This window comes from Phocoena phocoena, chromosome 11 (genome assembly GCF_963924675.1).
Source record: "Phocoena phocoena chromosome 11, mPhoPho1.1, whole genome shotgun sequence".
Taxonomy (NCBI): Eukaryota; Metazoa; Chordata; class Mammalia; order Artiodactyla; family Phocoenidae; genus Phocoena; species Phocoena phocoena.
This window is the reverse complement of record NC_089229.1, coordinates 50,630,717-50,919,074: the sequence shown is the minus strand read 5'-3', so window position 1 is coordinate 50,919,074 and position 288,358 is coordinate 50,630,717. Positions and strand designations below refer to the sequence as shown.

Sequence of the window (288,358 nt, the reverse complement as noted above, 5' to 3'; positions counted from 1 at the left end):
TTAGTTTTGCATTTAAAATTTCAAGTTCAAAACCTCTGAATATGTTTTTGTCATCCAGAAAAACAAGTAGGAGACATGGTCTTCATCTTGTCCTTTGGTTCTAAGAAATTATCTGCTTAAATACCAAACGATATTTTCATATTTCATATTATATTTTTCATAGTCATTTCATATTATATTATTTTTGCTGGTAATTTTCAGCCCAGCTTTGCATTTTCTGATGAATCATTAAAAAAAAAAAAGACTCTTCGGACAGTTGCAAATAGATAGGAAAGAATTTAATGGAATTGTCAGCTATTTGTCTGTATTTTTGGAATACTTAAAACTTCCCTCACATTTATGCTTTTTCCCTACAGTTTTATTATACACTAATTCTTAAATGATGCAAGCTTATCTCTAGCTCTGCCTTTGTTCAAATTCTCACAAACAGTGTTTCAATGAAGGACACACTAGTGGGATAGGTCGGGGGGAGTGATACATATCATGCTATGGTGTTGGCCAGGCCACTTAGCCTGAGAGGGTAAAAAGCAAAGGATATGAGTCATAATGGCAACAAATTAAAGGGCTCTGGTTGACTGGGACCAGCACTTATAACTTTGTTGGAACCCCAGCTTTTTCCCACTTGCCCTCCCTCCACACCAACATCTCAGGTGACTCCCGAATTATCCTTAGGATCCAATTATTGTAGCTGCTTAGTTTATTCTCTTCCCATCTCTGTCACAGCAATGTGATTGCTTTCCTCTCTTTAACTTTTCTATACACACGTGAACGCATGTATACACACACACACACACACACACACACATGCAGTAGCTGATGTTCAGTAAGCCATTCTGAGCCAACATCCAGGGTGCTGTTGATGAAGTTTTTGAACTTCACGTAAATGAAGTTCGCCTACCCCAGAGGGCTGTCCCCTTCTCTGCCTGTCTCCCCTTTCTGTGTCACGGCAGACCTCTCTTGCCTCCCCAGGGGAAATTCTGTTTCCAACAGCCATTTTTCCAGTTACTTCCCCTAATTCAGTCTCTCCTTCTTGAGTGGTGGGAACTCACAACGTTATTAGAAGTTACAAACTCATATTATCTTCATCTTTTTTAATTTTAATTTTTAAAATTAATTTTTATTGGAATATGGTTGCTTTACAATGTTGTGTTAGCCTCCACTATACAACAAAATGAATCAGCCATACACATACAGATATCCCCTCCCTGTTGGACTTCCCTCCCATATAGGTTACCACAGTGCATTAGGTAGAGTTCCCTGGGCTTTACAGTATGTTCCCATCAGTTGTCTATTTTATACATAGTATCAATATGTATATGTGTCAATCCCTATCTCCCAGTTCCTCCCACCCCACTCCTTTCCCCTTGATATTTATACATCTGTTCTCTACATCTGTGTCTCTATTTCTGCTTTGCAAATAAGATCATCTATACCATTTTTCTAGATTCCACATACATGCATTAATGTATGATATATGTTTTTCCCTTTCTGACTTACTGCACTCTATATGACAGTCTCTAGGTCCATCCACGTCTCTGCAAATGACCCAGTTTCGTTTTTTTATGGCTGAGTAATATTCCATTGTATATATGTACCACATCTTTTTTATCCATTCCTCTGTTGATGGAAGTTTTGGTTGCTTCCATGACCTGGCTATTGTAAATAGTGTTGCAATGAACATTGGGGTGCATGTGTCTCTTTGAATTATGGTTTTCTTAGGGTGTATGCCCAGGAGTGGGATTGCATGATCATATGGTAGCTCTACTTTTAGTTTTTTAAGGAACCTCCATACTGTTCTCCATAGTGGCTGTATCAACTTACATTCCCACCAACAGTGCAAGAGGGTTCCCTTTTCTCCACACCCTCTCCAGCATTTATTGTTTTGTAGATTTTTTTGATGATGGCCATTCTAACTGGTGTGAGGTGATACACACTTTGCAGTTTTGATTTGCATTTCTCTAATAATTAGTGATGCTGAGCATCTTTTCATGTGCCTCTTGGCCATCTGTATGTCTTCTTTGGAGAAATGTCTATTTAGATCTTCCTCCCACTTTTGATTGGGTTGTTTGTTCTTTTGACATTGAGCTATATGAGCTGCTTGTATATTTTGGAGATTAAACCTTCATCAGTTGCTTCATTTGCAAATATTTTCTCCCATTCTGAAGGTTGTCTTTTCACCTTGTTTATGGGTTCCTTTTTTGTGCAAAAGCTTTTAAGTTTCATTAGGTCCCATTTGTTTACTTTTGTTTTTATTTTCGTTACTCTAGGAGGTGGGTCAAAAAAGATTTTGCTGCGATTTATGTCAAAGAGTATTCTGCCTATGTTTTCCTATAAGAGTTTGATAGTGTCTGGCCTTACATTTAGGTCTTTAATCCATTTTGAGTTTATTTTTGTGTATGGTGTTAGGGAGTGTTCTAATTTCATTCTTTTACATGTAGCTATCCAGTTTTCCCAGCACCACTTATTGAAGAGGCTGTCTTTTTTTCCCTGTAAATTTTTGTCTCCTTTTATCATAGATTAGGTGACCATAGGTGCGTGGGTTTATCTCTGGGCTTTCTATCTTGCTCCACTGATCTATATTTCTGTTTTTGTGCCAGGACCATACTGTCTTGATTACTGTAACTTTGTAGTATAGTCTGAAGTCAGGGAGGCTGATTCCTCCAGCTCCTTTTCTCTTTCTCAAGATTGGTTTAACTATTCAGGGTCTTTTGTGTTTCCATACAAATTGTAAAATTTTTTGTTCTAGTTCTGTAAAAAATGCCATTAGTAATTTGATAGGGATTGCACTGAATCTGTAGATTGCTTTGAGTAGTATCATCATTTTCACAATATTGATTCTTCCAATCCAAGAACATGGTATATCTCTCCATCTGTTTGTGTCATCTTTGTTTTCTTTCAAGAGTGTCTTATAGTTTTCTGCGTACACGTATTTTGCCTCTTTAGGTAGGTTTATTCCTAAGTATTTTACTCTTTTCGTTGCAGTGGTAAATGGGATGGTTTCCTTAATTTCTGTTTCTGCCCTTTCGTTGTTAGTGTATAGGAATGCAAGAGATTTCTGTGTATTAATTTTGTATCCTGCAAATTTACCAAATTCATTGATTAGCTCTAGTAGTTCTCTGGTGACATCTTTAGGATCTTCTATGTATAGAATCGTGTCATTTGCAAACAGTGACAGTTTTACTTCTTCTTTTCCAATTTGTATTCCTTTTATTTCTTTTTCTTCCCTGATTGCTGTGGCTAGGACGTCCAAAACTATGTTGAATAATAGTGGCAGGAGTGGACATCCTTGTCTTGTTCCTGATCTTAGAGGAAATGCTTTCAGTTTTTCACCATTGAGAATAATGTTTGCTGTGAGTTTGTCATATATGGCCTTTATTATGTTGAGGTAGTTTCCCTCTTCGCCCATTTTCTGGAGAGTTTTTATCATAAATGGGTGTTGAATTTTGTCAAAAACTTTTTCTGCGTCTATTGAGATGATCATATGGTTTTTATTCTTCAATTTGTTAATATGGTGTATCACACTGATTGATTTGCGTTTATTGAAGAATCCTTGCATCCCTGTGATAAATCCCACTTGATCATTGTGTATGATCCTTTTAATGTGTTGTTGGATTCTGTTTGCTAGTATTTTGTCGGGGACTTTTGCATCTATATTCATCAGTGATATTGGTCTGTAATTTTCTTTTTTTGTGATATCTTTGTCTGGTTTTGGTATCAGGGTAATGGTAGCCTCGTAGAATGAGTTTGGGAGTGTTCCACCCTCTGCAATTTTTTGGAAGAGTTTGAGAAGGATAGGTGTTAGCTCTCCTCTAAATGTCCTCTAAATGTTTGATAGAATTCACCTGTGAAGCCATCTGGTCCTGGACTTTTGTTTGTTGGAAGATTTTTAATAACAGTTTCAATTGCATTACTTGCGATTGGTCTGTTCATATTTTCTATTTCTTCTTGGTTCAGTCTTGAAAGGTTGTACTTTTCTAAGAATTTGTCCATTTCATCCCGGTTGTCCATTTTATTGGCATAGAGTTGATTGTAGTAGTCTCTTATGGTCCTTTGTATTTCTATGGTATCAGCTGTAAGTTCTCCTTTTTCATTTCTAATTTTGCCAATTTGCATCCGCTCCCTTTTTTTCTTGATGAGACTGGCTAAAGGTTTATAGATTTTGTTTATCTTCTCAAAGAACCAGCTTTTAGTTTTATTGATCTTTGCTATTGTTTTCTTCATTTCTATTTCATTCTATCTTCATCTTTTAAAGAGGTGGTGTGGTTCGGACAGGTATGGAAAGGGCCAAGTAATAGGTAGCATTTCTTCATTTTCTGTGTTAAAATGACTTGTGAGTATGTAATCCTGGGCCTTAAAATCAGTAATCCAGAATTTTGGCCCTCTTGACTTCTTTGTCCATGAAATGGGAGACTATGTATCCTGCCAGCCAGAGGATTATGAAGACTGTCTACCCAGCATACTTAGTTTTGGTTCAAAGCTACCAGCATAAAGTATTATTTCAGGATGAGTTGGGGTTCTATGCCAGGTATCCATATGAAACATGTCCAGAACATTAATACCTTCATCCTTTGTTTCAGGAATCTCGAAGCCCCCAACCCATTGAAGTAACATGGCTGTGGGTTATACTTTTGTACAAGACAAAAGCATGCCTTTTACAAAAACGTCTTTAACTTGAGTGGCTGGAGGTTTCGTGTTTTCTGTTGTGTGAGGTTCACAAGACATTGGGAAAGAGCACATCTTTCTGGCTTATGTGGATTCTCACCCTAAGTTTACACAGAAGCACAGCTGAAACTGAGTTTCACTTGATTTCCACCTGAAACCAGAATTCACCTCAGGTTCATTTGAAATGTGCACCTATCTAGTTTAGGACCGGAGGCAGCAAACCTCTCAGACAGCTTGGCCTGAATCTGAGGTTTTGATTCAGAAGTTTGGAGTTTTCATTCAGGAGCTTTGCACAATCCTGGGCTATCTCGGGCCATGATCTGAAATCCCATCAGACTCACTTCAGACCATATGGAGTAAAGATAGAGACCTCTATGGCTTTTACTTACTGGCCATACGTTCATTCCAATGTTTCTATGTCCTCTGCCGCCTTCACTAGACTTCTACAGTGAATACTTTTTCTCAAAAAAAAAAAAAAAAAAAGGGCTTCCCTAGTGGCACAGTGGTTGAGAGTCCGCCTGCCGATGCAGGGGACACGGGTTCATGCCCCGGTCCGGGAGGATCCCACATGCCGCGGAGCGGGTGGGCCCGTGAGCCATGGCTGCTGAGCCTGCGCGTCCGGAGCCTGTGCTCCGCAACGGGAGAGGCCACAACAGTGAGAGGCCCGCGTACCGCAAAAAAAAAAAAAAAAAAAATCAGGATCAGAGGATTTAATTTTTTATGAACAGACTAATCAAAGTATGATCTGCCAGTCTTTAAAAAGGCATTTTTAGGGCTTCCCTGGTGGCGCAGTGGTTGAGAGTCCGCCTGCCGATGCAGGGGACACGGGTTCATGCCCCGGTCCGGGAAGATCCCACATGCCGCGGAGCGGCTAGGCCCGTGAGCCGTGGCCGCTGAGCCTGTGCGTCCGGAGCCTGTGCTCCGCAACGGGAGAGGCCACAACAGTGAGAGGCCCGCGTACCGCAAAAAAAAAAGACACTAGATATTAGCATCAGTGGCTGCTAGAAATGAACTGATCAAAAAGCCTATCAATTTCTTGACACTCCATTACATGCACTGAACAATTGTTTCCAGAGTGTTTGCTTTTACTTCCCTCAGCAGAAGTACTTTTGAATCCAATAACCACCTCCCACTATAGTGTTTTAAGATCTGAAAGTATTATTTCTAATTATGTCGGTACGTTGTGGTTTTTTTTTGTTTTTTGTTTTTTTTGGCTGTGCTGTGCAGCTTGTGGGATCTTAGTTCCCAGACCAGGAATCGAACCCGGCCCTCGGCAGTGAAAGCACAGAGTCCTAACCACTGGACCGCCAGGGAATTCCCTGTTGGTAACTTTTCAAGAAGGTCCATTGTATAATTTCAAGTATAAAAATCACCAAAAATTCTAGTCAGTTCTTTAAAATACATAGGTCTCTAGGGCTTCCCTGGTGGCGCTGTGGTTGAAAGTCCGCCTGCCAATGCAGGGGTTCACGGGTTTGAGTCCTGGTCCGGGAAGATCCCACATGCCACGGAGCAACTAAGCCAGTGAACCACAACCACTGAAGCCCGCGCACCTAGAGCCCGTGCTCTGCAACAAGAGAAGCCACCACAACGAGAAGCCCGCGCACCACAACGAAGAGTAGCCCCCGCTCGCTGCAGCTAGAGAAAGCCCGCGTGAAGCAATGAACACTCAACGCAGCCAAAAATAAATAAATAAATAAAATTTAAAATATATAGGTCTTTGGAATAAATGAGACAATATGAAGTTGTGCATTTTTTAATGTCTGGGAATTATACCATTGATTTTCCCTGTGTTGGTTACTGTCCCAATGTGAAAATCTATTTGCATGACAAGGTCTCATTTATACTTCAGTGACTCATTTTTATGGTGAACTATATTTCTTTGCTGCTTTCAGTATAGATAATAGTAGATCACAAGACGAAACGGAGTAAACCCACATAAAATAGAGATATTTCTATTAGTTTTGACAATGGGGAGAAATTCCTGTTTCCTTTGGTGAATAATGCAGATGAAGGATATTTCTTGGTTATAGTGTTTTAGGAGACATCTGGCTACAGAGTATTGGGTTTTCCCAGAAAATAGTGCTTCACAATTGATTTCCAAGTTATTTCTCAAATCCTCAGGAAATAGATTAGCTTTGCAGCATGGCCTTATTTATTCAAACATATTAGAAATCAAAGTGGGTTTGAACTGGTAAAATGTCTGAATTGAAGACTATTTGTAGAGAAATGCATCTGGATTCCTTCTAAGGATATACCGTCATTGAAACATGATTAATAAAGTTTCTAAGCCAAATCCTTTGAAGGAAACTCTTTCATGAATAGAAGAGACAGTTGAGAATAAATTATAATCATCAAGTCAATTGTTTCTAATAAGTGCGTTCTAGAAAACTGTTTGTTCCTTTAAGATTTAAGAGTCTCCCCAAGTCTAGTTTTCACTTTTAATTATCTGGGTACACTTTGTGTTCACAGAGAATGCAAATGTATGCTTCAATCGGGTTTCTGAATCAGTGAGGTTTGGGAGAAACTGGGGGGCATTACCTAGCCCCTAGGCGGCTGCCTCCCTGGCTAGGTCAGTTAACACTGCTGGCTACATTTTCTATTTTCTCTTCCATCACCACAATATCCCAGGCAAATAAATGCACCTCCCCTCCGCCCCCATTTTCTCTGGTGTTCAGCGGCCCCATTTCCCAACCCCAGATCACCATCAAGCTTAAAACCTCCTTCATCCATCTTTCTCCCTCCTCCCCAGAGTACAATCAATGACCAAGAAGAATCCAGCCAATGATTTCACAGCAATCTCACTAACTTACCTCTTCCTCTCCATTTCCTCTGCCAGAATCCTGGCTCAGTAGCTTATTTTTTGCCACCTGGCCTAACCATAGTCTTTCAGCAATCCTCTCTCCCTCTAACCACCCTCCTGTCGATCCATCCCGCAGAACAATGACCACACCGCTCCTCTGCTCAGAAACCTCTCGTGGCCCAGCCCTTGGGAGCCTCCACAAGAGCTGATCCCAGTTCTTTCCAACGTGAGCTCCTGCTCTCCTCTGGGTAAACCTCACACTTGAGCCGGTCATGACTTGCTGTTCCCCGAACACACTGTGGGCCTTCCAACCTCTTTACATACTCTCATGCCATTCCCCCATTCTCCTCTCAAAATCCCATCAATCCTTCAGAGTCTAAACCAAATATCCAAGCTTCCTTTAGGTATATCATACAGAAGTACTAGCCATATTTATAAATATATGATTACCCAGTGCCTTTGCAAATCTGTATGTCACATATGCGTATATATCTTGTACTCACACTCGATAGTTAAAAAAGAACTTTCACCCACCTTATCTCATTTAATTCTTAAACCAAACCCATGAGATGGGCCATATCAACAGTCGACAAAGGAAGAAGCTGAATCTGGGGAAGTTGCATGGATTACCCAAGGTCACCTAGCTGAGAAGTGACAGAAGCAGGTTTCACACTCAGGTCTTGGAACAACTCTGGGTTGCTTTCAACCCTATGACAATGACCTCCATTCTAATGGTACAGTGACATGGATGAAGTAATTTCTGCAGCAAATGGGAAGAGAGGCCAGGCCATGGAGGGTCACGGGAGGTTTCTGAGAAGAGCAGTGGCGTGATCGAAGTGCTGCTGTGGGAAGATTGATCTGGCGGGGGCTGCATGGAGGGGATGGGAGCAGGAAAGCCGTGCTGGAAGCCATCTCTCCCTCTTCTGAACTCCCGACGGTTTATACTCCCCGTGCAGCATTAATACAGCGCTGCAAACTGGTTATTTGTTTGTGTACGTTGACTCCCTTCCTACTAATACTTTGCCTAGAGCAGAAAGGATTTAATGTGGCTTTAAACTGTCTTATATTTTACAGCTAGATTAATACAACTAGGTTCTTATCTCCTCCACTTGATTTTAAGTATTGAGTGTAAAAATCATGGGTTTTACGTCTTTGTACTAAACATATGTTTGACGTGAAGCCATACTGATTGCAGATGTGCAGAATCCAATGAATGAATGAATGAATGAATGAAAGGGCATTTGAGAGATTTCTACTAAAGATGGGATTGGCAAGGGGACATGGCTAAATAAATTACGATATTTGATACTTCAAAATCATCTGTAACCATTAATAGCATGAGGCAGATCTATATGAGTTAAAATGGTGAGAAGACTGTGGTACACTGTTTAGTAAATCACAGAATACACATGCATATATACAAAAAAAATTGTGGGCATATGTGTATGTGAGTGCTTGATGCATATAGAACTATTAACACTGGTTGCCTCTGGAAAAAGTAATGGGATCAGGAAAGACTTTTATGTTGTAGTTTGTATCCGGAATTTATATAATTCTGTATAGTTTTGTACACACTGTGAAATGTATTTTACAAGGAGTTTGTATGACTTTTGTGTGTCCAGAGAATTTGGTAATGCAAACCATATATATAACTAAGGACTAATACTACAGTTTCATGTTGTCTTATGGCCTTAGCCAGGGTTTAAAAGAACCATTTAGTCTCTCCCATGTGCTGAATGTCTTCTTTTAACTTAATCCTGAAGATTCTTTCCAGTTTATTTGTGATCAAGACCCACCTCTGAGTCCAGCTTTCTTCTCTGTGCTGCCTGCTCCCGAGGGGGTCACAAAAGATGCCCCACACGTGGTCTCCTGGCATCCTTTCTGTCTTTCCTTTTTAGGACTTTTAATGGTGCATCCTCATCCCTCCCAATTTGACTCTCCTTTGTCTGCTTGGGACCGTCTGCTTGGACCCAGCCCAGTTGCTTCCCAAAGCCTCCCCAGCAAGATGTCACAATGCTCCTTGACATCTTCAGTGCAGCTCCTAGAGGCTTTACTTGCATGTGTTAAACCACTTTGGACCTGTTTGTTTACTTTTAGTAAAAAAGAACAAGGCTACTACCATTTCTGATTCTCTCCTCTCTCCATCTCCCTGCTACACCTCCAGATCAACAACCATGATTTTTCAGAAGGAAATTATTTTCCGTAAAGATTTCATTGTGTTCTCCATCAATGAGAAAACATAGTTATCGCGTGGTTACAACCTTTTTAACTACTAACACCCAAATAGTAATTAGAACTATTAGTAATTAGGATTGTCATCATTCGTCATCAGCCTTTCCTTTCCTTGCATTTGAGTATGTTCTCTTTCGAAAAGTACACTTTTCCTCTTAAACTTTTTCTATCTATCCACTCACCGCTAAATACCTTCCTTAAATTGCATTAAATCTCACTTACGTTCAACTCTCCTAACACTTTAATCATGATCAAAAGCGTTGGGTCTCATCAGACAGCAGTTTATAATTTCACCTTGCATGACCCAGTAAACCACACCATAAAATGCGAGGCTATTGAAGAGTCTCCAGGAACCCAAGGAGTTTCATAGTTCATAGTTACCAGACACACTCTACCACTCTTGTCACCATCTCTCCCACTTTCCTCAAATGCTTATTGAGCATCCCAGAAGCTCAGGAGCACTGTCGCTCTAGCAGTCAAGTCTGAAACCAAGAACCCCTTCCACCAAGGACCAGCTGGGAATGGGTGCATCAAGAATGCCTACTACATGCTCCACATATAAGACGTGCAGAACTAAATATGTAAGCAGCTTCTGGCAGGAATGAGCTCTCTGCAGGAGGCACCCCTTTGTCTTGTCACTAACCTTAAACCAGGCACCCCCATGCTCTACTCATCTGCGGACTTAGCGCACCATTCAGATCTCTTGGTCACACAATACCTTGCCTAACCTGTTGGTTCTTTCCAAAGACCAAAGAATTAGAAATGAAAAATAAGTAATTAACAGCTGAGCAGATCTCTTCCCTAGCTTCCCCTTCCGTAATCTCAGGAACAAACTGTGTGAACAAGATAGCATCTAAAGGAAAATCCCAAGAAGTTGACAAACCTGCATACAGTGGGGGATGGCAATGACTCTGACCCCCATCTCAATGGCTAACTGAGATTACTTCCCTTTTCGCCTTTAAAAACTTTCATGGCCGAGCAGAATCTTCAGAGGTGGTTTTTGGGGGACACTGAGTCCACCATCTCCCCAGATTGCTGGCATTCTGATTAAAAGCAACTTTCCTTTCTACCAACATTTGCCTCTCTTGAGGATTGATTTTTGAGCGGTGAGCTAAGTTCCGTAACAAATAGTGGGCAGTGGGTAAAACTTTTACAACAGAGCATATAGAACATACCAGGCAGATTTGTGAAGTTCAAAGTAAATTCTTCTTGCACTGCTCTGATGTCACCCAAACTCCACTTTCTAGGCAAATTCATTCTCTCTCACCTCTATACACTGGAAATTGAATCAAGCCATGGTTTTCATATTTTGTGGTCACAGATTCCTTGAGAACCTGATGAAAACCAGGAACCCTCCTTTTCCTGAAAAAATGTACTTGTTTATATACATGAAAAATTACAATTTCAAGGCTTTTGCCTATCCTAATGCCCCTTACCCCCAGAAGTTTTTTTCTTAGATCCTAGGTTAAGAACCCTGAAATACGAAGCAGCACTATTTACAATAGCCAAGTCATGGAGACAACCTAAATGTCCATCGACAGATGAACGGATAAAGAAGATGTAGTGTGTATATATATATATATATATATATATATATATATATATATATACACACAATGGAATATTACTCAGCCATTAAAAAGAATGCAATAATGCCATTTGTGGCAACATGGATGGACCTAGAGATTATCATACTAAGTAAAATAAGTCAGGCAGAGAAAGACAAATATCATATGATATCACTTGTATGTGGAATCTAAAAAAAATGACACAGATGAGCTTATTTATAAAACAGAAATAGACTCACAGACATAGCAAACAAACTTATGGTTACCAAAGGGGAAAGAGAAGGGGAGGGATAAATTAGGAATTTGGAATTAACAGGTACACACTACTGTATATAAAATAGGTAAACAGCAAGGACCTACCGTATAGCACAGGGAACTATATTCAATATCTTGTAATAACCTGTAATGGAAAAGAATCTGAAAAAATATATACATGTATATGTATAATTGAATCACTTTGCTATACACCTGAAACATTGTAAATCAACTCTACTTCAATTAAAACAAAAGAACCTTGAATTAAAGGGAAGAAATCAATCTTCAGGAATAAAGTCCACAAGTCTGGGTAAAGAGATTCTAAATGGAGCTTACAGGTGGTTCTCACAGACAAGACAGAGGATGAGAAGGGAAGTGGTGGCATTTAGGGCAACAATAAAAGAGATATTGGTGAAATAAAGGATTGGCATAATGGTGATACGCCTGTGGGTCAATCTGCGATGAGGCTGAGAACAAAGGCCTAGGCCAAACTGCTAAATTCCCTCAGGTAGTAGAGTTGAATGCTTAAAATTTTGTATCAGGTGGATGTGGGTGAAGCCTGGCTCTGTCCTATAGTAACCCTTAAACAATTTCCTCACACTTCTCTAAACCTCACTGTCTTCAGCTGTAAAATGAGGATAGCTGTGGTTTAATGGGGATGGCCTTGTAAATGAAGGACTTGTGAAATGCTCGTGACAATGCCTACACCTATCAACATTATGCTGTTTCTCTTTTTCAGACACTGAAAGGATTCTGTGCAGGTCATTTACATTACAGTGTGAGTTACAATTAAATGCTAACTCGCTGAAAGCTATTTGTACATTAAACCCTCTTTCAGTGTAGGAAGCTGTCCTATGTCAATCCTTGGCAAAATGGTGGAGGTGATAGGCACAAGGTAAAGGAGGAAGTTGAAAAGACACTATAGCATCTTTAAAATCACAGCTCTGGGACAGCAAAGCTAGACCTAAAGGATAATTTAGAGAGGCAAAGGGGAAGGACTGTAGCAGGTATTATGGAGTCAGGAGGTGCATCTAGTCCTGGGCCTCACGCCCTCTGTATTCCACTGGCCGTATTTGAAATCTATGATTAAAATCCATCTATGGTCAGCGACAGGCAGGGCACTCAGTCACCTGGAAAGTCCTATGGTCCAGCCCACAAATCTAAACTGAGCAAAGATGTCAACTGCATAAGTTAAAAATTATTGCCTAGGGCTTCCCTGGTGGCACAGTGGTTGAGAGTCTGCCTGCCGATGCAGGGGACACGGGTTCGTGCCCCGGTCCGGGAGGATCCCACATGCCGCGGAGCAGCTGGGTCCGTGAGCCATGGCCGCTGAGCCTGCGCTCCCGGAGCCTGTGCTTCGCAACGGGAGAGGCCACAACAGTGAGAGCCCCGCGTACCGCAAAAAAAAAAAAAAAAATTATTGCCTAAAATTGCAAGTGTATTGACCTGACATCTACAACAAGGGAGAATTGCAATATCATAAACACAGTTGATGGAGTGCAGAGGATCTATCACAGAGGACAAACATCAAGCCAATCTGTGAGGTAGCCAAAGTCTTGAGATTTTTCAGTACTGGTGGTAACCATGCTTTATGATTCGGCCATGTAATGCATCATCCTGACCACTGCTTTCGACAGAGTTTCATTATTGTGATAAATAGCGTGGTTACAATAGCCAAGCATGGTTTCCCCTCAGGCTGCTCTGTCTTTATTATACTGGGACACCCATGGTTCCAGGAAGGGCTTATGGTCTACTCTACTGACTCTCCAAGGAAAACACGTAGAGCCTTTAGAATGATGACATAGTGTGATCAGAGGAGATTTAAGCTTTTATTTACCGATTTCTATACTAGTAATCCTAACCCCTTGAAGTATATAAAGATTTTATTTCATGTTCTATTAAAACAGATCTGTAGCACTTCCTCTAATTTAATGACTCAGTTGCATGTAATCTTAAAACCTTGAAAGTCAGACGTCTGTGTATGTGCTTATTGTTTGTTAGTGTATATATATGTTACAAACATATCAAATTGTTTGATGAAAACTTATGTCTCTGGATTTCATTTTACTTCATGGAATGAAATCTGAAACAACTCAGATTATTTAAGTAGGTTATTTAAAGCATAACATTGATTGTGCAACTTGTTTTGTTTTTTAAATATTTAAAAGGCCCATGAGTTGTTTGACCCTACAAACAGAGATTTTGGTTTCTAACTTTGTCTGATCTTCATTAACAACCGTTCCTTCCTTACAAACAGAAGAAATAGATGGGGACGCGAAGCTCTCTAACTCCTTCCAAATCCGATGCTCTGATGCACACCCCCCTCCCTCCGTCCCTTCTCTCTCTCCTGTGGTTACCAGTTAACTTTTTTTATGGGATTTGTTAACTGTCAGTTAAGAGGGAAATTAAATTTGGGAATCTTCACTTTTTGGAGAATGCCAAGGATTTGTAGGACTGTAAGTGATGAGACATCATCTCTACCTTAAGGGAACAGCCTTAATTCCTTGGAGCTATTTCACATTTTGTTTTGTTTCTTTGATTAGTTTAACAACTTTCACAGACTTAAGAATGAAAGATCTAATATCTGTTTATTTTATTTATTTTCTCAGATCACAAAAATATTACCAATGTTAATATGTGCTTGTTTTAAAGCCATGAAAACTTTTACTCATATTATTTGGCAAATAAAATTTACATGATTTTGCTTTAAGAGAGAAAAAAAAAAAAAAAGAAGAAGAAGAAGAAGAATGAAAGATCTAATTCCAGGGCCCAGGCCCACTGTATTTGTAAATGAATGGAAAGTTAATTGAGGAAAAAGACAGAGTGTATTTCATTCATTGTTAATTTAAGTGGAGCAAGCAGATAAGCAAAGAAGGAACAGCTTTTAAATTCCCAAGTATGTTTCTCAGTTTATGTCAATATTTTGGATTTCTTTTCCATGGTAATTTCAAAGGTCAGAGTTGTGTTTGTTTCTTTGTTTTTATGAAATGTTTTACAATATAAACTTCTCTCCTGGAAAAGCTTTCATAGATGTAGAGTTCTAAAAATGTAATGAATTTTAGTAAGAGATCTGATCAAACTTTGAACATTCACATTTGGTTCAGTAAGATAGTCAACTGTTTTCTTGTACATTTCTTAATATTATACAATTCTTTCTTAGATGAATGATTTTACTTTTACTAGATATATAACTATGTAAAATCTTAAAGTTCCAGGGGAGTGAAACTGCAAAACTGGAGAAGTGGCTTGCTGTAGTGTTCGATGAACCTCTTCTTTGTTTCCATTATTTTTAGTTTGGTTTTGGTTTTCTAAGAATTTGCACCCTTGATTTTGGAACTCATTATTTCAAGCTCCAATAATCCTAAAAACAAAAGCTGAAACTATGGAATTTTTTATGGTTTTAACTTGATCGTTCCCTTTCACCTTGAAAAGGGCAAGAATTTGCCCCCAGCTAAGCCAAATTTGTGGAATAGCTTGATAAAAATGGCAAGTGTTTTGTGTATGGCGGTGATGTCCAGAGTGGTGAGATCTTTCCTGCCTTCACATTGTATTATATGAAATATTCATGCCGTTCTTCTAGAAATGCTAACCTTATTTTTCTAAGACTCCTTTCATTCTTTTTTCAGTCAAAGGGTAGAAATAATTTGCAAGGAGTTTAGTGTTGTGATAATGTCCAGGGGTTCATGCTTTAGTGAGAATTCAGAAATGGATTACAAATAAAGGTGGTTCAGTTTTCTCATCTTTAGAAATGGAGGGGAAATTCATGGATTACCTTATAAGACATAGAGAAGCAGCGCAGCAGGGAACTGAAAATATATACATACGAAAAGGTTAAAATAGTTCTAAGAAAACAGCTTCAGCAACAAATTTCATAAAGATTAAATGAGAGACCACTGAACGTTCTCCTTCTTGTTATTTGGTCCTTAAATAAAATTACAAAACACAACAGACTTTGTATTTTCTCGCCTCTGCTGCTGACACTGAATGATCAAAAATAAGGGCTGGGATTGATGTTGCTTATTTACGGTCTCTTGGCCGCTCTCAGAATTCAGGAAAGGTAAAGTCTGTGGTGACACACATACACACACCACAAATCCTTACATTTTCAAAAGTAACACTGAGATTCCAATGTTCTTCCTTTTTTATCCTGAATACCTATTCCTAAAGGATCTTTTAAACTCCATCAAGGTTTTCAACCATCTCCTTGTCTCTTAGTCATTCAATCTGGTCCTCATATGTTAATTTTGGCCTTCCTCTAGTCAGGTTTCCTGTCATAGCATCCAGATAGAAAGAATAATACAGAAAAGAGGAAAGTAAAGAGAAGAAAACGTCAACAGATAGGAAAGAATGGAAACAAAAGGTTAATGCAATTCCATAACTACAAAGTCTAGAGAAAGAGAAAGAATCTGGGAAGGTTAACTGTATTAGGCCTGTAAAACATTTGAGCTTTTCAGGGAAAACTGGGAAATGAGGAAGTGATCAGCAAATGAAGAGAGAAGTTGCATTTCACCAGCAGCGACAGGAGGCGCTCTGCCTGGGAGGGGCTGTGCACAACGGCCGGCCATGGACTTAGAAGCTCAGGAGCCCCAGGACGCACTTACCCTCATGACATTTCTCGGTTGTCTGGCAACCAACAGAATGATGAAAGGGGAGTCCCCAGGGAAGATATTCCTCTTTTTAGGACTACCAGACTGGATTCTAGGGCCACTGTCGATCCCCCAAAGCATCCTAAGTCCTGTTTTTCAGCTCTGAGTCAGGATCTGGGGGTGGGGGAAGGAAGGAGATTGGATATGCCCCTTGGTTATGGAGGGTTTGCTGAGATTTTTCTGATGCTTCCAGGCTGATTCCAGAAAGTCTGGTCTAAGTTTGGTAGGCTGACCCTATATCCATGTTTGCTCAGGGCAGACACAATTGACACCTGTTATTCCATGAGAATTAAGAACACATCGATCACTGTCAAAAGAGATGGATGCAAATTCTAAGCCCATCCTAAAGTTTAGGCTCTGAGATCTCTAGGAGACACAATCATTTATGAGCCCTTTTGAATTTGAAGGAGTGTGAGCCAGATTAGCTCACAAGTGACAGAGGACATCAGCTCTCTGCAGTCTCCCTGAAGGCTAGGGAGTGAAGATGACAGCCATAAGCTAGAATCATTCTGTGGTCTCAATATACAAACATAACTGGCACATCTGGCTATAGACAGAAGGCAATGAATTTAACTCTTGGGACAGGGGTTCTCAGATTTGGGGGCATGCATCTTGTTTCTTGGAGCGTTTTCAAACTAGGATTTCTGTATCCCACCCTTGGACTTCATGACTCACTGTATCAGGGGTAGGTCACTGGGACCCACGATAGGGAATTCTGATATTCACCGCTAATGGTGAATTTGTTCCTTAAGGCATGCTAAATAAAGGTAGGTCTCCACTAGGGTATTCACTTAACTTCTCAAAAGAAAAAAAAATTGTAATTACAGCTGAAACAACTAACAAGGAAAGGCAACTGTGCTCGTGATCTTTTAACCACTTGGGAAAAAGGCAACCAAATACAGCAAGAAAAAAATATAGAAAGTCATCACCCATGATATAAATATGTAGGGAGTTTCTTTTAATATTAATTACTCTTTTTAAACATGAATTTACTTCATTATCATATTTGATCATCAAGACAACTTGTGAGATAGGAATTATTACCACAGTGGAAGAAAATGAGACTCAGTGAGTTTATGCAGTCAGTCCAAGCTAGTAGATAATTATTCTTATAAAAATTCAAATAACTTGTAGGAATACAGGGGGAAAAATGACAAAGGAGGAACCTATCATCAAAAATAATATGAAGCTATGGTCAACTAATCTATGACAAAGGAGGCAAGAATATACAATGAAGAAAAGACAGCCTCTTCAATAACTGGTACTGGGAAAACTGGACAGCTACATGTGAAAGAATGAAATTAGAACACTCCCTAACACCATACACAAAAATAAACTCAAAATGGATTAAAGACCTAAATGTAAGGCCAGACACTATCAAACTCTTAGAGGAAAACATAGGCAGAACACTCTTTGACATAAATCGCAGCAAGATCTTTTTTGACCCACCTCCTAGAGTAACGAAAATAAAAACAAAAGTAAACAAATGGGACCTAATGAAACTTAAAAGCTTTTGCACAGCAAAGGAACCCATAAACAAGACGAAAAGACAACCCTCAGAATGGGAGAAAATATTTGCAAATGAAGCAACTGACAAAGGATTAATCTCCAAAATATACAGCTCAATGGCAAAAAACAAACAACCCAATCAAAAAATGGGAGGAAGACCTAAATAGACATTTCTCCAAAGAAGACATACAGATGACCAACAAACACATGAAAAGATGCTCAACATCACTAATCATTAGAGAAATGCAAATCAGAACTACAATGAGGTATCACCTCACACCAGTAAGAATGGCCATCATTTCAAAATCTACAAACAATAAATGCTGGAGAGGGTGTGGAGAAAAGGGAACCCTCTTGCACTGTTGGTGGGAACGTAAATTTATACAACCACTATGGCGAACAGTACGGAGGTTCCTTAAAAAACTAAAAATAGAACTACCATATGACCCAGCAATCCCACTACTGGGCATATACCCAAAGAAAACCATAATTCAAAAAGGCACATGTGGGCTTCCCTGGTGGCGCAATGGTTGAGAGTCCGCCTGCCGATGCAGGGGACACAGGTTCGTGCCCCGGTCCGGGAAGATCCCACATGCCGTGGGGCGGCTGGGCCCGTGAGCCATGGCCGCTGAGCCTATGCGTCCGGAGCCTGTGCTCCGCAGCGGGGGAGGCCACAACAGTGAGAGGCTCGCGTACCTCAAAAAAAAAAAAAAAAAGACACATGCACCCCAATGTTCATTGCAACACTATTTACAATAGCCAGGACATGGAAGCAACCTAAATGTCCATCAACAGAGGAATGGAAAAAGAAGGTGTGGTACATATATACAATGGAATATTACTTAGGAACGAAATTGGGTCATTTGTAGAGACGTGGATGGACCTAGAGACTGTCATACAGAGTGAAGTAAGTCAGAAAGAGAAAAACAAATATCATAAAATAACGCATATATGTGGAATCTAGAAAGATGGTATAGATGATCTTATTTGCAAAGCAGAAATAGAGACACAGGCGTAGAGAACAAACATATGGATACCAAGGGGGAAGAGGGGGGTGGGATAGATTGGGAGATGGGAATTGACATATATACACTATTAATACTATGTATAAAATAGATAACTAATGAGAACCTACTGTATAGCACAGGGAATTCTACTCAGTGTTCTGTCGTGACCTAACTGGGAAAGAAATCTAAAAAAGAGGGGATATATGTATACGTACAGCTGAATCACTCTGCTGTACAGTAGAAACTAACACAACATTGTAAAGCAACTATACTCCAATAAAAAATATTTTAATGAAATATTTTTGCACAAGTTTTATTTTTATGTAGAACTTCACAATGAACCACCAGAAGGACCTCCCAAGTTCAGCTTTCTTCACCAGCTAGTCTAGAAGATTCTAAACGTTAAGGTACATTAAACAGGTAGTTGAGCTATAGCTCCGTAGGATTGCTTAGTGACTTGTTACTGTTCAGTAACTTTAAGATTAGGAAAGTCTTCAGATACTAATACCCATTTCTCCCATTGCCACTGAAGTCTCATTTCTTCTCACTAAAATTTTTAGTATGTCCCAACTCCAGGGCCCTTAGGATAACACTTAAATAACTGAAATATGATTATCAGTCATCCTAAATCTTCCCTTACCAGGGATTTAAACTTAACTCCTTTAATATTTCCAATTGATGTAACTTAAATTTCTAGTCCTGGCGGTGCTCTTCTCTGAAATACTTCCAGTTCGCGTTGTCTAAAACATACAGGCAAATCTGACTTTTGGTCTAATGACCACCTCATGCTATAGTTAGTACCTTCAAGGCTACTAATACTGCAATGTGCAAAGCTGCCCCCTAAGAAACAACACTTTTCAGTGATGTCTCTCTGGATTTCTTGCTTCTTTTACTAGGAAACATATTTTTGGTTAAATTAGTGCCCAGAAAGAGAATGATAGGACAGTATAGATGGTGTTGCTTGAACACTTCCTTTGTGTTGCACGAAATTTTAACAAGTTTTACTGTTGTCCTTTTGTTTATTCTTTACAAGAAAAAGATGTATATGATTTACTGATGTATTTATGATGTTCATAAACTAAAATTTCTTTAGTTTCCTTCTTCTTCTTTCCCAATTCTTCACCCCTTCCCCAAGTTCACTTCATTTTATAGGTAAGATTCCAGTTTCTGAGAGAAAGTGATAACCCCAGCTGAATTTAAAATATGACTTTTCACTTACTTCTGTGATATATAACACCCCACTTAAGTTCTTAAAGACTTTTCATTAGCTAAAATGTTCCTTGTCAATGAAGCTTTACTTGAAATGTAAAAGATTGAGTTGCTGTGTTTCTTTTTATCAGCAAAATACCTATTAATCATTTTGATTTTATATGCACATGTCTCTATTAAAACTAGAAATCATAATTATACAGCCCTAAGTAAACTGCTCAGAGCTTTCTTTGATAAAATGAAATATAAATTACATTTCCCCTTTCTTTGCTAGGCAAAACATTTTTCTAAGTTTTGACTTATGATTACATCCCTTGTACTTTTTTGTTGTTGTTGTCATTAATAATTGAAATTGATTTTAAGAGCTGGAGCATGTGCACTGGAAAATCATAATCGTCTAAGGATACAAGAACCCTTAATGTTATCTTTAAACATCCAAAAGATCTGTTTCACACCTGGATGTTATTCAAGTCCACTTCAAGCTGGCATTTCTTTTTTTCCTCTGTGGGTAACATTTGCTACTGAAAAACCTTATACGGGTTAAATATCCAGTAGAATTATCAATAATCTTGTTAATAATGTTAATGAAAGCGTACAGTTAAATGACAGAGACAGTTCACACCATTTTGATTTATTTATTTATTTAGCAGGGAGCATTGTTTAACATGTCAGTCCTGAGAAACAGAAACAGCCATGAAGAGGCTTAACATTACTAATAAAACAATCAGTATTAAAATATTTTATGTAACAATTTGTCCGTGTTCATATAATAATCTGTCAGCTCTATGATTTGCTTATTATGTGAATTAACTCTGTAATCGCTCTGAGATTGGATTCAGTGACACCGTTTAACTGCTCCCGAGTCGGGGGCTTTTACTCGGTATTTTTAGGGAAGGAGCTGTCAGGCTAATCTGAGGATATTTGGGGAAAGCCAATAAACTGTCACAAACTCGTAACCAGTTAAGAGTTCTCGTGGTCTGGTAGAGATTTTAACACTTCTCCCTTCCTACCCTCCACTTTCACTCCGGCCCCTCCCTCTTCGAAACGCTTAAAATAATAATTATTATTATTAATATTAATATATTAATTATACTAATTAATTAATATAATAGTTATTATCATTGTTATTATTTTAAACGCTCATGCCGGCTCGAAACGTGCCCCTAATTGGTGAAAGTCAAAGCGCCCTGCATCGGCTGTGGCGATGCGCCCTGCGTGGCTGAGAGGAACCCCGGGACCTGGACGCCCGCGAGGAGGGAGAAATTGAACACCCCTCGCTCCGCCCGGGTCGTGGGCACTTGCGCGCCGCAGACCTGGGAGCCGACGTCACCGCGAGGACACCCTAGGTGGGCGCCCGGGGCGCATCTTCGGGGAGCAACCGCCCCCGTGCTCGACGCCGGTCCCCCTGCGACCGTAAAAGGTGTCCGCGGGTTCCCAACACTGCCCTCGGGATGGAAGCGTTGGTTGCTCCCGGGAGCGACTTCCGCGTCCCAGGAAGCGGGGGTCCCTGCGGGTCCGCGGGCCAGAGACCCCCGGAAGCCGGCAGCTGACGGAGGGGCTCCGGCGGCGCGTCCCGATCGCCGGGGGCCGCGAGCGCGCGCGGCTGGGGGTCGGGGCGGTCGAGCGGCCGGGCGGTCCCGGGGAGCGCGGGCTCGGTTTTACCGACGCCGCAGCCTGGCCGGCGACCCGGTGGGGCGGGGAGCGGGCAGCGGCGAGCTGCTGCTAACTGCGATTCTGCGGGAGGGGGAGGACGTCCCCCAAAAGCTATTCTAAGTACAAAAGCCGAGCCGTGGGTCATTCGGGATACCTAAGGAATAGTAATGAACGGCAGCCTCCGCCCACAAACATAACATTATGCCTATGTGCTTTCTTACAGGTTGGCTTGTCAGACTTTCCTTTATAAATTCATCCCGCTGCCCTCCTTCCCTGGCAAGAATTCAGCCACTAGAGTTTTTTTTTTTTTTTTTTTTTTTGCACTTCGGATTAGAAGTTGGCTAACATCTCTTTAGAGCAGATTTCTATTTAGTATTTTTAAAAAATTCATCCCTGGTAAGAAAATCACAAATGGCATACTCATACAAATTCGTTTTTCAACCGCATCTTCTTCTAGGAATGTATTCCAAAGTCTAATTGCCATCATTCGAGACAAATAAGTCTAGTAATTTTGGAAAGTGTAATTAATGATCAGGATAATTTGGGGAAGGAATAGAAAGGACCGACTGAGACATCCATTTACTTATCAGAAACCTTATGGCTGACCATCATTGGAGAGCAAAGCAATGCCAGGAATGTCACATGCTTCTTAGATCTTGGTATCCTGTCTGGGCAAAGAGCCAGTGTTTGACACTACAGAGAAAGGGACAAACCTGTGCAGCAGATTCCCAAGAGTGAATAACACACACACACAGCAACTTTTGAAAGAACATCACTTCATGAGTGAGTGAGTGATTTTTCATTCAAGGAATATTTGGACAAACCTCTTCTGGTAGGAGGGTTCAGAAAGAATTGGGAAAGGGATAAAATATGAATAAATGCAGGGCTCCTACCCACATGGATCATCCAGTCTAGTGATAGGAAGAAAGTTTAGACAGTAACAAGGGGTAGAAAGTGTAAATGCCTCAAGATAGGCTCCAAATAAAGTACTAGGGAATTCAGTGGAGGCAGGATTACTCCCAGCTGAGGGATAGTCCTTTATTAAACTGAGTCTGGCCAAACTTCAGTTCTGTCTTGGGCTCCAAGTAAGTGAAGGAATTCACTAAAGGTCATTTCCCTCTAAGGAAGTCTCTGATGTGGATTTAGCATACAGATTGCCTCTTCTAGAACCTTCGGTATGTTTCCTCCTACCAGCCTTAAGTCGTCGCCTTCTTCCCTTAAGTTTCTTAAGCACTCGTTTTGAGGGTTGATCCCTGTAAATTGAGGCTGAGCTCAGGTGACACAATCAAAGGGAGTTAAGAGTTATGAGCTAAGTACGTTTTACTTATTATTTCTTTCCAAAAAGAATCTGGGTGGTCTACAACTGAAAACACCCCCATTTCAAATAAATTGGTAAAATCAAAATAGAAAACCAGGGAAAAAAATGGAAACTTGAAATAAGGCAACCCTAAGAGTGAACATGATTATTAAAATCAAGCTTCAGATTTGGTTCTGAGCTTCTCAGCAGCCAGGGTAAAGAGAGAAAAACCCTGATACCAATCTTGCTGTTGAAAAGTGCAAAGAATGCCTATTTTCAAATGAAATTAAATTTTAAAAGAAATTTCCTATGTGGAGTATCATAAAGGGCACCAAGGGATGTAACAGGAAGTGTCCTAACAGTACTTTTATAGAAAAGAAAAGAGGCTATCACAGCCCTCTTTCTTGTAATAGCCTTCCATAAAAATCAAGACTTGAGTGAAGGGGAGTCTTTGCAGACTAAGCTAATATAACTCAGAATTTGGGGGTTCCCTTTATTTTTTTAATTAATTTATTTTTGGCTGCGTTGGGTCTTCGTTGCTGCGTGGGCTGTTCTCTAGCTGCAGAGAGCGGGGGCTACTCTTCGTTGCAGTGCACGGGCTTCTCATTGCGGTGGCTTCTGTTGTGGCGAAGCATGGGCTCTAGGCATGCGGGCTTCAGTAGTTGTGGCACAGGGGCTCTAGAGCACAGGCTCAGTAGTTGTGGTGCATGGGCTTAGTTGCTCTGCAGCATGTGGGATCTTCCTGGACCAGGACTCAAACCCGTGTCCCCTGCATTGGCAGGCGGATTCTTAACCACTGCGTCACCAGCGAAGCCCTGGGGGTTCACTTTAAACACTAAATAACATATCCACTGGGCAGCCTTCCCCATATATCACTTCTCTCAGCTGAGCCAAATAACTTAAAATTAAGATTCTTCTCTCTGGCAAGAGCCCAGGGTGTTGGTATTACTTTGGGATCATAGAGTACAGATTCATAGGGTTTGGAAAACAACTGAACAAATGCTAAGTTTGTCATCATCCTTCTACTAAAGTTGCAGAAGCAAATCAGTGTGTTCACACCGATGAAGACCACCCCAGGTTTCCTCAGAGGTAGGCTGCAGGGGCACCTCAAGGGTGAGCCAAAATTTTCCTTAGGAAGTTGCTTTGAACATGCTCCAGCACTTGAACAAATGTTTAATTGCGTCCCTGGAGCTCCATACTGTTTTGGCATGGAAAAAATTTCAAAGCTGGTGTTTCCTAATCACCCACAGTGGCTGGAGGAAAACATCAGTAGGACTCCCAGGGTACCTCTGACTGAATGACGAGGCTTTCTGATGAGACTCCAGAATAAGTTCATTGCAAAATGAAATTGAATGAGTTGAGAATAGCTCCCACAAACGAGGACTTTAATTTTACTATAGTTGGTTAGGCTGTTATTTTTGACAGGTGTTAGATACTGCAACCACTTTTTTTTTTTTTTTTTGAGGCCACTTTTGGTTCTTGATAATAAAACAATGCCATCAGACCAGAGGAAAAGGTTTCTCTTCCTATTTACCATGGCAGGGAGTCTTTTAAAGGACAAGGGAGATCATCCTGTTTTATACCCCTCAAAGGATTGTTATCTGATCTGTCAGGAGACTGTTACTGCTTGTCTTGATTTTTATAGGGGGTGTTGGAATGGAGAATTTTTTTGAATTGTTTTTATCGTGGCAAAATGTATATAATATAAAATTTATCATTTAACCATTTTTCAGTGTACAGTTTAGTGTTGTGCAACCATCACCACCATCATTTGCCAGAAGTTTTCCATCTTCTCCACCTGAAATTCTGTTTCATTAAACACTAACTTCCCATTTCTCTCTTCCCCAGTCCCTGGTAACCACCACTTTACTTTCTGTCTCTATGAATTTGATTATTCTACCTCCTCATATAAATGGAATCACACAGTATGTGTACTTTTGTGACTGACTTACGTAGCATAGTGACTTTAAGGAGAACTTTTTAAAAAGGTCATGACTAACTAATAATCTACGTTGAAATCATGCCATGTGACTCATAACCAGTTCTTATCCACAAAATGAAGAGTCGGTGAAACCTGTAAACCATCTTACGTTGTTCTAGGCAACTTTCTCCCGAAGGAGATAGGTAATATATCATTGAACATTAAGGAAGGGTAGTTGCATCTGTAACCTACTTGTTCCTTAGGTAAACTGTCAGGCTGAGAGCCTCAGAAATACAGAAAACTGGATAAAGTTTTGGAGGAACTATGCAAAAATATGGTTGGATTTATAATCGGTGAGATACAAAGAGCTGCTGATACATCACTAGGAGTGTAAACAGGATCCTACCAGAGGGGTTGTTTGAAATACTTTGGTAAAGACTGGCACACCTCAATCGGAACAGTCTGGTCGTGTTTCAGCTATCTGTTATTGTGAACAAATAACCCCCAAACCCAACAGCTTAGCACTGCCATTTTATTTTGCTCACAATTCTGTCGGTCAGGAATTTGGGCATGGCTCAGCTGGGCGGTTCTGCCCTGGGGTTTCTCCTGTGGTCACACTGACATGTCAGCTGGGACATCCAACACAGGTAGGCCAATGCTGTTGCTTCTCAGTTGAGAGCTCAGCTGGGGCTACCAATGGTGACTACACGGGGCCTCTCCAGCATAGCAGTCTCAGGATATTCAGACTTCTTCTATAGCAACTGGCTTAACCTAGAGCAAACCTCTCGGGAGAGCCAGAGGGACGCTCCACGGCCTCTTATGATCTAATTTTGAAAGTCACAGAGCATCACTTCTGCCATACTTAATTAGTCAAAACAAGGTTACCCAGATTTGCATGAAGTAGACATGCACTTTACCACCCAATGGGAAGAGTAGCAAAGGATTTGCAGCAATCTTTAAAATAACCACTACAGGTAGCAAAATGCTTTAATCCAATTATAGTCAGTGTTAACCAGCTGTGTTGTGGTAGGAGAAGCTTGTAGAATCTAGTCCAAGAGGCACCAAGGATCTACAGAATTTTATATAGCTGTTCTGTGATTCTAATGTCCCTTTCTCCTTCTTCCTGTCTTTAAGAAAAAGATGTGATGGCTACAGCTCCAGTGTCCTCCATGGACCATGAAACAATCTGGGGAATGGAAGCAACCTACTGTGAATGGTGGTGGCTTGTAATAACCTTCCATAAAAATCAAGACTTGAATGAAGGGGAGTCTTTGCAGACTAAGCTAATATAATTCAGTATTTGAGGGTTCACTTTAAACACTAAATAACATATCCACTGGGCAGCCTTCCCCATATATCACTTCTCTCAGCTGAGCCAAATAACTTAAAATTAAGATTCTTCTCTCTGGCAAGAGCCCAGAGCATGGTATTACTTTTGGATCAAAGAGTACAGATTCATAGGGTTTGGAAAACAACTGAACAAATGCTAAGTTTGTCATCATCCTTCTACTAAAGTTGCAGAAGCAAATCAGTGTGTTCACACCGCTGAACAAAAATGTAAAAAGAGTCACTGATGGCTGTGGAGCCACCACACTAGCCCTGGACTGTCTCTGCAAGAGAAAAAAAATTTCTATCATGTTTTGGCAAATGTTATTTCTGGTCTCTGTCATCATTAGCAGCTGAAGGTAACTCCTAAATGTTACACTTTCTAACTTCTCTAACTAGCCAATTAAGTTATGAGTCTAGAGAGACTTAGGAGCAGCTAAGCTGACGATTAGGCTGGTAAAGAAACTAATTTTTAATGTGATATTCATCCATCTCAAGCATAGTTAATCAAAACTGGACTCTTAAGTATCTAAAATATTCAATAGTCATTGATTGAATATTCACTGTGTGCATAAAAAAAGTAAATAAATAATTACAACATTGAGCGATAATGCAAAAACAGAAACAGTGTGAAGTATTTTGGTTGGACAGCTAACAGAGCGATTCATTCAGGTTGATGGATCAGTGAAGGTTCAAAGGTAGTGACATTTGGGTTGGGTCTTGAAAGATGAGTAGGAGCTTACAAGGTGAATATGGAAGAAGTAGAAGAACATTGCTGACAGATGGAACAGCCTATGTCAAAGCACAGAAGTGTGAAACAGCCCATTGTGTTGGAAGCCCAAAGGGTCCCCATGTTTCTGGAAAAAAGAAGAAGAAAAATACACTTTTTTTTTTTTTTTTTTTTTTTTTTTTTTTATGCGTTACGCGGGCCTCTCACTGTTGTGGCCTCTCCCGTTGCGGAGGACAGGCTCCGGACGCGCAGGCTCAGCGGCCATGGCTCACGGGCCCAGCCGCTCCGCGGCATGTGGGATCCTCCCAGACCGGGGCACGAACCCGTGTCCCCTGCATCGGCAGGCGGACTCTCAACCACTGCGCCACCAGGGAAGCCCGAAAAATACACTTTTGAAGAGTTTGGATGCTTGAAGTCAGTCACAGCCAGATTTGAATTTCAGCTCTGCCACTTGGTAGCTGGGTGGCCTTTGGGCAACAGTTATGCAATACATGCTAAGGAGATTGGACCTCATGATGTGCCCCTGCAAGGAGAGAAGAAGATTTGGATTTGCAAACCACCCTGATGGCAGCTCAAAGGATGAATGAAGGAGGGTGACAGATGTCAGAGAGACAAGTTAGGAGAACTGTCATTCGAAAAACATTTACTGAGTGCCTACTATGTCCACACACAGAGGCACTGAGGATTCAGCAATGACCGAACAAACAAAATTGCCGCCTGCCTTTGGGGAGTTTATGTTGTACCAGGGAAAACAGATAATAAGCCAAAAGAGCACAGAAATATATAATGTAAGTGCTAAGAAAAACACCCTTATCTGCTCCCTAAGGACGAAGATTTGAGCTCTGAATCAGCCACAGAAAGCTGAGGTCTCTAGGAATGCCTATTGAGCTTGAAGAATACAGATGATTTTTTTTAAAGCGTCTTCTATTATCTATTTTGTTATCTCCCTCCCTCCCATCTTCTGGTTTCGCTGCTCAAATTTTTTCAGTGTAATATTTCCCCCATTTCAAAGCTTTTCTTAACCACTAAATCTCAGGAATTCCCAACTACCTTGCAACCCAAAGTTCTACCTTGCACGCGGAGACTATTCAAACATAAAGACTGGGGGAGAAGGAGGATTTGAACTGGTAGTTATTTAAGACCCCTTCATATCCTCTCATTGTGTGCATTTTAGCAGGTGGGTGGGGTGCATCCTCCAATTTTACACACACACACACACACACACACACACACGCCCTCTCAGATGTAACTCTCACTCTAGGTCAACAAATATTTTAATAGGTCCCTTTGAACAGATGTGACCTGTGGATTTATCCGATGACCCCCATCGGAAATAATCTGGGGTCGGGGTCTGAGAAGACCGCCTTCCTCTCCAGGAGAGCCTTTATTGTGTCTAGTTAATGAGCCTCTCTCCGAGCCTCAAACTGGGCGCGTCATTATCCGTGTCGGCAAGGCTCGAGGAAGAGGTAAGTAGCAGACCTCCCGAGCCCCCGGAGCCATCAGCTCTAGTTCTCCTGGCCCGAGTGCAGACCGACAGGTATCCACCCGAGTTCTTCTCGGGTTCCCAGTCGGACCACGGAGGGGAGAAAAGTAATCGATTTTGTCTGGGGCTGAGGCGAGCCTAACACTTCCTGCGGTGATTTGCAGCCAGGGCTGGAGGTTGAGAGCTTCCCATTGGCTCGCTGGCCGACGCCGCGCAGTCTGAGCGGGCGGGGTCGAGAGGATGGGCGGGGCCGGGCGAGCTTTGGAAACAACCCCTGAGAGCAGAGGGGGCGACGGCCACGCCCCCAGCTTTCCCTCCTGGGGGTCCCTTGGCTCGCGGGGTTTTTTCTTTTAAGAATGAGCAGATGCCAGTGACAAGTTAATAGCTCTTCCTGCGCTCCTAGGTTAAACGGAACCTCATTCCTGCCGAGTCTCCTTCCACCGACGTGCCCCAGGCCGCCCGGGAAGGGACAGGGATTCCGCCTGCCACCCTGAAAGAAGGGCGTAGTGTTCGCAGCTCCTCGGCCGCCTCCCAGCCAGCCTTGGGTCCCGCCCACACTCCTGGTAGCTGACCCTGAGCCCCTAGACAGAGCCCACCAGGCCTCCTCTCTCACGTGCGCTCGGCCGGCTCCTCTCCCCGCGCAGCTCCGCACACGTGTGCACACCCACTCCACGTCCTACGCTAGGACCAGCCCGCACCCTGCGTTGGCCCCTTGAGCTGGCCGATCGATCGTGGGAACCGGGCAGGGCCCCTCCGCCCCGGCCCTGTCCCCCGTGTCATCCATCTCCCTTCCCGTCGGCCGCCGAGACTTCAAAGGCCTGGCCGCTGGAGTTCCTCCTCCGGGCGACTCAGATCGCGGGCGGTCGGGGCGCGGGCTGGAGCCGGGCGGGCGTGGGGTCCCAGCCAGGCCGCAGCCCAGTCGCGAGAGCCCCGCGCGGGTGGAAGCTTTCCGACGAAGGCGGCGGCTTGGTGCCTGACCCTGTCTCCTGAGAGAGTCTCCCTCGGAGCTTAAGCCCTATTTCCTTCCTTCTATCCTCCCTCCAGTTCGGTCACCCCTCACTGATAGGCTCTAATCCTCGGATCGGAATTGCTTCTGCCTGGAAGATTTGGCCGGCTTTTCCGTTGCTCTCTGCGTTCCTGAAAAGCTGATTCGTTCTGAGCCGCATTGATGGCGGGTGCTGGGGGAGGAGGGCTACTTCCAACTCTGGCACCACCTGGGTGGTCGCAGTGACCGAGATTCCTTTACAGCCATTCTTCTCCTTGACTCTATAAAGGCTATTTTGCATAGAATAAAGACGCTGAAGTAGTCTATTTTGGCATTAATCTTGCAGGAGTACAATGACTAGTTTATATTGATCTTTATTCAACTAGACTCTGAGATTTTTGAGGGTAGGTTTGTGTTACTCAGTTCGATGTCTCCAGACCCTAGTACAGGGCTTGGTAAATAAACAGTAGCTGTGCCTTTAATCATGTTGAATTCAACTGAATCAGCTTTTCACCTGAAGCTTTCCTAACCTTGTTATATAAAGCTTTCCAAGAAGAAGAGAAAAGAGAAGGAGAGAAAGAAAAGGAGGGTGGGGGAGGGAATCCCAGAATAATTTCAGATCCACTGAAAGAAACAGGTTAGACTTAGATCTTCAAGGCTAAACCAGACAGATCCTGCACATCTAAGTGAAAACACAGAAGCCCTCAAACCATCATTAAACACCTCAAGTTCATATTGTTTTCCAGGCTAACAATGCCAACATTCCTTATTATGTAACATTCTCCAACTTTGCATTGTCTTTATTACTTTTCTGACCCACCTTCAAACTACATAAATGCTGAGCTGAGAACACAAGACTTAACTGGACAGAGATTGTTCAAATGTGGAAAATGACAACGTATATTTTTTTCAGTGAGAGAACTTTTATCCCATTTAAAGAAAGTGCAAGGGTTCACATAACCAGATTAGCTTTTTAGATAAATTGGTGGCAGCATGGAGGCAGTGTGCAGAATAACCCTATGCCAGGGAATTAACAAGCACAGTATACCCCCCTGCATATTGTTTACAATATAGACAGAATTTTTCATTCAACAATAGACTTTTTAAAAAATTATTTTTAAAGTTCTTTTTTTTTTTCTTTTTTGCAGTACGTGGGCCTCTCACTGTTGTGGCCTCTCCGGTTGCGGAGCACAGGCTCCGGACGCACAGGCTCAGCAGCCATGGCTCATGGGCCTAGCTGCTCCGCGGCATGTGGGATCTTCCCGGACCGGGTCACGAACCCGTGTCCCCTGCATCGGCAGGCGGACTCTCAACCACTGCGCCACCAGGGAAGCCCTAAAGTTCTTTTTTTAAATAAATTTATTTATTTATTTATTTGTTTGTTCTTGGCTGTGTTGGGTCTTCGTTGCTGCGCGCGGGCTTTCTCTAGTTGTGGCGAGCAGGTGCTACTCTTCCTTGAGGTGCGCGGGCTCCTCATTGCGGTGGCTTCTCTTATTTTGGAGCACGGGCTCTAGGCGTGCAGGCTTCAGCAGTTGCGGCACATGGGCTCACTAGTTGTGGCTCGCCGGCTCTAGAGCACAGGCTCAGTAGTTGTGGCGCACCTGATTAGTTGCTCCGCAACATGTGGGATCTTCCCGGACCAGGGCTCGAACCCGTGTCCCCTGCATTGGCAGGCAGATTCTTAACCACTGCGCCACCAGGGAAGTCCAACAATAAACTTTTGAGATATATTCATTTTGAGACATGGAGCTCTTTATTTTAACCGCTGTATAGTTTTCCATTAAATGAAGAGTCCAGAATTTACTTACTTATCCTCCAATTTGGGTATTTAGAGGATATTTTTTTTTTCCTGTTAGAAAGAATGTTGTAGCAATGTCCTTGTACTGGTTGGGCTCCTTGTTTGCTTGAGAATGCTTCTCTTACTTTTGTCCCTAAAAATTAAATTGCTGGGCTGTACAGTTACATAGCTTCATCTTTACTAGATGGGGCCAAATTGTTCTTCAAAGTGCTTATAACCGTGTGCTTGATTATTAACAGCGTGTCAGACGCCCCCCTTTCCCACATCCCCAGCAACACTTGGTATTATCAGGCTTTTTCCATTTTTTCCCTAATCTCACAGATATGAAATGGACTGTCATTTAAATTTATATTTCCCTGATTCCTCATTCAAGTCTTTTAAAACATTTAACCAGCATTGTTGAACAGAACTTTCTGTGATGGTGGCACACAGATGGTGGCACTCCCTTTCACAGATTTCTTTTCACTTTAGTTAGTCCTCTAAACTCCCATCAATTTTCCTACAAAGGAAATCTGACCATGTCAACCCAACAACTTTAAAATATGACAAAATCTAAAAAAAGGTTTAGATTACCTACAGTTTATTGCCCATAGGCTTCACCAAATTATAAAGTTTGGCAATCAAGGGTTTTGCACCTAGCCCTGCTCAGTATGTCAACTTTATTTCCAGTCGCTCAATCCTGCAAGTTCTACACAGAACTTCTCACTCATCATTAATATTCCATAGGCCAGTTCATCTCTGAACCTTTGTACGTACAGTTCTCTCAGCTTGTTATGTTTGTTCTTCCCTCCCCTGCTAATCACGCTGCTTTACTTTTGTGTCTCCCCTACTAGTCTGAGCTCTGTGAGGACAGAAGAGGTTTTGTTGTTCATCTCATTTTTGTACCCCCAGTACCTATCCTAGTGAAAGCCAAATAGCTGGGGCTCAGTAAATGTTTGCTGAATGCATGAATGAACGAATGAATGAATGAAGTGTTCCGGAAAAAAAATAGCCTGAAGGGGAGAAATCTAAAATACAGTATTGTAACTTTAAAACAGTATTCTCTGTCTTAGTCCTTTGGGGCTGCTATAACAAAACACCATAGACTGGCTGGTTTATAAACAGCAAACATTTATTTCTCCCTGTTCTGGAACCTGGAAAGTCCAAGATCAAGTCACTGGCAGATTCGGTGTCTGGTGAGAGCTCATTTCTTCATAGATGGTACCTTTTTGCTGTGTTCTCATGTGGTGGAAAGGGCATGAGAGCTGCCTAGAGCTTCTTTTATAAGGGCACCAATCCAATTCATTAGGAATCCACCTTCATGACCTAATCATCATTCAAATTTCCCACCTCCCAATACTGTCACACTGGGCATTAGGCTTCAATATATGAATTTTAAGGGGACACAAACATTCAGATCATAGCACCCTCTATCAACCACAGGCTTTAGGTGTTTTGAAACAGGCACTTCTTACATTGATCTGTATTTTCTTCCACTGTTCTTTTCATTTCCGCTGTGGATTTGTGTTTTTTCCTATTAGAATAAGAAAGAAAAAATCCCCCAAACCTATCCATTTGGAATGCTTCAGCTACAAAAAACAAAGAAACAAAAATAAAACAACAGGGCTTCCCTGGTGGCGCAGTAGTTGAGAGTCTGCCTGCCGATGCAGGGGACGCAGGTTCGTGCCCCGGTCTGGGAAGATCCCACATGCCACGGAGCGGCTGGGCCCGTGAGCCATGGCCACTGAGCCTGCGCGTCCGGAGCCTGTGCTCCACAACAGGAGAGGCCACAGCAGTGAGATGCCCGCATACTGCAAAAATAAATAAATAAATAATAAAACAACAACTAAAACCTGATGACCAGTAACTCAAACAAATATTTTTTTCCAAGTTATAAGAAGCCTGAGGGAGATACCTGCTGGGACAGGTTCTATGGTATCTCTGCTCACCCCTGACTTTTCCTCAGTGTCACAGAGCTGCTCGTTCTCCTGGCACATTCATATTCAATGCAGGGTAGAAGAAGGAAGGGTCAATGCCCACATGACTATTCTTTTATGAGAAAAGCAAACATTTTCCCACAACATCCCACTATAACAGATTGCCTATCATCTCACTGGTCAGAATTGGGAAAATGACCACAACTAGCTGCAAAGGAGGTGAGCATTACCATCACAATTATAAGCCAAAGCCTGGGAGTGAACACACTGCCAACACAAGGCAAATAGAGTTCTGTTAGCAAGGAAGAAAGGGGGGTAGTGGATACTTAACTAAGCATCTTCCATAAAACATGATCCCAGCATTTAAATATTAAAACCAAATGTCTGGTCTAATCTCATGTTCTAGCTATTCCCATTTCACCTCCCAGAAGGCGTAGAGGCCTGAAGGCTTAGAAGGGTCCAAGATGTATAGGACTTCAGGACTTTTGACTGGCAGGCTCTGTTTGCTCTTAAAAGGAAGGAAAAACAGGGGCAAGGAATGGGGTAGGGTGGTGGGACTGAAAATGGGCTTAGTGGAAAAGAAGAATTTAAAAACTGGACTCAGTTAAGAAGTTGCCGGTAAACTAGGGCTGCCATTTGAGGCTGTTCCCACTGTGACCCACTGCTCACAGAACTAGAAATTCAGAAATTTACTTTTTTAAGACATCAGACAGTCCACTCAAGTCAAGGAGGGTGACAGCAGTGCTGAAGCAAGGCAGGAAGAACACAGGAATTAAGCTGAAGGGTAGCTGTCATAGTAAACCACCTTTCTATCTTTATTTCAAGTGCTGTGCCCCCGATCCCTGAAAGCAAAGGATTTGGGTCAGATCCTGGAATAAGGCAATAGTTGACGGCAGTTTAGAAGACTAAGTAAAGTGGCAAGAAACCCATGAAAGGGAGATCTGTGAACATATTATATCTTTTCTGAATGCTGTCAACAGGGTAGTGGAAAAGGATGAAATAAGAACACTATTTCTTGATAGTGTCAAGAAGATATGGAACTTATTGTTGAGTATATGCATTTATGCCCCATGTACCTAGCATAACCTTTTCCAAATTCTAACCTTTCTTCAAGTCTTTCCCTGGAATTTACAACTACAATTCATTTGTTCATTTATCTTTTTAACAAGCAACTTGGAGTCAGTTCCATTTGAGTATGTTTCCAGCAACATAAAGAAACCAGCTCTTGAGAGTGACTTATGGTAGAATGACGGAAGACACTGTCTGCTAGATGAATAGTTATTTTTAAAATGTTTACATTGGCCTATGAACAAATTGATAATTTATTTTCCCCTGTACTTTCAAATGCATTTTTAAATAAGTATATTGGGATTTCCCTGGTGGTGCCGTGAATACAAATCCACCTGCCAATGCAGGGGACATGGGTTCGATCCCTGGTCAGGGGAGATCCCACATGCTGCGGAGCAACTGAGCCTGTGCACCACAACTACTGAGCCTGCCCTCTAGAGCCCGCGAGCCACAACTACTGAGCCCACGTGCCACAACTACTGAAGCCTGCACACCGAGAGCCTGTGCTTCACAACAAGAGAAGCCACCGCAATGAGAAGCCTGTGCACTGCAATGAAGAGTGGCCCCCACTCACCGCAACTAGAGAATGCCCGTGTGCAGTGACAAAGACCCAGTGCAGCCAAAATAAATAAATAATAAATACGTGCTTTTTAAAAAAAGTATATAGATGTCTTTTAAAGGAAGACAACCTATTCTAGTCTCCCTATGACTGATCATCTAAGTTGTCCAGATTATAATAAAAATCTACTGAGCAAAGTGTGCAAAGAAGTCGGAAAATGTGACTCATAGTCAAAGAAAAGAAGCAGTCAATAGAAATAGATACTGAGATTCCTCAGATGATGAATTAGGTGACAAGGACTTTATAAAGCAGTGATAATAAATATGTCTAAGAACTTAGGAAATGATAGACATAATGACAGAATAGATGGGAATTATCAGGAGAGAGCTGATAACAAAGAAATAAATGGAAATTCTAGAACTGAAAATTATAATATCTATAATGGAAAACTCGTTAAATTGGTTTAACAGGACACTGGAGTCTGTAGAACAAAGGCCAGTAAACCTAAGTACAGATCAATAGAAATTATTTAACCCATAGAACAAAGAGAAAAACAGTTTTTAAAGTGAGTGGTAGCAAAATTTCAAGCAGCCTAATGTATGTGTTGGAGTCTCAGAAAGAGGAGAGAAAGAATGGAGCAGATTTTTTAAGGAACCTTCATACTGTTTTCCATAGTGGCTGTATCAATTTACATTCCCACCAACAGTGTAAGAGGGTCCCCTTTTCTCCACAGCCTCTCCAGCATTTATTGTTTGTAGATTTTGTAATGATGGCCATTCTGACTGGTGTGAGGTGATACCTCATTGTAGTTTTGATTTGCGTTTCTCTAATAATTAGTGATGCTGAGCATCCTTTCATGCGCTCGTTGGCCATCTTTATGTCTTCTTTGGAGAAATGTCTATTTAGGTCTTCCACCCATTTTTTGATTGGGTTGTTTGTTTTTTTTTATATTGAGCTGCATGAGCTGTTTGTATATTTTGGAGACTAACCACTTGTCAGTTGCTTCATTTGCAAATATTTCCTCCCATTCTGAGGGTTGTCTTTTCATTGTGTTTATGGTTCCTTTGCTGTGCAAAAGCTTTTAAGTTTCATTAGGTCCCATTTGTTTACTTTTGTTTTTATTTTCATTACTCTAGGAGGTGGGTCAAAAAAGATCTTGCTGTGATTCATGTCAAACAGTGTTCTTCCTATGTTTTCCTCTAAGAGTTTGATAGTGTCTAGCCTTACATTTAGGTCTTTAATCCATTTTGAGTTTATTTTTGTATATGGTGTGAGGGAGTGTTCTAATTTCATTCTTTTATATGTAGCTGTCCAGTTTTCCCAACACCACTTATTGAAGAGGATGTCTTTTCTTCATTATATATTTTTGCCTCCTTTACTGTAGATTAGGTGGCCATAGGTGCATGGGTTTATCTCTGGGCTTTCTATCCTGTTACATTGATCTATATTTCTGTTTTTGGGCCAGTACCATACTGTCTTGATTACTGTAGCTTTTTAGTATAGTCTGAAGTCAGGGAGGCTGATTCCTCCAGCTCCTTTTTTCTTTCTCAAGATTGCTTTGGCTATTCAGGGTCAACAATCCCACTCGTGGGCATGTACCCAGAGAAATCCATAATTCAAACTGATACATGCACCCCAATGTTCATTACAGCACTATTTACAATAGCCAGGACATGGAGACCACCTAAGTGTCCATCAGCAGAAGAATGGATAAAGACGATGTGGTACATATATACAGTGGAATATTACTCAGCCATGAAAAGGAACGAAATTGTGCCATATGCAGAGACGTGGGTGGACCTAAAGACTGTCATACAGAGTGAAGTCAGTCAGAAAGAGAAAAACAAATATCATATGTTAACATATATATGTGGAATCTAGAAAAATGGTAGATGAACTTATTTGCAAAGCAGAAATAGAGACACAGATGTAGAGAACAAACATATGGATACCAAGAGGGGAGGTGATGGGATGGACTGGGAGATTGCGATTGACATGTATACACTACTATGTATAAAACAGATAACTAATGAGAACTGACTGTATAGCACTGGGACCTCTACTCAATGCTCTGTGGTGACCTAAGTGGGAAAGAAATCCAAGGAAGAGGGGATATATGTATGTGTGTGGCTGATTCAATTTGCTGTACAGCAGAAACTAACATAACATTGTAAAGCAACTATACTCCAATAAAGAAAAATGTAGTAGAAAAAATATTTGAGGAAGTAATAGCCCCAAATTCCCCAAATTTGGTTTTAAAAAGCCATATAAACAAACAAAAAAATTGACCTCCAAATCCAAGAAGCTCTGTAAACACCAATAAGTACAAGGAAAACCACATTTCAGCACATCATAGTCAAACTGCTGAAAACCCAAAACAAAGCAAAAAATAGCCAGAGAAATAAAGAAAACAAATCATATTCAGAGGAATGATGAGACAAATGAAGGCCGACCTCTCATCAGAAACAATGAAGAGATACAATGAGTATATGGATATTACTTTTATAATATTGAGGGGGGAGGAGGAGACAAATGAGGAAGAGGAAGAAAAGAAAAACAGTAGGGTAGCCAAACAGAAGAAACTACTAGGTGCTGGAGGTGGATTTGAAGGTGCTTTGCAGAAACAGCTTGGCTGCTCTATCTAACCTAGAGAATATAAAGGAAGTAACACGCGTGAAACCCTACCTTCAAGGAGCTAACAATGTTGCTGGTAGTGTCTGATTAGTTGTAATAAGGTCAAAGAAAGAGGAGACAGAAGTGAGCTAGCATGGCTTCGGAAGGCAGGGAGGGGCGGGTGGGAGAAGAGATAAAACTGCTTGAAGAATGCAGTCAGATTTGGATACAGATGGCACTCAGCATACAGGACCAGTGTTTGAGCACAGATGTAGGAGTGGGTGCACTGCCCTCAGGAATCTGACCTAGATGGTAGTGGGCAGGGAGGAGGACAGGAATGATCATGCTTTATTTTCTTTCATACCTTTATTGATTGTTTGTATGGGGCTGCAAGTAGTATAGGGTAGGGATTAAATGTCGAGGCTCTGAAGTCAGACTGCCTGGGTTCACATCCCCTCTCTGACACTTATTAACAACCTGCAGAGGCAAGTTACTTAACCTCTTGGGTTTTTTCATGTCTTCACTTATAAATGAATAATAAAACTATATCACAGGGATGTCAAAAGGATTGAACGCAAAAAAATATCTGTAAAGCTCTTAGAGCAGTGCCTGGAATATAGCAAATGCTCAGTAATGTTTGCTGTTCTTACTAAATTGGGTTCCCAATATATATTTGCTAGAGGAATTGGTGGTATTAACCGAAGCAAAAATACATTTAAGTCAGCTGGGATATAAGAACTATAAAAAGTCAACCACAAAAACGGAAGCTGCATCTGAGATGGTCTTGTCACCTGTTAAGTCACCAGTTGCCTTCGGGTGTGCAAATAAGGCAACACAAAGCAATGGCATCTCAGTGGTGGAGAGGCTGAAGACATTGATCTCCGGAGGGAAAATCTTTAAAGACAGGAGACCTTAAACTTGACTCGAGTCAAGTCATATAATTTTTAAACATCACTTGAAGAAAACCTATATAAACCTAGATTTATCACCTGCCAAGTCCCCTCCAAGTAAGGAAGTAAAGTCTTAAGGCCTTCACAAATAAAAACTTTAAAGTGAGTCCACCATCCAAATGAAAATTTGAACCAGGAGAGAGGGCTTACTTCTCAGGTTACCACCACATTATAGAAGGATTAGCTTGTACTTTTGAGCTGCCATACGTCCAGCCAACTGATATCCGTCTAGCTATAAGAGATTTTACCTATTTTTCTAATGTATTTCTTTTTTTTTTTTTTAATAAATTTAATTTATTTTTGGCTGCATCGGGTCTTCGTTGCTTCGTGTGGGCTTTCTCTAGTTGCAGCGAGCAACTACTCTTCGTTGCGGTGGGCAGGCTTCTCATTGTGGTGGCTTCTCTTCTTGCAGAGCATGGGCTCTAGGCACACAGGCTTCAGCAGTTGTGGCACACGGGCTCAGTAGTTGTGGCTCGCGGGCTCTAGAGCGCAGGCTCAGTAGTTGTGGCACATGGGCTTAGTTGCTCTGCGGCATGTGGGATCTTCCCGGCAGGGCTCAAACCCATGTCCCCTGCATTGGCAGGCGGATTCTTAACCACTGTGCCACCAGGGAAGCCCTAACATATTGCATTCTGTATAGGAATTACCAGTTGGGAGATATCAGAACTTGTGGTAGTTTCTGGAAGTGCCAGAATTGACTTAAGATGAAAGGTAAATTAAAATGTGAGGTTCTGGGACTCCATGGAGTCTGGAGTGAATATAAAATCATGGGTCTAAAGGTTTAACTCTCATCCTATTAGCTGAATGGGCATTTAAGTCATTCCAAGGCTTTGAGAACTGATCTTATGTCTAAGACCCAGGTAAGCAAGTGGTCAGTTTCATACTGAATCATAAATTCAACTCATTTGTGGAAATGTTTGGAGACACAAGGAGTAAATATACTAGTCAAAACCAAAATCAAATCGTTAATTTCCACAAGACTTTGAAGATAAACAAGGTGCATTGTGCAAATAAAACAGCTAGTCCAGTCTAAAGGAAGCCTATTACCATTGCCTCTCAGGCCTCTTCCACCAGAACCATGTGGCAATGTGAAATTTTTATCAGAAACAGGAGAGGGAAAGCGACTGACAAGCATGTCTTGCAATAGATGCAAGGACCTTGGTGGGGGCTACTTTCATGAGCTTTTGTTAGCCCTGAAAGCTGCAGAGACTGAATGATTCTGACCAAAAAGCATCCACATGAACTAGAAAAAAGAAAAATAGAACTAAGAAGATTCTGGTGAAAAGCACTACCAGAAAATTCCACATTATCAAGAGCCGAACAGAGAAAGACAAATATATGATATCACTTACATATTGAATCCAAAAAAAATGATACAAATGAACTTATTTACAAAACAGACATAGACTCGCAGACATAGAAAACTAACTTATGGTTACCAAAGGGGAAATGAGGGGGAGGGAAAAATAGGAATTGGGGATTAACAGATACACACTACTATACATAAAATAATAAACAAGGACCTACGGCATAGCACAGGGAGCTATGTTCAATATCTTGTAATAACCTATAATGGAAAAGAATCCGAGAAAGAATGTATATATATGTGTTATAACTGAATCACTTTGCTGTACACCTGAAACATTGTGAATCAACTATACTTCAATTTTTTAAAAAAGAGTTGAACATATTCTCCTCTTGGATTGTAGGCTGAAATTTTCTGAAACCTTAAGTCATAGGACTTAAGTTTGTTGATGCGTTGGCAAACATGGCTTTGAGAACTGTTCTCCTCTAATCCTAAGGCATCCTCTGGGATTGGTTGGCCCCCAAAGCCTAAATGATGCCTTTGAGATCATATCCTCTGGAGAGCACCACTGAAAAGAGCAAGGTTGGTCTTGGCACTGTACCATTTCCCAAGTCTCTCCCTTCCCCTACTTTCTCTTAGCACTTAGGAAAACCTGGCAATCTTACATTCTCTATAGTGTTCATACAGAAGCCTCTCTCAGCAGTGCTGTCCCAGGAATTCTGGTATCACTCTTTCAGTCATCAGTGCCAAAGAACCCAACATGGGTGAGAGGGACACATCCGGGCGTAGTCACTGAGAAACAGAACAATCGTCAGCAGTGCATCTAACTAACATCTGAGACGTCAATATTGTGCCTCCCTTTAAAAGCTGGTAGGCATGGAATTCTGTTTTGCTACAAGACATGCTGCTCCTTGACATCTAAACGGCTTTTGGGGGGCGGGGGGCAGTGTTGCAGTCCCTGTGATTTCGATATGAAAAGTTTTGCTTACTTCTGAATCCTTCATGCTTTTCGTAACTGCTTGAATCTGCCTAATAGCCAGGTACCCAGAGACAAACTGGAGCAATGGCCCCTCTTCTCTCCTACTCTGCACGCACAGCCTTTTCTTTATTGAAGAGCCTAACCTCCACCTTCTCACCACAGGCATACTTCTCACTTTCACTGCTTGCGGAAAACACAGGGTATTTGTCTTTATGTAAAATGATGTCAGGCATCCGAGCCTTTAGTGGATTTTGAGACTCTGCGATCCTTCGGTGGGGAGAGGCTGGGCTGTGAAATCATGTTTTGAATCCTTAAGGTAAGAATTTTAATGAGAAACAACTGTCGAAGAAGCTCATTTTTTGAATGTGTACCATAGTTTTATTTTGAAAAATGAGTTTTTGCTAAAACTGGCCAGTTTTAATCAGGGTGGGGAAGAGAGGGGCTCTCTGTTTTGAGTGGCTGAGCAGAACTGAAAAATAAGTGAATTCTCTTAAAGAGAAAGCACATGCTCTCTCCCGTGAAGAAACAGGAAAACTTTCAGCCATCCCACCAGACCAGTGTTTTCCTGGCTCTGCAGCACTCTTGTAAATTTGTAAATTTGCCGCAGCTCACTTGTAAATTTGCCAGGGTGGCAGGGACACATGACTCTTAGCTGGGAGGCCTGCCAGCTATCAGAAGCCCCCAACTCTCTGGAGGGAGAAGGGGATGGGTGCCCAGAGACCACCCTGGGTTATAATTATTTGGGGGGATGCTTGCTGGTTCTGATAGCAAACCCCCCCTAGACAGATGCGGCCCACGTTGGAATGTCTTATGGAGAATTCCACCAACTCCCCAGTATCAGACCTAGCACCTAACAAAATAAATCCTTACATTAGACCCAAGGTTAGTACGGATTTCCCTATCTAGCAGTATACGTCACCTGATATTTCAGGTTCTTCTATGCGTAAATCCATCTACCAGAAACCCCTTGTTTATTCTCGGTAGGCAGAAACCCATAATTCTTACTCATTCTATCGATTCTCCCTCTGGTCACAAATCCCCCTCGATTCCTCCTCGTTCCTGGTTACCTCATTGTCCCTTGGCCTCCAAAGAATCATCTCACACCCGCAAACCAGACAGATTAATGTCCCTAGTTCCCAAGGTGTGTGTTTGGTCTGATCCCAGGTGGCCACTGGGATTCTGAGCCATGACCCTATCCTGAGGGGAAACTCCTTCCCTTTTCATACTGAATGTATGCATATTCTTGATCCTCAGACAGCCTGAAGAAAAAAGTCTATCTAACTTCCTAAATATTTCTGAGAGGAAACTAAACACTGTCTTATCATATACAAACCTCCCTTGGACCTTTGAACCCTGAAAGGGAGGACAGGCCCGCTTAGAAATTTGGAATGATATGCATTATATTATTAGGGAATTTTATTTTATTTTTTGCTGTACGCGGGCCTCTCACTGTTGTGGCCTCTCCCGTTGTGGAGCACAGGCTCCGGACGCGCAGGCTCAGCGGCCATGGCTCAGGGGTCCAGCCGCTCCGCGGCATGTGGGATCTTCCCAGACCAGGGCACGAACCCGTGTCCCCTGCATCGGCAGGCGGACTCTCAACCACTGCGCCACCAGGGAAGCCCCTATTAGGGAATTTTAAATCAGTATCTTTCAACTTGGGTGATTTAACCAGTGGGCATACTAAAATCAGGTACTGATGAGGTGAGCTGGCCTCCTCTGTCCCACTGTCATCACCACTGAACCCGCCACCTGGGATCTGCTGTAACAGGAACTCAGAAAAGCAAACCACCCGGCAGTGGTGGCTGAAAGACAGGCTAAGGGACACAGGGACATTGAGAAGTGTTATGTCCTCTTGAGGAAAAGAGGGGAGAGAAAGAAACAGTTTGAGAAGAGCCTACTAGCATAACTTACTTTAGCCATGCTGTTCCAGCAGTCATAGTTTTACTGGGCTTATTCCTCTTTTTTTTTTTTCCCTGCATCCCTCCCTGGGATGTGAAAGTGGTGGTTTTTGGTGATGGGTGGCGCGGAGGCTGAGGAAAGCTCAAAAAAGAAGGGTTGGAAGTAACACCGTGTCTGGGGTCAAATGGTTGCAGCAAATGTTATCCTCCTGATTTATTGGGCTTATTTCTCCACAGCTTTTGAAGAAGCAGTCAGAGTTACGTGCTTCTTGCTTACAAAAAAAACAGCTACTCTTGGCCACTGTAGCTTTTAAGAATTCAGTACAGCTTTCAGAGAGAAAGTTGAATGAACATATTATGTGTTAGTTTTGTTGCCAATTGTGAGGCTGCAGAATTACATTCATGTCATGATATTCACCACATTCATGACTTTTATTCAGAGAAACACCAGAAATGAACAGTAGCGCTATGTCCACGTAGGGAGAATTCAGTGTCAAAATACCTAGGGCAGTGCCCCCGCTCCCATATCCCCATGTTCTCCCCTCCTCTCCTTTCTCCCTTCCTTACCCCAGTCAACCAGAGGAAGCCATTCATCTAACAGCCTCTAAATGTAAAAGAGAATAGTTAGTCCTTGGCAAATCCTTGCCAAGCTTTGGAACTATTGTCCATTTACACTCATATGTACACATACGTGCACGCTGCAATGAGCTCAGTCATTGTTCAAAACTATGATGCGATTCAAAACAGTGTTTCGATGCTTTAATTAGACGGTAAGTTCTTGGTTTAGTCTGGCTTTCTTATTTCGTTGCCTGGGTCGTTTAGGGTGCAGCAGTGAAAGCAATGCAATGACTGGAAGGGAGCTTTAGGGCACCAGAAGAAGTGGGAACAAACTAGTCAGAATCTTCTTTTCTTGCATCCCCCGTGCTAATTGACACAATAGACTGTGGCCTCCTTGCTCTGTTGAGGACGAGTACAAAGCACCAGCCTATGCCCAACTAACTCCACACATGAGAGAGAAGAGGTTTTCTACAAGGCTAGTGTTGACAGCGATGTTGTCATTTAATGTAGTCACAATGAATTGTTCATGAAACTGACGTCTGCACAAAGCTTTACTCAAATTCAGACACCTGTATTACCTTCCTTGCATCTATTTAATAAAGTAGCCATGTCATCTTAAAAAAAAATAAACCCTGGGGCTTCCCTGGTGGCGCAGTGGTTAAGAATCCACCTGCCAATGCAGGGGACACGGGTTCGGTCCCTGGTCCGGGAAGATCCCACATGCCGTGGAGCAACTGAGCCTGTGCGTCACAACTACTGAGCCCACGTGCTGCAACTACTGAAGCCCGTGCACCTAGAGCCTGTGCTCCACAACAAGAGAAGCCACTGCAATGAGAAGCCCGCACACTGCAACGAAGAGTAGCTCCCGCTCACCACAACTAGAGAAAGCCAGCGCACAGCAAAGACTCAATGCAGCCAAAAATTAATTAATTAATTATATTTTTAAAAACCTAAAGTGTTTTTTTTTTTAAAGAGGATTCTGCCTCCTTTGATAGAGTATACTTTAGTTCTTACATACTATGGAGGCAGAAGGTTTTTTAAAAATAGATTTATTGGGCTTCCCTGGTGGCGCAGTGGTTGGGGGTCCGCCTGCTGATGCAGGGGACATGGGTTCGTGCCCCGGTCCGGGAGGATCCTACATACCGTAGAGCGGCTAGGCCCGTGAGCCATGGCCGTTGAGCCTGGGCGTCCGGAGCCTGTGCTCCGCAACAGGAGAGGCCACAGCAGTGAGAGGCTTGCGTACCGCAAAAAAAACAAAAACAAAAACAACCTAAAAATAGATTTATTTGTTTATTTATTTATTTATGGCTGCATTGGGTCTTCGTTGCTGCGTGTGGGTTTTCTCTAGTGGCGGTGAGTGAGGGCTACTCTTCACTGCGGTGCACGGGCTTCTCACTGCGGTGGCTTCTCTTGTTGCGGCGCATGGGCTCTAGGCTCGCGGGCTTCAGTAGTTGCGGCACGTGGGCTCAGTAGTTGTGGCTCGTGGGCTCTAGAGCACAGGCTCAGTAGTTGTGGCGCACGGGCTTAGTTGCTCCACGGCATGTGGGATCTTCCCAGACCAGGGATCTAACCCATGTCCCCTGCATTGGCAGGCGGATTCTCAACCACTGCGCCACCAGGGAGGCCTAGACTTTTGGAACCATGCATTCAAGGGTAATATCCGAGTAAAGATGAGGCATATGCAATTTGTCCTAATATACTACAGGACGCAAAAGATCAAACTGAGCAGGTTTCAGGTCTTCTTGTTTCCAAAAAAATCATCCATTTCCTGGTAGGCTGTACTTCCCAAGATAGTGGCAGTAAGATCTCCCATCACACGTGGGCTTCTTACAACCCGAGGTGGACACTTCTTGGACAGAGAGGCAGAGTTTGTGTCTACTCCTCTCAAACAGGAGAGGGCCTGTGACTAGAGCAGAAGTGACACTGTGTGACTTCTAAGGCTAGGCCATAAAAGGGGATCCAGTTTCTATCTAATTCTCTTGAGACACTTGCTCTTGGAACCCTGCCACAATGCTGTGAAGAAGCCAGGCAGCCACAGAGAGAAGCCACACGTACGTGCTCTAGCTGACAACCCAGCTGTGGTCCCACCTGTCAGCTAATATCAGTTACCAGTTGTGTGTGTGAGTGAGCCTTCAGATGACTCCAACCCCCAGGAGTGATCCCAAGAATTTGAGCCACCCCGGCTCACACTTCATGGAGCTGTCCTTGCCGAGTCCTGCCCAATTTGCAGGTCTGTGAGCAAATCACAAAGATTGTTGTTGTTTTAAGTCACTAAGTTTGGGGTGTTTTCTTATGCACCAATAGATAACTTCAACTCTGAACTTTCCCTTCCCACTGGGAGTTTGTTGTTGGTCCTATAAATATCCACATATAATGAAATCATGTAAGCCAGAATCTTGAGTTTCTAAGATTTAGCCCCAGGAAAATGTAAAAGTTCCATGCAAAATGAGTCACCGCCATTTAAGAAATAGAAGTTTAAGAGCAAATGCAGCCATCACTAAAAATGCAGCAATGGTTACCATTCCTGGGCACCTATGATTCACCATCCACTGTACTAGAGCAGAGATGAACTGAGAAATGCTTCTTGACAGAGATAGCTGGTTTCAAAACATCAGAAAAAGAGGACTCTAAAGAAAGAAGGATGGATAAGCTAGCAGAAGGCAACAAGTTAAGTCATGGACTTGGGATGAATCTGATCTTTGTATCATAGAATTTCAGAATCTCAAGATTACATGAGGCCAATTAGACCTGGTCTAATTCACCACTCTCGTCAAATCCCTGAGTCCCATCTGCAACATATTTGAAAAGTTATCATCTAGTTTCCCCTTAAATATCTTTGATGCCAGGGAGAGTCCTCTTAACTTCCTAAAGAAGTCAGTTGTTAGAGATTTCTTCTTTAGGCTAAGCTGAAATCATCTGCACGCAACTTTTATCTTTTGGTTCTGTTATGAAGTTGCATCTTTTGCAGGAGGTTTGGTTCTAAAGTAAACACAAGGCAACAACTGCACATAGCCAAACTTGGTCTTGAACGTTCTTCAGGAAAGCACCCCCATAGTCATCAGTCTGAGTCCTTAGCCAGCATTCTCTCCAGTGTAGGAATTAAGCACTGTGTCTTTAGTTGAGAACCAAGGAAAGCAGTTGGCTTGCATATAGGAGATATATGGATTAAAAAATAAAAAAACCCAACAGGTACTTTTCAAGGCTAGAGTCACACTCAGACAGGGAAAATGCTCATGCCCTGAGAGGCCAACTAGTCCTGAGATGGGGGATTCAAACCTTTTGTCTCCTGCGCATTTGAGGGCACACATACACTCATTAAGTGGATACATGCAGGAGCCAGCCACACTATTTAGGTTGTTATCCCCTTTAAAATGTGAATATTTTTGCAGAGCGCATATAAATGTTGTATCCTTTAAACACATACATGACATGACATCATTGTAGCCTTGCCTTCTAAGGCTACGTAAGGCAAGTCTAACGTGTTTAATGAAAGCCTTTGGAGACAGTTATTAGAACTCTCTAGACTGCTCTACATGAAACATCATCTTCCCACAAATGTTTTTCACAGAACGTGGTTTTGAGTCTCTCACTGTTTTGTATTTCTCCTCTGAACAGATCTGAACAGATGTCCTTAAGTATAACTCCCAGTACTGTTCAGATTGTCCATGGGTAGTCAGGTCAGCACAGGACAGAGGAGACAGGCACACATACTGTCCTCAGTACTGACTTCTGTTACTCCAGCCAAAAATTGCATTTGAGTTTTTGGCAGCTATGTCCCATTGTTGAATTATAGTTACCAGAATCCTAAATGTTGTTTTGAAAATTATGAAATATTGAAAGATGTAGAAAATAAAACAGCAGATACCCACAAACTCATCATCAAGATCAAGGGATGTTAGCTTGCCTTATTTACCTCTTTACGTGTGCTTTATTTATCTAGGTCTCCTACATATTACATTTCTGCAGTCATATAACCACATCGTCAAGAGTTACTGATTCACAATTATCTACTGAATCCCTACTATGTCATTTCTGGGGTCTTAATTTTGCTATTCAAATGTATTATGTATTATCTCAGCCTCACATTATTCACAAATTTGATTAGGGAACCTTCATCCACAACATTTATTACAGCATTGAATGGGATAGGGTTGATGACAGAGCCCTGTGACCCACCACTAAGGAAAATCCTCTCGAATAGCTGAAGCATTATTGTTTCTATGACCCCATGCCTTTGTTTATACTTTTCCTCCTCCCTGGAATGGCTTCTTACCTCCTTCCTCCATCTGACTAACTTATGTTAACTAACCGTTTGAGACTCAGTGTCACCTGCTCCAGAAAGCCTTCCCTCATCATTACCTGCTAAGTTAGGTGCCCCACTTTTGTACATTTCTCTACTGTAGTACCTGTGCTCCACTGTAATTATTGGCAACTTGGCTATCTTCCCTTCTCATCTTTTTTTTTTTTTTTTTTTTTTTTTTGGCTGTGCTCCATGGCTTGAGGGATCTTAGTTCCCCGACCAGGGATTGTACCCGGGCCATGGCAGTGAAATCACTGAGTCCTAACCACTGGACCACTGGGGAATTCCCTCCCCACCCCCCCATCTTTGTCCTTCAATTGAAAAATGCCCTCATATCTATCTTTATATTTTTAACCTTTATCAGTGTGCCAGAACTTAAAAAGTGCTAGTTAGTATTAGGTGCTCAAAAATGCTAGTTAAATTTAAATGTAGGAATAAAACAATTCAGACTAATCTTCCTTCCTTTCATTACAGGAATACTTTCCACGACACCTCTAATAGATCATCACTTCTAACCACAGAGATTTGCTACCGCACAGGACAACCCATTCCTTATATGAACGGTTCTGGATTTTGAAAGACTTTCCTCATATTAAGCCCCAAGTCAGTTTCATGTACCAACACTTTAAGTTCTCACTATAAGTTGAATCTCTTCTCTGAATGTCAAGGATTCTTTTATGGCACTCACTTGGGTAACTAAATGGTTATTAGTGAATATGTTTTACATGGAGCTAGCAGAGCTAAAGAAATTATTTCAGTGCTCAGAATTGAGGCACTTTCTGGGGCATCCCATTAAGGATCTCTACCCTGAATTCTTTCCAACAGCTAATGGGGTCTCTGAAGACCACAGAGCACAGGTGTTCCATGTTCTATACAGCTCACATTCCTATATAAACATGCCACCACTTTCTCGAGCATTGCAAGCTCCTGGGTGGTCTTAGGGCTGCCTTCAAAGGGAAACAAGTTGGATTGTCTCTCCTTGCTAAGCCTTTGAGGACCTGGTTAGAATAGAGCTAGACTGTATTCTGGAATCTCTGTTTCTTGAGTCCCTGCATTGACACCTGAGGAGAAACCTAAGTGATTAAATCTGGCTCCAAGCTTGACAATAACCAGAGCTATAGGGAAAATAAAACTGGGAGAAACAGGTAACGTCTGTGTGAAGTTCAATGCCTTTCTATAATTTCTTGATCATAACTGTCACTTAGTATGGTGGAAGCAATTGACATTTTCCCCTGGAAATATGAAAGCAAAACAGTTCCTTAAAATTTAGGCTTTTGTCCCGCAGGTGGCCGCTTTTTCTAAATTGTGATCAGTTGGCAAAATTTTACAACAGAGCATTCACTATTCTCTCAGTATAAAATATCAGTGCTTCTTGTGAGTCAGGCACTGTGCTTGGAATGTCACAGACCTTACCGAATGGAACCCTTACAACTATCCTGAAAAATAAACATTATTATCCCCATTTTATAGATGAGGCACTAGACGCGTGATAAAATTAAGAAACATGTCCAAAGTTTCAGAATTACTAAGTTGCAAAAACAATTCAAATCCAGATGCTTCTGACTCCAAAGCCCGTGTGCTTCATACCAGGCTATGTTGGCTCTCATTTTCAAAATCAGCTTCACTACACGATCCTTCATTTAGAGTTGAGCTATGCTCACTTCCTGATCCCGTATTCCTGGATCACCCCTTTTATCTGCATGTGGTTGCACGCCGTGATAACAAGTGATAACATCTTTGCATTATCAACCAGAGTGTATCTAACTTTGTTTTAAAATAATGTGACCCTTAAGAATATCCAAGATATATGAAGGTGATTGCACGAATGTCTGCTAGATTCTCTTGTTTACCTCAACTTTCGGTTGGCCAGAGGGGAGGGGTAGGAGGAGGTAATGCTTACTCAAGAGGGCCTAACAAACGTAGTAAGAAGAAGCCAATTTCTTTTAAAACTCTTGAGTCATATGGACTGAGAAGTCAGGGAGAGCTTTTGTTGGTATTCATCATGAGTATTTTATTCATGTTATTTAGGCTTTTTTTTTTCATCCATCTCCATGCTTCATATCAAATAGACCAGGGCCTGACCAAATCGGACCCACTGCCAGTTTTTGTAAATAGAGTTTGTTTTTTTTTGCCGTACGCGGGCCTCTCACCGCTGCGGCGTCTCCCGTTGCGGCCTCTCCCGTTGTGGAGCACAGGCTCCGGACGCGCAGGCTCAGCGGCCATGGCTCACGGGCCCAGCCGCTCCGCGGCACGTGGGATCCTCCTGGACCGGAGCATGAACCCGCGTCCCCTGCATCGGCAGGCGGACTCTCAAGCACTGCGCCACCAGGGAAGCCCTGTAAATAGAGTTTTAATGGAACACAGCCACTTTCACTGCTTACATATTGTCTGTGGCTGTTTTTGCACTACAAAGGCAGGGGGAAGTGGTCTCAGCAGAGGCTGCGTGGCCCACAAAACCGAAAATATTTACTTTCTGGCCCTTTACAGAAAGTTTGCCTACCCCTGCTTTAGGCAGAACAAAAATGTATGGGTGTTGCAGTTCAGCAAGGAATCTCAGTGTCTAGACTAGAATGTGGAGAAATTTGGACTTGGATGGCTGGACTAGAGCATCTTAAAGAGCCTTAAAGAGCCTTAAAGAGGCTCTTCCAACCCTGCAGTTCGAAGATTTAAAAATTCAGCCAGGGCTTCCCTGGTGGCGCAGTGGTTGAGAGTCCGCCTGCCGATGCAGGGGACACGGGTTCGTGCCCCAGTCCAGGAGGATCCCACATGCGGCGGAGGGGCTGGGCCCGTGAGCCATGGCCACTGAGCCTGCGCGTCAGGAGCCTGTGCTCGGCAACGGGAGAGGCCACAACGGTGAGAGGCCCGCGTACCGCAAAAAAAAAAAAAAAAAAAAAAAATTCAGCCATATATATGTGTGTATATATATATATATATATATATATATATATATATACACACACAAACATATACATATATATGTGTATATATGTATATATATATATATATATAATTTTTGTTTCTCGTAAAGTATATGAGGCAGGACCAAGATAGCAGATATAGACTTGGAGGACAGTAAGCATGTTCACAACAAGCATTTCTGTTTTGCTGATTCTTACTATGCCGACGATCAAATGTAGCAACCTATGCATCCAGCACGTTAGTTAAATCCTGAATAGTCTCTCAAGTCACTTAAGGCTGGATACATGAAAGTAAGCCACGTCTGATTATATTGACATCAACAAGTATTTGAGAGAAGGCCATCTACATAATTGTATCATTTTGCTTGTTGCTGTTTGTAAAATATTATTTGTAATATTATTTGAAAACTCCCTCCAGTCAAGGAAGCTTATAACTGTGGGGATGTTTTATTAATTTATTTATTGACCAGCAACCTTATGCACACTGCTACATGAAACAGTAGAGGAAATGTGGTCTCTGCCCTGGAGGACGGCACTGCTCAATCCTTGGACTCTCTTATGTCTCAGGACCTGTTATAATGTTTTGGTTATTTTTCTTAAGGTATTTCCAAGTAATTAAGATGCATGTTTGAAAAATTATGTATAATGTCAGAGGCCCAAATCCTTGGGACCTAACGCTGACTAGATTCCTATATGCATCCCTGGGGCCTTTGGCTGCATTTTCATCAGAAAACTCATCTTTTGAAATTACAGTTTTTTAAAGCCTCCTGCATTCTCTGTAGATCATCATTTAGCTTGTTGGTTAGTCACCTGGTCTTTTAAGTTGGGCCATACTTTCTCTGCATACAAGAATGATGTCAAAAGTAGATGTTTACAGACATCTGATCCCTGCTGTATTGCTTCAAATCATCATGCACAAATATTTAAAAAAATCTTATCTCGGTATATTTTCAAGTGTCTATGCTAGGAAATATAAAGACTGAAGTCAATTTTTTTCCTATTGAATTTAGAATCAAAACAGACTTATGTGAGTAAAACAACTGAAAGTATAAAAATACCTATTGGGTTGAGAATGATTTGCATGGGGAAAAAATATCTTATGCTTTGAAAATTGGAAAGATGTCTGATCTGGATGGACAAAAAGACATCCTGCCAGAGGAGAGAAGATTTGCTTTCATGTGTGGACACTGGGCCTTGTGGGCATGACCCAAAAGGAGGTCAGAGCTGTCTGCACATTACTCTTGTTTAGTGCCATTGTGAACTTGTTGATAGGATGTTTTTTAATTGTTCTCAAGTCAGCCAGTATATGAATATTTTGTTTGTGAGTCAGTAAGAAACAGAATTTTCATCATATGTTTCTTTAGGATTTCCTCTCTTTTCTTCACCTATAAGTGTCTAATAAAATATTTTGTTTGGTACTTAAAAAGTATTTATTGATGAATGACTTCACTGTTTCAATTAGCTCATTGGTATATCTACTGAGAATCAAAAAAAATTGCATGAACTGAGACTTATAAGCAAAAAAATTCCAGAGAGAAAATTTATAGCTTCTAGAATTGTTTAAAAGAGAATTTATATAATGTTCTAGATGAGTCCACTAGCATTTCTTTCACATAATAACAATTTGTCAAGAAATCAATTGGCCCAGTGATCACTTTGTCCACTTAATGATTCATAACTTTTTAACAAGTAATAAAGTAACAGGAATGTGTGTTTCAGTCAGGCTGCCCAATATACAGCTTACTTAGGGAAGGGACAATTTCTTGGGTTTTTAAAAATTTTGGTATCAGGCAAGATGCTGTCAGCAATCTCAATGATATTTTAAAATTGTACGGTGAGTTTTTATCTTCCAATATGTTTTCATCCCAGTCTACTGCTTTTCCTATTGCTCTTGATTTACAGATTTTCTTTCTTGACCAGGAGGGGAAGGAGTTGGATTACAAGCAATCCACTGGGAATGTTTTTATACATGGATGGGGAGGGATCTTTGTGTGCATGTGATAGTATATGCACTGATATAAGGAGAGTGTGAAGATTACAAGTGTGAAGATGCCCAACAGTGTTAAGCTTGGAATTTTTTCAAGCAATTATGCTAATAACTATAAAGCAACAAGTTCTTGGTGAATCAATAATGTTGAAAAATTGGTCTTTTGGCAAACTAGTTCTTTGACGGATTGGTAGTCAATGACTTACTCTTTGGTTGATTTTCTGCACACTGGTCTGCTTCTTATAACATCATCTTCTGCCTCCCAAGAGAGACCCGCTTGTGTGGAGTGCCAAAAACAGTCTCATCTAGAAGCAGGTGGAGGAAGCTTCTGCCATATTTTCCAGCCATACAGCTTTAGAATAATAAATTGTTGCACGTAAAAGAAAAATTCTCTTAAAGTGTCTTTTTGGAGAATATGAGAAATCTTTTTAGTTACTGAACATTTCATGTGATGGCATTAAAAAAGAAGCCTTCATTTGAATCACAAAAATGGCTTTGCCACAACTTCCAGTACAGGTATGGGCTAGGACGTGAAAGAGAAGAGAACTTGGATATGCATGACTGGAAGGGAGAGAGAAGAAGAATATACATAGAAAAATGAACAATGCTTAAGGCTGCAAGGAGTAGAGGAAATATGCCTGAGGAAATAAAACAGCACAGGGCCATTAGACTTCGGTGGGTGCTTACATACACGATGTGTGTCCTAATGTGAGACAAAGAAGGTTATGTGTATTAAAGAGATAAGGTTCATCCTCCCCAAATAGTCAACCTTCCTGAAATATTCAGCAGCAAATAGTTGGTAACAGATGTAAGCAATTTCCAGGCTTGCTCTGTCAACCTCATCTTGTCCATATATTGATACCTTAGCAACTGAAATGGGACATGGGTCCAACTAAGATAGGACATGGGTTCTGACATTCCAATGACACTGCACAAACCACTCCACTGATGTTTTCTGTGGTGACAGCCAGAGACTAATGGTGAGAGGGTACCAGAATTGACTACTCAAATAATGAAAGGTACTAGGTGTCACTGTTGAAATATTGATCTACATTCTTTTCTCTGTTAATAGGATACTGGCATCCATGGAAGAAAGGTCTGTAGAAAAAACTCAAATATTACGTTACCAAGTTTCCCTTTGCAACATGTGTGAGGTGTCCAGGGTTTTAAATAGAACTTTCTGTTCTTTACATATAAAAGTGTTAGCTCTCTTATTCCAGGTATCACTGCAGAGCCCCAATTTCTCACCAACCTGTCTTCCCAACACAAAGGAACTAAACTTGAGATCCCTGGAAATTCTTGGTATGAGTCTTTGTCTTTCCATTTCTTTTTTCTTTCACCTCCTCTTGCTTTCACTGGATGGAACCCATGCCTCTCTTCACTGAAAAAGGAGCTACATCAGGCCTAGGGGATCAGGAAGAGGTTTTTATCACCTCCATGATTTAGGTAGCAAGGCAGACATTGGGCAACAAGGAGTTATAGAAAACTTCTCCACCCTTTCTTTTTTTCTTTTTTTAAGGGAGCCATTACTTCAGGTAGAGGATATTAGCTAACATATTTCTGCAAGCATTGGGCTCTTTCAAGACCTCCACTGGTGATCAAACCAAATGTTTAAAAGGACATTCGCATAAACAAAAGCATGGTCTGCATTCTCTTTCCAGTCAAGACTCTGACCATCTGCTGCCTTATATATTTTTTTTTTTTTTTTTTTTTTTGCGGTACGCGGGCCTCTCACTGTTGTGGCCTCTCCCGTTGTGGAGTAAGGCTCCGGACGCGCAGGCCCAGCGACCATGGCCCACAGGCCCAGCTGCTCCGCGGCATGTGGGATCCTCCTGGACTGGGGCACGAACCCGTGTCCCCTGCATTGGCAGGTGGACTCTCAACCACTGCGCCACCAGGGAAGCCCCCGCCTTATATTTTTAATATTATCTTAAAATTATATATTTTAATGTATATTTATATCTTTTAATATTATTCTGTCAAATATATGCTCTGTTAACGCAGGTAAAGGAATACTTGAAAAAATCTGATCATACACAACTCATTGAGTCCAGATGACATGAATCCTGAAGTCTGGTGGGAATTAGTTAATGCAGGCTTACATATAGTACCCAAAACAGAGCAGCTTCACAGTAATATTTTATCAAACCACCCTCGTTTCAGGAAGTACACAGGTAGTAAAATAAATACAATCAACATTCTCTTAGGCTCTCCTGGAATAAACTGTTACCTTGGACAAGTTACTATTTACAAGGCCACACATATGAGCTTACTCTATCACTAAAGGAAAGAAAAAAGTAGCACATCACCAAGAAAGAGCAAAAGATAAAAACAGATTTGCAGGATGGTATTTTTCTAAAGATTATAGAGGAAATCTGTAACATTATCTACTAAGGATGGCTTTTCAAGATATAGAAAAGGATAAACCATATATGTGATGTAGCTGAGGGGGCCTACTCAGGACTGGAAGCCAGAATGACCCAGATTCTGATCCTGTTTGTCATGTGGCTGTATAATTACAGCAGTGGACCTCACATGGGCCAAAGGTAGGGATCTGACTCTCTTCATTGAATATTGTGGTATATTTAAAAATGGCTTCAAATTCTTTGACATCCCTCTCATTGAACGTTGGGGTCTATTTCCCCTCCCCTTGGATCTGGCTGGCCTCTAACTTCCCTGACCAACAGAATCTGGTAGAAGTAACGCTATATACACCAGCTCCAGGCCTAGCCCTTAAGAAGGTTTCCATCCTGGCCTCCTGAAAGCCATGGACAAGTTGGATTGCTCTAAGGCTGCCATGTTGTGTGGAAGCCCAAGCTCCTGACCCACAGAGCCATGAGCTAAATAAAAGAGTTGTTATTTCACATCACAAACTAAGGATGGTTTGTTACATAGCAAGAGTTAGAAATAGCAGCTCCCCTTTGTACTTGAGGAAACTTTGCTCCTTTTCCTTTCTGTGTTTTTCACTTCCTTTTTCCTCTTTTCCTTTTTCTCCCTCTATTCCTATATATTTTCTTATAGCCACCACACGAAGATAATTAAGCATATTTTTATGTTTGTTTGTAAATGAAGTCGATTTTGGTACTGTTTTTCCTCCTTGTTCATTATTTTAGAAGAAGGTGAGCAGTGCTTAAAACTTTCTCTCAAAAAAGAAAATTATTGAGGGCAGAGTCAAGATGGCATACTAGGAGCACATGGAATATTCGTCTCCTTACAACTAGGGCACCTACCAGGCACTGGTGGGGGACCATGGGCACCTAAGGGGACAGGAGGAACCCCCAGCCACCAGGTAGGACGTGGGGTGTGGGGGGAGTGAAGGGAGAGCAGAAGTGGAGGCGGGAGGGGACTCGCACCCCTGAGGGGCGGCTGGTGGAGGGGAAGGGATCCCACGCCAGAAGGGGTAAATTGGGGAGCCATTGGGAGGGCAGACGATCAAAAGGGACCGTGGCCAGGATTCCCCTGCCCACTTGGGCCCCCACGAGCCTGCTGAGATCCCAGGCCTGATCCTCTGCCCACCAAGGCCCCCTCCAGCCATGCGGGTCCTGAGGGAGTGGGAGGGAGAGCAAAAGTAAAGGCCGGACCTCCGGGACCAGCACACCAGAGGGGTGGCTGGGGGAGGCGAGGAGTTCCTACACCCAGTGAGACCCACCCACAGTTAGGGGTCTACGGTGATGGGGGAGACCGTGGGGGAGGGACGGGAAGAAATGGAAGGGAACAGGGCCAGTGCTCTCCCTGTCCACTTAGGCACCGGGTAGGCTGTTGCGCTCCCAGGCCTAATCATCGGCCCTCGGAGCCTCCCTCGTGCCCCGCAGAGCCCAAGCCCCGCCCCTACACCCCCACCCAGGGCCCTACCTCCAAACTCCCCAACTCCACACTCCAGACGCCCTCCATTCGACATACTGCCTCGCTCTGTCTGGTAGGTCCTAGGCAGAAGTCCAACCTCATGCTTGAATGTCACCCCACGCTTGAACGTTGCCCCACCTAGGGCCCGCCCCCGGGGCCTTTTCCGGCTATGTGGGTCCTGAGCTTAGGCCCTGCCCCACGCTCAAACATTCCCCCGCCCACCTGCCTAGGTCCCATCCCACCCTAAACCTCGCCTCTGCCTAAGTTCCACCCAGGCCTAAAGTCTGCACCCATAGCCAAAGCTTTTTTTCTTTTTTTCCTCTTTTAGATTGGGGTTCTGTTTTACCTTGTTGATTCATTGCTGTTGATTCTTCTATATTTTCATTTCTCCTCATAAATCGTTTATTTTTCTAATTTTATTTTATTCTTTATACTTTGTTATTGTTCTCTCCTTTTGGCTTGTTCCCCTCTACCACCCCTCCCACCTCCGCCCTTGTTTTTTCTTTTTTCTTCTTTTTTCTGTTATGGTTTTATTTTACCTTGTTGCAGTTGTTTCTATTATAGTTTTATTTTTCCTAATACATTTTTGACCTTTCTATTATTTTTTTTTATTCTTTGATATTATACTGCTCCTTTTTTTCTTTCTTTCTTTCTTTTTTTTTTTTTCTTTTACTGCACCATGAAGCTTGTGGGATCTTGGTTCCCAGGCCAGAGGTCAGGCCCAAGCTCCTGTGGTGGGAGCTCCAAGTCCAAACTGCTGGACTAACAGAGAACCTCAGACCCAAGGGAGTATCATTTGGAGTGAGGCCTCCCAGAGGTCCTCATCTCAGCACCAAGACCCAGCTCTATCCAACTGCCTGCAAACTACAGTGCTGGACGTCTCAGGCCAAGCAACCAGTAAGACAGGAATACAGCACCACCAATCAAAAACAAAAAAATCAAACGACAAAAAACTGTGTTACAGACGAAGGAGCAAGGTAAAAACCTACAAGACCAAATAAATGAAGACAAAATAGGCAACCCTCCTGAAAAAGAATTCAGAGTAATGATAGTAAAGATGATACAAAATCTTGGAAACAGAATGGAGGAAATACAAGAAACATTTAAAAAGGATCTAGAAGAACTAAAGAGCAAACAAACAGTGATGAACACAATTACCAAAACTAAAAATACTCTAGAAGGAATCAATAGCAGAATAACTGAGGCAGAAGAACAGATAAGTGAGCTGGAAGATAAAATGGTGGAAATAACTGCCAAGGAGCAGAAAAGAAAAGAGAATGAAAAGAACTGAGGACAGTCTCAGAGAACTCTGGGACAACATTAAACACACCAACATTCAAATTGTAGGGGTCCCAGAAGAAGAAGAGAAAGAGAAAGGGTCTGAGAAAATATTTGAAGAGATTAGAGTCTAAAACTTCCCTAACATGGAAAAGGAAACAGTCAATCAAGTCCAGGAAGCACAGAGAGTACCATACAGGATAAACCCAGAAACAAACACACAGAGACACATATTAATCAAACTATCAAAAATTAAATACAAGGGAAACAATATTAAAAGCAGCTAGGGAAAAGCAAGAAATAACATACAAGGGATTCTACATAAGGTTAACAGCTGATTTTTCAGCAGAAACTCTGCAAGGCAGAAGGGAGTGGCAGGACATATTTAAAGTGATGAAAGGGAAAAACCTACAACCAAGATTACTCCACCTAGCAAGGATCTCATTCAGATTTGATGGAGAAATTAAAACCTTTACAGATAAGCAAAAGTTAAGAGAATTCAGCACCACCAAACCAGCTTTAAAACAAATGCTAAAGGAATTTCTCTAGGCACGAAACACAAGAGAAGAAAAAGAGCTACAAAAACAAACACAAAACAATTAAGAAAATGGTAATAGGAACATACATATCAATAATTACCTTAAATGTAAATGGATTAAATGCTCCCACCAAAAGACACAGACTGGATGAATGGATACAAAAACAAGACCCATACACATGCTGTCTACAAGAGACCCACTTCAGACCAAAGGACACATACAGACTGAAAGTGAGGGGATGGAAAAAGATATTCCATGCAAATGGAAAACAAAAGAAAGCTGGAGTAGCAATTCTCATATCAGACAAAATAGACTTTAAACACTATTACAAGAAACAAAGAAGGACACTACATAATGATCAAGGGATCGATCCAAGAAGAAGATATAACAATTGTAAATATTTATGCACCCAACATAGGAGCACCTCAATACGTAAGGCAAGTGCTAAAAGCCATAAAACGGGAAATCTATAGTAACACAATAATAGTAGGTAACTTTTAACATCCCACTTTCACCAATGGATGGATTGACCAAAATGAAACTAAATAAGGAAACACAGCTTTAAATGACACATTAAACAAGAAGGACTTAATTGATATTTATAGGACATTCCATCCAAAAACAACAGAATACACTTTCTTCTCAAGTGCTCATGGAACATTCTCCAGCATAGACCATATCTTGGGTCACAAATCAAGCCTTGGTATATTTAAGAAAATTGAAATCGTATCAAGTATCTTTTTGGACCACAATGCTATGAGACTACATATCAATTACAGGAAAATAACTGTAAAACATGCAAACACATGGAGGCTAAACAATACGCTACTAAATAACCAAGTGATCACTGAGGAAATCAAAGAGGAAATCAAAAAATACCTAGAAACAAATGACAACGAAAACACGACAACCCAAAACCTATGGGATGCAGCAAAAGCAGTTCTAAGAGGCAAGTTTATAGCAATACAATCCTACCTCAAGAAACAAGAAACATCTCAAATAAACAAACTAACCTTGCACCTAAAGCAATTAGAGAAAGAAAACAACAACAAAAAAAAACCCCAAAGTTAGCAGAAGGAAAGAAATCATAAAGGTCAGATCACAAATAAATGAAAAAGAAATGTAGGAAACAATAGCAAAGATCAATAAAACTAAAAGCTGGTTCTCTGAGAAGATAAACAAAATTGATAAACCATTATCCAGACTCATCAAGAAAAAAGGGAAGAAGACTCAAATCAACAGAATTAGAAATGATAAAGGAGAACTAACAACTGACTCTGCAGAAATACAAAGGATCATGGGAGATTACTACAAGCAACTCTATGCCAATAAAATGGACAACCTGGAAGAAATGGACAAATTTGTAGAAAAGCACAACCTCCCAAAACTGAACCAAGAAGAAATAGGAAATATAAACAGACCAATCACAAGCTTTGAAATTGAAACTGTGATTTAAAATGTTCCAACAAACCAAAGCCCAGGACCAGATGATGGCTTCACAGGTGAATTCTATCAAACATTTAGAGAAGAGCTAACACCTATCCTTCTCAAACTCTCCCAAAATCTATCAGAAGGAGGAACACTCCCAAACTCATTCTACGAGGCCACCATCACCCTGATACAAAAACCAGACAAAGATGTCACAAAAAAATAAAACTACAGGCCAATATCTCTGATGAACATAGATGTAAAAATCCTCAACAAAATACCTGCAAAGAGAATCCAACAGCGCATGATAAAGTGGGGTTTATCCCAGGAATGCAAGTATTCAATATATTCAAATCAATCAATGTCATACACCATGCTAACAAACTGAAGGATGAAAACCATATGATAATCTCAAAAGATGTAGAAAAAGCTTTTGAAAAAATTCAAAACCCATTTATGATAAAAACTCTCCAGAAAGTAGGCACAGAGGGAAACTACCTCAACATAATAAAGACCATATATGACAAACCCACAGATGACATCATTCTCAATGGTGAAAAACTGAAAGCATTTCCTCTAAGATCAGAAACAAGACAAGGTTGCCCATTCTCACCACTATTATTCAACATAGTTTTGGAAGTATTAGCCACAGCAATCAGAGAAGAAAAAAAATAAAAGGAATCCAAATCAGAAAAGAAGAAGTAAAACTGTCACTGTTTGCAGGTGAATACTATATATAGAGAATCCTAAAGATGTTACCAGAAAACTACTAGAGCTAATCAATGAATTTCGTAGAGTAGCAGGATACAAAATTAATGCACATAAATCTCTTGCATTCCTATACACTAACGATGAAAAATCTGAACAAGAAATTAAGGGAACACTCCCATTTACCACTGCAACAAAAAGAATAAAATATCTAGGAATAAACCTACCCAAGGAGACAAAAGACCTGTATGCAGAAAACTATAAGACTGATGAAAGAAATTAAAGATGATAGAAACAGATGGAGAGATATACCATGTTCTTGGATTGGAAGAATCAACATAGTGAAAATGACTACACTACCCAAAGCAATCTACAGATTCAATGCAATCCCTATTAAACTACCAATGGCATTTTTCACAGAAGTAGAACAAAAAATTTCACAATTTGTATGGAAATGCAAAAGACTGCTAATAGCTAAAGCAATCTTGAAAACAAAAAAAGGAGCTGGAGGAATCAGGCTCCCTGAATTCAGACTATAAAGCTACAGTCAACAAGACAATATGGTACTGGCACCAAAACAGAAATATAGATCAATGTAACAGGATAGAAAGTCCAGAGATAAACACACACACATACAGTCACCTTATTTTTGATAAAGGAGGCAAAAGTACACAATGAGAAAAGACAGCCTCTTCAATAAGTGGTGCTGGGAAAATGGACAGCTACATGTAAGAGAATGAAATTAGAACACTCCCTAACACCATACACAAAAATAAACTCAAAATGGATTAAAGACCAAAATGTAAGGCCAGACACTATCAAACTCTTAGAGGAAAACATAGGCAGAACATTCTTTGACATAAATCACAGTAAGATCCTTTTCGACCCACCTCCTAGAGAAGTGGAAATAAAATCAAAAATAAACAAATGGGACTTAATGAAACTTAAAAGCTGTTGCACAGTAAAGGAAACCATAAACAAGAAGAAAAGACAACCCTCAGAATGGGAGAAAATATTTGCAAATGAAGCAACTGACAAAGGATTCATCTCCAAAATTTACAAGCAGCTCATGCAGCTCAATATCAAAAAAACAAACAACCCAATCCAAAGATGGGCAGAAGACCTAAATAGACATTTCTCCAAAGAAGATTTATAGATTGCCAACAAGCACATGAAAGGATGCTCAGCATCACTAATCATTAGAGAAATGCAAATCAAAACTACAATGAGGTATCACCTCATGCCAGTCAGAATGGCCAGCATCAAAAAATCTGCAAACAATAAATGCTGGAGAGAGTGTGGAGAAAAGGGAACCCTCCTGCACTGTTGGTGGGAACGTAAATTGATATAGTCACTATGGAGAACCGTATGGAGGTTCCTTAAAAAACTACAAATAGAACTACCATATGACCCAGCAATCCCACTACTGGGCATATACCCAGAGAAAACCATAATTCAAAAAGTGTCATTTACCACAATGTTCATTGCAACTCTATTTACAATAGCCAGGACATGGAAGCAACCTAAGTTTTCATGGACAGATAAATGGATAAAGAAGATGTGGCACATATACACAATGGAATATTACTCAGCCATAAAAAGGAATGAAACTGAGTTATTTGTAGTGAGGTGGACGGACCTAGAGTCTGTCATACAGAGCCAAGTAAGTCAGAGAGAGAAAAACAGATACTGTATGCTAACACATATATATGGAATTAAAAAAAAAAGGTTCTGAAGAACCTATAGGCAGGACAGGAATAAAGACGCAGACGTAGAGAATGGACTTGAGGACACAGGGAGGGGGAAGGGTAAGCTGGGATGAAGTGAGAGAGTGGCACGGACATATATACACTACCAAATGTAAAATAGATAGCTAGTTGGAAGCAGCCACATAGCACAGGGAGATCAGCTCAGTGCTTTGTGACCACCTAGAGGGGTGGGATAGGGAGGGTGGGAGGGAGACGCAAGAGGGAGGGGATAGGGGGATATAAGTATACTGTAGCTGAGTCACTTTGTTATAAAGCAGAAACTAACACACCATTGTAAAGCAACTATACTCCAATAAAGATGTTAAAAAAAAGTATTGGTTTCTTTGTACACTTGAAACTAATAAATTATTATAAATCAACTATACTTCAATTAAAAAAAAAAGAAATACTAGTTGTCATTTCCTATCTCTAATCTAATGTACGGGAAGTTTCTCTCAGAGAGTTTTATGGTAGTCCTTGGGTCTATCTAGCTTTTGGATAAGTCTATCCTCTCCTCTCTATAGAAATCATGCATCCTAAGTTAAAAAAAAAAAGCTACTCCTCATTTTCCCCTTCCAGATCCTTTACTGAATCCAAGCATAGTCCAAAGGCCAAAACTCTCTCAAAGTCAACAGTCAACATGGCTGCCATAAAATACCATGAAAATCTTTAGGGACTGTGATTGTTCTTCCAAGCTGCATCTGCTGACCTTGATAGAACCGGGTGGGAAGTGGTGGACCATACATCAACTCACTCTGTTCTCAAAGAGCAAGAGGTAGCCAATGCCACAACTTCTCTTTGGAAAACTTATTTCCAGACAGGCAATACCTTTTTACACTCACCATAAACTATTATGATTACTTGTCTGTGCATGGACAACTTATAGGTACCTCTTTGACTTATTCTTTAAATGCCCAGCAGCTAGCCTAGGGTGGGGGGCAGTGGACTTTAAGTAATGTTTACTAAATTAATGAATGAATGATCCAGGACCAAATATCTGATTCAAAGGGCTCCTATCTAAAATGCATCAGGGAAAACACAGTGTCATTACTGTGATTATTTTCTGCAAGTCCATTTTATTTAAAATAATAATTCCCTCCCAGTATAACATAGGGAGAACACTTTTTGTACAACAGTTCTGTGTGTCATAGACCTTTGTTTTTTTACCAGACTCCAAAGATATCTGATCACTTCTATTACAGTGAATGCCCTAATCACAAGGATGTCTCAGTTGAATCCGTCCTTAAAATAGTATTTTCCCTTTGGTTTGCATTGCAACCTCAGGGAGATTTTAGTCTTATTCTAATGAAGTGGCTTTAGTTTTAATATGTTTGTCATTCTCCCAAGAAGATACATTCAGACTCTTTTTGTAATGCAAATTCTCAACCCCTAATTTATATGTTGTCAAGTTTGGGTGTTAGTATCCTGTACTTGACTTCCTTAAAGCAGGGCACACCTGAATTAGCTTTGGGGATAAAAAGAATACAAAGAAAATTGTAAGCAAAACATCTGATATAGTTTTACTTGCAAAGTTCAGATTTTCTGAATGGGATCAAGATGGCATGGCTTGAAATGTGGGTGAAGGGAATAAGAGAAATATGGTAAATATCTACATATCTGAAAGTGGTAGTGGTGAAGATCTTATACCGTATTTCCTGGTATATTTCTCCTTAGATATGTCCACATATGTACACACGCATTGGAGAAAGCAAATGGAGAATTTCCCTGTCTCTTCCCTAGAATCATTACTGTCCCATACATTCTTCTGTTATGTGATAATGGCCACTCTTGCCAGCATTCCCTTTTTAAAGTAGATTTTGCTTAGACTTTACCAAACAAAAAAAAGGATTGAATTTAAAAAGCAATGAAAGTCTGCTTGCTACTGGGGGAGGGACTGTCCTCAAAGCTCACCCCTCTGGTCCTGCAAAGGCCTCTCTCCGCAGTCCAGTTTTGCTTTGTCTTTTCACCCACATAGCAGACCTTTATCCAGCAACCGCTAGGGGCTGGGCGTGCTGTGGTCAGTTTGAGTGGGGTTGGGGATGGGCAATGCTGTCCCTGCCCTCACTGAGCTTATAGTCCAAGGAATGTTTGATTAAATTAACCAGTCATATCAGATAATACAGCCGATGATGGATCCAGATCAGACACCTCAATTAAAAGTGATACTTATAATTTGTCCTATATTTTATCCATATCTGTCTTTCTAGAGTTTTCTTCCTTGGAGCCACACCGAACAAGGCTTATCTCTCTTCTGCGAGAAGTTGAAGGTTTTTAAAATCAGCCACCTTCTCCCTCTGAGTGATCTCTCCTCCAGGCTAAGGAGCCCCAGCTCCTTCAATGCCCTGACACGATTATGCATTCCCCAAGCCTTTGTACTAGTTAGGCTTTGCTACAAGTGACTAACAACCTAACCAATAATGGTTTAGACAAGATGTGAGTATGTTTTTATGTCTAAAATTTCAGGGAGGTGATCTATGACTAGTATGACCCTGCACAACACCACAGACCCAGGCTCCTTCCAGCTTGTTTTTTTTTTGTACATAGCTTCCATCTCAAGATCTGAGTGATAGCACCCAACCTCTAAGCAGCAGGATAGAGAAGGGGGCAGAAAGGCCCAAGTGCGCCTGTGTGCTATCCATTAGGAAAGGTGTCCAGAAATCGCCAATCCTGCTTATATCTCATTGATCCAAACTTAGTTGCATGCCTGCACATCTAAGGAAGAGTGATTGGGAAATGGAATATTTTCTAGAGAGCCATATGCCCTGCTAAACCTTGGAGGTACTGCTGCTTTAGAAAATGAGTTAATGGATACTGGGGACAACCAACTGTATTTAGCACACCATCCCGTTTTTCTCTTTTGTCACTCACGAAGTGCTGTGGCCAAAGCTAGCAAAGTCATCCATTTCTGCCTTCATTATCCAAGCATATCCTTTGATTTCCTCACTTCTGGATCAGACCAGCATCATATCCCCTCAGGGGCCTTAAGGAAAATAATTTTTGCCTCTTTTGGGGGGCTTGTGGTAGAAGGAAATTCAGACACCAATTTTTATTGCTGTTGTTCTGTTGTTGTCTTGCTTTGTGTAGTCTTACCCAGGCACAAAATATTTATTAACGCAGTCTCAGATCATCTGGACCATTTTCATAATCACATTATACTGCTGACCAGTAGCAGATATCCAACTAGCAGGATAACTAGTTAAGGGTTTATTCTTTCATATAAAGGGAGTCCAGAGGTAGTACACTTCAGAGCTGGTATAGAGGTCCATAAGAGCATCAGGGACCCAGTGCTACCTTGTTGTTTTTCTCTGACAGGCTTACTCGTGTCCATCATCAGTGATGATGGACACGAGCCACACAATGTGGCTGCTAGAGCCCCAGCCACTACATCTATTCCAGGCAGGAAGAAAGGGTAGGGCAAGAAGCAAAAGAGATATCCCTCCTACATGAGTCAGTACCCTTTAAATAGTTATATTAAAAATTATTTACAAAGAGTCCCATTTATATTTCATTGTCCAAAACTTTTTTGGGGGGAAGCTGGAAAATATAGTCTTAGCTAGGCACTTTGTTGCTGCAGATAAAATTCAGGTTTTATTATTAAGGAAGGGAAAATAGAAATGGGTAGGCAACACACACACAGTCCCTGCCTACTGCACATTATTGCTAAGTCATGTGTCTGTCCTCTGTCTCGTACCTACAGTTAGATACTTGTACCCAAGCAGAGGACCCTAAACCTTATCTTATTAGAAAGTGCTCGTTTCAGCCTATGAAAATCTTTTTAGATCCAATATACTCATTATTCTTCAGAGCTAAATCATCTATAAATGAAAGTTAAGTGAGCCAGCTGCTGAAATGCTCTTTCTGACTTTATACCAGTTGGTGAAATGATGAAGAGATGGTAATAATCTATCTCCAAATATTTTTCTCTGATGCCTCAGCTTCAAAGATTTTCATCTCTTATTCCATAACTCTGAGATCTTTTTGAACGATTTTGCTTTTTCTTTTTGCAGAGACTTTTTATTGCTAGGAAGATGTAATTTTTACTTCAAAGAAAACTTTTTTAGTTTATAGTTTATCTTCCCCTTTTTTTCATTTTACCAAGTGTAAATGGCAATGCTATTAAAGTGTTACTGGCATCCACCTCAATACTGCTATGTTCTTAACACCCCCCGCCCCCCGCCTTTTCAGAAAACCTTTAAACTAAAGCAAGAATTTTTTTTTGCAGCATAAACTTTGCCTGGTCAATTATCAAGTCTCTGCTCCTTTCTGAGAGCTTTGGAATAATCTCTCTCAATGAGTATCTTTTTTTTTTCAATTAGAAACTTTAGTTCAGTATATAATCCTCTGGGTTGGGAGTTGTTTCATTTTTTTCTTTTTAATTGAGAGTTAATAATGTCATTGATCTTGTTCCATATTTTGAGGTTTTTTTTAAGATATAGAAATAATGACATTGCAACAATAACCACAAAAACGAATGGATTATTTTAAACCTTAAAAATAGCCCTAAATAGTGGGAGAAACACTGCAATCACTAATTCCAGACCCTCTCTCTGGAGTCCTTATTTACAAAATATTCTTTCAGCTCCTTTTCTCTCACAATAGGAATTGATGGCCCTTTGCAACATTTTAAAATCTGTGTACTCTCTGTTGAGGGTAAAGGGGCCCAGCCTTCTCCCTGAGGGGAGGGGAAATTCTTTGCATTCCTTCCTGATGAATCACACACACACACACACACACACACACACACACACACACACACACACACACAAGGCATAGTTTCTCAGTGGCTCTATGGTGGGATACCCTGTTACAGGCTGAGATCTCCAGTCTTGAACTCTGCCACTCATTCACTGTGTGCATTTGGGCCTTAGTTTCCTTGCCTCTTCAATGGGGATGGTGATACCTACTGTGCAGGGTTTTTAGGGTTAATAAGATAACATAGGAAGCATCTAAAATACAGGAGATCCTCATTAAAGCTGAGCTAAGTGGGATGAGCTAGTCATCTTTTTTTTCTTTCCATGTTCCATTGTCAATGCACCACGTTGAATATTGTAGTTTACAACACACTGCTTTGTAACTATTATAACACAAGAAATGTTGAGCTGACCTGGTGTACCTGCATGCAGTGGTGCATGCATTGGCAAGCAGTGGTGGGAGCAGGACAAAGCATTCACTGAATGAGTTTCATGTGTCAAACACTGTCCAGGTGTTAGCGCTTTTATTTCTCACAACCGTCTATGAGTAGTATTGCCCTAATTTTGAGGAACAAGAGGCTCCAAGAAGCCACAAAGCTAGTTAGTACAGAGTTGACAGTAAATGTCCTCTTTGTGTGTCAGAGGCTTATGCCCTATGGTAGGCAGAATTCTGAGATGGCCCCCAAGATTCCTACTCCTCTGATGTCCACATTCTGTATAATCCCGTCCTCTTGAGTGTGGGTGGGACTGTGAGTACGGGGGTAGAGTCAGTCCTGTGATTACATTATAGTGTTTAAGACTACTCCATCTTGGCAGAAGTCAGGGAGATTCTCCTACTGGCTTTGAAGAAATAGGCTGTCATGTTACGGCTAAGACCTGAGGGCAATCTCTAGGGCACTCTCAGCTGGCTACCCCTGGCCAACACCTACCAAGAAAAGGGACCTCAGTCCTACAACCTCAAGTTACTGAGTTTTGCCAACAATCTGAAGCTGGGAAGAGGATTCAGATGAGAGCCACAGCATGGTCAACATCTTGACTTCAACCTTGTGAGACACTAAGCAGAGAATCCAGACTTGCCGTGTCAGGACTTCTGACCAACAGAAACTGAGTTAACCCATGGGTGTTGTTTTAAGCCTTTAAGTTTGTGGGAATTTATTACACAGCAACAGAAAACCAATACATACTCTTTCTACTAGGCTCTGCTGGACCCACAGTCAGGAAATGGGAGTTTCGGATTCTATCTTCACCTTCACTGGCTAGCAGCCCAGAGAGCTAGGTCAATTGATTTATTTATTTTATTAAATAAATTTATTTATTTTATTTATTTATTTTTGGCTACACTGCGTCTTTGTTGCTGCACCCAGGCTTTCTCTAGTTGCAGAGAGCGGTGGCTACTCTTCGCTGCAGTGCACAGCCTTCTCATTGCGGTGGCTTCTCTCGTTGTGGAGCACCGGCTCTAGGCGCGCGGGCTTCAGTAGTTGTGGCTCACGGGCTCTAGAGTGCAGGCTCGGTAGTTGTGGCACACGGGCTTAGTTGCTCCGCAGCATGTGGGATCTTCCCGGACTAGGACTCGAACCCGTGTCCCCTGCATTGGATTCTAAAGCACTGCACCACCAGGGAAGCCCGTCAATTGATTTTTAAAGAGGAGCCAGTAATACGTGTCTTGCCTCCTTGATATGTCTTGCCTTCAGTCCTCTGAAACGGTGAACTTTAATGTTCTTGGTGGGATATAAAGGGCTACCCAAAGTGATATTTGAAATGTTTAACAACCAGTCCAGTGCAGAGGGCAACCAATCAGAGAGGATGCTGGCCAGAAGCAAAAGGCTCACACTGGTGCATGCTGGGAAACATACCTCATAGGGCAGGTGGAAGAGGTATTTCCAGGTTCAGATATTGATGTGTGGGAGCCCAAGATGGTGTCAGGAAGGAGGGAGGTTGAGCACATAAAGGAGACACCTCCATTCAGCAACTCTCCTGTTCTGTATGTCTCATAGTTTTGCTTTCACTTTATTTTCTGTAAAGTCTCTCATATTTTCAACAACCATCATGTCAACATATTCCTCCTAGAATAGACTCCACTATTAAAGAATGAGTATCCCTTACCCTCGCCCCACTCCTGAGAAACGATGGGGTCGTTAGCTCTTCCCTGAGTCTGCCTGAGCAGACGGAAAGATTATTTAATGCTCAAATATATACTATTGAACAAGAAATGAGAGGCTGCTTCTTTTACAGCGTCATTCACATTTATTCAATTTGACTGTGTAGATGAAAATTTTGACCTCCAAGTTCCACCTTTTCCCTGTAGATACTTTGCTTTTTTCCTGCGGGTATTTTTGTCTTATTTCCTAGGCTCAAGCTTCCCAAGTATCTCAGTTGCTTTAGTGGCTTAATTGTACAGTGGCATATTTAAAAGTCATTATTTTCATCATCTATTAAATACAGCCCAGAACAGTTTAAAAAATTGGGTGAGGCATTTTTGCAAAAGCATTTATGATGTGGGCTGCCAAGGAATGTGCAGCTGCAGGAGCTTCTTTCTCTAATCTCAGACTTTTACTTGAAAAAGTATTAAGGGTGGATACCTGCGAAGAGGAACCAATTTGATCTCCCAAGAGCTAAAAGCACTGGAGAGAGACACGCACTTCGTTTGAACACGCTGAATCTATTGATCCTGGGAAGTGTTAGCACTTACAAAGTAACCGTTTTATATTGAAATGAGCTGCCTTAACTTGGACTGCACCTGCTATCTTACTAGTTCTTAAGAGCTTTAGAGTATATCCTGAGCAGTGGGGTATTGGCAAATGTTTAACGACAAGATGGGGGGTGGGGGGAGGCGCACCTGATTTGCTACATTTGCCGATTTCCTTGGTGCGAACACTCCCACCATAGCTGATTTCAACCTGCCAAAGTGAGATTGCTGAACGCAGCACTGGGAAGAAATGTGCAGTGGCACTTCATCGTATAATAGATTTATCAAACAGATGCAATAGACAAAAAAAAAAAATCTCAAGAGCAGAGATAATAGTAAAATGAAGCGAAGTTATTAGGAAATGATGATCTTTAAGTATTTGTTACTTTTTAAAAATATATAGTTTATTTAATTGTAAGTTTATATCATCTACATTTTAATAATGGCCATGGTTAATAACCAGCTCCAGCATACCACTGAGCCAGAGTCAAGAGGATTGACTATGTAACTGGATGATAAAATTGGCATCTTTCTGCTTCAGTGTTGGTAGAAGCACCAAACTCCAAGAAAAAAGCAATTGGTTCCAAGTACCCCCTGTTAACATACGAGGTGCTAGACCACCCATGTGGGATTTGCAAAGGGGCTGACCCCCAAGTTGGCTCTGCCAGCATCACACCTTCTAGGTGGGTGGAAGAAGTGGGAGAGAATTTCTTTGGAAAAGTTGTGTGTGTCAGCACAAACAACAGGGACTTCCTGGGGATGTCTCAGAGAACTTATAAACACCCTTGGAGTTTGGAAACATAAGGACTGATGTCTGACACCCATTAAGAATGGTAAGTGTAAAAGCTGTGGTGGTGGACACACCACTGTGTCTGGTTGCAGAGTAAGGAGGGCTGCAATGGGACAAACTTCACTTCAGGTGATGGTGGGAAAAGGTGAGTGTTTCCTGGAGCTCAGACTGGACCATGTGAAAGGGAGTCAGCCTGGAGTTGCCTTAGAAGGGGTCCTCCCCAAATAGCTAAGTGGCTACCTGGAGGGATGATGTGGCCCTAACAGAGGAGTAGGTGCCCAAATGTCCTCCAAGGGGCAGTGTTAATCAGACTGCTGACTATGGCATGGTGGTGGCAGGCAGAAGTCCCAGCCAAGGATCACTGTGGAGCCAGCAACAACCAGGCCTGAGAGGAAAGAATCAGCTTTGAGCACCTGCCTTGCCTGGGCCACCAATGCCATGTCTCAGCTCTTCCTTTCATCTTCTCTAGCCTTTGATCCAACCCTACCAGGGTCAGAAACAGCAGCTAGAGGAAAGATGAGAGGAGAAAGAAAGCAAGGAAGGGGGATAAAAACAGCGATCTCCATGTCCAAATAAATCTACACAAAAAGCTTTAACTTGGATAAAGATGATTTTTACAGTACACTGGACTATAGTCATCTAATTATAGACGGGATTGTTTTAAACGCCAAAATGAAGGCACTATTCATTTATTATCCAAGAGCAATAGGAAAAGCTAGACAATATTTTACCTGGTGGAGGGAGGGAAGAAATCCAGAAATTAAATATCAAGAGTGGTGGAAGAACAAAGCTAGAGTCTTAGTGTCTCCTTACAACCTATTAATGTGACATCAGTCTGTCAACCAATTACAATGTATCTTTTTGAAGATTTTATTTACTATGTTAAGATCTTAGATACTATAACCAATTGCTGTTTAAAAGGATGATAAGTTAAGTCACATTTGTCAGTATGGAGCCTTTTTTGAGAACAAACGACAATAAAAACTTAGAGTAACTTTTGGAATTAAATATTGAAGTACTCCACAAAGATGAGTGCCAAACTTGTCTTCCTCAATTCTAATTGTAAATCTTAGTCCCAAAAGGATAATAGGAAAAGATAAACTGAATTATAAAAGTTAGAGTGAATGTAATTTTCCCTAGACTGTCTAAACACTACAGAACAAAGAGTTAAAAAGTGAAAATAAAAATACATAATTATTTTCAATTACAGAACACTAAGTAACTAATTCCTTCGGAATTCCCTAAATTACAGTTTGTTTGGAACTGTACAGAATTACAGAATACACAGCCATAAAATTCTTGCTGAAAGGAATTCAACATTTACTTACTCAGTTTCATGAATGTAAATGTCATTTTAGGGTAAAAGAGTTATTTTGGGGGTATGGGCTGGGAGCAAATGTAAAAACTCCCAGGTTCCATGAAACAGTCTTATGTCTGTTCCACTCACTAGTAGAAATTATATTTGCAACAATGACTAAGCCCAGAAAATTCTGTGAGGTTACTGGTCACAGAGGCCACACATGGTCTTCCCAGGAGAGGTATGTTACCAGGTGAAAGCCTTCACTCAGACCATGTTGTCTAAAGAAGGAAGCAGGTTGGTAGTAACAACTGTGTAGTGACAGAAGCCAAAAGTGGAAGGAGAAAAAGTGATATAACAACACTGTGAGGTCCCTTTCAATTTGCAAATTGATGGGCATGCAAACTGAAATGCCCACATGGGCTAGGAACATTAAAAGAAAGACAAGCAGGCAGTTATGAGAAAAGACAACAGTACAAATGCTGCAAAAAATTAGCAACTGACACTCTGCTTCAGTGGCAGGGGCAGTAGGAAGTAAGGAGGAGTGTGGGGCACTGAAGACCGTGTGGCAGGGGACACTTGGTGACGGAGCCATAGGAGAAAGTGGATCCAGAAGCCGAGAATCCAAATTTGTAATGCCCTGATTTTTTCAATGTTACCAACTAATTTTAAGAGTTGAGGGACTTCCCTGGTGTCTCTGTGGTTAAGAATCCGTCTGCCAATGCAGGGGACATGGGTTCGAACCCTGGTCCTGGAAGATCCCACAGGCTGCGGAGCAACTAAGCCCGTGCGCCACAACTACTGAGTCTGCCCTCTGGAGCCCGCGAGCCACAACTACTGAGCCCGTGCGCCTAGAGCCTGAGCTCTGCAGCAAGAGAAGCCACCGCAGTGAGAAGCCTGCGCACCACAACGAAGAGTAGGCCCCGCCTGCTGCAACTAGAGAAAGCCCACGCACAGTAATGAAGACCCAACGCAGCCAAATAAATAAATTAATTAACCAAAAAAAAAAGTTGAAAATACCATGTTGACCAAATAAAAAAATGGATGCTCTACGATCCGTGGTATGTGATCAAAATATTTAAAAAAAAAAAAAAAAAAAAAAAAAATATTTTTTAGATAACAATAGTGCTAATCATAACAATTTGGTATTGTTCAGATTCTTTTATAAAAGATTCTTTATAAAAGTGCTTACTAGTGCCTAGAACTGTGCTTCACGTGTATTAATCTTTTTCATTCAAATTAACACATAGCACCACACTAACAACAAAAGTGTCGAATGTAAATTTCATGGCTTTGTTTTGTGTGTGTTTCAAGAGCAAAAATAGTTGACACAGGGCTTCCCTGGTGGCGCAGTGGTTGAGAATCTGCCTACCAATGCAGGGGACACGGGTTCGAGCCCTGGTCTGGGAAGATCCCACATGCCGCAGAGCAACTAGGCCCGTGAGCCACAATTACTGAGCCTGCACATCTGGAGCCTGTGCTCCGCAACAAGAGAGGCCGCGATAGTGAGAGGCCCGTGCACTGTGATGAAGAGTGGCCCACACTTGCCACAACTAGAGAAAGCCCTCGCACAGAAACGAAGACCAAACACAGCCATAAATAAATAAAAATTAAAAAAAAAAAACAAAAATAGTTGACACATAAATAATGCTGAACATCTGTCCTCAGTCCCTGTTCATTATATCCTTAACCATTTGAGGAGGCACCTGGAATGGAGAATAGGTCAAACAGGGCCTTGTCTACCCTGATAAGATGAATATGGAGAACTGGTGAACACTTATGGAAATACTGTGGAAATCACACCTATTTATTAGCTGTCAGAACCCCGTGCCTTTCATCACCTTCTGCCAAACACTGCATTCGTTGTAGGAAGTACATAGGGATATAAGAAAGATACAATCTGTAATTTCTGAGAATCTTTTTCAATGCAGTATTGCCGTCTTGGTGTTTGAAGCAAAAACTCTAAGGAACCAAGTTCACTCTTGTAGAAAAGATCTATGGAGGCTATTTCACTGAAATATCAAAAATCCTTATCCAGTGGGAATTAAAATGTCCCACTAAGTCATCTTTTCCCTAAATTTTGCCCATTTAAAACTCTTTTTACATAAAAACAAAAAGTGATTGTTCTTTGAAAAAGATACAGTAAATGCTGAATATTGTAATATGGCCTCATTTTTCTGGGTTCTCTGAGATATTATTTTAAACATTCACATAAAGTTACTGGAGGCAAGTTAGGTTGAGAAAAGAAAAAGTTGAAGAGGTGAACAGGAGAAAGGAGGACAGAGACTGAATGTATGTATTTTACTATTTTCTGTAAAGTCAGCCTTAGATTTCCTATTTTAGGAACTGAGGTCCTTATGGGTCAAAAAATTAATAAACACACACCCAGAGACATACAATGAAAATAGTTTTCTTTTTTTAAATAAAAGGCTTTTGTTTCCCAGCAAACAACTTTATAACTCTTTAACTGAATGTGTTTTCTAAGAGTACCCATAGAGATAGCATACAGAGGCGAAATTCCATTTTAAAAGTTTTTGTGGATTTTTCAAATCAGTTAGTCATAATGGAATTGGGTTTAATGGCTATAATGGAATCATTACTAGAAATAATTGTTTTCAATTTAGAGGCCTTGGAGATGAATTAGACTTGATGTCCAGTTGCTGAAGTGAGCTAGCTGGGAAGTATATTGATCTCAGTAGGAAATATACAAAGAATTCAAACATTCTTGGCCTCTCTAATTTCTGTCATTTCCCTGGGATGCAATATTGCTTTTGATTTAATATTTTGGCTGGGAGGAGGGGCAGTTTCAGAGGCTTCTACTTGGCCTTTCTCTGGACTCTTTGATAGCTCTGACCACACGGGCCAATGCAGAAATCAGCCAGCTACCAAGTATATATCTATTCCAGTTACATTTGGGGACCAGGAAATGACCACTGGATGGGGTCCATGGTCCCAGTGGGCTCACCAGTGGCCAGGACTCCATTTCTTCCCTGGCCTCCATGTGACCACATGCTAAAAGGGAGCTAAGGGCAATGCTTTGGTCCCTGGGTATCAGTGTCCCTTCTCCGTAGTAACCGGCCACAGATTTCTTTAGGGAAGGACGGGGGAGTCATTAGTATGTTCACTTGCTGTGGTGGTGTAGGGTTTTTCTTCCTGGGGACCGAGCCTCTTCTTTAGCCACTGGGTTCCAGATTCGAAAACTGGCTCAGGTTCAGACACATTTTATTGGGATGACTGCCCTTAGCTTCCTGATCATCCATCCTGGATTTCTTTTGACTTTATGGATTGAGTTGTACCCTCCTTGGCTGCCCATCTATTTTTCCATCAGAGATACTGTATTCTAACAGTATCCATAATACACTGAGCACAGACCCCTCTGTCTGCCTTTATGACTTTGCCTCTCATTACGATAATTGTGTCTACTTGGGGGGCCTATCACACCCATGGCTACCAGAGATGGCCTCTCCTACCATCAGTTCTGGCCTACAGGGGGCAGCCACCACGGAAGTTCTTAGGGGTGCTGGTGCCCCTCTCACCATCATATCCCTCTTGCTTGGCAAACGATGCTCTTCCCTTGTTCCTGTAGAACAAAGGCCTCTGGTGGTTTCCTGGTGTTACATAGCACACCCACTGCAGCATGCCCATTTCCCCGAGCTTTTAAACTCCTTCTCCCCCATCACAGCAATTCTGGCACACCTATCTCACTTAAACGTGCTTCATTGCGTTTTCCAGGAGGCATCCAGGAGCCATCTCGTGGGGGCCTTGCCAGGGTGTTCATCTCTATCCTGGATAAACACTCCCTTATTCAACCTTCCATTCCACTACCCTTCAACAAGCACTCACAACATCCAGGCACGTGCACCTCTATCGGCCCCCGGCCCATTCACCTGCTCTTTGGGGGTCTAGTCCCTTTCCTCCCTCATCAGGTCCAATATGCCCTTGGCAGGGTTATGTTGTGACTGAATTCTACGTACTGACCTCGTAGCAAGCCAGGGGAAGGGCTACCCTTAAATAAGAAGAGTGGGCCCCTTGTGCAGGCTCAGTGGGTTTGGGGGAATCTGGGAATTCATGATTCTCAAGCAAATCAATCCAGATGTCCTGTCCATGTGCCAAGGTCACTCCCCTCCTTCCCCCTCTATCCAGGGCCCTGACCTTGGCATAACAGATCTGCCTTGTTTGGGAGCTTAACCTCCTTTTGAGCTCTGCTACTGTCATGATTAAGTGCTCTGGTCCTCAGCTTTCTCTGCCCTCCCTCCAAAAGATGAGAGGCACCTGATGCTGCAAAGGAGGCTGTCTCTGGCTTTCGTTCTTAGCTTTTAAATGTCAGTCGCTCTTGGTGTTTTGTCCTAATTGTTTTTTCGAGAGTGTCAGTTGAGTTCGGGTATAGCCAACCAATTCCACCACCCTCATAGTTACCCTTTCTCACACATTTCTCAAACTCCACTACACCACACCAATTAGTCACCAGTTTACCATCCTAGTTCACCACTGGCAAAGGTGTTAACAATTGCAGTGCTGCCTTGTACCAGAGGTTACCTGGGTACCACCTACCCCAGTGATGGAATTCGAATTGCCAGCCAAGCACTCCAAAATTCCATCCCAGCATCTGCTCTCCCAACAATTCCTGGTACTAACTGGCAATGGTTGGGTTCTCCAGGAAGCAAACTCTGAGATGGAGATTAGAATTCGAGCATTTTACTATGGAGCCTCTTGGGATCACCTCGCAGAAGAGGAGAGATGAAAGCAGGATTGAGCAGGGAGAGAAGTCAAGCTGTGTTGCAGTTTCAACCAAGTCTGCAGCTGACTCTACAGGGCTCTCTAAAGCTAGGATGACCTTTCTATGTTGTCCTGAGTCGACAGTAGAGACCAGCCTTTATATCCCAACACTGATCAGTCATTGCATGCAGGCATCCCAGAAAAGGGCCTTGACCTTGGGTGAGGCAGCTCTCTTCAGCCCATGCAATCCCCAAAGGGGGCTGACCGTTGAGGGCTCTCTGCTGGAAGCACTCCCAGCATCTGGGAGAGTTAAGCCCTTCATCCCTGAAAGGGGTTCTGGGTGGTACGTCAAAGTGTCCACCACACCCCATATTCGAGACTATCTTAGACAGATATTCCTGGCTCAACGGATCACTCTTTGCAAAGGTGGATATTCATATGAAACATTTGCAGATAGGAGCCAAATAACACTGTGGTTCTGAAGTTTACCTCCCAGGTAACTGCCATTTACTTTTCAGCTTCCTTTCCCAGAACCCTCTATCATCTGCGGTGCTCTCGATTCACACCAGCATTCTCTAAACCCACAATTCAGGGGCAAGACTCTGTGCCTTTAGGGACACTAGGTCCTAAGGCTGAAACTGCCTTTCTTCCTTCTCCATCTGGTTACTCTTTAAGACCTAGCTCAAAGGTCACCTCCACGGTGATACTTTCCTCTAGTCCCCTAGACCAGAGCTATTGGCAATCTTCTTTTCTACAAGAAAAGAAGCGGTGGTATAGTACTTAGCAGGCCGTATTCATAATGCAGAGAGCTGAACTTGAGAGCCAGACTCCCCCTCAATTTGAATCCTAGCTCTGACATTTAGTAGCTGTGTAACCTTGAGCAAGTTATTTAACCTCTCCCTGTCTCCGTTTTCTCATCTGTGAAAGAGGACTCTGCCTAATAGGGTTATTGTGGAGTTTAATGAGGTATAGGCACAAAGCACTTAGAACTGTACAAGGCACATAATTTAGGCTCTATGTCTCTGCTATTACCTCACTGTAACTATTCTAGATTGTGCTTCATTTGTTGGCTCATCAGGGCCCAGGACCATTTCTTATTTGCCCTTTAGTAGACAACTCTTAGACAGCGCCTGGCACACAGAAGCCAGCAATAAACACTCGTTGACTACAGGTGACTATTTATCTAAGGCCTAGAAATCTGTATCTAGCACCAGGAAGATAATGAATTGCTATCACTAAAAGCTAACAATATCATACATCGCGAACTCGAAGAAATACATTTCCCTTGTGATGGCAGTGTTAAACCAGCGTCTCCCAAAGTGCCTTTAATGAACACCAGTCCTGCAAAATAATCCACAAAAATGAGTTTAGTGGGCAAATAAGCTTGGGAAATGGTACACACACAATTGGATTCACATCAGAATAATAAAGGCTCTGAGAAGTTCTGTAGGGATGTGGAGTGTTAATAGACAGGCACAAGTTCTTTGATATTTCTCCCTTTAAGAATTAGGGTTTATCTCCCCTCTTGTTGCATAAAGGTTGAACTTAGTGACCAAATTCTAATGAATAGATTATGGCAGAAGTGACAATGTGTTGCTCCCTGTCATGAGGTGAGATCATAAGAGGTTTTGGAGTCTTCTCCTTGTTTTCTCGCTTGGATCACTCGCTCTGGGAGAAGCCAGTTGCTGTGTGTCAAAGAAAAGCCCAGGCAGCAAAGAAGGAATGCCTCCCTCCAACAGCTTCACGAGTGAGCCTTATTGGAAGCGAACCCTTCAGTCCCAGTCAAGCCTTCAGATGACTGCAGCCCTGGGCTGCATCTTGACTGCAACCTATGAGATACTCTGACCCAGAACCACCCAGTGAAGCTGCTAAATTTGGGGGAAGTTTGTTATGTAGCAATAGATAATTAAAGCATAATGAAGCATGTTTAACTGTATATAATCCAGTGTTTGACCCTGGACCCTGTTCCATGCAGTACTCATCAACACTGCAGCCCACACACTTGTTAGAATGTTAAAAATCACTTTACAATTACATACTATCAAGTTTCTCTGAAGCTTGTTTTAAATCTTTTAGAAATAAACTTTTTTGTCTTTTTAAATTGTTCTACAATTGATACTGAAAAAAACCCCACTGTCATACTATTCTCTCTAGGTTTTTCAAAGATCAGATTTAACATCTTTGCTTTGCTAAAATGCCACCTTCTCCTTGTAAGAATAGTTTATTTTACTTGCATTAACCATAAATTCATGTGTGGCTTTAAAACTACATTGCAAGTTTTATTACTGAAGCGCATTTTAATGTGCCTTATTTAAATTATTTTCAATCACATTCAAATCGAGTATTAAATATTTTATCTAAAATAAAAGAATTTGAGCACTTCCTAGATGTGATTCTTTCTCAAAAGAAAAAAATCTTTCCAGTTTAATGATATTACTATATCAGCTTTTTAGATGCTCACTTAAAAAGAAATTAATACCTCTAAATAAATAATAACATCAATGGTGCAGGCTTTGTTTTAGTATGTTCAGATCTACGCCTCATAAATATTCAAAGGACCCTGAGGTTAATCAGTATCGTCCTTGGGTGGTTTATCAATTTTAGGTTGTCTGTAATAGTCTTGCTTTCAAGTTCAGTGCAGTCAGTGTGGCAACTGCTTAATTATAGCTTTTTAGACATTTCTATTTCCTCTACTTACTTTGCGTGAAGAGAAGCCCTTTGAAGCTCAAAGACTTAGCCACCTCCCTACTTTATAAAGCAGTTTTGAGAGAGCACAGATTTTCACCAGTTAAGGGAAAGCAGACATTTTCTGCCATTGCATTACGAGAAGAGATGGATAGAGAGGCTGAGTGGGGACACTGGGCATCTTTCTCTGTTCCTGAACTCCATCTCCTCAATTTGTCTTCATCATTGGCTTTGAAGTGAATATCTAGACCACCAGACGTATCAATGTTCAAATGTAAGAACCAAACACATCCCAAAGCCAAACGTAAAGAATTTTTCGTTTTACTACCTAATCTCTGATCTTCTGTTTTACATTAACTTAATCTCTGATCTTCCCAAATAGTTTGAATAATTGAGAGGACCTAAATGACAGTTAAAGGGTACAATTTCTTCATAGTTGGTTAACTTTATTGAGCTACTTTTCTTCAGTTCCACAGTGAAACTAATGACAGTATAATATAATATGTATTTCTATTATTTATGGTTGTGGGCTTTAGAATTTTATGGATTATCAGGGAAGAGGGATAAATTAGGAATTTGGGATTAACAGATACACACTACTATATATAAAATAGATGAACAACAAGGACCTACTGTATAGCACAGGGAACATATTCAATATCTTGTAATAACCTATCATGGAAATGAATCTGAAAAAGAATATATATATGTGTGTGTATATATATATATATATATATATGACTGAATCACTTTGCTGTACACCTGAAACACTGTAAATCAACCATACTTCAATTTTTAAAAAATAGATAAATAAATAAATAAGAATTGTACGGATTCTAAGACAGCACTACTAATAGACAGCAATGAGTTAAGCACAGTGCTAGACCATTTACATATATCATCTGTCTTTATCCCCAGTACAGTCCTAGGAGATGAGAGATATTTTTAGCTCTGTTTTACAAGAAGGAAACTGAGGCTCAGAGAAGTAGCTTGTATCAGAGCTTATAGTTGAAAATAGATTTGTCTTGACGTCAGAATCACAAATAACTATAGGAGCTATTATAACTTTGTTACAGTAATTTTTGTCCCTTAAATTATAAAAGCATCTGTCTATAGGACATCGTTTAATTCAATTGTTACCTATAACCACAGACTCCAATATAAAGACAGAAGGTGCAGCTGGCATTAAAGATTGTATCTGCTTTCCCATTATACCTTTAAGCACATCAGGTATATCAGTTCTACAATCAACTGTGATAACTAGAGAAACAACAAATGCCCCAGAGGAAGCATTTTCTAGTGATTATATCATAGATACATAATAATATCTTTATAAGCTAAGCAGGAAAACATTCTCAGAAGCATATTGTTCAGGTCAGTGATTTTAAAAGAATTCCATAGGATGAATAGCCCCTCTGTCAGAATAAAAGTTGTGGAGCAAATTCCATTATAATTCTCTTTTCTCAGTCACTTGGAACTTTCTCAAAAAGTCTCTTTCCAAGTGAAGCTGTCCCTGGTGGCTGCCTCCCAAATGTGATTTTTTTCTTTAAGTTAAAGGAAAGTTTGTTTCTCCATCCAAGAAGGAAATAGTTATTCAACCACTTTTTTCAAAGGCTTTTAAGTATAAATACCTCAAAGCTCCCACTTTTAAATATTTAAGATTTCATGTAAAATTAGGTAGCACTCGATTATTCTTTTTGTTACGTCACATGAGAAATTAGGAAAACAATTCATCTAGAATTGTACCAAGTTCAATAAATTGTTTCTATATTCAAATCTGGAGTAAAAGCAGGACTGGTTTTATAGAGCTACAGTTGGATTGAACTTCACTAAACATTTGACTGAAGTTTCATTCACAGTGGTTTATCTATATAACCAGTCATGGAGTCAAGATAAAGCATCACAGCTTCCTCTGTTCACATGCCATTAAGGCCTGTGACATAGCTGGCAAATCTATCCCTGTAGTATCAATATTTGCCTCTGTGCCTTTGGTAATATGCCTCTATTGAGAGGTTTTTTTTTTTTTATGGTGATCTCAGCAGCTGCCTAGGAACTCAGATGTCAAGATCTCCTCTGGGCCTTCAGATTGACCAAGTAAACATCTCTACCCCACCTACCTAACCAGAGAACGCAGACGCTAGGTCTCTGCATGCAAATTAATTCCCAAGTATCGTTTCAGAAAACTTTGTAAGGTAAGCACACACATGCAGCTATTTCGAAAAGCATTTCACTTGCAAAATCTGTTGAACTGGACATTGTCAGATATTATTCAGAACAAAGTTTAAAAAAATCACTTTGTAGTATGTAAAATATAAGAAGTGTAAACCAGCCAGCAAATTCATAAACAATCCAAACTCAGCAATGTCCTGATCACCTGAGCTGTTGGCTTGTGCCTGCTACCAGAACTCTTAAAACTAAACCGTGCTGCCATTGTTGTAGCACTTTATAAGCAATACAGATCAAATGGGATCGTAAATTGTATACTGCTTTAGATAAACTGGTTTGGCTGCAAATTACCAAAAAAAAAAAAAAAAAGTTGATTGAACAAGCTAGAAATATTTCTCTTGTGTTTAAAAAGTCTAAAGGCAATTGATCTTGGTTGGAATGGCATTCCCCAGTGGCAGGAACCACCTCCCTCCAGGTGGCTGCCTGGCTGTGTGAAGCTTCCATTCCAAGATCACTTCATGTTCAAAGATGGCAGCTAATGCTTCGGACGTTGTATTTCCATTTCAGTCTGTGGGAAGAAAGCATGAAGAAGGGGCATGCATTGGCTCCTTTCTCCCAGCACCTGGACTAGAACCTACTCACATGGTCACACCTGGCTACAAGGGAAGTTAAGGAATGTAGCCTTTATTCTGGAAAGACATATGTCTAGCTAAGACTCAGGACTTCTCTTTTTGAGAAGAAGGAAAGAATGGTTATTTGAGGTAAAACTGTGATTAATGGATAAAATAAAATAATAAAGTTATAGTGATTACAAAAAATGAGGAGGAGTGGTAGGCTGAGATATTCGAATTGAATTAAGCAGGAACACAAAAATCTATGATTGTGGGCTACTTTCTTTTATCCGTTACTTTCACAAGGTCTTCTAAAGGTCTTGGAAGTCGAACATCTTGAAAGTTAAGATCTAGCTTAAAGATCTGCACGTTCCAAAGCAAAGTGGATATTTGTCGATTAATGAGAAATTCAGATTGTGTAGTTAGCAATCTCAAGGTTGAGAAAATTCCACATTAAATCAAGAGTTGTCCTGGTTGCTACTCTATGGTATGTTTATGCTTAAATATTTATGATCTCTCAGAAAGATCTTATTCCTAAGAAAATATGTGTCATGTCATCCTAGCTATTTAGCACTTGGCTTTAGTGTACATTGTTCAAATATTTTAACAACCTAAAATTCTCACTTTCCCTACATTTTTCTATTTAAACAAGAGAAAAGGTATTTTGTTCAATTAAATGTAAAAACTAGAGTACATACCATTTAAGAATGCAAGTGATTTCCTTAGAAAATACATAATGAGTAATTTGAATCATCTTAGATGGCTGTGGTTAAGAGTGCAGAGTCTTCCATTTACTAAAGATGTGATGTCGGGTGATCTAACTTCTCTGAGTTTCAGGCTGTTTGTTTGAAATTTGGAAGAACCTATTTCAAAGGCTTTTCATGAGGATGAATGAGCTTATGTACGTATATTTGGCATACACTAAGAAGTCAATAAAATTTAAGGATGTATTACAGACCAGTATTGTCTGTTTCAATCCAACTACTTATAATTTTATGCTCACGCTCAGCTTTTCCTTTCAAAAATTTCCAAGAAGTTGACAGATTAAGAGTTTGCAAACTAGGCTTACGTTTTAAAATTTGTTTAATATTTATGAAATATTATATAATTATATATAAAAGCACACATTACTATGCTCTAGTAACAAAGTAAACAGGTGGAGGTTAGAGATATATGATTATGGGGAGTGAGCACTATCATTCCCAGAGCAACTAAAATATAAAAAGTCAAAATCAATATGCCTTTTTCTTTTAACGTTCATTTAATGTTTTAGAATTACATGTTTATAATTTTCTCTTTGCTGAAAAGGATGTTCTCTTCAAAGATATTTTAGTAGTTAGTGCATTGAAATATATCTATGTCTACATCGATATTTACATCCACGTATTTTAAAGATTTTGCCACTTGCATGGAAATGATGTCTTTTAATAACTCATCTGTGGTCCAAGACCTACAAAAGAGCCTTGTTCAAGATATAATGAACACAGGTACCAAGACTGCTTTAGCTTCCAGTTCCTAAGCCCAAGTTGTAACCGCATTTGCTATAATGGAGCAATATATTATCTTGGAATGAACTGTGGAAGCACTTTTCTTTGTTGCACTAACATAAAATTTTAGAAAATAAATATATCACAGCGAAAAAAAGGAAAATGTGAAACATTGCATCATTTGTTTGCATTTTATATAAACATCAATATTGCTTTTTCCAAAGAAAATATGGGAAGAATATTAATTCTGAAAAAAAATAAGTATTGTTAAGGAGCCAAGCACATGAGATATTTGTCTTACAGTTTTATTAAATGAAAAGCTCCACTAATAAAGAATATTGTGTTACCTTTGGTTTCTATTCTGCAATTTTTTACATAGGCAAAACCTCCTCTGCTTTCCTGGAAACATGTTTCAATTAAGCACGATGAGCATATTTCAATTAAGGTTTATATTTCGTATGTAATTTCACAGATGTTAATGCCTACAACCATAAATACGCTCAAGAGTCACATGGCTGTAAAAGAGGGTTCCATTCTCTGTTTCTGATAGTGCATATATGTAACCCCAAATGTGTACATAGCTAGCACTTACCATTGACAAGTATTTCTTGTTGAAGTCATGGCAACATAATGCCAAACCACTAAATGTTCTTGTCAAATTGCTACCAGCTTTCCAGTCCAAAAATCTAAGCACTGCCTCATCTTAAAAGTCCCTTTACATAAGAATTAACATTAAAAATCCCACTCCTGGGCATATATCCGGAGAAAACTCTTAATTCGAAAAGATACATGCACCCCAATGTTCACAGCAGCACTATTTACAATAGCCAAGACACGGAAGCAACCTAAATGTCCATCAGCAGATGAATGGATAAAGATGTGGTACATATATACAATGGAATACTACTCAGCCATAAAAAAGAATGAAATAATGCTATTTGCAGCAACATGGATGGACCTAGAGATTATCACACTAAGTGAAGTAAGTCAGACAGAGAAAGACAAATATCATATGATATCACTTATATGTAGAATCTAAAACATGATACAAGTGAACTTATTTACAAAACAGAAACAGACTCACAGACACAGAAAACAAACTATGGTTACCAAAGGGGATAGCATGGGGAGGGATAAACAAGGACCTACTGTATAGCACAGGGAACTATATTCACTATCTTGTAATAACCTATAATGAAAATATATATGTATAACTGAATGACTTTGCTGTATACCAGAAACTAACACAACATTGTAAATCAACTGTATTTCAGTTAAAAAAAAGAATTAACATTACAGCATCAATGTTAACCATTTTCTGGCTAATGGTTGTAGGTTGAAATGCTCCTAGAGATAAATGCAGAGAGAGGTAAAGTCAGCTCTTAATGATTCACTCTGTTGGAGGGACGCAGAGGCATAGGTCATCCCAAATGACAGACATTGGGAAAACCACTTCAGCAGCAGGCATTGTTGTGGTCATATTTGAATATGGGCTCTAAGAATCAAATTCCAAGTTAAGGTCCTATTAATACTACTTGCCCCAGGAACTTGAAGTAGTTGCCCAATGTCCCCAAGTTTCAGGCTGATGCTCACTCAATCATCTTAAGTATTTGCTTTTCAAAGGACCTCCTGGGACTTCACTGCATACAAAGTCAACAGCTGAGATGCTGACAAATATATTGGGAGGAAGATGTGGGTTTTCACTTGAAAGTAGCAAATGTGATCCACTGGGTAATTGAATAGAAATGTCAACAACACAGGAGTCTGCAAAGACTGAGCCGTCCACACTCATAAGAGTGTGCTGGCTGGCCTGTCCACAGAAAGGCTAATCTACTAGAGCTACTGGCTTATTTTCTTTTCACTCTGAGGCAGGGGTATAGCATGATCATAACATTAGAAGCATGAAAAAGTTATGGTCTAGCAAAAGCTTTCTGGTGATTGAATGAAACCTACCATTTGATTTTAGTTTAGGATTAAAACAATGAAGTTGACAGGTTTCTTTTTTTCCAAACTGACCATTTGACTTTTGTGTATTAAAACTGCTTAACTGATTTCATCACTACTACTCTTGACTTTCCTCTGAACGGTGTCTCTTTAGTGAAGCCACCCACATGGTTTTTCTCGCGCAGTCTTTTTTTTTGTAGTAAAATTTTTGGAAGCAACACAACAACCTTGTTTTCTTTTATTTGGTTTCCAAATGATTGTAAACATGACATCAGTGTTTAAGGAGAACACCCTTTACAAAACTCAACGGAAATCCTGTAGACAAAAAGATTGTGGCAAAAGAAGTATGTTTTCTCTTTTGCTCAGTAACAAGCTCAAAATTTCTTTCTCACTGGCTTAAATGTTGATTTGGTTTGCAGTCACTTTACAGATTTTAATCTTTGATATTTTTGTTTTAAGGTACCAGTGTGTAGTGGGTTGTATGTCCCCAAAAAGATATGTTCCAGTCCTAACCCCTGGAACCTGTAAATGTGACTTGATCTGGAAATAGTGTCACTGCTCATGTAATTAATTTAAGGATCTCATGATGAGATCATCCTACATTCAGTGTAGGCTCTAAATACAATGACAGCTGTCTTTATAAGAGAAAGGAGAGGGAGATTTGAGACACAGATACACAGAGGGGAAGATGGAGTCAAAGACTGACATGATGAGTCTGAAAGTCAAGGATTGCTAGTAGTCACCGGAAACTAGGAGAGAGGTATAGAACAGATTCTCCCAGAGTCTCCAGAAGAAACCTTCCCTGCCAATTTCTTGATTTCATACTTCTGGTCTCCAGAGCTGTGCGATAACAAATTTCTGTTGTTTAAAGTCCCCCAGTTTGTGATCATTTGTTATGGCAGCCCCAGGAAACTAACACACAGTGTATGCCTATACAGATCTTGGTACAGGTCTTTCTTTCCAGATGCTGTCAGAATATGTTAACAATGACAGCCACAGGAGGCAGAACAACTGATGCTTCACCACCAGCTGCTTTATCACAGAGATGAGTACCCATACAACCATTTGTTGGCATCAGTTGGTGGAAACACGTAGCCAGATAAAAAGCCAATGGTAATGAGGTGGATGGACCTAGAGTCTGTCACACAGAGTGAAGTAAGTCAGAAAGAGAAAGACAAATACCGTATGCTAACACATATATATGGAATTTAAGGAAAAAAAATGTCATGGTGAACCTAAGGGTAAGACAGGAATAAAGACACAGACCTACTAGAGAATGGACTTGAGGATATGGGGAGGGGGAAGGGTAAGCTGTGACAAGGTGAGAGAGAGGCATGGATATATATATACACTACCAAACGTAAGGTAGATAGCTAGTGGAAAGCAGCCGCATAGCACAGGGAGATCAGCTCGGTGCTTTGTGACCACCTAGAGGGGTGGGATAGGGAGGGTGGGAGGGAGGGAGATGCAAGAGGGAGGAGATAAGGGGATATATGTATATGTATAACTGATTCGCTTTGTTATAAAGCAGAAACTAACACACCATTGTAAAGCAATTATACTCCAATAAAGATGTAAAAAAAAGAAAAGAAAAGCCAATGGTTTCCCTGAAAATATCATTGTTGAGGACTAACGGCATGATTTCTCCTATGCCTTCGAAGTACAGATTTCCTTGACCAGGTAAGGCCAACACTAACTACTACAGTTACCAACATGACTTATGACAAACCCTTGTTCTCTGTGACAATGTAAGTCAGATGACAACATCTACCATGTCCTGAAGGCAGCACGTTGTTTGCCGAGCATAATATAATTCTTCTTTCAATTGTTCTTAACTTGCACGCTATGAAATGACTTACCACCCCTGGAAAAGAAGAATAAAGTTGAAAGGAAGGAAAGAGAGAAAGGAAGAAAGAAAGGAAGAAAGAAAGAAGGGAGAAAAGGGAGGGAGGGGGAGAAGAAGGGAAGAATGCACAGAAAAAAGAAGAAAATCAGAGGGAGAGAAGGAGGGAAAAGGAAGAGTCCTACTGATATGTGGAATGTGGAAGCTACCTCATTAAGCATTAAAATCACATTGCTTTGAATATGTTGTTAAACCAAACCTCTGCTGTCTTCTTAGTTGACTGCCAAATGAATTGGCACAGTTGGCCAATGCAGGATACAGGAGCCCCAAAGACAGCATTGGGAGGGAGGCCAGCAGCCCCAGCCTCTTAAGAGAAGCAGCAAGTCATCACAGACTAACTCAGACTCAGTCCTGGGTAACAAGGCAGGTGAGCCCCTTCCATCAGCACATTAGGCTGAGATTTAGTGCCATCACAAAGCACTTCAACGTGCTGTTGAAATTCACGCAGTCTATATTTCTCCTTGCATGGAAGAAGTGAACCAGTGCCAGCCACCACACTGAAAGCTTCTGGCTAATCAGAAATTGTCTTTGTAGTGGTATTTACACTAACATATTTCTATTTTATTTTTGAATGAGGTCTTTGGTAAAACAGAGGAACTTCCTCTGCCTTTTTCCTCTTCTCCCTCTACACTGCCCGCCCCCTTCCCTCTTAATCTCATGAGTGGAGGAGGGGAAACCACAGGACAGGATATCTGGCTTTAGGCCACTATGTCCTGCAATTGAACAGTCAGCAGATGAGTCCAATGATGGTATTTAAGAACAAACAAAAGGAAAATATAAATCCTTTAGGCAGCAGATATGTGTAATTTACTCTAGTTTTCTGTTTCAACTTTTGCAAGAATGCAAGATCTTAAGACAATAGCAAGTCAGAAATAGACCAGCACTAAATCTCCCTCAATTAGGGTCATAACAAAAACACTATTTATAAACATATGGTGCAACTTGATAGGATGAAAAGAATCGTGGATCCAATTTGCCATCTCCATCTACAACGTCCCAGGAGTAGTGAAAACCCTGCTCCTTGTAGAGTGAGCCATCTGAAACATTTTCAGCAAAATGTTCGGAATCCCTGGGTTCCCCAGAATGACTAGATTTGCGGCTATTAACTTGGGCTTCAGGCTCCCTCTCTTCATTCTCCACCAGCCCCAATATTTATGCCTGCAAAAATGTCATTTAATGGCGCACCAGCGTTGGTGAAAACTGTAGGTATCTAAGGAAAATTAAATATCTGACATACCACCGTCAATTATAGTGTCTCTGGTTTGTAAGCATTTGTATTCCATTCTGAGCAAATCTGCAAGATTAAAACCCCCCAAACCCAGATTTGATCCTTTGAGTCCCCATAAATAACCTTTGGCTTTTGTCAACCGTGAAATGCTTAGGTGTGGCCCAGCCTACTCTATGCCCTCACCTGCCACTGCTCCTTTCCTTACAGCCTTCTAGATGGAATAATTCAAGTCACACATAGGCACCCGGCTTTCCTACTTTCCTCTTTGACTAACTGTTCCTTGTTTGGCCTGTGCTTCTTCTCTCTCCCTGCCCCATATTTAGTCTCTTTACATTATATTTTAGAGTTATTTGTACATTGGGTCTGCTCCTAATCAACTGTAAGCTCTTTAGGGGAAGGGGCTTACTCACTTTTGTTCCCTTCTCTCCCCCTTAGCGGCACCTAGCACGCTGCTTTGCACATAGCAGACACGCCACAGTTATTTTTTGACTGCATACACAAGCAAATAAATGATGAGTAGATTAAAAGTCAGAAGATGAACATTAAATAACTGAAATAATGATTTGGGAAAGCAAAAGCAGGGAAAAGTAAATTTGAATCGTAAGTAGTTAGTGCTTCGTGAGAAAAATACTTGTCCTGTGAATCATTCTACATCTTTATCCTGCGTTAAAATTTAAACTGGAGTGTTCCCACTTAAAATGTCTGTGTACATTACATGTTCCAAGGGAAGTCAAATTCATAATCAAGACTGCATTGTATTCATAAAAGGATATTTTATTATATCAGTATTAATGTCATTTTATGCTGTCTCTTGGAGAAATGTACATTTTAAGGCTAAGACTATACCACAAAAGAAATTCTATCCTACGAAACTTCCCTGGTGGTCCAGTGGGTAAGACTCTGCTCTCCCAATGCAGGGGGCCAGGGTTCAATCCCTGGTCGGGGAACTAGATCCCACACGTATGCCACAACTAAGAGTCCACATGCCATAGCTAAAGATCTGGCAGGCTGCCACAAAGATCCCAATTGCCACAACTAAGACCCGGCACAGCCAAAAATAAGTAAATAAATTTTTAAAAAAATAAAGAAATTCTATCCTAAAGTTCTGATGCCAAGCCACTAAAAATTCAGTTGTCTATACTGTGAAGCGATCCAAACACCTCAATGAATTTTTTTTCCTTGTACTACATGGTTGCTCATCTGAACAAAGAGGAATGCTTACACATTATAAACACTTGATGGAAAGATTTATTAGAAAAGGGAAGTACGGAAGAAAGTGTAAAATAGTATAGAGTTCTTGGTAAATAACTGAATTAAAAGGAAGAGTGATCTGCCTTTCTACTAGATGTCTTTTCAGGGAGTATGGGAGCCCTTGCATGCTTTCCCAAATAATATGGTAAAACATGATGTTAACTTTTGATTTTTATTTGCTTATTAACAACAAAGGCTTTGAGTATCGTGACTCTCAGTACAAGAAGGAAGAGAGAGAAATGGAGTACGAGACAAAAAGAGATCCAGCTTTAAAAGGCACTGAAAGCACTTCCATCACCTCCCAGAGCTTCTCTCCCTGATTCTAAATTCTGCATCCACAAACCACTTCAGGTTTCAGGAAGGGAGAGAAGGGAAAGATGAAATGATGGGGGAGAGGACAGGAAAATGGGAAGAAAGTGGGATGAGGATGAAGTGGGGATATTCAAGAGTGGTTAGAATCACACAGAAACGGGGAATGAAATAAAAGCTGCTGTGATCACCAGAGACGGACAAGATAAACGGAAGATTTGTGTATCATGTATGACGGACTGTGCCTACTACTCCTGCAGCCATAATCTAGTGGATGCCACGTACATCACAATTCTAAGCATTTTACATATATTAAATCATTTAACCTCATGACAGACCTACAGGGTGAAAAAGCACAGAAAGCCTGACCTAAACTATCTCAAACAAAACAGGGAATATATTGGGTCGTACAAATGAACGGTCCTTCAGGCAAGGCTTTATCCAGGGCTCAAAAAATGTGTCCCTCTCTCCATTTCTTTGCTCTACTGCCACTACATTGACCCCAACCCCTGGCAGGCTGCTCCTTCCTAATCCCCCAAAAGCTGCCTACAGCTGTAAGTTTAGGTGCATATTTCTTGCTCAGTCCTGGGTGGGGGCAATACAGTTCGAACAAAAGTCCCATAATTTGTTGCCCTGATTCGCCAGATTTGGTCTCGTGATTATCCTGTGAACCAAACCCAGTTCTGAGGAATGTGCTGATTGTTTTAAGCCAAGTATAGATTAACCCTGAAAGCTGGGTGTGCCCAATTCCACCCAAACTAGATTGATGAGAAATTCATGGAACCATTAGAAAGGGGGCAAGAAAGGAATATTCATAAAGGTAGACTCCAAAGATGGTAAAAAATGGACATGAAAATAAATAAGTAGCTATTCAAAAAAAGCAAAGACTCAGAATCTAAAATATTTTTATGATTCAATTTTTGTTAAAAGTATACATGGGGCTTCCCTGGTGGCGCAGTGGTTGGGAGTCCGCCTGCTGATGCAAGGGACACGGGTTCGTGCCCTGGTCCGGGAAGATCCCACATGCCGCGGAATGGCTGGGCCCGTGAGCCATGGCCGCTGAGCCTGCACGTCCGGAGCCTGTGCTCCGCAACGGGAGAGGCCACAACAGTGAGAGGCCCGCGTACCGCAATAAAAAAAAAAAAAAAAAGTATACATGTATTTAAAAAAAAGTATACATGTATTTTAACATATGTATATATGCATGTGCTTGCATCTATCTATACTGAATTGCAAGCAAGAAAAACCATCCCAGGCTAATTTAGGCAGAAAGGGGAAATCTTTAAAAAGGGTTTTGACTGGTTCAGAATCTCCAGGAAGTTGGTTGTCTTGGGTCAGACTGCTGAGAAGTGGACCCTGGAAGATTCGTATGCTGGTGATTTATTCAGTGATGCCAGGAGACGCCCACTGGGAGTTGCGGAAGCAGGACAGGGAAGGGGGGAAAGCCCAGCAAAGGTGCGGTCTCAAGCAAAGGTCCCCAGAGTAGCTATAGCCTGATCCCACAGAGAAACTCTGTAGTGGAAGTTACACCTCAGTATGGCCCCAACCCAAGGCCTAGGGCTGGGCTTTCCAACTGTGCACCTCTAAGTCACCGGATAAGGGCTGTTCCAGGAAGGCAAATTCCCAGGACTTCTGGCTTTCCACGCATTCTGGCAAAAGCTAATTCCAGGAGCTGCAGGACAGCCCTTGAGAAAAAGATGTAGGTGCTGCTCTTTGGAAGTGAAAGAGCCTCAAGATGTTGGGGAGGAGAAGCACACAAAACAGTAAAAAGGGATCCAGTGAGATCTGGGCAAAGCACAAACACAATGTACTCCTTTGGCAGAACCAGCTTTGAGCTACGCAGCCAGTTACAATGCTGCAGACCACACCATGCAGCTGCCCTGGGAAATCTTGAATGCTGCTGGTGCCCTGCCATTAACCTACTGCTGCTTCCAACTGCTGACTGCAGCCACTGCCCCCGTCCTCATCAGCATGGATTCCTTGTGGTTCCTGCTCTTCGAGTTCCTAACTTCTAAAGTCTAGGGGGCTAAGTGATGGAGGCTAGAATGTGTGTTTATACCTCTGCTGCAAGAGACACCAGAAAAGGGAATAGCTGGCATTTTTAGCTTCTATATTGAGAGGCAAGATGTGCCCCACTAAGTATTAAGTGGGAGTTCCCAAAGCACAGGGAGAGGATGCTCACCTTGCGTGGCCAAAAAGAGTAAGAGGTGCTCTCTACACATAGACTCACAAAAGCATAAAACGTTTAGAATTAACAAGACACTATTAACAGACATTACCTCTAGAGGATGAAATTAGAACATTTTATATCTTTCTGCAGTATTTGAGAATTTTATAAGGGGCTTTTTTTTTTTAATTTTAAAGAAGTGGTTTGCTTCTTAAAAGATCTGTCCCTTTATTAAGAACGGCTAGGCTTCCCTGGTGGCACAGTGGTTGAGAGCCCGCCTGCCAATGCAGGGGACAGGGGTTCGAGTCCTGGTCCGGGAGGATCCCACATGCCGCGGAGCAACTAAACCCGTGCGCCACAACTACTGAGCCTGCGCTCTAGAGCCCGTGAGCCGCAACTACTGAGTTACGGTTACTGAAGCCCGCATGCCTGGAGCCCGTGCTCCGCAGCGGGAGAGGCCACCGCAGTGAGAGGCCCACGCAACGCAAAGAAGAGTAGCCCCCACTCGCCGTAGCTAGAGAAAGCCCACGAGCAGCAACGAAGACCCAACTCAGCCAAAATAAAATAAATAAATTTATATTAAAAAAAAAGAACGTCTTTTAGGAGGCCAGAATGTTTTAATTAAATTATGTACTTTCTCCTTTCAGATTTGGTGGCAACCAGTCATTTTTTTTCCATTCATTTATTGAAGATTTACTGAATCTTATGCAAGACCATGGGACATAAAGGTAAAAGACACAGCCTCTGCTCTCAATGAGGGAATGAATGGCTGTGACAAGGAGTGGGAATGACACATCTTTGAATATTTGGGCTTTATTGTTTTATTTTCTCAAATATCAGCCAGACTTTAGCTTCAGATAATGTGTCTCAACTACGCAGCTTTAACTAGCTTTTTTTTTTAATTTTTAAAATGTATTTTTGGCTGCGTTGGGTCTTTGCTGTTGCACACGGGCTTTCTCTAGTTGTGGTGAGCAGAGGCTACTCTTCCTTGCGGTGCACGGGCTTCTCATTGCAGTGGCTTCTCTTATTGCAGAGCACGGGCTCTAGGCGCATGGGCTTCAGTAGTTGCAGCACGTGGGCTCACTAGTTGCGGTCCGCGGGCTCTAGGCACGCAGGCTTCAGTAGTTGCGGCGCGTGGGCTCAGTTGCTCTGCGGCATGTGGCATCTTCCCGGACCAGGGCTCAAACCCACGTTCCCTGCATTGGCAAGTGGATTCTTAACCACGGAGCCACCAGGGGGGTCTTTAGCTAGCTTTACTTATTTTTTTCCCTATAAAATGGAATTGGGGACTGTAAGTTGTATGTCTTCATGATGATTTCCAATCTAAATGCTGTTGGTATATTTGAAAGGAGTTGCTATGGAAGTATTTACACTCTCGAACTTCATTTTTTAAAGATTTCATAAGAATTAGGTAACATCACCTTACATTTTGTGTTGGATTGCAAAAGACTTATTGCTATCCAGATGTATTCCTTTAGCTGATGGTAATATAAGCATTCTCAAAGCTCCTATTTCTAAGCCTGGGATTTAACACAGAACCATAGGTAATAAAGATGTATAAAATCTATCATCTGAATTATTCAGTCTTCCTGACATCTCATTTTGATTTATGAAATGTTTATGATATGGTCAAGCCAAGTGGTAGCTTGAAGGGAGGTGCTTTATTCTACCACTCACTCTCAGCTCCCCAAAGCCAGCTTAGGCAGGCAGCTTGCCATGTGAATGCAGCAGCAGTACCCAGCCCCTTCCTGTAATCAGCTTACCTCCCCTAAGTCTCTCCTCTCTAGAAACTCTGAAACTCCATTGCTTTCAAAAGTCATCCTGGTTGACAATGGTCCAGTTGGTTGACATAAAATAATACAGTACTCTTATAGGTTGCTAAAACTGTATGATTTGGAATTAATTTGTTATAAAAACCACATTTGTAACCCATCCTTACAGTCTGAAATATCACATGTCAATTCAGTTGACTAAAGCAATGGTTTCCAATCTGTACTCTGTGGAACCCTAGGGTTCCATGAAGGTGCCTTGGGGCAATGAAAGCCAGAGGTTGAGAGTGAGGCCGAGGGGTTAGAGCTTCAGAGCTCTGCTTCCCTGCCCAAGATCAATGCATTTTCTCTCTTAATTTTCTACATATTCGGCTTCCATGTAAAGGTTTATTTGGAAAAAAGGTTTCTACTAATTTCTTTTAAGCGACTTTAAATTTAAGATGTGCATTCTCTTCCACTCAGAAATGTAACTTTTAAAAACTACCCTGCAGAAAAAATCGCACACATGCTCAAAGATGTATATATCAAGAACTCTGTTACCATTGCTTTGTAATAGCCGTACATTGGGAACAATCTAACATTTTTCAATAGGGGAATAGATAATCAAGCTATGATATAACCATACTATAGAAAAACACTGTACAGCTGATCAAAATGAATGGAAAGATCTTCAAGACACGTTAAGTTTTTTAAAAGCAAGTTTCAGTACAACGTGCTTAGTATGGTCCAATTTACGTAAAAATAAGGCTGTATACTTGCCTATATATTTAAGCAAATGCTTAGAACAAAGGACTAGAAGGTTATAGTATGTCAATTTTTTCCAGTGATTATCTCTGGGAGGAGAATATGTAGCGTTGGTAGGCTGGTAAAGAAAGATTGTCACACTTTCATATTTTCCTCCACATTTTTCTGAATTGTTTGAATGTTCTGCACTTAGATTTTATTCCAGTATAGCTTGTGAACATTATTAAAGGAAATATGTTTTACAGAGCTTGAAACCAACTGGGTGAGATCATCATGAATGCTAAGGAAACCACGAATATCTGCCTTTTTCCTACATAGGCAAGTTAGCGCCACATACAGAATATCTCCATTTGGCAAAGATTGCACCTACTAACCCCAGACCAGCCTTCACAACCACATATGCCATTGTCACAGTCAGATCAGGTGAGAGCGTGTGACTGGTTTATTGCCCTCAGCTTACAGCATGTATCTTATTGACAGGCTTGTGGCTTTGTCCTTTGTTCTTTGTTTTAAACCATACCGTACCATTTATCCATTTACAGTACACAACTCTAGTACACGCACAGAGTTGTGACACCATCACCACAATCGATTTTAGAATATCTTTATAACCCCCCAAAGACACCCCTTACCCATTAGCAATCATTCCTTATCCCCCTCCCCATCCTCTGTAAACCACAGGTCTACTTTCTGTCTCTAAAGATTACCTATTCTGGAAGTTTCATATAAATGAAATCATAAAACATGTGACCTTTAGAATCTGGCTTCTTTCAGTTAACAAAATGTTGTCAAGGGTCATCCATGCTGTAGCATGTGTCAGTATGTCATTCCTTTTTATTGCTGAGTAATATTCCCTTATGTGAATACACCACATTTTGTTTATTCATTCACCAATGATGAACATTTGTGTTGTTCCCACTTTTTGGTTATTGTGAATAATGCTGCTCTCCACCTTCATGCATAAGTTTTTGTATGGACCTATGCTTTCATTTCCCTTGGTAAGACATCTAGGAGTGGAATTGCTGCGTCATATGATAACTCTACTTTTAACATTTTGAGGAACAGCCAGACTTTTCCAAAGAGGGTGTACCTATTTACATTCCCACTAGCAATGTAATGAGGGTCCATATCCTTGCCCAAACTCGTTTTACCTGTCTTTTTGATCAGGGTCTTCCTAGTAAGGGAGAAGTAGTTCCCATATGTTCTTGTGTATTTGAGAATGACCACATGCATTAATTAGGTTTCTGCTACAATAGCATTTCATAATAAAAACAACCTCAAACTTCAGTGGTTTTAACCACAGGCTTCTATTTCTCCCTCATGAGTTCACACATTGCCTGTGGCTCTATTGGGCTTGGCTGGGCATTGGTTCTGATCCATTTCATGAGTCCTTATCGTAGGACCAGGGAGTGCTCTTCTTATAAGGGAGCTGAGAATCTCAAACAGCAAACAGAAATACCTCATGGCCTAAAACTGGCACATGTCACTTCTGCTCTCAAACCACTGTTGAAAAAATTCATGTCACCAAACCCAGCTTCAGTGGAGCTGATAAGTAAACTTGGCTTCCAGTGGCAAACGGTATGAATGTATAATTTTATTAAGTATAGAGGTAAAAATGTTGGGAACAATAATCCAATCTACCTTACCACTCAACTCTCTATCTCCAGTTCTCTCCCCTTTCTTGTTTTCTAACATAGCTTAGCCATTATGTGTTATATGTTGCTGTCACTCAAAATTTAGTATGTCTCAAATCTGAGAAACCCTTTTCATTCCCCCAAAGAACTCCTCCTCCCAACCTCTCCATCTAGGCAATAACACCCAAATTTGAAATTACCGGAAGCTCAAATAATTAAGAATTAGAGTGCCCTCGTCTCATCAGGCTTTCTTCTCTTTCATATGAAATGCTGCTAGCTTCTACCCAATATTTCATTTTCTCTTCTTTCTTAAAAAAAAAACTGATTTTGTTCAGGGTAGCAATGTGCCTTTTTCCCAGCCTCCCTCATTTTGTAGCTGAGGTTGATCCTGGGACGAAAATCTGCTGTGGATTTCTGGAAACCTTTGGTTTCGTTGTCATTTTCCCCTTATTGCTGTTGTCTAGGACATGGATGTGAGACTAGAGGCGGAGCGGCAAAATTTTAGCCATGAGGGTGACCATAGACAAAAGCCACATGCTAAGAATCGGGGTGCAGAATGGAAGAAGGAACATGGAACACTGATAACCATCACCGAGTTCTGCCTCGCCTGGCCTGCCCACTTCTGGAATGTTTGTTATGTCATTCTCTTGTTGATCAAGCATCAGCGTCTCTACACGGACTACCAAATAATTTAGAAAATTTTAAAGTGGTAAGTAAGATTTCCAAAATTCTCTCTAAACTTCTAATCTTTCATGTCACGCTTATTCCTTGTTCTTTCGACCAACCACCCACCCAGTTTCCATTTTTTGTCCTTCTCAGGCTTGCCTGTGCCCCACCTACCTGGAGGCCCATGCTGGTGGCTTAAGTCATCCAAGTTCCCTTGCTTGTTGGCTTCTTGTTGAGTTTGGCCACGGGAAGCACTGACATAAGAAAGCAGAGCAGAAGGAGAAAGAGGTCAGGGTATTTCTTCCCGTCTATTCGCTGCTTTGATGCCTCTTCTCTGGCAGGGGTCACGGGCCTCTGCGACCTCACCTCCCACGAGATAGCCCTTCCCCCAGGGCTCCAATGCTCAGTAGGGTCTTAATGTTTTTTCCTTTGCTTCCTTTGCTTAACCTTTCAGTCCTAGGGTGGTAATGGCTCCCCAATATTGCTAGTGTCTGGGGGCCTCAACATTCCTTGTTCGTTCCTATAACTCTGCCCAATCTCTATACGTGGTCCTTCTAGTCCAGTGCCTTCCCAAGAACCATCTGCAGTGAATTGTTTCCAGCTGGCCTCTGACTAATGCAGTAAAACCTCTCTTGGTATAAGTGCTTCAGTTTGCATTTCAGCAATATTTTCCACAATCTTCTCTTTGCTTGAAATCCCTTTCCTCCCATCTCTGTCTAGCTGTCCTTCCAGGCCCTCTCAAACACCACTGCTCCCATGTAGCCTCCCTTAATTCCCATACCATGGAAATCTCTTCTTTCCTTGAACTCACTTAGCACATACTTGAAAGAGATTATCTTTTTTCTCTGCTTTAAATTATACTGATTTTTGTACATGTAACTCTGGCCAGTTTGTAAATTCTTTGAAGTCTGAACCTACACCTAGGTCTGATTGTTTTTGTTTTTCTCTCTCTCCTTAATGTTCCTCCTTGAACTCTGTCTCCCTCCCCCCAGAGCACCTGAAACAAAGCTTGGTACCAAATGGGTGTTCTATCATTCATTTTTATTACTATTTATTACTACTTATTACTATTATAATAGATACTAGTTACTAATTTATTACAATGCACACTTTACAAAAAATTATGGAGATGATGGCACAGACTATCATTTCCCTTAGGTGGTAATGCAGTTGTTACATTTAAAATGAACAATAATCATGCACCTATGATACATATATGACAGGGAATTTTATTTTTATTTAAAAGTTTTCTGATGATAAATCTGGTTTACTTTTCTTGGGTATCAAAGACAAAAATCATGTATGGGCAAATATTCATTGGTAATTGAGGTTTTTTAACATTATGAGTTGGAATTGGAGTTACAGAGTTATCTTCTAATCCAGTCTTTTAAAGCTGTGTCCTGGGAAGTGCTAGAGAGTCTTTCCAGGAGTGGGGTTATACTGAGAAGGCTTCAGTAGGCTTTCACTTGAAGAAGGATTCTGGTCTTCAAAAGGAGTGAAAACAATTTCTCTAATCTCACCTCCTACTCCAAATATTCCCACAATGTACTTTGTTTAGTCGCTAAGTCTCTGCGTATAAACATCTCCATAACTCGGAGTTCACTGACTATGCATTAAGATAAATACAGTGTGGATTCAAACAACCCTAAATTTGGAAAGTTCTAGCTTATATTTGGCTGAAATCTGATGACCCATCCTTCTTCTGCTTGAAGCAATAAAGAATATATCTAAAGTTACTTCCTCAAAATGGCAGTACTTTACAAGGGTGATCATCTTACCACAAGTCTTTCTTTAGGCTAAAAAACCCATTTCCTTCAAATGGTCTTTGTATGACTTATTTGGAATACCTACCTGGGTCACATGTTATTAGTCAAAATCGTTCTTAAAACACAATGCCTAGAACTAAATATAATTTTCCTGATGTACATTGACAAGGGCAAAACATAGTGATATTATTATCTTCTCTATTCTGAGTATTTAAAAGCCAGTTTTAGGAACTCTCGGTTTCTGAACTGGAATGTAAGGAGCTTATAAGTTGCTATTCTGTCCTAACAAGTAAAAAGGCTGAACAAACTAAGAAAAAATTATTCTTAGATGCATAAGAGCAGTAAGATCACATGGCAATCACTACCTCAAAAACTGGAGACAGGTGAATATAGAGAATGACAACTTCCCAGAGCAGAAACCTCTGCAGAACCAGTACTGGGGTAGGAAAATCTGAAATGTAGTTGATGAAGTGCTAAAGCAATAAGACAAGAAAAGGAAATTAAAGTATACAGATTGGGAAGGAAAAAAATAAAACTGTTTTTGTTCATAGATGATGTGATTATGCAGAAAATCCAAAACAACTGACAAAAAAACTCCAGGAACTAATAAGTGACTAGGCGAGGTTGTAAAAACAAGGTTAATATATAAAAGTCATCTCTTTGTTATATACCAGCAGTGAACAAGTGGAATTTGAAGTTAAAGCCATTTTACCGTTCATATTAGCACCCCCCAAAATGAAATACTTTGGTATAAATCTAATGAAATATGTACAAAATCTACATAAGGAAAGCTACAAAACTCTTATGAAAGAACTAAATAAATGGAGAGATATTCCATGTTCATGACTAGGAAGACTCAATATAGTCAAGATGTTAGTTCTTTGTAACTTGATCTATAGATTCAGCACAATCCCTATCAAAATCTCAGCAAGTTATTTTGTGGACTTCAACAAGCTGATCCTGAAGTTTATATGGAGAGTCAAAAGATGTAGAGTAGCCAACTCAGTATTGAAGGAGGACTCAAAGTCAGAGGACTGACACTATTCTACTTCAAGATTACCGTGAAGTTACAGTTATCAAGACAGTATGGTATTCACAAAAGAAAAGACAAGTAGATCAATGGAACAGAATAGAGAGCACAGAAATAGATCCACACAAATATAGTCAACTGATCTTTGACAAAGGAGCAAAGAAAATAAAATGGATCTAAAAATCAAAACAAAACAAACAAAAACAGACTTACAGATACAGAGAACAGATGGGTGGTTGCCAGAAGAGAGGAGGTGGGGGATGCAAAATAGCTGAAGGGGATTAAGAAGTACAAACCTTCACTTATAAAATAAATAAGCCATCGGGATGTAATATACAGCATATGGAATATGGTCAGTAACATTATAATAACTTTGTATGGGGACAGATGTTTACTAGAGTTATCGTGGTGATCATTTCATAATGTATGCAAGTGTCAAATGACTGTGTAGTATGCCTGAAACTGATATAATATTGTACATCAACTATATTTCAATTAAAAAAAAGAAGTACAACGGAGCAAAGACAGTTCTTTCCAATAAATGGTGTTGGAACAACTGGACATCCAAATGGAGAAACCTCTCAGCTGAGTCAGTCCCCTTCAAAGAGCTTTCCCAAAAGTACTTCTGAAGACTTCTGCTTATATTTCATTGAGCACCACAATCTAGAAGGGAGGCTGGGAAATGTAGTTTCATGGTTGGGCATGTTGCCATACTCAACACTGTAGGTGTTCTTTTACAAATTAGAAGGGCAGAATGAACATTAGGTGGAAACTAGCAATATCTGTTTCTTAGTCTGATATGTAATCCAAGGAATTGTTTTTAAATCACTTTTTCCACCCTATACTGGTATGGCTGATTTTTCCTCCTTTTGAAACTAATTCCCCTCATGAATACTTCATATTCATCATCTCAAATTATAGTATGGGTTGTTGAGACCTTTTTCAATCTTAAATTTGGGCATCAACAGAGTTGGCTATCCCTTCTACCTTTAGGATATCTGAAAATCTGTAAATTATGCCAGGATGCTGATAGAAAAGACTACCTTGGAAGTTGATGTCAGCACAAAAGAATACACAACATCCAAGCCATATTTCTTCATCTTTTCACAAGGATGTCATAAAGATTTTTATCAAGTTCTTACTTAATTCCAGGTATTCTATTTTAATATATATATACAGTCGAATACAGTGAAGCCATTAGAAGTGGTCTTGTAGAACATTCATTGACATGAAAAAAAATTCTTGATATATTATTTACATAAAGAATAGGTTATGAAACAGAATGTGCAACATGAACCTATAGTAGTTCATTTAAAGTCTAGAAGGATTCAAATGTTACAGGGTTATCTATGAGTTGTGGGATAACTGGCAATTTTTTTCTTTGCTTTTCTGTCACCTCCATTCTCTAATATAATAAATATAACTGATCCAAAAAAGAAATAGATCCTTCTAGAAGATGCTTCTAGAAGCATTGTAGAAAATGAATTTTTTAAATGTAAGACTGACTGTCAGGAGACCAGAAAAAAAGACATTGGAGTTGTCCAAATGAGAAATGGAGAAAGTTCTAGCCAGGGTAGCGACAGTGGAAGTAGAGAGTAGACAGATTGAAGGAACATTTAGAAGGCAGAACTGGAGGGACTTGGTGATCGTTTAATGTGCAAAGAGGAGGGTTTAAAGTGAGTCCCAGCTAACAGTGATTTCTAGCTAAGAAAATCACTCATTTAAAGTTATTAATTGGTGAATAAAAAAGAAATTAGCTTTAGGGGAAAAATCATGGGCCAGTTTCTATGGTTATATAACAAACCACCTCAAAATTTAGTGGTTTAAGAATAAAAACATTTATTTGATACTAGTAAAATGCAATTGGGGCAGTGCTCAGCAGGGGTCTCTCCTCTCTGAACAGCTTCACGTTAGTTTGGGGTGGCTTAGAGGCAGGGGTTGGGGGGGTGCCTAGAATTATCTGAATGTGTGACCTCTCCCCATGTCTCTCCAGTATGGTGGCTTCAGGAATTCCAAGGTACTGAGAAGAGACAGAGATAGAGGTAAAGACAGAGATGGAGTGGGGGTGGAGAGAGGGAAAGAGGAAAGGATGGAAAGCAACACAGACGATGTGTTTCCATGCTGGACATTACTTCACTGTCAGCCCAAAAAGATACAGCAGGTGGGTGGCTTGGTAGGTGTAGTGCAAACACTTAGGACATACAGAGAAACTGTATGAGTAATTGTGTTTTTGAAGCAATCCATGGAATGGAGGAAGGGAAGTTTACCTGACCTGATCCCTCTTGTATCAGTTTTCTATTGCTGCACAACAGATTACCACAGACTTAATGACTTAACAGACCATTAAAATACCCACATACTAGCTCACAGTTTTGTAGGTCAGAAGGCAGGTATAGCTGGGTTATCTGCTTGGGGGCATCACAAGGATGGAATCAAGGTGTTGGCCTGGCTGAGTTCTCAGTGGAGGCTCTGGGGAAGGTTCACTTCCAAGCTCATTCTTGTTGGCAGAATTCAGCTCCTGGTGGTTTTACAAAGGAGGTCTCTGTTTCCTGGCTGGCTGTTAGCCTGAGGCTGCCTTCAGCTCTTGGAGGCTCCCCACATCCCTTGCCATGTGTCCTCTCCATCTTTGAACAGACAATGGACAGTCAAATCATTCTTGAGCTCCAAATCTCTAACTTCCTCCCCTAAAATCAACTAGAGAACATGCTCTGCTTTAAAAGCACACATATGATGAGTCATGCTCGTCAGGATAATTTCCTTATCTTAAGGTCAACTGTACCATCTAACAGAATCTAATCTTGGGAGTAAAATCCATCAAATTATATTCCCAGGGATTATGCACAGCACGTACACCAGGAGGGCAACCATTCCTATATCTGACTTTAAAGCTGCTGGGTTGTATACTTAGACCAAGATTGTTTGGGGCTGACAGTGCAATGTCAACAGATGAGACATGGAAATGAAACTATGCCACTTCTGTTCCACCTCCATGACTTTTGTCAAAAAGAATGTTCTGTGAATCCTAGCCCTTTTAGGTATTCAATAAATGTTTGTTGAAGACACTATGTATTAGACGGAAGAGGATCAATGTTTGTAAGGGTAAATGAAAGGCTTAATGTAACAGGTAAATAGGTTTTAAATGAGCACCTAGCTGTTTCCAAAGAGATTCTCTCCAGTTCTGAATGAATTACAGTCCTGAGTCCTGAGAGAATAATAGGTGAGATTACTGCAAAACCAATTCAACATATGTTTGTAGAGTGAATGAGGGGACAAATTTATTTTGTTTGGTGACCCTTTGTCTATGGGACTAGAAGGCCAGTCCAAAACCACCATCCCGCCCTCCCCCACCAAAATGTTAACTTGGCACTGTATATTCTTTCTTGGTGATTCCGTAGGGAAACTCCTAGAGATTATCATTCCTGCATTTCGTTAAATACTAAGCATCTTTTAAAGAACAAAATCACTAAAACTGTGAGTTTGAGCAGTACAAATGAGTCCATGTTAAAATACTGGAAATATTTTTCAGAAATATGTGTTTGCCTTGTGCTATACTGAGCTTCTATGTGTGTGTGTGTGTGTGTGTGTGTGTGTGTGTGTGTATGCTATTTCTGTTCAATAAACATTAGTTATATTTTTTCTGTGACCCTATATAGATTCACTTCCAAAGTATCTGGTTTTAATAAATCTGTTTAATTATCCATGATTAATTCAATCAGTTATAATTGAGAAATTCCTTTAATCATTCTTTAACTCATGAATATATTAAAGGTTAAATATGATAAAGTACAATGTGAGAACCCCAATATTTTCATCACAGATGCATTTTCTTTTAATCAAAATAATTTTGAAGTTATTTTAATATATGTAATGCTCTTCTCATCCTGTGGTACATTTGTAAAATAGTAACTTATTAAGAGTAACAGTTGGGCTTCCCTGGTGGCGCAGTGGTTGAGAGTCTGCCTGCCGGTGCAAGGGACACGGGTTCGTGCCCCGGTCCGAGAAGATCCCACGTGCCGCGGAGCGACTGGGCCCCCGTGAGCCATGGCCGCTGAGCCTGCGCGCCCGGAGCCTGTGCTCCGCAACGGGAGAGGCCACACCAGTGAGAGGCCGGTGTACGCAAAACAAAACAAACAAAAAAAAAGAGTAACAGTCACAGCAGTAAATTAGGAAGTACCGAAAATCTATTATGAACTGAACACTACCTACACACAACTGGTGCAGAAAAGAGGTGTTAGAAATACTACTTGCTTCCATGGAATTTACATGCAGTTTACATACAAACAGGACACAGTTAGAGAGCAAGATATTATACATTTTTAAAAGTCTATTAGAACTGGAAGAACTCAGAGATGATAGTGATCTTTCAGTTGAGAAATGAGGACAGAAAACATACAGTAACTAGAAAACAAATAAATATAGCTTCCAGGAATGAAAATATATAAAACTGATATAGACAAAACCTGCTGTAATATTTGTTTCCTATCCTTCTGGTTATAAATTCAAAAAGGGTCGAAGAGTCTGATAGCAAAGTGACAGTAGTCTGAAAACAAGTGGCTCTCACCCCCATTTTTTTCTGTGCTGTTCTTCCAGTCAAGGATTAATGCAAAAATAAAATTCTGAAATCCCTTCCTTGCCGGCCTCTGCATATTTTGGAAAAATCCGAGGATATAAGGTACCCCAATTTCTAATTGGCTGGCTGAAATCTTCGGTGATTTCTCCTACATTCACCCTCAGAATTTTATCTCTAGTCCTTGCAAAAACAAGCAAACAAAAACAAACGAGAAGCCCGTTTTGTATGTGTATGTAAAATGTGCACACCACTGTGCGAATGTGATCACATTACAGCATGTGCAAACTTGGCAGTTAGGAAACATCCCTGCAATCGTTAGTACGTGAAATTTCAATCTCTTTGATGAAGATACCATCTTTCAGCCAAGTCCTGGCAGAAAACCTTTGGTTCCTGTGAGACCCCTCCCTCCCCAGTCAGCGCAGGGATCCATCCGGAGGGATGGGGGCTTTCCTTCTCCATCACTGTTAGGCTTTCCCAGACCCAGGAGAAACCCTGGGTTTCTGCAGGTCACTCAACGCGCAGCTAAGTGTCCCAGCTCTGCAAAGGGCAACTGGAAATGGATTTAAAATGGCAACGCGGACCAATCAGCGCTGCCGCGCCTGAGGCGGACGTTTACACGCGCCTCCTCCCTCCACAGGCACAGAGGAACCTGGCGGTGCCGAACGCCTTACTTAGGACTGTAAAGTAGGCGGTTTTTATTCCACGGTGGTCTGTATTTGGGGGAAGGAAAAAAATTCTTCCTCGGGTGAAAGTTTTTATTTTGGAATTGGTCCAAAATAATTTTGGGTGTGATGTGTGAAAATCTCAACCTAATTTTTTCAGAGCTTTTTGTTATTCAAGGATGAAAAGAGGTACATTTTTAAATGTACTCCACCTTTTTAAAACGGACTGTGGTCATTATGGTGTTCACATAACTCAGAAACAGTCCAGGCTATAAAATTAGGACTTGGCAGAAAGGGAGTTCCTAGGGAGAAGGTTAAATCGAGGTAAATTCAAGGGAGAATTGGACAGTTGGCTCAACTGTGGAGTTAGGAAGCTATGGGGTCCCCGCGTTGGGCAACCCCTCTACCCTGCGAGCGTTGGAACCCGGGTGCATAGCGCCAGCCAAAGGGAGACTTCGCGTCGCCTCCAGTTTTTCCCGGAGAAAAAAAGCTCAGGAAAGAGGCTTGGCGCGCTCCGTGTGCCTGTGTGCACATTGTTTGCACGTGTGCCTGTGTCTGTGAAAGTGCATGTGTTTTTGCGTGCATGTGCATGTAAGTGCGCGCGTTTGTTTACATGTGTGTTTATGCCTGCATGTGCTGTGGGAGCGTGCACGTGTGTCTAAGTGCACGTGTGTGTGTGGATCTGCGAGCATGTCTGTGTATGAGTGTGTGTGTATGTGTGCGCGCGCGCGCGCGCGACGGGTCGTGCGATCTGCGAGGAAGGCATTCCGACGCAGAACAGGGCGGCGGGGGCCTGCTTCTACTCCTCTTCAGTCGATCCCCACTCCTAGGAAACGAGAACTCTGCCGCGCGTGCAGCCAGACGCTTCCTGCAGAGTGTTGGCTCCGCATCGTGGAGGTGCAGGTAAAGGCCAAGCCCGTAAACGCGGTTCCGGGGGCAGCCACATTTCCGCGCCTTCCTAGGACGGCCGGCCAGGGGCGACCTCGGGCGGCGGGTGGGGCGAGGCCGGCGGCGAGCCGGCCCGGCATCCCCGGCCTGTCCCTTTAACCCCGCCGCCGGGCGAGAGCACGTGAGCGGGGCTCCGGGTGGCACCCGGGCGCCGCCGCCGCGGAGGCAGCTGTATTTCGAACGCTGCCTCTGGCCCGCGGCCAGGCGCCTTGGCTCGGCGGTCCGCCTGGCCTCCCTCCTCCTCATACTTTTCCTAGGGCGCAGCCCCTTCCCCTTTATCCGCCCACGATTAGAGGTGGGCACTCCCCCCCATCCCGCCGCCCCCTCCCCAAGCGCGCGCGCACACACACACACATACACGCGCACACACACACACACACACACACACATACATACACACTCTCATCCCGCTTGAATCCTGGGGCAGGAACTCAGAAAACTTCCAGCCCGGGCAGCGCGCGCTTGGTGCAGGACGCAAGAGCAATCAGCCCGTCCCCCTCCGACTCCCCGGTGCCGCTGCCGCCCGCTCCCGCCACCCGAGGAGGCGCGGTGCCACCCACCGCTCCGTCCCCTGCCCGCGCTCAGTGCCCGACCCGATCCCGGCAGAATCTCCCCATCCTCCCTCTGCTTTCCGACTGCCCAAGGCGCTGTTTTCTCTCTCTTTCTCTTTCTTGCTCTGCGAGCGCGGAGCGAGGGGGAAGAGGAGGAGGAATTCTTTCCCCGCCTAACGTTTCAAGGGACACAATTCACTCCAAGTCTCTTCCCTTTCCAAGCCGCTTCCGAAGTGCTCCCGGTGACCGCAACTTCTGATCCCAAACTGAGAGGGTAGCCTCCCAACTTGAAACCCTCTTTTCCTTCTCCTTCGCTCTCCGCCTCCTCTCGCTACCTCCACCGTCACCTCCACCTCCGGCACCCACCCACCCTGCCGCCGCCACCAGCAGCGCCTCCTTCTCTCCTCCTCCTCCCCTCTTCTCTCTTGTTGGCAGCCGCTGGACGTCCGGTGTTGATGGTGGCAGCGGCGGCAGCCTAAGCAGCAGCAGCCCTCGCCGCACGCCAGCTCTCGCCCACCCCGCCTCGTTCTCCAGCCTTACCTCGCAGTCTCCCGAAAGGTGCTGGGCAGATTCGGGGCGGCAGAGGCGAAGCGGCTGCAGCGGCGGTAGGAGCGGCGGCAGCAGCGGTAGCGGCGGCGGGAGGCAGGATGAGCGCACGCGGTGAAGGCGCCGGGCAGCCGTCCACTTCAGCCCAGGGACAACCTGCCGCCCCGGCGCCTCAGAAGAGAGGACGCGGCCGACCCAGGAAGCAGCAGCAAGTCAGTACGCGGGCGGGGTGCGGGCAGCAGCCCACCTCCGCTCCCTCCGCGAGGGCCCCGCGACCCGCGGCCACCCGAGCGCGGGAGTCCAGCCGCCGCGGCCGCCTCACGCCGCTGCGGGGGCGAGCTACGGAGTCCCGGCGCGAGTGCGCGGCAGAGCCCCGGGCGCCCGCGCCCCTCTGGGCCGGGAGGCGGGAGCCACGGCGGGCGGACGGCCGGGTGCGGGCTGGAGGCGGGGTCGGGCGAAGCGCGTCTTCGGACTTTCGCTATTGTGCCCGGCCCGAGTGGCGCGGTGTCTCCTGGTGACGGGAAGCGGCCGGGTACGACAAGCCGGGGCTCGCCAGGCACTTTCCGAACCGCTTTGCAGTGGCCCGGGGGTTAGGGGTACCCTGGCGGGTCAGGGTTGGAGGGGCTGAAACCTCGGGGGCCAGAGGCTCTTTCTCCCGCCAACCGGGGCTGCTCGCTGGCCGGGGACTGGCGCGCCGCAGCCGCCCCCTTGGCGCCCTCCCCAAGTTCTCGGTGGCCTGAGACTCGCGCCCTCCCGACAAAGAACTCGTGGGCCCGCCCGGTTCTCTTAGGGCTCTTTAAATGCGGCGCGGCGGCCGCTGCTGAGGTGTCCCAGGAAAGGGGCTGGCTACAGGAGACCCTGGGTCCCCACGGGATAGGATTAAGTAGTTCAGCCAAGGGCGCGGTGGCAAGCAGTGTCCGAGAGGGTGCACGGTAGCTAGGGTCACTTCCTCGCCAGGCGCCCAGTCCCCCTTTTAAAAGCCTTGGGTGCCGCGCCTCAGAGCTGCAGACCTGAAACGTCCTTCTCCAGAGCGAGTGACTGGGGGTTGGGAGGGGACGATCGAGGGGCGCCCGGGACCCCGCGGAGTGGAGGGTTTTGTCTGCGGATGCAACCAATTAAGCGTGTAGCCTGTGCTTGCGGAGCTGCGCGCAGCGCCCGGGGTGGAGGGGTTTTGTTCGCAGCAATTTCCAAGCCTCCGCGGGCAAGGATGGAGCGGGACTTGTCTATTGAGAACATTTAAACTCCGCTTCCGTGGGGTTTAAAGCTACTTCTTCGTTCTTTAGCCTTAAAGCGCTTCCTTCATGGCAAATAGGCCTATTAGAAAATAATCCTAGAGTCCCAAAGCTGCCCGAGAGCAAGGTGGGGAAGGCGAACAATGTTTGCTTGCCAGTGCGTTTTAGAAAAACTGCTGTACCTTTTTGAAATCATCAAAGGAAACAAGCCAATCTAGAGGCCCCTGAGTTTTCCCGCTCTGCCCGGGCGACACTTTACATCGCGTTAGGATCCTGTTTTACACCTCCCAGGAAGTCACTGCCCTTCCCCCCGCTCTTGTTTCCCACACGCCACCCGGCTCACTCTAACTCTACTAATTGCCCCCCACCTCCAAAAAATAATCCAAAAGAAATTGCAGTGGGGTCTGGAGGTGATTGGAGGTTTTACCTTTGAGTTAAGTCAGAGTTCACAAAGAAAGAAAAATGTGTCTCCTATGTGTTTGCTCCGGATGTGCCCACTGGAGCTAGTGGTCCCACAGAAGCTTGCAGGAAACCTTCCTCAGAATCTCTAAATAGGATGAGAATTTTCATTGAAGAATTTTATGCATTTTAAGCTAATTCTCATTTAATAACCGAATCTGAATGAGATGTAAATTGATGATTCACTGGATAAATATTTAGGATCTGGAATATTAATCATCGCATTCTCTTAACCACTTGAGTATTTACTACTTGGCATAGAAGCCGTTTAAAGTTTTGCTAAACCTATTGATAGTTTCAATTTCTCCTTCCCAGACACTCCCATTCCTCCTTACTACCCACCCCCCATCCCTTTTAGTTTTCTTCGGTACACCCCCATAAGGGTTTTCTCAAAAGAAAGTTTTGGAGAAAACATTTATTTTTATCAAAAGACATTTAAATCTAGACTGGAGACCATTCCTACATCTCCAACTGGCAGTGAAGAATTGAAGCAATTACCTAGATAATTCAAGCAAAGCCTCCCACGACAGATTTACCATAATTATTTGGAAATTTTAGGAGGAATGGAGTTAAGTTGAAGAACTTGGATAATTGCTCCAGTATTTCACTCAGTGTGTTGATTGAGTTATAACTGACCTACAATATAGATATACAGAATGATCAAAAGCCACCTTTTTCAATATGGGAGATTGTTGAAATATTTCTGATGTTAGCTTCATATTTCTGTTGTTTAAAATGCTGGTATAGTGGAGAGTAGTAGTTGTGTAAAATGCTTATTATTTCTATGCGTTGCCAAATACACAGCCTTGCATATTTTACACCTTAAAATGTATAACTTTCTTTCTAGAACAAGCAACCTTTGAACAGTCAGCCTTTGTTACCTTTTTTGGGTTGAAATAGAATCTAGCTTTCATATGCGAAATAGAATTTCCTCTATGAATTCTTGGATTACAAGTATAGTTATTTCCCCTTTCTGTAAACTCTGTACCATCATCATCCGTTTATGCTTGAACTGAATGTGTTCCAACAGTTCTGTTGAGCAGCACAGGCAGAAAATACAACTATAGAGTCAGGGTCAATTTCTTTCAGCCATTCTTGCCACAGCAGCATTTTTTTCCCCCCGAAACTAGGAGCCAACCGGTGAGCCCTCTCCTAAGAGACCAAGGGGAAGACCCAAAGGCAGCAAAAACAAGAGTCCCTCCAAAGCAGCTCAAAAGGTGAGATTTCTTACGTCCTCCCAACTTTCTCAACGCCCAGAGGAACCTCCCTGTAATTTTCTCATTCTAGATCCGCACCTAAGGATTTCTCCCAAGTGGGTAACCCAAGACTCATTTCCTACCTTTAATATTGGTGAGATTTTCAAGCAGATACTTAGCATAAAAAGTTCATGAAGATGCCTTACAGTGCTGTTCTTAAACAATCACCAAATAATAAGAAACTTAAAACGGAGATGGGAGGGGGAGGTGGGGGAGTGGAGAATGAACAGTTAAGATTTGCACCAGTTGTGAAATAGTTAAAAACAAATCAAAGCTATAGATTTTGTCTGGTGGTGAAGTTTTTGCCATTTCCTTAAAAAATAATAAAGATGAATTTACTTTGTGCTTATTTACATGATTACTGGAAAACCAAATCCCACTATTAAAGTTAAGTACTTTGCCAAATAGATGATAATTAGAAGTAAATCCAGTTATGGGATTCTGGGGGAAAAATTTCACTAATTTTACTGCTTTAAATGTGCTGATAAAGTACCTTGTTTGTTTACAATAAACCTACAATATAATATAATCTCTCAAAAGCCTTTCCACCTCAGGTGATAGAGAAATGTTCTGAATAGGACAATGAGAAATTTTTTAAACAAGTATTTGACTCATTTATTGTATATTTTTGGGCAGGATAGAACCCAACCAAGTGTAACTTCCAGTGTTTTTCTTTATAAATTTTAAATTGCAGTTTAAAAACTTCATGTTTGGTGGTATTTGAGCTAACAAAGAAGAAATATCTCAGGATCAATGCGTAGACAGAGAAGGGAAGGTGAAGATAAAATTCACATTTTTTAAGCTTTACGAATAAATCAGAAAAAAAGTTTCTGTATTTTATTTGTGGGTTTGTATGCTCGTTAAAAACAAAGGTTCAAAATTCAGAAGTAAATTTTAATATATCTTTACAGTCGATTTGAGTACACCATGTACAGTATTTGTTGAAAATGACTGTATGCTCATCTCTTGAGGATTAATGTTTTGTGTGGTTTTCTCTGTGAGTGTGAGCACCTACCAGATTATATTTGATAGTTTTCAGTGTTGTAGACTTCCATAGCAACCAGTGATACATATAAAGTTATTTAGGGAGCAACTATGAGTTCTTCTCTGTTTTGTTTTAACAGTCTTGAACAGAGTTGAAAGAGCAGATTTCTGATATATTTAAATAGAATTGCTTCTCAGAGTGAAGATTTAATTGTACTCATATTTAATCACTAAACATTGAAGTAGCTCTAAATTATCTTGTCATTTAAAAGTGCCTGTGTAATCTGATATTACTAATATGAATACGTACTATTTGTTTTTTTACCTGCTTTATTCAATTTTAAAAAAGGGCCAATTTAACATAGGTTTTTTGTTGTTGTTGCATTAAGTTAATTTTATCTTAATTTTACTCTAATGGAATGGCAAAGAAATATCTTGGTAGCTAGCTGACAAACATTTAAACTATGATGTAATTGCTCTGAAAAATGCATCATAACATCTCCCAGGAAGAAATCTGTAAATCTCATCATAAATAAATTATTTAAAATTCAATACAAAAAAAGGGAAAATGAATTATCTCTCATATTTTACTGTATTACTCCTTTTTTGGAACGAGTAAAAAGGTGCTTCCATCACCTTCTCTTCAGTTTGAAAAGTTTGCCACTGACTAGCGAAATCTTTATTGACAAAAGGGAAGCTGAGACTTGTGCCTAATTTACCACCTAAAGCAAAATAACAAAAGGTTGGTTTCTTCCCAAGTAAGGTTTGACTTATTTTTAGTTACTTTGGTGATAGGCATTTATAAATGACCCTTAGGCTATTCATCTTTCTGATAATTCTTCATGTGTATGCACATAGTATTACAACTTCCAAAACAGAAGTAGGCTTTCTTTTTCCGAAAGAAATTTTTCTCTGAAATCTTTCATTCTTCCAGACAAAATTATTTCACACAATTCTGTTATAAAAGTCCCCTTTCTAATAAAAATGGATACGTATTTTTGCTCAGAACCTGACTGTTACATTTCTTCAGTTTTATAAATTACGCTTCATCTGGAGAAGATAACACTTTGCAAAATAATGAATGACACTGATGAATTGTTCATGACGTGTAAACTTAAGGTATTTTCACTTTCGAATCGGTATTTATTGAGTTTGCTACTACCCTATGTAAACATTATTATCAAACATATATTTGTTTATTAAACATATGTTGTATTCTAACAAAACATATTTTTGTTAGGACTTTGAAAAGTAATCTTTTTTAGAAAAAGTTACATTGTTCATAACATGCTAGACTGACCAGAGTAGAGATGAGAAGTCTTCTATGATTAATAAATTGGGAATTCTCCTGCAAACTGAGACTCACCAAAATGGAAAATATATAACAAAACCTGGTAAGTATATAAGAGAACAGAACTCTAAAATTAGAGGAGATACAGTGTACACTGGGATACTGATGATGTTGTATGTTTAAAATTTCTTGCTGCTTGGAGTTTCTTTACTTACAAAGTTTGTGTTTGGACCCAGTAACTGGCCTTGGGGCATTTGAAAACAAAACTGCTTGTTGGAAAATTAGCTGTGTGACACTTGACAATGCATGAGGAAAGTTGCAAGACCAAGTGGAGGACTACTAAATTAGCAATCACTTTAATTTCAGGTCATATTCAATATAAACTTAATTTGTGTAATATATAAAACAAACATTTATAAAAACATAATTTGTTATGCCTGGAACTTTTGGAAGAGAAGATAATTATTCTTCACTTTGCTTCTATTCCGTTATGACAAATTCCCATGGATAACCATTATGTAGAAATTCTAGTTATTCCTAAGAACACCAATCTGAGTGCTCAAAATTCATCCCTGAACCAGTTTCATATTGTTATCTTAATAAAAGAAATCAGAAGTTAATGTTTTCCTGAATAAATAATTTATTCGTGTGAGTATGTGTGTGTCTGTGTGTGTGTCTTGACCCTTTTATTTATGTCTTAGTTTGAGGTATACCTGTGACCAGTTGGCTCTTAATTTCCTTTTTGTTTTATTTTGTTTTCCTCTCCTGTTTGTGCTGGATGGAAATACTTTGTATTTTCACATTTCTCATGTTTGGAGAGAAGAAAGATATAATCTCCTTTATGTTTAGTTTAGGGTTTTTGTTGTGCCTGTTTAATGAGAGAACACTGGAGGGGTTTCTTTCACTAATTCTCCAGTTTTTAAGGTCACAAGTCAAATTCATCTGTAAGTCAGGCCAATTGTCATTCAGGTACTTCTAGGGAAAAAAAAAAATTCTGAGATTGAATTAAATTTTAATAGGAAGAATTGCGTATAAAAAAGATCTCAGGTGTGAGATAGCCCTACTTCGTAATATCACAGATTTGCTTGAACTTCCTTTTGACTTTAGGTTGTAGTGAAGAGAAAGAGCAAAGTACAAAATGAAAATACCATCTAGGTAAAGTATACTTCAAATAATGTGTTCAGACAGACACCTAATTTATATTTTCCACTTGCCTAAACAAAGAAGACTTGATACGAATTGGATACTATAGAGGAAGATTTGTGCTCCTTTTCTAATCATGTTCCTAGGAGGTTGGTTGATTTTTCACAAATGATTACTAACACCAAGCACAGATATTTTAGGATGAGAGAATGGGTTTTCCTCATCATTTCAGTTAAATATTAGCGCATAGATGCTGAGCAAGGACATGATTTTTTACGGGATATAGTAGGTCGAGCTGAGGAGGGGAACCAAAGGCATCATTATAGGTAAGTCAGGGAAAGATGGTATTGGCAGTTGTCATACAATTCCAGCCTATGGCGTCTATGTTACTAATACGAGTTATTTTGAGTTCCTCTGTGTTTTTATGGGCAAGAAACTTCCACTGGACTCAGGGCTCTATCTAAGGATACAGATAAATCCAGTCAGGTGGAATTACGTAAAGCCCAATTGTTGTCTCCATTATCTTGGTATTTTAGGCTGTCTTACCTAAACAGTTGACTCATTTTTTTTTTTTTTTCACTTAACTTTGCCAGAGAGGACCGAGCCTTAATGTATCAGTAAATTCTCTCTCACAATGCCTTTGAGTCATCGTAGATTATGATCCAAATATGGAAGATTCAAATACATTTGAGTTCTTTTCTGAAATCACTTTACTTCAAGGAACCCAGAGATCTCATTCTTTGCCAGATATTCTTCTGAACTTTTTCATCGAAAGCCCCTCATTACTTTGACTGACTTCCAGCTCTGGTTCATTTTTATCTCAAGGTCTCAACAGATCATTTTGCTCAAGAGAACATAACAGATTGGTATTCTGTTGCATTTCAATTCTTTTTTGAGACTAGATGGATGCTGAAGAGCATTTTATGTCAGTTAAATCATTCAGACCCATCTTATCTTGTTAGCTGACTTTCTGCAGTTTCCAGAGCTTGCTCTGGAACCATATAGCTTGGCACAAGGGTGGAACAATGAATATTATATCCTAGATGCTGAGATTTTTAGCTCTGAATTTTTATAGTGCCAACCAGGAGAAAAAAGTGAATGGAGAACTGATTCCATTTTAGGCTGCTGCTTTATTATTCTATATTGCTTTAATCCACTGAACAACGCTGAATGGCATCTTCTAAATGATTTAGCAAGGAGTAGTCACAGCCATTTTTTTCTCCAGGATAATGTAGGGAGTAGTTTGCTCGGAAGGTCACCCTTATGAACTCTCATATCATTGCTATTGATTTTTCTGATTACAAAGGAAGGAGAGGAACAGTTAAAGAGGAGAATCCTAAACTTTGAAAATAACTTTTCCTGTTATTTTGGCCTTGGCTTTAATTTCATGTTTGTATAGGTGAAGACAGGCATGTGTAAATAATGACATGGGAGTTGACAACAAGGACTTCCTTGGGGAAAATGAGCATGAACTACAATGGATGATAGAATTCACTTTTATTTCTTTTTTGGAAAATACGTAGCAATGGCAAACTTGTAATGCCTTTTAAAGACTAAAAATAGTTGCATGTACAGTTTGGAAACCCATAGAACTAGATTAGCAAAAAGGTGAAGTGACAATTACTTAACATTTAATGTGATTGATTAGTCCAGTTAATTTTGATGCCAGTGCACATTGATTTACACTCCTTATATTTTTGAAAGAGCTACTAAAAGAAATAAAATGTGACTCTACACTGTTTTTAGATGGCTCCATATGCTCTAAAGTCAGCAGGTCTTAGTCATATATACATATATATGTAAAGATACATGAAAACAAAGCAAGGTACTACTAAGCCCAAATATTTTTCTAGCTCTTTTGTGTGTGTGTGTGTATACAGATGCACTGATTGATTTGGAGTGGGGCATTCTGGTTTTTATGCATTATCACAGTATGATGTGAGCATTTAGAATAGCAAAAAATTAATAGCTATCTAAATTTGACCCAGAAGTCAGAACTGGCTAATGCGCTTGGTTCCCAATCTCAGCTCTTGTCTATGTCTTTATAGGAAACTTGGAAATATTTTACTTTTAACTACTCATTTGATTTCCACCCTAGAAGTTTTTAAAAAAATTTCCCCATGGCTACTTCATTTTGTATGGGACTATCTCCCAGAAGAACAGACCCTTTATTGCCTTGAAATCAGATGGGGTCTCAGTTCCACCACTTAAGAACATGGGCAGATTGCTTAATCGCCCATATAAACAGGGGTAGTAATAGCTGCCCTACTTAAATAAGATAATGCTCAGAAAATCACTTAGTACTTTGACTGGAAACTTACAAAATTGGGAGGTACTCCTTTTAAGGGTAACATTTTAAAATATGGAGGGAGTTAAGAAATTACATTTGACTACCTACTAAATGCTGTAGCTTTTGTCAGGCTTACCTTCCATATACATTAGCTCCTTTAATCCTTTGATGTAGGCATTATGGTCTTCATTTCACAAATGAGAAAACTGTGATTCAGAGATGTAAACTGTGACATGTCTAATGTTCAGCTCCAGTAAATGGGAGTACCTGGGCTTGAGTTCCAATCTAATTCTAAAGCTTATGATCTTTCCACTATTATGCGGTGTCAAATATCTCATAAAGTATTTGCTACAAGGTAGATTATGTTTTCTCCAGTAACCAGAAATGTAGGTTGTAAGTTAGATTTTGAGAAATCTTCGGAGGGGAGTTCTCTACAAGCTTATAAAGGGATTGGCAATATGTGCTTACTGCAACCCATTCCTGGCCCCCAAATAAACCAGAAGGCTATGACGTTGGAGATCATGGCACACCCAGAAGTTTTATTTGTTAAATGAAGGGGCTGGATGAAATGTCTTCTAAAGCCCTACCAAACTGTAGATTTCTAAAGGTGAGAGGGAAACAACAGGGAAACACACAGGTGATATAAACACCAGTGTTTCTTTCTTTCCTTCCTTCCTTCATGCAATAAATATGCAGTGAGCACATCTTATGCACCAGACACTAATGCTAAGCACTGTTTCCAAGATCAGGAGTTCTATTTGCTAGATGAATTTCCTTTTTTAATTAATTTTTTAGTGCTCATACATTTAAGAGCCTGGAGTACCAAAACTTCTTAGAGAAAGATATAATTACATTTCCCATTTAATAGTCTCCCCAATCCTCATGAACTTGCTTCTAAAGCATCTTATAAAATTAAATACACAGTTCTGAACTTACGCTTTTTTTAAAAGGCAAAAATGAGAATGAAGACAAGCCAGGAGGGAATAATACTTTTAACATATGATCGTTGCAGACGTTAGTATAACAGGGCTGATAATAGTCTGAAATTCAGTTCTTACAAATGCCGAATTCCCACCCTCTCTCCCTACTCCCCCGCCCTGAGATAAGCAGTAAGTACTCAGAATAAGTTATTGTCTGAATTATACATGGGTTTGTAGTGTGGAACCAAATTCCACTCTGGCGAAGGAAAACCAAATATACACTTACACAGTATTGCATATGTTAACATATTAAAAACAAAACAAGCCCCCGAAATGTTTTGTTTTCTATTGAAAAATAATATTCCAAAGAGCGTTAAACACAGGGAAAAAAGTCAAAGCCAGTGTTTTCCAATATGTAAAATTCCTGGATCTATGCTGGTTTACAAAGGAAAATCCTAACTGGTTTTGCAGCTTTTGTGAAGTTTGATCAGAATGATTAAATAATGTGGGTTTTAAGGAACAATGAAAACCTCCCAGATGGACGACACACAGCACAGCTAATGTGTTTCTTCTAGATGTCGTCTCAGAAGAGGGTTTCAGTTTACATGTAATACTGGCCCCAAGACCAAGGAGCAAGTTTGCTTTTAACAAGTCCAAGTGATAATCGTGATATTTTGCCCTTTAGTTAATGGTGCGAATTTTATTTTTGAATAGACTTTTTGTAAATGGGATGCTCGTTTTTAAGTCCTCTTGTTTGCAGGGCTTTCTCTCTCTTATGAGAGATTTGCTTTCTCTAACTTTAAAATGCAGTGAAACCCTCTTAGAAAACAACCCTCTTTTTAACAGACTTTAGATACACCCGGATCACGTCATGGCCCCGGAACATAACCACCATACAGAAAAGGCTGGTGTAGCACTGTTAGCTTTTAAGATCTGCAGTCTCCTACTCTCAACCCCACCTACCATCCTCATGCCCATTAGAAAGGATTTCTATCTTCCATGTTTGTATTATTTACTACTGAGTAAACTGTGCAACCTTACAGTTGCTCCTAAAGGGTAAATCAGACACTACTTCTGTATTAGGGAATTTTGTACTCATATAACTCGTGATGTACTAGCCAGAGGGTCTCTTAAAAGCTTTATTCTTAAGGTGATCTATGGGTGTAATGGAATATTTGCATTGATTGAACCTTCTATGAGATTGGACTAACTTAAAGGAAAACTTTCCCTTTAAGAGTTCCATCTGGTTAGGAGTGAAAGAACATTTATTGAGCACCTCATTTATGGGAGCCACTTCACTCCTCACTCCTCACCGGAGGTGTTATCTCCATTTCACACCTGAAACCAAATTAAGGTTTTCAGGGACCTGCCCAAAGTCATAAAGCTAACATGGCAGAGCAGGGATTTGAATCTAAGCTTTCCAAAGTGGAATCTGTGTTCCTTTTGAGATCTCCCTCTCTCCCTGAGACAACACTCAGAAAGAGGGTGTGATTCACTGGGCCCTCCTGGCTTTCACTTAATTAACACATGCCCTTATGACCGAAGGTAAGACAGGACCACTAACCCTTGACAAGGAATGATTCCTTTGTGGAGCCATTCAAAGTAGTAAACCCTACTACTATGATTCAGAGTGCCCAAATCTGACTCTCAGGTGGAGCTGAGTCAGTGACAATTTTCATTAACTAAAATATCTCCTCATAGCAGCAAATGCATGTAACCTAAAGGGAGGTAGCGTTGTCAGGACAGTGAGAGCCCTGGCTTTAGAGTCCAACAGAACTGGGTTCCAATCCCAGGCTTGCCATTTACCAGCTTTGTGTGTGACCTGAGTTATTCAGCTAGCCTTTCTAAGACTTAATTGTCCGTTTGCAAACTAAGAGAAATAATAACAGCTACCTTACATGGAGGGCTGTTGTAAAGATTAAAATAACACATGCGAATGACTTAGCCCGGTGCCTAGGGTATTTTAAATGCTCAATAAATGTGAACTAACATTATAATCACATAAAGTTTGGGTTAATTCATGGAACCTGTTAGATAGGTCAGGAAGATATTTGGTGAGAAATCTTGTGACATAAAAATCTTAGTTTGTTTATGTACCTGTGTATTTTTGTACCTCTCTGTGTATCTATCAATCTATCGCCTATCTCCATCTATTTTTACCAGATTGAAGGGAGAAAGGAGAGTCATTTGGCAGTGTAGACAGTTATAATAGGTAATTTTAGTATCGTTGTACCAAGTACTTGCTGCTAACCCAGGTAACAAAAGTAAAATGCAAAATGAGTTATCCTGGCTCAGGTTACCTGTATTTTTGTGTTTATATAGCCTTGAGATGATTCTCATACACAGAAGAGGATGTACTAAGTTTTCTTTACTCTGAAAATGGAAATTATAAACATGTATTTTTTTTTTTTTTTTTTTTGGCTGTGTTGGGTCTTTGTTGCTGTGCGCGGCTTTCTCTAGTTGCAGTGAGAAGGGGCTACTCTTCGTTGCGGTGTGTGGGCTTCTCATCGCAGTGGCTTCTCTTGTTGCAGAGCACAGGCTCTAGGTGCGTGGGCTTCAGTAGCTGTGGCACACGGGCTCAGTAGTTGTGGCACACGGGCTTAGTTGCTCCGCGGCATGTGGGATCTTCCCAGACCAGGGATCAAACCCGTGTCCCCTGCATTGGCAGGCGGATTCTCAACCACTGCGCCACCAGGGAAGTCCCTATAAACGTGTATTTTTATAGAAAGTGCATGTGATATGTGTGTGTTGGTGTATTTGGGGATTGGAGTAGGCGTGATAAACACAGGGAAATTATAATATTAAAATTTTACTCAAAAGGGAAAAAAACAACTGTGATACCAGAAAGATCTTCTGTGAAGTAAAGCAATGAACAAACTGTTAAGATAGTTAGAAATATATTCATGTCAGGTTTGTGTTGAGTGTGGAATTGTTAATTGTTAATAATATACATTGTTTATTAATTATTATTTTTAGCATCCCTTGTTTCCATCTCAGAGAAAAACATTGATGATTTCTGCTAGCTTTTTTTTTCTCTCTCTGCTTTGGGTGAACTGATTGACAGCTGTTTGTTTGGGGCAAGGAATAGGAAATTAACTATGTAGAAGTGTGCTAATATTTGTTTTTTTGAGTTAGAAGCCTATATATTTTCACTCACATTTAGATTTGCTTTTGCCTAACAATGTGGGTAGAAGTGGTTTGTAAATTGTACAGTAATATATCAATGTTAATTTTGGTAATTTTAGTTGTGATATGGAAAGAAAAATCATCATTTAAGAAACATTAATTTTCTAAAAGTCTACTTTACATAATTATGGATATGTGGGAATAATTTTTTTTAATTACAGGTAGAAATAAGGGCAAAATGGCTTTTAAAAAGCATTTTCATGCATTTCAGAGATTACTCCAGGGGAATCTATTAGGGTGAGGGCTGCATAGATCTCTCTTTGCATCATGCAATGAAAAATGGAGAAGATGAAACTTCAAGGAGAAAGAGATTCTTAAAGCAATCTTAATACCTTATCTGCAAACCAGAACATTCTTACTTGAAATGTGTCCCTTGGTGCAGCACTTATAAGAAATGTCAGGTAGGAAACGATATAACTTCCTTTTTCATTTTGCAGAAAGCAGAAGCCACTGGAGAAAAACGGCCAAGAGGCAGACCTAGGAAATGGGTGAGTAGTAAGATAAAATTTCTGTTCTTTTTTAGTACTGAAAAATTTCTGTTTTTTTTTTTAAATAAATGACTTTTATTTTATCGATTACATGAATTTCTAACTTCTGATTTGATGCATCTTTGAAAGGGTTAAGGCAAGAAGCATATTATCACCACCTCTTACCCTCAGGCTCCAGGAGTTTCCTCAAAACACTTTTCTTTCCTGGGAGTGTCTCCTTTTTCTATCTCTTATCAACATGAAAAGAGTCTCCACTCTTCCTTCAAATGGGGTAACAATGAGATGACTTGTTCCCTGGGTTGAGTAACTAAGGTTAAAGGGTATTATGAAACATTGGAAGTTGATTACAAATGGTGATAAAATTCAGATGAAATGTGTATGAGATAACTTTTTAACTCTTTCTTTTCATTTCTTTTTGTTGTTGTTGCCGGGATGGTTTGGCCTTGGAAATATCTCATTTTCTAGGTGGTTTGTGTTTTCCTTTTCCCGTTGTCTTTGTTAGGAAACCAGGTTTTACGCACCGGTTTTTCTTGCTTCCCTTAGTAGTGATTCTTACATACTGACGGTGGCTTCCATGCAGGTGTACCTGACCCCATAGGCACACAGATCCTGTATCTTTCTGAGGCCAGAAATTCACTGACCACTGAAGTGCTTTGTTAATTTTACCACTTGAACCTGGTTCTTTATGCTGCTACATTACCATGTTCTTCTGGTCCGTCTTTCCCACTGACCGAGGAAAAAAGTCTTAAAAACGAATAAAACCATTTCTCAAGAAAGATGAGGGCATCCTCTCTACCCTAGGTCATCTATGATGGCATCTTTGGCCTTGCTTTTCTCTCTTCCATGGTTCCATCTTCATGCTTCATCTTTTTCTGAAGTTCCTTTGCTGCTCTGCTGGATTGTATTTTCCTGTTAGTTTCCATTCTTCTGTCCTCCAGAGTTCTGCATCCCTTTCTATTTATACTTCGGTATTGCCTTTCATTCAATTTATTCATCTTGTACTTTTTTCCCTCTGCTCAACATGTGTTGGGATTAGATTTCTTAGCACAAGGAAATGGGGATGATCTTTAGATTAAAAACATCTCAGTGTTACAGTGTAACCTTAAAGTAAGAGCATTTTATTCAACCTTCTGGTCAATAAATGAATTCTCTCCAAACTTACCCACCAGGTGGTGATCATCTAGACTGCTTGATTACCTTTAATGTTAGGAAACTCACGTCCTCTTAAAGCTGCCTCTTCTTTCCTGGAAAGCTCTGAACATTAGAAAACACTTCCATCTGACTCCCTGTAACTTCTGTTCACTGTTCCTAGGCCTCCCTCCTGGGAATATACAGAGTAATTGTTATTACTTTTACTTGTGATAGCTCATCAGATATTTGAAGGCAATTAACATATACCGTTTGTTCTCTTTTCTGATTTGAATATCTCTAAGCCTTTCAGCTTTTTCCCATGAAGGAACATTCTTCTTCTTCTCCTCTGAGTATGCTTGTTTTTTTTTTGTCTTTTGTAATATGTCACCCAGAACTAAGTATCATATTCCAGGTGTGGGCTCCATAACCAATGGGTTTATTACCTCTCTTGTTAGCCATATGGTTCCAGTTACCTATTACTGTTTCATCAACCACCCCAAAACTTAATAATGTAAAAAAACAAAACAACAAAAAAGCTCATGGATCCTTTGGGTCAGGAATATGGACAGGGCACAACAGAAAGGCTTGTTTCTGCTTCAGGATGTCTAGGGCCTCAGCTGGGAGGACTCAAGCAGCTGGGCGTTACCTCTCATGCTTGGGGTAGAATTTGGAGGCGTCTTTACTCACAGGTGCTTTTGCAGAATTGGCTTGAAGTCTGGGTGCATCTGGGAGTGTCCTCTGGAGCACCCACACACATGGCCTTTCTAACGTGGTGGTCTCAAGGTGGGAAGTCAGCCTTCTGACATACACTCAGGGCTCCCAGAGAGGGTGTTTTCCCAAATGAGGAGAAAACTGCAAGCAAGGCCTTTTTTGACCTAGTGTCAGAAGTCAAAAAGTCCTATTCCATTATACTCTAGTGAGCACAGTGTTGACTAAATTGGTATTGGCATACATATCAAATATAGGTCTGCCATTTTCTAAGCATCAGAACTAAAAGGACATCGTATCCCATTGAACTCATCAATAAGAAAAACCTATATAAACTTTCTTATAGGCAACAGAATAGGAAATGGGTAAGTTCTTTGAGGTCATGAGATTAATGTTGCTAAAATGAAATGAAACGCATTGTAAGCAAATACAGTGAGATTTAACCAGCACTCAGCTTCCATCAATTGTCCCCCAACCCAGCTTTATTGAGATGTAATTGTCATATAACCTTGTGTAAGTTTAAGGAATACAGCGTGTTGATTTGACTTATGTATTGCAAAATGATTACCACAGTGGCATTAGTTAATACCTCCATCATCTCACATAATTACCATTTCTTTTTTTGTGGTGAAAACATCTAAGATCTATTCTCTTAGCAACTTTCAGGTAAATAATACTGCATTGTAAACTATAATCACCATGCTAGATCCCCAGAACTTACCTTATTACTGGGAGTTTGCACCCTTTGACCAATATTTCCTCACTCCCTCTGCCCACCCCAACTCCCCCCAAGCCCCTGGCAACCACCATTCTACTGTCTGTTTCTATAAATTTAGTATTTATAGATTCCACGTATTAAGTGATAGACAGTATTTGTCTTTGTCTGACTTATTTCACTTAGCATAATGTCCTCAAATTTCATCATGCAAATGGCAGAACTTCCTTTTTTCTCTGGCTGAGCAATATTCCATTGTATATGTCCACAACATTCCCTTCAGGCACTTATCCGTAGATGGACTCTTAAGTTCCATATCTTGCCTCTTAACTGGTCTTCCTACCTTTCACCTTTTCTACCTTTGGCTCTCCTATGTTTGCCAGTTAACCTGCATAGGGTATAGTCACATCACTGCTCTTCCTAGAAACTTTCTACGGATCCACAGCTGGCCACTGAATTGATTACAACCTTCCCTAGCTCTTCGAAGTCCCCACAGTTTATACCCACCTCCCTTTATGCCTTTATTTTCCACCACTCATCCTCACACACCCGATGTTTCAGCCAAGCTGGAATAAAATATGTAGTAGTTAAAGGATCTATATGTTTTTATTTTCTCAATGGATTCTTGCTCATTTGGGGGATATCTGGATTCCAGGCACCTGATCTTCATGCTGAATGAGAAGCCCACGTGAAGCACCCATCACAAAATCCCTTGCCTTTCTGGAAATAATTGGGCAATCTTCATTGACCCTCATGATTTCTAGTTTTTACTGGCTGTGAGAATGGAAAATATTGTGTAGCTAATTGTTATAAGACCCCGATTTGTTCCCCAAAGAAGAGTTGTTCTACTTAGAAAAGGAAATAGAAGGAAATTGTGTATTTTTTTTCTAGACAGCGTGTTTCCTTTTTGCTTATATATATTCTGTTGGGTAGAGTGTGCAGCCAGTCACAGCAAGGCATTCAGTTCAAGGGCATTCTTTACTGGAAAGCTTGTACTAAAGAAATAAATTATTGCATTTTCCATAGGAAATGAGCCTTGTACTTTACAGTAAGTTCAATTCTTTCCAACAGTGTCATTCACTGATTTCCTTATATTAGAGATATATTTTTGAACTGACAGGATTTACTAGGTACAGGGCCTAAAAGCCAAACTGGTCCCCTTTTATTCTTCTGGGTTGTTTTGTTTTATAAAGTTCTTTTGCTTTTAAAAAGAAGTCTTGTACATTTTATGGTGTCATGTAACAGGGCTGGAAGAAGATATCTACCTTGTAGCCCTCTCATCTGATGTGACTAGGATCAGTACTTGGTAGGTTACTCCAAAGTTGATTAACCAAAAGTATGTGGACATAGGAAAGAAGTTTGTGCCAGTCTTGCTTCTGCAGGGGATGGAGTGTTGACTAATCCAGTGAGGACGTTAACTAGATTTTGGTTAAGAGCACTTCTCTTACTTACTTTATTCCCCTTTGTTTTTTTGGGGTTTTTTCTGAGTTTGTATCAGATTTCAGATCTATTATTTTGATGAGCTGCTTTGGACTTTCACATTTTTTTGGTCTGGACGAGGTGAGAGGTAAAGGAAGGAGAGAGAAGTGGGACGTAACTTTTCTACTGGTCTTAGAGTCGGGAGCTCAGGATCTGGATTCAGGTGGCTTGGGTTCAAATTCTGGCCCATCACTTGACTAACTAGAATCTTCAGCAAATTACATGACCTTTTTAAAAGCACTTTAAAAAATTATTTTAACTGAGGTATAGTTGATGTACAATATTATATGTTTTAGGTGTATAACATAATGATTCATAATTTTTAAAGGTTATACTCCATTTATAGTTATTATAAGATATTGGCTATATTCCCTATGTTGTACTATCTATCCTTGTAGCTTATTTATTTTATTCATAGCAGTTTGTACCTCTTAATCCCCTACCCCTATCTTGCCCCTCCCCCTTCCCTCTTCCCACTGGTAACCACTATTTTGTTCTCTATATCTGTGAGTTTATTTCTTTTTTGTTACATTCACTAGTTTTATTTTTTAGATTCCACATATAAGTGATATCATACAGTATTTGTCTTTCTTTATTTCACTTAGCACAATACTCTCTAAAACTTCATTCATTTTTATGGCTGAGTGATGTTCCATTGTGTATATATAGGGCTGTGTGTGTGTGTGTGTGTGTGTGTGTGTGTGCGTGCGCATGTGTGTGTATACAGCACATCTTCTTAATCCATTCATCTGTTGATGGGCACCTAGGTTGCTTCTATATCTTGGCTATAATAAATAATGCTGCTCTGAACATCGGGGTGCATGTATCTTTCTGAATTAGTGTTTTCATTTTTTTGTGGATAAATACCCAGGAGTGGAATTGCTGGGTCATACGGTAGTAATGTTTTCAGTTTTAAAGGTCCAATTTCCTCCTCTTTAAGAAGGTGGTAAGAGTGGTACATTTCTTTTTTTTTTTTTTGCGGTACGCGGGCCTCTCACTGTTGTGGCCTCTCCCGCTGTGGAGCACAGGCTCCGGACACACAGGCCCAGCGGCCATGGCTCACGGGCCCAGCCGCTCCGCGGCATGTGGGATCTTCCAGGACCGGGGCACAAACCCGTGTCCCCTGCATTGGCAGGCGGACTCTCAACCACTGCGCCACCAGGGAAGCCCGAGTGGTACATTTCTAATAGCATCGTGTGAGGATTAAATAAGGCAGTGATGCAAAGGGCTTAATAGAAGGCCTGGCACATAGTAAGTGCTCAATAAATGTTTAACATTATTATTAATTCCACTGTACACTTTCATGTAGATATCACTGACAGCCTAAACCCTAATAGCTTATAGCTACCTGTAGCTACACATGGAGTGAGGTGACAGTTGTGCATCAAACTCACCGAGTACCCTTGGCGGTATCATTATGTCTTCACTATACCTATGCTGAATATCATCAAGTTTAAGACTTGCTTATAAATAATACTAAGGTACATTTTAAATCTATTTGTAGTTAAGGAAAATTATTTATTTATTTATTTATTTATTTATTTTATTTTTTTTTTTTTTTGCGTTACGCGGGCCTCTCACCGCTGTGGCCTCTCCCGTTGCGGAGGACAGGCTCCGGACGCGCAGGCCCAGCGGCCACGGCTCACGGGCCCAGCCGCTCCGCGGCACGTGGGATCCTCCCAGACCGGGGCACGAACCCGTGTCCCCTGCATCGGCAGGCGGACTCCCAACCACCGCGCCACCAGGGAAGCCCGGAAAATTATTTATTTATTTATGGCTGCACTGCGCCGATCGAACCTGTGCCCCCTACAGTGGAAGCGTGGAGTCTTAACCACTGGGGCTTCAGGGAAGTCCCCAAGGAAGATAATTTAAATTGCAACTTACAAGCTTTCTTAACTGTAGAGGTTCATGCCATGTGTTGTTCATCAATTTGGAAAGTAGTATTTCTGCTGTGTGCCTCAGTAGGCACATGCAGAGATGTTCTGGCTGCTTAGAACCTATATAGATTTCAGTTAGTCAGTCCTTCTGCCAGGTGAAACTAGGCATTTCATATTTATTTGCATTTCTCGATTTTGGCTTTAGAATGGAGCCCATCACGTAACTGATTTAGCGATGGAAAATATTTGGAAAAAGTTTTAGAGAGTAGAGCTAAGGCTCAAGAAAATACAGTGCAGTAATAACAATGTTAACCTTGTGTATGAAATGCTCCATCCAGATGTTGCTTAGTGAAGCAGCCAGTGCTTCTGGAGGAAAAGAAGGAAGGACAAAATAATAAAGAATAAATCAGTGGGAACCAGAGATGTTTTTAGGTGTTTTGTTTTCAGAATATCTTTATGAGAAAGGAAATTAACAACAGAAGGGAAATACTCCCCAATGTGAATTAATGGTTTGTAAAGAAAAAAAAAAGAAAGAATTCTGGAGATACTGAAATTGACCTAGAAATTGATCCAAGGACTAGATGCTGAAGCTCAACTTCAATGGGTCACTAGAAAGTTACTAACAAACCCCAGCTGTTTTCTTGGGTTGCTGATTCTCTTCATTTGGCAATGGGGTGTGTGCAGTCTGTTGATTTAAAAATATGCATTTCTATTCCATATCTTTTGGGGGACAGTTCCTTTATTAAAGAACTTGTGATACACAGGAAAGTGATGTAATTTCATTTGTTAGTCAAACATTCTAGATAGGCAACAAGAGCTTTTTGTTTTTCTAAGTTTGTAGAAATCTAGAAACTTACATGATGATTTTAAAATCAAGTAGGAGGAACTAAATCGGAATAAAACCTGTTACAACTAGACTGGTTGAAACTCTTTGGATTTCTTCTAAAGATCTCAAGCATTAATGTATTGAGGAACCTGGAAATCTAATGTTGAAGTTAAAACATTAGGTTTTCATTTCCATTACTTTTCCCCTCCAGATGTTTGTTACTTTTTTTTTTAACTTTTAGCCATTTGTAATTTAACACTTGCTTTGTTTAAACTGAAAATATTTCTTTGATGTTTAGAGAGGAATATCCAATAATGCATATTGCAGATAATTGTAACTTTTTACTGGGGTCAGAGGGAAAGAAATGACTTTGATAGAATATCAAAAACTGTCTACTAATGGAGTGTGTGAAGACAAAACCATTTTCACTTAGAAACTTGGAAAAACAACATGCTTTAAAAACCGGGAGATGCTTCCTCTAAAGCACATGAGCTTTTGACATATGCTTGCTTAATAATTAAGATATAAATCTTCTGATGCTTATAATGTGTTCAATATCGGTAAGCTATATTTTCTGAAACTATCTCCTTTGCAACATTTTGTGATAAAAATGGAGTTTTTTGCAAACCCTAATAGAACTCTGTGGGGAAAAGTGACTTAAGTTGATTTTCTTTTTTTAATAGCTCACTGCAAAATTCCCTAAAATGCTTATATAAAATTGCAAAATTAAATATGAAAGCACTAATAAATATATCATACTCAGAAGGCAAGAATTGGATTTGATCATTAGCATTTTGATTTAGTCTCTTTTTTTTGCTTGTGTCAGTATTGAAGTCCTGTTCTTAATTATTCGGTTAATGATGTCTTTAACAAAGAGACTGATAACCAGCTCTACTTGGTCATCCAGTTCAGTTTGGTATTACCAGCTTCTACCAGATCCTGACCATTCAGGATTATTCAGACATCGACCTTGGGGTCCACTGCTCAAGTGATGCTACCACAATACCACAATAGCCAGGTGGTCTTATTAAACTATAATCAAGGAAGAATATGTTTTTCTCCCACTTGTGGATGAGTGGCAGATTATAGGCAGGAGGCAGATCAAATAAATGTCCTGTTTCTCGACCCAAATAATCAAATCAGTAAAATCCTGGCCAAGACAGTTATCTCAGTTTCACTCTAATTAAATGACAAGTACTATGAAATTCAGTGACCATTTTATATGACAGTAAATGTATTTAAGACTTTATCCATACTACCATACACATATTTACCTATGTTCCCCCAAATCTGAGTATTTATGGATGGCAGTAAATATTTCTAAAACACTGGAAACCTTCATATCATATATAAATAAAACTAATATGCCATATATATATATATATATATATATATATATGTTTTTAACTAGGTAAGATAGGTAAAACTATTACTCCATATTTCAAGAGAACATTTTTGTTCTGTTTTTAAGAGTGGAATCTGTTTTTATTTTAAGATTTTTTTTTTAACCAAGGAATTCTTGATTCTAAACTCTTCCATATTTGACACAGATATTTCACTATTTTTTGGCAAAATTTCAATCCAGCGGGATTTAATCAAGCCTACCGTTTCTTCTCTGGGCCGAGATAAAGACTGTTTTGATGAGCTGTGTACCTTTGGGCAGGTCGCTCAGTGTGCCCACACTTATTCTCCTGATAGGAACATTCTATCTATAACTAATGGCTGTCAAGCATTTGGAGTTGTAAAATACAAAAACCTTTATTGCTACCACCAGCTCTATTGTCCAGGGACTGATTGTTGAGTTTGTAAAGGATCCAGCCTCCTGTCTCCTTTTTTGTGTTGTTTTCCCTGCTCCCCCCTGCTGCCTGCCCTTTGGCCATTTCACTGCTCATTAGCGCCTCTGCCAGATGGGGGGGCAGGCCCAGGAACAGGGGTCAACTCTGGTAAAAGGCTTGGTGGGAAGGAGGCTGAGAGTAATGGCATACATAAGGTTTTCAGATTATCTGTCGACTTGATACATCCAAGCCACCCCCAAACCCTGTCCTTAGGGGTAAATTCAGTGCAGCCATGACACTGAAATTTGTTTTTTAATTAATTATTTATTCATTCTTATAATCAATGTGATTTTAGAAGTAAGACATCTTTTTCAGGATGCTATAGGAAGCAAAGTCTCTCTTTTATATTTCCTTAGTATTAATGAGTGGCTGCAGATCAGGCTTGATTTAGCAAGGCTTTGACCTTGTTCAAAGCCAGAAGAATTGCACTGTCTGCTCTTCCGTTTGACTCAGGTTGGGGAATGACAGTTCTTTAAATTCTGGCAAATGGAGATTGCCTTATGAAGCGGAAAGTGCCCTGTTGGGGTGTTAAAAGATCATAAAGCTCACCCTAGTTGTACGACCAAGGGAAGCCGTGTCATCACTTTGTGCTGTGGTTTCAATGCATTAACCCAGAAAAGGCACTTCGAGTGTCTCTTTGAACATAATATTGTGCAGAAGGCCCAGCGTGTACGATGGACACTGTGGATATAGAAGAAACTTAAGCACTTTGGTTCACTTGTTTGTTTGCTTGTCTCTTGCTTGGCTGGACCATTTAAACCCTAGGGCTCCAATTCCGAGACCTTTGATTTTGTGATTTTCCATTTGTCTAAACATTTTGCTAAAGTCTTCTGGCAATATTATGGATCAAGCCCTGTGCTAGGTCCTGGGAATGTAGAGGCCAACAAAATAGGTGGAGGCTGCCTTTGAGGTGCTCACAACCAAACAGGAAACCTGATGCCAGCCTGTTAGATTAACTACTCTGTGCTTCAGATGTTGGTGAGGGTAAATTAAATTCCATTTCAAGTATTTTGAGCTCTTTAGAATTTGAGTCCTTCTGTAGAAGTGATTATGTTGCTTTCCCAATCCTAGTAACTCTCTATATTATTATTTGAATTTAGCTGTATGTATAATTTATAAATTAGTTGTACTAGTGGGCCTAGAGTTATATCCTCTCATTATCACCATAGCAAATATCCAGGCTAATATCAGATATATACATGTTTGATTTATCAACATAGTTCAGTTTTATCCAGTTAAGGTAGACTTAAAAAGATAGGTATTAAATTATTAGATACAGGCTCCAAAAAGCGGAGGAGAAATGGAATCAGAAGGATGAGGATAATTCTCTTGAGCCACCGTATCAGCATATGTTGATCTTGTTTCTTCTCTTTGCTCATGCTATGTGTGTCAAATAATTTAAAAATCACTAGGTGTTAAAAGAACTTGATTGTATACTTTAATGTTTCTGAATCATGCTACCATTTGTATTTTAAAATTAGCTCTGTGAGGTTAGAGAGCACATTGCATTTATCTTTTTTACCCTCAGCACCTAGGATATAGGAAGGAATTCAGCAAAGTGATTAAAAGTTCAGACTGCCTGGGTTCCCTTATCAGCTTATCAAGGCAAGTTGCTCATTGTTACCAGCCCAGTCTCCCTGTGTGTAAAACAAAGGGTAATAATAGTTCTCATCTCATAGGATTATTTTGTAAGAATTAAATGAGAAGCCATCAAAAATTTGTATTCATCAAGAGGCAAGCACTCAATAGATGATCGTCATTGATGTTAGTATAGTTTCAGACCCATAGCTGGACTTAATAAATGTTTGGTGAATAGAATGACAGTATTTTATTAGTGTGTATAAAGCATGGCCTTTCAGTTTTTGTTTCCATTAGCGAATGTGGATTTGAATTGCATTCTTTGGCTTTTTTTTTTTAATTGGATGATTTGTATTTTCAAAGAGGCCACACAAGGGTTAAAAGTACAACCTGTAGGCATCAAAGCAGTGTTTATAATAATTTTGAATTCCAGCCTATGCCTTTCCACTTAAGAAGTATGCTGTGAGCCACTATCACCCAGGCCCAATGCAGACTTTGAATGCCTTGCCCTATGTTAATGTTTCCATTCCCTCACTCCTGGAAATAGCATTCTGCTTTCCAAAATAGACTCCAGTGCTGTACCTTAGAAGAATTTTTGTCACAGCTTTGGATCATCAGAAACACAGAAGAGAGCTTTGTTGGCAGAACGTCACAGGATAATTTTGAAAGGTAGTTTCTCATTTTTTTGTATAAAAACTCATTTTAACTGCCTGTCTCCCATTTCCTTTGGTCCTAATTTTTAGTACTAACACGCAAATAAAGACAGAAGAAAATCCGTTAATAACTATTTGTTTCTTTGACTTCTTTCAAGGATATTCTGAAGCACTTAAAGTGACACATAAAGCCATGGGGTTTATAGCTAGGGACTCATTGGGGGAAAATCTAATACCCTAGGTTTACGTCATTATAGGAATAAGGACTTTACAGTCGGAATAACATAGGTAGCAATGTCACATCAGAGAAGTTTAAGCACTAACATTACCAATAAAGGAAGTGCAGGTCGGCCAAGTTTCCAGACAATTCAAATATTTTCAGTCTTGAGGGAGCACCCTATTACAGGAAGCACCAAAGCCCAGGGAGGTGTGGAGGAACAGGGAATCATAAGATTATAGCTAATAATGTTCTATAAAATACCATTTGTTTTGCAGTCTTTTCTCATTCCCTGTTCCAAATGATTCTAATATCAGAGAAGACATCCCTCACCCAGTTTGTGTCAGAAGCTGATCCCAGAGTCTAATTTCCTAATTACAGAATCTCAGTTTCAGCATTTTCTTTCCTGTCATTATTCTCTCAGACAACCCAAAAGTTCTTTAAATTCCCTAATGGATTTTGATGAAGGATTTGCAGGCCTGGGCCCCCTTCTCAGTTGGTAGATCTGGGGTGGAGCTGGAAAGTATGAACATGACCATCTCGGTGGTCTCCGATCCTCTCGGGAGACTGACATTTGGTGAGTAGTACTGTTCATGCCACTGAACTAACTGTCCATCCTATTACATTTTCATTCTTCTGTGCTCTTACTCAATTTTACATTTCTTTTCCGGGAATAAGTAATGTTTGATTTTTTTACAGCCTTGGTTCTCCTTTCTTAACTTTGGAATGTATATTTCCCACATGTATTGGATGAAAATGAACTCATTCCCAATCTTATTCTCTTCCTTATAATTCTTTTCAGAGCAATGGTATAGAGTTTACTGACGTTTAGATTTGCCATTTAGAGTGCTCATTTCCAGCCTATCAAACCAAAACAATGGCTTGTTAAACCTGTGTTTTTATTTCGTCATGCTCCTCCTCCAGTGGTGACCTACTTCTTTTGTGGACATTAAAATCGATCAGTGAATCAGCCAGGCTTAGGGTTTTGTGCATTGCTTTGCATGCTGTTTAGACAACTGATGAGCTACACAAAATTGTTTAAACTCTGTAATTTTATAAACAATAAAATGGTGACTTTGTCTAATACATAATCTTAATCTGCTTTGCTGTTAAATCACTAATCTCAGTGGAGATCAATTGGGACCCTTTTTAGTAGTTATAGGAAGAAATTTTCTCTATTTTCTTACTTGCATTGTAGAAAACTTCTTAGGGTTTCCTTAGTATTCACAGGGAACTAATTCATGTCTTACTCATTGGCACCATATGGTTTCCTGCTGTGGTAAAGCGAGTGGGCTTACGTACATTGTAGGATTAATAGGATACATGCATCCTGTTAATACATAGATTGTATAGTGTGAGAGGGTTTGGCTGTACATGGTCACGGTATGAAGAATTCCCTTGTGACTGACATTTGTTTTTTTGCTAAAAAGAGTTTTCTGCCCGAGATTATTAAAATGTGGTATGTATTCAGCACTACTATTTGCTGTTGGGTTTTTCTTTTTTTTTTTTTTTTAAGATTTTTTGATGTGGACCTTTTTTTTAGCAATGCAGTTGGAAATTTAATTTTTTAAAATATCATTTCCAATATCACCAAAAATGAAATACTTGTGTATAAATTTAACAAAATATATACAAGATCTGCACATATGTTGAAAACTACAAAACACCAATGAAAGAAATCAAAGAAGACCTAAATAAATACAGATATACATATTTAATGATTGGAAGATTCAATATTCTTAATGTGTCAATTCCTATCAAATAGATTTTTTTTAGCTTTATTTTTATTTATTTATTTTTTAACTACTTTATTGGAGTATAATTGTTTCTGCTTTATAACAAAGTGAATCAGTTATACATATACATGTGTTCCCATATCTCTTCCCTCTTGCGTCTCCCTCCCACCCTCCCTATCCCACCCCTCTAGGTGGTCACAAAGCACCGAGCTGATGTCCCTGTGCTGTGCGGCTGCTTCCCACTAGCTATCTGTTTTACATTTGGTAGTGTATATGTGTCCATGCCACTCTCTCACTTCGTCCCAGCTTACCCTTCCCCCTCCCTGTGTCCTCAGGTCCATTCTCTACGTGTCTGCGTCTTTATTCCTGTCCTGCCCCTAGGTTCTTCGGAACCTTTTTTTTTTGAGATTCCATATATATGTGTTAGCATACGGTATTTGTTTTTCTCTTTCTGACTTACTTCACTCTGTATGACAGACTCTAGGTCCATCCACCTCACTGCAAATAACTCAGTTTTGTTTCTTTTTATGGCTAATATTCCATTGTATGCATATGTGCCACACCTTCTTTATCCATTCATCTGTCAATGGACACTTAGGTTGCTTCCATGTACTGGCTATTGTAAATAGTGCTGCAATGAACATTGTGGTACATGACTCTTTTTGAATTATGGTTTTCTCAGGGTATATGCCCAGTAGTGGGACTGCTCAGTCGTATGGTAGTTCTATGTTTAGTTTTTTAAGGCCCCTCCATACTGTTCTCTAGTGACTGTATCAATTTACACTCCCACCAACAGTGCAAGAGGGTTCCCTTTTCTCCACACCCTCTCCAGCATTTATTGTTTGTAGATTTTTTGATGATGGCCATTCTGACTGGTGTGAGGTGATACCTCATTGTAGTTTTGATTTGCATTTCTCTAATGATTAGTGATGTTGAGCATCCTTTCATGTGTTTGTTTGCAGTCTGTATATCTTCTTTGGAGAAATATCTATTGGGCCATTTTTTTTTTTTTTTTTTTTTTTTTGCGGTACGCGGGCCTCTCACTGCTGTGGCCTCTCCCGTTGCGGAGCAACAGGCTCCGGACGCGCAGGTTCAGTGGCCATGGCTCACGGGCCCAGCCGCTCCGCGGCATGTGGGATCCTCCCACACCGGGGCACGAACCTGTGTCCCCTGTATCGGCAGGCGGACTCTCAACCACTGCGCCACCAGGGAAGCCCTGGGCCATTTTTTAAAGCCTTTCTTGAATTTGTTACAATATTGCTTCTGTTTTATGGTTTGGTTTTTTGGCCCCGAGGCATGTGGGATCTCAGCTCCCTGACCAGGGATGGAACCCATACCCCCTGCATTGCAAGGCGAAGTCTTAACCACTGGACTGGCCAGGGAAGTCCCTGCTGTTGTTTTAAGTAATATGTTATGATAAGATTTTAGACCCCCATGTGAGAAGCTGACATTTTATATCCATAAGGCAAACACAGCTTTTTGAATCTGTGTGAAAATTTAGGTGTCTCTATTTTGTGGTTTTATCTTTTTAGGAATTTTTTGAGTCCGAGAAAACGTTTAGACTGATTTACTTACAGTATTGAAAGTCTCTTTGGGAGCAAATTTTTATATATGTGAAAAAGCCATCTAGAAAGGAGGTTTCATGAGTACCCTTGGTAATGGTGCAAGTTTAATCACTCTGCCTGTGACAGGAGGGTCTTAAGACATTCAACCTAAATTTCTCCTTATACGGTTTTCAGTTCATTTCCTCTTGTCTTGTTCTTAATGGTGATAGAGAACATCTGGTATGTCCCTTTTCAAAATAAACCTTCCTACTTGGGGTAGCAGAAAGTATACACATGTTGGGTCCTAGCAGATATGGGTTTGACTCTGGGCCTTATCACTTACTAACCTTAGGCCATTGTTACCTCTCTGAGCTTAAATTTCTTCTTTTGTAAAATGAGGCTGATAATCTTTCGCTTGCAGTTTTAGCTAACGTGTCCGTTCCCGGTAAAGGCTGAAAGTATGGTATCTTGTATCATTATTGTTCAAACCTGTGAAAATTTATTGTCAGCGTTTCATTTTTCCATAATAACATTCCCAGATCTTTCTGACTAGGTTCTTTTTTTCCAACCCACTAATCATCGTTCTAAACGAGACTTCTGATGGTATGGTAGATGGAACACTATGTTTGCGATGAAAGGCCTCCCTGACTTGTTTTCTGACTTAATGAATTTCTAGCTATATGACCTTGGACAAGTCACTTACATCCTTGAGCCTGTTTGCTCATAGGTAAGATGGGGATAATAATTATCATATCTTCTGTGCCTTCCTCTCTGAGTTGGACTGAGGATAACATAAAGAAGTCATTTATAAGTCACAAAGCACCACACAATCTTAAAGTGATAATAGTAAGGGTAATCAGCAATTAAAATCTAATACTTTACAATAGGGTGAATGAAATTGGTCTTGTCATTTATGTAACTTTAAAAAGGTAGGTCACTCTCCTCAGCCTCACCCTTATCCTACACAGCAGTTACAGGGCATTTACTCTTTTTTCATTTCCACTTTCATCAGCTCTAATGGTTGGAAGGCTAAAACTGACAACTTTCAGATGTATGACAGACACAGATTAAAACAGTTCCAGCATTACAGGGATTGAGTTTGTGTGCAGAGAGGCTGAATCAGTAAGCAGAGTTAGGTGAGTAAAGAGAGGGCCAGGTGGTCTAAGTGGGAATAAAGAGGTGATGTGACCCAGGAGGGGTAAATGAGCAGCAGAGATCTCTCCAGTGATGGACATTAAAGGAGAGGGCTGTTAGACTTAAGATAGTCACTGCCAAGTTCCAAACAAAAGAATGGCATGGTCAAGCACATCTGAATAGGGAGAGAACTTTGACTGGGATTTTGGGGATTGCTTGGAGTGGAAGTGACCTTGGAGAGTGCAGCGATCCCAGACAGTAGAGGACATAGCAATGTTGAAATGAAGATTTACATGTTCTGTTAGTTTTTTCAATCTCTTGAATCTACAGTTAGGGGTTGCAGACACAAGAAGCCTTCCTCCATACTTGGATTCATCTTTTTGTTTTGTTGCCTCCATTTAGTTTGGTTTCAAATTTAATTATGGGGCTGAAAGTACTTAAGTTTGGGTAGTAGAGAGTGGAATTTGGTTAAATATCCTGTTGATTACTTTACATGTTTCTATATTCTAATAAAACTAGCCATAGTGATCCAGCTGTCCACTTAGGATTTGTGGATGCTGCCCTCCTGGAGCCCTTTACTCCATGGCTGTCTGTGACCTTAGCCATTGAATCATGTAATCGTTTTTGGCCTCCGAAGTCAGTGCTTCTGACTAGGCAGAGTGGTGGTGTGATGTCATGTCTGGGGTGTGAGCCTGTACCCTCACCACACATGGGTTCCACCCTTCCTGGTCTCGGCAGCTCAATACACAGTGCTTGGCACATCTTGAGCGCTCAATAAATTTAGTTACTTTTCCTGTCTCTCTCTGGATCTCAAATAGGAATATCCAAATTTGAGAACACCACCATAGCATTCGACTCTCCATTTAACATCCATAAGAGAAAGCTGAGGCAAATGTGTGGGAATGTAGTTCCAGACCCTTTCGTGAGTCTAGGAAAGATGATTGCCCTGGTTTATAGCGAGGCTTCCCGTGTTCGTGAATCATAAAAAGACCTCTTCCAGGTTAACTTAACGCAAAATTGATAAGCTATGCATAATATTGTGACATCTGAAAGTATTCGGTATGAAAAAATAGCTGATGGGGGTACAGATTTTGAGATACTTGGTGTTCTACCAACATTGTCATGATTTCTATTGACCTCCCTCTGCCCCCCAAAAAAAGGTCAGAAGGAAGGCCCTCCACATTGTTTCCAAATTTCTAAATAGGAAAAACTTCGAACTAGAAAGGGAGCTTTTGATAGCCTTACACATTTATATATATTTTTAAATAAAAAATCTCTTTCTTGCGCTTTCTCTGGTAGAGAGAAAAATTAGACCCCCTTTCGTCTTCTTTCCTCCTTTACCTCAAACTCCAGAAAATATATCCTTCTTTTCCTTTTTAATTTTTATTTTCAGATTCACATGCACTTATAAGAAATTCTACAGAAAATCCCTTTCATGCTTTGCCCAGTTTCTCCTAAGTGGTGGCATTTTGTGAAACTGTAGTACAATATCTCAACTAGGATATTGTATGAGTACAGCCCACCCATCATATTCAATTTCCCCACTTCTGTGTGTACACATTTGTGTGTGTATGTGTGTATTTTAAGCTCTGTACAATTTTACCACCTGTGTAGATTCATGTATCCACCAGCAGAGGTTTTCTTTCTGAAGACTGTAGGTTGCTTGAGAGTTGTCAGCACATCCCGTGATGACAGACATTAAGATGTGTCTTCTCTTCTAAATACACAGGGACTTTGTGTGGCTGTAGGGAGGTGGAGAGTGGAAATCTGGCCCGTGGCTCGTCTGTGGCTGTGCAGTCACTCTTTCACGTTCCCTCATTAGAAAGGGCTGGCTGGCCCAGGCAGCATCATAGGTGGGCTAGGCACACAGCTAACCACTTGCCTGGAGGAGCTTATGCTTTTGTACTGTGTTAAGAGTTCTGCCAGTTTCAGAGGCCAGGAAGCAAAGAGTTGGCCTAGGAGTGTAACACACCTGCTTTTCCCGAGGCCACATGCAACAGGCTGATTTGAGTACCTGTTTGCCCTCTTTGGGGTATATTGAAACGTGTCTCCAGAGACCCGAGGTTGTGGATAAATGCTTTTCTCCCCACCTAGAAATTTGTTTCACACAGATTTTAAATGTCCATGAGGACAGATACTCATTGGGAGAACTGTCCTGTTAATTTTACTTTGGCTATCTGGCTCAGACTCTAGAATGAACTATAGTAGAATCCTGTTATCTTGAGACCTTTAGGAATATCCACGTTTGAGAATACCACAATAGCATTACATTCCCTAATTTTAAAAAAGATTGCAACCATCTGTCTCACACACACACACACACACACACACACACACACACACACACACAGACACACACAGAGCAAAGCTATACTGAGATGCAAACACTAGGCAGATGGCCAGGCTGCCTCACCAGCTAAGTATCCTGTACTCCAGTCTGAGAAAAAACTGGATTTGCAAAGAGCTCCAACTGTGAATATTAAAGCTGAGAATGACAAAGGCCTGTCGTGCTCTACTAGTCACTCCTGGAATCTGAGTGTTTGATCAGATGACCAAAATTTATGATTATGATGATGGTGGTGACGGTGATGATGTTTGGGCATGATAACCAATGAGCAAAAAGCTGTAAATCTGATCACTGTGGCAACCATTTGGAGGATAAATTTACTATATTTGTTGCCACCGTCCTATTGGATCCTAAACCCCAGCTATGTCACGGCATATCAAGTGCTTCTTTTCCTCTTTGGATGAACACTTTTCCGATTGGCAAAATAAAATTTAAAAAGTCATGATTTGCAAGTGACATCATTTGTTTTTGGTGGTAACAATGATCTTATCTAAACAAAAGCTTACTTTTGAATCATTTTGAAAATCTTGAAAGGGCAGGAAAAACTGTATATCAAAAGAAAGCATTATAAAAGAATATCAGGTCAGGCTGCAGTTACTTCCATAGCAAACTTTGGGCCTGACTTGATCCAAATAAATGTGGTCAAATTGCTGGTGTGACCATGGAAGTGGCAAATGGGAGCCTGCGGTTCTGAATCCTGTGTCCTGTTGTCTGTTACTGAGCCCTTTTCGAAGCAATGCCAGAAGAGTGATTTTTGTAAGTATGAAAATGTTCGTCTGTTTGGTGCTTGGTCTGCCCATCAGTAACCCTAGACTTAGTTTAGAGATTAAGTAGTTGAATTTTCTCGTATTCTGCAGGTGACAAAATGAAAGCTAAGAACAGTTAAGTGTCCAGCTCGGGGTCAGACAACCTCATTAGCTGGGACAAGACTCAGGTTTCCTGACTCCTAGTCCATTGCTTTTTCATTGTAGGGGGGCGCTTCCTGTCACCCCACCAGTCTTTTCTTGGTTTTCCATTTGTAATGTTGACGGTTCTTCTGACGCACCTCTTCCTTCAGGTCCTGTATTCGTTTCCTAGGGCTGCCGTAACAAAGTACCATGAACTTGGGTGCCTTAACACAACACAAATTTATTCTGTACTGGTTCTGGAAACCAAAAGTTTAAAATCAGGGTGTCAGTAGAGCCATGCTGTCTCTGAAGGCTCTAGGGGTGAGTCTGTTCCATGCTTTTTCCTTGGCTTCTGGTGTGGCTGGTAACCCTTGATGTTCCTTGGCTTTTTGCTGCATGGCTGCAATCTCTCCCTCTGTTGTCAGATGATATTCTTACTGTGTGTCCGCATGTCTCTTCTCCTCTTAAAAGGACACCAGTCATGTTTGATTAAGGCCCACCCTAACGACCTCAACTTCACCTGATCACATCTGCAAGGACCCTATTTCCACATAAGGTCACATTCATAGGTGCACAAGGGGTTAGGGCTCCAACATCTTCGGGGGGAACACAGTTCATAACAGGTCTCGTTAGCTTCCAGATCATATTTAGAACCAGGGAGGTATTTGTAACACCCAATGAGAACTTGCAGTGAGTTTCATTAAGTGTGAAGCATCATATCCAACATTTGTAGCTTGTTACAGTAACACACTGAAAAAATTTATAGACTGTTTTGGGTGTGATTTTTGGATTGATTCCCTGCTTTGAAACCATTTGTTGGGTCCTGTTTATTTAAAAGAGGGAATGAATAGACCTGAAAACACCTAATTTTCATTTGCCTTTTAGCCTGGAAGCCAGTAAAAATTTTTTTAGAGAACTGAAAACTATGTTGCAGAATATTAGCACTATATTTGTGTATTATTTTGATCTTATCTTCAGTTATTAGATGCTTATTTGCATGTGCTAAAGCCTCCAGCTAAGATAAAAAATCAAAATAAAAAAAAATTGTTTCGTGGTAGTAAAGTCTAGAACAAAATGTTTGCTGGATAATATTTCATGGTGTGTGTACAATTTTTAAGTAAAAATTAAAAAGAAAGAAATCCTACATGCAGTCAGCACCCTCAACTGTATGCATTCCCCTAAACTTTCCTAGTTGAATACAGTCATTTGTGTTCCTAAACATTCTTCCTGACCTCATTCTCTTTAGCATTATTTGATCAATTTGGGAGGAAATGTCCATATAACCATAACTTGTACCTTTTTTAAAAATATATTTTTTTAAATCAAGTAATGGGAGTGGATGCCGTGTCTTTTATTAAATTTTATATATGTGATTCTAAATCTCCCTTTAAATTAATATCTTTTAGCTTCGAATCTACTTCTTCCCATAAGGCTAGTCCCCATTTCCTATAATCTTACAGATCTAGGAGAACAACATTTTCCCTTCTGTCATTTTGATAATTATGTCTTCTGTGCTCAGTGGTGACCTATTAACTAACATGAATACCATGGGCTTGCAAAATAGCCTCAAATTTCCATACATTAGAACTGTGAGAATTTTCTATAATGGTGCTTTAGCAATAATGGTGGAGGTGCAGGCATTTCCTGAGGATTAATGACCAGCTGGGAGGAACCAGTGGCCCTTGGCTCTGCCTCCCAGCCAGCCATTAATTCCAAGGAAATGTCTTTTGCTGAGGTCGTTATTGCTATTACAAGCTTAAAATGGAAAAACATGATAGGCGTATGAGTTATTTTTATGGGTTGATGCAGTTTCCAATGGTATGTACTAATTCGAGAAAATGAATGTGTATACATACAATAGTAAGTCAGATTGTTTGAATCATCTCTCAGTATTCCATATGTTTTATAACTGACTTTACAGTTCCCTACCTTTCCCACTCAAAAAAAAAAAAATTGATTCAGTAATTTCTACATTGGTTCAAGGCTTAAAAGTGTTGTATTCACTGACATATTTAGAAACACCAGTTTCTGTTATCAATTTCAAATAATATTCAGGTTTCACATATGGGCTAAAAGGAAAGAAGTTTATTCTCCATTTTTGTGATAATACTTCTTTTAGAATAAAACACTGCAAGAAAAGTTTTTAAACCATGTAATAATTTACTGTGCTTCTTTGAGTTTTTTCTGTCATTTGTATAAGAGGCAGCCTTATATTTATATTTTTACATAGTGAATCTACGAGAGAGCAATGCACAACTTAGTTTTTCAGGATTGCAGGGTTTTTTTTTTTAATGTATATTAAATACTGCAATCATGGGAAAACCTTTAACACAAAACACACACGAAAAACTCTTAAAAATGAAGCCAAAGTGTCAAAATGTTGCTCACCGTGCTCCTTTCTGATTCTTTTAAAAAGGCAGCACAATACCTGGCCGGTATTGTTATTTTTATTTCAATTATTAACAAATCTAACCTAGAAATATCCTGAAAAGTCATAATCGGGAAAACCTGGACAATCCTGGAATATTGTCATCCTTGCCTTGATGGAGAAGTGTGGACAGCATCACCCAGGCATGATGCCTGTGCACCAGTTTTATCTGTCTCACCAGTTAGTGACTCTCCACGTTTATCAAGCTTCAGATATAGGCCAGGCTCGGTGGGGCATCTGAAAAGTTGCAGAACATACAGATCTGCACTAAAAGCAATAGGAAGCAAGCTAAGAAATCTTGTCCTGTGTGGCTCTCAAGTTCCTGTCCCACTTCTTCTCTTCTTTACCAAATTCGCTTACAGCCTTCAAGCAGTTGTTCACGTTGGTAAACTCATTTGCAATCAAACTTTCTTGAACCTTCTTTGTCAAATGTCTTCAAGTGTCCCCATTCGGCTTCTCTGCATCTCCTCGGCTTTCGACATCCACAAAAAGTTTAGATGCCACTTTGCTTCTCAGACCTACCCCTCTGCTTTCTTTCACTTTTGTTGAAGGTGCTAGGATTCTCCCAGTTCTTCTGGAGTAGCGCTGCCCAACAGAACTCGCTGTAGTGATGGAAGTGTATTTGTGCCATCCAATACGGTAGCCACTAGCCACATGTGGCTACCTGGGCACTTGCAGTGTGGCTCGTGCGTTTGAAGAACTGAATATTTGGCTTTATTTCATTATAACGAATTAAAGTTTAAATAGCTACACATGGCTGGTAGCTACTGTATTGGGCAGCACAGTCACCTTGGGTCCATTATGTCTTTGCCTTGCCTCCATATCTGTCCTTTTTACCTTCATGGTACCTTGTATCAGTTCTATTCTAACTGCCTGTTTCCCCTGGAGGAGATCTTAATTCCCTTCAAATCAAGTTTCGCCATATTCTGCCTTTGGTCTCTTGCCTAGTTCGATATGACAAAAAATCAAGTAGCTATTCTATGCAAGCCACTGTGCTTGGACCTGAAGAAGTAGAGAGATCAAGAAAACATAGTCCGTTCCATTTCCTCAAAGGGCTTACAGGGTAAAAAGAACCAGGGTTTTCCATGTGACAGTGAACAGACAGTTTATGATTTAGCATTAACCCTGAGTAAGCCATCTGTGGATTTTCCTGAGTTTATGTCTTTGAGCTGGGAGGTATTGCAAAAAAGTGTGATTTTATTTCTAAAAAGGTTAACTTTCAAACCATTTTTAAATGAGGTACTTTGTAAAGTATAACACTGTTATCTCTATTTATTTATATTTATTTATTTTTGGCTGCGTTGGGTCTTCGTTGCTGCACGCGGGCTTTCTCTATTTGCGGCGAGTGGGGGCGACTCGTCATTGCGGTGCGTGGGCTTCTCATTGCAGTGGCTTCTCTTATTGTGGAACATGGGCTCTAGGTGCGTGGGCTTCAGTAGTTGTGGCATGTGGGCTCAGTAGTTGTGGCTCGTGGGCTCTAGAGCACAGACTCAGTAGTTGTGGCGCATGGGCTTAGTTGCTCTGCGGCATGTGGGATCTTCCCAGGCCAGGGCACAAACCTGTGTCCCCTGCATTGGCAGGCGGATTCTTAACCATTGAGCCACCAATACCACGCTATTGGTGGGAATGCCAGTTGGTAACAGCCACTATGGAGCACAGAATGGAGGTTACCAGGGGTAAGGGGAGGTGGAAGGGATAAATTGGAAATTATGACTGACATATACATACTACTATATATAAAAGAGATAACAAATAAGGGCCTACTGTATAGCACAGGGAACTCTATTCAATACTCTGTAATGACCTGTATGGGAAAGGAATCCAAAAGGGATTGGATACATGTATAACTGACTAACTCTGCCATGCAGCAGAAAGTAACACAACATTGTAAGTCAACCATACTCCAAAAAAATTGAAATTGAAATGAAATGAAATAAAATAGAGCTACCAGATGATCCAGCAAGTTCACTCCTGTGCGCATATCTAGAGGAAAGCATAAATCGAAGACACATCTTCCCCAGTGTTCACTGCAGCACTATTTACAACAGCAAAGACATGGAAGCAATGAAAATGTCCATCAACATATGAATAGGTAAAGAATATGTGGTACATATATATAATGGAACATGACTCAGCCATAAAATAGAAGAAAATAATGCCATTTGCAGTAACATGGATGGACCCAGAGATGATCATACCAAGTGAAGCAAGTCAGACATAGCAAGACAAACACCGTATGACACCACCTATAGGTGGAACCCAAAAATTGTTGCAAATGAACTAACTTACAAAACAGAGACAGACTCACAGACTTGGAAAACAAACTTATGGTTACCAAAGGGGAAAGGTGGGGGGTAGGGATAAATCAGAAACTTGGGGTAAACATACGAATAGTGCTATATATAGCATAGATAAGCAACAAGGACCTACTGTATAGCACAGGGGACTCTACTCAATATTCTGGGAATACCTTTATCAGAAAAGAATCTGAAAAAGAATGGATATATGCAGATGTGTAACTGAATCACTTGCTGTGCATCTGAAACTAACACAACATTGTAAACCAACTATACTCCAATAAAATTTAAATTAAAAAATAAAGAAAATCACCTGTATTTCAAAAGAAAAAAAGAATTCCCATATATTTTTCTAGCTTGGTAGCTTACTCTTTTAGTTAGTGCTCAATATTATTCCATTCCCAGAATACATTAGTACTATATTGTTTCATTCACCTGTTGGAGGACACCTTAGTTTCATTCACATTTTGGCAATATTGAATAAGGTGCTATAAATATCCATATGCAGGTTTTTGTCTGAACGTATGTGTTAAACTACTTTCAGTATATATCCATGAGAACACTTGCTGGATTGTACGGTAAGGGAGTGTTCAATATTAGAGCAAGTGTCAATCAGACTACCAAAGTAGCTGTAATTATTTTTCATTTCCATCAATAACAAATGGGATTTCCTATTGTTCCACATCCCCTACAGAATTTGTTCCTGTCATTGTTCACATTTCGGCCATTCTAAGTGTTACATAGCGGTATGTAATTGTATTTTTAATTTGCTTTTTCATGGCAGCATGTAATCTGGATTATTCTTCTGTATACTTATATGCAAAATGTCTATTTTCTTTGGTGAGGTGTCCATAACGTATATTGGTCCACATTTTATTTAGGCTGCTTTCATTTTTTTCTACCCAATCTGTATTTATTTTATTTATTTTTGTGCCTTACTGCATTAGCAAGGACTTGGAGTAAAATATGGAGAAGGAGTCATGAAAGGGGACATCCTTGCTTTTACCTGAACTTAGTGGAAAAGCTTCATGTTTTTTACCATTAATCATGATGTAAGATAAAAGTTTCTTGTAGATTTTTGTTATCAACTTGAGAAAGCCTCAGTCTGTTTCTTTAACTGAGAGTTTTTATGAAGAATGGTTGTTAGATTTTTTTCAAAGGTCTTGTGAATCTATTGATATGCTAATGATTGTCTTCTTCAGGGTGTTGATATGATGGATATAATGTTTGATTTTAGAATGTCGAACCAGCCTTGCATACCTGGGATTATTCCCTCTCATTCATGATATAAAATTCTCTCAAAATATTGTTGGATTCGATTTGTTAATATTTTGTTGAGGATTTTTGCATTGATGTTCCTGAGAGATATTGGTCATTTTTCTTTACTATTCATATGTTCCTCTGAGTTTGGATGTTGTGGTTTTGGTGTCGGACGTTCATTTGGGGAAATTCTCAGTCATCTTTTTAAATTATTTTCTGTTTTTTGTTATCTTTATTCTCCTCTTGCTATACCCATTACGTATACGTCATAGCATTTTTCATTGTTCCACAATTACTGATTACTCTGTTCTGTTGATTTTGTTCCTGCCCATTTTCTCTTTTCTTTTGAGATTTGAAGGTTTCTCCTGATATGTCTTCAAGCTCACAGATACTTCTCCTCAGCCCAGCTCTTTACTGCAGCTGACTTAGTGTCTGGTGAGGGACCAATTTCTCGTTCATAATGTGGGTCTTCTGGCTCTTTTTTTTTTTTTAAGATTCCGCATATAAGCAACATCACACGATATCTGTCCCCCTATGTCTGACCCACCTCACTTAGCACAACAATCTCCAGGTCCATCCGTGTTGTCGCAAAACCCCTAATTGTTAAGGATAACTCTCAATTTTTTCCAGTGTCATCAGCAATTCTTTCTGGCAGACACGTGATAACACTTTTTAAGCAGGGATATTGAGACCAAGGCTCCTGACCTATTCTGTTTCATGAAGTCATGTCTCTCACGGCATCTCATTATCACCAAAACAACCAGGAAGTTCAAATGAAAATGACAGGTATTATCAAGTTTGACAAGAATGTGTATAATCCTTGAATCTCATTCACTGCCGCTGAGGATGAAAATCCATACAAATGTTTTGAAAATATTTAGAAGTACGTGGCTGTAAGTCAGAGGCCTCAGTTCCTTGCCACATGGATCTCTCCTTAGGGCTGCTTGAGTGTCTTCATGACACGGCAGCAGGCTTACCCCAGGATGAGTGATCTGGCACAAGGTGGCCATCCCTGGTTTCACATCAACATGATCTCAGGCACAAGCCTCCTTGTTTTTCCATTTTGTCTTTAAGTTACTTGTTGAAACAACTAGCCCGCGGTCCCAAGGACTGTCGTGGCCTTGGCTGCTGGGGCCCCTCCAGAGCCGGCGACCTCAGTGAGGCCGCCCTCCCCTTGGGCTCCGGGGCAGTGCAGTGACGGCTGAGGGAAGAGACCCCGAGCCAGGAGTTCCAGCTCTGCGGAAACGCAGGCTCCATTCCGGGCACAGAGGGAAACACTATTATCTCTTAAAACGCCACATTAGTGCCTCATAAGTAAAATGATTATATATCACGTTTATTTCAGTACAGTTGCAGTTTACGCCTGTTGTTCCAGTGTAACTACCAAGAGCACCCCTGCCAGTCCCCAGAGTGTCCAGCTTGGGAGGGTAAATCCTATAATCCCCCTACCTAGTCTGCCTAAATTTTCCACACACACACACACACACACACACACACACCCCTTGTACCCGCCCTAATCTTGTTGCATTTGTGTTCTTAGGTTACTTCCAGATTATTCTTTCAGGTCATTTCTGTATCAGGTCATTCCTCTGTTCGGAGACTGCCAATAGCTCCTAATTAGTGACTGAATCAATTATAAATTTTTCAGGTCTCATAAATAGAACTGTTGAGCTCTCTGTTTACCATTTTCCTCACATACATGTAGCCAGGTGAATAAGCTTCCTATTCCACGCATAAGACAGACACCTTCTCACCTTCACTTTGACTGGAATCTCTTTCTCCCACACCCAACTGCTGAAAATCTTCTCCAGTCTTCCACGTCCGGTCTAGACACCACTCTTTTATGAAGTAGCTCCTGACTCCTGGTCAGAAGAGGGCTGTCTCACCCCTGAATATGAACATACATTGTTAGTGCCTTGCTTAGAGCATGATCCATTTTCTCTTGTACTGAGACTTTTTGAACAAATCCCATCTTTGTTTACCAGTTTTGTAAACTCCTTGAGAAGAGGTACCCCGTGTTTCGCATTTTCTTCAAAACCTAGGACAGTGGTATACAGTAGTTGCTTAATACACATTTGTGGAATGAAATTTAAAAAGCATATGGCTAGGCTACTTAGGTCATTCCCACAAGATGATTTCTTAAAACTGTGTAATTGGAAGCTTTTTTTTTTTTAAGTATTTCCACAGTATTATGTCATTAATTACAGCACCCTGAGGAATTACTGCTGCTGTTAATCTCTTGGATGCAATACTAAGAGACATAAATATAAGTGACATTAGCTCCACTACTGCGTTCAGTGAGATTACAAAATAGAAAGTGGACTTAGAAGCAGATATTGGAAAAATACCTGCAAAGATAACAAAATGCAGACAGTCTTGCTAAGTTTAGTTCGGGGCCTCAATCTAAGATGAAGCTGCCCGACAGGATTGATAACATGGTGGCATGCTCTTCTGCACTGTTGGAAAGAGTTGCATCTATTTGGGAGAGTTTTCCTCCAAATAAAAACAAACAAACAAAAAGTGTCTGTGATTGATTTTTTTAACAAGAATATTTAAAGGAATAACACTTGTTGATTGGGATGGACAAAACAGAGTTCCATGTGGCAAAACTTATATGTGAATGTTTATTATTTTTAATCCTCATTCTCTATATATGATACACTGAATTCAGAAAAAAAATTATTTTTTAAATGTTTTTAGGTATAGCTGACATAAAACATATTATGTTTATATAATATATATATATTATATATTAGGTTTATATTATGTTTCAGGTGTACAACATAATGATTCAGTATTTATGTGTATTGCAAAATGATCACCATAATAAATCTAGTTAATATCCATCACCCCCCATAGTTACAGATTTCTTTTTCCTTGTCACGAGAACTTTTAAGGCTTACTTTCTTAGCGACTTTCAAGTATGCAGTACAGTGTCATTAACTATAGGCGCTGTGCTGTACGGTACCTTCTCATGACTTATTTATCTTATAACTGGAAGTTCGTACCTTTTGACTTCCTTCTAGATATTCCGTATATTTAATTTAAACATCTTATATGTCCGTGGTAAACAAAATGATAAAATCGTAAGAGTAAATTCAGTAAAGAAATATTGCAACTATTTTCTGAATAGACAATTCTTTAAAATTTAATACGTTGACATATTTTTTTAAATCGATTTATGCATGGGCGTGTTCCTAACTCCAGAGTGAGACTTTAGATTTTAAAGGGTGGCAACAAAAGAATAAGCATTGGATATGTTTACTTTTTCTCAGGCTCTTACAACAAACTTACCAACACACACACACACACACACACACACACACACACACACCCCCTACACAACTTCAAACAACAGCAAATGGCTTTTTCTCTACCCACTTCTCTCCCTGCTTCCCACAATCAGTACTACCAACAGGCTTAAATATTTTAAGTACTTTCACATTTTTATATTACACGAGAGGTGAGGAAAAACTGTTTCTGAAAGTACATTTAAAAATACTATGTTAGAACAGTTAATCTGCTGGGTGTACAAAATGGAAGGCAGTGGTTAGAAATCTCTTGTGCTCCAAATATTTAAAAAGTGGTAACTGTCAAGGACTAGAAGCACGAGTCACTTGGAGGGTGGCCATGCCCCCAGCTAAGAGAAAAAACCCAGGAAGGAGAAGAATGGGTTTAGAGTTCCAAGTAGAGATGAAATAATCATATCCTTAGTTATGTATGGATGACGTTTGGGAGAGGAAGCTGAGCTGCAGTTAAAGATACGAGGGCCATTCATGGTAGTAGTTGAAGCCATGACTGTGGATAAAGATCTCTAGAAAATGTGGAAAAAGAAAAGTGGTGCCAAAAAAAAAAAAAAGAAAGAAAAGAAAAGTGATGCAGAAAGGAGAAGAAAGGGAATATGGGACCATTGCACACAAAGGAGATAAAATATGCAATCTGCTGCTAGCTATGGTATGTGGACCAGTGGTCCCACCATACACAGGACCTCTATATGGCTCCCTGGCCCCTTCCTCACCCACGCTCAGTTCATGGTAATCGACTTCTCCACGAGCTCACTAGAATAAGCACAGCACAGACAGCAGTGAGCCCTACATCCTGACGTTGCGATCAGCACTCAAGGACAGCAGGGAGATGAGACCAAGGAGAATCCTTTTGGGGGCCAGATCATTAACTCCTGTCTGTGACATCACGTTTTCCATCTGGAAAAGTTAAAGTTTTCTTATGCACTTAGCTTTACAGAATGGAGCATTTTTGTTGGTTTACTGAAGCTGTTTAGCAAAATGGGCACAAGTGCAAGTCCTGGCCCCAGCAGTTGACTGCACCGTCCTTTCTGAGGTATGATGTGAACCACTGTAAAGAAGAGTGAAATGTCCCTGGGGTGTTGATTAAACTGACAGCCTTGGCTTTAAGGATCATTAGATTTCAGAGACAAAAAAAAAAAAAAAAACCCACCAAGATGATACCCTTTGCATGAATCAGATGATGAGGAACTGAGTTGTAATTTGGGTTCTCACTCGCAAGAAAAGGTCTGAAAGGTTTTCACATGAATAGGACCATACGGGTCAGGGATGCTAGGGTCGGTGCCCACTGCAATCCCTCTGACCTGCTAGTGGACTTTCACTTTCATCCAAGATTGGCCGAGCAGTTTCAGTAATGCAACGAAAATGCTGTATTCTGTAAAGCTAATTGCAAAATTAACCTCTCCAGATGGAAAACGAGATACACAAATACACTGAAGGAAAGAAACGCACTGCTTCCCGCACCGCAGCTCTGCAGTCTTAGTTCCATGAGTCTTATGTATGTGCAGTAAACATTTATGATCACATTTAGGTCCAGGCAACATGCGGCAACATTTTGTGCTAGTAGCTCCTGATGAGTACCTCGAATAGGAATCCTTTATATCTGAGGTGTCCATGGTAACTAAGTAGAGCCCATTTCCATTGTGCTTATTAGCTTCCAACCTGCTGGCCATGCTTTGACTCGATGGGCTCCAGGATTCCTAATTCCTATAACACCCCAGAGAGGTGGGTAAGTGCTTTTCAGAAAAGCAAACTTAAGCAAGGGATCTGAAGACATTTGAAGAATACCAGCCACATAGCAGCCAAGATGATAATTTTTGACTCCTGGGTTAACTTAATTGAATAGTGCTCTAGAGTCAAAAATTCCATAGCTAGCAACAAAAGTATGATTATTAGGAAGATAATAGCATTTTCTTGCACTCTTTGAAATCTTCTGTGATGTTACGGACTCCATCGATGGCTATTTTGTAGGTAGCTTGTGTTCACCTTGCACTTGGCAGAAATCACTAAATTTGCTATATTAATAGCAATGTTCAGTTTTTTAAATACAGGGAAGCATTTAACATACTAGAAAAAAATGCTTTAAACTAAAGACATTAACGTTAATATTGTAATGTTCATATACAGTAAGTCCCCTACATACAAACAAGTTCTGTTCTGAGAGCGCATTCATAAGTCCAATTTGTTCGTACGTCCAACAAAGTTAGCCTAGGTACCCAACTAATGCAGTCGGCTATATACCGCTGATTTTACACTTGCTTCCGGACATCCTGGCTTTGAAATAAAGATACTGTACTCTATACACTACTGTACAGTAAAGTACACAAAAGCACAACCACTTGTAGAGGATGCACGCACGTGACAATGTACGCCAGACACATGAACTAACTTACGTGATGGGACATGCAAACGCATGTTCGCATCTCTGAAAGTTTGCAACTCAAAGGTTCGTATGTAGGGGACTTACTGTATCCTCTTTCTTCCCTAAGACACCCTACAAATGATTCTATGCTGTTTACATTTAACACACATAGTAGATTTTCCCTTTCATTTGCATGTGCAATGGCCACTGGAGCACAGCATAAAATTTTCGGTGGCCTTATTTCTTATCTCGCTTAACTGCGATTAGAAATAGTGGGATGTATTTTATTCATTTCAGGTCTTTTGCACATTAGTGTATTTTTGTTTGATTTCATGAGGGTGAACTTTTTATACTAAACATTTGCAAATAGAAATGAAAGCACTCTCTATTAATGAAATGCATATGTGCTTTTCATACACATAGAAAATAGTTATATTAAATTTAAATCTAAGTTAGTCCTCAGATTTTCTAAAGTTTTCCAGTTTGAATGGAAATACAATATGGAATTCACCGGAGTGACATTTTTCCATTTCTTCATTATCAAGTTGGGAAGACACTCGTTGTAAGCATCTGTGTCCACATATATCTTTCACTAATATTCAAACTGTCATTATTGGCTAAAATGGTGATGGATCAAATGTGCGAACCCTAGGGAATCACATAAAATATGTAATTCCTTTGGGTCTAAGGAGGGTGGGCCTCTATGTCGGAGAGAAAAAACATTCACAAACATAGGAGAGAGACTGGAAACTGAGAATCCTCCCTAAGGAGATGTGCTCGCTCGCTTAGCTGACCTTTCCCACACCAGTGCTAATCCCAGGCAACGTGCCAGATATTGGAGACACACTAGCGAGCACTTCAAGGCCCCTGCTCTCATAGATCTTACATTCGAAAGAGGGGCTATGAATAGTGGTCTAGCTACTCAAAAATAAAGGTGATCGTTTCCAACACTGATGAGAGTTATGGGGAAAAGTGAACCAAATTCACGTAATGGAGGGTACTGGAGTGAGGGAGGCTCCTTTAGATTGGGCAATCTGGGTGGACGTTGTGGAGGAGGTGCTGTGTGAACTTAGAATCCCAAATGACAAGAAGCCAGCCTCGCAGCTGGTAGATCTGCTGGCCTGGCCGGCGTTAACGGCAGATGGGAGCGGGGAGTTAGACAGGGCTACCTGAGCATTCAACTTTGTTTATCTTCTCCTCTGGGTACTGAAGAATGCCACAGGCGGAACACCCAAGAATATGTCGCAGGTATCATAAGAGGCAGGAAAACAGTGAGAGGATCCATTATATCTATTCCACCTATGTGACTACTTGTAAGCTTCAAAGTGAAATAAATATTACCTCTCCCACCTTAGCCCACCTTTCATTTTTCAGCACGGATCTAAGAAAGCAGTCATTAATTAAAATAGTGGTTCTTCTTTTTAGCAGTGCTAACTCGGAAAAAAAAAAAATCGCTGGCACTTAGCTGAGATGCAGCCGACGCGTATCCACACTGCTTAGTATGGTGCTCCCTTAACCCATCTGAGTCAAATTGTTCTTTCTGCTGCTGTTCCCCCTGTAGAAGTGAGAGACAGAGAGAGAGAGAGGAAGTGTGTGTGTAGGGATGGGGGAGGAGAAATCTGTTCCGGTTTCCTGGTTTCTAAACACTGCAGGAGAGCATAGTAGAGGACGAAACAGAATTTGTGAGGAAAGAGGTAGAATGAGGTACAGGAGACTCCTTAGTTGGTGGGTTAAATTACTAGCTTGTATAACAGCAAAAAGTGTGGACGCTGTGAGCTGAGGACCTGCCCTTGTTCTTAGCTGGTGCTGCTTATGTAGTTAATGGCACAAACTGTGTAGAAGCAACCACTGGTCCTGTTTTGATGATGAGGAGAGGTCTAGTCCCTGAAGCACTGGATTCTTTTCCACCTTCTTCCTCTGTTGAGAACATCTTTGGTTTTGGATACAAAGGTAACATGAAAACCCGGAGACCTTCTCAGGAAGGGGACCCTCTAGGAACTCAGTCTGTTATGGGGGGAGCCAGGACGCAGCGCACTTGGAATGATATCTGAGCAGGAAGCGTCGGAATTGGCTGGCCAGTCCTCCCTGAGTGAGTGTTTATTATGCTTAAGCTACAGAGCTAATTACTGTGAACGGACACAAAGGAAAGAGAAGACCAAAACCCTATCCTCATGACACTGACAAATCATTTGGACTGAGCGCACAGAAATCAACTAAAGAACACTTCTGCCAAGTTCCAATTGTGTAAAAGGGGAGGATATGAGTCTTGTGGGGAACACAGGGTTGAGGCCTGAGTGATTAGTCAGTAAGGCTGCCTGCTGGAGAAGAATTTTGGGTGGAGTTTTGGAGGGAGTGAGGAAAAGATTTGAGTCAGCATACATAAAGCTTGTCACCTGAACAGGACTGGAACCACCTGGAGGGTGAGGACGTGGTATCTCTTTCTTCTATGTTCCCTGAAGCCCCTTGTTACTCCTCAGCAGTGTTTACCAAGAGCTTGAATGAGGGACTGGAGTGCCATGTTGCTAAATTGATGAAGGATTGGCCTTCTCTGCCACTGGTCACAGAAACAGACGTCACAGGCACCTGTAGGCCTGTCCCTTTTGTCTCCCTATGTCCACTCCCTGTTGAGCTCTTTCTCCCTCCAACATTGCTCACAAAAGAATCTCCGCGTCCAAGAAGGAACAAATATCCAGTAAACCTTCTGCCGCTGGCCTTACTGAAAGGGAAGAATTCTGTTGAATGCCATTGGAAATGTAAGGATCTCTTGTGACAGTCAACTCTCAGGAGAAAACTAGTGGTTAAATTGCTAAGTTCTCTGAGTCTGAAGCTTTTTTCACTTGCAGTGCAGATAAGTGCCTGATTTTACAGTATCATGTTTCTGACTCCTTTGTGCTGGCTTCATTTTTCTTCAAAATGCCATTTTTATTTGTTCTTAGAGTTAAGAACATGTCAAAGAGCTTCTCTAGCGGTAGGTGGTTTTACAGAGCCCATGAAGAATGAAAACTAAATTATCATCCTGGAAGAAGCAGTCCACTAGGATCAGGGAGGTGTCCGATTTCCAGCCTTGGCTGTGTCTGAACGTGAAACAGGAAAGGGAGAACTGAGGCAATGTCACATCATTTGGGCCCCAAACACCATTTACCTTGAGTATGGAGAAAAATGGAAGCAAGAGTTTCTTTGCTGTTTTCTCCATGGTTCTTGTCTAATTCAGTCATCCAGCATCCAACCGGCATCTTAAATGATGGTTTATGGAATGGTGATATGGCAGAAAAACCCAGGTGGCACCATTCTTGTTCTCACCTAACTCTTTTACCTGAATCCTCATTAGAATCTGTGGGAATGCTAGCATCAATTTTACATGTCTTATTTATTTATTTTATTATTATTATTTTTTTTTGTGGTACGCGGGCCTCTCACTGTTGTGGCCTCTCCCGTTGCGGAGCACAGGCTCCGGACGCGCAGGCTCAGCGGCCATGGCTCACGGGCCCAGCCGCTCCGCGGCATGTGGGATCCTCCCGGACCGGGGCACGAACCCGTGTCCCCTGCATCGGCAGGTGGACTCTCAACCACTGCGCCACCAGGGAATCCCCTAGCATCAATTTTAATGTTATCAACTAGGTGATTAGTGGGTTTTATTGCTTATTCTTGGTAGAATAATGGAATTGTGGCATAGAAAGTAAAAAGTAAATCAAGAATTTGTGCCAAAACTCAGATTATAGTACTATCATTTTTAAAATGCTAATGCTGCCCCAAACCACCAACACATTGTGTACAAGTGAGTCTAATAGATTACCATTGATTGATTTCCCCTATCATATATTTTAAGAGATTGGCATTAGTAAGTTGCTTATACTTCCTTAATCAAAGAGTCAGAAACCTTTGCAAAACATTCAGCTGATGAAATGGTTCGCTAAAATAAGTCTAGGAAACTGTTAGAAAACTGTTAACTTGTTTTCTAACAGTCCTACTCAATTCAACTCAATACCAAGTAGACTTTGATTCATTTTGTGTAGGGTTCCCTGGGCCAGTTTAGTTTTGATATACATCGACTGGAGGAGGAACATGGTAGATCACAGAGCAACTCAGAAAGATGACAGCAATGACTAGAAAATGAAACACAATAGTTGTATTTCAGGGAGCTTACCAAGCAGGTGGTAGTTATCATAGCTCTTAAACTTCCATCTGATAGGTTGATGGATCCTCAAGTCTAATCTGACATCATGGTCCACACTCCCCTCTTGCTATCCACTGAGGTCATCAGGGAGAAGTCAAAGAATGTACTGTCAGTAGGGTGCAGCACTATTTTCAATGACTAAGACATGGAAGCACCCTAAATGTCCATCGACAGATGAATGGATAAAGAAGATGTGGCATATATATATGGAATGTTACTCAGCCGTAAAAAAGAATGAAATAATGCCATTTGTAACAGCGTAGATGGACCTAGAGATTATCATATTAAATGAAGTAAGTCAGATAAGGAAAGACAAATACCATATGATATCACTTATATGTGGAATCTAAAATATGATACAAAGGAACTTATTTACAAAACAGAAACACACTCACAGACACAGAAAACAAACTTATGGTTACCAAAGGGGAAAGGGGGTTGGGGAGGGATAAATTAGTAGCAGTTTGGGATTAGCAGATACAAGCTACTAAATATAAAATAGATAAACAGCAAGGTCCTACTGTATAGCACAGGGAACTGTATTCAATATCCCGTAATAAACCATAATGGAAAAGACTATGAAAAAGAATATATATATCATATATATATATATATATATATATATACACACACACACACTAAATCATTTTGCTGTACACCAGAAACTACCAACATTGTAAATCAACTATACTTCAATTAAAAAAAAAAAAAAAAGGAAAGCAAAAAGGTCAAGAAATACAGTTCACATTTCATTCTGGTATATACTATTTTGAACATCTTTTCTCAATAGAGGTAACATAAATGGGGCATCTAAACAGTCCCACTTAATATTCATAATCAATACTTATTTAAATGCCTACCAAATACAAGGCATTATTCTAGAGACCTCAAAAGAAACCTTCAAAGGACACCTGATTGACCTATTTTATAAATGAAGAAACTGAGTTTCAGAAAATTTAAGTAATTTGTACGGATACACAGTTAGGGAGTAACAAAACCAAGTCTAGAATCCAGATATATCATACTCCCAAACCCATGATTTTTCAACACCATGTGGCCAAAACAATTAGAAAAATATGGACATCTTACAATTTTCAGTCCTTCTCAGATTTAGCTTTAGGATTAAAAGCATTGGTTATGCTTTGCAAAAATGTAGTGCTCAATATTCCAATTATATTTAATAAACATTTATTGAGCACTTAATAGGTTTGTGAGTAAGAAAGTAAAATATGGTTCTTAGCCTTTAGAACTTACAGCCTAAGGGTAGATATGCATACGCTTGGAACTTCTGTTTATTTGAAACCCCAGTTATGGGCCAGGAGCGATGCTAGGTGCATTATAAACATTATCTTGCTTTATTATTATATCTTGCTAAGAGCCTTATGAAGTAGATATTTTATAAATAGTTTTGCCAAGATGTAAATCATAAACAAAGATCAATGAGGCCTTTATTCCAACTAGGTAAAATAAGGAAGGTTTTCTGAAGATGAAAGGCACTTCAAGCTGAGACCTAAAGAATAAATGGGATTTTAATAGGATGGCTGGAAGGTGAAGCTCCGTTCCTGGTGAGAGCCTTCCATGCTGTGTGAAAAGTAGGAACAAATCAAGGGAGGCAGGAAACTGTCGGGCGTGTTCAAGTGAGAGCAGATAGGTTGGGTTGGATAGTGTAAATTAGGGCCATAGCACGGGTAGGAGATGATGTGGGCAATAAGCCTAAACAATAAGTGATAATATAGGTCATGAAGGCCGTGTACCACGTGCCTGAGGAGATTGGGCATCATAGGAAATGGGAAACTGTTAAAGACTTCTGTGTAAGGGAATGATCAGATGTGAATTGATTCAGGAAAAAAGTAGGCTTACTCAGAAGCCTACATCATAGCCATAGATCATCTCATGACCAATGCATTAGAATTATTTGCTACAATCATTTTCTTTAAACCATCAGTTTTTAAAAGAGGTATTTATAGTACAGGTAATTAGCATTTTATGAGATGATTTTTACAGTTTTCTAATGTCAGGAGCTGGTAGTCAGGTGCTTTGATTAACTTGAAAGTGAAAGGATTTACCTCCTTCTAGCCACCTGGTGTAAGTATTAGCGATCGCAGACCTCTCCGTTTAATTCTGTGAACTTGCATTGAAATTATTGTACCATTATTTCAATACATGAGTCTATTGTCTCTAATAGATGTAGACTTTGGAGGACTTGGACCCCGTTTTTGCCTTCAGTAATATCTCCCACAGCACTGGAGAAACCATTATCACTCAATGAATGCTTGTTGGATGAATGAAAAATTGAATGTATAGCCCAGGTTAACTGTAATTTGCATTCTTAGCATCAGGGTGATTAACCCAGGGCCACAGTGAGAAAGACTTTGGGACTTCTGAAGAACCAGATTTCTGTAAATTGTGAAATAGATCAATTCCATGGTCTCTACAGATCAGTGGGTTCCACACCCAGAAGTTCTAATTCACCGAGTCTAGGCTGATGGAAGTGGTTGACCTGGATGAGGGTTTTCTAGCACAGGAGTCAACATACGGTGAATTACAGTCCAAATCCAGCCCATCGCCTATTTTTGCATGACCTGCAGTCTAAGAATGGTTTGTATATTTTTAAATGGTTGAGAAAAGGAATAGTAATATGTTGTGATGTATGAAAATCAGGTGAGATGGAAATTTCAGTATCCAGAAAACAAGTTTTATTGGGACACAGCCACTCATATATTCACGTCCTGTGTCCTGCATATGGCGGCTTTCCCACTGCAGTGGCAGAGCTGAGTAGTTGCCACAGAGACCACCTGGTCCCCAAAGCCTAAAATATTTACTACCTGGTCCTTCACAGAAAAAGTTTGCTGGATTGTGTCTTTCTGGCCCTCTTTTTTTTTTTTTTTTTTTTTTTTGCGGTACGTGGGCCTCTCACTGTTGTGGCCTCTCCTGTTGCGGAGCACAGGCTCCGGACGCGCAAGTTCAGTGGCCATGGCTCACGGGCCCAGCCGCTCCACGGCACGTGGGATCCTCCCGGACCAGGGCACGAACCCGTGTCCCCTGCATCGGCAGCTGGACTCCCAACCACTGCGCCACCAGGGAAGCCCTTTCTGGCCCTCTTAACCCATTTATATGGATTTCTTACTTGCAGGTACAAATGGAAAATGAGTTGAAGTTCATTAGTAGAAGCAAGGAACCTTTAGCTTTGCCTTCGGATAATTTTTTTCCTCCTTCTCTTGAGAATCTTGAATGTTCTCCATATATCTAGATTCTCAAAGCTAAAGAATAATGAGGTAGAATATGTTTTATCCATTAGTATATCCCTTTACTATGGGGATCCTTAAAGTATGGCTTTCTCTTTAGGTTAGAGTGCTACATTCCTTTTCTAATCATACCCCATTTGTAGTTCACACACAGGCTGTCAGCTTCACAGAACAATGCCAAATGAACGTCTTAGCATCTCTTAAAAATCTCTTCCGGTTTGATTTCTGCCCGTGTCTTACCGGGGTAGTTTTCCTCAGAAAGGTTCAGGAATAGTGGAGTAACCTTGGATTATGAACAATATATTTAACCTCCCTCTTTGGTGTGTTACTGTCACAGTACCTACCAGTGGCTGTCTGTGCTCTGCAGTTTTGTTTGTGCTTCTCAGCATCATAGCTTTCTGGGGTTTCAGGCCCTTAGGCTGAAACCATTCTGAAATATCAGGGAGACAACAGGATGCAAAGTGAAAAATATTCTCACTTCACGACTATCCTTCACTCCTGAGGCAAATGTGACCCGGCTTCCACCCCCTTCATCCCACAGAAAGCGCTCCACGTCAGGTCACCGACAACCTCTTGACTGCCAAATCCCAGGGATGCATCTCAGTCCTCATCCTGATGTCTCTTCTGAAGGATCTGAACTTTGACCACTCTTCCTTATATCACACTCTCCCTCCTTGGATCCCAGAACAAAACCTGGGCCTGACGTTTCTTCTCTTATCTGAAAGCTCCTCGGCGCAGGCAGGCGCTTCTCTTTCTACCTGCCCTTCTCACGTTGCTTGCTTGTCTCCAGGGGGATAAGCGAAGCCCACTGTGTTTCATTCCGTGTGTCCATTCTGAGGAAACTCATGACATCTATGTTTTGGTTATTACCTCCACGTCAAGGACTGTATTCCTAGCTTACGTGAGTGTGCCGTCACTCATCCGGTCACCCTGAACTCCCTTCTTCCTCCATTTCAACACTTACAGAGTCCTGTCATTTATTTACTGTGCCATATGGTTTGAGTTTGCTTTTCCTCCATTCCCACTGCTGCTTCCTTTGTACAGGCCCTTATCATCCCTCCCTTGAACTATGTGCACTCGTCTCCTGCTAGCTTCCTTGCTGTCTCTAGTCTTCTGTCTCCAGCCCACCCTCAATACTCCCACAAGTGCTATCTCCAAGACCAAACGCCTTCCATGGCTTCCATTCGCCCAAGGGAGAAAGTTTACATTTCTTAGCTTGATTCTCACATTAGGCCTAGTTTCTAATCCTGCCTCTTATCGTCCTCCAGTTGTAATCTTCCCTCCATTAGTACAGAAAGGCTAGTCTGTCCGAAACCTCTATTGGTTATTTCACTCCTCTGCTCTCATTGTTGTATTCTTTACCTTTGTCTCCACCTGGACAAATCTCAACACATTTCCCAAGCCCCAGTTCACATTTGGTTCTCCCCCTCCCAAAATTAGCACCCACTCCTCTTTTTTTAAAAAAATATTTATATATTTATTTTGGCTGTTCTGGGTCTTAGTTGTGGCACTGGGATCTTCGTTGCAGCATGCGGGCTCTTAGTTGCGGCATGCATGTGGGATCTAGTTCCCCGACCAGGGATCAAACCCAGGCCCCCCGCATTGGTAGCACGGAGTCTCACCCACAGGACCACAAGGGAAGTCCCAGTACGCCCTCCTCTTTACCATGATAGGATTTTGCACACACCCTGAGGAGAGCACAGTTCACAGTGTACTGTAATTGTTTGTTTACATTTTTCACACAGTGGACTGTATCTCCTTCCTCATTGTATTTTCGGTCCATAGCACACTGCCTATCTCATAAAAAGCATCCAAGGAAAGAACGTGTCCAAGCTATATGTCTGTATCTACACCACGAGCTCTCAGGATGCAGTTACCAGGCATGTTAGAAATGAATGGTGCTGTGAAAACCCAGTAGGGCAGTTATCGGCAAAAAAGGTTTATTTGCTTCTGTCAGTATTTTATTTGTGTTGAATTTAGGCTGAGTGTATGTGGCTATACATAGTCACTCTAGAAGTCAAGTGTGGGAAGATTAGTATTTATTTTAACAGAACAGGGTGGAAGAGAATAGGAGAGACTTCCAGTGTCATTATTAGTGAGTCATATACATTAGGGATAAAGTGTAACTTCCCATACTAATACAGAGAGAGCTTGGTAGAAAGTTAGGGTCTTATTAGTCATATAAAGTATGTAATACATATTTGTGTAATATGAAATATATATGTACATATATATTTAAATATCACCATTATAACATTACTGAGTTACATTTTAGTATATTCATCCTCAGAAAATTATCATTGTAAGTCCAATAATAAAGACAGAGGACTTTATAGGGTTAACCCATGGGGTTTAACATGTAGTCCCTGCCTTATGGAACTCAAAAATCACATACATAAAAAGATAAGTAATAACATAAGGTAGTTTGGGGTACGCCGATTAATGGCAAACAATAAGTGAGCTTCCATTTTGTATCTCTCTATACCTTACTATAGCTCTTTGCCCACAGTGGGTGTTTAATAAATACTTGCTGAGTGAATGAAGTGACAATGGGACAGAGGCAAATTTGTAATAATTTTTCAATTGTTCTTTCTTCACTGTGTGCTTTTAACTGGAGTTGGGTCTTGGTCAGTGTTTATTGACACTAGGCGGATGTGGATAAGATTATGAATTTATTCTTAATACTCTTCATAGATCTCAGATAAAACTTACTTTTATTTTGCAAATTGAAAATCAAAATTAATAAATATATAATGTGAATAATACGTGTATGTAAAACATATAAGTAATAAAGATATAAAAATGTATATAATTTAAAACTATGTGAAGTCTGCTACTTCCTTGAAGGCTTTGTCAGTCTTGCTGAGACACGTTGGGTGAAAGTGTAGATAAGTCTTTAACGACATGAGGCGAATATTCAGGAAATTTCAACTGTCGTCTTTTCAATGGGAGCAAATTGCTTTCAGACAACAAAGCCATAGGTTTCCAATAGGAGGGAAACCAACTGAAGATGTGGTTCTTTCTAGTAGTTGTTTTAGTCTTTTTTGGAAGGAGGTGTAGGGTGATTCCAGGTGCCTCACCAGCTTCACTGGAGTGGAGTACAGGTAACCCATGTACGCTTGATCTTTGCCAATTTGTGAGATGTACCAGGCTGCCCAGATTTACCCATGGAACCTCCTTGAGGCTTAGCAATATATCTTTTTTTTGCAAAAGGATGAATGATCATGTTCTAATTCATCTGTTCTTCTGTATCTATATATGAAGGTTAATATTTTCACAAGTATGCTTAAAAATATTAGAGACCATTTCAAATGGTCATCCCCGATGCCCTCTTCCTTGCCTTTTCCAGTTTGGAGCTCTGTTTTGGGAAAATAGTCACATTTTGAAGCAGGTGTAGCTCTTTCTACAAGTTTCTCCAGTGCCAGAAAATTGGAATCTCACAGATCTGTATGTACTCATTCTATCTTCTCTTTTCCCTTTATTCAACCAGAAAGAGGTTTCTTTCCCCAGTAATAGTCATGTAGAAGTTCCATGGAATTTGATGCTATTGCCATGGTGAGTTTTATTTTTCAAAACCACACATGTGTAAAAATGAAACATCTATATTTAAAGAGTTAATGCAACAGGTAATTCTTCCAAAGTAACCCCAAATTGGATTTTCTCCATTCTTAGAAGGCACTTGACAGTGGCCCAGCCCATACTTTCTTTGGTTGTCTTACTGGCAATAATACCAGACGGACTTCATTTAATTGAGTAGCTGCGTTCTTGAATGAATAATTTATATTATTCCAAGTTGACCTATTTACATGCTCTAGAAGAACACGTCATTTATAACAAGCTCAGTTTGTTATTTCAACCGTCATACTGGATTGCAGAGAATTCTTTATTTAAATTTTCATATATTTTGTTTTTTTTAAATACCAAGGCTTACATCAATCATAAGTCCTCTCTTTATGAGTTTGAACTACCAACGTGATAGAGGTTACTTTCCTTTTTTAAATTTGCTTTTCTTTTGAATAATTTTTACTATCGTTGAGAAAATGAGCAAGGTTAGTCAGTAGAGAATGAGCTCACCCTGGCCCCTCTAGCTATTTTGAAACGCTTTAATTTTTAAAAAGTGTTTGGATGGAAGCAGTAGAACTGCATTCAACTAGGCTGCCCCTGGCTTCTGTTAGTGTGGGCATTGGTAAGTTTATTCTCTTTTGTTATTGCTTCTCATTTTTTCATAACACTGTTTCTTTAGAAATTCCTTCTTTTTCCCCTAAACTACTTGTTATATAAGAATGTAGCAGCTACCAATCAGTCTACATTTTAATACGTTTGTAAATGATTTACCTTAGCTGATCTGAACTCTTAAGTATGTACTCAAGACACTTTTTTTTCAAAAAAAAAAAGAAGTTCTGTATTATGTTTTTCATAGAATGAATTCTAATTTCTGCAAAATTCATCAAACACTTGCATGTAAATATTTTCAGGAGTCTTTAAACTGGGAGTTTACACTGTATACTCACTCCCAAATCATGGTGTCAAGTATAAATCGGTTAGGTATGTTAAAACAGTGACGGAAAATATTTTCTTTGGTTATTCTATATTGGCCAGTATGTTACTTTGCATAGTCCCATTCCCTTCCTAATCTTGGTCTGTACACAACTATATGTCCAGTTTTTCTTTCAAGAAAACCACATCCTAGGATCCCAGAAAGGGATGCTGGATGGGTAATTCTCAATTTCTCTTTGTGTCATTTACAAAGCAGGCAAAACAATTTCTGGCATCCGATTTTTGAAAACCATAAAATCATTTCACCACTGAAGTCCAAACTTTCTAAATCAAATTTTGACCAAAGAACAAATACTTCTGTCATTTATAAACCTTTAAAATTGGGGTTTTGTGTAGAACTTTCCAGACAGCCTTCAACAAAGCCACATCAACGCATGTCTCTAAAGCACATTTAATTATACAGTACTCCCCATGTACGAACAGTATTTGCCACAGAAGGAAAAGAACTTCACCCTTGAGCAGGCCAGTTTGTTGGTGCAGGGGTGACAGGTGCACTCCAGTGAGGGCACTGGGAGAGGCTGGGTGTGGTGTGTGCCTGTTTGAGGGTGCAGGGAGCTGGCCCTCTGCACTCTGCTTGCAAGGCTCATTCTTTGCAGCTCTGGTTTGTGAAGTGATTTATGGGAGCTGCAGCCCAGGGGCCATACATCACCTTCCTGGTCGGCTTTGTTGACACCTTGTCACATTCTTGTGGGCTTGAGGAATTCATTGTTCTTATTTGAACTGATAAGAACCCAAAAAAAAGAAAACGGGGGAAAAAAAAAGTTTTCTCACTGAGACCTTGGGAAAGGCCGAAGGGGTGGAATGTTGACGTGGAGCACGGGGACTGTGCTTTCCCAAGCAATGCAGCCTTGCATCGCCACGTTCTCTGGTCCCAGGGAAGCCTCACCCTTAGGTGCGCAGCTCTAGTTGCCCCCTGGAAGTCGGTTTCTGGTTGTGAAGAGTTTCTTTTTGCTGGGATGGGACTGGAGAGGGGCTTTGGGAGGAGTAAAGAAGGGGAGGGAGTTGTCCTTCAAGAAATGGGAGATAGATTGGCTGAGAGGAGCTGCCAGTGGAAGGTAAAATGACCCCGGGCACTGGGGGAATGTAAAACACACGGTGACTTTTGATGTGAGCCGGTCTCTTCGAAGTTCATCCTTTGTACAGCGTGCTTTTCGGGCAAGCTGCCATGCCGACCTCTCCCCTTTGATGTGTAGCGCCCCATGCCTCACTTAGTATTTTGGCAGCCTGCACGCACGGGCTGGCATCTGACCCCAGCACTTGAAGACAGCAGAACGTTTCAGAATAGAAATTCATGGAGCCACTGATGTATACACAGGGTATTACCTCCTGCTTCCAAAGAGCAAGTGAGTGATCTGCCTGCTGTTTTTTTTTTTAAGATCTTTGCCGAATAATCTCTGTGATAGCTTTGCTTCAAAAAAATATATAATGGATTAAACTTCTTTTCATCTAAGAAAAGTAACAAGTCAGATCATATAGACCACCTCATGGGATCGTTAACGCTCATACTTCCTAAGTGAAAATAGATGTTTTCTTTGAGAGCAGCTTAGCACAGACATAGTCCATTCACTAATATCCTCTGTCATCAGCTTTTGCTGATTGGAAGGAGAAGAACCCATTCGCCCCCCAGCCAAGGACTGGGTGTCCAGGGACTTGTACATTTTTGTGTTATACTGTTAACAAGTTCACATGCCCTGTTGTAAATCACTTCACCTGGAAGCATCATTCACACGTCCCCACTAGGAACCTCATTTTGAACTGGAGCCACAGCTTCTTAAAACGGCTCTCACAACCACGTTTCCTGTAGAATGCATGTGTACAAACTCCTTCCGGCACTTGATTTACCAAGCAGTTACTGTGCTGCAAACAAGGAATGCTTGAAGAACTGCCAAGGTAGGTGGCCGGAGAATGGGATTCAAGAGTTGACATTGTGATAATGCCGAAAGCAAATGAAAGTGACCTAATAAATGGATAATAACACAGTGATTGCACGATTAAAATAAGAGACCAGTTTTGGAAGGCATACACTCTTTTTGTGGCTCATCTATTTCACTCTAAAGTACTATTTTGACTAACATTTAAGTGTGTAAATATATGCAGTGCTGTCACCATCGGCATCAAACCTCTACACACATCCAGCTCTGAAAATCTACAAGCCCAGTTTCCCCCATTCCTCACAACTCCGATGAGCTTGCCAGTTCTGCCTTTGCCTTCCTTTTAGCTTGGAAGCTACTCTGGTTTCCAGAATTAAGTTTATTGACAGTGTTTCACTGCTCTCTGCTGGAGAAGCCCAAAGCTAGGCCAGGCTTCTAGGGCTCCAATCACTTTCAAGGAATGCAGGTGAGATGGCTCAGCTGATAAACTCGCAGCCTCTGAAGTTAAACTCAACACAAGACTTATTCATGCTTGTCATAGATCACAGTTGAAGAGGCGAGGAGTGCAGACTAGGGATGGGATTCTCATAGAGGAGAATGGGTAAGATGAAAATAGATCACTGCCCACACTCTAGCTTCTTACCTCCAACTTCTTACCTATATAAAGCTATCGCATGTAGTGGTACACGGAAACTGCACTATTCTCAAGTTAACTCCCATCCTTCCGTTTTGACACACAGATATATACCTTGTTCTGTCATATATTACATCTGAGACGATTATCCCCCTGGGCCACTGCCCCCCGCACAAAAAAATAAAGTTCTTTTGACCAAACTATATATTTCTTCTAAACTCCTTCTTTAGTGTGTACCTGACTGGAGAAAAGGGATCAAGAGTGTTTAACCAAATAAGCCAAGAGTGTGTTAGGACATTTTTTCTAAAACTTTTCTAGGCAGGAATAAATGTTAATTTCCACCTTCATCTGCATGAACACAATCGTACCTTAACTTGGATGTTACACTTCTCAAGCATGAAACCAAAGTACAAGTGCAAAAAAACAAAAACAGCCAGCGCTTTCAATGAATATTGTTTTTCGTCTACATTTTGACTGTGTATATACACATCGATTTATGCACGTGTGCATGTGTGGTTATTGCACATATTGTACGCATGTATATTTTGAAGGGATGGGGGAGAAGAGATAAGCATAGCACATCTCCAGATTGTTTTATGTTCTTTCCAGTCTGGCATCTTTTAACTTAAAAACAACTTGATGAATAGAAATCATAAAAAGCCAGCCTTACAAAAAGCATTAAAGTGCTATTCTGTTCTACAGCATTCCAAGTGAATTATGGCTGTGCTGTCAAAGAAAACAAAAACATTTGAGAAGGACTGTTTATTTTACAGTGGTTGACCAAAAGTATGCAAGCGGTTATAAAAAAATGTAGACAGCTAATGATGGGAGGTGCCACTTGCACATTCTGAAATCCATTCACAAACCTTTGACACTAACTCCCGATCGCGAGAGATAATATTAGCGGCAAACACATTTTTCATGGGGAAAATCCTAGCACTTTCAGAGCATTGCCATTCAGAGCAAATAAATGAAACCACTATCCTCCATCCTGTATCACTGGCCTCTTCTCACAGAGCCTGATAGCGTGATATTTTTTTTCCGAGAAGAGCAAGGAGAATTTTGCAAGAATATTTCTGCGGGAGGTTATGGCAAAACCATCTTTTTTGTGCTATGTGGCCTTTGTAGTTAAAGATTAAAATTAAAACTGCCATTGACAGTGTTAATAGATTCTTTCATTAAACAAATATGTGATTTTAGAGCTAGATGGGAAATTAGAAATCCCTGACCCAGTCCCTTCGTATCAAAGATAATAAAATGCATATTCAGAGAAGATAAATGACTTGTTTTAAAGTTGCGTAGCTAGGCAGTGTGAAGGGATGAGAGTTAGAAAGAGAAGGTCACTGTTTGTGTTATAGTAGGTTTTGCCTGAGAGTCAGCCTATATATAGTCAAGACCTCATTGATAAATGTTTATCAAGACCTCCTGGTAAATGCTTACTTATTTTAATGTTTAAGGATTTCTCATTCACGAACAGATCCTTATTCCAGGAGTCTAGGTCTTGGGGTTTAAGTTTCTTTTACTTTTTTAAAAATGTCACTGATCAGTCAGGATCCGTTTAACCTTCTGGTAGATCATCAGATATATTTTTGCGGAATGGAAATGATCATAACTGGCTCTAATTACCTTTATCATGGGGTGAAAGATAAGAAAATTCTTTCACTTCAAGCCGCTCAATAAATATTGATTGAAAGAGTTCCTTTCTGTCAAGGCCAATGCAGCTTGTTTCTGGGTGGTGTGTACATTGTAGGAATACACCACATTGTAAGTGTATCATTGTGGTAAACAGAGAGCTTGCCACCATTCACGTGTATTAGAGGCTGTGGGCATCCGGCTCTCCTCAAGCTTTGCCCCCAGAGTGGAGAGAGTGAAAGAGAGAGAAGGAGACGGAAGCAGAATCACTTGCATCTGGGTCCCTACCTCAGCAGCTCCTTCTTGTTTCTGAGGGTCTCCAGAGTCGGAGAGTTTTGTGTAGTGTTGGCCCAAGAGACGGTTGTCCTTTCGACAGCTCAGCTGTGTGTGTCTCCTCACCGAAACAGCATCGGCTTTTGTTCAGACGTAGCATTTGCCTTCCCTCCGTGACATCCTTGGGTTAATCACGTGCTTGCTGGCCAGGATATGTAAATAAAACTTGGCTGAAAAACACTTAAAGGATTATGAAGCAATCTTGCTTAATAGTAGCGAAACAAAACAAAACAAAACACCACTCCAGCAAATCCTCATGTGTGCTCCTAAGTGATGGAAAGATCCAGTTATGACTGGAACTGTCCTGGCCTGAGTATTGTCCTAGACCCAGAGAGAGAGAGAGAGAGAGAGGATGACAGGGAGAGGAGAAATTGTGCTGCAGACAGCCCAGCACACGATCCCTGCAGGCAGATGCTAATGAGGACGCAGTGCTGGCGAAGGAAGCCTGCTAATCCAGGGAACCCACCTTTCCCGCAAGTGCAGGGATGGCTGAGTCACTGCGGTTTACGCGTCCTTGAACTGCATACCTTTTCCCACAGGCTCAGAGGTGGCCTGGGCCCGGGGAGATCCCCCAGGAGGTTGCAGGCTACAGGATAAGAGATTCAGATTGGGGGGAAGGTGTTCCCTTGTGGCTTTGCAGTTGAAGGTCTCCATCTCTTGTCCCTGGCCAGTCAGTTGCTAGCACGGGACCGTGGAGCATCACCTCCGAATTGTCTATCAGCAAAGCTGTCTTCTCTGACCAGAAGGAAATAAGCCTGGAAACCCCTGGTGCCTGTGCGTGCCAAAAGCAACCTTAGTCAGTGAAAGAGCTCAGCAGATGGCGGGGTCCTGCGTGCCGACCTTTCTCCTGCTCATAGGAGAATCTTGCGCGGCTATTTCTGTGGCTTCTGCCAGTTGGCCCCTACCCACCTTTTCTGTTCATACTAAAGCGGCCAGGAACTGAGCGAAAGAGGAAGCCTCCTCGGCTGCGCTGCCAGGAGTGCGTCTGTAGTAGGTCCAGCCGCAAAAACAAAACAGGGCAGAGCCGGGGGAGGCCCGGCCAGAGCAGCTGAGCGTGGAAACAAAGAAGCCCGCCAGAAGCAGCAGCAGCAGCAGGCTGTGGAATGTCAGGCTGGAAAGGAACTTCGAGAGTGGCTGCATTCTCTCCAAGACTGGAAACTGAGGCCAGAGAGAATGTAGCATACCTGGGCAGTGGCTGAGCCAGGTCTGCTGAGGACCTGTCCACACCACTGTTGGATTTTTAGTAGCTCTGGAGGTGATGGTGTAGCCCTGGACAACTTACTTCGTCTCCCTGGCCTCAGTGATCTCATCTGTAAAATGGGGATGCGAATAGTACCTCCCTCCCTCTAAGGGTTGTGAGAGTTAAGTGAGAAAGTGTAAGGAAAAGCGCTTGGCACTGTGCCTGGCCCTTAGGAAGTGCTCAGTACGCGTTGGCTGGTCTCATATGAACGGGGACTTGACATGCCAGTGAAGCAGGAGAGGTGGGGAATTGTTCCTACATATCTGATCTGTTAGCGAAATGTTTTTTAATTTGAATGCTTTTCCCAAGGAGAGGTAAGCGCACACTTGATTAAGATCAGGCCGATTATATGATTTTGTTCAGTGTTGATGTTACTGGAATGTTTAATCAAACAGCAGACTCCCCTTTCCAGGAAGAGCCCAACTGGAATAACGAGGAAGCGGGTAATGTGAGCCCTGGAATTGTTGCCGGTCAGACTTCCTGAATCCATGTTTATCCCCTTTGTGAAAGCGAATTCTGAACCTTCCTGACTGAGAGTTTAGAATATTCAACTTCGAAGTTATATTCTGATGGAAAAACACCTCCTAAAAGCTGAAGAACTGTTTTAGGGGGTAAAAGAAGGGAGGAGGTGGTGAATAATACGTTTGCGCAAAAAACTAATGATAGATGATTTCGCCTCCTTAGGCCCAGGTATATGGAAGGAATTAGGAACCAGCTTATAACAACACTTACTCCCAAAGTGCTTTACATCCAGTTCTGACACCAGCTGGTTGGAAATCATTTAAAGGTAACAATACAAGAACAGTGACCATTTACTGAGCCTTCACAGGGTGTCAGCTCTTACGCAAAGCACACTATATTTGTAATCCCACTTAATTTCCACAACAACTGCATGAAATATTTCCCTCTTTTGTGATGAGGAAAGTGAGGCTTAGAGAAGTTAAATAACTTGCCCAAGATCGTTCAGCTAGTAAACGCTCCTGTGCTCTTAGCGAGCGTGTCTTGCCCTTCTTTCCTCTTAATGGTAGCCTTTATTCTAACCTGAATCTCTACGGGTCGCTGTCTTTTCCTCTGTAAATTAAGGGCTGCGCTACATTCTTGCCAAATCTACTTCTTTCAAATTTCTAAATGTCTCCAGGAAGAGGCACAGTTTATAATAAGGAATCTTACTTTCCAAATAAATTGTACCCTATTAAAATTAAAGCACCAGTTGCCCTTTTTTGGTATGTATAATATGTATCATTCAAGTTAGAGAATTCAGGAAGGGATTAAAAACTGGGAAAGAAATTTCATGGGGTATTTTGATACATGGGCAAGCCCAGTGGCTCTTGGGAAAAATTAGCATTTTTACCAAATTATGCCTGCTCAGTTGATACTGACCAAACAGTATTAATGCACAGGTGTATCTCTTTTTGCTGTCAGAGGCAAATTTTAAACTTTATTTGTGCTGGCCTTTATTTCTAAGAAAGATTGTGTATTTATGGATACAATTTATATCCTCAAGTTAAGCTATCTGGATAGCTCAGCATTATTACTTTACTAAGTGAAATTTCTCAAAAAAATTTTTTTATATTCTAATGGAATTATGCTTCTAAGTTCTCAATATTTATTAGTAACTTTGAAATTTTGTTAGTTAGCCTCATCTAGAATAATATGTGCTAATAATCACTACCTGTGTGGTCTTGGACAAGTTTCTTAAGCTCTCTGAGCCTTAGTTGCTTCAGCCACAAAATGGGAATTTTTATGGAATCATCATATTATTATAATGGATTGTTGAGAGCATTAAATGAGCTAATGTCATAAAGTGCTTCAGATTGTGCCTGGCACACAGTGCTATATGTGTGTTTACTAATATTATTAATCACTGATGATTTCCAAACCGAAATTTGTTAATAACTGTATCCATTAAGGTTTTTTTATATAAATTATTTATTTATTTATCTATGTATTTATTTATTTTTGGCTGCGTTGGGTCTTCGTTGCTGCACTCGGGCTTTCTCTCTAGTTGCGACGAGCGACGGCTACTCTTCGTTGCGGTGCGTGGGCTTCTTACTGCGGTGGCTTCTCTTGTTGCAGAGCACGGACTCTAGGCGCACGGGCTTCAGTAGTTGTGGCTCGCGGGCTTTGTTGCTCTGTGGCATGTGGGGTCTTCCTGGAGCAGGGCTGGAAACTGTGTCTCCTGCATTGGCAGGTGGATTGTTAACCCCTGGGCCACCAGGGAAGTCCCAAGCCTTCCAATTTATTCTATTTTTAACTGGTATTCAGCACTATGAAGTTTGCTTTTTTCATTTCTCACTGGTGTCTATAAATTGCATTTACATAGAAAGTCTCGTAAGAAACTTTCATATTCTTTTACTTCCTCCTCTCTTTAGTAAGTGGTGACTTACTGTTTATTTTTGCCTTCGAATTTTATCTAGAGTACCTTTTGACTTTAAGCTGTGATAAATAATGCATCAAATTACACTCACTGAATTGATTTACTCTGAACTGAAGATGATTTTAGGTAGAATTTGCCCTCAATTTTTTTCTTGGTTTCCGAGTTTCAGAGAAACATGTTTTCAGTCCTAGTCATGGTAAATAGTGGGTTTTTAAATGACATCATGAGATACATATTTCTCAGATACAAAAGTTTGTTGTTATGTTCTGTTGGCCAGAAAAGATTCCTCTTCCTGGGAAACGTAGCCACAGAATGCTGGGTTTGAGTTTTATTAATATCCTTGTAGATTGAAAACAAAATGTTTTCCCTCCCCATTTCTGTTCTTTTCCATTTGGCAAAGCCAGTGATTTGCCACATGAGCCAATGTGTATCTCATTTGCTTATTTTCTTGTGCACCAGCAGCCCTGGTGATGTCATCTGGAATGTGTACAATCCCTAGGAATAAATAACATGCTGGAAACACTTTGCTTTGAGGCAACAAGAGCATTCCTGCACCTTACAGTACACTCTAAATATCTCAACCCAATTTCCTTGTTAAAAAATAATATCAAGGCCAGCCTCCTTTCCCATATTTCTTGGTTCAAATGATAATAATCACAAGAATGATGTGAAAAGATTTTATACCTATAAATTATAGTTTGAGAGCCACATTTAAAAAATTATCTTAAAAGTTGATCTGATGATATCAAATATCTATGCCATGACAATGTCTTTAGAAAAACCAAATTGCTAGTTAAAAGATCAGACTACTTAAACTTGGCTTACATAAATATCTTTGTTGCTGTACTGTAACCATTCTTAAAAATGGTTCATTGACTAAAAGAACTGCAGTTTTAAGAGTGACAATGCTGAGTGGAATTTAAACCGGACTGTTCTCAAACTGTTTTCCAGCTGACAGTTCAATTAAGGTTCAAGATTCTCTAGCATCCTTAGTCCCTGTTTCCTCCTCCTGATGGGGAGATTCTTTGGAGTCATCATTTTTGCAGGGAATTACTGAGAAGTACATTGGCTAAAAGACAACACAGAGGTGTTTGGGGAAGGAGGCAGAAATCCAACCAGGGCACACCATTGAATTCAAGAGAAATGTCCAGACAAAGCTTACCAATTTGCCAACCAAGAGGCAACTGACAGTGGTCACTTTCACTCTCTGTCTTATCTTGAACACACTCTTGCGTTTTGAAGGCACAGCCCACTGAATTCCTCATTTCCGGGTTTATTCAGCCTTCCTCCTGTGCCCCTTAATAAGTAAGCCAGACTCTCTTGAACTATAGGTTAGGTTATGAGATTCTTGTGATTTTTAATGACTTTGAGCTCATTTAGAAAGTAATGCATGTTTCTCATGGCCCAGAATTATAGAAGGCCAGTTACCTCACTCTACTTATTTGGCAATTCAAGTGACGCCTTTTCTATAAAGAGCTCATTACACAAATGGCCCCTGTGCAATCAATGTTATTTTAGTGGGGAGTTGCAAAGACAGAAGTTTGATGACTTCTTCTAAGGCCAGTTCGAGGAAGGCAATGAAAATCTTAACTCTTCTTTTTGAAGTTGGCATTCCAGTGAATCACCATATGGAAGAATATTAAGAAAAATATTTGATACTTAGAATCTGTGAAACTCTAAAAATCTTAAAGAACCATAGATCTTAACTTTTATAATTAAAATAAATAAACAGTGAAGATTCCTTGGAGTTTGATCCCTAGGACCTCTATAGTAAGGTACCTGTATGCAACAAAACCTGACATAGATAAGCTTTTTAAAAAAAAGTTTGAATTTATTATTCTAACTGCGCCTTCCTTGCATTTGACCCCAAGGTGTTATGTGACTTTTGGATCACACGTTAGGTTTTAGAGTTTCTTCTTGATCTCTCCCACATACACAGACACAGACACACCCACCTACACACACCCCTTCACAAAGACTACTAGAAATAGCAGCTGTTTTTTCTGAGGTTATTAATGCCCTTTTCCTTAGCGGTTTAGGGACATAAGATGTTATTTGTGAGTTAGGGAGGCACAGATATTTTGTAAAAAGAAACCTTTGAATAAAACTTTGTTTACATCTTTCACTCATTGATTCCTTCACCCAATATATAGAGAGAGTGCCTCAGCAAGCTGGACATTTTGATCAGATTACCTCGCACAATTCTTACAGCAAAGATGACTCAGGGACCCAGAGACCATCATCCCCTTTTAGACGCACTCACCCCCGCTTATCTGACTTCAGAGCCTGTGCTCTTTCTACCAGTAGTGAGCTGCCCTCCACGTGCATCCTAGCAAGGAGGACTACACACCTGGTATCTTGTTTTATTACACTTCTGAACTCTTCTGGCACTCTCCTCCAATCTACACCAAAATATCCAAAGTATTAAACATTTTTTAAAAGAAACATTAAATGTGCACATTTTAATCTCCTCAACTTTTATTCTTATTCTTGTTGCATAAACTCCAGTATCCCAACTAGATATCTAAGGCTTCTTTAATTTGGACTTTGGTAAAACTGTTTGTTGTAATTAATATAGTATCACCCTTGTTCTTTCCCCTCAAGTTCCAAGAAAGAAAAAGGGCTTTTTTCCTATAGATCAAACAATCCTCAGGGCATCACGAGCTACCAGTGTTACCTGGTATTTGTTCCCTCTCTTTCCCAGCAAAATAATCTTAGATGCACTGGAGATGTCCAGACAACCCGTTCTAGTAAATACAGGGGTAGTAAATAACAATCTATACACACAGATAAAAACAGATGAGTACTCAAGAAAGTTTCCACTCCCAGAATGCTACCTGAAAACCCAGTGCACAAGGCCAAAAAAGCGTAGGACAGAATATTCTAGCTTTGCAGAATGGTGAATGAATCGGAGTATGACTTTAAATAGGTTTGTGGGTAGTTGTTGACAAACCTTAGTTTGGAAGTGGTTTAGGTCGTGGGAAAGTCCCTTTCGGGGTTGTTGTAAGGATTATCTCATTTTTTTCCTCACAATTCAATGAGGTAGTACTATTATCATCCCCTTTTTACTAATGAAGAAACCAAGGCACAGATGAGTAAAGTAATCTGCTGGAGAATTCAACAGCTGAGTAAATAAGTGATAGAACCACAGGCAGAACAGGTTGGCTTCGGAGCCATCCTATTTGACTACCTATTTCTTTCTACATCTTTGTCCCACTTATATGGCACATCACTCTGAAAAAATTCTTGTTTTCTTCACTAAAGAAAATCCAGGCTCTCTTCCCACCAGTTCTTACCCACTTTCATTTCCTCCACAATTACTCCAGAAGTGGATCCATACAACAACGACATCACCAACTCACAGAATAGTTAAGTGGTAAAAAATCATACAAATCCCTCTGGTTTAATTTCATCAGCAAAAACACTAAGCAAGATGAGAGTTGCCCAAATCTTGGAAATTATTGTACCACAAAGTTAGTGTTACAAGGACAAGCCACTGTTTAAGTATAGCACTTAAAAAGCAGTATATTATCCCACTGTATTCAACTCCAATGGGGCAGAGAACATGTTTTATCTATCTTTGTATGTCCAGGCCTTAACACAGTGCCTGAGACATAATACCTGCACAATTAAATAAGTGATGGACTGATTAAAGTAATAGGTCTCGGTTTGGAGTCCTTTCAATTTCCTACTTAATCTTTCATTGATAGATTCTTGGGATTTGATCAGTGCCAAGAAGAGTGAGACCATCACCTGGTATTATTCTAAATATTATGTTTCTTAAGATGAAAATCTTGGGACTTCCCTGGTGGTCCAGTGGCTAAGACTCTGCGCTCCCAATACAAGGGGCCCAGGTTCAATCCCTAGTCAGGGAACTAGATCCCACATGCTGCTACCAAGAGTTCGCATGCGGTAACTAAAGATCCCGCATGCCACAACGAAGACCTGGTGCAGCCAAATAAATATTTTTTATGAAAAGATGAAACTTTTTTTGACAGACTTATTCTACTACCCACTCAAGCTAGCTAGCTAGATGGACTGTGAACATCCACATTCCCTGCCCCCCTGCCACTGTGATCTCAGGTAGACCAGAACTCCAGGAAGGACTGTCCTTCTTGGATTAGGATGTCCCCTTTACTGCTTCTCCTGTAGACCCTTGCATGCAAATTGGGCCTTTCTCTCCTTCCTCTCCCTCCTCTTCTGTATCTTCCTCTTCCCAGCCATTGGGACAAGTTGTCTTTTTAATAATGCAAAGCGTAGAAACTTCCTCCAACCCTGTTTTTGATTCCAAACCTTTCTATGTAACAGGCCATTTAGAAGCATTGTCCCTCCAGGGAGCATCCTGGTTTCACAGTCCATTTCTGCCTCTTAGAGGCCAGACCATGCTAGGTTCACAGGAGACTCAGCCAGAAAACTGGCAAGTCAATTAATCTGTAGTTAACCACAACAATAAATGAACACAAAGGAAACGCAGATGTAAGTAAGGGATAAACTTTGAGTGGTTCCATCAGTAGTGATTCATGATGTTGAACCCAGTACCCTCTGTGACCCTGGAGCAGAATTTGGGGATGACTGGTGGGCTTGGGGTGAGTTCTGTGGTCATGGCTGTGAAGATTGGTCCAATGGATGTTAATCTGGCTGATACAGATTTTAATAAACATGTATGGTTGAAAGTGGCATTATGTTCATTTAGAGAAGAGCGGTAGTTAGGAGAGTGGCTTACATAGTAAAAAGCCCAAGACTGGGAATTCCCTAGCGGTCCAGTGGTTAGGACTGCGTGCTTTCACTGCTGAGGGCACAGGTTCAATCCCAGGTCGGGGAACTAAAATCCCGCAAGCCACATGGCACAGCCAAAAAAAAAAAAAAAAACAAACACAAAATTAAAAAGCCCAAGACGGCAAAAAAGTTCCTGGCTTCTCCCAGTTTCAGCTGAAGAATCAGAGAAGCAGGGTAAAGAGAGGGAAGAGGGCAGGACCGCTAGGTTGGGTTCCAGCCTAAGCTCTGCTTTCCTTGGCTGTATAATGCAGGAAGCCACTTCTCTGATACCCATTGGTCTCTTGTTGCCTCACCCATGGTGTGGGCGATCATATCTCAGGAGTATTCCTTGAGAGCGTGAGTTTAAAGAGCCCAGCCCCACGCCTGACACAGAGGCTACCCTCCAGGAGCATCAGCCCCTCTTCTGTATGGCTCATCCGTTCTCTCCAGCCTCTTTGCCTCGTCCCTCAGCTGACTTTTGTCCCCTCCTGCCCACTCGGTCCATTCAGCAATTCCGATTTTTACAAGAATGTGCCTCCTTGTGTCCTGGTTGCTGAGTGTGGAGTGAAGTGCCCCGCCTCTGCACCGCCGCTCGCACTGATGCTCTTGGCCGGACGACAGAGGCTGCTGGCAGGAGCCTGAGAGGGAACGCACCGTGGTAGCAGCATGAAAGAATTTGGCAAGGAGGTACTCGCCACATGATCGTGATTCATACTGTACTCTCAGAGTGTGGCAAGAGGGCTAGGAAAGGCTTTTAATGCCAGCACACAGAGAGCAGAGACACTCATTTTCAAACATCACATTCTTTTTATAGTACAGGCATGCCTCATAGGGAAAATATTGAACTTGGCCTGCCAGCACCACGAGAGTCGTCCCAACTGTGATTTTATTGCTTGAGTCACTCCCTGAATCAGATACTGGCTGCATGGAGGAAGTCTTCTATTAGGGATGCTTTGAAATTGTGTTTTTAATTAATTAACACCAACTCTGGGCTGGTTTTTAATTTACTTCTAGCTGACTCCTTTTTTTTTTTTTTTTTTCTTTTCCTGCCTGCAACTTTTTTAGACATTTCCTCACGGTCTCCGCCAGATCATTTCTAAGTATCTTGGTGAAAGAGTCATCTGTGTCAGCCGAACAATGGGAGGGAACTCTTCAAAGTAGAGTTCACCATCTCTGAATGAATCTGATACATGGGAACAGCATAGTTGGGGAAAGGGTCTCTAAAAAGTCTGGCATAATGCTTTTTGATCCCTTCAGTCGTCCTCAATTGATTCATCCTGCTGTTAAAACTTAAAACTAGAGCTGGCCAGCTGTTGGGGAAAGTCCTCAGTTTTATTTCAACCAAATGCTCCTGCCTCCTGGGGCTGGAAGGGGGCTGACTCCGAGCACAATTATAAATGTGTAGCTTTTTCAGGCGGCGGAAACCTACAAAACGGCCTTGATTCACAGGGCCCCTTTGCCTCAAAGGCTTTCTGCTTCCCGTGGGCCATAAATCTGTATCTGCATCAAAAAGTGTAAAGGCTGCAGTGTATGGAAGTCCCTCTTCCTCTGTGAGTGTGTCTATGACAGATTTATACTGATGGCTACCCCACTCCAGTCACAGATTCCTATTATAGTCATGCCCCACTAACTCAGCCCCCATTTCCTGGAGACAGGGAGACAGGGTCCTGCGTGAAGGAAGGAGGGCTGAAATTACAGCTCCACTCTCTCATTTCTGTTAGTACAGGAGGACGTTTAAGGGCCGCATTCTGTTCATAGCCCCATCTACCACGTCCTCCCGCTGGTGTGGTCACAGCCTGAGATCCCAGGCGTTTACTGTCACGACAAGATCTGCCAGGACAGGGCACTCCAGAACCCAGTGTTGCCTGAGGACAGGCCAAACATACCTTTGCAAAGAACTAACCTCTTTTGTTATTGCTTTTTATATCTTCGGCGTGATGTCATTTTCTTCCGGGAGAGCACAAGTGTAAAACGTGAAAGAAAAAAAAAAGGGGGCGGGGGGAGCGTTGAGTCCACTTAGAGGTTTTGTATATTAGTATTTGTAAATGGATGCAGAACTGGAGTTCCTTCTGCAGCCACCTCCTTGTTTGAGCTGTTCGTCCTTAGCGAACACTGTAGATCTCAGAGCGATGGCTGCTTAGGACCAGCTTCTGTTCTGCCTGCACCTTTGTCACAGTCCCTGCTGACCAAGAGCTAAGTCAGAGCTGTAACTCCTAGTGTTAAGCAACTAAGCAGCAGAGAGTTTAATTGGTCTAATTGGGGGGAGGGGCTGGGATCAAAAGGGAAAGATGTTAGAACAGTTTGAGTCTTCTAAGGAAGAAGTCTAGAAGGCAAGACTGATGTCTGACTCTCTGGCTCCATGTAGAGTCTAGTCTGCATGGAATAGCTGTTCCTCAGCATTGTGTAATCATTGTTTTTGCTCAGAGTACCCAAATATATCACTAGCTGAAGTAGAAAGTTGCTACGGAAATGTTTTAATTCACTTTTTTAAAAAATTGTAGCACTAGAAAGAAATGATATAGAAAAGTATAAAGTTACGTAGCTAACAATTGTCATGTTTTTTGCATTTCCATTTCTTATTCATTTTTCTTCTCTTCCCCTGGCCAACTTAACATGAGCATGGTTATGTACCCCTGGTGTTTGTATTGTATCCACCACATTTTTTTTTTTTAACATACTGAAGATTCTGGTTTAAATAGAAAGTCAGATTGTCGTTTGAAAACTGAGTTTTAAAACTCCACCATCTGCTAGATTTGTGAAAGAGGATCTGGTAAATGAAAATTGTGTGTGTATGTGTGTGGTTTATTTTATAGGCACTGCATATTTCTTTCATGATCTATTTTCCAAGCTCATTCTTATCTTTTAGAAGATGTTTCCAGGATTTATGCATTTGGCAAGATTTCAGAGAAATCTACAGTGGTGGAGAGGTACACTCCATTTATAGGGAATCCTGAATCAGGGTCGTTGAGAGCATTTATTTGGTTCTGTGCTTAAATTTATTTCTGCTTTATATATTTCTTTCAAATGGATCTTATTTTTTTTATTACATTGGCAAAACAAAGCATTTTATTCATAAGAACTCTAACGATAAAGCTTTTTCAGTCCAGACATAGGAGGAAATATGCAAAATGCATCAGAAAGGTGCGCCAATTGTTTTTCAAGCCATCGTGTATGTTGAGAAAGTATTGTATTCATTAGTGCTTGCCAAACTATATATTTAATGATGGACAAGTAAAATTGACCCTCTCCCCTTTGGTGCACAGAGGTATAAACTTTGAGAGTACACCCTAAGGTAGAGAGTTATTGGAGTAACTCTTAGGAAGGACAGGGTTGGTCATAAACAGTGATGCAATAACCTCACAATTATGTATGCTCAATTATTTGGAAGGGAAGTCAGGGAAAAGTGTTATATATGGTTACATGGGTGAACAGAAGTGAGCATGGAAAAGCACAATACAAAGGCTTGAATTTGTTGTGTATACCCCAAATAGCATCCTAATACAGGCTTTATAATGCAAACCCACTGGTACCAGTAAAATGACGTTTAAAACAAATAATTAAATGAACATTTGCAAAGCAATAAAGGCTTTGCAACCACTTTACTACAGTTTTGGAAAATGTTAGTGAATGGCCCTCTAAAGATGCAAATAAATAATAGTTTATTATATTTCAGCCCGGGAGAAAGGGGAGGAAAACCTTCCACTAGAATTACATGATTATTACTTTGCTCCTCCCTCAACCCTGCAGACTGTTAAAATGGAACATAAAATAAGTCTACAACAAGATTTATGAGGGAAGGTATTACACTTAGGGGCACACTGTGCAGAGAAGTCATTAAAATTGTTTGGGTCTGAAGAAGCATGGGGGTGGGGCGCTTTTTAAAAAAATGAGAAATTCAGATGTACCAAATGCCTTTCTGACGTCTACCTCAGGTTGAAGGTTTAAAATACCCCTGTAACCAAAGGTTCAGATCCATCTTCTATTAGGCCAGCTTCTTTGCACCAAACGAAACTGAAAGATTCTGTTTTCTCCAGGAAAACATGCTAAAAGAAGTGTAGTTGGCTTCGCATTCCTTCTGCCCGCTCTGGTATAACCAAGCTATTGAGTGGTAGCAACGATATAAGGCTGTGATTTCTGCCATCCTTTAGTTCGTTAGGGGGCTTCAGTAAAATTTCGCTGCTGTGTACAGAATAAATGAGAATTACTGACGTCCAGGGTGCTTGTGCCTTAACGTCCCTTCTTCATCCTATTTAGTCAGCCTGGCAGATTTTCTTTCTGGTTGGTTGTCTGCATGTTTTCATAACGGTGATAGCTCAGCATATCCTTTATGTTTTGTTCTGGTCTGAGTTTGGTTGATATCCTCGATTCAGTGTTACACGCTATCCTCTTTCCTTGCCTGATGCTTTTATGTTATGCTAAATCTCAGTGGATTCTGTCAGTAAATTTGAAGGGAGTGAGGGAATGTGTGTGTTTTCTTATCTGTAAAGTTTTAACGTTGACTTACTGTTTAACCAGGAAACGCAGTAGGACAAAGGAGATCTAATGAAAACACTATTCCTGTTGAGAATCTCCAAGGTTATGCAGTCCTGTAAAGTGGTGGTTTGGGTTGAAGTTCTGTAGTTCATCTTTATCAGAGTGATAGTTGGAGGGTTTTTTTTTTTTTTTTAAAGGAGTGTTTCAAGGAGGTCTTTGAAAAACATTTTCTTCAAATGTTCATTGCATCTAAGATCCCATTTTTGTCCCTTTATTTGCTCCAGAATACCGCCAGACTGCCAACAAAGGAAGGCCTGTGCTCCCAGGAATTTTCTGCATTCCTCTCTGGAGTAGGCATTTTTCTCAGCTACAAAGGCCCTTTGGCGAATTCCCTCTAATCATTGGATTTACCCTGGGCTCTGATAGGTGCCATTCATGGACTTGGTCTGCTGTTTGATGGAGCTGAGGCATTAATGGGATCTTTTCATGATAAAAAAAAACTGGGTAGCATTTCCAGAGGGGTCACAAAGCCGTTGTTGGAGGTGTACTGCTTTCTTTCTCTTTCTCTTTCTCCTTCTGTGTTTTTCCTCCTTCCTCTTAGTCTTTTCCTCCCCTTTCTTTTTACGAACGTACATTTCTGTCTGTGTGCAGCGTGGCCACTTCTAGAAGCAGATCTTCTGACCTTCGCTGCTGCTCGCAAGTCAGTGGCCAAATGCAGGTCTTTGTTTGACATAAGATGATTCTATAAACTGATCTACAGTAGCCCTGAAGCCTGCGGGGAGGTCTGTATTTTCCTAATTGAATAAACATTGGAGGAACACCGCATGAAGAATCTGGTTTCAGGATCTTTCTTACTCCCTGACATTTACGTCCTGAAAATATATCTGGGACTTGTGCTGAGTGAGTCTGTGGGAACCAACACTTAACGTAAGAATCTGACTCCAGGTGGTTGTTTTACTTGGTACATCTCTAGCTGAGTTGTCGGTGTCACACTTTAGAGGGCAGTTTCTTTTCTGCACTAAGAGGAGTGTAGAAAAATTAAAGAAAAAACGTCTTATTTTGAATGGGAATTTTTGTGAGGTAACTTGGGACTAAGTTGAGTTTTAGGCATCCTAATAGAGGTATTCTACTGTACTTATTTTCGATGCATTGTCTTATGTTACGTCTTCATATGGGGCCCAGGAAAAAGGACACACACAAAACAAAAAAACGGTGATGGAGAGCACGGAGTGAGGAAGTGTACCAAACAGTGTTTTAAAATTCAGACGGGGGGACTTCCCTGGCGGTCCAGTGGTTAGGACTCCGTGCTTCCACTGCAGGGGCCATGGGTTCGATCCCTGGTCAGGGAACTAAGATACCACATTCCATTTTAAAATAAAAAATAAAATTCAAAAGGGATGTTAGGACGAGGCATGGTAGGTAAGGAACAACGCTTGCCACTTCTCCTGGAGAAATAAGAAAGGTAAATGATTCATCCATAGAAAAGGACAGCACAGTGGTTTCATGTTTCCACAAGCCATTGATGTTAATTCTTTATTTTAATTCTGATGTGACCTGGTTAAGTGTGGGTGTTGCATTATGAGCCTCAGTCCCTACTAGGTAACAAACATGATACCGGGCTGCTTTCTAACTAAGATATGGTCATGCTCTTTAATAGCCCCCCGAAAGTCCCTCCCTCAGTAAGTTTTTAATATACAGGCGCTACAGGTCGGGTGGGGAAAAGGTTTGCCAGCCTGCACAATGGGGTAGAAAATCATTATCGGCGGCAGACAGTGTTTTATTCATTTTCTTTCAGGTTTTGTTCTTTGATTAGTGCTATTTGTTACAGTCAGTTCAGTATAATCTATTGAAATGGTAAACCAGTGTTCAGATCTCTTTTCTGTGACTTTCTCAACTCTCCCAAAGTGGAGCTTCCCAGTCTCAACAGAAACCTACAGTGGCTGGTGTTTCCTGCTGAGCCCTGTTATACCAGTGCCCAAAAGGCTAACTAGGTATCATTTTTTTTTTTTTCATTAAGAAAGCTTCATGAGATTTTAAATATCTATGTTATTTAATACTCTGTTGTTTTATACATATGGCTATTGAATATACTCAACATACTTTAAGGGCATAAATTGCATTTATATCTACCAGGATCCCAGCCATAAGCAGCTATATTTTGAGCATCAGCTGTATGAAGCACTTGATTAACATTATCCTTAATCCTCCTCGCAAGCCCTGCAAAACTTGTGGCACGATTACTCCCATTTTACAGGTGAGGAAACCGAGGCTCAGTGAGGTGACAGAGTTAGAGGATACAGAACCAGATTCCAACTACATCTGACAAACTGCAGGGGCTGTGTTTTTCCTCATCTGCCCTCTTGTCCATTTATAACTCATGCTTCCAAACAGATGAAAAGCTAACGGTTTGGTCAAATATCTGAATGTTTCCAAATATCCTTATATTTCATAGGCAGTAGTTTATGACACGTTGGGGAACAAGTCCTTTTCAGTGTTTATTTATTTTCTATAGTACCTACATTTAACTCCCCCTCCCCCGCTAGAATGGCTCACATCCTACTTTCCCCTGCTTCAGAATTCACCCCATTACTTCATTGGCTTTCTTCCTTATCATCACAGGACATGCACGCTTGGGAAAATCTGCCTTATGATGTGATAATCACAAGATATTTTCTGAATTGCAAAAGGTTTAAGTAGAGGGGGATGAGGGTTTGAATCAAGTTTATCTCTGGATGACAAGAATTCTGGTCTAGGGAATTAAATGGAAGCGTTCTGGCCAAGTTTCTGAATGCTTATGGAAGAAAAGCCTAATTCACTATCTATAGCAAATTCTCTACATTCTAGACATTTTACCATGGTCTGTATACTCTTTAGGATTCTGTAGTTCTGGGGAAGAAAGTGATTATTTCCCAGATCGTGTTATTTTTATGATGAGAATTGAAGACTTTTTATCTCTGGATCGTTTTCATTGTAATTTACAAACACCCCACCGCATCTTAGGAAAGCTGGCATTTCTAGTTCCATCATGAACGATCACATTTCACCTTCAGCATTTTTGCCATCAAAGTAACTCGTTTCCTGACACTCGGGTTTTTCTACCTCTCACAAAGTCAGACATTGAGGCAGCTATGTGAGGACTTCAATAAAATGATAAATAAATAACACAATCCGAGGAGAGGGGGAAACCTTTTGTCTCAGTCATCTGGCTATTCTGTGTTTCCAAAACCCCTGACTTACAGGATAATTATTTAGTCATTGTAGATTGTTTTGTATATGCAGTTTAGATTCTTTTGCTAACTCTTGGTAGCAAATTAGGGCATATTTGCTCTGTTGACAATGAAAATGATTTGTTTGAATTGAGGTCCCTTTGTGTTATTTCAGTCATTGCTCCCTCTGAATAAGAGAGAAAGAGCAGTAAATATCAATCTCTACATTCTCTAGTAGGGCTTTACTGCATTCCAAATTTTATATGGTGAGATTTTGCTGTGAAAGTACTAGATCTTCAGTTGTGAAATGGCTGAGCATTTCCCACACTACGATTCCGAGGACTTGTTTTTGTGCCCAGGGTAGGCTCAGGCTCTTCTCATCAAGATTCCTTCGCAGGGTGTTATCAAACTAGGTAGAATCTGTTCCTTGTTCAGAGCGTAGCTGAGCGCCAGAGATCAGAGCTTATCAGATGGGAATCTTGCGCACGACTCAGGTAGGAACCAGACGCACGTGGCGTTAACATTTACACAGCGAGCTCACATCAGCTATCAGTCAAGGACCAACTGTGTCACATGAGACTGACTAACTCTGTGAACTGTAATGAATACACAGAACAGGGCATGGAGACCAAAGTCACAAATTTATGGCTTCAAAAATTAGCCCCATTTTTGCAGTAGAAGCTCCACTCATTTCTGAGACTAATTTCAAGCTGCTTACAGATAAAGCTGGGTAGATTCAAACTAGCCAGGGCTTTTGAGGGAGATTTTGTGGTGTGCTGGAGCAGATTATCAAATTTTCAGGAATGTCGTGAGCTGGTTATTACACATAGCGATTATTTAAAAGTTAAGGTGTATACACATATAATTAAATAAATTATGTTAAAAAGAAAGGTAGTACACAAAGCTCATCATTTCCAAATTATTTTTACTAAGTTTTGCTATTATTTATGCTCTTGAGGTTATTTATGTTTATTGCATTCGTCCAGAGAAAATAGTATGTAATGCATGTATCTCTTCCCAACTCTATGTTCAGTGATGACAGCTTGGTTGCTTGAAACTGACCGTAGTGGGAACATTCATGCTACAGAAATTGAAAAATGCTACAAATAGGGCTTGACATATTGTTTTGATGATTGTCCAGATTTAAGATTCAGTTATTGAGAACATTTTAACAGTTCAGGTTAAATTTAAGAATGCTATGTCTGTGGCCTTTATTGTGAATAGCAAGAAAAAAATTGAGGAAATGTTCTTCAACTCTTCAGAAACTATTACCTAATTCAGCAAAGAAATTACATTATTGATGACTGAGTGAAGTTCAGACTTCATTGTTTCACTTTGTCTTAACTTGTTAATATAAATGAAAATATCAACCTATATTTGTGTTGGACCTGCATTCGTTTGTTAACAGCATGGCTCTTTCTTTGCTAAATTGAATAGGAATCAAGCATTTCTTTGTAGCCCGATTTGGTGACACTGTATTTGGTGATATAATTATAAAAAGTGATTATGAATTTTGCAAGAAATAGCAAGTCAAACTGCAGTTACAGGTGTTTGGAATTAACAAATAGAGTATTGTATGTCTTATTAATATTCGAGATTGTTTGCAATACATTTTGTTTGTTTGTTTGTTTTTGTTTGTTTTTTTGCAATACGCGGGCCTCTCACTGTTGTGGCCTCTCCCGTTGCGGAGCACAGGCTCCGGACGCGCAGGCTCAGCGGCCATGGCTCATGGGCCCAGCCATTCTGCGGCATGTGGGATCTTCCCGGACCGGGGCACGAACCCGTGTCCCCTGCATCGGCAGGCAGACTCTCAACCACTGTGCCACCAGGGAAGCCCTGCAATACATTTTTTATATCACAAGATTTATAATCAACTTGTGTAAGTGTAGATGTGCACACTGTTTTTTCTCCTGGAGAGCCTGGTGTTAATCATTTACTAGATAATGGAAGACAATAGAAGCCTTATGACCCAAGTCCATTAATCCTCCACAAATTTCTCTTGAGTCCTGTTTTTAGGTCCTTGTTATTTCGAGGACACCAGCAGAACTTTTCAAACAGAATGAAAAGTCACACACACACACACACACACACACACACACACACACACGCCTGGGGGAAAAAAGCTATCACCAATAACCTACTTTGTCTTTGAAAATCTAATCTAAGTACTTACATCTGAAATATACTTTATTTCAGAAAACTAAGTGTTTTGTGTTAGGCCCATAGAATTGTATTTCAAGAACAGTAAAAATCGATGACGTATATAAACTTAATTTTTATATTAATTGAATAACTGAAACTTAATTTCAGTTTCTTTTTTGAGAACCAGCTAGGTGCCAAACTTTGTCTATGGCTCCACAGAGAGATAAGTTAAGACTCGGTCCCTGTTCTCTAGGTCAAGCTCAAATGTTTGTTCACAATATGGATCACCCCGCTTTAAAGATGTTTTTTCCATTCCAAATAAATAGTAAAATTAAAAAGCCAGTCTCAGTGTCTTTAGGAGAATTGGTATGAATTTGTGAAGGCCGATGATAATCTGAATTTGTTTTCCGTAGACTGGTAATACTAAGTCAACACTACTGACCATCTGTTAGGTGCTGCATTCTATACCAGGCACATTCCTCAAAACTAATCTTTTAATGAACTCTGTGATCTAGGTTCTGATATCTCCATTTTACGCCAAAATGAGGCATTTTACACGAAATTTGATGGAGGTGGGATTTGAGTACAGGTCTCTCTGATCAAAAATTGTCTGTCTTTTCTGAAAAGGTTTTTACCCCAAGGCCCTAAAAAAAACCAGAAAACAAACAAAAAATATATTCTTTCTTATATCATTACTGAACACCCACTGAGCCTGGGGAAGTGCTTTTCAACAAGTGCGAGGATAAAACTAAGTGACTTCCGGATGACCAGATCCGTTTTCTTCAGTAGATAGCACAGCATGAGAAAACAGCTGTCTGGGAGTGAGAGAATGGAACAGGCAACAGAGTCTTGTGGTATCTTTTCTATTGAGAGGAAAGTAGAGAACCATATTCTGATCTTGTTGTTCATCTCTGATAACAACCAAGTCTTTGACCCACTGATACCACAGGATATAATTATTCAGCTCACAGTGTGGCCTAAGTAATCCCCCCCTTCCTCACTCTCCTTCCTGTCCCATGTAAAATGGCAATGTGCTACTTATCAGTATTAACCCACTATTTTATATCTCAGTTGTTTAGAGTAAAATGATCAGATAAACCAGGTAGTGCGATTAGAAAGAAAATAAAGCAAGCTGAGGTGTGATATAAAAGGGAGAGAGAATATGTTATTTATAAATATAGATCCAAGATATTAGTGTATACATATATTTTTTAAAGAAACAAACATCAGGACATGAGATGTCACTGGAAATACCATCTCTCTTTAGTTGCTTTATATTTTATTGTATATTGATCTAGGGTTTTTTTTATTTATGTCTTTTCCACAAAACACACAGTTTGCAATCAGTGGCTTTGCTGATGAGAAAGGCCGAAACTTGGGACACTTCACTAAAGAAATGCCTGGAAAATCGTGCCATAAATTTAAATGCATAGTCAATGTACCCTAAGAAATGAAGGGAAATGTAGGATTGTTGGTCTTTTTAAATTATGATTATTAATTGGTTTAAGTCATCAGTTTGAGGCAATATAAACTGCAGTCTATTAGGAAACTTTGGAGAAATGCTGAAACACACAGGAGGGTGATGGGGGGAGGGCTACCTTCTGGGGAAAGCTGGAAAGACTGTTGTCACAAGAGCAGACTGAGACTTTGGCCGGGGGTGGGGGGGGGTGGGGGGGGTTGGGGGGGCGGGGCGGGGCAGAGCAAGGATCCCCGGTTAACGGGAGTCCCTGTAAAAAAAAAAGAGCGAGTATAACAGGTTCGAAGTGTCACAGTGAATATTTATTTAGGTCAAATGTTAGCAAAATGTTTCTGACAGCCCTGTCAAACACTGCATCAGTGGGCCTAGAGAGGCTGTTTGTGTTCCGAGGGCAGTGCTCCTTCATCTTGAAAATGAATACGGATTAAATGACAGAATGTCTGAACCCAAAGTTATGCCATGTCCTGTGGCTTCTGGATTGGTGAGGTGCAGCTTCTGTGGATAATTAGCAGAAAACAGATAACGTTCATTTCAGTTGCTGGAATGAAGCAAGACTCACACTGACAAATTTGCATTCCTGATAACTGCCTAGAGCACCTTGGTTTCCTAGTGGAAGTAAAGGGGAAATGTTTCATTTGACGGAGGTGGTGTTAGACCTGCCAGTAATAGTAAATAACAAAACCAAGCATGTCCCATTGTGATTATCATGAATAGTAACTATAATATCTTGAATGTGTTGGGTAACTTGGCAAAGCACCACTTAATCCAACAGATAAATCATTAGTTTCATTTTGCAGGGGACCCTGGGAGGTTTGGGAGATTTGTCCAAGGTCATTGTCTAGGACTAGAATCTGGATTTACTGCTTCCGCCCATTACTGTCCTTTGGCTGAGTGATCAAAGCATTGCAGTCACTATACCTGCTTCTAGATTATAAACTCATCTAATAAATGCAAGTTGCAGAGCAATTCATTTTAACACTGCTTCTAATATCAAACACGGTACAATTAGCAGGTAATCTCTTTCAAATAATTGTGGTTTATCCTATTTTTCCACAGTAGAAAGCATTCCAAATTGAGGTGACAGTGCAAGCCACCCCTGACCCTCAATTTCTTAGCAATTGTTCCTTAACTAAATTTTGTTGCCGCCTTATAGGTAAAGTACTGCTATTTTATAAATGAATAAAGCAAGGTGCACAGAGAATGATTCCTATATGTTCAATTGGTTGGTCTGATGATTCTGAATGATATTGTTTATTAATCGATTCAAACAATTATTTGGCTCTCTGGGGGATTACACTGCCTGCTAATTTGACTACTCTTAAGCATCTTGTGTATATGTATAGCTTTATACCAAGTCATCTTCCGATTAGGTGAATTGTGGAGTGAAACAGCATTTTTTTTTTAAATGTAAAACTTGCAGATAAATAGAAAATCATTTACATCAGGTTCTGAAGTGCACGTCCTAATTTTTTTTTTTTAGAGGTTTGGCTTTCTGATTATTTTGGGAGGTGCTAACAAATTGACTTTATCACTTAAATACATATATGTGTATAGATGGCTGGGGAATAAGGATAAATACTAAAAATTATACATTTATTATTATGTGTAATTAGTGATGTGGACATATTCAGTTAAACCAAATGAAATTGCTGTTTTTGCAAGACAAAAACGATTGTATACTTTCTGTTTCTTACGCTTCAGCCTACTGATTTTGTTTAAGTCTTTATCAAGCTTCTTGCATGTCATTTCATCAGCTTTTGAAACTAACTCCTTTTCCAGAGGAAAAAAAAGAAAAAGAAAAAAAATTACCATTATTCTATTACTGTGCTTGTTCATTATTACTGTCTTCTAGGTTGGGGAATAGAAAGAAAAACTAACAAAAAGGTAAATAAAATACTTCATGTCAAAACCTGTCCTGTGCCTGGGCACCACCTTTATCACATGGGCAGATAAGCCCTCGACTGTACTTGATCTGAGAAGAACCACACAAAGCCAATAATATGCATGTAAAGGCTTGTCTCTGTATATGCCCACTATTTTTTGCATGTTTCTTCTTACATAAGGAACATTTTTCTTTAAAAATGTATTTTGAAAACATGTTTTTTTTGTTTTTTTTTTTTTGCGGTACGCAGGCCTCTCACTGTTGTGGTCTCTCCCGTTGCGGAGCACAGGCTCCGGACGCACAGGCTCAGCGGCCATGGCTCACGGGCCTAGCCGCTCCGCGGCATGTGGGATCTTCCCGGACCGGGGCACGAACCCGCGTCCCCTGCATCGGCAGGCGGACTCTCAACCACTGCGCCACCAGGGAAGCCCGAAAACATGTTTTTGATTATTAAAGTAATATACATTTTCTTTAGAAATTTTGGACAATTCATAAAAGTACAAGAAATCAAATAAAATTGTTCCCTTAATCTTACTATCCAGAGGGGGTCAGCATTAATATTTTGGTATAATTCTTTCAGAGACGAAGGAAATAATTTTTTTTAAAAAAAACTGAATATAATATGGAGCCTATCTTACTTAGAAAATTTGGATTATACTTTACATATCATTTGTATTTGGCTTTTTACACTTCACAGTATATTGTGAGCATTTCCCACATCGTTAAATATTCTTCTGAGTAACCAGAGTAGATTAGCAATAGTTCACTTAAAACAGTGAACAAGCTGCATTAAAAACCAGCCAGAGCCTTACCAAAGAGCTGATGCTATGAATACCAATCATAGCTTAGTTGCTGTTCCATATGTTAATTTAATTTGACAGAGTAAGAGTCTTTGAAGTCCTAATTCTCTTTTGCACCCAATAAACCAGTTTTTATAGTGCCTGAACTTTTAGACATCAGCCTGCAGCTAAACTCATGTCGGGAAGTTGCCATGAGGTCACGTGTAACAATGGATGGAGGGGGAGTTCCTCTGGAAGTCTTGTGAGAGACGTGAGGGAGACTGGGAGGGATTACTCTGGGCAGGGGAGGTGGGGGTCAGTGCCTCTGGCGAGAGCATCTTATAGGCATACAGATTTGTTGCCATCTTTCGTGAGCCCTTGAAGGGTGATTCCTACAGAAGTGGGTCCTCAGTAGCCCAGCAACATTCATTAAGTATTTATGTACATCTTTGTGTTTATTTGTGGGCTCCGTGGCTTTAGAAGGGAAAAGCTAAGCAGAAGTCTCAATGGTGTGTGGGTTTTGCTTCCCGTACTTGAGCGAGAAGAAAATTCTAGAGTCTTCCCCACCGTCAACACTTAGAATTCAAATTATCACAGAATGTTTGGAGGAATATTTTTGTTTGAGTGCTGACTAGAGTTGGTGGAACTGATTAGAGAGGTGGAGGAGAAAAGGGCATTAAAGAAGAGGATGAAAATGAAAGAGCTTAAGGATAAATGATGCTGAACATCAAGTCCTATGGGGAAAGGATTTTGAGTTTTCTTTTATTATTCTTTGTTTAGATTGTAAGTTCTTTGAGGGCAAAAGAGCATGTTTATAAGGTTTTATATGCTTAGGAGTTGACTGTTAGAGTCTTAATAGTCATTCCAGAGGCTCAACATTAAATATAGTGTTGTAATTGCTACAAACATTAAAGATTGGTACCTTTTCAAATCAGGGTTCACTCGCAATGACTGCTCGTCTACAACGTGCCGCACCCATGCTAGCGACTTGTTCCAATGGTGAATGGGCAGTCCCTGAGGCTTAAGACGTTGGAAATCAAGCATGTGAACTGTGCACTTCAATTAAACGGGGTCAGTCCTCTGGTGGAGTCTTGTGCTGAGTGTTCTGGGCCTCCCAGCATTTGTGTGAAGTTAGATCACTCAGCGATTAACGAGCATGAGGGAAAATGATGGAGAGATTCAAATAGGAGTCTGTGCTCCTTTTGGAAGCACCTGGAAGGCCTACTCTTTGGGGAGTTCGTTAATGACAGCAATTTGGGAATAGGGAGCAGAAAGATAGAGTGGCCCCTGAGGAGACACACAAGCCAGCGTTTAGGGAAATTGGTCATTAACAGGAAATTATTGGACAAGTGCTTCATTTTCCCAGTAAGGATGTTTCTAGGTAACATTTCTGTTGTGGCTGAGTGGTTCTGGGATGTGGCAGACATGGGAGTAGGCAGCTGCACTGGAGAGTCATGATGTCATTGGGTTTCCGACATAATTTCCGGTCCTCCTTCTGCCCCTGGGTGGTATCGACTACCACTGTGACTAGTTCCATTTTGGCAGTCCCTTTCAGCTCCTACCACTGCTTCCAGGTCTTTACAAATGTCGCTTGATAACCTCTTGACACTAAATTACTCAATTTTTACTCCTTTAAATGACGTTGACACCATACCTGTCTTAAACCCTGATATAACACAATACCACAGACTGGGTCGCTGTTTATTTTTCACAGTTCTGGAGGTTGGAAGTCTCAGATCACGGTACCAGCATGGTCAGGTGAGGGCCCTCTTCCAGGCTGCAGACTTCTCGCTGTGTCTTCACATGGTGGAATCGGCAAGCCAACTCTGGGGCCTCTTTCATAAAAGCACCAATCCCATTCACGAGGGCCCTGCCTCGTGACCTAGGCACCTCACAAAGGCCTCCCTCCTAAAACCATTACTCTGGGGGTTAGGGTTTCAATATATGTATTTGGGGTCGGGGGACACATTCAGACCATAGCAATGTCTACAAAGTCTTCCAATTTAGAAGAAACTGCATTCTCTCCCTGTGGAGGAAGAAGGTCACATTAGACAATCAAGTGGACCAAGAATTTGCCTAAGACTTGGTGTAAATACATATGTGGGAGCTTACCTGACTGTAATGGTGAGTTGTGGTACAGCATAAAGGGCACTCTGGATTGCCCATGCCTGACTTTGCAACAGCCATTACATACAAATGGCAGCCTATATATGACATGGACTTCCTCTTCTCCCTCAAAAACAGGTCCAGGAAACTGTTGGCCTGAACCGTGAGCTGTTCCCCCCAACCTGGATTATCTCACACACCACTGTAGTTCTATTCTTAAGTCTGTTTTTTCTCTTCTGTGCAACTCTTGCTCATACATTCCCGTACTTTTCCTCGTGTCATTAAAGTCTTGTTCTCTTGGCTTCTCCATGTTTCCCTTCTCTGCATCTCTTCTTCTTTTATGTCCATTGTCTTTCTCTTTATCCTTTCCCTCTTTGCATTCTCACTGTGAGGTGACTGATCCCCGTTGTTGCTGGGAAGCGGAGTTAGACGTTCCTCTCTCAGCTCATCCACAGCACCTCCTACAGGTCAGGGTCGCTGCATTGCAGCTATTTGATTATGCAACTGTCTCCGCCTTGAAGGGACTTTCATCTTTAGCAACTTACCTGGCATCTAATGGGAACTTAATAAATGCTTCTGTTTTTAAGCATCATAATTTCAGTAAGAAAGTTTATTCTGCCTTCCAGATAGTCAGTTTACAAACAGACTTTTGGAACCCAACTCCTGTGCAGGTTGAGGACTTCCTGCAATGTAGTCAAACTACAGTAAAAGGCTTTTTGTTACAGAACTATAATCTTGAGGTACTTTGGCCCCACCTGAATTCCACTGTAATTGCCTTTACAACATATATCATGTTATCATTTTTTTAACACCTTTATTGGAGTATAATTGCTTTACAATGGTGTGTTAGTTTCTGCTTTATAACAAAGTGACTCAGCTACAGTATACTTATATCCCCGTATCCCCTCCCTCTTGCGTCTCCCTCCCACCCTCCCTATCCCACCCCTCTAGGTGGTCACAGAGCACCGAGCTGATCTCCCTGTGCTATGTGGCTGCTTCCCACTAGCTATCTATTTTACATTTGGTAGTGTATATATGTCCATGCCACTCTCTTACTTCATCTCAGCTTACCCTTCCCCCTCCCCGTGTCCTCAAGTCCATTCTCTATGTCTGCGTCTTTATTCCTGTCCTGCCCTTAGGTTCTTCAGAACCATTTTCTTTTTTTTTTTAGATTCCATGTATATGTGTTAGCATACAGTATCTGTTTTTTTCTTTCTGACTTACTTCACTCTGTATGACAGACTATAGGTCCATCCACCTCACTACAAATAACTCAATTTCATTTCCATCCACCTCACTACAAATAACTCAATTTCGTTTCTTTTTATGGCTGAGTAATATTCCACTGTATGTATGTGCCACATCTTCTTTATCCATTCATCTGTCGATGGACACTTAGGTTGCTTCTATGTCCTGGCTATTGTAAATAGTGCTGCAATGAACATTGTGGTACATGACTCTTTTTGAATTATGGTTTTCTCTGGGTATATGCCCAGTAGTGGGATTGCTGGGTCATATGGTAGTTCTAGTTTTAGTTTTTTGAGGAACCTCCATACTGTTCTCCATAGTGGCTGTATCAATTTACATTCCCACCAACAATGCAAGAGGGTTCCCTTTTCTCCACACCCTCTCCAGCATTTATTGTTTGTAGATTTTTTGATGATGGCCATTCTGACTGGTGTGAGGTGATACCTCATTGTAGTTTTGATTTGCATTTCTCTAATGATTAGTGATGTTGAACATCCTTTCATGTGTTTGCTGGCAATCTGTATATCTTCTTTGGAGGAATGTCTATTTAGGTCTTCTGCCCATTTTTGGATTGGGTTGTTTGTTTTTTTGATATTGAGCTGAGTGAGCTGCTTGTATATTTTGGAGATTAATCCTTTGTCAGTTGCTTCATTTGCAAATACTTTCTCCCATTCTGAGGGTTGTCTTTTCATCTTGTTTATGGTTTCCTTTGCTGTGCAAAAGCTCTTAAGTTTCATTAGGTCCCATTTGTTTATTTTTGTTTTTATTTCCATTTCTCTAGGAGGTGGGTTAAAAAGGATCTTGCTGTGGTTTATGTCATAGAGTGTTCTGCCTATGTTTTCCTCTAAGAGTTTTACAGTTTACAGTGTCTGGCCTTACATTTAGGTTTTTAATCCATTTTGAGTTTATTTTTGTGTATGGTGTTAGGGAGTGTTCTAATTTCATTCTTTTACATGTAACTGTCCAGTTTTCCCAACACCACTTATTGAAGAGGCTGTCTTTTCTCCACTGTATATTCTTGCCTCCTTTATCAAAGATAAGGTGACCATATGTGCGTGGGTTTATCTCTGGGCTTTCTATCCTGTTCCATTGATCTATATTTCTGTTCTTGTGCCAGTACCATACTGTCTTGATTACTGTAGCTCTGTAGTATAGTCTGAAGTCAGGGAGCCTGGTTCCTCCAGCTCTCTTTTTCTTTCTCAAGATTGCTTTGGCTATTTGGGGTCTTTTGTGTTTCCATACACATCCTGCTATCATTTTTGAAAGGTTTAGTTCTGAACACATCCACTGGCAGAGGATTTGTTTTGCTTTCTTTTCTAGGAAACTGTAGCTTAGTAAACTCTTAGACTGTCTGACTTTTTCTTACTTTTAACTGTTGATTAATTTTTTACAAAAGCAAGTAAATATATTAGTTTTGTTTATATATTATACTCAATAATTGCATGTTAGCAATTTAATAATTTTAATAGCAGAGAGTACTTATAAATCTTCTACTATTTGTTTGCATGTAAACCCTGTACCTAGGAGCTGCAATACTTTCAAAAGAGCACATCAAAGTAATTGTTTTGCCTGGCGCCTGTACAAATTTCTGCTAGGACCTGTCTCATTTAATATAAATTATATTACCTGTGGAATTTAAGAGGATGTAAGGTGTAGCATGCCCTGCAGGCAGGAAATTTAAACTATGGATTGTCCTTTTTAGAAAACTTTGGTTTGTTCCCGTAATATGGGATACTTAGCATCCCTAATTTCTGTTTAATCTTTTTACAGGCATATTTTGAATTTTGCATTCTTGTGGAAGACAAGTTCAAAAATCCCGTTATTCTCTCAGGTTAATCTGAAAATGAAAACAATCTAAAGCTAGTGGTACTAAGGCTGTACCTGACTTGGTGACGTGGGGAAGAGATGCCATTATCTGAATAAACAGACCCCCCCCCCAAAAAAATGAAAATAGTGGCCTTAGACCTCATTTAACCAAATCATCATGCTTCAAGCCTGATGGCATGCCTCTGTTTTGCCTACAGAAACATGAATTTAGGGGTAGAACATCTGTGGGCAGGAATTATGGAGACATAAACCCCATATTCGTAAATCCATTGCACGTAATTTTATACCCTGCTTACAGGACCAAGATGTTAGACTCACACCATGTGGCAGGAACACATGCCCACCCAGATATGCACATGGAGAGCTCTGGCCTTCCAGATGCATTCACCTCTTCGAAGACTCCCTGACTGGCCTCCCTAGTGCCCTGTGGTCAGCCTTTTGCGCCCATGTGGTCCTAGAATGTGAGACTGCTGCATATATATTGTCTTGGGTGTTGAATGTGTAGAAGAAACACTTTCACTAGGACAAAAAAAAAAAGAGATCTATAAAAGTTAATAGTACAACAGATAATATATTGAGAAGATGTAGAGAGGCAGAAAGGAGAGAGAGAGACAGAGAGAAACAGAGAAGGAGGGAGGGAGAGAAGACTAGAGAAGCTAAGAGCAAAGCTCTAAAAGTACTAGGCTCCTATCCCCTCCCCTCTTTGTGCCCCAGCTGAGTATGCTTCGGTCATACTCGGCTCACAGTCTGGCCTTGAGCACTTATCCATGGGACACTATAGCTGAAAAGATTCTCCTGGGAGAATTTTCCTCCCTCTCCTGGGAGGAAGGGGCTCTGTTTAATCTTTTAATTCAGTCATTGTCTTACCGTTCTCATAAGACAGGTCTCCATCACCAGGAACAGAGACTTTCTTCAAATCTTTTTTCTCCAATAATCCACGTATTCTCTCTAGAAGTCAGATATTACAGTTATGAACTATAGTTACCACATACTCAAGTACTGTGTTAAATCTTTTATCTCTTACTTAAAAATCTTGACGTTTTAGTCTTCACTCCTGTAAAATAGATACTGTTGTCGCAACTTTATTGATTACTGAATAAGATACGATATAGCTTTAGGCGCGAATATAAACACATATAGTTGATAATTCTACATAAAGCCTGATGTTTTCCCTTTGCTCCTGTCTGCGTCTCTCTCTGTCCTGCTTCTGTGGGCTCTGATTTTCCATGGGTATCTTCAGGTAGGAACTTTGGGTACTGGATCCTGGGCCACTTTTTACAGTTTCCTCCTTTTTTCCTTTTTACAATAGCTCCTTATGAGTTCTCGGAGCACTTTCCAACTTAAACTGAAATGCACACCTCCCTTTCTTTTGGTTTCTTACATGCGTCCCCTTTCCTTAAAAAACAACTAAGTACCCTTTGTTCCCTGGGTTGACTGAATTCAGAGGGCCCAAATCCAACTCTTAAGTTTTTGAACTGTATAGACTAGGAGGTAGCAATTACTAGTCACTGAACGTCAGTGGTTAAGAGACTTGATTTTCAGCCTTTCACAGACCCCAAACCCCACTTAAGTTTATTCCTTGCAGCATTGGAGTCCCCGCCAGACTCTGCAACAATGGTCAAGATCCTCATGAGTAATAGCATTAAGAAATAAGTCTTTGGAAGTATGACAGACATTTTCTCATCCTAAAAACTGATGTATAGCTAATAGAAATTCCACTCTTCATTTCAACACAAGACTTTGTATATCCAGATCACTTGGAATACTATGATAACTTAGGCACAAGCAAGTTTAGAAGACGCCTCTGTGCTCAAATGGTGGGTCTGGGAAAGAGCTAGCTGGGTTTTGTTGTTAGAAAAACAGATATTCAAAGGTTGGGATAGCAGACACGCTATCTCTATCGCTTCACTTTCAAGTTCGTTTTAGATAAAAGGATAACTTAATAATGGGGCTGGTTGTTGGGAGGATCAGGCTTCTAAAAACCTTAATATGCTTTCAACTTTCCCCGGAAGCAGGTGACGGGGTAGTTACCGTCCACATCCTCTGCTTAACAGAGCAGCTTCTCTGTTGGCACATTGCTTGGCAGAGCTCCAAGGAAAGCTGTGTGATGACAGCGGGATTAGGATGCAGGAAGCAGGGCTGGGTCAGAGGCTCTAAACTGCCTATTTCTCCTAGTCCCTTAGTATGGTCAATTCCACTAATGCAGCTTATCCCTAAAGCCAAGCCTGCTAATGAGCACTTGGGCATTTGAATTCCCATCATAACAAACAGCTTCATTTGAGACCCTTTTCCATCTCTGTCATACTTGTAATGATGGGATCCCTTACACTGTAGCTTCCTTGCCTCCCTTAAAGACCAGAGCATCTGTGTAGAAATAATACCATACGTGGTGAAGGCTCCATCTTGTTGAATATCCAAGATGTGGAATTCATCACATTGAGCTCTATGTTTATCAATGATTTCATGCTTGAAATTGTTTTATAAGCATGGCCCAATAGGAATGAGGCTCTTATGGTGGCACCTCTATGCTGAATTCTGCTCTCTGTGGATCTGCGTATATTTACAGTTACAGATACTATATTATATAGAGTTTCTAGTGTGAATCAGGGCTTCAGACTGTGATTCCTGACTTAGACACCGTAGCTGTCTTCAAATTTATCATCTATAACTATGTTTTCTTCCCATTAGTTTTTCTGTGTATGTTCTCTTTATAATCCCAAAACACCCAATAATTGCAATCCTTAGCACATTTCCCAGAATGATTCTTAAGGTAAATAATAAATGTTTTAAAATCTCTTTAAATTTCTCCATATTATTTTGGAAAACTAAACAATGAAAAGTTTTCTAAATGTTAAAGTGAACTTGATATGTGTTTTATATGTTGTCATTTACTTCTCCAGAGGACACACTACTTTAAAACTTTTCAGTGCTGTGAAAAAAGAGATAAAGAATTATGATCTCCTCTGTTTCAAATGTGGATAAATGAATGAATAAACAAATGGAGGAAAGGGCATTCTCTGGGTTCAGCCTTCATAGTGGGCTTCCACAACATAAAGAACAAAAGCTTTTAGACATTGCTTCCCACTCTCTAGAACCATGAGGAAGCCAGTCTCATCAGCGTGTCTGTAGAGGGACATGGGTGTCCTAGACACGTTGGTCCTTTTAATTGTTCTCTTACTCTGAACGATCAGTTTTGTTTAGCAATTCTTCTGCCCCACCTTGCAAGCAATCTCTGGAGTTTACAGGTGGGTCACATCAAAGTTAAGGGAACAACCGGAGGTGGTATGGTTGACAGCCAACGCTCGGAATGTGGTTGAAAATGCAGGTTAAGATCCTGGAAAGAATCCTGGACTGGAGATTCATTCAGAGACTTAAGTGTCGAGTCTTAGCTCTGTCAGTTAGGAACAAGATAAGTTCCTTAGACTCTCTGGGCCACAGCTTTCATAACTCTAAAAATACAAATTGCAATAGGATGATAAAGGCTAATACCTAGGGGAATTTGAAAAATAAATGAGGCATTAAATTTTCTAAAATGAGATTACTGTTAAATCCATATAAATATAAGGTTAAAAAAAAAAAAAAACTGCTCTGAGGATTACCAAAGCCCCTAAAGTGGTCATTTAGCACTTATGTATTCCTGCTTTGAGGCAGGATCACACTTAACTTCTTCTCTTCAGATGAAATTCTAAATATATTGCTTGAAAATACCTTCAGAGAAGGTGAGGCTGTAGAACTTGGCTCCACAGAAATGGTGACACTAGACATTGAAACAAAAGTGTTTTCAATATTTGTAATCATGATTCTCTTGTTTTTTATTTATTTTCCCATCCAACATTTCTTCTCCCATTCCTTCTGCCATTTTGTGCTGCTTTTTTTTTTTTTGGCTGCCTTGGGCCTTTGTTGCTGCGTGCGGGCTTTCTCTAGTTGCGGCGAGTGGGGGCTACTCTTCGTTGCGGTGCACGGGCTTCTCATTGTGGTTGCTTCTCTTGCTGCGGAGCACGGGCTCTAGGCACGTGGGCTTCAGTAGCTGTGGCTCGCGAACTCTAGAGAGCAGTTGTGGCGCACGGGCTTAGCTGCTCCACAGCATGTGAGATCTTCCCGGACCAGGGCTCGAACCCGTGTACCCTGCATTGGCAGGCGGGTTCTTAACCAGTGCACCACCAGGGAAGCCCTTTTGTGCAGTTTTGTAGCATGCCATTCCGTGGCAGTTCTTCTTCTCTTCCTTCTCTCCGGTGAGTTCCTCCAGCGGTTTCCTTCATTTTAAGCAAACCCCACTTTTCGTCTTCTCCCCGGAGTCGGCCGTCTTGACTTCTGCACAGGAAGAAGATTCCACAGTGCTCCTCAGCCACTAACTCCAACACATGTAACATTCTGAGAAGGAAGCTTTCCTTCGTGTTGCAGTTGAAGCCCATTTCCTATTCTTATTTCTTCAGAATAAGTTTCAAAACAGCTGGCTGCCATCCTTTAGGTCTACCCTTCCCAGACGTTACTTCGCAAACATCTCACTTTTCAGTCCGTTTTGTCAAGCGTGAGTTCTAGAAGTTCCTTTAACTTTTTCTCATCAGGTATATTGTTCAGCCTTTTGATAAGCAGCATGATGCGATTGAAAGAATATGGGCTTTGCAGTCAGACCTGGGTTTGAATCTGTGCCACAGCACTTTCCTCAGCTGTCAGGTGCGGCTAATGGGACCTGTGTCACATGGTCCTTGTCGGAATTGATGTAATGTTTCTAGCGTATAATCGATGCTCGGATAAATACTAGTTCCCTCTCCCTGTGACTCTCCTCTACATCAGGTCACTATTTCCTACTAGTTTGGAGCCTAGGATTGATCGGAATTTGAAATAATTCTGCCTACCCATCCCCCCAAGACATTCTTTTTATTCCATCCATTATACTGTTTCATCACTAGATCTCCTCTGAGGTATTCATGCCATTTCCATATGCCCTCTGATGCTATGTCCACACGGACAAGCTACTTACAAGAATCAGCTCTGAAAAGAGAACACCCCGAGGAAACAATATGCAAAAAAGTCACTTAATTGGCTTTGGAGGAGTCCAGGATAGCTCTCTCTTTATTTTTTGCCATGGTTTCCTTTTTTTTTTTTTTCTTTAACATCCTTATTGGAGTATAATTGCTTTACAATGGTGTGTTAGTTTCTGCTTTATAACAAAGTGAATCAGTTATACAGATAAATATGTAGCTTTTGACCTCATTTTCACCTCAAAGAGTTGCCCAAGTTACCTCTGTGTGGCTTCTTGGTGGCTCTCTCCTACATAGGACCTGTCAGATGTCCTTCCGATCGTTTTCAGAACTGAGTTACTCATTCTTGGGTTTCCACCTGAGGTCTAGATGAATCCCAGGATGCATTTTCACTGCTGCTCTGTGTGGCACCCTTGTGCAAATTATAAAAGGCACCCATTCTCAGCAGGTGCACCGCCATGCCTGGGAGGATAGCCTGAGGGTTAAAGGGTGGACTGAACTTTCAGCACCCTTGTACGGATTTAACCTATTTGTAGAAACCAGAGTGTTGGCTCTGATGTGGTTTAACGTCAGAAAACAGATGCTGAAGAAGTACTCCCTGTCTTTGTCTCTGGTGTCATCCAACGTTAACCTTCCTTTCTCATTCCGTTGGCCTTCTTTTCTTGTATCTGTTATTCCCAATACAATGTGTAATAACATTTCATTCCCTGCTTCAGTTTGCCCCAGTTACTTCTACTGATTCTAGCTGTTTCATTACACGCACTTTTGAATACCTGCCTTGATTTTTATTTTGTGTAGAGTTACTCTGTGTTTAAATGCTAGGCAATTTGGGATTAAGCCAAATAGATCTTCCTGAAATTTCCAACATTCTATTCACAGATTCTTTTTAAAAGCAAATTGGCAAAGTCAATATAGTTAATTCCTTTCAGGGTTGTTTCTGCCTCTTCTCCACTCTTCCTCTGGAGATGACTCTAACAGCATCTAAAATGGCCTAAACTGAGGTAATAGAAGGACAATGGGGAGGGGTTGCCAAGAGAATTCCATAATCCACACACTGAAAATTTTCACAGGGAGTGGGAGTTCAGTGGTTCTGAGAGGAGTCCTCCGCTCTCTTCCTTAGCAGGAAAGAAGATCCTTTTCCACTAAGCTCACAACTTTGCGTAAGTCCCACATAGAACAATAAGGAGGTGCTTTGAACACTTAAATTGTCCAAAACTTAGTCAAACCAGTTCTGGCGATCAGTGAAGTTATAAGTCTCAGCCAGCTTGTTCTCATATCCAGTAACTGATGGTTCTTCTTAAATTCATCTCAAGAAGGTAGAAGAAAACTTTAATGCAAAAAAAGGGATCAAAATTAAGAAATGAGCAAACCAGAGACAAACTTTTCTGACAGTTTGACGTACTGCACCGCAGGTAAGTCTCGTGATGGATATGCTTGGGAATGCCATTATTAAATTTACCTTGCTTCTATCTTTCTTCATCTATTTCTAATGTGCCTGTTAGGCCACTGCCTCCCTGGGAACATAATAATAGAACAACTACTGAGTGAAGTAAATAGAAAAACCTAATCAGTATTCGTATAACTTCAGCTTGAAGCATTTCTTTCATGCTCTACAAATCACCAGAAGACATGTGACGGGAACCGTTCCTGATCCATTTTAGGATGTGCAGGGCATCCCAAGAAAGTTTTCCTGTTTATTACTTCTCTGAGTGTGTTAATACGTATATATTTTTACTTTGAGATAGTTAATATCTGGAGTAGTTCTTCGGCAGGGAAAATAGTGGTGAAAGATTGGATCTGAGGAGATGCTGCAGAAAGAGAGTTAGTAGGGCTCAGTAGAAGACTTGAGGGAAGGGTGCCGGGCAAGGGGGACCATGAATGCAGAGGGGGCTGGTGGAAGATAGATCTGAGGAACTGGGGGCACCAGTGCTTCTGTGGCTGATGGGGAGATAGCCAGCAGCCGGGCCTGGGGAGGGGGTGGAGAGATGATACAGTCTGGTTTTGACATGTTGGTTTTAGATGGCAGTGAAATATCTAGTCTGTGTATTTTTTAGACATTGGGAAATAAGGGACTGAAGAGAAAGTGAAAGGTCAGGGCTGAAGCTGGGGATCTGGGGCTCCTCTGAGTACGGGTTCTGATTGAAGCCTCGTGGGTACCTCAAGGGAGTGAGCAGAGAAGGAGGAGAAGAGCCGGGAGCCTGGGGCTGAGCCCTCGGGGCACTAAGTGATGGCGTGTGGAGGGAGGAGGGGGGAGTTGAAGAAGAAAGAAAAAGTAAGTGGAGGTATTTGAGAGTCCTGTGGCCTCAGTCCCGTGCCACTGAGTCCATGAAGAGGTTGGGAAGCCCATCGAGGTGTGGAAGGCAGCTGGATCCCTAGAACTGGGACGCGGCTAAGAAGTTCAGTAAAGTGCCGTGGTGGTGTTTGATGACTCATAAAAGGGACAAACAAAAGCTGGGACTTCGAGAAAGAGGCACACTCGGGGCAGAATCTGGGTCTGATCATCTTGAATGAATGAGTGAGTGAATGAATGAATGAATCAGTCACATAAGCAGATATAGGTAATCATGGGGTTTTGTCCATAAAAAAGAGGATAATAGCATTAGTACTAAACTGTGCCTATAAAGTCGCTGACAGGCCTAACACGTACGACAGGCAGAAGGGAGAAGAGTAGTTGAGAAAAGAAAGGAGAAGCATCACTGAGGAGGAGAGGAGAAGACAGGGGTGCTGAGCAAAGATGACCAGGGGTTCCTGGAGTGTGAAGCCGGAAAGATAAAGAGCCTCAGTGTACGGGTTTGGCCTTTAATTTGTTTGACTCTAGCTGTTTCCCGAACATTCATCTTGTCCCTCGGATGGAATTTTAAGCTTCTTGGCAGAGACGAAAAACCTCTTTGGTATATCTCTTTGGTACCTAATGCAGCTCTACAGCATTTATTCTACACTTAATGACAGATTGAGAGAAAGAGAGGCACGTTTTCAGTCATTTCTACAAGTGTATAATTATCCAGAAATTTAGTCGGGGGAAGCCTCCTTTTTTTTTTTTAATTGAAGTATAGTTGATTTACAATGTTGTGTTAGTTTCAGGTGTACTGTAAAGTGATCCAGTTGTATATATATATGTGTGTGTGTATTCTTTTTCAGATTCTTTTCCATTACAGTTATTACAAAATATTGAGTATACAGTACTATACAGTGCTATACAGTACATTGTTGTTGGTTATCTATTTTATATATGAAACCTCCAGTTTTGATAAATCAAACTAAAGCATCCCTAATCGTCCCTTCTCCACTCAAAGGAGACTTTTAACTTGGATTTTCTAAATCATTTACCCCAATCTCTTCCTCTAAAAGAATGTCTAGGTGCATTGCTTGTGACATGTCCTTCAGAGCCAGCTATACAAACATCCTTCCTAATCTTAGTAAAATGGAGACACACGGGCCTCAAGGATTTGAAATATGCTTCTCTCACTTCCCTCACTCTGATTTTTGTTCCATTTTCATAAGAATACCTGTAAGTATTTGCAGATGAATTAAAGACAGCGTTGTTCTGGAGGGAAATCTGATGTCCATGTAATTTTGTGATAGGAGGACTTAAAAAGAGAGCTCAGGCTTGTTGATGTTGAGTGTACATATGGGAAACAAAAGCAAGGCTGGTGAGAAAATTTGGTGGAGGTGGTTAATTAATTTTGAACCTGGGAAATGCCTCTATAGTTAGTCTACAAGATCTCCTTTAAAGAATCCCAGACACCTGGAAAAATCACCGTTTTTATTTTCTGCCAGTTTATGTGCAGCAATGATCTGAATAAGAAAATGGTTTTGAAAGCATCAAAATGTAATTTTCTTATCATTTAAAAATGTCTGCACACATTTTTCTCAAACTTTTAAGAAAAGAAGTAAAATTCACCTGTAGGTAGAGATCAAGATTGGAAGTGTTGACAGATATCCAGAGGCTGGAGACTCGGGACATACTCTTAGGAATGGCATCTGTATGTACCCTTAGTATGTTCTACCACCAGTGTTCCTAGAAGGGCAATGAATAGACTGTTGAAAAGGCACCAGTGTTACTTGTTTTATTAAATCTATAAGGGTTGCTGGTATCCATTTCCTGGCAGTCATTCCTGTTTTTAGGGGTGATGTCAGTGTCAGTGATATTGCAGAGCAAGAGATACCAGTGGGTCAACCATAACAAAGTGCCTCTAGATGTAAAAAACATGTAGAACTACCATATGACCCAGCAGTCCCACTCTTGGGTGTATACCTGAAAGAAACAAAAACACTGATTTGAAAAGATACATGCACCCCAACAGTCATAGCAGCATCATTTACAATTGCCAAAATATGGAAGCAACCCAAGTGTCCATCAACAGATGAATGGATAAAGAAGATGTGGTAATATATATATACAATGGAATACTATTCAGCCATAAAAAAGAATGGAATTTTGTCATTTGCAGCAACATATAGATGGATATGGAGGGTATTATGCTAAGTGAAATAAGTCAGACAGAGAAAGACAAATACTGTATGATATCACTTACATGTGGAATCTAAAAAATACAACAAACTAGTGCATAAAACAAAAAAGAAGCAGCCTCACAGATACAGAGAAGAAACTAGTGGTTACTAGTGGAAATGGGAGGCGAGAGGGGCAAGATAGTGGTAGGGGATTTAAAAAAGCATTATTATGGGATTATATGAAGTCACGTGTGTGAAACTTTTGAAAACTGTAAAGCACCTTAGAATTTAAAGAATCTTTCATTCGATTAAAAAAAAAAAGTTTCTGCAGGAACGAAAGGGTACCACGCTGGTAAATCTCTCAGGAGGATAAGAAAGAAAAGGGAGGTCCAGACAGTCTTGGTTCATGCGATAGAACTTTCCCACAGAAAGTGGATGAATATCAGATAAGAACTTTTATCAGACCTTATGGATTTTACAGCCACATCTCTGTGGGAACAGTATGGAGCATAGACTCGCTAAATCCCAAGCATGGATGACGGAAAGCACTATAAAAAGATAGACTGGCACCCTGAGAAGAACAATAGCTAGTCTTTGTTAATCACACTGATATAAACACTAGACATTGTGGTGTGCTTGTTAAATGATACATAAGATAGTATGACTAATGAAAGTATAGCAGTAGCCCAAGGGCTCCCGGCCCAAAGGGAAGCTCAAATGAATTAGGCAAGATATCGAATAAAGACATGGTAGTGGTCCTAATGGAAAGCCAAATATATGCTGATCCACTTCTCTATGTCTGCTTTTGTCAGACTTTCTTAAGACTGTGGAGGAGCCTTGAGTATGACTGCAGAAGACAGGTACCTATAGTCAGTTAATTCCCAGCTTTAGAAGCAAGAGGAAGTTGGCAACCGAGGAGATGCTTTCACTGATAAGGGCAGGTGTTTCCAGCACAGATCTTTGCAGATGAAATAAAATGTATGAAACAGAAACTAAACATTATTCAAAAGCTACTGCAATAATTCTTCAACGTGTATGTAAATCAGCTGTTTTCCCAACTCTGGAAGACAGAGAACAATGTGGAAGGGTGTGGCATGTTCTATTACTTGCCATTAAATTGATGAGAATTAGAACATCTGAGAATCCATCAACACCACTGAAAGACATGTCATAGAATCAAGTAAGGGGTAGAGTATGTATATAAATGACAAAATAGGACCAAAACATGTCACCAGGTGGTGTTCAGATCTGCTCTGTTTATCTGTGGCCTTAGTTAACCTGTTTTACTCAATCTGTAAAGGATTCAGGCTATAAAAAAGAACACGAAGGACCTCAGACAACCCATGTTTTCAGTGACCAGAGGTGGACGCTAAGATCTGAAACATTGAGTGGTTGCTATTTTTCTTAGGCACAAAGTTGAATTCTGGCTCCTGGAAGCTGATGTTTGGGAGGAGACCATTCAGTCTGTGGATGAAGGGAGGCAACACAAAGCCAGCGGTCCCAGCACAATGCGACCTGCTCGTCCCCTAGTTGAGGTTTACGTAGACACTCTCTGTAGGAGACTAAACAGTTGTTTTGGCTTCTCTGTGAATATAGCCATCACACAAGGGCTGACTCCTGGGGAAAAGTTGGAAAGGCAGTTAACCTCTCCCACGGGAAAGGCTTGCCTGTCAATAGGAATAGAGTTTTAGGAGCAATCTCCAAACCTGGGCAAAATATTTCCTGGATTTAGAGACTGAATTTGGGGGTTGCCAAATCCTCGTAAAACATCAAGGGTCTACTAAAATATAATAGGTAATGATTGAGAAAAGAAAAAAAGACAAGGAAAAGGTAGAAGATTTTACAGAATGTGTATTTTACATCTAATTCTCCTACTGCTAACCACGTGGCCTTGGGAGAATCTGACCATTTCTTTGGTGTCTCCAATTGGAATCGAGGGGAAATTGGCCCTCCTCAGTAATTGGTGTGCCCTGGAGGAGGGTGGCTTGCTCCTCTGGCTGAATTAATTGTAAATTCGGGTCCAGTAAAAGAAGCAAAAATCCCCTACAGACGTATGTGTATGTATATATGGGAGCCATAAGAAGGCTCCTCAGGGAATAAGAGGATGAGATTCTAGGTCCTTTCCCACTCCCAGACCAGAGCACCTCTGTCCTTATCATTTATACAAATTGCTGTTCTAAGACTGTGTGTGGGAAGAAGGGGAAGTGGAAGGGTTCTTTGATGAAGGAACACTGGTCACCCACGATGGGCTTCCCTGTATTGTATGCAGGCCACTGTCAATTCTCTGCTTTCGGGGAATAAGCTGGTACCGTCATGGGCTCCGCATGCCAGCTCTGGCCCTGAACTAGGCAAACAAAATCTGTTAAGATGCTGAAGAGCAAACAACTGTCTGACTTGCCTGGCGAGTACCTTAAGCTCCTGTAAGTTCCTGTACCCAGGGGGAACCAAGAATAAGCATGTTAGGACACCAATAGAAGTGCCATTTTATGGCTTCAAATGGGAGCTCTAGAGGTTGTCTGATCAGAGATGCCAAACTTTCACACCCCTCAGAAAGCTTTCCCCAATGGCAACCCCAGCCTGCCTGGGAAGGTACTACCTAAGAGTAACTAAAATTTCTCCTGCTGTTACCAAGATTCCTTTTGTCATGGTTTATTCTGGGCCATGGAAGCTTTGCCTACTACCTACTGTCCTGCATGTTATCGAAGCTAGGTTTTAAATTCTTCACTTCAAATTAAGGTGTAAAATTATTTTCCTCTATCTTCATCTGACCTGCTTCTAATCCCATTGTTCTTTTTGCCGTCTGAAGATACTCTCCAGTTTCTCCAACATGTTAATTCCTGGGCTGTAATCTGGACAGAGGGCAGGTGCTCAAATTCTGTAAATGCCCTGTGGTTACAAATCCCAGGTGTCCTCTGTCTTGGCTCAGCCTATACAGGACATGCACGCGCGCACACACACACACACACACACACACACACACACACACACACACAGAGTTCAGAGGTCACTCTAAACAGCAGTATCTATGAGGTCTCTGGCAGAGGGTACTTTGCTGTGCACTGGAATAGAGTACTGTGTGGCTCAGAGGTTCCTCCTGCCTTTACATCTCAAGATAATGTTCTCAAGTATATTTTCATATACACCAGCATCCAATTTACTTTCCCATTCCTTCTCTCTTCCAACTCTTACAGAGTTTCAAATATTTATTTATTTATTTATGGTTACCTTGGGTCTTCGTTGCTGCACGCGGGCTTTCTCTGGTTGCGGCGAGTGGGGGCTACTCTTTGTTGCGGTGCGTGGGCTCAGTAGTTGAGGCTCGCGGGCTCTAGAGCACAGGCTCAGTGGTTGTGGCGCACGGGCTTAGTTGCTCCGCGGCACGTGGGATCTTCCTGGACCAGGGCTCAAACCCGTGTTCTCTGCATTGGCAGGCGGATTCTTAACCACTGCGCCACCAGGGAAGTCCCTCAGGTTCTTTCAGAACATGTCTTCCCACTTTATTCCATGCCTCTTCTACCATTTTGTCCCATTGCTAGAGTGGCCCAGGCAATACGTGTATCAGAGAAGAGAGAAACCATATGTTTTGAGGTAAAATTTAAGAGAATGAAGCAAGAATGTCATTAATCTCCAACCCTTGAAAATGCCTAGAAGCTCTCATTCAGACCCTCCTTAAAAGTTTCCATCTACTGTCTTTTATTAAAATCTGGTATTCCTCAAATGTCAGGTTCCAAAATGAATTTCAAAATTATTTCTTAGGAACTTTTAACTCCTTTAATTAACTGTGAATAGCTCAAGTGTTTCTTTCTGTCATTCCTGTTATAAATGTGCTACATTTTAGGTTATAGACTTTTGTCCCCAGCCTGAGAATCTAACCACCATTTATACCTTCGTTCACTCAAGGGAAAGTATCTTACAAATTTGAAAAAAATTGACACCCAACTCAACTGTTGGACTGCTTCTGTTCTAATAAGGGTTTGGTTAGCCCTGAGCAGGAGGAAATAGTCCTCTAGCTTGTGAAATACAGCTAAGGAAAACATCACAGGTATAGCAAGGAAATTGCATTTCTGAGACCTTGGAAAGTAATTGGACTTGCAATTTCGGGGTGTGTTTAGGATCGATAATCAGTAGTCTGGATCCAGCGTTCTGATTCTGCTCCAGAGGCCATCTTTATCTTTAGGGTAGTGTACTGCTTGCAACTCATCATATTTCGTAAACCCTTATTTGTCTTTGAGTCTAAAACAAGACTTCAGAGTGGGGCACTTAGTAATTGCTCCTTGAACTGAATTTCACCCGAAGCTAAATTAATGGTTCTTCACCATCAGATTTGGAGTAAAAATGAAATTAAATGAAAATCATTCTAAAGTACTCAGGTTGAATCGTCTCAAATAATGATTTAAATTTTCAGTGAGCGTGAGGATGCAGATCTTGGGGGCATTTTCAGTGGCGTGTGCGGGAGACGGGAATGTGTGTGTCCACACGTGCATTCTTACATAGTAGAAGGAAGGAAGTTGTGAAAGGGAAGAAAATAGAGCCATTGACTGAAGAGCCATAAAGCTGTTTTTAGAATGACTGCTTCTGTTGTATTGGGGAACGCTTCCTTTGAGAAGGGGTATATTATGCATCCTCTTTCCATTAAGTCTATTTTGGGAAGAAATTACAGAGGATAATATATTACCAACTCCCAGGGTTCTCTTATCAACACAGCCTCTATTCTCATTACACACCTGCTTAGAGCAAAATGAATTAAAGCTTCTGCTGTCAAGGACACCATCACAAGACCATCAAAATCTCCACTAAATCTCTGTATTTATTAAAGCTTCTGCTCTCGGGGACGCCAAAACGCAAGACCATCAAAATCTCCACTAAATCACTGGAGCTTTTTATAAGGAAAGCCACTGATTTTTTGAAAAGTGTTAACTCCACCCCTAAAAGCCGTGTGTGAGAGCAAGCACAGGGGTGCCGGTGGTTTGAGCATTCATTAAGTTTCAACCTTGGCAAAGTCTAGGAATTGTTTTCTAAACAGTGTAGGGCTTCCTACACCGGGTGAAGATTTGTCTGCATTTGGCAACTACTCCCGGTTACTGTGGAACCAGAAGTTTACTTCTCAATAGTTTTACAAATTCTGTGTTTAACTCTGTCTCTATAGAATTAATTCATGGGAGGTGGGAGGAGGGGGCGGGGCAGAGGCTTTCAAGGCGGGTTTACAGAGTTGAGTTTTTAAAGTAATAGAAGCCATTTTCCCCCTGACCACAACAGTGTGGTGAAGTTCTGTTTCAGCCTGAACGCAGTTTGCATCGGCATGTACATTGATTAAAACGTGAAAATAAAACAACTCCAGTGTTGAGCAATTTTTGTTAAAAAAAAGTCGTTTAATCATTAGACAACCACCGTTTTCTTTTGCCCTTTAAACCTGCATTCAATCAGCTCGGATGCTGGTTTACAGCCTCGTTAACTGCTGAGATTACAAAGGAAAGGTTAGCAGGATCACCAGCAGCAGCAGGAAGATCTGAAACGCACCCGTTGTCACATGAAACATTCAGCAAGGCGCGCCTTCAGCTGTTTCCCAACACACATGCGGCTCTGAGGGAGGTATGTGGCGAGAAAAATGCAACCTCCAACCCCAGAAGCATCCCTGTGTTCATTCAAGGAAAGAAAAAAATGTGTTCTTGCATTTAATCTTCTGCATGGCTCTGTTGAACATTGTTAACGGTGAAACACGCAGGGCTCTTCTTGCTGAAGTGTCATGTTGGGAGAGTGTGCCATTGTAGCCTTCTAGGGAAAGGCCTAGATGTTCCTTTTTTTATTTTTTTGTAAAGGGAGGAGTTGCAGTGTTTTATGGCCTTCTTTCAACACATGGGAGTTTTGTTTTTTGGGGGTTTTTGGGGGTTTTTTTGCGGTACGCGGGCCTCTCACTGGTGCAGCCTCTCCCGTTGCGGAGCACTGGCTCCGGACGCGCAGGCTCAGCGGCCATGGCTCACGGGCCCAACCGTTCCGCGGCATGTGGGATCTTCCCGGACCGGGGCACGAACCCGTGTCCCCTGCGTCGGCAGGCGGACTCTCAACCACTGCGCCACCAGGGAAGCCCAACACGTGGGAGTTTTATTACTCATTTTAGAAGTACAGCTTAACACCATTTTGAAACCAGCCAGAGTTCCAGCGCGGGATTGTTTGCACAAAATGGCTCCTTTCTGCCTCCGAGCAGGATGGTCACAGGTGCCTGTTAATTGCTATACTTGTAGGTACTGAATCCATTCCCTTCATGGTAGGAAAACCAAGAGCGTTTTCTGAAATGTAATTCTCTGAGCTACCATCCGTGGTCACGCCAGGCTGTGGGAAGGAATCACAACTTTCTGAAAAGACGAATTGCTCCTTCACTGCAGACCATCTGCCTTTTGATTTCCCATTCTACCTCTGCCGGGGGTTCATTTTTGCTGCCAAATATATTAACCACACTGGAAAAGACATTCCTTCACTTTTAAGTGGCCGGGTCATTATTTCAGTTTTGAAGAAGGCAAAGACAAACAGTTCTTTATGCGTTATAGAATTGTGACATTAGACGTTTGAGATGGAAATAATGGAAATCTTGAGAGTTCAAGAGACTGGCCCAAGATCTCATAGGCAGCTAGAAGCAGAAAACGAGTTAGAAGCCAGAGTCTTGATGTATATAGTTTGTCATGCTTCCAGCTATCCAGATGCCTTTCCTAAATTAATACAAATATTTCCTGGTTTGCGCTCACGGAAGAGAGAGGCTTATTCGTCCCTATCCTATATACATATCCCCAAGGCAGCTCTTTTTAAAATATATATATTTATTTATTTATTTAGGCTGCCCCGGGTCTTAGTTGCGGCATGCATGCAGTATCCAGTTCCCCGACCAGGATTGAACCTGGGCCCCTGCATTGGGAGCACAGAGTCTTACCCACTGGACCACCAGGGAGGTCCCCCCAAGACAGCTCTTAAGTTACCAGCATCCTCATCTTTTTCGAACTAACAATCCCAATTCTTTTTCATTTCCTTTGATATTTCCATTTTTTAATCTTTTCACCATTTTAACACGGTCTGTGCACAGCAGACTTTCAGATTCCGAACTAAAATATTCAGGGAATTGGCCAAGGTTTTGTATAGGTATTTGGATATTGTGTCTACGTTCATGTATATGAGCTCTGTATATGTATATAAGAGCGGTTTTCTCTGCTCTCAAAACTGCTTCTTAGGTAAAGACTGGGTAACCTTTCGGCCAGTTTGTTGAACCATTTCTCTCAATAGCAAAACCCTCTGTTTTCCATTCTTGTATTGCAGCGTTGTATCTTTAACAACGCTGATTTTTTGAGCTATATGCATGGTGACCACAAAATTTAAATAATTTTCATCTCTGAAGATGAAAGGAAGCTCTTGCTAATTTTAACGACCTATATAAACTCAACTTTGTTTTAAAAGTTAAAAAAGAAGCTTACGAACTTGATCTTTCCTGAGGACATACATATTTAAGTAGTTAATTTGCACAGGTAGATAACCAACTAAACCTTACATCAGTTCTTCAAGTACCTTACATCGGTGACTTCAAAGAATACACCTTTACTCAACGTTAAACTAAATTCAACTGAAAATAACTCTGTACTTTAAAGAGGATAGTCAGTCAACTCAGTGGGGAAAAACAGTTGATCAAACTAGTTGTTTGCCGTTACCCAGATCAAATCACTGATCCACTGAACAAATCTTTGTAATGTGTCAAGATACAGGTTTCTTTAACTACCATACGCATTAAGTATGGGGTATATGACAGGGAATAGCAGGTTTTTGTAAATGGTGATAAGAACTGTAGAAGGAGGAAAACCATGAAAAATAGAAAAGGATGAGAGGGAAGAAGAGAGAAATGATACCCTCAAGAAAAGCTGAAAAATTATGGATTACTTTCAGAGTAAAATATATTGGACACCTCAATATAGTTGAATGCTTATAAGAGGAGATGCTTTCTGCAATTCCTTTGTTCCTTCATGTATATCCTATACCTGAGCAAAATGCTTCTTCCCTGTGAGCTGGACAGTAGGAAGTCATCTATCTTCAACCTTGTTTGGTTTGTAAATAGCTCTGTAGAAAAGATCTGTTGCACTCTGGAAAGACCTTTTCCATGTGTTCCCTCTCACTCTCAGAGGCCAGATAAAGGGCACAGCTGTGACCGCCACCTTATTCCTTCAAGGATTGTTTACAAAAGATTGAAAAATGTGCCCAGGGCCCATCCTCTCCCCTCTGTGGAACTAGCCCCACTCAGGTGGGCTGGCTTTAACAGAAACAGAAGAGAGTGTGTGGGTGGGCCTGACATCTTTCAACACATGCTTTTTGCTTTCTCCTACTGAATTTTTAATTTCCATGAAGTGTCAGTGGAAAAATGGACACTGGTCTTCTTTCTTTTTTTCTGCTCCTTTGCAGGGATTGGGATTCCGTGCTTTGGGATAATGAAGTAGGTTGTCATTTCCTCCCCTAAATAATACACTGCAAAGTGGAAATGCAAATTTCCTATGGAAGCTCTTAGTAGCAGGTGGTATTTCCTTAATATATTGTTTTTGACCTTTGGGGAAATTGGCATTATGAGCTGACTTTGGAAAATTAAAATAGCATCAAAGTCCTACATTTTAAATGAAACAATGTCTTAGTTAATTTGAAAACATTAGACTGGAGTACTACACCAGGAAAAGACGTAACATGTTTCGCTTTTCTGTGTTATTTTAAGGTTTGAATTCATGGAGGACAAGAAAAGGGATATGGCAGAACTGCATTTACTAATTCATTAAGAGATTTTTTTAAAAGAAGGAAAAATATGTACTTTTAAGTTTTGCTTGAAACTTTTGCTGTTGACTAATGCTGTGATACATTTAGTCAGTTGTACAAAGAGTTAGGCGTGGGACGATTCAGATGGCGACTCTGAGTTGAGCTGAAGGTAAAGACATCTGTATTTTTCATTCATTTGCTCAGCAACACTAAACCTCAAGCTTGTTTTTTGTTCAGCATCAAAGAAAAAGTTGCTTTATGGTTATTGAAAATTTTTTTAACTTACATATTTCATGAAAGGGACTCAAGTCACTAGATCTTTGTATTCCTTATAGTTATTTTTCTGCCCAACAGCCCTTCTGCATGCCATCTTGTTGAATAACGAAAACATAATTTTATTCTTTTTCTTTGCCTTTGAAGAAAAAAATTTAAGAAGTCTAAATACCATTCACATTTTGGAATTTCCTACTTTACTCCCTCCCAAAACCATCATCTTACAACCATGTAAAGCGATCCAATGTTGAGAGACTTAAGGGATTCTCGCTCCTATAATATCCTTTATATGGTTATAACTTCTTTGTTTATCAAGGGCAACAAGAATGAAATCCAGGAGCTAACAAAGTTTATAGATAGATGTATGTGTGTGCACACGCGTGTGTAGGCAGATTGATATATATCCAAGGCTTTGTGTGTCCAAATATGCATGGTATTTTCAGCATACAAGTTGCCGATCAGGCATCTGTATTCTTTCCCCTCTAAAAATTCTGAGTGTGTGGACCTATTAGTAGCTAGAGGCCAGATCACCGCAACCAATGGAGGACTAAAATATTTATCAAATCCAAGAAATGGGAGTGCTTTCATAGTTTAAACTAATAAATTCGGCTAGTTTAAATAGTTATCTTTGTTCTTCAGTTGTACACAGTTTGTAGCACAATTTGACTTCAAGGTCCAGGTTTTTGAATGCAAGAAATCTACATTTTCATCCTAAGAAGCGTGAGGCAAGATACTTAGATTTCACTGAAGGGTCACATTCATCGTCATTGCACGACCTTTCCCAGAAGAAAGGGAAATGAGAGCTGGGGTCAAAACCAGATACTGTAAGAGTTCAGCGAATCTTTGGACTCTCAGAAAATATTAATTTTCCAGATAGTTGAATATTAACATCTTTAACTTTTTAACTTGAAATTTTGATAATGTTGTATGTGAAAATCTGGCTAATGGATATGGTTCGTGTGTCTCTGGCTACAACTATAAATGCACTGAATGTAATTGTTTGTGTTTCTTGATGACACTCGGTCATTATCGTGAGCATCACTAGACTTGTCAAGTGGCAAAGATCATATTCTTTCATCCTTTCTTCCTTTCTCATTTCTTGAGTACCTACTGTATGAGACGAACCTGTGTGCCGCCCTGATCCTAGAAGGCACTCAATGAACGTATGTTGAAGGAATGAAAAACATGAATGAACAAACAAGCTCAATGGGAAGTTAGAAGGATAGATTCAGTTCATCAAACCTCGTTTTGGGTGTAGGACCAAGCACAGTGCTAGCTGAGACTATAGAGACACTTATATGATCATAAATAGTATGGTATATAGGCGTGAATGTATTCCCCACCAGACGTGGTGCCCTGCTCCATGTTTGCAAAGTACTCCTAACACGAGATCAACCACTTTCTCATGAAACGGGAAGAAATCTGTGCATCTGCTGGACTCTCTGGGCATTGTGACATGGCTACCATCTGCAAAATCCTAAAGCGGCCATCTCCTCCAAGGGTTTCCTCACTTTCTAGAAAACAGTTCTTGTAACAGCTACAGTCAACGAACTTTTCTTTGCCACTGCCCTTCAAAACAAACATGATTTTAGCATCCTCAGTGCACATCACAGACACCAACTTGCCAGTTTATTTCCCGGGCTTCTGTCCCGTGTAGGCTAAGTCTGTTCTCGGGCTGTGACAGAGGAACATTCCTCACCACTTTGAGAATTGGGGCTAGGGTGTTTTGGGAGATGAATTGTATTTGTACAAATGCTTTGTCATCATTACACTCCTATGCTGCATAAGTGGAGGGAAAGTGTGCCCTTTGGAATAGACTAGCATAGATTTCAGTGTCTGTTCCATCCATTATTAGCTGCTTGGGTGACCTTGGGGACCCGAGGTCCACTGGTCAGTCCTCATAAACATGGTGATATATATAGGAAAGGCCTTTGCCGAGGTCCACAAAAGCTTGTTCCTTTATTATTGTCACCTTTATCAGATTATATATACCCGACCAGACACAACTCCGAGCTAGATGTCTTTTTTTTTTAATAAATTTATTTATTTGTTTGTTTATTTTTGTCTGCTTTGGGTCTTCGTTGCGGTGCGCGGGACTTCTCATTGTGGTGGCTTCTGTTGTTGTGGAGCGTAGGCTCTAGGCGCACGGGCTTCAGTAGTTGTGGCTCGTGGGCTCTAGAGCACAGGCTCAGTAGTTGTGGCGCATGGGCTTAGTTGCTCCACGGCATGTGGGATCTTCCTGGACCAGGGCTCGAACTCGTGTCCCCTGCATTGGCAGGCGGATTCTTAACCACCGTGCCACCAGGGAAGCCCCTACACGTCTTTTTGAAACTTTCCTTAATGTTTGTTCTTTAAGCATAAGCAATACTGCAGAGTTGCCCTTTAGTTTACCCCTGTCCCCGCTGCTGGAAGCAGTGGCTCGACTGCTGGTCAATAGCAGGGGACTTTCAGGGTGTGCACAGCTTAGCATCCTGAAGATGCTACTGTAGTTGTTGAGTCTGGGGGGAAACATTAGGAAAAGTAGATTGTGCACACAGCCAAGCTTTCACATCAGTTCTGCATTCTATTGATGTCGAACAATAGGTTGGAAACTTAGCTTGATTTTAAGATTATACAGGGACTATTATCAATTATCAGAACCATTAGAAGAGTTACTAAGCAGTAAACGTGTAGTGAGTGGAATGTTCTCTTTTGGATGCTTGCTTAGCAGTTGTTTGAGAATAGTCCGGTAGTCATCTTAGCACAAAGTAGCTACTCAAAATTTTGTCGAATAAATGAAATCTCTTTGACAGAAATATCTGCGTAATGGCAGTGTGGTATATATGATCGTTATAGCCTAAGGGCATCTGTTTGATTTGGGTTTATTTTTTTCTGTCTGTGTAACACTCATGCAGATGTAATGTGAATAATGCTGCTGTGTCCTAGAGAAAAGTGTTATCTCTTGACTCTTTTTAACAGCCTAACCATTCTAAAGGTAGTTTGCAAGCAACGCATAACTTTGAAAAAGGAGAATTAAATTTGAATTTAATTGAAATTCTAATTTTGTAACTTGCTGAAAGTTATTTTTGGAGAGAGGTAATTTTTGAAGAAAATAAAGCATTGGGTTTTTTTTTTTTAATCCTGCAGTCTAATTGGTAGTCACTAATTAAATTTAATAAAATATAGGTTCCTCTCAAAAGAAATGCCTGACAATAGTACATTTTAAAGCCTGGCTGTCTTTCCCAGCAGCCCAGGGTGTTCTGAAGACAGGAGAACAAGGGAAGTACTTTAAGCCGTGAAGTCTTGCAGGGTTGCAGTTATGAAAAAAAGCTACAGGGAATTCTCATACATGCCTGACACATATAGCTTAAATGTTCACATGGCTGGATGCATTCAACAAATGGGATCTGTGGGTCAGATGCAGCTTGCAAGCCACTATTATTAAGCTGTTTTACCACTAAGTAACGGCTCCTGGTTAATATTGTGAATGCGTGTGTTCTTTGCTCCTCTCTGTAAATCTTTTGTTCCATTCCTTTTTTTTTTTTTTTTTGGCCTTATAAGAACGTGGGGGGAGGACATCCCTATCCACAAATCAAGTGCTTTAAATAGCCAGGAGAGAGCCGAATGAAGGAAATCGGGCTAGATAACATCTTTGTAACATGTATGCCAATGAACTCTGCATCACACAATACAAAGGAAATTGCCATCGTCCTGTGCAAGTTAGGTGAACAAAGCACATAAAAAATCCTGCTCCGGAAAAAAAAAAAAAAAAAAAAAAATTCCTGCTCCGGTTGCCGTGCATATACCTGTGCAGGCAAAATCGGAATCTTGAAGGCCACAGAAGTGACACGTTGGCAAATCAGAGTGGGGGGGTGGATTTTAAATTTCTATTGCAGAGACTCCAGTAATCGTTCACCAGAGTGAAACCCAGTTCTTTGATGTTGAACGTTGCAAGTCACCAGCCGGGAGGGATGCTGCCCTTGCCCCTGCGGCTGCTATTGCTGCTACTATTACTACTACACCACCCCCACCCGCCTCGCGCTATTAAATAACGATTAGGAGGTTTTTACAGCCAGCAGTTGTGCCACGTGCGTTAGAGATGTTAATCGTTTTTAATCACCGCAACGGCCCCGCGAGGTATCCACGTTATACGAATTAGGAAATCGAAGTGTAATTTGCTACCAAGTCACAGGGCTTGTGCATAACTGGTCTAGACCTGAGTTTAGAAGCCATTCTGGTTCTAAAGCTTGTTCTCCACCACTGCCTTAAACTTCCTTTGTGTGTGTATGTGTGTGTGAAAGGACCAAAACTCTGCAGGTACCAAGACGTCCCCTCCAAACCTTGACAAGGTAAATGGAGTTTCTTCCGGGAGAATTTCCTCAAGGCCGAATAGCTGTCTCTGTAGTACTCCAAAGCAGTTTCCACATCCTGGAAAAAGCAGCTACAATCAAAGATAGCACCTTACAAACATCCTTCCTTTATTTAAAAAAAACTACTACCGCCAACAGTCCCTCCTAAGATCAGAGGTGCACACACGGATCTGGCAATAAGCCCAGACATACCAAGACATATATTATCTAGAGCTCTGGGCAAGTCATTCACAGAGTAGGGACAGCCTAAGGTCTAAGCCTGGGCAGCCTAAGGACCCAAGCACAAGAACCCTAGCCCAGGTTCTGCTCTTCTACAGAGCAAAGCAGAACTCCCGGTTGACTCCCGTTAAAAGTCAATCGACATTTAGTCGACTTCCAGACGATGGGCAGAAGCTCCTGTTAGTTATTTCCTGCCCATCTCTGGAATCCCTTTTGGACATGACCAATGAGTTACAGCTGGATTTCAGGCAGCGTGGCACACTCATTTAACTAACTGTCAGGAACAGCTACACCCTTCGGTCCACGATGAAATGAACTCAAATCTGGATTCACCAAAGGAAAATTCCAAACAGTCCGGGAAAGCAAAACCCCCATGCAACCATCTCCGTAATAATCATAACACTGCAATGCGTACATTCTACGAAGAGGCCTGTTCTTCTACCTCCTGTGAAACAGCTTGACAAAGACCAAAGCTTTATGCCCTAGTGCGGGACAAACAAGGCAGAGAAAAATCTTGTGCAGGTGATCTCAGAGTCAAGAGGGCACTACCTGCCAGCGCTCAGAGACAGAAGGAATGGCACAGGGAAGAGTATCACAGCCAACTGATTGCTATTCTAGATCCATCCCCTCTTTTGCTTTGTTCACAGAAAGTGACCCTTTTCCTAGCCCAGGGGTAAGTCTGATTTGTCTGCGCCAGTCATGGTGATCCCATTCTTCTTGCAGGGAGAGGAGAGCAGAGAAGTCTGCTCTCCAGAGGAAGTGACAGACAATCTCTCCTCCTGGAGACACTGACTTTCCTGGAAGCGCCACCAGGAACAGCCATACGCATTTTGTGACTCTGGGGAAGATGGGGTGAGAACAAATGTAAGATGGCGGAGCAGAAGGATAGAAAGAATCTGAAACCCCAAGGATTTAACCAACTGCATTTAACCTGCTGAATTAACCAGCTCTGGAGGGGCACCATCTCCAGGCTTTCTGTTTGTTTTTTGTGGGTTTTTTTTTTTATTCATAATAATAATATCCTTATTAAGACTGTTTGAGTTGGGGTTCCCTATTGTACCCAAAAGCATACAAGAGGAATTTTCTTTGGTGGGATACTTGAGACTCATCAGAATTCATTACCTACATTTTTATAAACTGGTTAAATTTCTATTACCCTTCCCCACATACACTGACCTACAGGAAACAGAGGGAGATAAAGTCGTATTTAATATGTCTTCGCATGTTTTAAAAATATACCCATGTCCCTCTCCCCACTCTTGGATCCCTGGGGAAAATATCTCCCTCGTGTCAACTACAGTCTTACTGGTTTTCCTATGACGATGTTCCTCAGAGTAACATCCAGAGGCCCAGTTGCTTATTTATAAGGCAGGTTACTGGTCCCTCCTGAATCAAGGAGTGGAGTCAGGAATCTATATTTCTTCAGCGTCCTTTTATGAAGTCTATGAAAGGGTATCACCACCACCTGAGGAAAAGGAACTGGAAGAAGAGGAGGACTTCCTCCAGGCACCAAGAGGGTGTAGAAATCAGATGAAAACAATTTTTTGAATATTTACTCTATGGAGAAGACAGGAAGTGTGCTAGGAGCTGAGTCAGGTGGGTGGGCAATTTCCCTGGGAGTTTTCCATTGGTGGCGCCGTCTGCTTAGGGTTTGCAGATACAGCTTCTCTGAGACTGGAGCATGGAGTCGTCCACGTCCATAGCTTTGACTAGTAATTGTGCCTTAATGTAAATATATATATATATTACATATATATATATATATATATGCAGGCTTTAAATGGAGTGTTTTAAACGACTCCCTCTCTATGGCAGTATATATTTATATATATCGTGGGTAAAAAATAAGTGTCATGGGTGGTCACATTCCAAAGAAATGAACACATTCACAAAAGCACCAGCCAGTGAATGCAGAGGCCATACAGGACAAGGGATTAAAGGCAAGAGACATACAGATTTCTTGAGTAGAAAGACACAGGGAATGAGGAGAGATGTCTGATGATGTAGATGAAGGGTCTGTATGGAAGGATCTGTATGGCATCTGATGGGAAGCAGGCATCGTTATTCTTTCTCACGTTGTGCTCACAGACAATAATATATATAATACATGAAATTATAAGCACCACAGATACGGGAACTGTGTCTACTATTTCCTATGTCATAAACACCATGGAATTTATAGCTAACATTTTTTAACACCGTCACATGTTAGAGCAAGTGATAAATGGGGAAAAAAACAAAAATAATTTATTAGCATTTATCACAGAAATCTTAGCCTTCACAGACTTGCCTGAATTTGTTTCCATAAACTTTTCAACGGGAATAAGGGAAATAAAAGAATAAAGGAAAGCATATATATACATAGCAGGACAGGATTTCTACTTCTATAGAAATCTAGTGTGAAAGAAGATGCTATTTATATTTCTTGACAAGAAAACTTTTTCCAGAAGAAAGCTGTTACTATGAAAATAGCTTCCTAATACTGATTTTGCCTTTAAATATATTAGAAGCCTTCGTCTGAACTAAGATCTTTTAATATCATTACATTAAAATGCAGTTTTTCTTATTTGATCATTTTTCTTCTTAGTGAAGTCATAATCCTAGAAAGCCTGACTTTTATTATCTTTTTAAACAGATGCTCTTTTTATGGAGGAGAGGAGATGCTGCATATAGCACTGATTTTTAATAAGAAAATAAGCACAGAATAAGCTGTTCACTGCAGCAGTGTGGCATAGTAGAAAGAGCAAAAGATGTGGAACCATGTGACCTGGGCTGCAGTTGTAGCTTCGCTGTATCCTGGCCTTGTAATCCCTTGTAAGCCATTTACTGTCTTTAGGGTTCCGCTTGCTTGTGTGTAAATCTGAACAGCGGATGGCTGTTGTGGGGTAAATCAGACAGTACACGTTAAATCACTTTGTAAATGGTACCTTGCTCTGTTATTCATATATGATCAACAGAAGTACAAAATGAAGAGTCATGTCACCTTATCCTGAATTGTAGTTAAAGAATGTTTGATTCCATGGGTGTGATCACGAAACAGAGTTCAGAGAGACGTTTCTGGAATGGTCTAAACAAAGACATGTAGTTTTTAGGATGACAGTATACCGATGCCAGAATCATCAGTTTTAGAGCAGTTGAGCTGAGGTAGAGCTGAGTTAGGTAGTGCAGGGGGTTGGTTGCCTCAGTCTCCGCTTGAGTGTGAAATAGAGATTTCGGAGACAAGCCTGATGAAATGTGAGGTTCTTCTGAAGAAGGAAGGGAGATGTTTTAATTTACAGATTCTGAAGAAAGGGACATTAATCCAGACAAAACCTCCAGGGAGGGTCCAGGAAGAAAGTATTCTCTGGAAAGACAGGCGTGCTGGGTACACTCTGGAAGTTTGAGAACGTGCAAGGAAGAGAGCCTACTTCTACAACTGTTTAAAACGTTCAAGGACATAAGCTAATGTTCAGGAATAGTTAACATTTCTCGGATTGAATATTAAACCTCCTCCAAGAAAAACAACTCAACTGCTAAAGTCAGTCCCAGGCTAAGGCCAAGAAAATACTGCTAACTTAGGGTTCTAGGAGAGATATGACTCAGTTAAGTACCATAGAGCTCTCAACCCATAAACTATCCCTTTGTAGTCCTTAACAGTGTAAGAGATTACAAATAAATTTACTGACTCTTTCCTTACGGAAAGGAAATGCCTAAAATCAGGATTCAGCTTTTTAAATTCGGTTTCCATGTGTAACTAGTATAGCTGCTGGGAAATACTGGCTCCTCAAATCATTTTGTAAAACCATTTAAAAAAAAATTTTACTGGAGTATAGCTGATTTACAACATTGTGTTAGTTTCTGCTGTATAGCAAAGTGATTCAGTTATACATATACATATATCCACTCTTTTTTAGATTCTTTTCCCATATAGGTCAGTACAGAGTATTGAGGAGAGTTCCGTGTGCTATACAGTAGGTCCTTATTAGTTATCTATTTTATATATAGTAGTGGTAAAACCATTTTTAAGTGTTTTAGTCTACGACCCAGACAGATGTTCTCAGCATCAAAGAAGTTTTCTAAGTATTGATTCTAAATCTCTTTCGTTAACATAAAAGTAATTAGAACTACTTAAAAATCACACGATTTCTATCCCATGCAAATGGGCAAACACACAAAAAAGGGTATTACATGTGATATGAAAAATTGTGTCTCTAGTTCATCAAATCCAAATCCAGTTTCATATAACCACTCTGAATGTTAAGAAGACATTAAGAAGACGTTGTATCTTAAGTGGACTTTGAAGTATGTCCCCAACAAATTTGGAGTATTAATTATTGCTCATCTCCTATAGTATACAGTTTAATTTCCATTATCTTATAGATGTCTCCTTTTATCCATTATTGACCATTAGTCTTTCTGTCTGGCTAAAGTTGGCATTAGCGAAAGTTTGACTTTAGTCCATAGCATCTACGCACATGTGTTTGATTTGTCAAAACCCAAAGCATAGTGTTCCACATATTTATTCATTTCACTTTGGTGCTGTTAGCCACGTGTGCATTTGCAAAGTGAACTAGCTTTGTGAATGGTCAGACACAGAAAAAAGAAATTTGTAAAGAGAATAAATAAATAATTTGCGTCTTTAAAAAATACCCAAAAAATGCATAGTGTTTCTGTTTAAAAACCTGTAGGATGAGTACATAGGTCTGAAACAAGATTAATTCTTTTTCTATGGAGTAACACTAATCTCACAATTTTTACTCAGCTCCTTTGCCTAAGGGTGAATTCTTCCCCCCAAATCTTGGAGATGAAATTTTTTATAAAAATTGAGGTGAAGTCTACTCGTGAGACAACGTGTTCTTTACCCGACGTGTGTGTGACTGTTTACTTCGGAATGCTTTATATCCCCAAAGTACAGCCATCTTCCGTAAGATAAAAATCCCTATTGAATGCTGTAGCTCAGGAGCTGCAGCTCAGGAGCACAATTTTAAGTTTAAAATTAACCATGGTAGGGCTTCCCTGGTGGCGCAGTGGTTGAGAGTCCGCCTGCCGATGCAGGGGACACAGGTTCGTGCCCCGGTCCGGGAAGACCCCACGTGCCGCGGAGTGGCAAAAAAAAAAATTAACCATGGTTTTAGCAACACTACTGCCATAGCTGCATTTTTGTTTTGTTTCGTTTTCTGACGTTTTTAAACTTAATTCTAATCTTTAACTTTCCAAAGTGAAAAAGAAAATTTCTTTCTACCTGTATTTTTCGTGATAGGGATGAATGATACATTTCCTCTATATCAAGTCTGCAAATTTCTTGTATTTTTTTTCTTCAGTGAACTTACCTCTACCTTCTCATGTTCCCTATTAGAGGGAAAATAGCTCTTCTTTCTTATGATTATTCTTTTTTTACTTTGATGAGCATGCCTCTCTACACTTAAGATTACATTGAACATAGGGGGAAATTAATCTAAAATTGCACGTTATACTTTTAAAATATTTTATTTATTTTGTCTGCGTCAGGTCTTAATAGTGGCATGAGGGATCTTCCATTGCGACGCACGGGCTCTTTGTTGCAGCACTGGACTTCTCTCTAGTTGTGGCGTGCGGGTTTTCTCTTCTCTAGTTGTGACGCGCAGGCTCCAGAGTGCGTGGGCTCTGTAGTTTGTGGATGCAGGCTCTCTAGTTGAGGCACGTAAGCTCAGTAGTTGTGGCATGCGGGCTTAGTTGCCCTGCGGCATGTGGGATCTTAGTTCCCCAACTAGGGATTGAACCTGCGGCCCCCGCATTGGAAGGCAGATTCTTTACCACTGGACCACCAGGGAAGTCTCACGTTATATTCTTAATATCCTCATTTGCCTCCCCCATTAGACTCTAGGATCCTTGAGACTAGGAGACATTTCATATTCATTTCATATGCCCAGTGCCCATCTGATGTGTAGTTTATCAAATATCAATTCAAATTTAATGAGCCAGTGAATAACTTCATCAGGTCAAATTGTAGAAGGTTGGCTTTGGAAACTAATCAGGACGCTGAGGGTTTTTTTAAGGATTTCTCGTTGATCTTTCTCCTCCATTCTGAAGGTGTCTGAAAGGTACCAGAGGGAAGGCAAAAACTCCAAAATATTGGCTCTCAAGTCTGTTTTCATGAGAACTACTGTGGCTCGTTGCCATACACATTCAGGCGGATGTTAATAAACACTAACTAGAGTAGATTGTGACTATTCTCATCCTTGAACAGATTAAACAAGGTCAGCTGCAGCGAGGGCACTTTACTATAATAATCCAATAAATACTTTTGAAATGATGCTTACTTTTGTCTTTTGCGATAAGTCCAAGAGTAAAGCCAAGTTGAGTAGAAAATAAAGAACACCTCCCCTTCTCCCCAATACCGAGCAAAAATTCCAGAGATTTTGCCAAAACTCCCCATAGATTTATCACTTGATAGGAGACATTGTACAGAGAACTACAAAATCTCCTTTACTCTCTAAGGGCCAGATGTTACTGTCAAATTGTAACCATTTGAGGCTCCACGTGAACGCACGTTGCACAGTCAACTCTAAGTGCACACAGAAGGCGCAAAATATAGAAGTTGTGACCCAACCCAGGCTTTTTCTAAGCTGGAGAAAAATTAGCACTAGCTACTTACTTATGATGGATGGTTTCTCCTCTTTACTAAGGCCTCCCACCACAAGGGGGCAGGATCATCCTCAACTGAGGAAGCCATTAAAACAGGAAGACTCTCAGCCCAGTAACAGTGGTATAGGCAATAGGCGTGAGATTTGTATATAGCTACAGCTGAGTCTCATCCTCACATTGTTGAACCAACATTTGATCTGAAATTCTTCAAACTTCAGACACACCTTCCTATCTAATTACCAAAAACATTCCTTAGGGAGATCAAATAATTTTTTGACCACTTGGTGTTAGAGAATGCTCTGAACTCAACTTCCGTATAGGTATGTCACTAACTGAGAGTTGACCATTCATTTTAAATTGAACTAGAAGTCACAGTTTTCATAGAAAGCCACCCTGAATAACCACCAAGAATTGTTATATGCCAGTCACTCCAGCCATTCAGTTTCAATGAAGAGGTCAAGTTCAGAAGGGCTTGGAGTGGGTATGAGAAGTTAGCTAGATGATCACAAAGACAGACATGGTGCTCTGGAAGAAAGGCTGCAGAATAAATGAGAACACCAGAACATCACACCTGGTAAAGGCAAATCCCTCCTCCCACCACAGAGTCTGGCAGAAAACTTTGGCAAAATAACTTTAAGGGTCAGGATGCGGGGTGGAGAGTCATAAGCAGAGAGACTGAGTGCAGGATCTAGGTTCATAAAAAGTACAGAAATCTGTTGGCTGATCCAGCCTAATGACAAATCACAAAAATTATATAGTTGAATTAGTGAGAACGGCCACCTTTCCTTGATTCTATTAGGTTAAACCATATGAAATTGTTGCTATTTGACTGGTTTTGACTGACAAAAACTCAAGTCCATATGGTTCAACCTAACAGTATACACCACACTGAGTGAATGCTATGAAGATGCTCTGACTCCAGCTATCCTGGTGATACGGGTATGATGGAGGATTTGCATCTAGAGATCAGAGACTGTTATTTTACATTCCCTGGAGCTCTTGGTGTTGCATTGAGGAGCCTCAGGGACATCCTGGGAAGACAGGGAGTGGGTTGGGAGGCCATGTGAATGAGGCATCGGCACTCCAGTCAGAAGTACCATTTTGTCTGCTTCCTGTTGTAGGATTCCACGTGGATAAGATCTGATTTGTAAAAGAAGAGGGAGAGGGTCTTAGGCTTTTTTTTTTAAAGGTTCAAAACCTATAGCACATACAGTTCATTTTTTAAAGGGACCAAATATAAATCTTGACATTCTGAAATACTGAAGTTTTAAGACTAAATCTAGAGCACCATGAACAAGTGTGTTGATTACCTCATTTCATGAAATGCAAGAAAGAATTTTCATTCTTGATGATGGTAGTCTCCCTCCAGCTGGGTTAATGTCATATTCAAATATATATATATATATATATATATATATATATTCAGAACTGCACTGTGAAATTTCAGAGACTGAAAATGAAAAGCATATTTCTCAGCACATAAATGAAAGTGAATCTGGGTAAATGGTTATATACAGAGAAAAAGGTCATCTTTTGAGACTTTAAACTACTTGGGACAAAGGGTCAAAAAGGATATCGTTCAAATCACAAGTCAAAAAGAATTCCTGTCAGTTTGTACAGTACATGACATGGAGTTGCTGCTGGCCTTCCTGGTTCATGGCTGTATTTGGAGTGTTTACGTAGAGACTGGACAGTTTATATAATCTGAGTTGTGTCTACTTATTCAATTTGATACTTTTTTTTTTTTTTTTTTTTTGCGGTACGCGGGCCTCTCACTGTTGTGGCCTCTCCCGTTGCGGAGCACAGGCTCCGGATGCGCAGGCTCAGCGGCCATGGCTCAGGGGCCCAGCCGCTCCGCGGCATGTGGGATCTTCACGAGCCGGGGCACGAACCCGTGTCCCCTGCATTGGCAGGCGGACTCTCAACCACTGCGCCACCAGGGAAGCCCCTCAATTTGATACTTTTTAATGAATTTGGTTCAGAAAGCAGTTGAGGTAATAGAGCAATAGGTTTATTTATTAAATTTTCTCCAAATGGTGGGGAAAATTCATCAGTCAGCTCAGGCAGAAGATGGATCTGGTTGCACTTGTATGGATACAAGCATAAACATAAGCGCCCCTATCTCCATGAGCTGACTTAGGCCATAAAGGACTCTTTGGGAAGTTTAAAAACAAATATCTTTTTAGCAGGATACCATATTTAATTTTAAATGTTAAATGACTGAGCTTATCCTGTGAGCTGTTATTTTGTGAGCTGTGAAATGCCCCTAAAATGTTAACTTTCATTTAGAAATGAGAGTTAACATTTTAGGGGCCTTTCATGTCTCACAAAAGAAATGAGGGTTTTAAAATTCTTTTTTAGTAAACAGCCAGGAGATCTGTCTTGCCCTAGACTGCTATGAGAATGCAAAAACGATCTACATGAAGTTTGTGCTGGGGAACAGAAGTACCTGTTGACTCAGCAGTGGTCTTATGATTTTAAAACCAAGGGGACAAAACCACCTATTGCTAGCTGGCAGTAAAACAAAAAATATAATTAGATTAAAAGCCTACTGCTTACATAAAACCAAAAGACCCATCTGCACGGAGATCCAAAGAAGGACTATTTTCTTTCAAAGGTCAACGTAAGACCCTTTGCATAATGATCATCCTTACTTTACTATACATTGTACCTCATTTTTTAAAAAAAAAAAAATTGAGTGGTTAAGCCCAGTTCAAGCCTCTTTTCATTTAATGTTTAAATTAGTATTAAAATGAACTACTAATGTTCAGGTTCTTTGTTATGAAGGATTTTCTTTCAGTACCTACTAGAAGGGGTAGCTTAGCTGTCTAGGCATCAGCTTTGAAATACCTAGACTCCCTGGAACCATAGGCTGGATTCTCAGGAGGGCTGGGGAGCCCCTTAATTATACTGAAATAAATTTCCTACACCAGTGTCTTTCTACAAAATCTTAAAAACCAAAATACTCTGCGGACATTAAAAATTCAGTAACTTTTTCCCTTTCATTGGGAGAAATACTGGTTTGCTATATGATCTCAGAAATCCCAAAATAGGTTCTTTCCTTTTTCACATCCTTTGCACTTTCTTGGCGTGCTGTATCCTAAGCTATTTACCGACTTTAACAATAGTATTTATTTGTTCAAAGATTGTACTTTCAATTTGTCTGAACTAGTCCAATATAAGGGTTAACCTGCAGGAAACTGCACATTGAAGTCCCCGTGGTTAGAGAGGGCCCTTCTTAATCTTTTCATGATTCATTCAGTTGATGGGTTTTTTAATTCTCTTCACAGTTTTATTTTAACATTATATTAATTCAAAGCATTTCTTCAAAGTCCTTTGTTGTTGATGTTCTTTTGTTCTGGGAGGAAGCTCTCTGCCACCCATTGGATTTTAGAAGTTAAAATGCAACCGCGGAATGAGAGATTTTCATTACAAGCTATTTGAAAAGTGTAACAATCTTATAAGGAACTCAAAATCTGAGTGCCTGGAAAGGTTGGCATGCCAGGTCTACAGAGCACCTAAACTGTATAAATTCCCCGTATGCACAGACTTAACTAGAAATGGAACCATCAGAAGTGTCTAAATCAGGGGACTTCCCTGATGGCACAGTGGTTAAGAATCCACCTGCCAATGCAGGGGACACAGGTTCGATCCCTGGTCCAGGAAGATCCCACATGCCGCAGGGCAACTAAGCCCGTGTGTCACAACTTCTGAGCCTGCGCTCTAGTGCCCACACACCACAACTACTGAGCCTGCGAGCCAAGGCTACTGAGCCCACAAGCCACAAATACTGAGCCCTCATATCACAACTACTGAAGCCCACGTGTCTAGAGCCCGTGCTCAGCAACAAGAGAAGCCACTTCAATGAGAAGCTCCGTGCACCGCAATGAAGAGTAGCCCCCGCTCGCCGCAACTAGAGAAAGCCCGCGCGCAGCAACAAAGACCCAACGCAGCCAAAAATAAATTTTTTTTAAAAAGTGTCTAAATCAGGAGCTTGGAGGGCTTTGCTATCTGTTCAATAGAACAGTCGTTGTGAAACCCATGCCTTTAAAAGGGATGTCCTCAGACACTCCACAGCAGGTAATAAGGGCAGAATCTCCAAGCGGGGAGGGGGAACAGCTGGACCCTGCAGGCCTGCCTCTTGCACCCCAGGGTTCACTCTCCATCAGCAGCCTAGGAGAATCAGAGCTAGCCCTGCTGACAAAACCATGAGGCTTCCTGGCTGTGGTAGGAGTGGGGTGGGGAGGGGAACCCTGAGACATCCCAAGGAGAAGACTGAACCTGGAGGTGGAAACCAAGGCTGTGAAGTATAGCTTATCCTCCTGGGTTGAATCGGATTTGACTGTTTTTAAAAGGTTGAGAATGGGTTTCCTCAGTGCATTATATGGGAGATTAAGAGAATTAGGAGACCCTGGTTGTTTCAGCTTTAGAAAATGATCTCGTGGAAGTTATTTAAATTCCCTCTGCCTTAGTTTCCCTGTGAGCAAATGAAAATAACAAGACCTGGGTCCTTCCAGTCACAAAAGGGCAGATGTTGAAAACAGAAAAGATTTTAGCTTCTATGTGGGAGATGCATGTGTAAAATATTACTCATTTATTAAGGCACAGGGAGATATACAGCTAACCACACTCAAGATTAATATACACAGTTGATATTATCCGTTTTGTCTTAGAAAAATGTAGTGGTCGACCATGCTTCTAATGACAAGAACCCTGGGGGGCCACTGGTTTCTAGGTATCTAAGCTAGCAGATGCCCCAAGGAAGATAAGAGATTTGCAGTTTGTTTGGTGTCCCCCAAAATTTCCAGACAGCAGTTCGTTTCGTTTCCCATTTTATGAATGTATTGTGCTTTCATCTGCATTTTCTACCAAAGCCATTCATAAGAATAAAAGCAACACAAAAGAACAACAACAGAAAACGTTCTCGGCACAGTCTGGAGCCATTGGGTGCCAGGGGCTGGGAAAACATCCTGGCAGCCAGAACCCCAACCAGCATTGAAAGTCCTCAAGGGTCTGTTTGTTTGGTGGTCGGAAAAGTATGAAGTGCTGTGTGGAAGGGCAGCTGGTAGAAGTTCTGTGACACGAACTAGGCCGGGAGCCAGGGCTGGCAGGGTTTCAGACATTGTCTTTCCCCTCATTGAAGTGTCAGGACCTAATTCATGGAAAATTGGGTGAGCTGGCAGCCCTTTCAGAGGATTTCATTGAGACCCGCAGTGTGCAGGAGACACATGAATGTGGGCTCCTAGGCCAAAAAGGGAGGGGGACTTCTGAGCAGTAGGAACCGGTCAGCCTGCAAGAATGTGTGAGGATTTGAAATGGTTTGGGAGTAAACATGTGTACAGGTGCAATCAGCAGGAAAAAAGAGAGGGGAGAAGAGTGGTCCGTTCTTACAAATGACTCTTTTGAAATGAATACTCTCTTAGCACACACATTTGAATCCTAAGAGGCAAGAAGTCCTAATCATCCTTGGTTGGATTCCACCTGGAGAAAACATCATCTCAAAACCTGGGCTTTTATGATGTCATCTCTACTGTGGTTTAAACTCAAACTTTTTTTTTTCAGTAAACAAAAGTATTTTGCCATCTCTTTTATTTTTATCTTGTTCATCTAAAAAAAAAAAAAAGCTCTGATGATTTTTATAAAACACGTTTACTATAGTGGCAATAAGACATCACACCATCACTGAAATTCTGAAAGAAAATGAATAGAAGCTCTACCCCTTCACAATATAGTGAATTTACCTTAACTTCTGTAGCAATTTTATTTCTTTCATTTGTACCACAGAAGCATGTCACTGCCCACATCAAAGTGGTTCAGTTCTGTTTGCAAATCTCAGGGATGTGTAGATAGAATAAATAAGGCTTATATTCAGACATGAGAGTGAGTACTGGAAGTAATCCATTAAAAAACTTGGGCTTCAGATCCACCTTTTACAACACCAAAGAATAACTTAAATATTTTTCTAATACTCTAAATATTGGACAGTTAATTTAGGCTGAGTAGAAAAAAGTTTCCTCAGGTATTTTACTCAAAAGAGGGGAGTTTTGCACTACATCCAGAATTAAATACATATAGATGATAAAGATACACAGATATAGGTGTAACAAAATATTCTGCAAATGGTAACATCAAGAAAGTGAACAAACCCACAGAATGGAAAAAAATACTTGCAAATCATATTCTGATAAGGGATATGTATCCAGAACATATAAAGAACCCTTATAACTCAATAATGAAAAGCCAAATACATTTTGAAAAGATTTGAATAGACATTTCTCTAAAGAAGATATACCAATGGCCAGAAAGTACATGAAAAGATATTCAACATCACTAGCCATTAGGAATATTCAAATTGGAACCACAATGACATTCACCTTCACACCCAGTAGGATGTCTATCATTAAAAAGACAGACAATAACAAGTGTTGGCACATATTGGGAGAAATTGGAATCCTCATACATTGCTGGTGGGAATTTAAAATGGTGACGCTGCTTTGAAAAACTGTCTGGCAGCTCCTCAAAAAGTTTAACGTACAGTTACCTTTGTGACCCAGAAATGCCACTCCTAGCTATGTACCTAAGGGAAATGAAAACATGTACACACTAAAACTTATACATGAAGGTTCATAACAGCATTATTCATGATAGCCAAAAGTTGGAAACAACCCAGACGTTCATGAACTGATGGATGGGTAAACAAAATGTAGCATATCCATACAATGGAATATTATTTGGCCATAAAAAGGAATGAATTACTGATGCATGCTATAACAGAATGATCCTAGAAAACATTATGCTAAGTGAAAGAAGCCCATATATTGTATGATTACAAAAGATACAAAAGACCATATATTTACATGACATGTCCAGAATAGGCAAATTTATAGAGAAAGAAAGTAGATTAGTGATTGGTTAGGGATGGGAGGTTGGCTAGGGAAGCAGGAAGGAATGGAGAGTGGGTGATAATGGATACAGGGTCTTTCACAGGAGGTGAAATTATTCTAAAATTAGATAGTGGTGATGCTTGTACTACCCTCTGAATATACTAAAATACTTTGATGTTTACACTTCATGTGGGTGAATTTTATGGAATATAAATTATATCTCAGTAAAGCTGTTTTTTTAAAAAACCAAAATATTAATAAATTAGGCCCTTTCACTTCCTAAGTTTTGTGATATACAGGCTAAAACAAAGTGAATAGAAGAGCAAGTTTATTTTGATGTAATTGGTATGTATTGCAGAACCTTAGTTGGGAATTGTTTTAATGGAGATAACCTGCACTGTATTTCTTTAACATGTGAAGATAATGAATAAACACCCTTTAACCTGAAATAAACCATCTGAACCTTGAAATTTTTGTCTTTGCAGACAAGTGCCTATGTTTAAAACATGTATACTTGATTATTTTCATTATGTGTGTTTCCTTTTAAATTATAACGATTCTTTTCTTTCTTTCTTTCCTTCTTAGCCTCAACAAGTTGTTCAGAAGAAGCCTGCTCAGGTAAGAGATGGTCATTATGCTTTTTTTCCCCAGTTAATATAAATAGTGAAAAAAATATGACCCCAAATTAAACCTTTAATTAGTATTTTTCTAGTCTTGTGTCAGCATTGTAGTATTCTTGAAAATTGGTTGTATCCTTCAGACAAAGTCAAGAATACATAGACTGAGATTTTTAAAAATTCGAAAAGATCAAGGCCTGAAGTATACAGAACAAATAAAAATACTTTAAAAAATAAAACCTTTTAGTGCCTCATATAAAACAAATACTTAATCTTATCATGTGTTTTGCCAACTCTTAAACATCAAGTTTTGTCCTTTCCGTCTCACTATCCATATTCCGTTGACCCGATACAGGACTTATTAGCCACAAAATATATCATGATCCATGACCGGAAACATATCTATTCATTGAATTATTCCATAACATTTGGTGATCCCAAAACACTCCCAAAGAAGACTGGGAAATTGGGAAATGGTTATACTAATTTTGCTATTGATGAACTCTCAGGTCTCACTTCAGGCTGAATCACAGTCTCTAACATCTTTGGCAACATCAAAATTAGGAACCAGCTTTACTTCTCTTGTTCCGTATGCCTGGAGTTCCTTGTCCCAACTATAATCTGTACATAGAAGCATAAGAATCATGCTTATTGAGGAAGTATATCTTGAAGAATAAATTAACCATGATTGCTAAGTATGCGATCTTTATTAAAATATGAAAATATCTTGCTGTTCTCCCTTTCTGGGTTGAAAGAGATGCCCGGGAGATCTAGGTACATCATGCAGAACCTGCCGAAGTTATTTAGCAGTGTCATGGGTTACCAAGTTCTTTGTAGATTTTTCATATAATTTATCCATGGGATCTTTTCCTTAGAGGTCTCTAAAACTGTACCTTGCACCAGGTTCTCTTGGGACAATGTTGCCTTGCCTGGCAAAGACCATTCAGACAATCTCCTGTGTCTACTATTCTTTACAAATGCAGCTTGAAAGAGAAATGAAGCTTCTAAACAGATATAAAAGCACACAGGGGAAATGCATCTGAATAATTACACATGTGCTTTAAATAGAATAAAAACAGAGTTTCCATGAAAAAAAAATCATCCTCCTAGCTGTTCCCTTTCCCGAAAGCCAAGAGTTGGGGGCACTAAAAATAAGTACACTGTGTTCAAGTGTTTCTATGCAATATTAAACAAAACAAAATATAAACCAAACTTGACATTTTTAAGTAGGAGATCCCAAATATATTTAGCCTCTCATGCTTCATCAGTAAGGAAATCAGTAAGGAATTTTTTTTAAAAAGAGCAAATGAATTTATAAATCTGTGCATTGGGGTCAAAGGAGACTGCAGTGTTCGCTGTTGCATCGTGGGCTGTGAACAGTAGATTAATAATCTTATGGGGTCTGTTAACAACTTTGATTCAGTCTCTGTTCTTGGGGTTTAGGGAAGATAAGGCGAACGAAAACTTAGTCACGTGCATCTGAGAAATGTGTAGTCTGCTTCAGAGGTTCTTACCCTTGGCTGCCCATGAGAATCACCTACAGATAATATAAATATAATTATATATATATACACACATATACATACATACATATATATATACAGTTGTATACTATATGCCATATACAGTTGACCCTTGAACAACATGGGTTTGAACTGTGATGGTCAACTTATACGTGGATTTTTTCAATAAATACTACAGTACTATCATAGTTGGTTGAATTGGTGAATGCAAAATCACAGTTACGGAGTAAAGGCCAACTGTGAGACTGGAGCGTCTGAAGAGTTTGGTATCTGAGGAAGGTCCTGGAACCAATGCCCCTCGGATACTGAAGGACAGACAACTGTGTGTGTGTGTGTGTGTGTGTGTGTGTGTGTGTGTGTCTGTGCCCATGCGTGTGTATGGACCCTACCCAGTGATGATTTTGGTATCTGTGGTGGGTCCAGGAACCAATCCCCCACAGATGCTGAATTGACTGACAGCTCTGTGCGTGTGTGTGTGCGTGTGTGTGTGTGTGTGTGTGTGTGTGTGTGTACATCCTGAACCCTACCCAGTGGTATGTGCTGGAACCAGCCCTTGTGAGGCAGCTGTGAGTATCTCTTCCAAATTTTATATTTACTGATGTCAAGTAGGTAACTTGAAATCCACTATGGTAGGAGTATTTACACCATGGAACTTGGAAAATACTACAAATCAGGACTTTTTTTTTTTACTGGAGAGCAAGTTGTTGAACATTTACCTACACACCACTAGCCCCACCCTTCAGTGATTCTGATTATTTGGTCTGGAAACCCAAGCATTAGTATTTTTTATGAACTCCTCAAGTGAGTGTAATGTAGAGCCAGGGATGAAGATACTCAGTGAACACACATGAGGAGACATTTGAACATTTGTTGAGCAAATGAGCACAGAATATCAATCTATATGACGCACAATGGGATACAGATGAATGAGTGGAATGCCATGTGTTGCTTAAAGGGATGATCCCCAGAAGAGTTTCAATTGTGTTGTTGTTGTTTAGCTACAGAAGAGAAAATAAAGACATAGATTAGGGAAAGAGAGGAAGATGTTACAGATGAGATGAATGGCATATTCAAAAGTAAAGAGCCAGAGACAGATAAATCATTGGTGGAGATTATCAATGTGGCTGAAACTGACTGCAAATTGGGCAGTAATATACAAAAAAATGATGTGACATCATAAATGTTTGTCCTAAGAGAATCAATCATATCAAAGAAACCACAGATGGATTGGGTTGGTCCTCACTGATCAATCTGGCTGTGTTACAGACCTACAGATCCTGCTCCAGATTTGCCCTTGAAAGGAGAGTTCAGACTCAGAAAAAAGAACATGATGAGCTCATTGGGCTTCCTAATCTATATTGTCTAAGGACACAGTGATGAATTATATAAACATGGGGACTACACAGAAGTTCATGGAGGATAATGTAAATTTTACATCACATTCAAAAGAATCTCTTCCTTTTCCATCTGTTTCTTTCAAAATACCCTCCCAGATGGCTTTTCCATGTAGCAGTCTGGATTAACTCAGGCTCATATCCTTTCTTCATCAACACTACTTTGAAGGGTTACATTCAGGTCCTGTTTTGAGGTGGTGAAAATTTTAGCACGATTAAATATTTTACATCCCAAGAAAAGGACTCAGCAGTGCCTAAGGAGACCTAGGTTTTGCTTTCTGGCCCCATCAATGGGTGAATTAATCTCTCTGTTCCCTATGTATCCATCTATGAACTGGGATAAAAACAATGCATCTTACCTTACTCCCAAGAACATTTTGAATAGACTTGTATACATTCCAGGGAGTATTATTACATTCTGACTTATTTTTGTATGCTAGGTTTTTTATTTCCAGAGATTTGTATTCTCAAAAACGTTAGAATTCTAATTGGTTCAAAACTACTATCTTTTTGACCTCAAGTGTTTTCACTGCATGTTTTTAAAATAAGGATTTTTTTAACTTAGGGGAAATTTTATGGTGATGGCTGCATCCTATCATCAGGACTAAAGCAGTTAGAATCACTTGGCTTGTATGTAATTCCATATGTGTGGAAGTACAAAGACTCTCTTCTGAAGTATCCTAATGCCATCAAATTCTGAAACCTCAGAACTTCAAGGATGCCACTTCTTGAAACTGGGTTACAGAAAGTCACAATTCATTCTAAGGAGACAAATTCAGGATTATGATAAATCTTATTCATGTGCATTTGTGTATATAAGTGCATGCATCTTGAGAGGAATAAAAATTTAAGGAAAACCCTACCACAGGGGTTTGTGCTTGGGAAGTCCACCAGGTACCATCAGCTGCAAACCTTAATAATCTTAAAAATCTAAAGGGGAAAACCTCTAATATTTACGTTAACTGTTTTTTTTTTAAAGTCCCAAACCAGTGAAAACAAAGCTTACCGGAGAACTCTACTGTATTTTCATTTAAAGTGATAAAGTAAGAAATTAGCTAATTTCCTAGTTTTTTAGCAATTTGAAAGTTGATTTCTCAGCCACATGGATTACATTCTCAACTTGAGTAGGCAACAGTGGTAGGTTTTGTTTCTGCTACTGTTGTTTTTAATAAGAGAAATCCCATAGTGTATCAGGTTATTATTATTGATAGAGGGGGCTTTGTTTCTCAAGTTTTTATTTTGATAAGAAAAAAATCTCACTCCATCTCAGACTTCTGAAAAGATCTTGCTGGTTTATTAGATATCTTATTGTCTCTTGATTTCCCCCTTTTAAGGCTTTAAACTGAGATTAGAAGTGAGTCCTTATATATAATTCAGACATATTTTCTCACCTGAGCCCTACCCAAAGGGTAAAAACAGCTTTTAAAAATCCTAAGTTCTCCTTCCTTTCAACCCAATTTCCTCATTGTTGTACAGCCCTGGCAAGCTACACCTCTAGCAATTAAGACAGGTAGACACCTGCTCCTTTTCAACTTCCCAGTGAGAGAACTGGAAAGTTTTCAGTTTCTAAAAGACTGGAAACAAAGCTTTCTGTTTCAAAATAGAGCTTTTACCCGGGAGTAACATTTTCTGTGGGTGGTGTGTATCGGAGCAAAGAAATTTCAGTAAGCCTTGGTTATCATGGGATTTTTCCCCCCTTAAAAAAAAAAAAAAAAGCTGAATGTTTTTACAGAGACTTCAAGGGCAGTTTTAAGGATGTTTATATTTCAGACAACCTAAACATTGTTTAGAGCAAAATGAGAGATTTCATTTTGGGACAAGCAGGTTGATGAATTGCAGTCAACATCTTGTTCTCAAAGAAGGCATTTTTCCTGGGGGCTTTCAGTCTAGACATACAAGGGAGGAAGGAGAAAGAAGGCAGAGTTCTCACTCTCACACTCATCCTTTACGTGGTATCTTGGCCAGTACAGTCAATAGTTCATCATAAATCAGACTCGAAGAAAAGAGGCACTCTCTACTCACTCAGGGAGAATAGTGATTTATACCGCTTAAGTCATAAAGAGTACTGATTTAGTTATTTTCCAACTTAAGCCCTTTCAAGCTGGTAAAACATTTTGTGGGCCAGTAAATGTTTGGTACCAACTGGCAAAACATGAAGAATTGTATCAAAGCCTGCCGAGTGGGACTGTTTTGTCGTATAGGGAATACTTTTTAATTTAACCTCTGACCTCTGACATTGCAAAGGTCAAGGGAGGAGGACAGCCAAGTAGAAAGCAACATTTAACCCCTTTAATAAAGTAGCTCAAGGATATAGCAGCACGGGGGTAGGGCAGAGGAAGCGTATCAAGATGATGATTAACCGTAAACATATGAAGTCATTAGCTTAGTTGTAATAAAGGAATATTGGCAAGATGAAGTCAGCTGTTTCTTGGCAGGGAATGTCTTACAGAGATGACATAAACTTCTAACGGAAGTGAAAGGACATCACTCAATTTGGGGCAAGATATAAAACTCCAAAAGGCAAAATATAGTATTTCTGGACTTGACGGATTTCCTATAGGAGTTTTTTTTTTTTTTTTTTTTTAAGTGTGATTGTTTTTAACTGTGTGGTAAAGCCTGTGGATTAGGCTAAAAATAAAATGGCCATGTCTGCCTGCTTTTCTAGGCATGTTGCAGAATGCTTTTCCTGTGCATTTTGATGTGAATTGGATGAAAAACGATTATTTATTCAATATGTAAGCTTTCTTCTTATTATCCAAACTTGCTGACCAAAATTAATATGAATAAAGAGTAACTGGATTTAAAACATGGCCTGTCTAAGAAATTCCTTAATGTTTGAATAGAAATATGTTGCTTTATCCAAGAAACTTTCTGTACCTTCAGAGAATGTTTGCTGGACACTGAAATGTCTTATTGAAGAATTATTTGTTAGCTTAGTATTATTACTGATATTTTCATAATCTTATTCAAAAGTCCTATCTCAGGATAATGAAAAATGTTTGGTGCAATAATGATTAAAATCCAGAAATGTTCTTGTTCCCTGGCAACAAATACAAGTTATGAAAAATCTTTTACACATGGAAAACAAAGAGAAAAGGTTCTCCTAATCTGTGCCATTCATAAACATATCCAGAATATAACCACTAAGCAGCCTTTAATCTATCCACTTTTATTTAAAACTACTCTGCATAAAAGGAAGGACATTCCTCAACAATTTTGGAAATGTTGAAATGAATTTCCTTCTTCTGAGTGCTTCCTTCATGCAAAAATCTTTAGCTATTTTTTAAACATGAGACTCCTCAGCACGAATTAGATCTGGCATGGAAAATTGATCAAGCTTGTGATCCTCAGAAATCATGACTTCCAGGATCCTGAGACTTGCAGTTAGTTTATACAGAAAATGAATTCCCTATCTGAAAAATGAGACTCCCTCCTGAAGATATTTTTAAATAGCCTTTCATCCCAGGAAAGAAATTCGTAGTATCCCAGGGATAAATATTACCTCTGTTTACAATATTTTCAGAGGCATGAATGAGACAAACAGGAGTGTATTTTACAAATCTAAGATGTCTTATTTTGTTTTATTGAGGAGACATTGTTTAATAATAGGGTTTTTTTTTTTCCTTTCTTTCTCAACAATCTAGCATTGAATCACAGGTAAAGAAAGAAACACAGAATGAGTAGCTATAATTAATCATCATAGCTCCACACCGTAGTCTTACAGGATTTTTACTCTTTTTTTCAAAGTTTTCCCATTTGGTTGTCACATTTTTTCTCACACCCTGCTGGGCAGCGAGATGAGTATTCTCATTACCGGTCTGACACAGTGAGAATAAGGCACAAGTTATACACCCATTAATGCCAGGGTTGGTGCCTGTGGTCAGTGACATCTAGGATCAACCTTCTTTACTTCAAATATCCCCCAATAAGACCTTATACTGGCTTTATTACATTGATGGTAGCACATGCAAGGTAGATGCTTGTGTATTTGTGTATATTGGATTGGCCAAAAAGTTTGTTCGGGTTTTTTCCGTAACATCTTACGAAAAACCTGGGCGAACTTTTTGGCCAATCCAATACATAAAACTAAAATTTAAAAAAAAAACAAAAAAAGATCAGGTACAAATACCATAAATATCCCAACTTCTAAAGTCTCCTTTTGAAAAACATATTTCCCCCCTACCGTTTCTACCAGAATCCCTTGCACTTGCCTGATCATAGGGTTTGAGTAGGTTCCAGTGGATATGGTTTTTAAAATGCGATATAAAGTTTTCCTAGTTGGAGGAAATGATCACTTTCCATTAAATTAAACAGCCCCAGTCCGTTTAAAATTAAAATATCTGACCCAGAAATAGAAAGAGTCCGCTTTGTGGTCTTGAGGGCCACTTAGCTGCAGATGGAACTTGAAAACTCGTTTCTGGTCACTGCTGCTGAGGAGAGCCCACTATTTCTGTTCAGGCGGGATTGGCTCGAGATAGTCACGACGAACATGAAACACTCGTGAGTGTGGCATTCCAAGTGCTTAAGGAACTGGACATACTAAGATGACAAAAAGAATGTCATTAAACCATAACTGCGCTTTCTAAATTACCAGGTATTGGTAGGTTTACTGGCAAGACAGCTTAAATTACAGATGTATTTGTAGCCTGCAGCATTTTATGATAAGAGAGTTACAGAATTCTTTGCAACCAAGGGGAAAAAATAAGGATTTATTAAAGCTGGCGTGGACGTCTATGACTTTGCACTCCTTATACACACAAAGAGGGGCATCATGGTGACAGCACTCCTAAAGCTTGAGGGGAGAGTATTTCCACTTCTCGGTTCCATTTAAAATTCACTGGCCTCCTTTCCACTGCAGATCTACTGTTTAGTCTGCCTCTGAAAATTAAACCCAGAGCTTCAGCTGTCACATTAAACACTGAACCTTCCTCCAGCACACACCCTCACCCGTGCCTGTGTGGTAACATCTATGGTTAAACGCCTGAGACATTGAAAAATTCCAGCCAACATTAGGGGGTCAGGGTGGATATTGGGATGTCTTCTTCCTCCTTTTGAATAAGTTAGCAGAAGTGTACCCAAGGATATACACCACATGCATTGTGCTGAACCAAATTAAAAGGATAGAGATAGGTGCAAACTATATATCTAGGTTTCAGTGGGGGTTTTCTTCCACAAGCGTAATGAAAGCAATGAAAGAGTTACACTTATTAAATTCCTTTCTGGGGGCAACAAAAGAAAGACTAAGGCAAAATGAGTGCAATTTTTCCAGTAGTAGTAATAGAAATATAGTTCTCCAACTCTGCCCATTTTCTTTTCCTTCTCTTCAGTTTTCTGCCCCAAAAATCCATGTTTCACCCCAGTGTGGTACAGCCTCAGTGGTCTTTGTAAGGTAACTGAGTGGATGGCTGGGGGCTCTTCTGTATTTAGAGGGCTTAGTGGCTGGTGGTACTCATGAAAATGTCACTATGCACTTTCACTTTGAAAAGTCCTTTTATCCTACATTCGTGAAGCCCCATTCCAACGGTAAGCCTCCTTACCAGACTGTGGCTGCTTGGCCTTCCCATCTCACCAGCCAGCGCCTAATGAGATGTGGAGGATGCTTGGCTACGGTCTCTCCACCTCCTTAGTGCCTCAGAGCTGCTCTTGGGGGGCTACCCAAGGTCAAAGATCCTTTGGGCGTATGTTGCGAACATGAAGCGATTTAAATAAATATCTCAAGTTGCAAGCTATCACCTGCAGTAATGGCAGTGTCTTCTAAGTTAACTGAGGAGGATTGAATCTCAAGGGTCCCTACCAACCACTCTGCTATGAAAGTAAGATCCCTGGGGGTCGTCAGAACCTGCCGCTTATTCCCTTCGTCACCGGGTCCTGTCCACTCTTCGCACCGCAGAAGGGCCCTGTGTGAAGTCTGGTCAGCCGTGACAGGGCAGCTGAAGGTGGATTTCCCGACTCCATCTTCATGCATCCGTGACCCACATGGCTCCTGGGAGGGAAAGCAAGAACTCATCTCTCCCAGCCTTATCTCGCAATCTGCTGTCAAATCACCTGCCCCAATTCAGTAAATGAATCGTGGAACCAAAACAAAACAGCGAAGAGGGTTTTTCTTCTCTTAATTACACGCACACTTTTGTCACAGCAACCATACGTGTAGCAAAAGGCCAAGTCACTGGGAAGGTGAGAACTGGGTCTTGCAGAGGTGAGAGGTGCCACGTGCCCCGCCAACATCATCCACTTGGCAGCCATGCCGTCCTTTGGAGGATGGCCAGTCAGGGCTATGCCAGGAAGAGAGAGCTCTCCAAGAACCAAACATTGAGAAAACCATCGTTCTGAGCGTGTGAGAGCTGCATGACCTCCAGAAGTTTGACGGAGTGAGGCTCCCACCCTCTGACATCCTAGTTATGTACCCAGTACTAAGTGACAGCTAGTAGTAGAAGCATTTCAGTGTCGGTGGAAATAAAACAACTCTCCGTGTTGTGTTAAGAACCGTTAAATAAAGGAAACAATATGAGGATGAGGGACCATCATTTTCAGCTGAGTTGTGTCTAAGGGATTTGAATAAACCACTTACATATCAGGAGTTTCAAGAGCTCAAATCAAGCAGAGTTTCTGGGAAGGTTTTGAAAAGCTGATCACATTCCATCTACTACAAGGTCTTTGTAAGTTCATGGCCTGAAAATTGGACTTCCTTCCGGATTTGGAAGTACTTTGGTTTCCAGATAGTCTAGAAAAATCGAGCAGTTAGCAATGGAATAATTACAGTTCCATCCAGGGGGGTTTCCAGCTTGACTGCGTTCTATTAATTTGTTAACCAGGAGAAGAAGGAATCACATATATCTGCCGGCGTGTAATCTGTGGTCTGTTTCAGGGTAGTTACCTAAGTCCACACCTCCTGTCATAATGAGAAGTGAGTCATTTGGGGACGGTGAAGAGCGTATCTGCCGAACAGCTTAATGACTTTCTGGAATTTAAATATTAAGTGAAAAAACAAGGTCAGAGGGCAGCTGAACCTTGGCTTGTCTCTCTCACGTCCGTCCGTGGCTTTGATCCTGCTACATCCTCCTTTGTGGCCGGGACTCCATAGAGAATCTCAGGGTCATGGCCTGTTGCCTGTCAAGAGGTATAAACGTGCTGCTTAAATATGTGAAGCCTGCCGTTTGGGGGTTGGGAGCAGATGCGAGGTAGCTTCAAACGTTCCACGTTTCCCACATAACCCAAAGCAGACTAAACAAAACCGGTGTGAAATCTCATGACTTGATGCTGCGGTGGTTATATTTTTTAAGCTGTAATCCATTCATTTGTGTGTGTGTTTATTCCCAGGATTTACAGCTCCTTCAGTCTTGGCGGAAGAGAACGTTTGAAACCTTTTGCAAAGGGTTTGCAGTAAGCAGTGGCCTGTGGTTAAAGCCCAGGATAGAGTGTGTGTGTGTGTGTGTGTGTGTCCGCGTGTGTGCATTCATGTGAGCATGTGAGTACCCGTTCATGTGGGGTTTTTTCCCTCCCGTTTGCTGCTTTTACGCAAAAGCGTCACACATGGTAGTATTTAGGAGTTCCTTCACAGCTGAAGTGTTTCAAACACTAATGAATGGAAGTTTGGTCATATAATGCAGACAAGCTTTAAGGCATGCTTTACTGAATGGTGTACTGTAGTGACCTGGGAAAGGAAGAGAGGTATAAATTGTGTCAGCCACCCAGACAAAATGAAGCCATGTGGAAAATCAAATCTATTAAAGTGTGAAGACTGTTATAAGCTGTTTTAAGCTGGCCATTCTTAAAGTTTGCTGCAGGAGTGAATGTTTACCTCTTCTCCCAGATCTTTTTCACATGCCATCTTATGAGACAATGTACAGCATTTGATAAAAATCATCCTCTCACTAAGGACGCTTTTATCAGAAATGTTTATTGTCTCCGCTTTACCACCCATGTCCTGAAAGGTACTGCACGTTTGTTAAACGAGCAGAAGGAAAGAGAACTTTGCAGCTCAAGCCGGCTTGCAGAAATTCCAACAAATTCCAGAGCCATACGGAATCAGAAAAAGGAAAAGAGAAGGAGAAATTAGATTTATAGGAAGAGGAGGCCCTGCGAAAACATATATATTAGATTTTCTCTGCTTGGCCAAACCACCATTAAATGTTTGGTCAGTGTGGATTTAGTATTGAGATTGAGCAGTTAATGCCAAACTTTGGTCATTGTCTTAAAATGCGCTTTAATAAATACAAGAAGGAAATCCATTTGGAAAGGAAGTGAGTCGTCAGCTCTTGCAGCCCTTTCTCAGGCTCGAGTCTGCCCTCACGCTGCCTCTGGTACATGGCAGTGGCATCCTGGTTACACACAGCTGCCAACACCCGTCTGCCTCTGCCCAAAGCCTGGCTCGACTTGCTCTGCGACTTCGGGTATACGACTTACTGTGCCTTGATTTTCTCACCTGTAAAATGGGAATAATAACAGCCAGTCCCTAAGAGCATCAGCTATGATTACCAATGTCTGCAGGACGCATTTTCTTTGTCCCTTAAGAACAGATCCCCTTCACTTGATTTGCTGGTTTTTAAAACTGATGACTGGAATGCTGTCGGGAAAAATGGATCCATTTCTTTTTCCCTCTGATTGGTGAGTAAGCTCACACGGGCCTGACATTCTCTGGACGGCAGACAATTGAATTTGCTGAGCGGCCGCCATGATGTCAAGCCTTAAGTCAACAGTGGCTAATGACTGCTCTGGGAAAAAACACCACCTTGATTCCTCACTTACGGTTTAAGAAGCCCTGGGAACGAGGGGGCTTGCCAATCATCCGCATCCTCTTTTGAAGCCATAACGTGCTGTGGAAACAGGTCACCTCTGAACTGTTTGTCTGAACAGCCCACACAGTGTAATGGTTGTGCCCTTTGTGTGTTCCAGGAGGAGACTGAAGAGACATCCTCACAAGAGTCTGCGGAAGAGGATTAGGGGGCGCCAGCATTCAATTTCTACCTCAGCAGCAGTTGGATCTTTTGAAGGGAGAAGACACTGCAGTGACCACTTACTCTCTGTCGCCATGGTCTTTCCACTTTCATCTGGGGTTAGGGGGCGGGGCGGGGTGGGGGAGGGGTGGGGGTGGGGGGAGAAGTCACGTAACCTTAAAAAGGACTATATTAATCACCTTCTTTGTAATCCCTTCACGGTCCCAGGTTTAGTGAAAAACTGCTGTAAACACAGGGGACACAGTTTAACAATGCAACTTTTAATTACTGTTCTCTTTTTCCTTAACCTACTAATAGTTTGTGGATCTGATAAGCAGGAGTGGGTGGGTGAGAAGAACCTCTGAATCGGGTTTAGTCAATCACTGCACTGCATCCAAACCAGAAACGTGTCACCCGTGTGACGCTGGGCATTCCGAATGCTAGGAGAGGCACGGTGGGAAACACTGACTGCCTCAGACACCACCCAACCCGCTCGCAGTAGTGAAGCTTCTGTTTAGAACACCAAAGATAGGACTAGATACTACTTCTCTCTTTTTCATATAACCTTGTAGACACTTACTTGATGATTTTTTTTTAATTTTTACTTTTATTTCTAAATGAGACGAAATGCTGATGTATCCTTTCATCCAGCTTAACAAACCAGAAAAGGTGATGTTCACTTTTCAAAAAGGGAAGTAAGCAAACTCAGATTGCCAACTCCTTTATTTATGGATGCCACACATATCAGCAGGAGTAATAAATTTACTCACGGCCCTCATTTCTTTTTTCAGGAACCCTCATCCGGGTAGAATCTACTTCCTACAGAGCCAAATGCCATTTAGCAATAAATCACACTTGTCAGCCTCAAAGCATTTTAAGGAACCTAGACAAGTAAAATTATCCTCTTTGTAATTTAATGAAAAGGTACAACAGAATAATGCATGATGAGCTCACCTGGATTATGAGGTGAGAGGGGCGAAATCCAAATTTCTTTTGCTATAGTTTATGCTACAATTTAAAGAACAACGACAACAAAAAAGCAGGCTCTCTCTCTCTCTCTCTCCATTGTGTATCAGTTTCTGTGAAAGACCTAAATACCACTTACCTCAAATGAAGCTTATGTGTTACTTCAAGTAATACGTTTTGACATAGGATGGTTGGCTGAGGTGCTTTACTTTGATTTCAGCTCACCATCTCTTCACTCAAACTGCACTTTTAGCCAGAGATGCAATACAACCCCACTGCTCAATACTACCTCTGAATATTACAGTTAATTTACAGTTTAGTACTTACTACATGCTGCTATACACAAGCAATGCAAGAAGAAGAAAAGTAATGGGTAGGTGATGCTAATCACCTACAGTTCTTTTTGTACACTTAATTACAGCTAAAGAAGCAGTCTCCTTACTGTGTTTCAGCATGGCTATGTATTTTTCTATGGGTTTTTTTTTTTAATTAAAATTTTACAAATACTTGTTTCAGCTTCTCTGCTAGATTTTCCACATTAACTTGAATATTTTTTAACCAAGTCGCTCCTAGGTTCTTAAGGATATTTTTCCTCCTTACACTACACATCACACAAAATTTGACTGTAATGTTTAAATATCACCCTCCAAGTTTGTACCTCACATGAATTGTTTAAGGAAATGGACTAATTGACTTGCAAAGACCTACCTCCAGACTTCAAAAGGAATGAACTTGTTACTTGCAGCATTCATTTTTGTCAATGTTTGAAATAGTTCAGACTGCAGCTAACCCTCCTCAAAACTATTTTTGTAAAAGGCTTTTGATAGAAAGGAACATGTTTTTACATACTTTTTTGCAAATAAATAAAATAAAGCCAACCTTCAAAGAAACTTGAAGCTTTGTAGGTGAGATGCAACAAGCTCAGCTTTTGCATGATGCAATCAAAAATATGTGTTTTGAAGATTAGTTGAATATGAGAAAATGCTTGACAGATATTTTCATGTATTTTACACAAATGTGATTTTTGTAATATGTCTCAACCAGATTTATTTTAAACGCTTCTTATGTAGAGTTTTTATTCCTTTCTCTCCTAGTGAGTGCGCTGACTTTTTAACATGGTATTATCAACTGGGCCAAGAGGTAGCTTCTCATGACGGCTTGTGTCAGTCTGGCTTTTAGTACTGATGCCAAATGAAACTCAAAACCATCTCTCTTCCAGCCGCTTCAGGGAGGTAGTTTCAAAGGCCACATACCTCTCTGAGACTGGCAGATTGCTCACTGTTGTGAATCACCAAAGGAGCTATGGAGAGAATTAAAACTCAACATTACTGTTAACTGTGCATTAAATAAGCAACTAAACAGTGGCTCATAAGAAGCCCCGTTCCGTATCTTGGGTTGGGCCTTTTGAAACCTCACCGGCCAGCTCAAAACTAAAGCAGTTGCTCGTGTTGGCCAAACTCGGAGCACCCGGTAGTTTCCATCTCTGATGAAATTACTCTCTTATTTCCTATACGTTGTACAATCAAAACACACTACTACCTCTTAAGCCCCAGTATACCTCATTTTTCATACTGAAAAAAGCTTGTGGCCGATGGAACAGTAAGAACATCATAAAATTTTTATATATATAGTTTATTTTTGTGGGAGATAAATTTTATAGGACTGTTCTTTGCTGTTGTTGGTCTCAGGCTAAGTAAGACTGGACATTTAACTTTTCTACCATTTCTGCAAGTTAGGTATGTGTGCAGGAGAAAAGTATCAAGACGTTGAACTGCAGTTGACTTTCTCCCTGTTTCTTTGAGTGTCTTCTAACTTTGTTCTTCATGTAGAGTCGCTGTCTATGATTGTACTTTGAATCGCTTGCTTGTTGAAAGTATTTCTCTAGTGGATTATCACTGTCTGTTCTGCACAATAAACATAACAGCCTCTGTGATCCCCATGTGTTTTGATTCCTACTCTTTGTCACGACTCCATTAAATGAGTAATAAAGTTTGGTCAAAACAGGTCAAGGAGAGAGACATTCACAAGTCGTTTTGTTGTGTGCACCCACACCTCTACACACACGAACATAAAGTTTTAAAGTACAGAAGGCCCTCTGCGGGTTCCGAATCCGCGGATTCAACCCACCCTGGATTCCCTAGAGCCGACTGTACTGAGTCATTTCATATAAGGGACTTGAGCATCCTTGGGTTTTTGTATTGACAGGGGATCCTGGAACCAATGCCCCGTGGATTCTGAGCGAAGGCTGTATCATACTTCTTAAATCAACTGCCCTAAATTCACCTTTCGTAGCCTGACATTTAACGCTACAAAGATGACCTTAAAGAAATGTAAAGGAAGAATGGTCTACAGTTTAAAACTAGAGAATTTCCATTGAAGGCCTGCGTCTACAAAGTTTGTAATGGGAGTAACTGATATGTCAGTTATCTTTGACTTAATATCTGTAGAGGTCCAACGGTTTGGTGAAAAGAATAAGAAATGAAAGTCACAAAGTGTCTACTGAATAGGAATCTTTTTACTCTGTAAAACCTATAAGCAGAGTCAGAATCATTCCACCAAGTTCAAGATCATCTTTATAACTCTGCTGGTGGTTAGGAGTAGATCCAGGATTTTTTTAAGCCAAATCCTCTGGGTTGTGCTGCCACCACTGTCACTAAAACTCTCTGTGTTTAGTTCTTAGGAAGCACTTGTTCATTTTAAGAAATCTCCTGTCAGGAAATTTATTGTCAAATTTACTGCTTCATTCCTTCATTTATTTATTTTCACAGCCTAAATTTTGTGAGTGCCTACTTTATGGTTTAAGTCCCAGACCAAGAGGGCTTTCAAAATATTATCTCCTTGGAAAAAAATTATGCAGGTGCAAAAATACAGGCAGCATGCAAAAAGAACCAAGTAAACCGTTGAGGCAACAAGTTGTAAGAATTTAGAGGAGGGAAATCTGTTTCCTGCTGGGGTGGATCATTAATTCAGCCTAATAACAGACAGGCCAAATGTATTTAATGTAACCCATATTTAGTCTCTTCGTTTTTATCAGTATAGAAAAGCACATGAGAAGAAATTACTTCTTGAAAACAAAGAAACCAAGAGAGAATCTTTGGCTTGAAAAAGAAAGACTAAGAAAGGACATACTATGTCCAGAATAGGATAAGTAGATAAATGGGATAAAAAAACTTCCCGTATTTTAGAGTTAATGCTCATTAAATGATCTCTGAGTAAGCTTTTCTTTCCTTTTCTTTTTAGAAAAGTTAAAGTATTGCTTTCAAACAATAAGTAGTACACTTGTGAAAGTTATTAAGAAATCTCTTAAGTTTAAACCTAAGTTCAAGGAGGGTGTCCAAAAAATCAGCCAATGCATTCAAATATCAGAGGAGCCTCCAATATGTACTGGATATCATTTGGGGCAATAAAGGTAAATGAGACTTCCTACCTACAGAGAGTCAAAACTTCTCCTGAGGGAGCTGAACTCAAGAGAGAGCTCTGTAAATAGAACCTTATGAGTTACCCTGAAAGTGGCTCGACGCATCTTGAACTCTCTGCCAATATCAGAGGCAAGTCGCAGGTCCTCTCACCCAAGGGCTGTAGCGCCGTCATCAGAGAAGGATCCTGGGGCTGCAGGGACACCGAGTCTCAGCCAGTGTAGCATTTCATAAGCGGGGACCAGCGGTGGAGGGGAATGTTCTAACAGGGCTAGGGGTGCTCGACTCTGGTGAATTCAGGGATGGTAAGTGGTTTAGGTGTCTGGGCAGCGATAAAAACAGTACTACAGAATGAATAACAATCTAGTCAGTGGGACGTGATGCAAGCTGAGATTAGAGACCAGTGAATGAAACTTCAGAAAAGGGAAACAAGAAGTCCAAGAGAGGGGACCAGGGCAGCATGGATGCACTTCTTATCAAGTTTTATTTACATAAGATTAATGTTTTATTGAACAAGAGTAATTCTTCAAGTTAGGCAAGGTCATCCTTGAGCAATTGCTCTTCAGCTCTAAGAAATCTGGCCTAAAAGAGGAAGAGAAGTTGAAAAGAATAAAAATTACTTGTGAAATAGGGAATGCAGATAGATAACGACCAGAGTCAGAAGGCAACAACAGAGGTCTACACCCACAGTCTGAGCTTAGCCATCTGTAAAACTTGGCCATCTGGTCTCTTCCTCAAGGAGGTGTGAAGTGGCTGCAGAACGACCCTCTGCCCCCCGCTTCCTCCTCTGCGTTCGGGACTCCATCCATGCTGAGGCAGCCATGCCTCTGTCCTACGCTCATACCCAGTCCCAGTAGAGCCTATGGGAAAGGCCTCATGTCACATGAGGTGGGACAAAGTGGGACACAACCCACTTTGTGTCCACTTTATAATACTTGGGTTCTTGTCTCCCGCCTCCGAGCCTGATTCACAACCTGAATACCCACCTCTACCCTCATTCATCCAGGGGTCGTCCCTGCCTCACTCCTACCAGCCTTCCAGGACCCTAATCCTACCCCTGTACTTGATCCAACCCCTTGTGATCTGTTAGTCCCATCTCCCCTTCTCTCATCTGATTATTTTCTCACTTGCGATTCCACCTGTTTTGCGGCTGCCCTAATCCTAGATTAAGCAGACATTCTTGGATACATGGAGTAACAACATTTGAAGATGCTTCATTGCCAGAACCTAGATGTGGAGGGCGGGTGGTGGAGGGAGGGCGGGGTACCTACCTAGGAAGAAACTTGCTGCAGGAGAAAAAATAGAAGATGCAGATCTAGCCCTAGTGGTCTGCTTCCTCAGAGAAGCCAGAGAGGCAGGAGGAAAGAGGAGTCCTGTAACTCCCGGCCACAACTTCTCCCTGAATATTTGAGATCCCAGGAGCTCTAGTGACCTCCCAAGCCATGTCACTGACTGGTGTTTGCTGGTTCTGCAGGCCATGTCAGCTATGTCACAGAGGAATCTAAGGAAGAGAGTTGCCATTTAAGTGGCATCACTCCAAAAGATGCAGGTCATTCAACCCCCTTGCAAAGGTGGTGATGACCAGGGACATAGGACAAGACATCCCGTTGCCCCATATGGTGCAAAAGGTGTGGACTCTGGAACTAGACTGCCTGGGTTTGAATCCTGGCTCTCCCACTAACTCGCAAGTCACATAACTATTCTGGGATCATTTTTTTTTTTTCATCTTTAAATAGAAATAATAACAGTATCTATCTATAGTCGTTGTTGCGGGAGTTCCCTGGCAGTCCGGTGGTTAGGACTGCCATGGCCCCGGGATTCAACCCCTGGCTGGGGAACTGAGATCCTGCTACAAGGTGCATAGCGCGGCCAAAAAAAAAAGGCATTGTTGTGAGGATTAAAGAAATCAATATAGGTGAAATGCTGAAAAGCACTCAGCATATAGAAGGTGCTATACAGGGTTGGTTGTTATTTCTGTTATCTGGACTCCGGCTGCAGGGTGGGCTTAAATCTAGCATGTTTTCCTCTAGTTTCTACCATTATTTGATCTTTGCACACAGGGATATCCACAGACGTGGTCCAAAAGGTATCAAGGTTTTCAGACCCGATTTTGGTTGTACATTCCATGCACGGAAATCATTAATATAGGTACAGACTCCTTTTTCCCACTGTGCTTTGCATTGTGTTTGGTCTCAATGGATTTGGTTACTAAAAGGAATCACCCCTGAAAAATCAGCAAAATGCACATCACCTCCATTACAGCAATGGTCTTAGGGGTCCCTGATGCCCCGCAGCTTCATTTGCTTGTGGGGTCTCTTCCTTTCTGCCATTCAGTCCAGCCCTCAGCCCCGGCTGCTCCAGGCTCCTGACTTTGTTCTTGGTTGAATGTATCACAGTGTTGGAGGAGGGGGGTTTCTCGGGAGTCTTCCTCCTCCCAGATCCTAGCACCTAACTCCAGTTCTCCCTCCAAATTCCAGCCTCCAGCTACAGCCCCCCGGCCTAACAAGGCTAAGCTAAATGCACTTCTACAGCCAGTCTTTGCCCTTCACCTTCTCATTAGCATTCTTCAGGCCACCTGATAGTTCTCTTCTGCCCAGTCCTCTTCCACTGAACTCTGTACCCCCTTTAGATTGCCCTTTGGTCACCTAAGGATACTAGTCTCCTTGGACCAGTCAGGAATAAGTGACTGCTTATTCCAGAAGACAAAAAGAGAGGAAACAAGGAGATTCTCCTGTGTGCAATTTCCCCTGGTGACTGAACTGGTGGTGTGGAGAAGAGCCAGCCCCGTGTAAAACACGAAATGGGGGCTTCCCTGGTGGCGCAGTGGTTGAGAGTCCGCCTGCCGATGCAGGGGACGTGGGTTCGTGCCCCGGTCCGGGAAGATCCCACATGCCGCGGAGCGGCTGGGCCCGTGAGCCATGGCCACTGAGCCTGCGCGTCCGGAGCCTGTGCTCCGCAGCGGGAGAGGCCACAACAGTGAGAGGCCCGCGTACCGCAAACAAACAAGAAAAAAAAAAAAAACATGAAATGGCTGATGGCCCAAAGAAAAATCCAAACGCACTTGCAGAAGGGAAAACAAACCCAGGAGAGGGGGAAAAACAGCAGCTGCTTTTTACAGTCGTCCAGCCAGTGGGGCCCACTGCATAACCAGAAAGTGAGGTGAGGTCAATGTGAGCAAGGGTCCCTAAAAAGTCACGTATTTATCCTCAACATGAATGGAAGAGTGATACCCTAAGAGTTGCCAAGCGGGCAGTGGACTTTGCCGGAAGGAGCAAGAAAGAGACCTTGTTTTAAGGCAAGATGCTGCTATTTCTGACCATGGTACCATTTGGCCTATCTTGACTGGAACAAATAATGACAATTCTTTTAGCATCTTCATTTTTCGCTTACAAAGCACTTTGACAAATTTCGTTTCTTTCCATCTTCATTTCGTCATTTTCATCTTCAGCACCATGCTGGGTGACATAGCAGGTATTATTATTATTGTTATATTTACTTTAAAAATAGGTTAACTGAGGCTCGGAAAGCGTAAGTGACTGGCTTGGGAGACAGAGCTGGTAAATGGCAGAGCCATAAGTCCCTGACTCTGGTTCCACACTCTGTTCTCTAGACTATTGTACAACCGTAGACTATCCTATCAGTCACTGCTCAGGATAAACTTTCTCTCGGGTGCACAGCCCTAACATATTTAATTCTAGCTTCCCAGGCTCAAATTCATTTTGGCAAAGCTGGTTTTCCAGAAGACCACCATCATTATGGCACACCCAGTCTTGGAGTCTTTGCCCCACATCAACTGGAATTCTTCCATGGCACTGCAGAGCATCTGAACCTGGCTATTCATCCCATTCATCGATCCAAGAATATAGTTCCAGAGTCTACATATATGAACTCTTACAGATTTAAGGGATTATCTAAACTGTAGCAAGCAAGACCGTTAAGACCCAGGACATTCTGCGGGGCTGCCAGAGTTTAAGGTCCCCTTCCTTTATCTTTAGTCAGCAAATCTGTAGACTCAGAGAAGTTCCCTGTGGCCTTGTACTCTTAAATCAGGCACTTGGCAGGCTGATATATGGTCACTATTACAATGGGATCCATTTGGCCATAAAACCATTACATTCAGCCTAATCCCCAGCCAATTTAATACTGTCATGGAAAATAAAACCTGCTATTCAACCAGCTAACGAAAATGTGAAACTTTCACAAACCCATGGGTATATTGCACTGTCTGTCCAACTATTGCTGAAGTCACCTTTCCAATACTAAGAAATTCAAAGACCTCTTTTTGTTTTGTTTTGTTTCAGATGTTTTTTTGTTTTATTATTTTGTTTTAATAGATCTTTATTGGGTATAATTGCTTCACAGTATTGTGTTAGTTTCTGTTGCACAACAAAGTGAATCAGCCATATGCATACACACGTCCCCATATCCGCTCCCTCTTGCGTCTCCCTCCCGCCCTCCCTATCCCACCCCTCTAGGTCATCGCACAGCACTGAGCTGATCTCCCTGTGCTACGCGGCTGCTTCCCACCAGCCATTTTACATTCAGTAGCGCATATATGGCGATGCTACTCTCACTTCCCCCCAGCTTCGCCCTCACACCCCACGTCCTCAAGTCACCTCTTGACTGTGATTGCTTTCTCTCCAACTCTGTTGCCACTTCTACACTATCCCCTCTTTAAGCCCTGGCTGTGTAGTCTCACCCGCCCCCCTCAATTCTTTCTCCACCCTCAGCAAGTGGGATCTTTCTAAAAACACAAATCTGATCACAAGCCGAATGTCTGCAAATAAAGTTCAAAGTCTTTCCAGTGGCCCGAAGCGAGTGACATGGTCTGGCTCTTATTCCTCTTCCAGCCTGAGCAAGTCACTGGCCTTCCCCACTGTTCCCCAACAACGTTGAACCCCTTCGCACAGGCTGCAGTACCCTCTGCCTGGAATTCCTTCTCTTCTCCTGGTCTCTCTTCCGCCCTAGCAAGCCTCCTCCAGTTCTTCAGTCTCAGTTCAAGTATTACTCTAGGGGACCTTCTCTGCCTTTCTCCCTGCCCACATCCTGCACACAGTCAGGTCCTCTGTATATTCTCTTGGAACGCTCTGGACTTCTCCCTGGTAGCAATTCCTGCAGTTGTCACGAAGCTTTGTGTAACATGCCCCCGGGGGATGATGAGGGAAGATCCGTCTTACCACCTCTGCCTCCCTAGCACCTGCCACAGCAGCTGGCCACAGAAGGCCTTCCCAAAATGCGTGCACAAATGAATGAATCAACCGCGCCGCATCTCCACGGGGTTATCTGCGCAGGGAGCAGAGCTGAGACAGAGCAGATAGCCCAGTGGAGACCGGCAGCCGCTCATAGGCCTTTCCCCAGATCTCTCCTGTGCTCTGGGCCCCTGCTGACCTTCATTCAGACCTCACTTCTCCTCCCCTGCGCAGGGTTCTGCACCCCAAACCTCTCCCCTTTGTCTCCCCATCACCCCCTCAACACATCCAATGCAATCTCTCCTTGACTCCATTACTGTCAGTTCAGCTTTCGGCCAGCATGTTCATTTTTAAAAAAAAACAACTGGTAGGCAAATGAACTACCAACAGATGCTACCCAGACAAACACGTAGCACAGTGTCTGAGACATAGTATGCACTTGAAGCTGATAGTGGTCGCTTTAAACGGCTTGGCCTCTATTTTACTTTCCTCTGCCACAGCACTCCAATTTTTATTTGCTTTTTAATTTTTTGGAGGAAGTTCCTCTCCCTCACTCTCAGCCTATGAGATTCCCCTGGTGGCAGGGGAGAGCATGTGACTTAAGCTAGGCCAGTTGATCTATTCTGACCCCCTGATAGGTTCAGGCACATGACCCAAGGCAAACCCGTGAGATTTCATGTCACCACTTTTCCGGGACTAACTAGGAGAATGAGCCTTTCTCACTCTGGTGGAATGAAAGCTGGTAGGATGCATGCCCGTAACTTCTGAGGGGAGGGTGGTGAGGAGGAAGGCGTGTTGCCACAGCAACGGGATGAGCTTGCCTGAGGATGAAGCCCACACAGACAGGAGGCAAGATCTGGAGACAGTCCAAGTGTGGAAGACATTATTTGAGCCTATCGTGCCCAGAGGCTAATAACGTTTCTTCTTTCCTTGAAGTATGTCAGATTTGGGTTTTTCTCACTTTCACCCGGAAGAATCCTGACTATGCCGTAAATTAAAGAGCGAAGAAATGAATGAACACAGTGAGAGTCGGCAGAAGTGACCTTCAGAAGGCCTTGATTCTAGTGGTTCTACCACCCTCAGAGTGTAAAACCTTGGACAAAATTCTGAATTTCAGTTTCCTTATCTACAGGCTTAGGAAGGTGGTTGGATCAGATCTTTAATATTCCTTCTAGGCTTAAAATTCTAGGATTCTGTGATACCAGGATGCCCACAAAGCGTAAACACAAAGGAATCAGTTCCAAGTGATGAGAATTTAGAATAAGGAAAGAGTAACGGATGGGGGGAACCCTTCCTGGCTCTCCTATATAGCTCACGTGTACATGGCTTCCTATTATATTTCCAGGTTAGAGAAACAAGGAACTTCCTGGACTGATAACAGAAGCTACTGGAGTCTGAAACCAACAAATGGCAAAATAGCAACCTCATAGTCAGCAGTGGAGTTTCAGGAGAGAGCTTGTCTATTTCACAACCACTGCAGTTATATGTGTATATATATATGTAACACATATACATACATGTATGTATGTATAAAATGTATATATATATTTATATATTTAACTTAATATAATTTAAGTTAAATAAATTTAACTTAATTTTGTATTTTAATTTATATATTAATATATTTATATATAGATATACTTAACTTTAAATATGTGTGGGAGATATGTCCTTCCTCAAATTTAAGATAACATAAAAAGTAATTCATAATTAAGCATAAATAATAATAATAACAATATACAATGCCAACTAGGGTCTAGTAAACAAAGTAGAGCTAGTGAAGAAAGTAACTGAAACATCACATATTATCACCCATAGATGAATGAGAGATAACGTGACTATTATTCTGGTAATAGATTTGGGACCAACACTGTTTCAACTTGTAACTAAATATGTCTCTGGAACACCATTCAGGTCAATGATACACTCTGTTTAACCAAAGTACTTTTCTTACAAAAGAAAAAACTGCCGAATGAAAAGAGACAATGGGCCAGAGTCTGATCTCACATAAATCAATGAAAAATTTCCCACAATTATTATTAATAGCATCCTGATGTATCCATTTTCCCTCAGAGTTACATAAACTGAAAATCTAGCATCACAGATAAAACACATAAGCCATCAAAGTAGAATAATTTTGTTCTTCTATTTTTCTCTTTGATTTGCTATTTCTTCGCCTGTCACATACTTGAACTAAAAAATGAAATCTTGCCCAATTTCCCAATAATCACAGAACGACCTTAAACAATCATCTTTCAACTAGCCTTAGATTAAAATTTTAAAATCACCTTTAAAGTTCTCTTTCAACTTTTTCCTATCATTTGGAAGGGCAGTCAGCGCATATTAGCTCTGGTCCAATGAGGAGCAGCAGTAGAAAAGGCATGAAGTAACTACGATGCTTCTCTCATGCCAGCTGAGGGGATGGAGGGATTGGTGGCGGAGGGGACTGTATTGGAAACTTTTTTGCTTCACATAATTCAGAAGCTGATCTCATGAGTAATAAGTTCAATTTTCAGTGTGGTCTTTGTTAACTATTATTCAAAGGCTCTGAAGAAATAGGAATATATAACAACTTTCCCTCACCTATTTTTCAAGCCATAAATAAGAGGCTATGTTACAGCATGTGGCACAAACCATTTTGAAAGCATTTTACTTTCTTCTTTCATGGGGCTATAAAATTATATGGTGCATTCTCAACTTTGGAAATTGCTGGAGGAAAAGAGCTTAGGAAATGTTTATTTCCTACAGAACACAGGAAGTATGCACAGCCTTCTCGCTATCTCTTTTTCCCTTAACTTCTGGATTTAGGCCAAGATTATTTAACTCATTAGCCTTTCACTCAGAAATTGTTAAGCACAGCTGTCCAGTTGTTTTGGTTGTTATTTTTCATACATACTCAGTATGTGAAGCTAAAGTGGAACTGTACACAGTGACAGTGGCTTTCATTCATTCATTCATTCAAATGGTACTGAGCACCTACTACATACCAGGGCACCGCACCGTGTGCTGGAGCTAGCAAGACGAAGAGTTCAGTCTCTGTGCCCGGGGATCATGAGGTCCAGCACAGGAGACTGAAAATAAATGGCAGCAACAAGTCAGTCTATGAAGTCAATGTCAGAGGGATACTCCGGGGGCTGCAGGATCCACATTCAGGTGGGGTCATTGTCGAGAAAGGCTTCTCCAGGGGCACATCTCAGCTGAAGCCTGAGAAATGAGGAGGAGTTTAGTCAAGCAAAAAGGAAAGGGAAGAAGGGGCTGCTCCCAACAGATCCAGAGCACAGTCTAAACCCCAGAAGCGTCCAAACGACAGAACTGTGCTAAAAGGATTTTTGTTAACAGCTATCAATGTTTCAATTTCACCTCTGGAATGATGGAAGGATGATTTGCCGCAGTGATGGCACCATGTGTTCCTGAACCAGTGATGGATGGCGTCACAGCAGAATATCTGGGCACAGACAGGAGGAAGCAGATCAGAGCTGAGGCCCAAAAATGACTCTGTCAGAAGCCATTTCATGTTGTGAAAATCCCATAAATTTCCTGAAACAAAGGTCAATTACACTTCAGATGAACCGACTGAAAGAGAAATGTGGAAAGAAGGGTGGTGGGAAAGCAAGCAGATGACACAGACAGATGTCTCCAAAAGAGCTTATGCACAATTTTTCCTTCAGTTTCTATAGTTCCTGTTGACAGGTGCTTTTGCAGTTCTATGAGGATTTCCTAATAAATAAAAACTTTAAAAAATATGGCATGATGCTTTGTTTCTTGCATTTTAAGGAGAGGAAGAGGCATATCAAATTCATATCTTTGTTATGAAGATTAAGAAGCAGAATTTATTCGATTGAGTTTAAGCTTACTAAATATTTACATTTGGGGATTGAGTGAGTTTTTTTTTTTCTATTTTTAAGTTAAATCCAGATGTTTTCAATCCATGTAAAATGACAACAGATATGTAATACATTCCCCAAGAATCCATATAAAGCTTAGCACAATGCCTAGCATGTAATAAGTGCTCAATAAATGTTAGCTATTATTATTGTTGATATATAGTTACAGAAAATAAATACAAAATGTTTTTTAAGACATATACACTCTTAAAAAAAACAGTGCAGGGCTTCCCTGGTAGCGCAGTGGTTGAGAGTCCGCCTGCCGATGCAGGGGACACAGGTTCGTGTCTCGGTCCGGGAAGATCCCACATGCTGCGGAGCGGCTAGGCCCGTGAGCCATGACCGCTGAGCCTGCGCGTCCAGAGCCTGTGCTCCGCAACGGGAGAGGCCACAACAGTGATAGGCCCGCGTACGGCAAAAAAAAACCAAAAAACAAAACAAACAAAAAAGTACAGTCACATGGTGAAAAAAGCAAATAGTTTGCAATAACTTATAATGAAAATCAACAGTGACTTGCCCCCTCCCACTCCTACTCTCCCATCTTATTCCTCAGATGCAGTTAAGTGCTTTTGACGGTTTTAGTAATTGCTTCAGGGGGTTGTCTCATATTTCTAAATTATAGGCCTATATATCATTTTATTGAGAAACCAGTTTGAGGCGTTATCAACTGAATTCTTTCCACAGCAGATGAGGGTTTAGATCTCTTGATTCATTCTATTATTCATTCAGTCAACAAATAATTATTGAACACCGACTGTACCAAGCACTGAGTAGGCGCTGAGGATGCCCCAGTGAACAAAACTGACCGAATGCCTTACCTGCAGGGAGCTTACATTCTAATGGGAAGAGAGACATTAAACAAACAAGTAAAATACATTGTATGCCAAGTGGTTATAAGTTGAAAAGAGAACAATTAAGGAGGGGCTAGGTGGAGGGACTACAGTTTTAATGGGCTAGTCTGGGAATGCTTCACTGAGAAGTTGATTATTTGACTCTAATCTTGGAAAATTTTCTTATATGGTTCCTTTGATAATTTATTCACCTTTGTTTTCTCTATTCTCTCTTTTGGATGCCCTGTTGATCAGATAGGGCTGGTTTAATCCTCTACACTGCTTGGATATTTTAAATATATTTTTTAAATTTCTCTCTGTTTTGTTTTCTGGGGATTTTCTTGATTTTATCTTTTCAACTCTTCATACCACAGGTATATGGAGGTCTTCTTTTTTTCTTTCTTTCTTTTTTTTTTTTTTTTAAAGACACTTGAGGTCTCCTGGGAAGTCACCTCTGACTTCTAGGCTCAGGAGAGAAACCAAATTGATGACATTTTATGCCCAGAGAAATGGATGGCAGTCCACTGACCCATGTAATCACCCGGATTTCAGCCCTAAGCCTAAATACCACCCACTACTCTACTTGGAATTCCAGAATCCTAAGTCTTTCTGGGATTCCTCTGGGCAAATCTGATTTCTCTTGCCTCTGTCTTCCTCTGTGTGCATTGGAAGAGGCAGCTTCTTCTGCTCTGCAAAATTTGCTGAATCTGTATTCCAGAAATATGTGGAAATCTCTTATTTTTTATTGATTCCAATCACATTCTTTGTGTACCCATGGATTTATCGCTTTTACATGCCTTTACTATGATTCTGATGGAATCTAGGGAAGAAGAGAAAATTAATGTATTGTGTAACTTGCTGTCTATAACTGAATATCCATGTACAATTTTTAAAAGCATTTATTGATTGCTAATTTCCATCATATATGCCTACACTTATGTACATTTTCCATATATTTATCCAAAATATATATTCATATATGTGTCTATATACACAAATGTATGTGTATATCTGTATGTATTTGTGTGTGTGTGTTAATCTTTTTTCCATCATTCCACTCTTTTGGAGTTAAGATGTGTAAACTCAAGAAAGATCATCAATCTCAAAGACATAAAGTCCTATACATTATGTTTCAAGGTGAACAAGCACAGCATATTTTAGGGCCTGTAAGAATGGCTAGAGTGTAGGTTTGTTTTAGGAAGAGGGAAATGATCACACAAGACTCTGGAGAGAAATTTTTTAAAACAGAGCCAGATCCTGAAGGACCGTGTAAACAAAGTTAAGAAGTTTGAAGTTTATTCTATGATCTATAGGGAACCACTGAATGAGTTGAGCAGAGAATGATGTAATCAGATTTATACTTTAGAAAAATCACTGGCTACAGCAGAAAGAATTAAGTAGGGTGCAAAGTGGAGATGGGGATCTGCTCTCAGGTGATTGCAATGATGGAAGCAAGCGATAAAGGTGGTCTGAACAGAGGCAGCAGCAGCAGAGATGGAAAGAACTGAACCAATTTGAGACATATTTGGGAAGCAGAGTTGATGACTCTTGGTGTTTGTTAGAAATAGGAGTGGAAATGGGAAGAGGAGTCTGGGAAAATTGCCAGTTCTGACCTAGGCAGTGGGTGCTGGTGCCATTCACTAAGATAGGAAGCTTAGACACACAGAGCAGCAGCTTAAGAAGAGGCCGATGGGGGAGAGAGAAGAGACTAGGATCCAGAAGCCAGCCATATCCCCCGAGGAAGCCCACAGCCATCCACATGGAGGGAGGTGCCATCTCACCTGAATGCAGACTGAAGCACTGATTGGTATATCCTGCCAGACACTCACCAGAGATGGTGATCTGGGGACCAAAGTGAGAACAGGACTGTTTATTACTTCAGAGTCCGCAGAAAAGACACCACAATTTCCAGAATTTATCCCCAGGGACAGAGGAAGTCTACTCCCACTGAAAAATTTTTAAATTGTATTTTTGTGGCAGGCCATGCATCGTGGATTCAACATGCTAATTACAGCTACATGAAAGTGTACTCTCCAAATCGAAGATACACGTTCTATTAAACACACATACAACGCTTATCCAAATTGATCCCATACCAGTCACAAAGACAGCACGAAATTTTTCAAAAATCTGATGGCATAGAGATTACATTTTAACCACATTATCACTAGGTTAGACAACAACAGCAATATAGAAAAGGAGGAATACCACATTTTGATTAAAAGCACCTCCCAACAATTCATGAGTTAAAAAGGAAATGATAACGGAAATTACGAAATATCTAGACCTGAACAACCATCAAGGTATTACATATCAGAACGTATGGGGAACAGTTAAAGTGGTTCTTAGGTATAAGTTTGTAGCCTCAAATATTTCTTTAAAAGAGAGTTGAAATGAATAAGCATTCACTTCAAGAAAGTGCATTAACTCACTCAAAAAAATTTAGACACCAAAGTCTCATCTTTTTTAATACAAAACATTATTGGGTATATTTTACCATAATAAAAACCGGGGGGAAGGGGAACATTATAGGGTAAATAAACAAACACCTATTGGTCCAAGTAAAATTTATATCAGCCAAGTAATAAAAATGCTGATTTCATTCAATCTGCCTTATTTGCTTTTTTACATCTATATTGATCAAAAACTTCAATGGGTTAGTAGGCATTTGGCTTTTTCATATGTATTAGTATATATAATATCTATATGTACATGCAATATGATTCTCCATATGTATATATCATAGTCCAACTCGGACATTTTGCCTCTATTGAAAACAGCTCTGAGAGAAGTAAGATGAAGTAATAAATAAGGACACGGGCCCAGGGTCAGAGAGCACTGAATTCTGTCTCCACCTTAATCTTGTATCATCTGGGTGACTTTGGCACATCTACATAACCTCCGAAAACTTCAATTTCCTTCTGTGTAGATTAGAGTTGCTGTGACACCGGTACCAGCCACAAATGATTGTTACAGGTTACTGAATACACAGTGCCGGTATCGTCAGGGCAGGGGGGTGGGGAGGCACTTGTGGGTGTTTTTGTTTGTTTGTTTGTTTACTATTCTAACAAGTATTAAGTGACATTATGTTTTACTAAGAGACTGCTATAAACTGAAGGTTTGTATCCTGCAAAATTCATCTGTTGAAAATACTAACTCACAATGTGATGATATTTGGAGTTGGGGCCCTTGGGGGCGATTACGAAGGTGTAGCCCTCGTGAATGGACTAGTGCCGTTATAAAACAGACCTTAGAGAGATACTTCACCCCTTCCTGGAAGTTCATAGCGAGATGGCCGTTTAAGAACCAGGAAGCGAGTCCTCATCAGACACTACGAATCTGCCAGCACCTTGATCTTGGATTTCCCGACCTCCATAATTGTAAGAAATACATTTCTGTTGTTTACAAGCTACCCATCTATGGTATTATGTTATAGCGGCCCAAATGCGCTAAGACAGAGACATTCGTTATAACAGCCCAAGGATCCCTATTCTAGTTGTCAAGGGAATAAATATAAACAAGTCCCTAATCAATGACTTCACTAGTTGTTTTCCTTTCTTATCCAACTGAGTGAATTGCTGAAATGTAGGTATGGGTGCACAAATATACACAGACACACAAGCAAGTCTCACCACTTTTGTCAAGCGCACCCTTTTGGACTATCACGGGAGACTTTCTTCTAGGACTTGAGGAGTAGTGTGTACCCTTTTACACTTTTCCAAAGAGGAATAAGCAAGACTTGTAAGGTTTGGTCGGCAGGATAATGACTCCCAAAGATGCCCATGTCCTAATCTACTGAACCTGTGAATTTGTTACAATACATTTCATGGCAAGGGGGATTTAATGCTGCAGATGGAAGTAGAGCGGCTGATCAGCAGGTCCTGAGATGAGGACGGTATCCTTGGTTATCCCAGTGAGCCCAATGGAATCGCAAGGCATCTTTAGAAATAAAAGAGGGAGAGAGGAGACTCAGAGTCAGAGGGACGCAGCAAGAGAAAAACTCCACCTGTCATTTGCTGGCTTTGAAGAGGGAAGCAGGTCACATACCAAGGAATGTGGGCAGCCTCTAGAAGCCAGAAAAAAGCCAGGGAACAGATTTTCCCCCAAGCCTTCAGAAGGAACGCAGCCTTGCCAATGCCTTAATTTTAGTGAGACCAATTTTGGACTTCTGACCTCCAGAAGCTGAAGAGAATAAATCTGTATTGTTTTAAGCCACTGAGTTTGAGATAATTTGTTACAGTGGTAGCAGGAAACTAATACATAAGAGTTCCTTACAAGGAAAGAAAGATGAGGTGGCCCCTCACTGGATACATTTCTGAAAGGACTTTCTTCCCATTAATCCACAAAATCCAGACTATGTTTGTGATCCCTGCCTTGGTTACAGTTTCTCAGAATTCAGTCCTGGGACATCTCATCCCTCTGTGTTCTCCCTGACTCTGTAACTTCATCCCCATTCATGGTTTTAGATGCCATTTTTTTTTTTTTGCGATACACAGGCCTCTCACTGTTGTGGCCTCTCCCGTTGCGGAGCACAGGCTCCAGACGCGCAGGCTCAGCAGCCATGGCTCACGGGCCCAGCCGCTCCGCGGCATGTGGGATCCTCCCAGACCGGGGCACGAACCCGTGTCCCCTGCATTGGCAGGCGGACTCTCAACCACTGCGCCACCAGGGAAGCCCCTAGATGCCATTTTTATATAGGGCTGATCCACAAGTTTGAATCTCTCACTCAGCCCTCCTTTCAGAGCTCCAGGCCAGAATATCTTCACTTGGGTATCTCACAGGGATCTCAAGCTACAGGGATCCAACACTGAACTTTTCATTTTCTACTCTCCACTCTCCATCCTCACACCCCCAGCCTGCCTTTCCCTAGACTTCCCCAATTGCTCATGATAGAAAGTAGTCAGAAAACATTTGACACCTTTTCTCAACCTCTGATTACCGAGTCTTGCCAAGTCTGTCCTCAAATATGTTTCTAATTCACTCAGTTCTTGCCACGTTTTGTCACCACCCTAGTCCAAGCTATCATCGTCTTTTCCCTGAACTACTGTAACAGCCTCCTAACACCCCTTCTTCCCCCAATAGCCCTCCAGTTCATTCTCTACACTGCAGCCGGAGTGATTTTTTTTTTTTTTTTTTTTGGCCCGCCTCGCGGCTTGTGGGATCTTAGTTCCCTGACCAGGGATCAAACCCGGGCCCTCAGCAGTGAAAGTGCAGAGTCCTAACTACTGGACCACCAGGGAACTCCCAGAGTGATCTTCAAAATATGAATAAGATGATCCATGCCTCTGCTTAAGACCCTTTCAGGGCTTCCCGTTGTTTGGACAAGAATATCCAAACCTGCTCTTTTCTGGCTGGAATCATGGAGGGTGCAGAAGAGGAGAAAAAGAAGGTTCCTGCTGTACCAGGAACCGTTAAGAAAAAGCAAAGAAATTTCACAGAGCTGAAGATCAAGCTCCTGAGAAGTTATCCAAAAGAGGCTTTGAAAGGCAAGGAGGAAGTTCATCAATGAAAAGGCTAAGCACTGTTACAAGGAGTGTAGGCAGATGTACAGAAGCAATATTCGAATGGCTAGGAGGGCAAGAAAAGCTGGCGACTTCTATGTGCCTGAGGAACCCAGATTGGCACTTGTCACCAGGATCAGAGGTAGCAATGGTGTGAGCTCAGAGGTCCGAAAGGTGCTGCAGCTTCTTCGCCTCCTCCAGGTCTTCAGTGACACCTTTGTGAAGCTCAACGAGGCTTCAGTGAAGATTGTGGAACCACGTGTTGCATTGGGGGTACCCAAACCTGGAGTCAGAGAACGAACTGATCTACAAGTTTGGCTACGGCAAAATCAACAAGAAGTGAATTGCCCTGACAGATAACACATGGATTGCTCAATCACTTAGTAAACGTGGCATCATCTGCGTGGAGGATCTGATTCATGAGATCTGTTCTGTTGGAAAACGTCTCAGGGAAGCAAACAACTTCCCGTGACCCTTCAAATTGTCTTCTCCACTAGGTGTAATGAAGAAAAAGACCACCCATCTTCTAGAAGGTGGAGATGCTGGCACCAGATCAATAGGCTTATTAGAAGGATGAACTAAGGTATCTACCTGGATTATTTCTGTAATCTGGTCAGTTAATAAACGGTGACTGCTTTCAAATTGAAAGAAAAAGACAATCCAAACCCTTGAGCGTGGCTTAAAAGGCCCCGCATGATCCTCATTCATCTCTCCAAATCTACCTCATGCCGCTACCCGTGTGCAGCCACACTGACCTGCTTTTAATTCCTTGAAGATTCCAACCCCCCTCCAACCTCAGGGCCTTCACACAAGCTATTCCTTCTGCCTGGAACACGTGTCTCCTAACTTTCCACATGACTCTTCAACCATCAGGTTTCGTCAGAGAGAACTCCTCCAACTTAAAGCAGTTCTCATAACATCCTGTTATTTTCTTCCATAGCTCTTATCAAAATCACTAATTACACATGCACTTAATTGTTTAATGCCTGTAACCCTTACTGGCCTGTACACTCCCCAGACCATGTCCGCTGTGTTCATCTCTGCATTGCTCACCCCAGGCACAGAGTCTGACACATAGTAAGGGCTCAGCAATGTTTGATAAAGGAATAAATTAATAAATGAATGATGAATCTGAATGAAGTAAACAGAATTTTAAAAATCTCATGTCACCTTTTAGAAATTATTTCTTCCTCTGTCTCCCACCAGATTCTCTTTGCCATTTACTCTTCCCTTCCCTAGTCAGTGCCTATGCTCCAAAACCTTTCTGCAGTATCAAAATACATCTATCCGGGCTTCCCTGGTGGCGTAGTGGTTGAGAGTCCGCCTGCCGATGCAGGAGACAGGGGTTCGTGCCCCGGCCCAGGAAGATCCCACACACATGCCATGCCATGGCCGCGGAGCCTGCGCGTCTGGAGCCTGTGCTCCGCAACAGGAGAGGCCACAACAGTGAGAGGCCTGCGTACCGAAAAAAAAAAAAAAAAAAAAACATCTATCCTGCCACATTCCCACAGGGACTCTGCCCTCTTCTGGCCAATATGGGAACTGATTCCACTTTACTGGAGCTTAAGGATTTATTTTCCTTCTCGGATATTTTTATCTTAATCAGCAACTTCTGGAAAACTAAGAGCTTGGCCCAAAATAAAGTCTTCAAATCCATTTGTTTAGTAATGTGTATAAATAAAGTCCATGAACATATTCACGAGTGATGAATCCTAAATATAACCATGGCAGATGTCACTCGTTAATCCAGCACCTGTTTATTAACTATCTACTCTGGCTGTGAAACTTAGAACTTTTCAAGGAGCCCCAGACCCAACAGGGGAGAAAGATATTGTAACTAAGTTAATGAAACTGTCCCCTCTGTAGACAACTTCCCATCTCACTTCCCCCAGACCAGGACACTGGGGAGGAAGATGATCCCTGGGCTAAAAATTTAATCAGCTCCTATACATTATGGCACATCTAAGACCTTCTCAGGCTCCCATCATGACTGAGAGAGTATCATTTCTAATAAAGGTTAGAGGTAGGATCAAGAAAAAGAACTGACACAACTCTGCAGGACTCCAGGAGGGTGCTTAGAAAATCGTTGCTTTCTAGACGACATTGCCTTTGAGAATTGTTAGTGCTTGTATGTGTGTGATCCAACAGTTAATTGTGGGACCAGAGGAAATACTTGTTGGACAAAATGTCTGCCACTCCCCCTAGCAGGGAGACCTGAAAAGCAGTCTGGATTTGGGACACCCACGGCTGCCCTGGGCTACTCTGAGGCACTTGAAATTCCAGAGGCTACCTTGGATTGGCCTGCTGGTGCCACCCCTTCCCACCACTCTCCCTCATTCCACTCCCAGCCCTGGGCATTATTATAGGCTGAAAAACTCAGACTTCGGGAAATGCAATGCTAGGGAAGAGGGATGGACCCGGGAATAAAACCAAATCCTGTGTATAAGGGTAGGATTTCCCAAAAGGTGGGTGGAGTTTCTCCCATGGGAGTTTAGAAACAAGACGCATTTTTTTTAAGAGAGGCACATATCTGAGGGCAGAGGTGTAAGGTTGGGTACGGAACACTGATGAGAAAACACCCTGTGAATTGTTCAACTTCTTGGGTTGTTTTCTCTTAGACTATGGGAAATGCTGTATTTAGTGTATAACATTTAGGGTATTTATTTTTATATTATAGATTATTTATAATTATATTAGATTATTATTAGATTAGATTATTATTATTATATAACTGGTATGTTATATATTAAGATAATAATATTAATATACTATATCATATTATTATTACAACCCTCCATGTGGTAATTCTTTTTAGATACACCAACGCTTCAATGAAATCTGATTTACCCAGAAATCATTGTATGAGAATGTTGAAGTAAATATAGGTATAATGCAGTGTAATTATATTCGTCAGAATCTTTTGGTGGCTGCAAATCAAATTGGCTTAAGTGAAAAGATGAATTGATTGGATCATTGAACTGAAAATCCAGGTGCTCAAACTAAATATTCAAGAATCTCTCTTTCCTTCTCTTAAGTGTAATTTCCTCTGTGTTGTCTTTATTTTCAAGCGGTTACTCCCATAGATGGGTGGAATGGCTACTAGTAGCTCCAACTTAGCAACTCCAACAAAATCAGAGCTTCTATTTCCAAAGTGTTTCAGAAACAGTATTAGGCAGATACCTATTTGCTCCACTTGTCCAATCTCAAACCAATCACTGTGGACAGGAATGGCCAAACCTGGGTAAAATGTCCATCTCCAGGAGAGCAAGGGGATTAAGTCAGGTCCTTGAACCACATAAACCAAATCTAAAATGACACATCCGGATGAAAGATACATAACATTTTAAAATAGATATGTTATATCAGGTACTGATAAGTCTTCCAAATAAAAATTTATATTTTTATTTATTCTCAATATAAAAATATAGCAAAGTAAAAGAATAGAGGAGTGATCCAGCAATCCCACTCCTGGGCATATATCCAGACAAAACTATAATTCAAACAAATACATGCACCTAAATTCACAGCAGCACTATTCACAATAGCCAAGACATGGAAACAACCTAAATGTCCATTGACAGATGAACGGATAAAGAAGATGTGGTACATATATACAATGGAATACTACTCAGCCATAAAAAAGAATGAAATAGGGGCTTCCCTGGTGGCGCAGTGGTTGCGAGCCCGCCTGCCGATGCAGGGGACACGGGTTCGTGCCCCGGTCCGGGAAGATCCCACATGCCGCAGAGCGGCTGGGCCCGTGAGCCATGGCCGCTGAGCCTGCGCGTCCGGAGCCTGTGCTCCGCAACGGTAGAGGCCACAACAGTGAGAGGCCCGCATACCGCAAAAAAAAAAAAAAAAAAAGAATGAAATAATGCCATTTGCAGCAACATGGATGCAACTGGAGATTATCATACGAAGTGTAAGTCAGAAAGAGAAAGACAAATACCATAAGTGAACCTATCTACAAAACAGAAACACGGACATGGAGAACAGACTGGTGGTCGCCGAGGAGAAGGGGGTTGGGAGAGGGATGGAGTGGAAGGTTGGGTTAGCAGATGTAAGCTTTTATATATAGAATGGATACACAACAAGATCCTACTGTATAGCACAGAGAACTATATTCAGTATGCTACGATAAACCATAATGGAAAAGGATATTAAAAAACATATACATGTATAACTGAATCATTTTGCTGTACAGCAGTAATTAACACCATATTGTAAATCAACTATACTTTAATTTAAAAAATTGCTAAAGAAAAAAAAGTAATAGAAGAGGACAAAGTTAGTTTGCTTTTTAGAAAGGGTCAGCAGGGAATGAGCTCAGGACTAGTGGTTGACTCTGGCGTAGAGGGTTTCAGTTATGGGCAATGAGAAGGACAAAAGCTCCGAGGGTGACATGTGCTGGGAGTATCTGACAGTGGAAGGCCCCTGTGGCTGAAATACAGCAAGCAAAGAGTAAACGGCAGGCAATGAAGAAAGAGAGGGGGAGAGGGGGCAAATGAGGGACCGCCTTGTAGACCATGGCAAAGACCGTAACCTTTATTCTAAATGGAGCAGGAAGGCATTGAAGTAATTTGAGCTCAGGATCAACATGTTGCTACTTATGTTTTAAGAGGATGACTGCCTACTGTTATAGACTTTAGGAGGCATCAGGGGAGGGAAGAGTGGAACCAGATGACTGAGGAGGCACAGAGCACCAACAAAAGATGAAAGATAACAGTGGCTTTGGTTACGATAGTGGTGGTAGAAGCTGGATACATGGTCAAATTCAAGAATTATCTTTGAAGTCAATGCCAATAGGATTAGGAGATGGATTTGATAGAGGATGTGAAAGAAAGGGGTCCAGGATGATTTCAAGGATTCTTGCTGGAGGAAGGAAGGGCTCCATGGAGGTAACACTACGTAAAGAATACTGGCAGCATGTCACACCACCACACACACACATTTTATTGAAGAGCTCATGAACTCTATTACGATCTGGCACTCAAGGCCTGCACGTGTCTGGTAATCCCAAACACTGCTCTCAAGACTAACATACTTCAGGCCTGCAGGGAAACACCTCTTGCCTCATATCCTTGAACTATACGCATATGACTGTCCTGAAGGTATACAGGTTATGCTATTCCCAGTGCTGGAGGTGAAACACTGCTTTGAGCAAGAAGAGGATTGGAGCAGTGGAAGTTCTCAGGTAAGAGAGACAAATAACCTTGTCATACCTTTCCTCTTACATAAATAGCAACATTTCCCAGCAGTACTGAGCATCAATTTTCTTGCTTCTCTTGATGCTCCAATTTGTGGCCTGGAAGATACCCACCAACTATCTCATTATTCAAAACTGTTGCATATGGTTTCTGAAAAAACAACTGGCAATATTTTAAACATTGTCATTACTCTTAAACTTACAGATGTAGACCTAGATCTAACTAATGCATGAACTATGATACTGATTATTTACATTGGTAATTAGATGAACATTGAACTCTAGATTTGCAAATGGTTTTACTTTTATGAAAATACCTAGTAAGATTTAATTAACTTTTCCAAAACATTTAAATTTAAATATATGTAAATTAGGCACAGAGCCCTGCAGAGGTAAGCCTTGAACTTTAGCTCTGTGAAGGGATCAGCTGCATTTCTTTATCCCACAGTCAAACTGCCATGAGTATCCCAGCACCAGTCCACTGGTATGAACATTTTTTGGAGATGGACTAGTTTTAGTTTAATAATTTTGATTTAAAATTTTGATATGCATTAATTATCATATGTATTTTTGCCTTTAAATTTTGTAGACAATCTATTTAGAAGAAATAACTTTCATGAAAAGACAGAAATAATTTTAACTTTTTGACTTTATATTTACTCTAATATGCACTCATGAATAGATCCAATTTTGTATCCACTGAATACACCCACATTTTATTGTTTAATCCTTTAGAGCCTAACTGCCAATAGGACACGAATTAAATGGAAACCTTTATTACAACGCGATAAATGACTTTGCTAAAGTCAAGAAAAATCTGTTTTATGGAATAACTATATAAAAATATACACAATAATATGTACTGATAATAACGTGTGAATTATGCATATCTTTTATTTATTTATTTTTATAAGCAGGTTCTTATTAGTTATCCATTTTATACATATTAGTTATATATGTCAATCCCAATCTCCCAGTTCATCCCATCACCACCACCACCACCCCCGCCGCTTTCCCCCCTTGGTGTCCATACGTTTGTTCTCTACATCTGTGTCTCTATTTCTGCCTTGCAAACCGGTTCATCTGTACCATTTTTCTAGATTCCACATATATGTGTTAATATATGATATTTGTTTTTCTCTTTCTGACTAACTTCACTCTGTATGACAGTCTCTAGGCCCATCCACATCTCTACAAATGACCCAATTTCTTTCCTTTTTATGGCCCAGTTATATTCCATTGTATATATGTACCACACCATCTTTATCCATTCATCTGTCGATGGGCATTTAGGTTGCTTCCATGCCCTGGCTATTGTAAATAGCATTGCAATGAATATTGGGGTACATGTGTCTCTTTGAATTATGGTTTTCTGTGGGTATATGCCCAATAATGGGATTGCTGGGTCATATGGTAATTCTATCTTTAGTATTTTAAGGAATATCCATACTGTTCTCCATAATGGCTGTATCAATTTACATTCCCACCAACAGTGCAAGAGGGTTCCCTTTTCTCCACACCCTCTCCAGCATTTGTTGTTTGTAGATTTTCTGATGATGTCCATTCTAACCGGTGTGAGGTGATACCTCATGGTAGTTTTGATTTGCATTTCTCTAATAATTAGTAATGTTGAGCGGCTTTTCATGTGCATCTTGGCCATCTGTATGCCTTCTTTGGAGAAATGTCTATTTAGGTCTTCTGCCCATTTTTTGATTGGGTTATTTGTCTTTTTAATATTGAGCTGCATGAGCTCTTTATATATTTTGGAGATTAATCCTTTGTCCGTTGATTCGTTTGCAAATATTTTCTCCCATTCTGAGGGTTGTCTTTTCATCTTGTTTATAGTTTCCTTTGCTGTACAAAAGCTTTTAAGCTTCATTAGGTCTCATTTGTTTATTTTTGTTTTTATTTCCATTACCCTAGGAGGTGGGTCAAAAAGGATCTTGCTGTGATTTACGTCAAAGAGTGTTCTTCCTATATTTTCCTCTAGAATTTTATAGTGTCTGGTCTTACATTTAGGTCTTTAATCCATTTTGAGTTTATTTTTGTGTATGGTGTGAGGGAGTGTTCTAATTTCATTCTTTTACATGTAGCTGTCCAGTTTTCCCAGCACCACTTATTGAAGAGACTGTCTTTTCTCCATTGTGTACCCTTGCTTCCTTTGTCATAGATTAGTTGACCACAGGTGCAAGGGTTTATCTCTGCATTTTCTATCCTGTTCCATTGATCTATATTTCTGTTTTTGTGCCAGTACCACATTGTCTTGATTACTGTAGCTTTGTAGTATACTCTGAAGGCAGGGAGTCTGATTCCTCCGGCTCCGTTTTTTTCCCTCAAGACTGTTTTTGTAATTCGGGGTCTTTTGTGTTTCCATACAAATTTTAAGACTTTTTTTTCTAGCTCTGTAAAAAACGCCATTGGTAATTTGATAGGGATTGCAATGAATCTGTAGATTGCTTTGGGTAGTATCGTCATTTTCACAATATTGATTCTTCCAATCCAAGAACATGGCATATCTCTCCATCTGTTTATGTCATCTTTGATTTCATCAGTATCTTATAGTTTTCTGAGTACAGGTCTTTTACCTCCTTAGGTAGGTTTATTCCTAGGTATTTTATTCTTTTTGATGCAGTGGTGAATGGGATTGTTTCCTTAATTTTTCTTTCTGATCTTTTATTGTTAGTACATAGGAATGCAAGAGATTTCTGTGCATTAATTTTGTATCCTGCAACTTTACCAAATTCATTGATTAGTTCTAGTAGTTTTCTGGTGGCATCTTTAGGAATCTCTAAGTATAGTCTAATGTCATCTGAAAACAGTGACAGTTTTCCTTCTTCTTTTCCAACTTGTATTCCTTTTATTTCTTTTTCTTCTCTGATTGCCATGGCTAGTACTTCCAAAACTATGTTGAATAATATTGGCAAGAGTGGACATCCTTGTCTTGTTCCTGATCTTAGAGGAGATGCTTTCAGTTTTTCACCACTGAGAATGATGTTTGCTGTGGGTTTGTCATATATGGGCTTTATTATGTTGAGGTAGGTTCCTCAATATAATATGTCCACTTTCTGGAGAGTTTTTATCATAAATGGGTGCTGAATTTTGTCAAAAGCTTTTTCTGCATCTACTGAGATGATCATATAGTTTTTATTCTTCAATTTGTTAATATGGTGTATCACACTGATTGATTTGCAAATATTGAAGAATCCTTGCATCCTTGTGATAAGTCCCACTTGATCATGGTGTATGATCCTTTTAATATGTTGTCGGATTCTGTTTGCTACTATTTTTTTGAGGGTTTTTGCATCTATATTCATCAGTGATATTGGTCTGTGATTTTCTTTTTTTGTAGTATCTTTGTCTGGTTTTGGTGTCAGGGTGACGGTGGCTTCATAGAATGAATGTGGGAGTGTTCCTTCCTCTACAATTTTTTGGAAGAGTTTGAGAGATGTGTGTTAGCTCTTCTCTAGATGTTTGATAGAATTCACCTGTGAAGCCATATGGTCCTGGATTTTGTTTGTTGGAAGATTTTTAACCACAGTTTCAACTGCATTACTTGTGATTGGTCTGTTCATATTTTCTATTTCTTCCTGGTTCAGTCTTGGAAGGTTATACCTTTCTAAGTATTTGTCCATTTCTTCCAGATTGTCCATTTTATTGGCATAGAGTTTCTTGTAATAGTCTCTTAAGATGCTTTGCATTTTTGTGATGTCCATTGTAACTTGTCCTTTTTCATTTCTAATTTTATTGATTTGAGTCCTCTCCATCTTTTTCTTGATGAGTCTGGCTAAAGGTTTATTAATTTTGTTTATCTTCTCAAAGAACCAGCTTTTAGTTTTATTGATCATTGCTATTGTTTCCTTTGTTTCTATCTCATTTATTTCTGCTCTGATTTTAAAATATCTTTCCTTCTACTAACTTTGGGTTTTGTTTGCTCTTCTTTCTCTAGTTCCCTCAGGTGTAAGGTTAGATTGTTTATTTGAGATTTTTTTCTTGTTTCTTGAGGTGGGATTGTATTGCTTTTGCTGCATCCCATGGGTTTTGGATCACCGTGTTTTTGTTGTCATTTGTCTCCAGGTTTGCTTTTATTTCCTCTTTGATTTCTTCAGTGATCTCTTGGTTGTTAAGTAGTGTATTGTTTAGCCTCCATGTGTTTGTGCTTTTTACGTTTTTTCCCCTGTAATTTATTTCTAATCTCATAGCATTGTGGTTGGAAAAGATGCTTGATATGATTTCAATTTTCTTAAATTTACAAAGGCTTGATTTGTGACCCAAGATATGATCTATCCTGGAGAATGTTCCATGTGTACGTGAGAAGTGTAATCTGCTGTTTTGGGATGGAATGTCCTATAAATATCAATTAAATCTATCTCGTCTATGGTGTCATTTAAAGCTTGTGTTTCCTTATTAATTTTCTGTCTGGATGATCTGTCCATTGGTGTAAGTGAGGTGTTAAAAATCCCCCATTATTATTGTATTACTGTCGATTTCATCTTTTATAGCTGTTAGCATTTGCCTTATGTATTGTGGTGCTCCTATGTTGGGTGCATATATATTTATAATTGTTATATCTTCTTGGATTGATCCCTTGATCATTATGTAGTGTCCTTCCTTGTCTCTTGTAACATTCTTTATTTTAAAGTCTATTTTATCTGATATGAATATTGCTACTCCAGCTTTCTTTTGATTTCCATTTGCATGGAATATCTTTTTCCATTCCCTCACTCTCAGTCTGTATGTGTCCCTAGATCTGAGGTGGGTCTCTTGTAAACAGCATATATACAGGTCTTGTTTTTGTATCCATTCAGTGAGCCTGTGTCTTTTGGTTGGATTATTTAATCCATTCACATTTAAGGCAATTATCAATATGTATGTTTCTATTACCATTTTCTTAATTATTTTGGGTTTGCTTATGTAGGTCCATTTCTTCTCTTGTGTTTCCCACTTAGAGAAGTTCCCTTAGCATTTGTTGTAGAGCTGGTTTGGTGGTGCTGAATTCTCTTAGCTTTTGCTTGTCTGTAAAGTTTTTGATTTCTCTGTCGAATCTGAAAGAGATCCTTTCCAGGTAGAGTAATCTTGGTTGTAGGTTCTTCCCTTTCATCACTTTAAATATATTGTGCCACTCTCTTCTGGTTTGTAGAGTTTATGCTGAGAAATCAGCTGTTAACCATATGAGAGTTCCCTTGTATGTCATTTGTCATTTTTCCCTTGTTGATTTTAATAATTTTTCTTTGTTTTTAATTTTGTCAATTTCGTTATTATGTGTCTCAGCGTGTTTCTCCTTGGGTTTATCCTGCCTGGGACTCTCTGCACTTCCTGGACTTGGGTGGCTATTTCCTTTCCCATCTTAGGGAAGTTTTTGACTATAATCTCTTCAAATATTTTCTAGGGTCCTTTCTCTCTCTCTTCTCCTTCTGGCACTCCTATAATGTGAATATTGGTGTATTTAATGTTGTCCCAGAAGTCTCTTAGGCTGTCTTCATTTCTTTTCATTCTTTTTTCTTTATTCTGTTGTGTGGCAGTGAATTCCACCATTCTGTCTTCCAGGTCACTTATCTGTTCTTCTGCCGCAGTTATTCTGCTATTGATTCCTTCTAGTGTATTTTTCATTTCAGTTATTGTATTATTCATCTCTGTTTGTTCTTTAATTCTTCTAGGTGCTTGTTCTTTAATTCTTCTAGGTCTTTGTTAAACATTTCTTGCATCTTCTCGATCTTTGCCTCCATTCTTTTTTTTTCTTTTAACATATTTATTGGAGTATAATTGCTTTACAATGGTGTGTTAGTTTCTGCCTTATAACAAAGTGAATCAGCTATACATATACATATATCCCCATATCTCCTCCCTCTTGCGTCTCCCTCCCACCCTCCCTATCCCACCCCTCTAGGTGGTCACAAAGCACCGAGCTAATCTCCCTGTGCTATGTGGCTGCTTCCCACTAGCTATCTATTTTACATTTGGTAGTGTATATATGTCCATGCCAGTCTCTCACTGCATCCCAGCTTATCCTTCCCACTCCCCGTGTCCTCAAGTACATTCTTTGTCTGCATCTTTATTCCTATCCTGCCCCTAGGTTCTTCAGAACTTTTTTTTTTTTTTTAGATTCCATATATATGTGTTAGCATACGGTATTTGTTTTTCTCTTTCTGACTTACTTCACTCTGTATGACAGACTCTAGGTCCATCCTTTGCCTCCATTCTTTTTCCGAGGTCCTGGATCATCTTCACTATCATTATTCTGAATTCTTTTTCTGGAAAGTTATCTATCTGCAGTTCATTTAGTTGTTTTCCTGGGGTTTTATCTTGTTCCTTCATCTGGTACATTTTCTTCTGCCTTTTCATTTTGTCTAACTTTCTGTGAATGTGTTTTTTGTTTCACAGGCTGCAGGATTGTAGCTCTTCTTGCTTCTGCTGTCTGCCCTCTGGTGGATGAGGCTTTCTAAGAGGCTTGTGCAAGCTTCCTGATGGGAGGGACTGGTGGTGGGTAGAGTTGGGTGTTGTTCTGGTGGGCTGAGCTCAGTAAAACTTAAATCTGCTTGTCTGCTGATAGGTGGGGCTGAGTTCCCTCCCTGTTGGTTCTTTGGCCTGAGGAGACCCAGCACTGGAGCCTACAGGCTCTTTGGTGGGGCTAATAGTGGACTCCAGGAGGGCTCATGCCAAGGAGTACTTCCCAGAACTTCTGCTGCCAGTGTCCTTGTCCCCATGGTGAGCCACAGCCACCCCCCACCTCTGCAGGAGACCCTCCAACACTAGCAGGTATGTCTGGTTCAGTCTTCTATGGGGTCACTGCTCCTTCCCCCGGGTCGTGGTGCACACACTACTTAGTGTGTGCCCTCCAAGAGTGGAGTCTCTCTTTCCCCCAGTCCTGTCGAAGTCCTGCAATCAAATCCCGCTAGCCTTCAAAGTCTGATTCTCTGGGAATTCCTCCTCCCGTTGCTGGACCCCCATGTTGGGAAGCCTGACGTGGGGCTCAGAACATTCACTCCAGTGGGTGGACTTCTGTGGTATAATTGTTCTCCAATTTGTGAATCACCCACCCTGCGGTTATGAGATTTGATTTCGTTGTGATTTTGCCCCTCGTACCATGTCATTGCAGCTTCTCCTTTGTCTTTGGATGTGGGGTATCTTTTTTGGTGAGTTCCAGTGTCCTCCTGTCAATGACTGTTCAGCAGTTAGTTGTGATTCCGGTGCTCTCACAGGAGAAAGTGAGCTCATGTCCTTCTACTCCGCCATCTTGAACCAATCTTTCTGCATGTCTTTTTTTTACTACTCATCTAAATATTTCCAGCCTATAAATTAAATGGTGCTTAGTAATGATGGTTAAATTAAATTCAGCCATCTTCAATATTTTGCCAAATTTCAGTCTTATAAAACTAATGTTGTCTCATATTTTTTATTCTGTTACTGTATACCTTTGACAAGGGAAGAAGATAGAACATATTTTATTCAACCATTGATTGGTTTGATTTATAACTTAAACATTTGGACATGTGGTATGTGGATGTCCATTTGTGCTCTTGCCTGAGCCCTGCAAATGATAGGGGCAGCCTCGTTCAAAATATCAAGAGAGTACCAAGAAGAGTGTGATTAACTCTGGAAGGTCAAGGAAGGTTCCACGGAGGAGCTGGTGCTTGACTGGATCATCAAGGATGGTTAGAAGCTCAACAGGCAGAGGAAGGAAGGGCATTCAGAGAGTAGGAACAGCACGTGCAAAGCTGAGTGATCATGCACTGTGAAATGCAGTATGTGTGGTACATTTGGGCATAAAGTTGTGTGGAGATAAGAGAATGGTTGGGCATGGAGCTAGAGATAAGACTTGGAGAAAGACATCTAGAGCAGATATACATCATCTACTGCTTTTATTCATTCAGAAATATCTGTTTTGAGTACTTGCCACTTGCCAGGCACTAGGCTAGACGCTGGAGGTACAACCACAAACCAGGCAGCAATTTTGCTCTCTAGGAGTTTAGGTGGAGAGTGTAGTGGAGAAAGATGTTGTGTCATAGTCACTGTGCATGTCTTAGGAAGTACCTGGAGGAAGGGATCCTGGGACAAATATCTTTGCAGTTCTAACCAGCCCAGCATCTTAAACCAAGAAAGTACTCCACAAATTCAACGGCTGAATTAAAGTGAAAAAATTACTACTGGCATATTTGAATTTATCCTTAAGGCTATATTGCAGGAAGCACAATTGTGAACTATTCCTGAAGGTCTCAAGTCTGAGGGATGCAGGGAATCCATTAGCTCAGTGTTAGAAATGCTTTGAGGGAGTTGAAGCCTTGCAAACAATAAAATATTAATGAAAATTAAAATAATAACAAATTATTATTACCACAAGGGGGGAAATCAGGGGGTGCGATGAACCAGGAGATTGGGATGGACATATATAAACTAATATGTATGAAATAGATAACTAATAAGAACCCGCTGTATAGCACAGGGAACTCCACTTCACTTTACTGTACAGTAAAAATTAATATTGTAAAAAAACTATACCCCAATTTAAAAAATATTGTGAATATACAACCCAAGGGTGTTTAATTCCTATTTGAAAAAAATATTATTACCAATAGTAACAGCTGCCATTTATCAGTCATTTAATATGTGCTGATCACTATGTTAAGTGCTCTTCATGAATGGTCTCTACAATCTCTTGCTTCTCACACCAACTCTTTGACATAGATGGAGATACTGAAGGACAGCAACATGAATTAACCAGCCCTGATACAGCTAATAAGCAATAGATCAGAAGTTCAAATCCAGGTCTGCCTGGATCTAGAGAGACCTGGAAGGTGTCCTTTACACACACACACACACACACACACACACACACACACACACACACACACACGGAACAGACAGAGCTTTTAAAATAGTCCAAAGAACTGTGATCACCCTCAAAATGCACCGCCTTGTGATTTTTTTTCTCTCCTGGCAATTCTACAAGATTTGGACAGTGGCCACATCTATATAATAAACAGATGGAATCTGGACTCTTTCCATCTGGCCCATCTCTAAAACATGCTCATCTCAATGGATTGGTGCTGGGGTTTCTGTGGTGGTTTAAGGGAATCTCCGGCCAACAAGGAAACACAGTTACTCAACTGACAGAGCTAAGAGATAAGGGTTTCCTTTTGTAGAGTTCTTAAGTACTATTACTGTGAGTCTACTTGCCCCACCAAGATATCAGTTGAGAGACACACTTTTCTTTTCAAATTAGAAGCATTTGCTTCTATTAGAAATGTTTAGAAGAATGGAAATATTCAGAGAAGGGAAAGAATTACTTCTCAGGATACAAAAGCTTGATGAAGAAATTTCCCTACAGATGAATCTTAGTCACTAAGAGCCAGAAGATGATCGGAGAGTTTGCTGAAGAAAGTTGAAGCAGCTAGGCTGCCACGTATGGCTGTACAGGCTGCTCACTGCGGAAAGGTACCAAGCTGAAGTGGCAAGTAAGACTAAAATCTAGCAAGCACTCTGCTTGCCAAATCATGAACACTGGTACAGGCCTGTGTCTGCTCAGGAGGGGAACTTTACTTGAATCTGTATATATTCACCAACTGTACGAGTGAAAGCCCTGCCCTAGGCTCCCTCCACTTTAAGGGTGCTAGTGGTGACACTGGGTGTTCATCTCCACTCTTCCGATCTCTCCCGCAATCTGGAGTGTTTGAGAGGCAGGTGGGTATCCCAGCGTTCCAAAGCACAGGTAGAAGTTGGTGGCAGACTGAGTCAGAGCCTCTAGCCAGAGAAAAAGACCTGGCAAGGGATATTGCCTTTGAGCATCATCTTCATTTTTCTGAAATCCTGCCTTTGTTTCCAAGAAGCCTGCTAACACTAAGGAACCATTCTTGCTGGAGATGTCTGGTGCCACCTCCCTGCATCACACTCCAGCGAGGGTGCCACGATGATAAGGTCCTCAGGCCAAGATGCAGACCAATTCCCTTCCCCAGGGTCTCCTTTGGTGCTCACTTGTAGGGTATGTGTTACCATCAACACTATTTTTCGTACCACCAACATACTGCTCTTTTCCTCTTTTGGGAGACTAGAAACAAGCAAAACCCAGCTCTTCTGCAACCACAGCACTCACTGCTATGCTTGTATCCAGCTTTTTCTCTGGCAGGTGAAGGTAGGGAGGGATCATTCATACTTTCCATTTTTGAAAAGGCCTCCAAGAGCTTTCTGTCTTGGTCCAGACATGTTTCCCTGTGTGTATGTTTACCATGTTTTTATTCATAAATTAGAAAGCTAGGACAGATGTGTTCTATGAACCTCAGCTTCTGAATGAGACTGAATATTCATCCGTCTACTCACTCCACGTTTCTGAGGGGTTGACACCCAATATCCAGGAGCCAACAAGTGGAAACTTGAGTCAATCGCCTGTGTTACAAACTGCATTTTTCTCTCAGCCACAACCTCGGGTGCCTCACGGTGGCTAGTTTAGTTCACTTTCCCACTAAGCCTTGTCCCTGGAAGGCCACAACTGCAGAGTTTCCCACTATAAAGAAGTCTGACTAATTGGTAAACTCAAAACCAACGATAAAGAGGACAGCAATTTTTTAAAAAGTCAGTGTCTGCTGATTGGATCTGTACTCAGAGAGCCATGTGGCTTTCTAAGTTGTAAAATTTTCTAACCCAAATCAGAGAGAATTGTGTTAAACTATGAGCTTTGTGGGGAGAGGGGGGAGAAGGTGGATTCAAATAAAAAGCAGGTAGCAAATATAATTTATTTTAAGAAATCTGGACTCAGTTGATACCCCCTACCCCCAATCTTTGAGAGTTCTGGAATTACCTAACACAGGGCCTAGCACATCATACTTAGTCAAAAGGTTTTTGCCTTGCTCCTATTTTCTCTCTCTCCCTTCATTCTCCCAATCTGTTTCCAGTATTCTCTCGGCTAAAAAATACTTTATTTTTGAGTTCTGATAAAACAGGGTGGCATGGACTTAAGCCATAGGTTGTTTTTTCCTAAGAAAATGTTTAATAAATGTTTAATAGGTCCAAGACATTGTCCAGAAATCAAAGGAGATACAAAGATAGAGGAACCTTGAATGTGCCCTCAGGGAGTTTCAGCCAAGAGGAAGACCTTGGATGGGTGTTAATCATTGAACAAACATTTTTTAAGTGCTTACTATATGCCAAGCATGTTCTCAACATTGGGGAAACCACAGGGAACAAAGTAAAGACGTGGCTATCATGCTCGTATTCTGGAGAAGAGATTGATGAGAAAGAAATAACTCTTTAATGTGTCTGCTATTATAGTACCAAATAGTGAGTACTGTTCCCCAAATATTGCTGGTTGTCTGCCTGCTGTGCACATGGTGACAGCACGCTTCCCTTCCCCTTTTGGATTTAGGTGTAGTCGTACACTTGCCGGCAGAAGCTTCAGGAGCCTGGGCACAGACTACCACAGTCCCTTACCACTGCTGTGGTCGTTGTGGAAGCAACATGTTACATGAAGCCTCATCACTCTGAGACCCTGAGGGATTACCATAAGTGGAGCCCCCTGCTGGTCTGAAGTGGACATGTTGCACGAATCAGACATTTTTGTTGTGTTTAGCCACTAATGTTTGGTGATGATCATTACCACAGAATAATCAGAACTTTTCAGGAAAAAGGGAGTGGCTAAGTATTCTGTGGAAAAATCAAGCACAATTAAGGGTATTTTTTAAGTGATATGGGCAGAAGCTGTTTCTATTTCAAATAGAGTATAGTTACAGGGGTCCTCTCTGATCAGTTGATATTTGGTCAGACACCTGAAAGAAATCAGAGTGCCAGCCATGAGGATATCTGGGTGAAGAGCATTACAGGCAGATGGAACAGGTAAGTGCAAAGGTCCTGAGGCAGGAACGTGCTTGGAGTATCTGATGTGACCGGTGCGGCCAAAGCACAATGAGCAAGGGTAGGAAGTGAATTTGGAAAGGTTAGTGGAGGTTGCAGGTAAGGAGGGCTTTGTGGTCCACATGGACTATATGTAAAGGTCAAGTGCAAAGGAAAGTTAGAGGCACGGGAGATGACAGCAGATGGATGAATGGCACTTGAGCTGGTCATCTTTGACCCTTATCTCTACCTCACCTCTTATATCTGAACTCATGATCAAGTCTTAATTGTATCTTGGATCTGTTCCCCATGCCCTGCCCCAATCCCACTGCCACTACTTTGGTTCTAGCCTTCTTAGCCTTGACATGAACCACTGCAGTAGCTTTCTAAATGGCCAAGTCCTTTCATTCCTGTAGCCAAAATGAATATTCTATGCTTCAGACTCCAGAAATTTATCCTTCAAAAACTCAAAAGTGATGAAGTCACACAGCCTGGTTAAAACCCAGCAGAGGCAACTCCTTAGCATGGAATTTGAGGCCCTCCATCATTATGCCAGCCCACAGGTCCTTCTTTCCAGTCTTGACTCTCACGCTCGCCCTCTCTTCCTCCCCTCCAGAATGACCTCACTCTTTATGGCTCCCCACACGCCATGTTGTTTCATACCTGTGTGTCTTCACACAGCCATTCTCTTGCCTTTCCCACATTTATCTGCCAGCATCACGCTAAACCCTCTTAATTGTGACCTCCTCTGCAAAACCTTCCACAACACTGCCCCCAAAATGAACCCAGTCAGGTTCTTCTCTCTTTTACCTTAGCATTTGGGAGGGAGGTTATATCCACGATTGCAGCTGGGATGTAGTGTAGGTTTATCTGTTTACGTGACTATCTCATCTTCTGGTGTGGTTCCTTCTCTGAGGATGAGACCTTGTGATTCCCTTCTCTGATCAGGGCTGGGCTGCTCTCTCCGCACCATGGGGTCTCCTTCCTGGGATTTTTCCAGGCCTCGCACTCTATACCTGTTCTGGGCCCAGTTGCTCACTGTGCTTCCAACTCCTGGTTTTTATTCTTTGTGATCAGCTTTGGGCTTAATAGTTTATTGCAATCCCTGTTTCCAGCCCCAGACTTTGCTTTGAATACCAAAACTTACAATCTTAGGCCTGTTTGGATCAGTCCTGGTACCTGGACAACAACTAAAGCCAGGGTCCTGTCCCCTAGTTCAGCTAGCGTGTGGGCATTGCTTACCTCTGTACACAACAGCTGTTCCACGCAGGATGGCAGAATGAGCTGACCTCCCCTTGCCGAAGGGGATACTCCTTCCTTCCTCTTCACCATGTACCCCTCACCCCCGCCAACCTCTACCTCAGTAGGAGCAAAGTTTCAAAACGTTTGTAAGGTGAGTGGCAGCAGCTTCCCTCAGTAGTTTGGGTGGCCCCACTGGAGCCCACCAGGCTTATTTAACCCACTCCCCCTCTCCCACTCCCTCCCTACCTCCTTTCTCCCTCGAGTTGCTGGAAATGCTTCTGGAGCCATCACTTAGCAATAGAATTAGTAGAATTTGTCCAAGCCTGTCTGAAATAATGGTACAAAAACCACAAGAATGAAGTTGTGTGCTTTTTTAATTTAATATTTGGCAATTCTTCTCAAACATGCATCCTGATATGGGTGAGGGGCCAGAATGAGCTGTACTCCTTGTCAGATTTTGTTATGTTAGCGTGAATCTCCTCCTGGGGCCATTTTGCCTCAAAGAGTGTGTTTTGAATCTTCTCAGTCTTGGAAAACCCCACAGGAGCTGTGAGTAAGGATGGCGGCGTGCAGGGGCCCGGGTGTGGGCTGGGATGGCTCTTGCCTGCCAGCTCCAGAGTTTCTGGGAAAGCATAATTGTGGTAGGAAGTATTTCTAGGCAATACTGATTTCAGGGAATAAAGGTGGAAGTGAGGAGAAAATAAAGCTCAGAAATGAGAATGAGGGATCAAGAGACCTTCCTTTTCAATGACCCGATTAAGGCCATTACTTACCATTTGACGCAAAGAAGATCCAGCATAGGGATTTTGAGCTGTGCTGTCCATGGTGGCTTCATACCTAGATGGTAGAAGGAGTTCTCAGGTCCCTAGTTGGAAGGAAGGGCACCTAAACAGATCAGAGATGACACGTTTAGGTCTAGATCTCACAAAAGCAAGGGAAGGCCTGACCGTGTCCATGCAGGCCTCTTCTATTAGATGCCTTATGGTGCCCTAAAAAAATCAACAAGAAGCCTTCAAATGGTAGACGACCAAGCACTTGACACCTTCTCTACTTTCTTATTTTGGCATGGATTAATGGTTCATGATATTGTTTGACAGTGCTTTATTAAAACCAGAACTAACTTCCATTGAATTTTTGCTATGGGTGAGGTTTATTCAGAGACCACTGGGAAGATTCAGTTGGAAAGGTGTACAAGCTTGTTTTCACATAGAATTGTGTTACTCTCAATGTTCGAAATAAGATCCTAACCCCACCGTAAGGTGATTTCCAGGTCACCCCAGTGAGCAATGGAGAGACAGGAGACACCAAGGATACAGTCCCTCTGAGAACTGGTCAGAAGGCTAGGCCTGTTTTCTCAACACACTGAGATCACGTGGAAGTTTTTAAGTTCCCAGAGAAGGAAGATAAGCTCAAAAGGTGCCCAAATGGAAATTAGAGCAATTACCAGAGTAGCTGTAATACAGCTGCTACCTCAACTGTGAGGTAAAGGGAAATACTAAATACCAAACTTTAATTTACATTCATTTAATATAAGAAATATAGTCAATTAATAAGTTATATTTTAATATATCATTATTAATACATTGTCTTAATAATTACACTAAATCATTATTCTATATTAATATGTTATATTAATATAATTGTATTAAGTATGCATTAATTTAATAATTATTAATATTCAATTTATTAGATATATGTTTAATCTAGTACATATTAAAGGTATTGGATCAGATATCACCAAACCTTCAAAGACCATATAACAACAGTTCTAACAACTAAAAAAAGGGAGATGATCCCCAGTTCCTTTTATGAAACTAGCAAACTTTTGATATTAAAACTCCACATAGACAGTACAGCATGAGAAAAATTATATGCTAAGCATAGCTATGAACATAATTGCACAAACATTTGGTAAAACTTAACATTTGTTCATTAATTTTTTACAAAGGAAAGTAAGGAAGAGGAAGAGAGAGGGAAGGAAGAGAAAAAGAAAAAAGAGAGGGAAGGGAGGGAAGGAAAAAGCAAGCAAGAAAGAAACATTATAAATTTGGAGTAAAAAGAAATGTTCTTAACCTGATATAGCTACCTGCCAACAATCTAAAGCAAACATCATTCTAAATGTGAAACATTAGAGGCATGACTTTTTAAAAATTGACATACAACATTATATTAGTTTCAGGTGTACAACATCACAGGAGCATTACCTTTAAAGTCAGGGACAGAGGAAGGATGCTCACTATTACTGCTTCTATTCAGGACAGAAATCCATAACAGGAAAAAAAGAGAGAGAGAGAGAAAGAACTGGAAAAGTGAAACAGGGTGGTCAATAGTAGCCAATGATATGGTTATTGACATATAAAATTGAAGATAATCCATAACTGGTTTAATAAAATTAATGAGAGTTCATCAAAGTTGCTGGAAAGAGAAACAATATATAAAAATAGTAGCTTCATTATACCTAATAAACAACTATTTAGAAAATGTAACTAAAGATCCCATTCACAGTGGCAGCAAAGAGATATAAGGCAGATAATGAATTTAACCAAAGATGTGCAATTCTTAGTGGAAAATATTAAAATGTATTTAAGGACATAAAACCAATAAATGGAGATGTATAGAATTTTTGTTTGTTTTTATAAATTTATTTATTTATTTTTGGCTGCTTTGGGTCTTTGTTGTCACGCACGGGCTCTCTCTAGTTGCGGTGAGCGGGGGCTGCTCTTCGTTGTGGTGCACAGGCTTCTCATTGTGGTGGCTTCTCTTGTTGAGAAGCATGGGCTCTAAGCACACAGGCTTCAGTAGTTGTGGCACACAGGCTCAGTAGTTGTGGCCCGCAGGCTTCGTGCTCCGTGGCATGTGGGATCTTCCCAGACCAGGGCTCGAAACCGTGTCGCCTATGTTGGGAGGCGGGTTCTTAACCACTGCACCACCAGGGAAGTCCCTGGAATGTTAACAGATGGAAAGACTCCATGCTGTAAGAATGTTAATTTTTTCCCAAATTAATCCATAAATGTATCGCCCTTCTAATCCCACTCTTAACAGGGCTTTTGACTAAATTTGACAAGCTAATCCTAAAATACATATGGAAGAATAAAGGACCAAGAGTAATCAAGAAAATGTTGAAAAATAAAAATAAGGAGGGGGACATCTTGCCCTCAAGATTTATTATAAAGCTTTGGTCCTTAAAACAGTGTGATATTAGCTGGAGGACAAATAGATGGACTAATGCAACAGGGTAGAAAACCCCAAAACAGACATTCACATATTTCCAATATGTACTTCTGGTATATGTACTTTGGTATATGTACTTCTGGTGTCAGGGGGCCCCTGAAAGTGGCATAATAAATAGTGGGGAAAGAATGGGCTATCTAATAAATGAGGCTGAGAAAATTGACTACCCTTATGTTTAAAAAATGAATTCCACATATAAAAATGAATTCCAGGTTTATTCAAAGTCTAACTATGAAATTCAAAACTTTAAAATTATGAGAAGACAATGTGGAGAGTATCAATATATATATAGGAATGTCTCTATAACCTTGTAATGCTAGGGAATTTCTTAAATAAAACACAAAATTTACCTCATGAAAGCAACTGAAATTTTCCATATGGCAAAGCTCATCTAAAAATGCAAAGACACACTATTGGAGGAAGATGTTGATGATACAATCAAGAAAATATTAGTATACAGAATGTACATGTTTAAAAATCTATAAATTAATAAGGAAAAGACCATCAAATAGAAACCTGGAGGACTTCCCTGGTGGCACAGTGGTTACGAATCCACCTACCAACACAGGGGGCACGGGTTCGATCCCTGGTCCGGGAAGATCCCACGTGCCACAGAGCAATTAAGCCCATGCGCCACAACTACTGAGCCTGCGCTCTAGAGCCCGCGAGCCACAACTACTGAGACCGCGTGCCACAGCTACTGAAGCCTGTGCGTCTAGAGCCCGCACTCCGAAACAAGAGAAGCCACCACAACGAGAACCCTGCGAACGCAACGAAGAGTAGCCCCCGCTCGCCGCAACTAGAGAAAGCCCATGTGCAGCAACAAAGACCCAACACAGCCAAAAATTAATTAATTAATTAAGCAAAAAAAAAAAAGAAAGGAAGCTGGGTAAATGATCTGAACAAGCAGTTCACAACAAAAGGAAACCAAATGGCAAATAATCACACAGAAAGATTTTCAACTTCCCTGGTAATTACGAAAATGAAAATTAAACGGAAGTGGAATAGCACATTATGCTAAGTAACTTGGCAAAAATTAAGAAGTCTGACAACACATGTTATATAAGCTCTGATCAGGCATGAGTTATAATGCTGTTGCTGTGAGTTCAGTGTTAGTGAATCAACAATATACATTAAATAAGATGTCTTTAAACAGAAACATATAAGACAGGTTTTGTGTTGATCGGCAGAAATTTAACCCTATATTTCTCCTAGTACTAATGGTCTGATATTCACTAACTCAGTGTTCCCTGGAACTTTATAGAGCCTAACTACCGTGAACAATGAAAATTGACTCTGTGTGTGTGTGTGTGTATATATATATATATATATGTATATAAATAATATATTTATTAAATATATATTTTTTTTGGCCGTGACGCTGGGCTCACGGGATCTTAGTTCCCCGACCAGGGATTGAACCCCAGGCCCCAGCAGTGAAAGCACCAAGTCCTAACCACTGGACCGCCAGGGAATCCCCAACTGTATATTTTAAATCTGAGTTATGGGTATATGAACATATTTTTAAAAGTAGTTTCTTAATGGGCTTCCCTGGTGGCGCAGTGGTTGACAGTCCGCCTGCCGATGCAGAGGACGCGGGTTCGTGCCCAAGTCTGGGAAGATCCCATATGCCACGGAGCGGCTGGGCCCGTGAGCCATGGCCGCTGAGCCTGTGCATCCGGAGCCTGTGCTCCGCAACGAGAGAGGCCACAGCAGTGAGAGGCCCGCGTACCGCAAAAAAAATAAAATAAAATAAAATAAAGTTTCTTAAAAGCACATGACTTTTTGTGTGTGTAAGAAATAGTTCACAATTGTAAAGCATTAAAAAAAATAAAACGCCAGTGGGGCTAATGCTTAGTGAATGACAGGGAGGAGGCAGGCAGGAGCTTGGTCACAAAGGAGCCATAGGCACATGTAATCTGTCTGAAGTTCATTGAGAACTAGAATAAGTAACTAATACTAGCAAAAGATTTTGCAAGGTTATTTGTTCTTTTCTTCTCCATCCTCTCTTCATCGTGCTTCCTGCAACTTTCCCACCCAGCTCTCAAGAGGTCCAAAGAGCTGGAATATCATCTTCAATAGGACTTCACAAGGATATCTTATTTTAATGAGGATTCTGACTCCATTTTTTGCCTTAACTGCTGACAGCTTGTAAGCCTCACCTCTCTCTTTCCCTCTTCCCCACATCTGGGCAAACTGATAAAATCTGGGTGTTCCCTCTTTTGGCACTGGTGGGAGTTAAAACCACACAAATCTCCACTCATGCACAGGAACCGTCAGCCCGGACCCACCCTTAAACACCATTAAAACCCCAAGTTCATCTCCTGTCCTTGCTCTCTCAAGCCATTTTCAGACCCACTTGGGGTTTCTGCCCTGCCTTCCCCAGAAAATCCTCAGTTAGGTGAATAATAAACCTTTTCATACCCTCTTGGTGTGTCTCTATATTGGAACCAAATTGTGGATGGGGGTCCATCTTATTTCTCAGAATGGCTATAGCACTTTCAATGTAGAAAAATTATTCCAGGATTAAGAAGGAATTAATATGATTGAGGGCCTTGGGGAAATAAATACATTGAAAGACTACTAAGCATAAATTTTAGAATAACTAAAGTATAATTGATGTGCAAACAGAAAGACTCATTAGTTTTTTGGTCCTATATTAAATGCATTGCCCTTTAACCTGAGCAATGTCTTATTCTTACGTTATGGCTAAAGATAAATAGGAGGTTATTTCTTGTTCAGTGCTATTACTTTTCTTATTCATTGCAGAGTCCCACAGCTGTGGATGGAAAGACAAACACCAGTCCCTGAAGAGCTCTCTTACTTCCCTTGCACCTCTTTGGCCCTCCATCCTCTACAGCTGTGGCTCACCTCAATCAGAGAGGAATATAGGACCCTCCTCTCTAATGGGAGAGGCTTAAATTGCCATTTCTGCCATACGACCCTGTCTTTTGCTATCACATAAGAGGTGCTCAGCTAAAGGCCTGTCACTCTACATTTCAGCAAGAAGACACTTCCCTATCTTCCCTCAAAAATGGAAAGTGCCGTTGTAATAAAGGGCCTGTCATTAGAAAAAGCCATTAGCTAAATATATTATAAGAATATATTTGTGGGTTAACAATAGATACATATTCTGAGCATCTACCAAATCCAAAATCATCTCCTCTATCTTCCTCAGGTGGCATTCTCCATGCCCCCTTCCTGGGCTTCAGTAACAAAATAATGAATGCCAAGGAATATGATTTAACACGGGAGGGAGATAAATATCAATATTTACAAAATATTATCCCCTTTGTACTTTCCAAAGTTCAGGATAGATATGTCTGACTGCAAAGCTTGTCCTCTTTACACCTTATCACTCTACCAGGCACAATTAGTCAATCACTTAACAGCTATTCCTTACATTTTTATTTGCTAGTAATAGAATCCTGATTTTGCTCAGCTACCAGGTGGCTATCTGCTTCAGAGGAATTTGTCACCCTCCCAGACCAGAGGTGAATCTTGATGTTACATCAAACATGGTAGTTCCATTCCTATTTAGCAACTGGGCGTGTGATCCAATCCTGCTAAATAAGACATGTAGGAAGTCTTAATGGGAAGCTTCTTGGGATATTTTTCTTTCTCTGAGCAAGTAATAATACAAAAAGGCCATTAATTTTATTTATATTTTTATGTGCTTTTCTTCTCTTCTTTGGTAACTTCAGTAACCATCTTAGAACATTGGAGGAAGTTACCATAAAAGGACACAACAATATCCTGAGAATAACAGAGTAGAAAAGAGAAAGAACCTAGAACCCTAATAAAATTGTTGATGTGATTTAACCTTTTACCTCTATTTTTCTCTTCAAATGAGATGATAAATAACTTTTGGTTTCAATATTTGAAGTTGGATTTTCTGTTACTTGAGGTTCTAGATGAACTAACTGATATTTGGTCTATAAAATAAGATTTACCTATAGATGGTTTGAACACCTAGAAATGAATTTTCTTATGTCAATAAATAGGTTTCTGGCTTCACTATGGGATGTAGAAAATAGGAAAGAACATCACCCCACACTCACAAGCAAAAA

General features: G+C 40.8%; 1 protein-coding gene and 1 pseudogene across 1 annotated transcript; both read left to right on the top strand.

The window, feature by feature from the left end:
* Nucleotides 1–106,528: 106,528 nt before the first annotated feature.
* Nucleotides 106,529–243,062, top strand: HMGA2 (high mobility group AT-hook 2). The gene is made up of 5 exons (XM_065887701.1): nucleotides 106,529–106,706; nucleotides 109,316–109,402; nucleotides 119,693–119,743; nucleotides 231,128–231,160; nucleotides 242,969–243,062. Exons 1-5 carry the CDS (start codon nucleotides 106,596–106,598, stop codon nucleotides 243,014–243,016), a joined length of 330 nt encoding a protein of 109 aa, XP_065743773.1. The 5' UTR covers nucleotides 106,529–106,595; the 3' UTR covers nucleotides 243,017–243,062.
* A 19,591-nt stretch (nucleotides 243,063–262,653) lies between these two features.
* LOC136130972 (large ribosomal subunit protein uL30-like) lies at nucleotides 262,654–263,377 on the top strand (annotated as a pseudogene).
* The last annotated feature ends 24,981 nt before the right edge of the window (nucleotides 263,378–288,358 follow it).

Coding starts and splice junctions, on each gene's coding strand:
- HMGA2 (XM_065887701.1), top strand. CDS start 106,596: ATGAGCGCACGCGGTGAAGGCGCCGGGCAGCCGTCCACTTCAGCCCAG. Junction 106,707..109,315: donor GACCCAGGAAGCAGCAGCAA/GTCAGTACGCGG, acceptor CCCCGAAACTAG/GAGCCAACCGGTGAGCCCTC. Junction 119,744..231,127: donor GAGGCAGACCTAGGAAATGG/GTGAGTAGTAAG, acceptor TTTCCTTCTTAG/CCTCAACAAGTTGTTCAGAA.